We start from the raw sequence: 285,443 nt of genomic DNA, 5'->3' as shown, positions 1-285,443 counted from the left end.
CCTGGGGCCTTCTTTCTTATCTCTCTGTTTCTCCGCAGCAATCAAGGCCTCAATTCTGTCTTTCTAATCCACAGCTTAACTGGATTTTTCCTTCTGACCAAACTCACAGTGTTGTAAATTATCCTGCTGGGCTCTTTGCTCTTGATTTGCAACATAAAGCTGGCTAAAAGCCCCCAACAATAGCCATGCCACAGCCTCAACATTCAACTGCCTTGAAATTTCCTTTGCCAGATAAATCAGTCTATTGCCCTTAGTCTCAGTCTCAGGCAGTCTCTGGGCATGAGCAAAATGCAGACAAACTTTCTGCCAAGCCATAATACACATCACGGGGAGTCCAATAACCAATGCTGTCCTTCTTCCCAGCAGAAAACTCCCAAGCCTGGTCTTTATCATCAGGCTTTCTATCGGCCTTCTGGTCTCCTGAGCTCTGACCAGAATCTCCTCTACAGAGCAGCCTAAGCTGCTCCAGCTGTATGCATTCAGGCGACATGTCCAAACCTTTCCAAACTCTGCCCACAAGCCATTTCCAAAGCCTCTCAACATGGTCAGGTATAGTCACAGCAACTGACCCCAATCCTTGGTACCAAATTCTGTCTTAGTTACTTTTTACTTGAGACAAAATATCTGATGCCCAAAGTTGGGAAAGGAAAGGTTTATTTCTTACAGTGTTTGGAGGTTTCAGTCCATACTCAATTGGCTCCAAGGCAGGCTGGCATGGTTGGGCTGCAGTTCATAGCGGCTGCAAACAGCAAGCCAGAACCAGCAAGAGAGCAAGACATGCCTTCTTGCCATTACATTACATCCTGGCTCCACCCCTAGTTGGGGATAGCACTGACACCATCAATCTAAACTCTAGACGATGAACCAATCACAAATGCACAATGCAAACGCATGAGGCCTGGGGGCCACCTACATAAACCATGACACATGCTCAGCCTTGATAACTGCTTCAAAGAGAAAAATAAATCAGTGAATTGTGTGATGTTTTTCCTGTCTTGGGCTCCATAATCTATGAGTCTATTTTGTGGACCAATAGCCTGTTGACTTGAGTAATGTAACCTGTTATACTTTTGTGGGTGTGAATGTTCTCAGACAGAGTGCAGAGGAGTTAGAGGGGAACATAAAGGACCCCCACCCTCTGAAAGAAGTGGTTACCATGGAGATTGAGGGCACAGACTGTATCTTTCACGCTTCTGCCTGGGAGGCCCAGATGTTGGTGGGTCCATGTGACTGCAGCAACCTACACGTGCAGTTCTCAGACTCCATCTGGTGGCCTTCTGCAGAACCGGTCCTCTGTCTCTGTCCTCATGGGCCTCAGAATCTGTGCACTCCCTGAGCAGGCTGCTTTTCTTCGTTGTATCTTCCTCAGTGCTCTGGTGTTCTGTGATCCAGGAAGGATCTACTGGATCTCAAGGTCCTGGCCTTACCAGGGGTCAGCTGGACTCAACGTTTCCTTCATCATGAACTCCCCTTGTAAGGGACATTTTGTTGCTGTGACAGAAACTCAGCTCAAACAGGCTTACAAAAAGGGGGCCATCGACTCCGTAACAGAAGGTTCTAGACCCTGACCTGACTTCCGGCTGACAGGGTCCAGCACTCAAAGCTCTGTCTCTCACTTTTCCTCTCTGTTGGTTTTAGTCTCAGGCTGATGGCCACCAGCAGCGCCAGGCCTGTGTTGTACCAACTTGGCATCTTCAGTAGAACCCCACTTTTGGGTTATTTATTGCTACATTAAAGGGCCAGGGCTGTGGCTCAGTGGCAGAGTGCTGGCCTAGCACATGGGATACCCTGGGTTTAATCCCAGCACCCTTGTTTGCCGAGATGCTTAGGGTTCTCTTGCTCAGCCCAGGTGGAAACCACAAGTCAGGCAAAGCGCTCTAGCTTCGAGCACCGGTGGCCCCTCAGCTCCCAGCAGCACCTGCTCACCCGTATCAGCTGCTAGGGGATGAAATAATGGTGAGGATTCTTTCAGTAGTAACTGACAGACACTCAGCTCAAACCTGCTCAAGCACAGAAGGCAACACAGTGGTCCAAGAATCCAGGAAGTGCAAGGCACCCTCCATCCTTGGCTCTGATTCTTCCAGGTCCAGAGCTCTTTTTTTTCCCCTAATGAGTACAATGTTTTTCTCCACTTACGGGGACAGGAAGCAAAGAACAAACAGCTTGAGATTTACAAGTACATTTACTCGCAGTGTTCCTGCTTGGTGAGCCTGGAAGAAAGTTTCTTTTCCTGAGGCCCACAAACTTTCCTTTTCCCAGGATGCTGTCATGACTCACTTCTTCATGGTCAGTTTGTGGGGGTCAAAGAAATACAGAGCACTAGGTCCTTGGCTTATGAACGTTTGAGTTGGGGGTTTTCACAGGCATACTGCGTAAGGCTCATTCTATCAGCTTATGAACAAATCTGACTTATGAACAGTTCTCCTGGAACAGAGATTGTTCACAAACTAGGGATTCACGGTACTGTGACTGACCAGTTCTGAGGCAGTTGACCAGAGCCATATCCAGTTGGGGTGGGGAATGGCAAACATCCTAGAAGACTAGGCCATTGGACTTCCCGGAAGAATTTTAATCCCTGAGGGCAAAATTGACACTTTATGGACTTACGTGTTACATATAATTATCTGGTATGTTTTGCATTTTGTTATATAATCACAAACCTATCATACAATTAAAAGTCACACATTACGGGTCAGCTCAGTTTGTTGTTTCATAGGTTGTGTTTGATGTTATTGGTACCACTACAGCCAGAATTGAGGTGACTGTTCTAAATAGCTGTTGGCCCTGATAATCCATGTCTGGGATTAACTAAGGGCTAAATACTGTGGCACAGTGCCAAAGAACCAGAGCTTAGGCCAGATGAGCAACGACTTCTCATCTCCAACAAACTGAAGAGGTAAGATCTTCCAACACCCCAAACCCAGAAACCAGCTAAACCTGGAAGATCCTCAGAGAAGTAATCATCAACCAAGTGTCCTAAATACCACCAGTGAAGCAACCCACCATATGCACCTTACAAGCATCACCCCAGCCTCCAGCCCCAGGCCCCAGTAAATCTTTCTGTCTCCTGTTTTACACAGGCTGATGCTCCTTCAAATCAGTGGTTAGGATGTCAGTTTCCCCACCTCCCACACTCCTCTCCCAGCCACAACTGATAAAAGTATTTCCACTCTTTGCTCTCACTGAGAGCTGCTGCACCCTTATAGAGCTCTCGCATGCCCTCATTAAAGGCCTCTTCCTTCTTTATCTCATTCTTATCTCTTCTGTGCCCCTTTAAGTTGAGTGCCAAAAATAATCACACACCATGATTAACAGCACTAAAGCAGACACATACAAAAAATAGATGACCTTAAGCAAATTATGGAAGCATAGGAAAGAAGTGGAATCCATAAAGCAGATTCAAATAGATATCCAGGAGAATAAAAACTCGACTGGAAGTATTTAAAACAGATTGGGCCAATATGAGGACAGGATCTCAGCTATTGAAGACAGGGTTGTAGTTAACAACTAGGAAATAAACGATTTCTCAAAACCAGAAGGAACCATGAGAGACCAATCCAACCGCTGCTAGATGAGACAAAGAAGAATAATTTAGGATTATTTTGAGTCAATTAAATAGCAGGAGATACCACAAATGACATTAAAAACATGTTCACAGACTTTGTGATAGAAAACTTTCCTGGTAGAGAAAAAGAATTTGAGATACAAATAAGTGAGGCATATAGAACTCCGATTAGCAGTGATCAGAAAAATCTACACCCAGGCATATCATAGTCACGGCTCCAGAAATTCAACACAAGAATAGAATCTTGCAAGTTGTTTGGGAAAAGAAACAAATCACCTGTAAAGGAAAGCCCTTCAGAATCACAGTTGACTTCTCAGCACAAACCCTCAAGGAGAGCTTGGAGTGAAATACTCCAAGTTCTAAAGGAAAACAACTTTCAACCCAGATTTTTTCTTTCTTTTTTTTTTTTTTTAAATTTTATTTAAGGAGAAAAGAAAAAAAAAGCAGAGAAAGGGTACAAGTTATACAGATTTGCAGAAAAAAAATGAACAGTAGGAAATTACTAGTTAATGGATTACATATTGTCATCTTAGAAATAATTGTTCAAGTCACAAAATTAAAGCTTGTAAAGTGGACATTCCATCAATGATACTGCAAACAGTTCTGTTCAATGATCCAATAAAACTCTGTGATATCATATTCTATCTTATACACTTAAACATACATGCAGTTATATAATTTAGAGCACTTTCTTTTCCTCTCTTTTGTACAATGACTATTACACATTTTGGGTTTCATTGTTCTCACGGTTCTTATTACTTTTTTGGAAGAGAGTAAAACCAAATGTGACATAACAGAACAGAATCGGTCAAGTCAAAAGGGTGGACATAATAGATAATGTGAAAACATAATACAAGGTGATCAACAATGGTTACCATAATGCCTCCCGCTATCTCTAATAGAATTGCCTATACCATTAGTTATAATACAATTGAACAAAACAGTAAAGAACAAAACCGACAAAACCAAACCATTGGAGACATTGTAGGTCTTCAAAAGTAGATAAAAGTCAACGAGAATGGGCGTTATAATGAATCTCATTATCTTCACAGCTGATGCCTAAATTTTCGAACCTGATACTATCCAGCAAAACAGAATAGGGGAACATCAGTTAAAAACCAGATGGTGAGAGTAATACAGGGCTTTAAATCGAGGTAATGGAAAGTCAAAGTGCAACCCAGATTGATGTATCCCGCAAAACTGTCTTTCAAAATTGGTGGGGAAATAAAATACTTCCATGCCAAAGAACATCTGAGGAAATTTATAACCACCAAACCAGCACTCCAAAATCTTCTGATAGACATTCTGGAAAGAGATAATAAGGACCACAGCTCCATGAACCCCAACAGAGGGAACCCAAAAGAAAAATCAAACAATTAGAGGAAAGGAAAAAAAAGTGGGGGAGCCAACAAAAGGAAAATAACATGACAAGGAAAAGTCACTACATAGCAGGGTTTTTTGTACCAGGGATCGAACTCATGACCTCAAGCTTGCCAGGCAGGCGCTTGTGCCACTGAGCTAAATCCCCAGTTCCCTACATATCACTTTTAACCATCAATGTTAATGGTCTCAAAAGTAGGGTCAAAAAGCACATACTGGCAGAATAGATCAAGAAGTAAGATCCAACCATATGCTGTATAAAAGAAACCCATCTAACCCAAAGGAAACTCTTTAGAGTGAAAGTCAAAGGACGGAAAACAATATTCCATGCAGCAGGAATCCAGAAAAAAAAAATCAGGGGTAGCTATTCTATTTGCAGACAAAGTGAATTTCAAGCCAAGACTGATCAAGAGAGATAAAGAAGGTCACTTTATCCTCATAAAGAGAATGATTTAAGAGGAAGAAATGACAATCATAAAGATATGTGCAAAAATATCAGTATACCTGGCTATGTAAAACATTTACTAGTGGATATGAAAAATAAAACAAGCCCTAATAAAATTGTATTGGGAGACCTCAATACCCCACTCTCACAAAAAAGACAGATGAACTAGACAAAAAAGTAATAATGAAATATTAGAACTAAATCACACTTTTGAGCAAATGGACTTAGTAGATATCTATAGCGGGTTTAACCCACAACATCAGAGTACACATTCGACTTAGCTGCACACAGGACATTCTCTAAAATAGAGTATATACTGGCTCATGGAACATGATTCAGTAAATGTAAATGAATTGAAATTATCCCATGCACACTATCAGACCACAGTGCAATGAAGTTGGAAATCCATGTCAAAATAAACCACAAGAACTTCATCACACATGGACATTAAATAGCACCCTACTGACCAACCATGGGTCACAGATGAAATTAAAGAAGAAAATTAGACAGTTTTTAAAGCTGAATGATAATAAGAATACAACATACTTGAACTTGTGGGACACAGTGAAAGCAGTCTTAAGAGGGAAATTTATAGCAATAAATACCTATATCAGGAAAACAGAGCAAGCACATATAAACAACTTAATGTTGAACCTCAAACTTACAGAAGAAGAGCAGCCTAAAGCAAAATTTTGTACATGGTAGGAAATTATAAAGATCAGAGAAGAAATTAACATACTGGAGACTAAAAACAATAGAAAGAATCAATGAATTGAAGAGTTGGTTCTTTGAAAGGTTAAATAAAATTGACAAACTGCTAGCCAACCTTATCAAATAAAAGGAAAGAAAAGACTCAAATCTACACAATTAGGAATGAAAAGGGTGAAATCACAACAGACTCTGCAAAAATCCAGAAAATCATCTATGACTACTTTGAAAACTTGTATTCTAATAAGTTGGAAAATACAGAAGAAGTGGACATATTTCTATATACATACAAATTACCAAAGCTGAATTAGGAAGATATAAAAATTTTAAATAACACAATATCAACAAATGAAATAAAAAATGTAATTCAAAATCTATCAACAAAGAATAGCCCAGGGCCTGATGGATTCACTGCTGAATTCTATGAGAAATTTGGAAAAGATCTAACACCACTGCTTCTCAAACTCTTTAATGAGACTGACAGGGAAGCAATAATCCCAAATTCATTCCTGGAAGCAAGCAGTACTCTGATTTTAAAACCAGAGAAGGACCCAAATAAGAAAGAGAATTACAGGCCAATCTTCCTAATGAACACTGATACAAAAGCCTCAATAAGATACTGGCAAAAATTGATATATGTGCACCCATGTTTATATACCCAGATCTTGGAAACAACATAAATGCTCATTGGCTGAAGGATAGATTTTAAAAATGTATTTTATATAGTGGAGTACTCAATTTATATTCTTCATAGAATATAAATTGGACACTTTTGTAGATAAATGGATGTACCTTGAGAACATACTCATCAGTGAAATAAATAAGACACACATGTGTAAGCATTGTGTTGTTTCATTAGTGTGACAAGCTGAGAGAAAAAATACGTATATAAAAATAGTTAAGATAGTTATACTACTGATTTCTCTGAGTTTGCTGAAGAGAAAGATTTGTACTAGTATTGCTGCAGGGCATTGAATGAAGTCAGATGTCTTGGGGTCTGCGTGAATGATTTGGAGATGACAATGTACAATGTATGTACCGTTATTCCCGATTGATGTGCTTTTAAGTTGTATTGTAGTTTCTTCTTCTTCTTCTTCTTCTTCTTCTTCTCCTTTTCCTTCTCCTCCTTCTTTTCCTCTTTCTTCTTCTTTCTTTTTATGTTTGAATAAAATGGATCTTGAAAAATAAAGATCATGCCATCTATCGCTAGGATGGCAAAATCTGATGCAATGTATTTAGAATGTAGTGTTATGTAATGTATTTATATTCTAGGAAAAGGGACAGTTTCAGAAACCGTGTAGAACACAATAAAAAGGGTAGAAAGCAATGCTGAGAAAGTAGAGGGCAGAGCTGAAGCTAGGATGAACTTCCCACTTTGGAAGGTGGAAAAATAGAAATCTTCTGCTTTGTGAAGTGGTAGAAGGATGGATCGCTACACCAAAGACTCTCATTGTATTTGTAACAGATTTATACAAGAAATAAAACATACGTGCAAAAAACCTGATGACTATCACATGCTATTTTCAGAGTTCAGTGTCTTTTTGGAATGAGTTGGGGTACAAATTGATAGATTTTTTTCTTTTTGAGACAGCTTCTCACTATGCAGTTCAGGCTGTCCTTGAACTTGCTTTTTTTATTTAAAGAAAGAAAAAAACATAAAAAGGGTAGAAATAATTTCAAAAAAATAAACAGAAATCACTAGTTGATAATTACATATTGTCATCTTACAAATAGTTGTTCAAGTTTCAAAAGTGAAGCATACAAAGTGGACATTCAAACAGCGAGACTGCAAACAGCTCTGTTCAACTGTCCAACAAAAACTTAATAATATGGTTATCAATCCTATACACTTAAACATGCATGCAGTTATCTATTTTTTTATTTATGTTAAGATTAAACACGCTGAACAAAGACTAATAGTATTCTGGATTTCACATCATGACACTACGGGATCAGCACTGGGTACTGTAGTGTCTCTTCAAAGTAGCTGTTCATTTCATCATGTGTTATATGACCAATTCTCATAAACTTTTTATAAGTTCCATACATGCATCAGTCTCTACATGTATTTATATCCTTTTTATATTAGAGGGAGAAACAAAACAGATCAAGACAAAACAAAACATATTCCTATAAAAACATGAAACGTACAAGTCACATAAAACCACAGTACAAGGTGATCTACAGTGGTTGCTGTGTTGTCTCTTGTTATCTTCAATAGAACTGTCTATATCATCAGGCATAGTATAACTGAATATAGCAGTACATAACAAATTAATAAAAACAAAACATTGGAGACAGTGTAAAACTTCAAAAGCCGGTACTAATCAAACCAGAATGTGTATCCTAGTGAGTCTTGTCATCTTCAGTGTAGTTGTCTATACTCTCAGACTTGATACTATCAAGCATATCAGTTTTGAATAAAATCTGTCAATACCAAACAGCAATCTAACAAAAGATTTAACTAAGATCAGTCATGATAAAACAGTATAAGTTACACAGGGCTTCAGATTAAGTTAACAGGAAATTAAGGTTGATTAGCACACTATATCCTGCTATTTTTGGGATAGCTGTCTGTGCCCCCAAATCTAGTGCAAGTAAACAAACTGGAACAGAGTATAATCTGTCTAAACAGAGTGGTGTGAGTAATGTGGGTTTTAAATCCTGATACACAATATCCTCTGCCTTCTTTGTTTAGACTGTCCCTCCCCTTTCACGCTCACAGAGTGCACTGTGCATTTTGGGTCCCACCAACTCGCTCATTTTTTAGATTGGGGGGCAGGAACATGCTATTTACCAAAGTGGTTCTGAACCTTCTCACTCCTGGACTTGATCTCAAGTTGCCTATTAAAGCCTGTCTTTCCAACCTACCTGCAGGTGCTGGTCGACTTGCTCATTTCTGTTGTGTTCTTTTTCTGCCATTGGTTGTCTGCTTTTCTCCTTCATTCCACTTTCTGCCCCATTCATTGAGGCTTCTCTACCACTGTTCCTAAAATCCTGATGGTTTTTTTCTCTCTCTAGAATATCCTTTAGTATTCTCCGTAGGGTTGGATTGGTGGTCATGAATGCCTCCAGTTCCTCTTTGTCATGGAAGCATCTTGTTTCTCCATTAATTTTCAGAGACAGTGTTTCAGGGTACATCAATCTGGGCTGGAGGTTATTTTCTTTCAGGGCTTGGAATACTTTGCTCCAAACTCTTCTTGATTTGATGGTCTGTGTTGAGAAGTCTGCTGTGATTTTGATGGGTATTCCTTTATAGGTGATCTGTTTCTTCCTTCTGACAGCTTTTAATATTCTGTTCTTATATTGTATTTCTGGGATCTTGATTATTATATGTCTGGGTGTGTCTGTTTTGGTTGTAGGAGGCTGGACTTCTGTATGTCTCATATATCTGAATATCATTTCCTTTTCCTATGCTTGGGAAGTTTCCTTAATTATTTCTGTGAATAGCCTTTGTAGTTCCTTTGTTTATACCCCTGCTTCTTCATTCACATTCTTTTTTCTTAAGTTATAGATCCTCTTGTCATCTTCTAGCCTTTGTATTGTTACTTCCTGGTTCCTTGTTAGTTTTAAGAGGTCTTTCATGATTCCATATTGCAAACCTGTCTTCCAGTTTGGATAATCTCTCCTTAGTTTCTTTCAAGCAGTTTTGCCAGCTTTCAAAGGAGTTTTTAACTTCCTGGTATCTCTTTGAACCTGCTTCATGTATTCTAGGTTTTCTTTATATTCTTCATCAAATGTTTCTCTCCTTTTTTTGTGTTCCTCCATTCTTCCATCTGTGTCTTCCTGAGAGGTGCTTAGCATTTCTTTTATTAATCTACTTATATCTTGCTTTGCTTGATTAAATATTTCACTTTTGAGCTTGTCTATAAGGTCTGGAAGATATCTCTTTATGTCCACTGATGCCGTGTCTGATATTGCATGTTTGCTGCCCTCAGTCTCTTTTGTATTTACCTCTCCTGGATCAATGTTCTCGGGGCTGGGGGCTTTTTCTTGTTTTTTCTCTTGTCATGTTTTTGGTTTCTTCCATACAAGTGTTTACAGGAGGTCCCAGCCCCTTTCCTGGTTGGTTATGGTTCTTCTGAAGCATGATGGCCAGGGATTTCTGCCTTCTCCAGTTTGATGTTGGTCATTGAGGTGTAAACAGGGGTGGCATAAGCTGGCCTCTCCCCTCTAGGTCAGTCAACCTGTGGGGGCCTTCACTGCATTAGTGTGTGCCATGCCTATGGAATCGGTTTTGGATGACTTGTTGGGTCCTAGCCAGAGGCGAGACGCAGGCCAAGCAGATCCCACCCAATCTTGTCTGGGAAGGGAACAACTGACTGAAGTCACTGCCATTCCTTGTTCCTGCCCATCCTGTCCCATTCCAACATGTCATCCAGTTGGTCGCCCCTTTCCCGTGGGAGGGTCTTATTCCTAGCACTAACCACAGGTAACACAGGTCCCTTGTTGGTTCCGTTCTCCATTGGGCTCACTGACCTCTGACTTCAGTGTGACCGTGGTTCCAGCGAGTCCCAGGGGCGGGATTTTGGGTGGCTCAGTGAGTCACAGCTGCTTGAGTGTGGGCACTCTGGAGAGAGCACCATGGCCACTCTCCTAAGCTGCTCCAATGGTAGCTCTGGGACTGTATATCCGACCAGTTCTTTTCCCTTTAGTTTCTTCCTGGGTCAAGAAGATCCACCTCCCTCTGTCCTGACCTTCCTATGATGTTTTATTCTGGCATCTGAGTTGTCTGTCTCAGGGAGCCTCTGTATTCTGCTGCTTACCTACCCACCATCTTTAGCTCCTTCTTGAACTTACTTTGTAGCCTAGGCTGGCCTCACTGGACTGTTTGGGCCCCACCTGGTGACCCCCAAGTGGCCTAGAGCCACCTCCACTCTCCCTTGTGAGCCAGGAGCCAAAGTGCCCACAGCAATTGTCATTCCATGGGGAAACTTCCCTGCTCTGCTTGGAGACTGGTAGGGCCCCACCCAGCATCCCCCATCACCAGAGGGCCCAGAAGAAGGTCCCTCTGGGCCTATTTGGGCCCTGCCCAGCAACCCTGAGTGGCTGGGAGCCGCCTGGTAAGATCTGTCTAATGACCTTCACTCTACCCCGGAAACTCCATGCAGTAGGGAGAGTCTCAACCCAAGAAACAACTGAGAGCTTGCCTTCAGCTTCCCTAAGGGAATGTAGGAAAAGATCTCCAGCCCATCCCAAGCAAGACTAGGAGACATGGACATAGAAGGGACTGCAAGCCATACACCTGAAACTCCTGAAACGATAGCAACTGAAGTAAAGAAGCAACTCTGTGAAGCTATAAAAGAACTCAGATCAAATAATCTCCTAGGTAAAAGAAGAAATGATAAATGCAATGAAAGAAATGCTGAACGCATCTAAAGAAGACATAGTTAAAAAATTAGAGGAACAATGCAAAAAGATGGAAACCTTGAATGAACAGTGTAAGAAACAAACAGAATGCATGAAACAGATTCCAAGAGAGATTCAGGAAATCAAAAATTCCATTGAAAGTTGGCAAAACCACCTCAACGAAAGTGAAGATAGACTTTCAGACCTTGAAGACAAGATTCTCTCATAGGCTCGATAGCACAGAAGAAATGGACAGATTCCTAGAAACATATGAATTACCAAAGCTGGGTCATGAAGATGTTAAACTGTTGAATAACCCAATTTCAATTAATGAAATTGAAAATGTAATTAAAACCTTACCAACAAAGAAAAGCCCAGGTCCTGATGGATTTACTGAGGAATTCTATAAGAAATTCAAATGAGACTTAATGCCAACACTCCTCAAGCTCCTCAATGAAATTGAAAGGGAAGTAATTCTCCCTAACTCATTCCTGGAAGCAAATATTACTCTAATATCAAAATCAGAGAAGGACCCAACCAAAAAGGAGAATTACAGGCCAATTTCCCTAATGAACATTGATGCAAAAATTCTCAATAAAATACTGGCAAACGGAATGCAGCAAATCATCAAGAAGATTATACACCTCAACCAAGTGGGATTCATCCCAGGAATTCAGGGATGGCTCAGCATATGCAAATCAATAAATGTAATCTACCATGTCAATAGAGCCAAAAATAAGAATTGCATGATCATTTCTATAGATACAGAATCTTTTGATAAGGTCCAACACTCATTCATGGTAAGAACCCTACAGAAAATCAGAATAGATGGTCTTTATCTCAATATGATAAAAGCCATCTATGACAAACCAATAGCCAGCATCATATTAAACAGCCAAAAACTGAAAGCCTTTACTCTAAAATCAGGAACAAGACAAGGATGTCCATTATCACCACTCCTATTCAATGTAGTGCTGGAAATACTAGCCAGAGCAATTAGACAAGAGAGAGAAATAAAAGGATTAAGGATAGGAAAAGAAGTTAAATTATCATTATTTGCAGATGACATGATACTCTACATAGAAGACCCTCAAAATTCCATTGAAAGATTCCTAGGTATAATAAATAAATTCAGTAATGTGGCTGGATACAAAGTCAACACTCAAAAATCAATAGCATTCTTATACACAAACAACAAACTCACTGAGAGAGAGATAAGAGAAGCCACACCCTTCACAATAGCCTCCAAAAAGTGAAATACTTAGGAATCAGTCTAACAAAAGAAGTAAAAGATCTATCTAGGGAAAACTATGATACTTTGAAAAAAGAAATTGAAGACGTCCTCAAAAAATGGAAAGACATTCTTTGTTCATGGATGGGAAGAATAAGTATTGAGAAAATGGCCATTCTCCCAAAATTTTTATACAGATTTAATGCAATTTTAATCAAAATATCACTAGCATACTTCACAGATCTAGAGAAATCATTCCTAAAATTCATCTGGAACCAGAAAAGACCTAGAATAGCAAAGGCAGTTCTGAGCAACAAAGGCAAGACAGGAGGCATCACAATCCCTGACTTGAAGTTATACTACAAACCTACTGTCATAAAATCAATGTGGTACTGGAATAAACATAGACCTGAAGATCAATGAAATAGATTAGAAGATACAACTACAACAACAAACACACTCAGCCACTTATCTTTGATAAAGGAGCTAAACATGTTCACTGGAAGAAAGTCTCGTTAATAAGTGGTGCTGGAAAAACTGGCTCTTCATATGTCAAAAACTAACACTAAGCTCATGCCTATCACCATGCACTAAAGTAAAGTCAAAATGGATCAAAGATCTAAATATTAAAACAGAAACACTAAATACGCTGGAAGACCAAATAGGTAGAAATCTTGAAGGCATAGGGGTAGACAGAGAATTCATGAACAAAAATCAAACTGCATGGGAAATACTTCCTAGAATCAATAACTGGGATCTCATATTATAAAAAGGTTTCAAAAGAAATCTCCAACAGAGTAAAAAGGAAACCCATAAATTCTGAAAAAATCTTAGTCAAACTGCCCCTCAAAGGACTTCTGTTTAGAACTATAAAGAATTTAAAAAATCAGACCCTGAAATTCAAGGACCTGATCCAAAAATGGGCATCTGAGATGAATACACAGTTCTCAGATAAAGAAATACAAATGGCAAATAAATACATGAAAAAATGTTCTGCATCATTGGTCATTAGAGAAATGAAAATTAAAACCACACTGAGATTCCATCTCACTCCAGAAAGAATGGCCAGGAAACTACCAACAACAAATGCTGGAGAGGCTGTGGGGAAAAGGAACTCTCCTGCACTGTTGGTGGGAGTGTAGATTGGTGCAACCATTTGTGGAGGTCAGTCTGGAGATACCTCAAAAAGCTGGGATTGGAACCCCCATTTGACCCAGCTATTCCACTTCTGGGCATTTTCCCAGAAGAACTAAAAACATCCTACCACAGTGGTATACGTACACCCATGTTTATAGCAGCGCAATTTGTAATAGCCTGGTATTGGAAACAACCTAAATGCCCATCAATTGAGGAATTCATAAAAAACGTGTGGTACTTTTATACAATTAAGTATTACTCAGCTATAAAGAATGATCACACTGAGATATTTATAAATAAATGGACGCAACTTGAGACCCTACTCATAAGCGAAATAAATCAAACTCACATGTGTAAATACTGCATTGTCTTCCTAGTGTAAGAAATGGTAACAGTACATAAGATAAAAATGCTCAATAAATATGGGAGAGGGCAAGAATCTGCTCAAAGGGGGAAAAATAATATCTTAGAGAAAAGGAAGAAAAGAAAAAATATTTAAATTTGTATAAACACACTTAGGATAGCGATGACCATTGTGCTACAAATTCTATTAGTTCTTGGAACAAAACAGTTAGCATTCACAGGGTTGCAACAATTTTGCATGTTTGTGCCTGGTGATCTGAGGGACCCTTGAAGCTCATTATAAAAATAATAACCCTAGTTAGGTTCCTACCACCTTGCTTTGAAGGTCTATATGGTTGTTGTTTTGAGTTTTTTGCTATTGTTATTTATTTGTCTTTTTTGTTTCTTGTTTTTCTAATAATCCATTTTGTTTTGTTTTTGCCTCTAATGCAGAAAAGATAGGTATATATGTAGAGGCTTATACATGCCTAGAACTCCTCAACAAATTTATGAGAATCAATTATGTTATGCGTGATGAAATAAACAGCTACTTTGAAGAAAAAGAGACATTGCTGATTCCATATTGACATGCTGTGAAAACCAGTGATGCATTTATTCTTTGTCCAGAGTGATTTTAGTCTGTTCTGTATTGTTTAATTTCAACATACATGAAGGTGTGGACAGCTATTTTGAAGAGAACAAGAGACATCATGGCAGCCATTGTTGATTTCCCTATTGTCTGGTTTTGAAGGCCCGTAATGCCTTCATCACTCTGTTCTGATCAGTTTTGTACAAATTCATTGTGTGTGAAGATACAGACACTACCTAGAAGAAAACAAGAGACATTATGGTAGCCACGTGCGTCTCCTGTTGTCTTGCTTTGAAATCTGTGTCACTTGCAGTGTTTTCTTCTGAACTGCATTGTTCTGTTTTGTTTTATCATCTTTAAAATAAAACAGAAACAAAAGCAAAACCCAGGCTGGCCTCAAACTCCCACTGATCCTCCTGCTTCAGTCCCCTGAAAGCCAGGGATACAGCTGTGCGCCACCACGCCTGGCCAGAGGACGATTTTTATGCATCTGAAAAGTCATTATATTCTCCTTTCTGGCCCAGTGGAACTGCTCTTTTAGGAACATCACAAGATTCTCAGTATATCTCCAGGGATCTGCAGTTACCCCAAAATGTTCTCCTGCCCCTTGACCATGGGGAAAGTTTTCAAATCAACAGACAAGCAGCTGGAAAATCCCATGTGGGTCTGCCTGGGGATGAGGGGAAAAAAGAGAAACTCAGACTGGACAGGAGGCAGGTGAAGATCCAGAGGCTGTCTGGCCCCTCTGTGTGTCCTCCTCATCTTTGTCTGTTTGGAAGTTCCAGATTTATATGCTAAGCCGGTGTCGTACCACTGAATTACATCCAGCCCTAATGTTTTCATGACTGGCAAAACTGACAAAGGCACTCTTGTTTCTGTGGAAACAAGACAGAACAAAATTTGCTTGACTGTACACTTTCTTAACAGGGCCTCTGACGCCACTGGGCAGAAGATATTTTTCTCTGTGGTCACCCCAAAAAATCTAGAGACGAGTATTTTGATTTTATTTTATTTTGGTCTTTTTGAGACAGGGTCTTGCTATGCGGTTCAGGCTGGCCTTGGGCTCACTTTGTAGCTCAGGCTGGTCTCGAACTCACAGTGATCCTCCTGCCTCAGCCTCCCACGTGCTGGGATTACAGGCGTGAGCCACGGTGCCTGGCTGGGTATTTTGATATTGAGGTTGAATCTTTGGTCGTGGTGTGTGTGTGTGTGTGTGTGTGTGTGTGTGTGTGTGTGATGGGGAACGGATGGGCGCATCATAATTATAGAAATAATCTATAGGAGGGGAGATTAAAAGTGGCAGTTGGCTGTGGGAAGGATTCTTTTTGGCTCAGTTCATCCCATAGTAAGCGTCTTTTTGTCCCCTCCCCGACCACTCTCCCTCCCTTCCGTTTCTATCCGTTTCTTTTCCTCTCTCATCCTGCTGGGATTGACCCAAGACCCAGCTATGCAGACACACTCTCGTACTGAGCACCATCAGTTCCCACTGAGACCCACGATGTGCCTGACCCTGCGCCAGAACAGACGAGCACAGATAAAGTTACTTTGCTATTGTCTGTCTGTCATGAATGGTTTCCCCTCTGTGACACCCCTCTGCCCTGCCACCCTGCCTTAGGGCCAGCAAACTACATACTGAAACCTCCACAAACTGGGACCTAGAGAAAGCCTTTCTCCCTTAACTCTGGTATTTTATCTCAGCAATGAGAAAAGTAACTAAGCCAATGAGTCACTCTTAACATAAATATAGATGTTATAAGGTTTAATTCCTACAGAAAAAACAAAAAGGGAGGTTAAGTATGGGAAATGGGGTTGTTGATTGCAATTTTGAAGTGCTATGGATCAAACACATGGCTAGGCTGGTGCTCTACCACTGAGCTATATTCCCATGTATTTTCTTTCTCCTTCACTCTCTCTCTTATTGTTTTCTTTTAGCAACAGCACCTCCTTACATTGCCCAAGCAGGCCTTGAACTCCTCTGCTTCCGTGGTTCTCTTGACACAGACTGAGTATAGGCGCACACCACTGCCCAGCTATGGACTACAATTTTAGAGTGTCTCATTAGGAGAGTGAGTCCTTCACCCAGTCGAGGGGGGCGAGGGGCTCGTCTGTGAAGAACTTTGCAAGCAGAGGGTGGAGGAGTACAAAGGCCTTCAGGAAGAGTGTGGCCAGAAGGAAGAGCTGGAGAGGGGGGAGGGAGAGCTGGAGAGGGGGGAGGGAGAGCTGGAGAGGAGGGAGGGAGAGCTGGAGAGGGGGGAGGGAGAGCTGGAGAGGGGGGAGGGAGAGCTGGAGAGGGGGGAGGGAGAGCTGGAGAGGGAGGAGGGAGAGTCGGAGAGGGTGGAAGGAGAGCTGAGAGGGAGGGAGGGAGAGCTGGAGAGGGGGGAGGGAGAGTCGGAGAGGGAGGAGGGAGAGTCGGAGAGGGTGGAAGGAGAGCTGGAGAGGGGGGAGGGAGAGCTGGAGAGGGAGGAGGGAGAGCTGGAGAGGGGGGAGGGAGAGCTGGAGAGGGAGGAGGGAGAGCTGGAGAGGGAGGAGGGAGAGCTGGAGAGGGGGGAGGGAGAGCTGGAGAGGAGGGAGGGAGAGCTGGAGAGGGGGGAGGGAGAGCTGGAGAGGGGGGTGGGAGAGCTGGAGAGGGAGGAGGGAGAGTCGGAGAGGGTGGAAGGAGAGCTGAGAGGGAGGGAGGGAGAGCTGGAGAGGGGGGAGGGAGAGCTGGAGAGGGGGGAGGGAGAGTCGGAGAGGGAGGAGGGAGAGTCGGAGAGGGTGGAAGGAGAGCTGGAGAGGGGGGAGGGAGAGCTGGAGAGGGAGGAGGGAGAGCTGGAGAGGGAGGAGGGAGAGCTGGAGAGGGGGGAGGGAGAGCTGGAGAGGAGGGAGGGAGAGCTGGAGAGGGGGGAGGGAGAGCTGGAGAGGGGGAAGGGAGAGCTGGAGAGGGAGGAGGGAGAGCTGGAGAGGGGGAAGGGAGAGCTGGAGAGGGAGGAGGGAGAGCTAGAGAGGGGGGAGAGAGAGCTGGAGAGGGGGAGGGAGAGCTGAGAGAGAGGTAGATCGCATAGGCCCTTGGTGAGCAGCAGAAAGGCTTTATCCTTCTACTTTGAGAAAAACAGAGTTAAATTATTTTCATGTGAGCTTTCTGGATTTTCTTTCCAGTGTCTTGTTTTTGCTGAGTGAGTGAGAGACACAGAGACAGACAGAGACAGAGAGAGACAGAGAAGAGAGACAGAGGGCAGGTGCTGGGGTCTAGGTAAAAACATCAGGAAATCACCACCAGCATTTATTTCCTTTTTTTGGAGAGAGGGTCTTGCTGTGTAGTTTGAGCGGGCCTTGAACTCACTATGTAGACCAGGCTGGCCTCAAACCCGCAGTGACCCTCCTGCCTCGGCCTCCTGTGTGCTGGGCTCACCACTGGCGCCTGCATCTCTCCCCACCTCCTTGCTGTCCAGCCTGGGGTGTGGTTCAGCCCACCCTCTTGGTTGTTTCTGTGACACATTTCCATCCCAGGAAACCCACTTTTCCAACCACCAAACAAATCAAAGATGAGAGGGGCCCTGCTCCCCACCCCCCAGACACTGACTCCTGGAGAAGCAAGGACCAAAAAATGGTGAGCGGTTGGGGTCCCTGCGAATGTCGCACTCACTTGGAGACAGGTCTCAGCTGCCCCCCAACCTCCTGGGCCTTGCCCTCTCCTTACACCCATCAGCGTGCGCACACACGCGCGCACACACACACACACACACACACACACACACACACACGCCACATCCACTGACACAATGGCCGGGTGGGGCTGAGGAAAAGGCTTCCTCTGTGGAGATTGCAATCTGGCCTGGGTTCCCGCCCCAGGAACACAGGAACCATGTCGGAGACTGTGCTCTGCCTTTCTTGCTCCCAGGGGCAGGTACAACAGGCTGAAACCAGGCATCCAAAAAAGATAAGGTCAGTTCTTGGGGGGTCACTACAGAGAGAGGGAGGGGGGAGACTTCAGGGGTGACACCTTTGGGGTGACATGTGGGCTGGCTCCCACCCAGGAGACGGGTCGGAAGCCAGAGAGACAGGCAGTGGTGCAGACAGGGAGAGATGGCCGGGCAGGGCACAGGATGCAGGCACTGGCCATGGCTGTAGCCCTGCGCCATCACCTCCGTCCCACCCCCTGTGCCCCACCCCACCCCACCCCAGACGGCCATGGGCCGTGGACCCCCAGGGCCGAGATGCTGATGGGAGCTGGGCCCATTTGCCTCTGACACCCTGGGTATGGGTCCCTCTGGGCTCCCAGGTTCCCATGTGCGCATGTGGAGCGTGGTGTGGTTGGGGGGGGGGGTGTCCGGTTGGGAAGAGGATCCGATTCCTGTTTCCTGCCCCTACTCACTCAGCCCTGGGAGGTGACTGAGCGTGGAGGGCACCAAGGGTGAGTGCTCAGGGCCCCACTACCTGGGTCCTGCCAGCGGCCTGAGTGGGGGGCGGGGAAGGAAGTGAACACAGGTACCCCGAGGGAGGGGCGGGGGTGGGGGCACCCCACAGGGGTAGGGTCCCAGAAGGAGCTGGCCAGCTGCGGAGGCCACTGGGGGTCACCTCACTAAGTGGCTTCCTGCCAGAGCTGAGCGGTGACAGCTCCCCCCCATCCCACATCCCTTTTCAAGAACCGAATCTGGCTTCTGGAGGGCTGTGACTTTTGCTGGGGAGTTTGGGTTCCACCCCAGCTGTGACCCCAGTCTTATCCAGACGGCAGCCTCTTCCTCATGAGAGGGAGAGCCCAAGCCCCAGTCCTGATCCCCGGGGTGCTAGCCTGGGCCCTGGCCTCGGCCCCCTCCCTCACATCCGATGGGGCTCAGCCGTCTGGGGCCTCTCTCTGTCCAGACCTGGGCCCAGCGAAGCTGAAAGGGCGGGAGACAGAAGGCCTGTGCGGTGGCCCGCAGGGTCTGGGGTCAGAGGCTCCAGGAATCTCCACGGCAGGAAGAGGAGACTAAAAATAATCCGGAAAGGGAGAGTCCAGAGAGAGGAACTGGGAAATGGGGGGCGGGGGCTGGTGGGAGCCGGGAAAGAGTGATGCGTCCCTCACAGCCCATGTACACACGCGTGTGTACACAGCTCACACACCCCACCCAGATGGCACAGAGCACACCCCCGACGCCGCTGTCCCTGCACTCACACCACACACTCCTTTAGAGGCCAGCACACACTGTCCACCCACCATCAGTCAGCACACGGAGCGTACACACACCACACACCGTGCAATTCCTACGTGCACAGCGCTAGCTACAGCGCACACTTAGCCCACACCAAACCTCCACAACACTCAGGTCCATACTGGTGCCTGCACTAACAGGCACCAGTGGACTCTCTCTTCCCACGTTTTACTGATTCTCCGATGCCCCTGACCCCGGGTCTTGTCGCCGCTGGCTTGACTGTAGCATCAGAAGTCAAAAGGCAGAGTGAAGCTCGGTGTGGTGTCACATGCCACAATCCCAGCTACTCGGGTGGCTGAGGCAGGAGGATTTTGAGTCTGGACTCAACCTGGGCAATTGAGGAAAAATTTGTCTTACAATAAAAAAGACGGGTATGGCTTAATGGGAGAGCACCCCTGGGGTCCAGCACCCCTGGGTTCCACCACACACACACACACACACACACACACACACACACACACACACACATAGTGAAAGGGGGAGGGCCAAGAAGGTCCAGGGCAGAACGGAAGGAGACAGGAGAGCTAGGCAGGAGAGGGTAGCACCAGTGACACCAGCCTTCCCTCCTGATTCCGAAGTCATGGCTTCAGACGGCCTCGGGTCTACCCACTGAGGACACTGAGGGGCTCTCTTTCCCTTCACCCTGCTCAGGGGATGACTCCAGCAGAACGCCCCACCCCTTTGAAGAACTCAGAGGAAGATGTCAGCCCAGTCCCTGCCTGCAGCAACACCCCCTGCCCAGAAACCCTCTCGGATCGTCCGCCCCCGGCCGCCTTCCCGCCCACGGGCTCCCCACTCCCCAGGGCCTTCTCACAATGGCTCTTCTCCACAGGCACTTCCCCGAACCCCCAGTGATGCACTGGCTCCAGTGTGCACCCCCATTTTCTGGGAACCCCCAGCCACATCCCTGAAGCCCCCTGCCTTCCTGCCCCCATCAGCTTCTAGAACCAGCCTCGACTCCCAGCCTTCCCCAGACTCACACTCCAGCACCCCCAGTCCAGGGTCCAGGCGCTCTGGCTCCCCAGAACCTGCTGTCTGTTCTCCAGTCCCCCCACCCAAGCCTTCTGGGTCACCCTGTGCACCTCTGCCCCTGCTCCCCGAGGATGGGGGGCTGAAGCAAGATGCTCCTGCCTCGGCCCCTGGCACCGTGCGAAGACTGGCAGGCAGGTTTGAATGGGGGGCTGAAGACAGGGCCCAGGCTGCAGGCTCTCTGGAGCGGGGCCCCTCAGTGGGGGCAGACGTGAATGGAGAGAGGAAGGATGCTGCTGGCCACCCGCCCCAGGAGAATGGTGCTCTGGGTAAGTGCATGGTGGTGGCATGACCTCTGGCAGCTAACCCTTTTTCAGTGCGTGCAGACTGGGAACTCTCAGGACTAGTTTCTCAAACATACATTTTCCTGTTAGAAAACCCAACTTCTGTATTTCTGGAGGTTGGAAGACAGGCAGGGCAGAGGGGGTCTGTAGATGCCAGGAGGGCGCCCGTCAGGGTGAACCAGGCCAAGGCCTTTCTCCTTAGGGTGCCCTGTCTGCCACAGATGCTGTCCTGGCCTGCCCTCCTCGCTGCCCTTGTGTCTGCCACATTGGCCAGCCTGGCCTGGAGCTCCGATGGATGCCCGTGGGCAGCTCCGAGGATGGCCCCAGAGTGCCCTGCAGGGCCTCCCCGCTGCGCGCCTCCCGCTCCCGTCCTAACCCCCCCAGCGTCAGCCACCCCGCAGTCGTCCTCACTTCCTACCGCTCCACTGCTGAGCGCAAACCTCTGCCACCCCTCAAGCCCCCCAAGCCAACTAGGATCAGACAGGACGCCGCCGTCTCTGAGGACCCCCCACAGCCAGATCTCGATTTGCCTTCTGAAGATGGAATCCAGACAGGTGCCGGGCATGTGTGTGGGGTGGGGATCTGTGTTGGGGGACCTCTGGGCTTGGAAGGTTAGAGGTTGAGTGACCTAAAATCCAAAGAACTACAATCCCCATGGGCCCTGGGCTATTTATTTCTCTATCAGCTGCTGTGCTGGGGCTGATGGGAGTTGTAGTTTTTATATTACCAGTGGCTATTGAGGCTGGGGTAAAGAGTCTTGGGCCGATGGCCCTGGAGGGTTCTCTTCACTCTACATTCTCTCTCCAGGGGACAACCCTGATGGCGCTGCTCTGAATCAGAACCCTTTCCCTGCAGCCACGGAGGGAAGGTACTGGATACCCCACTCTCACTCCCCCATCCTCATCTCCCAATGTGCCCTGCGGAGGGAAGGCTGACCTTTGGGTCCAAGTAACTCCTCCCTCCACCGAGGTGGAGGAAGGAAAGACTGGGCTCCAGAGACCAGCAGCAGAGACCGCATCCTACCCCTGCCCATCATTAGTTATGTAATCCTCAGCCTTTCTGGGTCTCAGCATGCTCAGCAGGAAATGGGGGTAAATACACCAGCTGCTCCATGGGAGGTGATGCTGGGCTTATATCGAGTCTCCACTTCACTTCCTTGCCTGCCTTGAGCCTCTGTTGCAGTTACTGTCTGCAAATCCATTTAGTGACTGTAACCACCTTTTCTTTGTTATCTGGGCTTATTAATCATCTTAATTCACCGTCACCACTGGAGATAATCTGGTTCCATGCATTCACTCACAAACGTTTACTAGCATGGTCTTTATTTTTAATATTATTTTTTATGGTTCTGGGGACTGAACCTAGGGATTTATGTATGCTACGCAAATGTTCCACCACTGAGCTAAAGTCACCCGTCACTACTATGGTTGTTTGTTTGTCTTAGCTTGGATGTGTGGGAGTGCAGGTGACCAGAACAGGGGCCATGAGAGCCACAGGTGGTGGTAGGCAGGTCTAAGTGTTGGGTTTGACTGTGTGGAGTTACATGGAGGCGCACATGGGGCCTTTCAGATAAGGGTTGCTGTGTGAGAGGGCTGGAGGCAGAGATTTGGGGGTCTGTGCTCCACAGTAGCTGAGGTAATGGGAATCGACGGAGCCCAGTTAGCTCACCTCTAAGGGATACATAGGAAAGTCCAGACTCTGACCCGAGGAGACATCGGTGTCCCTGCCTATGATGGACACGTGGGTTGTACGTCTCTCTCACCATCCTGCAAACAGCAGCCATGGAGTGGGCGCCATCATGGACAGGACTGCGAATGCCCAGCTCTTTCTCTCTCCACAGGGATGAGGAGGGGGCTGAGGGGCTGAAGGAGCAGAACTGGGAGCTGCCCCTGCAGGACGGTGAGACTCTTTGGACCACGGCTGTGACCTTCAAGCCACGGGGAAGGGTTGGGGCTCTGGACTTCCCGATGTGCTTTGCCTTCTAGAACCTCTCTACCAGACCTACCGAGCAGCAGTGCTGTCAGAGGAGCTGTGGGGGGTTAGTGAGGACGGGGGTCCCTCTCCAGCAAATCCCGGGGAAGCTCCCGCCTTTACACGACCACCCGGGCCTCGAAACACCCTGTGGCAGGAGCTTCCAGCTGTGCGAGCCAGTGGCCTCCTGGAGACGCTCAGCCCCCAGGAGAGGCGCATGCAAGAGGTGGGCATCCTGGCCTGGGTCTGAGTGGGCCGCGTGGGGTGGCATACGACCCGGATCCTAGGCTGGCCGTGAGTGGGACCATGCCGACTGCCTTGGACTTTTTGCAGAGCCTGTTTGAGGTGGTGACCTCGGAGGCCTCCTACCTGCGCTCCCTGAGGCTGCTGACCGACACCTTCGTGCTGAGCCGGGCGCTCCGGGACACGCTCACCCCGAGGGATCACCACACGCTCTTCTCCAACGTGCAGCGTGTCCAGGGAGTCAGCGAGCGGTCAGTGGGGTCCCCCCCCAGGAATCCTGGCTTTGCGCTGCTCAGTACTCCCTTAGCTTTCTCCAGATTCTTCTTTTCACGAACTCTGTTAGTTCCCAGCTCTGTCCCTCTGTCCTCTCCTGGCCCTCTGTCCTCTCCACTGCGGCCTCCTCTCCTCCTTCAGGTTTCTAGGGACATTACTGTCCCGGGTGCGTTCTTCCCCCCACATCAGTGACCTGTGTGACGTGGTGCACACCCACGCGGTGGGGCCGTTCTCCGTGTACGTGGATTACGTCCGGAACCAGCAGTATCAGGAGGAGACCTACAGTCGCCTCATGTGAGTGTGTGTCCTCCCTTCCCGAGGGGCAGCCACGCAGAAGATGCCTGCAACTGGGGGTCTTATGGAGCCCTGTGTGCTGTGTTTTTCATATACTAAATATGGTACGGTTTATTTATAAGTGTGGCATAATAGATTTATTAATAATTAATTAATAATAATTAATAATTAAATTAATTAATAATAAAATAGAAAAATCGCTGTGATAAAATTGCCAGGATCACTATTCTTTCACTCTGGGCACTTACTAAGTAAAGTAAAGGCTGCCTGGACACAAGCACTGTGGGGCTGGTGGTCAGTCTGATAACCGGAGCAGTTTACAGGAGATGGGGGGTGGGGAGAGTACTGTACGAGCCTGGATGCCAGACAAAGAGGATCCGTATTTCATGCGGGACAGAGTGGAATGGTTTCAGAGTTCATCACCTGTTCAGAAAAGTGCAATCTAAAACTTGTAATTGTTTATGTCTGGCTTTTGCATTTGACATTTTTGGGCTAAGTTTGCATGGGTGAGGGCGGGGCTACTGTTTCTCAGAGGTGCGGGAAGAAAGGGGAGCAGGGTAGGGTACGAGGGGGAGCTGGCTGGAGAGCCAGGACCTCGCCCTGCGAAGCCACAGCTGCTGGGCCCATGCTCGGTGCTCCTGCAGGGACACGAACGTGCGCTTCTCCGCGGAGCTCCGGCGGCTGCAGAGCCTCCCCAAGTGCGAGCGGCTGCCGCTGCCCTCCTTCCTGCTGCTGCCCTTCCAGCGCATCACCCGGCTCCGCATGCTGCTGCAGGTACCGGCCGAGCTCAGGCCTCTGCGGCCCCGGCCAGAAGGGGTGCGGGGAGAGCGCCCCCCGCTGGAGGCGGACGGTCTAGACTCCCCTCTGCTCGCCCCTGACTGGTTCATATAACCTCAGAAGGGGAGGAGGGGAATGAATCCTTCAGGGAGTAAGAAACCTTAGCGATTCCTGTACTGTCAGTGGTCGTGGTACAAACACAGATTTACTGCTGGGCGTGGCTGCACACCCCTGTGATCCCAGCACTTGGGAGGCCGAGGCAGGAGGATCTCTATGAGGTTGAGGCCAGCCTGGGCTTTGTAGTGAACTCAAGACCAGCTTGAAATACGCAGAGACGAAAAAAATTTTTGTGTGTGTGTGGTGAGCAGAAGACTGAGGGAAATCATGTCTAAAAAGGATTTATTAGCAGGGGGATACTGTGGGGGAAAGGATTGAGAACTATTTTTCCACGGCAAAGTAGATACTCCCCCCCCACCCCCACCAGGTCATCAATGTGATTTCAACATGAGGAGGCCCCAGTTAGATGATCAGATTTTTTTTACTTCTTTTGGGGTTTTTTTGTGATCCTAGGGATCAAACCTGTCTCCAGCAAGCTGGGCAGGTGTTCAGTCACTGAGCTCCAACTCCAACCCAGCTTCTCTGTCTGGTCCGGCCTTGTCTTTTCCTAGTTGGACGACACAGTAACAGTTATTATCATGGCAATCGTAATAGCTCAGTGACCATGTTTGAAGCACAGATCTAAGCGCTAGGTGCCTGCCTAACCTCGCTAACCGTGTGAGGGCAGGAACTGTCACTCGCCCTACTTAGCAGAAGAGGAAATTGAGCTACAGATTAAACAGCGTCTAGGTCAGACAGAAATAACTGATGGAGACAAACCAAAATCTAGGCATTCTTAATTTCCTGACATATTGTTTATGCTAATATTTGTAGTTAATACTTATTAAACCCAGCAACCCAGTCTTCCAGTGTGCCAAGGACGATGCCAATCAATTTTATTATTCCCTCCTTGATCCTCAGTACCATGCTGATCACACTCCAGGCATCATCCTCATCTTATAAATGGGGAAACTGAGGCAGAGGGGGATGACATGACTTCCTCAGGGTTATGCAGCTAACAGGTGGAGAGGTCTCTTGGCCTCTTTCTTTCTCTTGATCCTTTTAACCATGGCAAAATGCACCTTTATTAAAGGCAGGAAAAATCCGAATGGTAAGGAAAAAACGGCTCTGCAGAGTGGGTTTGGGCTGAGTAAAAAGCCCAGGGGAAGGTAGAGGGGTCAGGTAGGGCAAGCGATGTGAGAAGGCACGAAAGCCTCTAGGCCCTGTGGAGGCTGCTGCAGCCCCGAGACCCTGAACGGAGCATCTCCCCCGGCCAGGCAGGATCCTCCGAGCCCTGGGCCTTTGAATCCCGAGGTCCCAGAGCCGGAATCTCGGGTCACGTTTCCTCCTGGTCCCCAGAATATCCTGCGCCAGACGGAGGAGGGATCCAGTCGCCAGGAAAACGCCCAGAAGGCCTTGGGTGCGGTCAGCAAGGTGCTTGGGAGGGACACTGAGGCTGGGGAGGCGGCGGGGGGGGGTGCAGGGAGCAGGGGGGTGACGCGCGCCCCCCACTCAGATCATCGAGCGCTGCAGCGCCGAGGTGGGGCGCATGAAGCAGACGGAGGAGCTGATCCGCCTCAGCCAGAGGCTGCGCTTCCACAAGGTCAAGGTTAGTCCCGCCCAGCGCCCTCCCCGGCCTCCCCTGCAGCTCGGGGAAGCCAGGACCCCCCCTTTTCTCCCAGGCGCTGCCGCTGGTCTCCTGGTCCCGGCGCCTGGAGTTGCAGGGGGAGCTGACGGAGTTAGGGTGCCGCCGTGGGGGCGTGCTCTTCACCTCCCGCCCCCGCTTCACTCCCCTCTGCCTGCTGCTCTTTAGTGACCTGCTGCTCATCACTCAGCCCAAGAGGTGGGTGCTGAGGATTTAGCCCCGGCTGGGTGGGGAGGAGGCACCCGGTGGGACCCCGCTCTCCTCTGATCGCCCTCTTCCTCGGGCAGTGGGCAGCGGCTGCAGGTTCTGGACTATGCCCATCGCTCCCTGGTGCAGGCCCAGCAGGTTCCAGACCCATCTGGACCTCCTACGTTCCGCCTTTCCCTTCTCAGCAACCACCAGGGGCGCCCCACCCACCGGCTACTCCAAGCTTCCTCCCTGTGAGTTGGTCTGGTCTCCCCCAAAACACCTTTGGGGGCTGGGGGTGTCAGTCAGTGGTGGAGCCTGGCATGGATGTGGGCCTGGGTTCATGGCCAGCACACACAGACAGACAGATACATACACACACACAGACACACACACACTCACACATTACCATTTGGCCTTGGGACCTTCCCCTCACCTCTCAGATGGCCAGGACCCCTGTCTCTCTCCTCATGGACCCTGCCTCCCCCAGGAGCATCTGCAGCTAACCTGAGCCTTCTCCCCTTCCCCACCAGGTCAGACATGCAGCGCTGGCTGGGAGCCTTCCCTACTCCCGGTCCCCTGCCCTGCTCCCCAGACACCATTTATGAGGACTGTGGTGAGTTTAACACTCAGGCCAGGAGGGAAGGAAACACGGTCTTAAGGGGGATATGGAGAAGAAGCCCTGAAGAATCTGGATTCCACTCTGATGTCCCCTGTCCACTGCCAGACTGTTCCCAGGAACTGTGTTCAGAGCCATCTCCGCCTGTCAAGACTGAGGGACCCGGTGTGGAGTCCAGAGCTCCTGCCAAGCATCTGCACAAGAGTCCCGAGGGTGAGAGACTCTTTCACGGGCTCACTCACTGATGCTTACTTAATCCATTGTGTCCCCACAGTGTTTATTAAACGCTATGAACCAAACACGCAAAGCTTGCTGTGCTGCTGAGCATGCACTTTGTTTTGCTGGTGATGCTGAGGCTGGAACCCAGGCCAGTGCTGCCTCCCCAGACCTGCAGCAGGCGTGCTAATAGAGAGCAAACAATAGAGTAAACAAGGTTTGTAGATAAATGAAGCACCATGGTGAGCACAACAGGAAAAGTAGATGCATACCAGGATAAGGCAGGTGGGAATTCTCAGGGTTAGGGAGTTACAGTGTCAAATTTGAGGCTGAGTGGAGGTCAGTTAAGTGGAGGTGAGCATTTGGGCACACAGTATGGGGGGGGGGGAGTGTCCCCACTGAAGGAACAAGCAGTGCAAAGCCCGTCCAGTGTGGGGTGTGCTGGAGGAAGTTAGGGAGGACAGGACGGCCACAGGGAGCCAGACAAGGGGAAAAGGGAGAAAATTAGGTCCAGAGGTAACGGCCTGAGATTCTGCAGGTCCCTGCAAGTCTTTATAAGAACGCCACCTCAGCCAGGACCGCAAACCCCTAAAACTGTGCCTCAGCCAGGCGCTTATAATTCCAACACTCTGGAAGGCTGAGACGGGAGGACTGCAAATTTGAGCCCAGCTTGGCCAATGTAGTGACTTAGTGTGAAAAAAGGGCTGGGATGTGGCTCAGTATGAAGGGTCAGGTTCAGTCTCCAGTTTGTCACAAACAAACAAACAAACTCTGTCTCTTACTTGAGTGAAATGAACAGCCACTGCTGGGCTCCACAGCAGTGACAGGACCCAGACCGTGTCCCTGTTGCTGTCACCAGCAGCAGTTGGAGTGTCTATCAACACCCCAAGCATCTTGAGTAATTATCGCACTCACAGTGACCCCCAAGGCTTGAGGTCCCTTTCCTCCTCGCCTGACCTTGTTCCTCACCCCGATGCCCTTCCCCACCCTGTCTCTCTCCCTAGGCTGGCTGAAGGGGCTTCCTGGGGCCTTTCCTGCGCAGCTGGTGTGTGAAGTCACAGGGGAACACGAACGGAGGAAGCACCTTCGTCGGCACCAGAGGCTTCTTGAGGCTATGGAGCCCTCTTCGGGCACCCCCCAGTGACCCTTCACCCTAATGCAGGCTGGGGAGGAGGCTGGCAGCGTGACACTGAAGGGGACAGAAACCATCCATCCATCCATTGGATTCTCTGTCAGTGGAAACACTACCTCTAGTGACAGCCAATCGGGACTGAGCTTCCAGATGGAGCAGCCAATGAAAAGGCCTCTGAGCTCACCGCAGTGAGGATGAGGATGGCTTCAGTGGTTGCCAGTGGAAACAGAGGCAAAGTAGAGAGCAGCTGATGGGCACGGAGCTGGCTGAGTCCCTGGCAAGTGGGTATCCTTGCTACGTTCATAGCCAAGGAAGACACCGATGGACCAATTCAGTTCAAACCAAAGCAAACCACTGATACAGAGATAAAGTCCTACAGCCAACAGAGATGATCGGAGACCTGTCCAGCCACAGAAGATCATGATCCGGGCCCAAGAGACCAGCGGTCACTCGGCTTGTTTCTACAACCGCCACCAGTTCTGCGCTGGAGTCTGAGAAGTGTTAGGTTTCATTCCTAGGATACCGCCTGTGCCCTCTCAAGTCATTTCCTCACTTCAGAAGAATCCCGCACCTGTGTCTCAAAGCCTCTGTGTCTGTGCACCTGTGAGGTATCAGGGAAGGCTGTTCTGCCGATCAGGGGATGTGTGGTGGGAAAGGCATTAGGTCTGAGTTCAGGAAGAGCATATTCTGGGTGTAGCTTGGCGAGGAGGCCAATCTGAGGGTGAAAGTCGTGGACTGGGTCTCTTGTGGCACAGGGTTCCATGACAGCTGGACGGTGATGCTGTGGAGTGGTCAAGCAACCTGGCAAAGGAGCTCAGGGGCAGAAAGTGGCCAGAAGCTGGGGCTCAGACCCTTAAACCTCCACACCATTCTCTGCCCCAAACCCTGGTCTCCACAGTCCCACTTTGCATGTCCCCCAACTTGGATTATTATCATTTAGCAACCTCAGTCTTGGGCCGAAGAACATTCTAGATCCCAGGTTGGGTTGAAGACCTGGAAGCTGTGAATCACAGGCTGGCTTCTTGCCTCTTCCCTGATCCTCCCACAGAATCAGGGGGCTGAACAGTGGAGAGCTGGAGGTGCTGCCCAGCCCAGAGCAGAGCATCTGCTCCCAGAGGAGGTGAAGGCTGGACACAGCTGAGCAGACAGGTGCTGGGAGGTGGGGAGCCACGCCTGGAACATGAGCTTCCCTATTGAGGGCCATCACCCCTTTCTTTCACCTCATGCTTGGTGACTCGCCCAGGACAGAAACTGCCACGCAGACCACAGGACGTACAAGCAATTTGGAGACTCAAAGGGAACAGGGTGCTGGCATTCGGCATGTCCACAACTTTGGAGATTCGCCTAGTGCAGTGTCTGACATGTGGAAACACTCAATAAACGCTGGTGGAGTTGTGTGAGGCTCTTTAGGACAGTGTGTGCTCCCTGGGGCAGTGGTCCACAAATCGGGCTTCATAAGGGGAGACGGGCTGGCCGGGAAGGTGTCAAGAGTGAGGATCAGTTTCCCTGGGAACTGGGATGGGGAGACCCCGTGTAAGTCCTGAATGTGCCAGCGCACAGCTCTTAAGATAATTGAGGTGGCTGTGGTTTTGTGGCCTCTGTGGCAGTGAGGGGTTCTTGCAGCCTGGAGAAGAAGGCAGGGCAGGGCTTTTGCAGGGACAGAAGTACAGTGAGAAGACAGTGGAGCAGCGAGTTAGCCACAGGACACCTTCTGACAGGGCAAACATCTCTATGCTTAATTTAATTCAATCTACACCTATTTGAGAACCTTTAGGCAGGCACTGTTAAAAGATCCAGGAATACAGACATGAAAACGACAAGGCTCTTGTGCCCCGGGAGCCAATATTGAGGGGAAGGGGACAATGATCTACTCAGCAAAGAAATAAGATAATATCAGGTAGCAGCGAGTGCTGTGAAGAAATACGAAGCCCAGTGTGGAAGTGCACGCCTATGATCGTGGTACTCTGGAGGCTGAGGCAGGAAGATTGCTAGTAAAATCCTAATGCAGAAGTTAAACAGATGAATTTGAAAAGGGGCCAGGGATGTGGCTTAGTGTGTCCAGTAGAAAAACACAGAGAACGTACAGCAAGGGCTGTGGCATAGAGCGCTGCGTGTGTGAGAGAGGGGGCATTAGGGGAGACTGGGGGAGACAGCTGAGACTCGGACTACAAGCAGGAAACAGCTGTGGGAAGAGGTGGGGAAAGTGATCACGAGGGGGTCGTGGGTCGAGCACAGGAGGCAGCGGGGTGAGCGTGAGCACACGCGCCTTGAGATTTCTTGGTGGGACGACTCCTTTTCCTAGCCCCGTTTGGCATTAAAACAGAGACAGACTGCGCTGCTCAGAGACAGACAGACGTCCAGGGGCGTGCACAAAGTTGCACAGGTGTCCCCATAGTGTCCCTCCTGGCCCTTACTCCCTTTTCCATTTCGGGGTGACCCGAGTGTTTGTGCAATCCTGGAGAAGTCTGGCTGAGGGCCACGGAGCACAGCTCTGTAAGAAAGGCACAGCTGTGGGGGACGGAGGCCCTGGAGTTAGGGTTAGAGAAATGGGGGAAACGAGGTGACCTGAGGAAGACAGGAGGGTCGGGATGAGTCACAGGTGGCTCGAGGTCAGCTGGCGCATCCTGGCGGAGCATCCACCCCAGCCAGAGCCCTTCAGCAGTCCGCTCCTCCCTCCTGCCCTGCAGGGATCGTCTGCCTCTTCAACGCCAGAGGTCAGTCGGTTCCGGGTGCCAGGACACCAGCCGGACACACCGTCCAGGAGCAGGGATACAGAAAAAGATGAGACTTCTGTGCCCAGGGAGCCAATACTGAGGGGAGGGGCAACGATCTACTCAGCACATTATCTGTGCGCATCAGATGGGAGTTTGGCATTTCCCCGTCCCTGCAGACACTGAGCCAGGCCTGCTGCCTGAGCTCCAGCTGCCCTGTACCCCACCCCTGACTTCTGCAGTTCAGTCTCACTCTGCCTTGATCCGGATTTTTGTTTTCTTCTTTGCAGTAGCTGGCTTCCGCCGCCCTCCCATCACCACTTCTGAAGCCTTATCTCAGTGGCATAAGTGCCTGCTTGGCAAGTGCGAGGTCGTGAGTTTGATCCCCGGTACCGATAAAAACGAAAAAGCCAAAAAAAAAAAAAAAAAAAAAAGAAACCCAGTACCAAAAATAAATAAATTTAAAAGAAGAAAAAGTCTATAAAAATTAGATACAAAAATATGATTTAGAACAGTAGAGGGAAAAAAAAAGCATTCACTTAAAAATTTAAGCCCAGAAATACAACATTAAAACCCAGGAGAAATGTATATATAGATGTACTTTTTTTCAAAAGACCAGGTCTCACTGTATAGCAGAGGCTCACCTCGAACTCACTTTGTAGCCCAGGCTAGCCTCGAGCTCCCAGAAGTCCTCCAGCTTCAGCCTCCCGAGAGTGCTGGGATCCGAGGTGTGTGCAACACACCCCGACACACTTGCTCTTTGGGCAGGTTTTTGCACTGGTGTGTTTCTTATGGTGATAGATTAAGAGTTTTGTCCCTAATGGGCAAGATATTTGAAGATTTTCTAATGACCTTGCTTAAGTAGTCCACTCTTTATTTCTTTGGTTATGAAATAACCAAAGTGTTATTGTTTTATGAAATAACCAAGAGTGTTATTTTTTAATTTTAATTTCTATTACCACATATTTGTAGTATATAACAATTACATTCATCCTGGGGTTGGTACATGTGTATATCTTAATTTTTTTTTTTTACGTTCTCCATTTCCTTTCTTAGGAATTTAATTCTTTTATTTTAAAGAGAATAAAACAAAACACAACACAACAATCCAAATCAGAGCAGAGCAATGCAAGCAACTCAGGACTTTAAAACAAGACAACAGGACATCAACAGTCGCTACCATAATGTCTCTTGTTTTGTTCAAAATAGTTGAGCGTATCTTCACACACAATAATATCAAACATAGCAAAATAGTATAAAACCATGCAAAAGAATGAAAGCATTACAGGACTTCAAAACCAGATAACAGGAAGTGAACAATGGCTACTATACTATCTCGTTTTCTTCAAAAAAGTTATCCATACTGTCACATATAATAAAATCAAATAAAACAACAGAATAGAACCAATCAAAACAGAAGAACAAAAGCATGTTAGGACTTCAAAGCAAGATGATAGTAAATCAGCAGGGTTATCATTATGTCTCGTTTTCTTCAAAATAGCTGTTCATACCATCACACATAATAAAATCAAACAAAACAAAGCAGAATAAAATCAAACAAAACAAAGCAGAATAAAATCAATTAAATAAATGAATGAAAGCATTATAAAACTTTAAAACAAGATAACAGGAAACCAATCATGATTATTATAATATATCCCATAGTATTCAAAATAGCTGCCCCTACCAAATCAGACAGAGTAAAATCTAACAAAACAAGACAGAATAAAGCCAAATCTAGCAAAATGTGAAAGCAATTACAAGAGTTCAAATCAAGACAATAAGGAATTAACAGCAGTGACCACCTTTCCCTCCAAGGGATTTATTAAGTATTTCTTCCCCATCACTTTTACAATAACTGTTCTGCTTTTTGGATCCCATTAACTCCTTCTGTTTCTTATGCTGGGGTTCACCTGTATGAGTTCAGACTGTTTTGCCCATGAACACGATCTCCAGTTGCATCCATTTACCTGCAAACGCCTTGAGATTAATTTGCTTGATAGCTGGGCAGCTTTCCATTGTGTGGCCATCTCTTTCTTAACATTCTGTGGTTGATGGGCAAGTTACCCTTGCTTTTTTTTTTTCTCTTCTCCTGCAGCATGGAACAATTGTTTTCTCTCCTTTGATTTTCAGTCTATGAATTTCATTTCCAGTTAAATGTTTTTCTTTCTTTTTTTTTTTTATCAGTACCAGGATCGAACTCATGACTGCCTGCTTGCAAGGCAGGTTCTTATGCTGCTGAGCTAAATCCCCAGCCCCTAAATGTTTTTCTTGTAAACAGTCTATCAGTGGATCTTGTTTCTTGATCCACTCTCCCTGTGTTTCTTTTTATTTCTAAATTGAGGCCATCTACATTAATGCTTTGTCTCTGCCCTGCTGTCCCCCTGTTGGCCCTCCACTTTCCCGTTCATTCAGTTGCCTGTCCTGCTTGGCGATCCTCCTCTGCGGCTGCTCCTTGGACCATGGTCATCTTCATCTCTCTGTATAATGTCCTTTAGCACTCTCTGTAGGGTTGGTTTGGCAGTCATGAATTCCTTCAGTTGTTCTTTATCATGGAAGTATCTTGCTTTTCCGTTGATTTTGAAAGATAGTTTTGCAGGGTAGATCAATCTGGGTTGGAAGTTGTTTTCTTTTAGGATTTGAAACACTTCACTCCAAACTCTTCTTGACTTGGTGGTTTGTGTTGAGAAGTCTGCTGTGATTCTGATTGGTTTTCCTTTATAGGTGATCTGTTTCTTTTCCCTAACAGCTTATAATATTCTGTTCTTGTGCTGAGTTTCTGGGATCTTGATTATTATATGTCTGGGTGTAGATTTACTTTGGTTATGGTTAGCTGGAGTTCAATATGCCTCACTTACCTAAAGGCCAGATCCATTTCCCATGTTTGGAAAGTTTTCTGCTATTACTTCTGTAAATAGCCCTTTAATTTCAGTTATGTTGACCCCTGCTTCTTCACTGATACCTATCACTCTTAAATTATGTTTCTTTGCATCATCTTGCAGCCGTGAGTTGTTATTTCCTGATTGTGTTATTTTTAAGAGCTCTTTCCTTTCACGATCACTAGCTGCAATCCTATCTTCAAGGTTTGAAAGTCTGTCTTCAGTCTCTTTCAAGTGGTTTTGCCAGCTTTTGATTGAATTTTTAATTTCCTGCATCTCTCTTTGAATCTGTTTCATGCATTGTAATTCCTTTCTCCAGTCATTCAAGGTTTCCATCATTTTCCTATGCTTCTGTTTATTGTCTCTGTCTTCTTTAGACCTGATGAACAATTCGTTTAGTATGTTTGTGATTTCTTCTTTTGCCTGAGACATCATTCCGATTTGACTGCTTTTACAACCTCATGGAGTCCTTTCCTTACGTCAGTTGCTAGCCTCTCAGAGATTTCAGGCGCGTGACTTCCGTTTCCTCCCATGACTGTGTCTCCTGGATTTGTTCTGTGTGGGATGGAGATCTGAGAGTGCCTTTTGCTCCTTCGTCTTGACATTCTTCTGAGTTCCTCCCAAAAAGCTTGTTGTGGGGTCCCCAGGGCTTCCCACATTGGCTGCCCCTCTGGGGGTGGGGTTCATGGCACCTGGCTGTATGCCCCCGCTCCTGCTGGCTGCTCGCAGGAAGCAGCCTTCTTGTAGCAGAAGCTGGCAGATGGAGGCAGGTCTGCTGGCTCTCTTTGCCCACCCAGGATGCCCACTGGAAGGAGCCTTCTGGTGGTAATGAGACACCAGAGGCAGATCTGTCTCCTTCCTCAGGAATTTAAAAATTATTCTCTATATCAGTTTGCTGACAAATGTGTATGAGGTGTTTTTTTTTTTTTTTTTTTTTTTGTCTCTTTGAGACAGGGTCTCACTATGCAGTTCAGGCTGACCTTGGGCTCACTTTGTAGCCCAGGCTGGTCTCGAACTTGCAAGGATCCACCTGCCTCAGGCCACCCAAGTGCTGGGATTACAGGAGTGTTCTACCACACCTGGCAGTATAAGAGTTTTTAAAAAATACATTGTGGCTTTTTTCAGACTTACTTACTGAATTGTAGCCCAATGCATGTCCATCTCTTTTGGAGTTGCTAGATTTTAGCAGGGAAAAATATACCAGATGTGTTCAAAAGCCATCCTTTTTTTGAGACAGGGTCTCACTAAGTAGTTCAGGCTGGTCTTGAACTCACTATGTAGCCCAGGCTGGCCTCCAACTGGTGGTGATTCTCATGCCTCAGCCTCCTGAGTGCTGGGATTACAGGCATGCCCCACCACACCCAGCCCTCAAAAGTCACTTTTTATGTGAGAATTTATAAAACTCTCAGCTTCCACACAGACATGCCATGTATAGTCCTGCTATAGATTTGTACCCCGCTAACATAGGAATTCTGATACTTGCTAATTAATATTATTACTATGAAAAAGAATCCATGTATAGTATATTATTAGTATAGATAATAAACTGTAGAGAATCCTGGGAGGAGAGAATATCAGTTTTGAAGTCAACCTGAGTCTCTGGTTCTGGTTTCCAGTGTCTCACATCCAAAGTTTCCTTGTCTCTGTATCTCTGTCTCTGTCTCTGTCTCTCTGTGCTGAGTATTGAACCCAGGACCTTTGCACTGACTTATATCCCAGTCCTTTTAAAATTTTTGTCTTGAGACAAATGTTGCTAAATTTCTAAGCTGCTCTTTCTAGGTTGAACTTGAGATTGTCCTACCTCAGCCTGCCTGAGTAACCAGTGCCACCCTGCCCGGCTCCCCATCCCACAATTGGGACACTTTCCACATGCTGGGCTCTGGCTCTGAATAGCTTAGTTCTGCTTCTTCTCTGCTACCTGTGCGCTTGGTCTGGGCACTGCAGGACTCATTGCAGTGTTACCTTTCATTCTACACTGTTCTTTGACAAGTGGGTGGTCAGCAGAACAGATGTTAGCTGTGTTCCTGTAAGCCCTTCCTACACTGCGACAGCTATTAATAATTGCATGTGGAAATCACTGAAAACACACACTGTTGTATTTTATTAATTACTATTGTTGGCTATCACATTTTCCTCAAATTTAGTAGCTTATACAAGGCCCTGTATTTAATCCTCAGCGAGGAAAAGAAAATTAGCAGTTTAAAAAACACATACATAGGGGCTGGGGATTTAGCTCAGCGGCATAAGCGCCTGCCTTGCAAGCAGGCAGTTGTGAGTTCGATCCCTGGTACCGATAAAAACGAAAAAGACAAAAAACAAAAAAAAAAAAAAAAAAAAAAACACATACATTTGCGATCTTATAGTTTCTGTGGGTCGGGGACTCAGGTATGGCTTGATTGGGTCCACCGCCCCATGGCCTTCGGTGTGGATACAATAAAGGTCCTGGCTGATGTTCTGGAGCAGCCCAAACCCAGTGAATAAAGACTGGCTCCAAGGTGCTGTGAGACCAAAGAGAGACAGGCAAATGGATCTAGGTTTGGGCAGAGTGAAATTTACAGGCGCATTCACTTTCAGAGGCACAGTCCTGATCCTAGGGGCAGCAAGACCAAGTGGATGCCTGCAATTTGGGTCAGAAGGAGGGGTGCATATTTTGGCTAGCATAAAAGTGACTTCATCCAAGATGGAATGTACCTGATTTATTTTAAGCTAACAGCAAAGAGTCAGGCACATTCCTGGTGCCAGGGTCCAGTTGTTTTAGCTATTTTTAGTTTGCTGGGAAACTATGCAGAAAAAAAACAACCTGGGGCCAGGTGTGATGGCATGTAATTCCAGTACTCAGGAGGCTGAGGAAGGAGGGTCATCTCGAGTTTGAGGCCAGCCTGGGGTACATAGTGAGACCCAGTCTCAAAAATAACAATAACCATAACAAAAATACCCAACCTGGTTTACTCTGAGGCCATCATGGTGGTCACAAGTTATGTTAGTTGGTTTTCCATGACTGTGGCAAAATGTGTGAGGAAATCAACTTATAAAGAAAGGTTTGTCTTGGTTCACAGTTTCACAGGGTTTAGTTTATGGTTATGGGCCAAGCACACTTCCTTCCCTCCCTTACGGGGGATGCTGGTGCCCCGGGCAGGTGAAGCACTCACACCGCCAATCCCCGTGCCGGACAACGAACCAATCACAGCCACTAGACTCAGCAGCATCCATGACAGCAGGAGGCTCTGGGGGAACACCCAGATACAAACCGTAACACTAGGGTGCATTTCTCAAAGGTTCTACCACCTCCAAACGGCCCGGAAGCCACGGCTTAAACACATGGGATTTGGAGGAAGTTTTAGGTCTGTCTTGGTTACTTTTCTCTCCTTGCTGAGACAAAATACCCAACACCCAAAATGAAAGAATGAAAGGTTTATTTAGTTTCCCACGAATGGATTCGCTTATGTAGCCCAGCCGTGCACTAATGGGGATACTCCTGCCTCAGCCTCTCAAGGGCTGGGATTTCGAGGATTGCCACCGCGTCTCTTGTCCTAAGCTTCCCTTATTGCTCTCCGTATTTTGATATGGGCACTTGGTAGAAGGTCAGTAAATCTTGGATTAATTGCCATGTTCCCTGCTTCCCTACTTTTTTCTCCCCTCTCTCTCATCTCTTTTCCTGAGTCTAATTTATTTCTTCTCACCCCAAGTATTAGTAGAAAAAAAAGTTCAGAAAGGAATCCAGTTCTACAAGCGATAATGCTTCTGAGCACCCTGGCCCAGGGTGTGGGGTGATTCTGTGGTCTGGACAGAGCACTGAAGAATGCAGACAGGCTGGCTTTAGGCAGGATAAATAATCATCTGTTATCCTCTCTTGGGACTGCGAACCTCGATGGTAGCACACGATGAGGAGTGTCCAGGATCGCTCATCTTAGTAACTGCATCCTGGCGGAACTCTGCCAGTCAGTGATCTCTGCCTCTGATTTCTTACCCTCACTGCTTCTCAGATTGTTTGGTCTCGGCAAAACACTTAGTGTGCGTGAGGCCAGGAATCTGGTCCCCTCTGCCCAAATCCTTTAGTTCTGTCTTCCAACCTGGTGCTAGGATTCTGTGACACTCCCTGTAGCTCCTGTACCCTTCTAATAAATTTTACCATGTGCCAGACTGGGTGTGGAGTGCATGCCTGTAATCCCAGCACTTGGGAAGCTGAAGCAGGAGGGTAGCCACGAGTTTGAATCCAACCTGGGCTCCATAGTGAGTTCAAGGCCAGCTTGAACTGAGTCCCTGTCTCAAAAAAGAAAAAATAAATAAATAAAGTAAAACAAAACAAGTTATCTTTGCTTCAGTGAGGAATACAAGGATATTCTGAGCAGTTTGGTGTGTATGAAACCCTCTGCAGGGTGGAGTTTTGCTCAGGAAACTCTGAACTACAGACAACATGATGTCAGCTATAGGATTTAGGATAGATATGGTAGAAGCCACTGAGACCATGTAACAGTCAGTAGCGAAGGTTGCATCTCGGCTCGGGAACCAGCCGGCCTGTTTTCAGGTACTGACCCTGAAGCTCAGCAGCCGTGTGGTCTTGGGCACAGTGCTGACCCTCTCAGGGCCTCTGCTTCCTCCCCACACAGTGAGAACAATTTACACCTGCCTCCTGGGACTGTGTGGGGGACTAAGTGAATTAACATGTCTGAAGTGCTCAGAACAACGCCACATGCAGCTGCCGCTCAGTAAGTAGCTAAAATCAGCTTAGGTTGCAATAAACAACATCAATGTTTTTGGCCAGCAGAGTGCCAATGAACCTTTAAACAAAGAATAAAAAGATAGAATAAAGAATAGAATGCAGCTGTGTTTGCACAGGGTAACCAGTTAGCTTCGTTTCCTTTCCCCTGGAGAGCTGGGATGAAACCCAGAGCCTGAGGCCTGGAGGCTGGGAGGGTGAATAGAGCCACAGACCGTGTGGAGCAGCTTCGTGGAGAAGACTTACGCTGCCTCCGTCAGCTCACTCTGAGAATGGGGTTTTTCCATACTGTGGGTCACCCTTAAACCTGAATGTCGGTTGGTCTTTCATATCCATGGGTTCTGTTAGCTATGGACTTTGCACGTGTGGGTTCAATCAACTGCAGGATGGAAATATTTGAAAACAACTTGCGTCTGTACTGAATATGCACAGACTTTCTTGTTACTGTTTCCTAAACAACACGAGTTAGCAACTGTTTATATAGCATTTACCTTACAGTCAATACTGTAAGTCATCTAGTGATGATGCACAGTATGTAAGAAAGCCCGGCGTAGGGCTGGGGATTTAGCTCAGCGGCATGAAGGCCTGCCTTGCAAGCAGGCAGTCATGAGTTCCATCCCTGGAACCGATAAAAAAAGGAAAAAGACAAAAAAAAAAAAAAAAAAAAAAGTAAGAAAGCCAGGCATGGTGGCACACACGTGTAATCCCAGCACCTGGGAGGCTGAGGCAGGAGGATTGCCATGAGTTTGCGGCCAGCCTGGGCTACATAGTAAGTTCAAGGTCAGGCTGAACAGCATAGCAAGACCCTGTCAAAAAAAAAAGAAAAGAAATTTAAAAAGGGAATGTATATAGATTATATGCAAATACTAGGAAATTTTATGTAAGAGACTTGAATATTTGGGGATTTTGGCAACTGAAGAGTTTGTTTACAAATCTCCTTAGGTACTAAGGAATAGCCGTACTAAAATCCATGGCTCCACTGGAGAAATCTGACGTGCTGGGGGCCTCTCCCAGACTGACAGGTCACATACGGGACATGCTGATGTAGGACGCTCCCAGGAAGGTCACTGTTTGGACCCTGACAGAGGTGAGCCCACAGCAGGTGGAATGGACAGACGGAAGGAAGCCATCTAATTGTCCCCCCTTGAGTTAAGGGTTGAGTCTGATGTGAAAATGACTGCTTTTTAATTTCTACAGACCACTGAATGCCTTCTGTTTATCAGTCAGTGTGAGTCACTTTCAAGCAGGCAGTCGTGAGTTCGATCCCCGGTACCGATAAAAAGGAAAAAGACAAAAATAATAATAATAATAACTCTCTCCTCACTTGCCTAGTCATGGGTTCTTTTGCCCAGTTTGGATAGAAGTTATGACAAGCCAAAGTGCAGCTCCCTTAGTGTGAGCCACGCTGAGCCGATGTGGTTCTTAGTGTTTAGGGTAGCAGCCCGCCTCACGGCTCTCCTGGCTACCAGGGCCAGCAGCGGGGGACAGGGCTCTGGAACCCTTCCAGCAGCAGCATTACCCAAATCCTGCCAGTGGCCACCCCACCCTTCTCAGGGCCACCCAAGGCCTGGCTGCTGGCTTTAACGGTACCCGCTTTTCGGGTATCTAGCACATCCTATTCTTCCTGAGACAGGAACCAGGTTTAGGCCAAATAAAACCGTTCAAAAGATGCTTCATCAGATCTTACACTGCAGCACAAGGGAAAGCAGTTCTCACCTGACAACAGAAGGCAGGCTCACACGGGCACAGGGTCCTGGGGGCCACTGCAGCCTTCCTGCTCAGTCACGGGAGGGCAGGAGCTCCCCGTGGACCAGAGCGAGGCTGTCAGTAGTGGCTGCAGAGGGTGCAGTCACCCAGAGAGGCTGCAGGGCACAGTCATCTGGGGTTCACTATGTGAGAGCAGGGTAGGCATCTATGTAAACACGGTCTGCAGGAAGAGTTTGGGGTGGCTGTGACTGTCCAAGGTGAACAAAGGAGGGCTCCGGGCCCTTCTCTCCTGCTGCAGTCACAGGGAGCTTACACTGTGTGTGGCAGAGGGCAGACCGGAACACAGGCCCTCTACAGGTGAGCAGACGGCTGAAACAGCCCCTCGAGACCGAAACGCAGCACAGTGTTTTGTTTAGCTCCGCTGTGTCAGCTTTGGGGTGGCTGAGTGAGCTGCTGCAGTGCCGCTCTGGGAGCCAGGTGCAGACTTGCAGCTTGCTGTGGTCACAGGTGATGAGAACGATGTTCTCCTTCTAGGTGAGAGCCGGAGCCAGTGCCTGGTCTGCCTGCCACACACTCTCTTGCCTGTTCTCTTGCTGTCCTGCATTCTGGAATGAGGACCGTGAGGAGAGGCAAAGACAGCCTGCTGTGGCAGTGCGTGCAAGTAGTCCCAGATACTTGGGCGGCAGAGGCCGGACTGCAAGTTTCAGGCCAGCCTGCACAATTTGGAGAGACCTATTGCAAAAAATTTTAAAGGTTGGGGACATATCTTATGGTATAATCCTTAGCGCTGGCTGGGTTCAATCCCTAGTACTAAAAAAATTAAAAATCTAGGCATGATTTTGGGAGGTTGAGACAGGAGGATCATAAGTTTGAGCTCAGCCTGCGCAATTTGTTAATTTCGTGAGACCCTGTCTCAAAATAAGAGCTGGGAGTGTAGCTCGGTGTGCAAGTCCTGGGTTCAGTCTCAGAAAAGAAAAAAGAAAAAAAGAAATCCGGACTGCTGCTTTCACTGGTCTTCTTCGTTTAGGGAGAGAGGTTGGGGTTTTCTTCCTTTGACATGTGAATCCCAAAGCACTACAGTGAGGAAGGGGAACCATTTTGCCCCAAAAGGACAGATCAGTGCTACAGGTTGGATCTTGGATGTCCCTCAAAAATTAACACGGTAGCTGGGCGTGGTGGTGCATGGCTGTAATTCCAGCACTTGGGAGGCTGAGTGGGAGGATCCCTGCAAGTTTGAGGCCACTTTGGGTTACAAATTGAGTTCCAGGCCAGCCTGAACTGCATGGTGAAATCCTGTCTCAAAATAAAAAACGAGGCGGGGCCTATTGGAAGATCTCTGGTTACTGAGGAGCCCCGTCCCAAGGGGCTGCAGGGCACCTGTCTCTCCCTTTCTTTTTCTCCTCCGGTCTGTGGGGTGAGCAGTTTCGTTCTGCCAGGAGCTCCCCACGTGATGGTCACCACAGCCCAAAGCAGCGGAGCCAGTGGTCCTATAACCTCTACAACTCTGAACCAAAAATAAAGCTTTGCTCTTCTGCACTGGTTATCTCAGGGACACGTTGGGGAACAGGAAGCTGATGAACACTCTCACTCAGGATTGTGGTTATAAGCAACAGAGTGTAGTTCTGGCGATGTAAGGGGAGTATTGCAATGGACGGACAACTGGTGGTCAGCGCGTGGCCCCCAGATGAACTGAATCAGCGTGGTGCTGGGTGTAGAGGGCCACCTGGAGACTGTTGCCAACAGCATAAGAGAGAGAACTGGCCAGAAGAATTTGGGTATTGGTTCTCCAGGTGCCGATGATCCTCCTGGAGGAGCTAGCTTGTCTTGAGCTTTTTTCTGATATGAGCTTGGCTTTCACATGTCAGAGGAGCTCGGGAGCTGAGAGTAGCTCCGGTTCACTTTGGGGGAGCTCTGGCCCTGACTTGGAGCATCGCTTCCTGGCTCCGGAGGGGAAGATGTGTGCTGTTCAATCTCCTGGGGAAGCTTCTCATGCTGGCTTCCTGGTATCAACTCGGCTGTTCTCACTGTTAGAGGAGCTTGGGACCTCGCTGTTGCTGAGGATGGCTCTGGTAATTTTCAGGGGAGCTCTGGTCCTCGCCTTGAGTGTCACTGCCAGGCTCCAGTGCAGATCCCTTAGCCTGCTGGCACAGATCCTTCATCCCATGGCCCAGGCTTCCCAGTGTCCACTGCTGACCTTTGGGCCTTCCCAGAACAGATCCATGGAACAGACTTGCATGAGTCATTGTCGTGGGTTCTAGGTCTTCAGCTGTACCCACATAGGACGTGGCCATGGGATCCAGGCCCTCAGTTGGAGTTTTTGGGGTCTTCAGCGTGTGGGCAGATTTCCTGTACTTTTTGTCTTTGACTCTTGGGGTGACCATTATAAAATAATTTTATAAATTATGTGTCCTGTATTAAATTGTTTCTCTTGCAAACCCTGACTAAAAGTATTTATGAGGAAGATACTGGGCAGCCACTGAACCACCCAGAAAATGCGAAATATAAAAATAGGCAGAGGTGAGCCACCCCCAAAACACCTGCACAACTGGGCTGGCAGGCACCATCCTGGAAGCCCAGCATGGAAGCCACAGTGGTGCCAAATCCGCACACTGCCAGCAAGCCTGGTACCGGTGACTTTGCCATTCCTGGCCCTGATGCTACTGCCACTATTTCTGCACTTTGGGTCAGCAGCCTCCAAGGTGAAATCCAGGTCCATTAATCCGTTTGTTTAATCCTGGGTCAGGGACTTGCTGTCTTTTGGAGGCTAGGAAAGCAGACATTTTTTTAATGCCTATAATTGGTCATCCCATGTGCTAGCTAGGACCTATAAAGTGAGACAGCTCCTCACAGCAGGGATTGCTCAGTACGAGAAGGAGCCAAACTGAAATCCAGGTGTTCATTACACAGAGCAGAGCTCGTCCCAAAAGGAGGAGGAAAGGCTGATCAAACAAAACATCTCAATGTCCATGGCACAGGGCACAGTGTGTGGGACAACCACGTGGGTTAATAGAGATCTGAATGTGCCTGGGAACTGCAGGGACCTGCGTAGGACTTGGTGGTCAATGGCGAGGATTAGGCAAGCCCTCGTCCAGAGAATGACACACAACCCAGCCGCCAAGAGCAGGGCCCTTTTACGGTGGCCTCGCTCTGTCCAAACATACAAGGTGATCTTCCTCCTGAGTACGTGTCTCTCGCTAAGGACAACTTTCCGGGAGCCATCCTGACCCCTGCCCGGTGATCCCGGAGTGTACAGCTGTTCCAGGCTGGGTCACCAGTGTCCTTCTTGGGGAATATGGGATTGGAACTAAGGCAGAGCTGCTGTAGCCCAGGCTCTTGCAGAAAACAATTGTGAAAATGTAGGCGTAGGGGAGAAGAATAAAATAGACACGGAACGGAGCCAGGTGTGTCAGCACACACCTGTAATTCCAGCATTCTGGAGGCTGAGTCAGGAGGATTGTAAATTGCCAGCCTGGGCAACTTAGTGACTTAGAACCTGTCAGAAAAATTTAAAATATATAGTTTAATTAAAAATTTTATTATAGGGCGGAGGATTTAGCTCAGTGGCATAGACACCTGCCTTGCAAGCAGGTGGTCATGAGTTTGATCCCCGGTACCGATAAAAAAAAATTTTATTATAACGTTCATAGTGTACAATGAATACATTCACTGTGGGGAGCTGGTACATATACATACAGCCTCTCAGTTCTTTTTTGTTTGTTTGTTTCTCTTTCCATTCTCTCCTTTCCCTCCATCCCTAGAACCTTTTCTCATTTGCAAAGGGTCCACCTCCCTGTTTCCTACTGTCAATCTTTTACCAAACTAAAAAAAAAATTTTTTTTTTAAAGAATTGGGATGTAACTTAACGTGAGCCAGGTGTGGTGGTGCACATCTGTAATCAGAGCACTCAGCAGGCTGAGGCAGGAAGACTGCCACGAGTTCAGGCCCAGTCTGAACCACACAGTGAGACCCTGTCTCAAATCAAAACGAAAACAAAAACAAAACTTTAATGTAAAGGCTCTGGGTTCAATCCCTAGTGCTAGGGGAAAAAATCAAAAGAAAAAAAGGAAAAGAAATCCAGCTACAGTGGTGAATGCCAATAGCCTCTGCACTTCAAGAGGCTGAGGCAGGAGGGTCCCAAGTTTGAGGCCAGTCTGGGCAGCTTAGAGAGACACTGTCTCAAAATTAAAAGCAAACAAAACAGGGCTGGGGGATGTAGCTCAGGACAGAGCACTTGCCAAACACACAGGAAGGCCTGAGTCCAGTGCTCAGAAGCTGTGATAGCAGGTGCCTGCAGTCCTAGACACTCAGGCATCTGGAGCAGGCGGATCACTTGAGCCCTGGAGCTGGGGGACAGCTTGGGGAACACAGGGAGCTAGTGGGGAGAGAGGGGGAAGTGGGGAGGGGAGGGGGGGACCCGGCAGAGGGAGAGAGGGAGGGATAGAGAGATTCTTTGATTAGGCGGGCTGTATCCCCGTCATGTCCTGTATAAGATTTGCCAAAGATTTCACCTCAAATCGCAGGTTTAGCTGGGCAGCACGATCCCCAGCCCTCATTTTGACTCACTTCCCTTCCACTTTGAATTTATACAGTTATAGTAGGAAACACGGCACAGCTTGCTCCTGGCTCCCAGTCCCCGGAATCTGGGCGTCCCCAGGCCGGCCGAGGTCAGCTCTCTTTCCGCATCAGATGAGCACGTCCCTGGCCTGTGGCCCTGAGTCCCTCTGGGTCTGTGGTCCTTGGCCGCCCCTTGTTACATCCAGGTTCTGAGGCTGCTCTGGGAAGCCGCCGGAGGTCCCTCTGCCTAGGGCCACCACTGCCATTCCCCCTGGGCGCCTCCTGCCTCGCGGGCTGTGCCATCGAGGCTGTCACCCTTTATCTCTCCTCTGCTCTGGGGAGTTCCTTCATTCCTGGGTGGGGCATCTCGCCCCTGAGCCCTGTCTCCCTGGTCTGTCTCCCTCTCCCCCCACCCCTTGCCCTGGCTCTGTCCTCTGCAGCCCCGAATCGCTGCCCTCTGGCATGTGCCACCCTGCCCTGGAGCCAGTCCCAGTAAACTGTGAGCTGAAGAAACCTTTCCTCCTTTAACTTTGGGGGTCAGATATTTTGTCCCAGCATTGAGACAAGTAACTAAGATAGCCAAGCTCAAAGCTGTCCCAAACTAGAAGCGGGAAGCTAGGGAATGTATCTGCCACCTCCCACCTGCCGTTAGTTGAGGGCTTCCACCCTTCCCCAGCAATCTCCTCCTCCTTCTACTTCCCAGTTTACCTCTTTCTAGAACTTTGTTTGGACCACGCCGAGGCTGCTGCGTTTACTTTTACAGCGAGGATCAAGGCTTCCGTGCTTTGTCCATCTGCTGCGGAGCTGAAATCCAGTAGGCGTTGTTTACCTTATATATTGTGACTGTATAAATGCTTTATACTGATGACTCGCAATCACTGAGATTACATTTCCTTTCCTGAATTATGTTAGATTGCATCTGGAAAAACAAGCCTTGAAGTATTGGGGGATTATATGACATCTATGTTACGTGTAAATGATTATAATATCCAAACTACACTGGACGATACTAGATATGATAATACATCTGATATTGGGGCTATTGTGATATTCACACCCAGGAATGAGACTGTAATCAGTGACATGCCTGCCCCTCTCCTTTGGCTCCTGGAGAAGTGGCCACCATGTGGTAGTCTGTGTTTATCACTTCATTGCTTTTTGTAAAGCATCACGCAATCATAAATGAATACGTGCTTCACCTTGTTTTTTTCTTTTCTTTACGAGCTCCATAAAAAGTGATATCATCTTCAGAGTATAATATTCTGGGAGTCACAGCCTCAGGAAATGTCGTATTTCCGGGATTCTTCCGCGTTGCCCCAAGAACTGCTTGCTATGATTAGAAACAGAAGCTCCAGGAAAGGCCAGGAAGGAAATGCAATCCTGGGGATCCTGGCTCTGTGTGAATGGTTTTGCTATGGGACCCGCACTCCCTCTTCTGAAACATCCCTTCACTGACACCGTCAGGGGTGGCCTCTTGGCCCGGAACCCTGACCATGGATGACCCAAGTGTCCAGGGTTAATACTTGTTTCTGGCAAGGCTAGAGAATATCTGTACCGAGAAACCTCCACCATGGCCATAGGTGTAAGATGTACAGCTCTGGTGTGAGGGCCGCGTGCCACCGTGTGCACAGGAGCGGGGAAGTGGGCTGCTCCTGTCAGAGGAGTCTTCCCACCCCTGACTCTCTGATTCCAAGAGTTCCTGAGGCCCAGCAGTGCTTGACCTGGCATGGGTGACTCTATTTTCTTATCACTTAAAGGGGAGATTAGGAGAATCATCTCAGCCTGTGTGACACTTCAACCTATGTGCTTCTGATGAAGAAGAAGAAGAAGAAGAAGAAGAAGAAGAAGAAGAAGAAGAAGAAGAAGAAAGGTGAAGAGAAGAGGAGGAAACTGGGCGTGGTGGTGCACTCCTGTAATCCTAGCTCTTGGAAAGCTGAGGCAAAAGGATCACTGTGAGTTCAAAGCCAGCCTGGACTCCATAGTGAGTTCAAGGCCAACCCGGACGACATAGCAAGATGCTGTCTCAAAAAATCAAGATGGTGAAGGAAGAGGGAATGAGCTGGTGACTGTTGACTAGAGGTCAGTAGAGATGACAGAGAGATGAGTTGAAGAAGGCAGTGGAAAGGTTGATGACATCTTTGGAAGACATGTCCAAAAGACAATGAGGAGGAGCATCTTGGGGACACACTTTCTCCCCCCTTTCCCGCTCCACCAGTGAGCATTTGGGACTGGGGGTTAGAGCAGGGGAAACAGGGAGAGAAAAAAGGATCCTCAGAGAGCATCGACTTAGGGAGGCAGAAGCCCGGGCACAGCGCTGGGCCCACAGTTCTGGGCTGGGGCCGGAGGAGTAAAGTTTGGAGGCATTGACCCCAAAGCCCCTCCTCCACCCGAGTCCCCCAGGAGCATTCCATGGCGGTTGGGCCCTGTCCTGCTGAATGGATCGGGGCCAGTTTTTGCTTAGCTCCAGAGCTCAGCAGCCTGCTAAGACACCCCGTTCTTTCCCAGACCTCAGGCCCATGATGGAAACTCCTCCATCTGACAAAAGTATTCAGAACAAGAATGACACGTGAGCTCTGCCAGGGAAGGAAGGAAAAAGCCTTTGCTGCTGAAGGCGGGTGGTACTGGGGATCAGGAGAAGGGGATCAACCCCTCGGGCCTGGGAAGGAAGGGAAGGGCTGGGAGGGAGGTGGGGTGGTGAGGCCGGGCCAGAAGGAGATGGGCAGCCCTCTGTCTCCTCTCCCCTCTCTTCTCCGCAGCCGCAGGCGCCCCGTGAATCTGCGCCGGAGTTCTGTGTTGCCCTTGCAGTGGAGACTCACACACAGCCCCCGCTGGACAAGGCAGATACTGGTCTCGGAGCTCAGCCTCGTGGCCTTCGTCCTGCTGCTGGTCATGGTCTTCTCTGAGAAATGGCTGCACGCCCCCGGGTGCCGTTTCCATCAGTACCACCCAGCGAATGTCAGCCACGGGATCCACACCTCTATCCACATCATGTCCTTGGGGCTCCTGCACATCTGCATATCTGAGAGCTGTACCGAGTCAGACTATGGGAAAGGTGAGCACTTCGCCAACCCTGGGCCTCCAGCCCACCTGGACCTCTGTGGCTGCCCCTGGTTAGTCTTGTCCCTACCTCTGGTCCTTGTTTGACCTGCAGAATGGCTCCCTTGGCACTGAGACCTCCAAGGATCATCGTCCTCCACTCTGGGCAAAATATCTTAAGGCTCTTAATAAAACTTTCCATATTGCTTGCAAAAACTATTATGGGGGCTGGGGATTTAGCTCAGCAGCTCAAGTGCTTGCCTGATAGACATGAGGTTGTGAGTTCAATCCCCAGTATCAAAACAAAAACAAAAACACCCTATTATAGGTTTTGTAGACTTTATTCAAAATGCTGACACCAAAAATGTTTCTGATTTTTGGAATTTTTTGGATTTTGGAATATTTGCATATACGTGCAGCACCAAGGCGAAACACCCAGAAAGGGCACCCAGGATTTGGAAGCAGATTTATTTACTCAACAGGCACTGATCAGCATCATTGCCAGAATATCACGCCCTGATCTCTGGTGCTCTAGGGCTGACATGGGAGGTACGGAGGCAGAACGCCTTGTTAATTGGGGATTGGCTCACACAGCATGCATCATCATGACAGCCGTTTCTAAGAGGCAAAAGCAACCAGAACTAGAACAGGAACCATTACCTGAGCAGCTAAGAATCTAAAGTATATTGGCTGAGGGTTGGGGCATTTTTTGTGTTTTCTTTTGTTGCTGAGACAATATAGCTGATGCCCAAAATGCAGGAAGGAAAGGTTTATTTAGCTTGTGATTTTTGGAGGTTTCAGTCCATACTCAGCTGGTTCCAAGGTAGCATGGTGTGCCTGAGGGGCAGCATGTGGCTGTGGCAGATACCAAAAGTGAGATGAGCTAAAAAGCAAAGGGCAAAGCGTACCTCCTTTCCTCCCCTATGTTGTGTGCTGGATACCGGCCCTGGGCAGAGGTGGCACTCACACCACCAACCCCAGCGCTAGAAAGCAAACCAATCACAAATGCTAGGCTCAGCTGCCTCCAGGACTGCATGAGGCTTTGGGGGGACACCCAGACACAAACCATGACATTCTGCTACATACATAATGGGGTAATTTGTGGTTGGGGCCCAAGTCTAAATGTAAAATCCATTTATATTTCATATACATTTGTATAATGTAGTCTGATGGTAATTTTATTTTATTTTTTTCTTAATGGTAATTTTATATAACATTTTGGTTACATTTTGACTGTGACCTGTCCCATGCAATCAAGACTCACAGTCTTGTGTTTGGTAGGCAGGTGCTTATTCTGCTGTGCTATATCCAGCTTATTGTTAACTTTTAATGAACATACAAAGACCCAGTGCATGGAAATGCTACAAATATCTTGTAAATCTATGTTCATTGGACATTTTAGTGTCTTGACAAAGAAGATCTCTTTACCTAGACTTTGGTACAAATTGCTGATTATTTCCTTAACATAAATTCCCAGAAGACACATGGATGGATCAAAGGGCCTTAATAGCTTAGGTTTTTGTGTTTGTTTTGTTTTGCTTTGCTTGAGATAGGGTCTTGCCATGTAGCTCAGGATGGCTTTGAGTTCTTGGTGTTTTTCCTGCCTCAGCCTCCCTAATGCTGGGATTATAAGCGTGCATAGGGTTTTTTTTTTTTTTTTTTTGATATTTTGTTCTGGATCACTCACCAGAAATGTTGCCCACCAGCAGTATATGAAAGTGCCTCTTTTCTCCAAATTATTTGGAGAAAATACTGTCACTTTTAGTTTGATTTTGATTTTCAACTAATTCAGTAGTTTTTAAATGTACCTGTTTAAAAAAGGGTAAAATGTATCTGCAATTTACAATCCTTTGTATTGAACTTCATATATTTATAGATTTTGGGGTGGGTATACTTGGGCCTCTCCACTGAGCTATAGCCCCAGCCCTTCTAAAGTTTTGGGATAGGGTATCACTAACTCACTATGTTGCTTAGGCTGGCACAAACCTGTGATCCTCCAGCCTCAGTTTCCCAGAGAATACCAACATGCAGAGGTCTCATTTTTTTGAGTCAGGATTTGTGTGTGTAGCTGGGCTGGGACTGGCCTCAACTTGTGAGTCATCTGCCTCAGCTTTCTGCCCCATCACGCCTGGTGAAAGTGATATCCAACTGTTTATCGATTATTTATTTATTCATTTATTTATTGGGTGGTACCAGGGATCCAACTCCAGGCCTTGCGCTTTGAGCATGCGAGGCAAGTGCTCTACCACTGAGCTACATATATCTCTAGCCCTAAATTTTAGGTTTAACTTTCAAACAAAGTCTTGAGTTACCATCCGAATGCCAGTTGCTTGTGTGGCTGCACAGAGTTGTGGTGCCAGAAAAGTCTATGTAAGCACATGTAAGCATTGGTCTGAGCCAAGATGTGCGTGTTTGTGGGTGTGATTTTGGTCAGTGCTTTATATAATTGTTGCTATCATTGCTATTAAAATGGCCCCCAAAAAAGCTAGAAAAAAAAACTAAGGAAGAAAAGTAAAGAAAACAATCGTAATAGAGCAGTGTTAAAGAAAAGACAGAAACAGACAACCTTAGACTGGTTTTTAGTTCTGAAAAAGTTGAGACCTAGTGACCGAGAAGCAGGTCCAAGTTACAGACTCTCCCAAGGAGGGAGAACACCAGAGAGCCAGATTCCTGATGTTCTTGTGGAAGGGGACTCTGCTTCCAGCAGCAGCCACCCTCCATCCCAAGCTGCCTTCCTGCAAGCCAAGGCCGTCAGCCTGAATGGTGATTGCAGAGTGAAAGTGTTGCTTCTGGTAAACTGGGCACATTTTAAAACTTTTGGTTTTACACTAGGAAAATTATTGGTGTTTCTGGTAAGTTATGCACATTTTACAATCCTATTTTTATTATAAAATGGTTAGGTAAGAGGTGCTTTGGGAGGTTTGGAATGCATTATGGGTTTTTTCATTATTTCTTATGGGGAAAATAGTCTTATTTACAACCAACTGGAGTTACAACCAGCCCTTGTAAACAAACTGAGTTCATAAGTCAAGGGTCCAGTGTTTGTATTTCTTCTTTTGATAACTGTAGTTCAAGACCTCTGTCCAGGTTTTCTGTTTTTGTTTTGCTTTTGAGGCAGGGTCTCACGATGTAGTTTAGGCTGCTCTTGAACTTGCTTCTGTAGCCGAGGCTCGCCTCAGACTTCTGAGTGCTGAGATTACAGGCATGCACCACCATGCCTGGCCGTCCTTTCTGCTGAGGCGTTCGTTTTAGTATTACTGAAATTATCAAGCAACGTGCGTATCATGATCTTGACCTACTTAGTAAATGAAAGCGTTGTTTTATGATCTCAAATGTGCATTTCTTTGCTTAAAAGTGAGCCTGGATGTTTTCTCACATTTGCTCATTCGATTACATCCGGCCCTTTGTGGGTCTTGAACTCATGCTGTCTTGTCATTCTCTCCAGATAGTTCTAAGATGTGGACAAATCAGCCCATGTTTCAGGTGGCCAAGGTTGGCTTTTGCCTGGTCCTGGAGCTGGGGCTCGTCCTCACCATTTGGTTGCACCTGTGTTATCTGCCCCGCCTGAAGAAACTGCGTTTGTATCGCTTGATTGGGGTCATCTTGAGCTGTGAAGGTACCCCCGCCCTGGCTCTGAAAAGTCCTTAGTTTTCTTATTCATGTGTTCCCCCTTTTCTCTAGGGGTGGGAGAAGGGTTTTGAGGTTTGAGGAGGAGAGAATGGAGAGTTGAATTGCATCATTTCCTGGCCCCTGGAGAGGCAGAGGTTGGGAGGCTGATTGCCATGGAACTCAGGGCCGTGTGCCGTCCTGGGTCGCAGGTCACGGTGCGGTTGGGGTTGGTGGTTTTAGCTAGGTCCCCTGCGGGATTCCTGGATGAGCAAAAGACTTCCCTACTTCCTTCCCCAGCCACTTTCATTTTCACTGCTCTCCTGTTGTTTGCTATTAACCTCTGGACCTTTGAGCTGAAGAAGAACATATCCGTTCCTATCGGCTGGAGCTATTTCATCGGTTGGCTGGTCTTTCTCCTGTATGTCACTTGCGGTGAGTAGCCCGGAGAGCCTGGGGGAAGGCGGGAACATCCTGCTTGTCGTGCTCCATCACGCTCTCCAGTCTTCCCCGTTATCTCTCCCAGGGGCCCTTTGCTACTCCAACTACGTGAGCCACCCACTGCCCAGGGGCTTTGGCAGTACGTCCAGGGCATCATCGCCAGCTCACTGAGAGAACCTCCGAGTCGCCTTCTACCTCAGGCCGTTATCCACCTGGACCTAAGCAGAAGGGTCTCTCCACCCAGCGCTGTCCATTCTTGTAGATCTCTCTCCTCATCCTCACCCACAACCTTTGAACAGGCTGCAGCTCACCAGTGAGAACCCAGAAAAGGAGGATTCGGGGCCGTCTTTGCCTGCCTCTTCCTTGTTTGTACCTTCACCTTGGGCAATGTGGAATAAACTGTCCATCTCTTCTTTGTCATTCTGGTAGTTGTTGGGCCACACTGGAGGAAGAGGGGGGCGGGAAACAAGTTTATTTCTAGCTAAGAACATTTTGGTACCCTTTGGTCCCTAAGCCTGCCCAGTTTTTACTAACTAACCACACACAGCCAAACACTTCTTGAGAGCTAAATTTCTACACTTGGTTACCTCTACCCCAACATTTTTTATATTGGTACCAGGGATCGAACTCAGGACTGCGTTCTTGCAAGGCAGGCACTTATGCTGCTGAGCTAAATACCCAGCCCCTATACCCCAACATTTTAGAGGGCAGGAGGAAGTATAGGAGAAAGATGTCACTTTGGAACTTGTTGGCTTTCACCATGCAGAAATCAAAAGCAAAATGGCCCTAGGTGAGAGGTAAGTTAAACAATGGTAACACAGTAGGAGGTACTTGGCTGTATTTCACAGGTATTCAGCCCAGGTATGCCCTTTGTGCCCAGCTCAGATGACTGAGAGCTCACAGAGCTCTGTGCCCTGGACACCCATGCCAGTACCACTGCCACCAACACCTACAGTCTGCTTCCCTGTGGCCACTGTAGTCCTCCACTCAAGGCTCCCACATTCGCCACCTTACAAGAGCAGGAACAAAACGTGACAAGAAAGAGCAGTGTCAGGGTAAAGTCTTACGACCCACAGACAGGCCGTGCATTTAGGTTATAAATGCACAGTTTCATTAAGGTACACAGTACCCAGTTTGGGCAGTGTAGTACCAATCAGGATTTGGACATTTTGCTGGGTGTGGTGGTGCACACCTAGAATCCCAGCACTCAGGAGGGTGAAGAAAGAGGATGGCTGTGAGTGTGACGCAACCTGGGCTGCAAAGTGAGTTCAAGGTCAGCCTGAACCCCATAGTGAAACCCTGTTTCAAAAAAAAAAAAAAAAAAAAAAGTAGAATGGATTTGGACATCTTGCCTAAAGAGGCTGGCATACCAGAAGGGCACTCATGATTGATATTTGTTATATATATTCCTCTAGATGGGGACACAGTATCAGCAAACTATGATTCAGTACAGACATATACCTTTCTTGTTGCTCCCTCTTCCCATATTCTTTGTTCCTTATATATGCAAGCGTATATAGAAGCCCCAGCTTCCTTTCCTGTCAGCCACAGTCTGATTGAATTGTGCCGGCTAGGTGTTCCCGCCCACCGCAGCACACCAGGAAGTTGCAGATCAGGCAGCCTATGTGGGGCCCGCCCCTCCAGGTCACCCTCAGGCTCTGGGATCTGGGTTGTGCTAGCCTACTGGGCCTCAGCCAGCAGCGTCATGTAGGCTAGGCACTTCTCACCAATCCTGCTTGAGAGGGGGATACGTGGCTGAAGTCGCCACAGCGCCCTGCTCCTGCAAGTCTGCCCGGTCCCAGAATGTCCTCTGTTGGAGTCTCCCAAACCGTGGGAAGAGTGTCCGTTTTTCTCACTCACCTCACCGCAAGTCAATGCACAGCTCCCCGCCCATCCCGCTCTCAACTCCATTCGCCGATTCCCGTTCTCAGAACTTCCGCGCGTCTCTCTCCCTGCCGAGCTGATGTAGACGCAGCTGCCACGCGGCAGGAAACCCAAATTGTGGCTTCCAATGCTGCGGCCTCCAGCTTCCACACTGAGGCTTTTCTGTTCCTGTTATAGCACCAGGATTGCACTCCAAGTTGGTTTCTCTCAGCCCAGTTCGTTCTTGGGTCAGCAGGGCATATCTCCACCTGCTCACGACTCCTTACTCCGCACCATTCCTGAATTCCAAGCTGGTTCTTTCAGAGAGCCTCCATAGCTGCTGCTATTTGTCCGCCATGTTCTCCCGGAAGTCCAAAAAAATATTTTTGCAAGATAGGATCTTGCTAAGGCCCCAGGTTTCCCAGGCTGCTCTAGAAATTGTGGGCTTTGTGTCTACCATGAAGTGAGCAGCTTTCTGGAGTTCTTTCCCCATTTCCTTTCTGGCTTGGAGCCATAAAACTATGAACTGAAGCCAACTATGGACTGAAGTCTTTATCTTGGAAAATCAAAATAAATTTTGCCTCCTTTAAATTGCAAGTGTTGGGTATAGCATCTCAGCAACAAGAAAGTAATAAGACAGATTTTGGTACCAAGTTATTTCCATGATGCTACCTGGCTGTGTGGTTCAGAAGCCTTTGGAACTGGTTCAAAGGAGGAGTTTGAAAAACTTTGGAGATGCTGGCTAGGGAAACTCTAGAATGCTGTAAGCTAAACTTTAGGGGAGATTCTGTTGGTGTTAGAAGATCAGAACGTTGGTAAGAAGGCCAAGAAAGGCCAGGCTCAGGAGGTTTCAGTTAGAAACAAGAAATCCACTGGAAGTTGGATTCCTTGTTCCAAGCCATGTGTCATATAGTCTGGCAGGAAATTTGTCTATATTTTGCTCATGTCCTAAGACTTTTGGGAGACTGAGGTTAAGGATGGGACACTAATTGGCAGAGAAAATTTCAAGGCAGTCCGATGTTCAGGCTGTGGCATGGGTACCACTTGCTGCTTTTAGCTAGAGAAACAGGAGTGAAAGCCCTTTTAAAAAGTTTTCAGTGTTACCAGAAGGAAAGTACCTGCAGAGATGGAGACAAAGAGAGCTTTGTTGCTGAAAAGCTTAGCATTTTGAAAAAGTAAGGGGCCTGGCACATAGGTCAATAGCACAAGTGCCTGCCTGGCAAGCACAAGGTCCTGAGTTCAATTCCTGATACCCCCCCCAAAAAAAGAAATAAAAATAAGTTAAGTACTTTGGATCAGGATAATAGGAAAAATGGCTTGAGGGCATTGTGGAATTTGAAAGACTCCACCCACCACAGGCTCAAGGGTGCAAAGTTTTAAAGCTTTCATTTGAGAAGAAAGCCTTGCGGTGCTATGCTCCAGAAGTGCTCCCTGGGATTCAATTCACAGTACTTATCCATCAAAGCACGCTAAGGCCTCTCCAGCCCTGGTGCAGAAAGACCTGGCTACTACAGAGCTGGTGGCAGACCTTGGCATCATCTATATTGTGCTAACTTGACGGGCATGCGGCATGCAAGAGCTGTGGCTTGACAGAGCCTGCCTGTTAGATTTCATAAGGCCTGGAAGGCCAAGCACTGTGTCCCCGAGAGGGCAGCGTGTGAAGCTAGGACTGCAGTGGAGACTGCAGGAAATTAGAGCTCATAGTGATCCTCTGCCTCAGCCTCTGGGGTCCTGGGATGACAGCTGTATCACCATGCCTGGCTTCCTCTTTCTTTTTAACCCCTGAGAGAGTTAGTTGAAGTCTGTATGATCTGGCTCTAGCAAAAATTAGCTCTCCAGTGCAGAGACAGAGAATACAAAGATGACTAAAAATCAAGTACCTAAAGGGAATAGGTAGACAATACTTGCAAAACATCCATGTGATAAACTGGGCATAGTGGCTCATGTCTGTAATCCCAGTGCTCAGGAAGCTGAGGCAGGATGATTGTTTGTGAGTTCGAGACCAGCCTGGACTACAAAGTGAGCTCAAGGCCAGCCAGAACTGCATAGTGAGACCCTGTCTCAAAAAAGACCAAAAAAATCCATCTGATAGAGGACTGCTATCCAAAATGCAAAAAACAAACAAACAACCCAAAATGAAAAAACACCTCTTAAAGCATAGCAATAATAAAATGAACAACCCCATTCTAAAATGCTCAGAGGTGAGTGAGCGATGTAACTCAGTGGTAGAATACTTGCCTAGTATATGTGAGGTCCTTGGTTTTATCCTCAGTACTAAGGAATAAACAAAAAACCTCAGAAGACCTGAGTCAATACCTCATCAAGGGTGGTATAGAGGTGGGAAATAGTCTTATGAAAAGATGTTCAAATGTCCTGAGAGAGGGGCTGGGGATTTAGCTCAGCGGCATAAGCACCTGCCTTGCAAGTAGGCAGTCGTGAGTTCGATCCCTGGTACCAATAAAAATGAAAAAGACAAAAAAAAAAAGTCCTGAGATAAATGCAAGTTAGAGCATTGAGATACCACTACACCTGTTAGAATAGTTAAAATCCAAAACACTGGTAACCCTGAAGGCCAGTAAGGACATGGAATAGCAGGAAGGGTCACTCACTGCTGGGGGCAATGCAAAATGGCCCCACCTCTGCAGAACAGAGTGCGACAAGCTCTTATAAAATTAAACACCCTCTTACCGCACGACTCAACTCCTGCTCTTAAAGACTTACCCAAATGAACTGAGTCATTTTGGATCTGTGACATGGATCGGACTTATTTACGCACGAGTCCTGTGCTTCCGCAGGCCAGAGAGCAGCCTGCAAGCTGCCGTGTGTCCCCATTGTGGGAGACAACTCCAGTGTCTCCCTTTGAATCCAAAACAGTTACTGTGACTTTGAGTATTTGGAGACTCATTTCCTTATACTGATATGTAAAAGGCTGGCTAGGGTATTTCCTTCTCTCTTCAATTGGCTATGAGCATTGCAAATAAGGCTAGCCGAGGTGCTAATGTGCAAAGTCTATAGCCATCAGACAGTCCTATTTCCTCGAATGGTGCTCTCCACAACAGGATTGAGCTGGTGAGATGTTAGAGCAAACAGCTCCAGGAATGTCAACTGGGGGTAGAGCCTCAAGATAAGAGGCTATGACTCCCCAGGGCACAAGAGTTTGCATATCACAGCCCCCCAAAATAATTCCACTGTTACCTTAATTGGGTCATGTAAATTGATTCTTCTGCATATCTTTGTCTCTGTAAATTACAGAGATGCCTTTCTTGCACCTGGCCAGCCAGCTCAAGTTACTCAACAATCCCCAACATCCTCACTATCACTCATCCCTGAGCGACCCCCCCCCCCCACACACACAAAATAAATGCTAGGAGAGGCCTAGAATCGGGCCTTTGTCCGCATGTCCTCACGGGAAATGGACTTAGGACCTCTTGACTGCCCTTAAGTTGGAATATGTCTTGGTGTCTACTCTCACCGTGGCTGCGTTGGTGGTGGTAGATTGGAATTGACCAGCTGCAATTCCAATAACGTCTGAATGAGATTACAAATATAACTTTTTGGATTGAGAGGAAAACTAGAAAGAGGATTACAATACTTGGATGACTGAACTCGATCTTTGGGTTTACAATACCCACGTTCAGAGACATCCTTTGGTGCTTGGCCAGATCCTACAGTTGGCCGTTTAACTTTATTCGGGACCTAATGTCACACTGACAGAACTATAAGCTGCATGGAGGATACAAGGCATTCCTGTGTGCTTTTCACCCAGATTCCTAAAAGGTAAACATTTCACTCTTCTTGTTTTATTTCTCTTTCTCCCTCTCTCTACACATAATCTTTGTTAGTACCATCTGAGAATAACTTTCAGGCACGACGCTCTTTTCTTCTAAAACATTTCAACATGTATTTCCTAAAAACATGACCTATAATTCCAGTAAAATTCTCAAGGTTGAAGGAAGTTTTCATAACGACACTTCTGACACTGACGTGGTGTTCGTTGTCTTTACTCACTGTAGTTCCATAATTGACCGGACTACCTCCCTTTGTGCTGCCAAAGGACAAGTGTTCATCTGTGGAGGCAATCTGCCCATACTTTCCTCCCAGCAAACTGGTCAGGAATATGTGTCACAGCTGTCTTGTTACCTGACATAGAAGTTATACCCGGGGACGAGCCAATCCCCATTCCTAGCCTGGATTACATTACAGGCCGTTCAAAGAGGGCAGTTCAATTTATCCTTTTACTAGTGGGTCTAGGAATATCAGGAGCCCTGGGAATGGGGGCAGCAGGGGTGGGGGTCTCTGCTCAACTTTCCAACCAGGTCGTCAAGGATGTGCCGGCATTATCCAGCACCGTTTAGGACATTCAAGATCAAATAGATTCGTTAGCTGAAGTGGTCCTTCAAAATAGAAGAGGGCTAGACCTCCTGGGGCAGAACAAGGAGGGATCCGTGTGGCCTTGCAAGAATGATGCTGTTTTTATGTAAACAAGTCCGGCATTGTTGGAGACAAAATCAGGAGATTGCACGAAGATCTGGTAAAGAGAAAAAGAAGCTATTTGAAAACCGCTTTTGGAGTGTCTGGAATGGAATTCTGCCTTATCTTCTGGCCTTGCTTGGACCATTGCTAGGGTTGCTAGTCTTGATTTCAACAGGTCCTTGTATAATCAATAGACTAACTGCATATATTAGACAACAAATGAAGAACATAAACTGATGATGATCCATCAGCAAGCCTATGAACTTATTCCCCAGGACCAGTAACATACTAGGCCAAAGGTTTGGTCTCAGCCACAACATCAGAGGGGAATGTTATGGCTTAAATTCTAACCAATGCACCTCCTCTTGTTCTGTATGCGCCGATAGGGTTAAGTTTCTAAACCTTGTAAAAACTTAAGTTTCAGCTTCTTGTAACTTTCTACTTCTTTTCACATGTTAGTGCTAACGAGTTGTCCCAAATAATTAACTGTCTACTTTCTTCTCCGAATGTTACTGCAGGTGTGCTATTCCCAGATAATGTTCATCTGCAGAATGGGAGTAACTTGAAAGGCACCAAAGACTCCAGTTATCAGAGGCTGATGTTATCAGAACTAAGTGGGCAGCTTTACAGTTTCCAGACTAAGACAACAGCTTAACAGCTCTGTGGTTCTCTCTCTCTCTCTCTCTCTCTCTCTCTCTTTGCTTTTAAAATCCCTTTCTGTAGTGTCTGCGGCACACAGGCTCTGGGTCGATCCTAAGGGGACTGTGTCACCAGGCTTCAAATAAAAGCCTTTGCTCAAAAAAAAAAAATTCTCAAGGTTGGGAAATTAATGTCAATACAAGACTGGAATCTTCGGTACAATACTGTAACCGTCAGACAATATCCAGTCCCAGTGATGCTCATTATATCAAAAGAAGATCTCTGATTATGTAGCCACATTTGCTGTGTTTCTTAATTCTGCGTTAGTTGGAACCGCTTCTCTCTCTCTCTCTTTTTTTTTTTTTTTAAAGTTTTTTTGAGACAGGGCCTTACTGTGTAGCCTGGGCTGGTCTTGAACTCATGGTAGTCCTCCTGCCTCAGCCCCCCTGAGTGCTGGAACTGCAGGCTACTCCACCTGTCTCAGCGTCTCCATCTCCGCCTTTCATAAACTGACTTTTCAAAAACTAGAGGCCACCTATTTTGGAGGGGCCCCTCCATCTCGATGTGCCTCTTGTTTGTTCATAATAAGATGCAGCAACACATGTTTGGCAGAAACACCACAGAAATGTTGCTGTGTTCTTCTCAAAACATCAGATCCTTTTTGGGGACTGATCAGGCCTCTAACCTCCTAAAATGAGCTACGGTGAAGGCTTAGATCAAAGAGACAATGTAATACGGTTTGGGGAGTCCAGGAAGGTCAGAATCTCTGGGAGCTAACACCCTGAGTTCTCCGGAGCATCCGTATTTATTGGGTTTCTAAGCAAAGGAAAGGCATGTTGAGGTGAGGTGGGAACCTGAGCAGGAGCCTGGGCCATTTAGATCAAAGACTTCTCTAAGCGGTAAATAGTGTCAGTTAAGAGCACTGTCTTGAGTTGGGGATGTAGCTCAGTGGTAGAGCACTTGCAGCATAAGGCCCTGGGCTTGATCCCCCAGCCAAACCCAGAAGCTGCTGCACAATGGTACAAGAAAGAGAGAGAGAGAGAGAGAGAGAGAGAGAGAGAGAGAGAGAGAGAGAGAGAGAGAGAGAGAGAGAAACTGTCTTATTTGTAGCTATGGGTACTCCTTGAGAGCTCTCAGTGAAATAAACTGGACTCTGGTGGAAATACCACATTGCTTCTGTGTTGTGAGAGACCAAAGTGTAAATAAGGACCAAAATGTATCACAGATGTTGTAAAATAGGAAGAAAATGTTCAAATGGGCGGGCAGAAGGGAGGAGGGAGGAGGAAAGGAAAGAAGAGAAAACTAAAAAAAAAGGAAACAAGACTTTGTAAATGAGGAGGGGAGGGGGGTGGAGGGAGTAGGGGGTGGGACGGAGTGAACACAGTTGTAACACGTACAGGTATAAATTCTCCGTGATCATTATGTAGATCTAAAATATACCAATAAAACCTCATTGGAGAAAAAAGGAAAACGGCCTTATTTCTAAGGCTGACATTTGCAGCAGGAGCCAGACTGATGCCCCTGAAGTCTCCTTATAAACTGGAGGGAGAGCAGGTGTCCTCCACCGTGGCTTTCCCAAGCTGCCACAGTGCACAGACCATCAAGCCCCTCACTGTGACTGCTGGGATGGGGAGCTGCACTTTCTGGACGCCGGTCACTGCTCTTTGAGCAAGCCTTGGCCTGGGACAGACTCCTAAGTGAATACAGAAACCCAACTGATTAATGTTTTTGATAACGGGAATCGAACTCAGGACCTTGTGCTTGCCAGGCAGGCACTGTGCTGCTGAGCTGTATTCCCGGGCCCAGTGGATTAATCTTAAATCCAGCTCACAGTCGTTCCGTAGTGGTCTCCATTGTACCATAGTAAGGGCATCCGTAGCCAGCCCTGGATGTGGGCCTTTAGCTGTGATTGCCGTCAGGCTTCTCCACTGGAGACCCTGTCCATGTCATCTTCCCTGCAAGAAGCCCAGTACTCTGAGACGGCAGAGAACAGAGTCCAGTACTCTGAGAAGAACATTCATCAGAGAACTGCAAAGCATCCTTCCAAACCCAGCTTCGGTGGCCTTTGTGGGGTCTCGGCGAGCACAGCTTCACAGATTTAGAGGTCTCAGTTTTGTGCCCACATTCTGCACTTAGCACCTCTTTTTTTGTTGGTGTCTGCAAAGATCAGACAAGCCTGGCACACCGTCCATCCTTATAAACGCTGCATGGATGAATTAAATTGGTAGGCAAGAGAAAGGAGCGGGTAAGGACGAGCAGGAAGAGGAAAAGTCCAGGTTGAAGATGGGTCTCAGGGGTTCCTTCTTCAAACAGACGGCACCTGCTTCTGGAAAGAGGGACAGGTAGCATCTTGCAGGCGTCTGGGTTGGTTCTCCCCCAGCCCCATACAGAGCAAAGAGATGGTGTCAGGACTGGGGGCACTTGTGTTATTATAAACGGCAAGATCCCAGTGGTCCCTGCATTTAAGGTGACCCTTTCCCAGAACCCCGGCCCCGGATGAGGAGAAAGAGAGATAGAGAGGTGACGGCCTTCAAGGGACAGCGCTGTCAGTGCTGGAGTGGACTGAGGAGGAGAGAGGCGAAAGTGGTCACTGGATGATTCACCGAAATTAGGAGGAATTCCTCGGCGCAAAGCCAGAGGGAAGGGCAGTGTGCTGAGTACTCACCTTGTGGGGCAGGGCGAGGTAAGAGCCGAAAGAAATCTCGGGTGTGGAGAAGCGGTTCTGAGAAAGGATCCGGTCTGCAGGTCAGCAGAGAGCGTGTAGCCATTCAAGTGAAAATAAGATTTTACAAAAGGAAGCAAAATAAAACAAAAAACAACAACAAAAGCAAATTTTAAATGGAAAAGGGAAGATCTAATTTGACCCAACCTCCTAACCATCATATAACAATCATAATTAAGAAAAGTAGGCATAAACTAGACTTCTAAAGGCAAAGCTTCTTACTAAAACAGAAAATGGTTTTCTCAGGAAGCTCACATTTCCTGTCCACTTTGTTTGCTGGGAAAACATAAGAGAGCCGACCATCTGGAGTAGTTAACTCCAGGGTAAAATATGTCAGAACCTAGCAAACCAAGGTTAGCATCTAGATAACAAAAATAGAACGGGACAAGGAACTAAAAGAGAAACTGAGTGAGATACACTCAACGGGAGAGAATTCTGAAGCAAATTCAGAAGGTTCACGGGAAAAATGCACTCTGCTGTCAGATAACTTTTTTTTTTTTTTTTTTTTTTTTTTGTCTTTTTGAGGCAAGATCTCACTTTGCAGTTCAGACTCTCCGTGTAGCTCAGGCTGGCCTTGAACTCACGTGATCCTCCTTTCTCGGCTTCCCAAACACTGGGATTACAGATGTGCACCACAGCCACACCTGGCAGATAACTTTTTGCATGAGAGTCCTGGGAGACCTCTTTCTTTTTTGTTGTTTTTGGTACCAAGGATTGAACTCATAACATTCCATATGCCAGACTCTTTCTTATTTGAAACTACCTAAGGTTTCAAATTGATTTTAGTAAAACTCTCATGAAACCAACAGAAAGACCTTCATAATCTTTTTTTTTTTTTTTTTTTTTTTGAGACAGTGTCTTGCTGGCCTTGAGCTCACTTTGTAGCACAGGCTGGTCTTGAAGTTGTAATGATCCTCCTGCCTCAGCCTCCCAATTGTTGGGATGATAAAAATATGTTTGTTGGTTTTTTTGGTAGAGGGGATTGAACTCACAAATAGACAGGGGCTTATGCTGCTGAGCTAAATCTCCGGCCCTGTATTTTTTTATAGCAAAATTTTTCATCTTTAAAATTTTACAAACTGCTGGGCAAGTTTGTACCTCAGGAACTCTAGAAACTCAGGCAGAGCACTATCAAGTTTGAGGCCAGCCAGCTAACCAACTCAGCAAGCAGGCAGTCGTGACTTCAATCCCTGGTACCGATAAAAAGGAAAAAGACAAAAAAAAAAAAAAGAAAGAAACCAGGCCTAGTGGCACGGGCTTATCATCCCAGGACTCTGGGAAGCTGAAGTGAAAGAACCACAAATTCAAACCCTATCTGAGTAATTTAGTGAGGCTCTGCCTCTAAGTAAACAGTAAAAAAAAACTGGGCATGGTGGTACACAGCTGTAACCCAGCACTGAGGAGGCTGAGGCAGGAGGATCATAGCAGGTCTGAGGCCAGCCTGAGCTACACAGTGAACTCAAAACCAACCTGGAATACACAGCAATAGCCTGTCTCAAAAAGATAAAATAAAATACAAAGGGCCAGGGGTATCTCTCAATGTGAAGGTCTTGGGTTCAATTCCCAGTGATGCAAGCAAAACAAACAAGAAATGGCAACAGAGGTCTCCAAGTCTTACACAGAAGACAGGAGTTGCTAGACCTGGACAAGTTACACGGTAGAACTTCGTGTTTATGGGGAAAACCCCCTCGTATGCATTGCATGTGCAACTCTCTTAGATTGTCCCCTTTGAAGAAACTGGCATTAGAGACAACCTAGAATGGTTTCTAGATGGTTTTGGAATATTCAGAAAGGAGGCCCGTGTGGAGAATAAAAGATAGTAGCCCTTTCTCTTTCCCTGTGAACACCTGTGGGGCTTGGCACCTCTTTTGGGGAACATAGAAAGCAAATTCCTGGCCTTTGTCTTCCCTTTGGCGGGTCAGTCATGCTTAGTCTGAGCTGTGACCCAGCCTGAACTCGCCCTGTTCCTCTCTGGCTGAAGCAGCCACTTCAGGCAAACTTGTGTTTTGCTCCCAGAGACCTTGGTAGTTTCCCATTGGTCACTTCCTGGAATACGCTGTCCCGCGCCAGGCCCAGCTTCAGACCCAAATCCCAGGCATGACTTATTCTGACCTACTTTTAAATATTTCAGGTGACAAACAGTTTCCCATGCACACGTTCTTGAGGGCAGGGATGGCACACATGGCTTCTCTTTCTTTTTGTTATTTTTTGAGACAGGGAATCACTATGTAGCTCAGGCTGGCCTTGAATCCATTGTGTATTCCAGGCTGGCCTCAAACTTGTGGGGTCCTCCTACCTTAGCTTCCTGAGTGCTGGGATTACAGGCGTGCACCACCACATCAGGCCTGTATGGCTTCACTGGAGGCACAGAATAGAGCCCAGCTGGGAAGGGGCGCTTCCTTTGACGGTTCCACCTTGTGGGGATATGTCTGAGGGGAGGGATTATGTTAAACACAGGGAGGGCAGTCCCACCAGCTCTCCCATGCCTAAGCTTCTATGTTTTCAGTCAAACATAACCTGCTAAAGATGATACAATTGTGTCTCCCAAAAAGATGTGCCTGGTCCCTGTGACTGTGACCTTACTTCAAGTCATCTGCAGATGTGGTTACAGAACTACGTCAGCTGAGGTCATCTTTGGTGGAGATGTCCAACGACATGAATTTGGTATCGAATGATGTTCTTAGAAGAGACAGGAGAGAAGGGCCACATGATGCCAGGGAGAAGGCCACGTGGAGACGGAGGCTGGATTTAGGCCGTTACAAGCCAAGAAACACTACAGGATGGCAAGCAGCCACCAGAGAAAAGAGGGAGAGAGTTCCTGTCGGCCCCCAGGAGGAACCAACCCTGCAGAGACTTTGTCTTCCATGCTTTCATAGAAAGCAGTGTGGCCAAGCCAGACCATGACCCATCCTGGACAGACCAACAGAGAAGACAAACAGACAGACAAACACAGAAGCTCTGGGCCTGGTTCCAAAAGCAATGCCTGAGGAGACTTAGCTGACTCTGGTAGACAGCAAGAGGTTAATTTTGATTAACACAGGTCTCACTTTACCTTGGCCTTAAATACCCAGCAGAGAAGTATAGCCAAAACATGTATGAAAACAATACCACAGTAATAAAAGCTAGATATAAAAAGGGGCGCCAATCACTGACCTCTTCTGGCAGTTTCCAGCTACACCAATAGCTGACCCATTGTGTATTCCAGGCTGGCCTCGAACTGTTATGGTTTATTAAGGCAGGAAATACTACAGTCTGATCTGTAAAAACCAACAGGAGTTGGCTAAAACTAGACAGACATGACAGAAGCATCAGGCTAGGGCTCTTCCACCAGGCCACCTGTGGCAGGTGACAGATAACATCCAGCAGTAGGGGTCTCAGAGCCAACTGGGCAAATTGCTGCTCCAGTCCCTTAAGAGCCACTTCTAAAGGTAGCTTTTCCCCAAACTCTCTTTCCATTCCTGGGCCCATGCTTTGATTATGCAAGCTTTGATTTCTTGGAAAATTTGTTTTCTTTCATGCTTTTTTTTCTTTTTTTTGAGACAATGTCTCACTATGTAGTTCAGACTTGTCTTGGGTTCACTTATGTAGCCCAGGTCTTAAAACTCACAGCAATCCTCCTGCCTCAGCTTTCTGTATGCTGGGATTATGGGCATGTGATATCATGCCTGGCTATAAAGCTTCCTTTGAGAAGTGGGCTTATAGGCAACCCTTGAGACCCCTCTTGTCTCTCAGGAGCTATTTCTATTCTCCACTTCTTTTCTCCAATAACTTTTCCTACTCTTACAAAAGAAAAAATTCATATTAAATTAACGTATTGATAAGACATAGCCATACCCAAAAATGTGAAAAATATGCATTTCAGAATTGAAGAAACTCATGGTGGCATGTCTATAATCCCAGCCCTTGGGAGGCTGAAGCTGGCCTGCTATGAGTTCAAGGTCAACTTGGGCTACACAGTGAGTTCAAGGTCAGTCTGAACTGCGTAATGAGCCCTGTCTCAAAAATACAGAACTGAAGAAACTAAACTCTTGCTAAATGTTCTTTATACTAAGTCTGGGTTCAAGATCTTCACTGCAAACTGATTTTTTTTTTTTTTTTTTTTTTTTTGACACAGGGCCTCCCACTGTAATTCAGGTTGGCCTTGAACTCGCTATGTAGCCCAGGCTGACCCTGAACTTGCAGCCTCAGCCTCCTGAATGCTGGGATTATTGGTGTTACCATGTCCTGATGTGTAAACTGACATTTTGGAGTCTGAGGTCTTGTAGTAAGAGAACCACTTTAAAGCTGGATATGGTCCTGTGTCCCTAAAAATCTAGCACTCAGGAGGCTGAGGCATAAAGATCACAAGTTTGGGGCTTGCCTGGGCTACATAGTGAATTTGAGGGCAACATGAACTATACAAGAAGATCCTGCCTCAGGACAAAACCCAGTGGTTTTAAATTTGTTTCTTCCCCAGTGCCATTTAATCCCTGACATGGGACTTTGTTTTCCAGGGAGTGTCCATTTACCATTCCACAGACACAGTCTCTGCTGGCTGACCTTGCACAGCTCCTGAAACTTCAGAGGGAGGACGGGAGGGTGAAGAAAGACAAGAGTTAAAATACAGAAGCTGACATCAGGTGGAGCCCACTCTCCTAGAGGAGAAAGGAACTGCCCGGCACCCACAGCACACAAGTTATACAACCGCATTAGTAAGTTCGTGGAGCGTTTTAAGGGGAGGGTAGCATGAAAATGTCATCTGTAGCCGCATGCCTTGGTGGCTTCACAGGGACAAGAAAGCTGTGTTATCTCCAGCAAAGTCCAGGTCACGATGTGCATCAGCTCCCTGCCAAACTCATGAGAAACAGTGGCCTTGTCCTAGATACCTGAGGGACAATTTCTGTGCTTAAAACTAGGCACGGTGAGGGGCTAGGGGATTTAGCTCAGCGGTGTAAGAGCCTGCCTTGAAAGCAGGCAGTCATGAGTTCAATCCCCGGTACCGATAAAAAGGAAAAAGATTTAAAAAAAAAAATAATAACAAAAAAAACCAACCAAACAAACAAAAAAACCTAGGCATGGTGCACCATGCCTGTAATTCCAGCTACTCGAGAGGCTGGAGCAGGAGGGTCTCCAGTTCAAGGTCAGTCCTAGCAACTTAGTAAAACTGAAAAAAGAAAGAACAAAAGAAAGGAAAAGAAAATAAAAAAATAGTGAAGATACTTAAAACTGTGCAGTATCCAATAGGCTCCAGGAAGGAGAGTCAGACTCCTCCCTGAAACAGGCACAGCCCACCACCTGCTAAATTAGACAGAAATAGGCAAAGACTGCAAGACACACCCAAGTTGTGGCTGGATCGAATGTGAAGGAAGCCGGGCCAAAAGACGGAGATTTGGAGGCCAGGCCTGCAAGCTTCCCTAGGGATTAACAGCAGCTTGGATTACACTGGTCAGTGCCCCTGGTCCACTGGACCCAACTAACGCATCAAATGCACGGTGAGTGACCGGGACACTGATCCACGTCCAGGAACGTTCTCTCTATATTAGAAGTTATGGGTAAGCTAAAGTTAAAAGGTACTAGCCATATACCCTTCTATGTTCCCACTTCTCGACTGGATCACTGCTAGCTACAGGACTATACTTACAACCCTATGGGTCCATTGCAGTTTGCCCTGTAGCTATCTAAGCTGTGATTTTGCTGTGTGAAATACCCTTCACATGAGAGAAAGATTTGTGCTGGATTGTTCGGACAATCGAATGCAGGGGTCATGTGCTCCAGGTAAATAATGATTTGGGGGTGACAATGTGCAGTTATTATGTACCCTTGCTGCCCTGATGAACATTTTAAATTTTTTGGCCTTAAAATAAAAGTGGATTTGGAAAAAAATAAAATACCCTTAACAAAAAACCCTTCCTGTCTCTCAGGAGCTTTGTTTCAATAACCCACTCTTAACCCTCAACTCCTTTTCCATGCCGGGAGACACAAACTTTGGCACCTCTGATATCCAGGCGTCATTTCCCTGTGGTAACGCCACAAGAGGGAAAGGTCTTACTTCTGTCCTATAGAGAATGAGAACCAGGTGTGACGGCATATGCTATTTAGCAGGCTGAGGCAGGAGGACTGAAGACTATGGGCAACCTGTCATGTTTTAAAATACTTTGAAAAAGAAGTTAAAGATATACCTTAGCACTCCTTGGGTACAATTCCTTGTTCAGCACAAGAACATCAGATAAGAAAAATAAAACAAGCAAACAAGAATGACGACAGGCTGGAAACAACTTATTCAAAAGGATCTAAAATCTTGTCTTCAACTGGTTGAGGGTCATCACTGATCTGAGACAAAAACTTTTTTGCCCACTTTTAAGGAGCAACACCTAACCCACGACCTTCTCAGGGTAAATACCAGAAAGCCCTCACTAACTCTACGACACGGCCAACAGGCCACAGTTGGCTTACACTTATTTTAATTGGTTCACTCTGATTTTCTCTTTTTCGTTGCATTTATAATTCACAGAGAAATTTCATAACAAAATCTGGATTGCTGGCTGGGCGTGGTGGCACACTCCTGTAATGCCTGCATCAGGAGGCTGAGGCAGGCAGATCGTTGCGAATTTGAGACCAGCCTGGGCTACAAAGTGCGCCCAAAGCCAGCCTGCATAGTGAGACGCTGTCTCAAAAACACACAAAAAAAACAACAAAACCTGGATTCTGGCTTTCTTGAAAAATGGTGTCCAGGGACACAGCTCAGCAGCACAGCACCTATCTAGCAAGAGCAAGGTCCGGAGTTTGATTCCTGATACCAAAAATGTCAACATTTAGTCACACAGAGGGTACTGCTGCCTGGGTAAGTCATGAACAAGGCTGGTTAGAGAAGTCTGTTCTGGGAGCCAGGTTTACTTCCTTCTTCACCCACCCATTTGCTTTGTTTTTTTCTGATTTGAAAAGTTCTTTCATCCATCATCCTAATCTTAGTTGGCTCCAATGGGCCTCCTTCCTTCCTGATGTATTCAAGCAACTCTGGCTAATTTTATCTCCCTCCTGCTTCTAAATATCCTGTACTGGAATGCTCTGATTCTTGCCATTTTTGTTTGGCTGTGTACTACCCAGAAGACAGGGGCTGAGACTTCTGTGTCCCCTTGAAACTGATAGAGCTGAGCTCACAAGGTGTTTGACACCTGTCAAACCCTCGGCTTACAGGTATGAGGTCACCACCGCCGTGGAGCGGCACAGCTGTCTACCACTCTGCGTGACTGATGCAGTCACAGGGGTCAGCACTGTCTGTAGAGGGCAAACACGAGTGTGCATTGCAATGGGTTGCTAGGATTCCACCCTACTGGAGGAACTGCCCCACACCTTCCACACATCGCAGAAACTCGCTTATTCTGGGGGCCCAGGTTCTAGCATCACCATGGCTAGGTGGCCCCCTAGCCAGTCTTCCAGTCATGGTTGCCACCTCCTGGCTCTGCATGCACCCCGCCGGCTCAGCACTCCATCAGCCAGGCAGCAGGTGCAGGGAAGGGCAGAGCACATGGACTCCGGGTGGCCTTGCAGGTCAGAGGTGAAGGGCAAGAGCCTGCAGTGTGTGGGAAGCCGTCTCCTCCTGCCCCACTCCCAATGTAGTTTGGACGGGAGCTCAGAAAACCGGAAACCCTGCACTCGGAGGATGAGGCAGTGGTCTAGACACGACTGGCAAGTCAGTTTGTTCAGGAGGGGTGGGGCGTACCAGGAATGGGTGGAAGACCTAGCACCCAGCAGGCAGCGCTGTGCCCCTGCACTCTAGCCCAGGCACCACTTTTAGGAGACAGGGTCTTCCACGTGGTTCAGCCTGGCCTTGAACTAACCAAGTCAGAAAGAACCCACGAACCCTAATTTCAGGAAATGGGTGGGGAAGATCCTCTCAGTTATGGGAGAACTGACCCGCAAATGTCAAAGATCCATTCCACTTAAACAGTATTTTCCCATAGTGGAATCCAGCCACAAGAATGGCCACCTCCACACAGCAAGAGCCACCCGAGTTTCCCCCCCAGACTCAGGATGAGACACAGGGGAGCGGCTGAGAAGGAGCAGTGTTCCAGAGCACAGCAAGACCAGGAGGCTTCCTGGGAGCAGGCTTTAATCAAGGTTACACAGACTTCACTCCTGCATCTTCTCAATGGTCTCCTCCTTGTATTTGCCCTTTTCCTTTCCTACTTGGCGAGACTTGGCTTTCCGTTCCAGGATCTTTTTGCGGTCTTTGTCCAGTTTTAGCCTGGTGATGACCACCTGCAGAGAAAATGGAAAAGAGCCCCCAGCTTAAATAACTGCTAACACAACGGGCCCAACGACCAGTCCCTCTCCCACACCAAGGGTAGTGGACACCTAAACAAGAAAGGAAACTGCAACTGAGCCCTTCAAGTCAAACCTGACTCCAAGCGCCCAGTAATGCTCTACCAACAACTGGGAAAGGCAAGGCCGTGCAATCTCTTCTGCGCTTTCCGTAAAATCCAGCCTCTTCCTTACTGTGAAATTTAACCACCCCGTATCTCATCACAATTTTACAAGCCAACCAAGACATATAAAGAACGTTTTTGTTCTCTGCAGTTTAGAATTCCGAAGCTGGGAATTACTCAACCCAACTATCTTTATTCTAGGAACCCTCCTGTTAAAGAACTGTTACAGTGACACCTGCACACTCCAGTTTATAGCAGCACAACTCCTAACTTAGGCTAAACCTTGGAAGCAGTCTGTACAGCCACCACAGACGGATGGATGAAGAAAACACAGTATTCACACACACTGGAGTTCCAGGCTAAATTTGAGCTACTTACAGGAAAATGGACACACCCTTATACACTGCATGGTTTTTCTGATGAGAAACCTGAGTTATAATCACTTAAAATGGGTCAGAGGCCACAGGACAATAGATGTTTTAAAAAAGAGAAGGGGACCAGGAGATGGAGAAACTGAGACGCATTATGCACCAGCTCCCCGTGATGACGTAATCACTGTATACTGCAAACATCTGGGAAAATTTTAAAATTAGTGGACGTCCAGATGCCTATATTCCCTACACTCAAGAAGCTGAGATGGACTCAAGGTTTGAGTCCAGCTTGGAATACAAAATGAGTTCAAGACTAGCCTGAACTGCAAAATGAAATCCTGTGATTGTGAAGCTCCTGCTTACTTCACTCCACTGAACACACAATCAAAAAGATTAAAATAAACAAACAAGCCAAACTGAAAGCCAAACCTTGGATCTAACCCTCAAGTACACAGTAGGGTGTCTTAGTCTTAGGAGGCAAAGTGAAGGGGAAAAAGCAGCCATGCTGACCAAAACACAGGACCACAAAGCTTCCATTCTGCTACAGTGAGACAGAAACCAAGTAATGGAACTTCACTTTGACATAGGAAATAAGCAAATTAAAGAAGGGTGAGGAACAGGGCATATTTTTTACAAAGCGATCAGGCAAAGCCTCACAGCTAAAGCTACAAGAACAGCAAGTTAAATGTCCAGAGACAGAACTTGGCAAAGCCCTTGCCTAGCATGCATAGCCTCTGGGTTTCATTCCTAGCATCATAAAACACAAAAAGCACAACAACATACTACCTAGGTCACAACCACCAATTCCACCCCAAAAGCTTGTGAACCCAGAGTTTTAACTCAGTCAAGTTATCAGATAACGCTGCCAACCAGCAGATACACTTGTAGCATGGTTTAGGAATTCCACGGAGGCCGCGGGAGCCGATTAACAGGTACAGGGGAAGGTCTAACAACTGACCCTGACAGTCACAAGCAGGTTTCTAGGTAACATGTGACAGTAATAAAGACTCTTGACTGATAAGCAGCATATAAATAAAAATGTTATTCTGGGCCGAGCAATGGAAGGACAGCCGTCCTACACGCAGAGGGAAGGTCTCAAAGGCAAAATGAGGAGTTTGAACCCATTCAGGTCTGAGGTATTGATCAGATATCCATTTTGAAATGCAGCAAAGTTAGAACTAAGTATTGAGTATAAAGCTGGGGGGGGGGGGGGGAGGGGGCCTAGGCTGGAACCCCTGGCCTCCAGGTGTCTGAATTTCTACGAGCCACTCAGAGATCAACTGCGTCACAGGCTGCACTTATGAAGTCCTACAAGACTAAGGACACTCACTGGACCAACAAACTTAACACATGCTGGGCTAGTGCCAAGAGGCAAAAGTGACTTCAGGCTGGCCTGGCAAAGTCCTTGCCCTTCAGAAATGCACATGTAAAGCATGGTGACACTTCACAGGGGTGTCAAGAAAAGAAAATGCACCAAAATTTCAAGAGAATTCTAGGTGAAAGCCACATCGGTACCCTACTGTTCTAACCTCTGACCTTTGGTAGGCTGAAGATGAGGCACAGCACCAACACCGAGCCAGTCCTCTCCCTCCCCTCTCCCGGTATCTTACACCAAACACAGAGTGTTAAACACTTGGAAGAAAGCAGCAGCATGGAAACAAAGGCCCTCACTTTGCAAACCGTCATTATAATCTTGGGGTAACTCACAAATGTGTGTGTGTGGGGGTCCTCACCAGAAATCGAACCCACAACATGTGTACCAGCATGTGTACTAGGCACAGGCAGGCACTGTGCCACTGAGCCATTTCCTCGTCCTGTCACATAAAATTCAAAGCAGATGTCTATGACGACCAGACCAGACTACCAGACTTTCTGGCTTAGACCTAAGTGCTACCCACCCAGGGGTGTTAACGCTTCACTTCAACTGTTTCCCCCGAAATGGCTTACAATCTACTTCCTAAGATTGTGAAGCTCCTGCTTACTTCACTCCACTGAACACACAGAAGTAAACAGGGCTGGAGCTCGAGTTCTTTCATTCTTTGGAGAGTCTGTGTGTAGTCTGGGCTGCCCTTGAATTCATGGGGATCCTCCTGTTTCTGCCTCCTGAGTGATGGTTACAGTTGTATACCACATCTGGCTATTTTATAATTACTCTATTTCCCAGATTTTTAAATCTGCCAGTGATCAGATTGTTAAGTCTACTGGCTCCAAATGTCAAAGACAATGATTACAATTTTCACCGGGTGTGGTGGCTCACGCCTGTAATCCCAACTCTCAGGAGGCTGAGGCATGAGGATCATCAAGTTTGAGACCATCCTGGAGCTACAAAGTGAGCTTAAGGCCTGCCCAAAACTGCATAGAGACCCTGTCTCAAAAAGACAAAAAACAAAACAAAACAAAACAAAAAAACCCCTACAATTTTCAATACAAGCATCATGTTGTTTTATGACACGATCCACAGCAAACCAAGCAGGGACTATTTCTCAGGGGGCAATCCCATCTGCCAAGAGTAACTGTCATGATTTCCTACTTTCGCAAACATTCTTCCTAACACCTACCTTGCTGGGGTGAATGCCCACATGGACAGTTGTGCCATTTGCCTTCTCCCGCTGCACCCGTTCGATGTAGATGACGTACTTCTTCCTGTAAACCTGGACCACTTTGCCAATCTGCTGACCTTTATAGTGTCCTCGCACAACCTAAACAGAAGTTCAAAAGTAACAGAAACATGTGGGTTAAAGAACAAGATTAACTTGTAAATCAGAAACTGTATTTACACACCATTCACCCTACAAGACACACAGGATCTTCCAATTTTAAGACTTAATTCTATCCTTGGCTTTCAAAAACTTTTAAATAATGCATGCTCCCATCAGCCTAAGTGATGGACAGGGCAACCCTACAACTGATGGTCACCAACAGTGACAGGCGTTGCAAAAGGTTAAATGGGAGCCAACTCTTGGGAGTCTGTACAAAGCTGACAAGGAACTTTCTGCAAGACAATAGGCCACAAGCCTTGAAACAGGGTCTCACTGCATAGTTCAGACTGGTCTTTTAACTCACAAGATCCTCCTGCCTCAGCCATGTGCCACCTTGTCTGGCTAGGCCACCGGTGTTTAATCCACAACTCACTTAAACTGTTCAGGTCAGTACCAGAGTGGGCAACAAGCAGTGAAATGAACCATCAGTTCTTTCTCACAGGGTTCCAGGCCAAGAGTTGTAGCGGTCCTCAGCCTGCCAGAAAAGCAACTCAGAGTGCTTCGGAACACACTGCATTTCAGTGGTTATCTTGAAAACAACAAGAAAAATGCTTCTAAGATCTACTGGCAGTTTTAACACTAGTACTTCAGGAAGTGGTAAGTGATGGCTGTTTAAACCCATACTGCCCTTTGAAGGGCTCGTTTTATCAGTACTGGGGATCGAACTCAGGACTGCTGCTTACAAGGCAGGCGCTTATGCTGCTGAGCTAAATCACCAGCCCCCATCATTTTACTTTCTTTAAATGGACAACAACCCTACGAAGTACCAGTGGTGATGCAGGTAACAGATGTTTTAGAAACTACCTGAATTAGTTAATCGCTAGGGCAGCATGGTCCTAAGCAGCATTCATAGAATTTTTGCTCATGTAGACTTGGCAAATTATTTACCAGTAAACCCAATCATATCACATTGTTCTTTTTGGGACCTCATGACTCTTCAATGACCAAACAGATTGACAAAATAACCCCAAGTGTTCTGGCTGCCTGTCTTGCTGTTCCATTTAATCATGGATACATGATTTAAGAAACTGACTTGTATGAAGTAAAAGAATTGCAAGGCAGCACACTTTGGTCTTTGAACCTTGCAAATCCCCTTCTAGACTAAGCCTGTGACATTTCATCAAGACAATCTGAACGAACAGGGATACACACCTGAACCTCATCATCCTTTCGGATGGGCATAGATCGAACATTGTATTTCTGTCTCAGCTCTTTGGAAAGAGGGGAGGACATAATCTTCCTGCGAATGTGCGACGGTGCATTGAAATGCCTTTTGCGGTTCTTGCTTCGGTCCGAAGTCACAAAAGGATTGAACTTCATTTTGGCTTAAAAGTAAACAAATAAATAAATTACTTAAACAACTCGAGCCGCATCTTGAAAGCTTAAAGTGCTCATAGAAAGCGTCATATTGAGTAACGGCATCAAATGTTAGGCTAAATGGTCTTACCAATTGAAGCTTAAAATCTAAAGACTTCATTAACACGTTTCAGTAGTAAAACTTTGTTTACACTCTCCAAACTCCTTAAATACCGTGCAAGGGAGCCAAAACCGGGTATATCATGGCCTCTGACAATTCAGTTTTTCAAACGTAACAACATCAAGTTTTACAAACGTCGACCGACGTTCACCTTCTACGGACTTTCAGCCTCTCCACAATTAGCCACACGACCATGTCACACTATGTTTTCCACTCTGAACCTGGAAATTTCTGCATAGATTTCGGGCCCTAAAGCCTTTCAATGGGCGAAAATGATCTAGAAACTCTGTAAAACTGTTAAAAACTAGTCGTTTGGAAAACATTCTTTAGTAAACCACACTTCTCAGTCTTCACTCCATCTCCACAGACTCTCTCTCCTTTTGGCCCTGTCTCCGAGACCCCATATCTGTTCCTTCTCCCCGCTCAGAGAGGCGGTCCCTGGAGCTGGAAAAACAGCGTGAAACCACTCCAGACCCCGCTCCCTGGCTGCTGCCCGGGCAGCTGGAGAATGTGGAGACCCCCTGGGTAGACAGCCACCGTGCTCAGGCACGGATGGCTGCGGATTACACGCGCCTCTACACCACCGAGTCCTCACCGGCTGCAACTCCAGCGATGGCCGCAAAAGGGAAAGGGCGACGCTTTGCTTCCGGTTCGGTAAGTTTCGACAAACCTCGCGAGACCGATGTCTTTTAGAAGAGCGGCACGGGATTTCAGCGAGGAGCGGAAACAGAAAGCAAGTGATGACTAGCGTCACCTGGTGACTCGGAGGAGAACTGCAGCATCCCTCCTGCAAGTAGGTAGGTATGGGCGCCCGGCTGAATCTTCTCGGAAGGGGCGTCCTCGGGAGAGTGGCTTGGCATCCTCAGGTTGCGACTACCTAGTGAGCGATGAAGGAAGCAGCCCCAGGGGTCCCCACCCCTTCTCTCTCCAGTGCCAGGCGGCCGGCGCCCTTTTAGCCAGGAAAGGACAGATCCTACTTTTTGCCTTTAGGTGGCGGCCGTCCCGGCCGGGGGTCACCGGGGTTACTTAGGGCCCCGCCCCCAGAAGTGGGCGTGGCCAGCGCGCGGGTCCTTAAAGAGCCCGGGCCGGCGCGCCCTGGGCGGGTGCGAGTGGCACCCTCCCCTCCCCCATCCCGCCCCAGATGTGGCTCCTGCGGGCCCAGTCCTCCGCTGGGCTGCGGCCGCCCATCTTCCCAACCCGCCGAAGCAGTTGAGAACCCGCATTTCTGACGAGCTGCCAGGCGACACCAAGGGCGCTGATTTACGTTTTGCAGTTTCTGTTTGCACACGTTGCAGTGTATAATGATTACATTCATCGTGCGGTGTTGGTGCGTAATACATTGATGGGTTCCGCTTCCGTGGGACTCTGCCAGGTTCTGCACGGCGCCACTCTCGCCTTCTGGTCCTAAAACAATACATTTTCTGTCTCCCCTGCACGCACGTGCCTTCCTTAGGTCCTCCAGTCCCCCTCCTGACTCCGTCCACCCTCTGCGCACCCAAATCCTCCAGTCTTCTCCCGGTATGATGACCTGCCACGCACGTGGTCTCTACCCCTCCTCCACAATCCCGTGAAAGCGACTCCCCAGCTGTGTCTCCTTGGAGGGAATCTTGCACTCTTCTGACACCCTCCGGTGCCCACAATAAGGCCTCTTTATCTCAACTGCGCCGAAAAACCTAAGAACATCCATTCATTTTTCATCCTCTTCCTCTCCCAGCGCCACACCCATCTCTTGGTCTCCTTCCCCTGTGCAAAAGGTCTATGTTTCACTGCTACCTATGATCTGTCTTTTATTTTGCTCTTTGAATTATTCGTGCTTTGAGTTTGTCATATCAAAGAAACCATGTAACGTTTAAACTGTGCCTCTGATGTGTTTCACTTCACACTGTTGTAGGTGCATCCATTTTTCTGCAATAACTCAAATTTACCCCTTGTGGAGGAGTAGTCATGTATTGTGTGTATAAACGCCACATTTTCTTTATAAGAGCACTAATACAGAACCCACTTCATTGCGAGCGATGTGCTACCTGCTTTCCAAAGTTTCTGCTGTTCTCCTGTCAGGATCTGGGGGAAGCAAGCTATGGGGATTCTGAGGCATCAGTTTCTGTGGGATGAGTAATGCAGGTATCATGACAGGTGACACATTTCGCAGTAGTACATAAGATGTAGGTACTTGCTGCGTGCTAGGAACACATCTACACTTCTGTGCCCTTTGCATTAATTTTTTTTTTTTTTTTAAACAGGGTCTCACTATGAAGTTCCAGCCAGCCTTGAGCTTTCTATGTAGCCCAGGCTGGCCTCAAACTCTCAGCAATCCTCTTGCCTCAGCTTCCTAAGTGCTGGAATTACAAGCATGTGTCACCACAGTCAGCTATATTATTGACTTCTTTAAGCCACAAAATAGTCCTGTTGGTGCTGGTGTTATTATTGTCCTTATTTTGCAGAAGAGAGAACTGATCCACAGAGAATTAGAAAAGTCCATAGTTTATAGCTGAACCCAGACAGGCAGGTTTCCCTAGCACGTCTGATAAAGCTGTCTGTGGCCCAAAATTTGTTGGAACCTGCAGGGTCAAATAAAAGACTGAGAAACTGTTTGTTTGAAGGTCCATAGTGGAGTCAATAAAGAACATGTGTTTTCAACCAACAGAGCGAGGAAAAAGCCTACGAATGGGAAAAAATTAGACAGGGGACTAATATCTTGAATATATAAGGAACTAAAAAAAAAATAGATTTCCCAAAATAAAGGAGCCAATCAAAAAATGGGGAACCGAAATGAATAAACACATCTCAGAAGAAATACAAGTGGCCAATAAAAACATGAAAAAAATGTTCAACATCTCCAGCCATTACAGAAACAAAAATTAAAACAATACAGAGATTCTATCTAATTGAAGAAAAATGGCCATCATCAAGAAATTAAATAATAATAAGTGCTGGCGAGGCTGCAGGGGAAAAGGTTCCCTTCCCCACTGTTAGTGAGAAGGGAAACTTAACTAGTACAGCCTGTATGGAAATCCGTAGGGAGATTCCTCAAAATAAAAAAAAAGCAGAAATAGAAAAAATTTTAATAGTTCAGAGACTTTATTAGCTATAATTACAGTGCTTGTCTAAATGAAAACTGAATCCTAGAGGATGCAGGAATAAAAAAAAATAAATGAAAACTGAAAACAGGTATACAAAATGGTCAAGTACTGATTGTGTTTGAAAGCAGTAAGAAGCCAGACATAGTGGTGCTCACCTGTAATCTTAGCACTCGGGAGGCTGAGGCAGGAGGATCCTTGCGAGTTCGAAACCAGCCTGGGCTACAAAGTGAGCTCAAGGCCAGCCTGAACTGCACAGCGAGACCCTGTCTCAAAAAAAACAAAACAAAACAAAACAAAACAAACAAACAAAAAAAAAACAAGTATCAACTCCCCATGAGGAATGTAATCATTATGCCAACATAGACTAACAAGAAATAAAAAATTTCAGAATGTGTTTTCATAGTTCAAAAATAGTTGTGTTGGCAAGAATGCAGTCACATACCCTTAGAGCATCCCACCTATTAGGAGGTTGAGGTAGGAGGATTATCAGTTCAAGGCCAGCCTGAGCAATTTAGTGAGATTTTAGCTCAAAATCAAAATCCAATAAATTGGGTGTGGTGGTGTAATCCCAGCACCTAGAGGGCTGAGGCAGGAGGATCTCTGTGATTTAATAGTGAGACCTTGTGTCAAAACCAACCGAATATATAAAAGGGCTGAGGTTGTAGCTCAGTGATAGAGCGCCGCTCAGAGTTCAGTCCCCAGTCCCACGCACACACGCGTGCATATACAAACAAGAAAAATTGTGTTCTTAACTGAGACCTCGGTGACCCCAAGACTAGTGAGCGGATGCATCTTTCACCGGCCAGGCCTGAACTAGACACGAGCCAGGCGCTGAGTCCTCGCGCGTGCGTGCTGGCAGGCAGCCTGGTCCAGAGGCAGGCAGCCCTCAGCACTAAGGCTGGCCCACAGGAAAAAGCTGCCTTTGATGCTCTGCTTTCTTCCGGGCAGAAGCAAGAGGAAATACTTCTGCAGTGAGGTCACCCTCGCTGGGGCCGGGGAAAAGCAATGCTGACAGCCAGTGAGAGAGCTCCTGGCATCAGCCTAATACTTTGGTTTTTGAGACAGGGTCTCCACTGTACAGTTCAAACTGACCTTGAACTCACAAGGTAATGCTGGGGGGCCTTCAGTTGGGGTTCTGGGGGGGTCTAGGCTGCACCTCTCAGGAGCTGGGATTGCAGGGTTTTGTAAGGCTCGGCCAAAATTGCAATCTTCCCACACCGGGAGTCGAACCCGGGCCGCCTGGGTGAAAACCAGGAATCCTAACCGCTAGACCATGTGGGAGGACTGTAGTAGGCTGCTTCCTTCCTTACACTTCTTTCATCAGCTGCCCCGCCCACAAGAGGCTCACGTTACTTCCTCAATTGCCGCCGTTCACTGACTTTTTCCTGCTCTTTCTGGGCGTCCTTTCCGGCTCCCCTCCCCACAGCTCTGAGTCGTCAAGATTAACCCTGCAGCTCACCGTGTGCACGGCGCAGCCACGTTGCACGGGAGCCCCCGGGAGCTGCAGACTATGCACAGAAGCGATCCCCAGCAGCCTACGTAGGTCCAGCCTACCGGGATCGTTTGGCATCGCGGCTCCACCCTGCTGATCAGCTGTACCCTGGTCTGCCTGCTTTCGCTGCCCCTTTCTCTAAGTACCTGTTTACCTGGCTTGAGAAAGGTCCCTTCAGCTGGCTCTTTAGGGTCTTCTTATGGAGCCCTTGGACACTCTAAAGCAGGGATTGTATCCAGATTTCACGCCTGAAGTGAACTAAACTTTTTTATAGACACCAAACTATTGTATTCATTCAGTCGTTCATAGATGCAGATATTCATTATATAAAATTTATCTTGCTGGGTGTGGCAGGACCATGCCTGTAATTCCAGCACTGAGGAGGCTGAGACAGAAGGATCTCTGCAAATGTAAGGCCAGTTTGGGCTACATAGTGAGTTCAAGGCCAGCCTGGGCTGCCCTATCTGTAAACAAAAACCAAAATACCAAAAATAGAAAAAAAAGAGTTTATCTTCTATCTAGCTTTTACTAGTCACTAAATTCTGTGTTAAGCTGAATTACCAAGATCTGTACGATCCAGCTTTCCCTGAAGGAACGCTGCCTGGAGGGACACAGTTACATCAACCAAGAAACTTAATAACCTGTCCCCAAGAGGATGGTGGTGCATTCTGTGTGTGTGTGTGTGTGTGTGTGTGTGTGTGTGTGCACAATGCCTGGTGCCTCTGGACAAAGGGAGAAAGAGAGCAACAGAGCTTAGCATTAGCCTCAAGGGTTCCTCTCTTTGTCTGTCTGTGCAGCCAGGATCTATCCGCCCAGCCAGCTGTCTGTCATCCTCTGCCTGATGTTATTGTCCGCAGTGCCCTAACCTAAGGTGTTGGCTTTAAGCCAAACAGTGTATTTAGGAAGAACAAACAGAGCTGGGAATATAGCTCAGCAGGCATAAGCCTGCCTGGCAAGTGCGAGGTCCAGAGTTCAACCCCATACCAAAAAGAAGCAGGAGGAGGAGGAAGAGGAGGAAGAGGAGGAGGAGGAGGAGGAGGAAGAGAAGGGGAGTCAAAAGAAACATAGGGATCAAAGAAATGCACAGGATCATCGAGATTAAACATTTTGCCTTCTTGGGTTCTTATTAAGCATAAGATGTCATACTTCTAACCAGATAAACCAGCCCAGAGCCAGTACCTGGACACTCCTGAAGCACAGGACCTGTGGTTTGGCAGTTCTCGAATGACCTTGGGGCGAGCTTCCTACCAGGCAACAGGTGTGAACACTGAAGACATCTTTAGCTTCTTACATTTCTGTTTGATTTGTCATGCACGTGTGTGTGTACACACACTGAGAACTGAACTCAAAGTCTTGTATATTAGGGATGTTCTATGTCACCCCTAGAATCCTTCCTTTTTCTTGTTTTGGGGACTGAACCCAGGGCCTTTGCACCGGCTTACATCCCCAGCCCTTTGTGTTAATTTTTAATTTTCAAGACAGAGTCTTGCTAATTTGAAAAGTTCCCCAGGCTGGGTTCAAACTTGTGATTTTCCTGCCTCAGCCGCTTGGAGTGCTGGGATTACAGTTATGCACCATCATGCCCAGCTACTAGTTGTCTGTTGATTAACCTTTAGGGTTTTCCCTACCCTTTGCTATAATAAACAATACTGAAATTATATAACATTGTACACGTCACTGCTAGATGTGCAAGTGTATGTAGAGGCTATATTTCTAGAATGGAACTTCCGGGTTAAAGTGGAACTTTGATAGGTAATGCCAATCTCCCTTGATAAAGGTTTTACCAGTATATATGCCCATCAACAATTACCATCAGCCTCAGCGGGTTTGACAAGCTAACCAGTAAAAATAGAATGCCAGCAGAAATTTTAATTTATATTTCTTTTATAAAGGTGGCTGGGATATAGATATAGCTCAGTGGCAGAGTTTGATTCTGAGTTTGATTCCCAGTCCCCAACCCCCAAAAAATAAAATAAAATAAAATGAACAAGGCTGGCTGGATCAATGTTTAAGGACCATTTACATTTCTGATTTTAAACTGTCTTTTTCATGCAACATGAATTAACCTACAAGTCCAAGCCCAGAGCTCCCCACATACATTACAAAGTCTCTGGAATCTTTGAGAAAATACATAGCTTTATTTAAAAAATAGCTTTGGACATTCTTTGAAAATACAAGAAGTGTCATCTAGAAGTCACAGGTAAAGGACATGAAAACACTGTGGGTCTTTTGACAGAAACTCTCAGCAAACACAACAGCAGATGAGAAGACTCAAATCAGCTCCCTAGAAATTTATGACATTGCTTAGAACAGCCTGGCTGAGGTGAAGACGGCTCAGGAGAGTCTTTGTGAAGTTAACATTATTTTTGTCCCTGTAATAAATATTGCCCCTGGATCCAGCAGCTCCCCCCCACCCCCCACCATGTGCTCTTCCCTGGTCTTGGAGTCCGGGCTAGAAGACAGTCCCCTCCGTGTGGTGAACATGCCCTGGGGTGCAGACCCCCTCCCTGATGACTCCCAAATGAATCAGCAACAGCCAGATAGCAAACCTTGACAAGGTGTGGTACAGACTGCTGGGGGGGGGGTTCAGCTGCTGTACCCCTGAGATGCTGACCCCCCCATTTATGAGGCTAGCTGGGGGGTCTAGTGTCATAAGGCCTTGATTGACTGTGGTCCTCAATTAAGAGCCGATAACTGTTCCCAAATACTTGTTCCTCAGGCAAGACCCAGCTCAGCCCAGCCCAAGGCTTTTCTGGGGTGTCTTAGCAAGGGGCCCCAGCACAGTCCAGCTGTGGTCCCCAGATAAACAGGCCCTAGTGGCGAGCGGCTGACAGCACCTGACTTCAGCATTTGTTGAGACGGCAGAGTCCCTGACAATCACAGCTGCTTCCCTCCCCACCCGTCCTCGCCCTGCTCAGCCTGGGAATCCACCCGGGGAACTGGCCCAGCTAGCGCGGCCTCTAATGAGTGGCTGGGTCATGAGGAGGAGGACTCGGGCAGGGAGGGAGAGGGGAGCCCCCAGGGGTTAATTTGCCCACATAATTCACAGATGACTCAGCTCTCACCTTGCCAAGCGTCCCCTCCACCCCCTGGTCTTCTGCTCCAGCCCGGCGAATCCCAGGACTCAACATCGGGTCCATGCCTTGGCCTGGAGGGTTCTGGAAAAGCGCTGGCCCTGTTAGTGGCCATTCTGCTGACCTGGGCCTCTTGGGACCAGCCCTGCTTCCTGATGTGCATTCTGCTCTCTGTTCTGTGTGGCTTCCTCCAGAAATCCTTGCCCCTGCCTCTGAGATCAGCTTCTCACTCAGGGAAGGCTTTGCAGACTAGTGGGTCGGAGGCAGAGAGGACTCGGGGGAGGGACACTCCGAGTGGGGCTACCATTCCAGGAAACCACGGTGTGACCTTCCGCACTGACCTCCTGCTTGTTCCAGAGGTCAAACAGCAGAATCCTAGGTGGGAATTCTGGCCTGTACCAGGTCTGCCATTGGGCCCCCAGCTAGCAGGACACGGGCCAGCAGAGCGTCCTTGTCCCCAAAGGGATTGCACTGGGCTTCAGCTAGGTCATCTGGCAGGTAAGGTGCCCATCAGAGGGTGGGGACCAGCCATCTTCCCGCCTGGAGAAGGGCTCTTTGCAGGGGTGTACATGGAAGCCACACCTAATCCAGCCTTAGGGATCTCCAGCCCCCAGCCTAACTGGCCAGCCTAAGCCCCTACTGGGTCCGGCTCTGTGTGTGTGTGTGTGTGTGTGTGTGTGTGTGTGTGTGTGTGTGTGTAAGGAGACAGCCAGCAGACTTCCAGCCCAGCCCCACCCCGTGCCCACACTGCCTCAGCCCCTCAGAGCTTTGGGGCACCCAGTCCGCTCCTGCCCAGGCCAGGCCTCCTCCCACCGTCTCGTCCAGTGCCACCACTCATGCCTGCTTCCTCACCAGCAGCACCCAGGGCAGGATGGCAGCCACCACGGCCACCACGGCGATGAGGGTGATGAGCAGGAGCGCCCGTGAGCGGCAGCAGAAGGAGCGGCGGGCGCTGGGGGCCGGGGACACCTCCGAGAGCTCTGCCAGGCTGCGCCGCGGCAGCACGCTGTCCTGCTCCCCCAGGGGCATCCCGTGGCGGCTGATGATGAAGATCTGTGACTCTCGGGGCAGGCTGGGCAGCAGGTCCAAGGGCAGCTGGGCCCCCTGGTTCGAGGATGACCTCCAGACCGGCTGGGAGATGGCCAGGGGGTTTGTGTGGCCCACACGATCCGGGGAGGGGACGGAGGGCAGGGGCACGGGCAGGCCCACGGGCACAGTCAGGGTCTGGGAGCTCTTGTCCAGCATGGAGGGCCAGCGGGAGCTCTTCTTGCTGAGGAAGGTGACATAGCGGCAGATGGGGCAGACGATGGTCCTCTGCACCTGCCCGTCCACCCGGGTGGACAGCAAGTACTTGACCAAGCAGTCATGGCAGAACACGTGGCCGCAGCTCAGCGTCCGGCTGGCGCCCTCCAGGTCCCGGAATTTCTCGTAGCACACTGGGCACTCGCTGCCCGAGCTGTCCTTGCTCTCCCCTTCAGACATGGCCCCTCAGACAAGGCAGGGCTCAGCTGGGGAGGGGCAGAGGGTTAGAGTTGTGAACACCAGTCGTCCTCTCTGTCCCCCTCCCTGTCCCCGCCCCCTGTCCAGCCGCCCTGGCCAGCTTATGCCTTCATGGCCGCTTCCCTTTCTCTGCACTCCTGGCGTCCTTCCCTGCCTCACGGGCCTACAGAACTAGAGCCTAACACTCTTGGGAGGAGGTGTGCAGGTGCTTCCTGGCAGGGGCACTGGGTGACAGATGAGAGGTCCTGGCACCTGGCCACTGGGAGGAAGTGTGCAGAGTTCCTGAAATACTTGACGTCTCACTCAGCGGTGACACGGCTCATGGTGAGGTCACCACCTCACCCCTCCGGGCCTGGGACTCAAGTGAAGGCCGGAAGACCCAGGACAGAGGGAGCTAAGATGCACAACCAGCCCCAGCCCAGTCTCTGCGCTGGGCTTGCACTCCGAGGGGCCATTTTTCAGCAAGTGTGTGCGGCTACCCGCAGCCTCCCTGCTCAGCCAGGGTGGGCTGAGTCACGGGTGTGCATTCCTCTGTGCTAAGTGTGGCTATAAAACAGTGACTGTCCCAGAAATAAAGCTCAGAATGTACACACGCAAATACCCGCCGGCCTTTTGCCCAGTCACACAACCACCGTGCCACGGTCATTCTCCAGATCCTTTTTATGGGGCTGCTGGGGACAGGAGCCTCTGATTAACCTCTGCCGAGGAAGAGCGTCAGATCCTTGGGGGAGCTGTCTGAGGTTTTGGAAATGGCCACGAAAGTCAGGGGGAGCTGAGGATGGTGAGATCTGGGGCATGTTCCTGTCTGACTGGAAGGTATCGAGTCCCTGTAACAGTGGGCTTTAACCTCTGTGTCACAGCAGAAGAGAGACCCTCAAGGGCGCTCTCAGCGGAAATCCAAGGACTTCGAAGGGGACACCTGCTCGGATGAGTGGCCAGGCCCCAGTGAGTCTTTACCTACAGAAGCCTCTGTGGAAGGAGCCATGGTCGCTTATTATTGATACGTTTATCATTGGTGACAAAGAAAGACCCCAAGACACACTGACAAAATAGAGCTGTGTGGCAGCCCCAGGGCTGACAGATGACGTGACAGGAACAAATTAGCTCCTGGGAAGGACAAGCTATCAGGATCACAAATTGTTTGGGACCTCTCCTCTCTTTCAGCTTGGTCCCAGGTCTGTTTTGTCAAGTTGAAAATGTCTTCTAACTAAGAGGGAAGACAGGTGGAGGTGGTGATGAGAATCTTGGGACGGTGAAGAAGCCCCAAGAGCTCTGTGGGTCTCCAGCTTTGATCTCTGACACGGTCAGGACACCCCATGTGTGCATGGGGTGGTTAAGAACTTGGATGTCGGGGCTGGGCATAAGCACCTGCCTTGCAAGCAGGCGGTTGTGAGTTCGATCCCCGGTACTGATAAAAATGAAAAAGACAAAAAAAAAAAAAAAAAAAAAGAACTTGGATGGCAGAAGTAGAATCAAATTCCCTTCCCTCTGTATAATGAGGTCAAGTTGTTTGACCCTGAACCTCAACTTCCCATCTGTAAAATGGGACCGAAAATAACAGCCCCATCTTCCTCCTGGACTCAGTGGAGATTTAAGTGAGTTCATGTGACTGAAGGCTGTGACACACAGCAAGTGGTCAGTAAGTGGGAGGTGTCACTGGTACAGCAGGCCAAGCCCTTGCTCCCTCTTCTCCCACCAGGGGATTTAGAGACCTCTGTCCTGTGTCTCGTCTAAAACGTGGGGTCCCCTTGATAGCAGCTTGTCTCAGAACAAGATGGCAATAGATTAGGTAAGCAGCGGATAATGGATAAAAATTAAGGTGATGATTCTGCGTTTCTCTGTTTTCATTTCATGACATGAACATAAACACCTGAACATGGATATTATCAGGGTGACCATGATTTTCCGTTTTTTTTTTTTTTTTTTACAGAAAACAGGCCAGATGGAGCCCTCTCACCTGATGGAGAGGAAGGAAGCAAGGAAGGATGGAAGAAAGAAAGGAAGGAAGGGACAGGAACAGAAGGAGGAAGACCATGACTTTCTTTTCTTTTTTTTTTTTTACTGGTACCGGGGTTTGAACTCACGACCGCCTGCTTGCAAGGCAGGTGCTTATGCCTCTGAGCTAAATCCCCAGCCCCGACCATGATTTTCTTGAGCCAATCACCTGCCAACATTCCCTTTATTTTATAATTCCCCACGAGTATATGGTAGCAATTCTAGCCATCCTTCTGTCTATCTGCTTTTCCAATTAGTCGACAGATTTTTTTTTTTGAGACAGAGTCTCCACGTGCTGTCCAGGCTGGTCTTGAACTCACTATGTAGCTCAGGCTGGCCTTGACTCACAGCGATCCTCCTGCCTCAGCCTCCTAAATACTGAGATTATTCAACAAATGTTTACTGAACACTGCTATTTACTAAGTACTGAGTTACAACACTGGCGATAAGCAGGGATAGAAAAGTCTTTCATGAAATTTTACAGCCTACAAGGCATTTATAAATTTTCTCGAAAAAGGTTTTTTTACAGGAAGATTGGCAATCAACAGCTCACATTGTTTGGGTAACTGAACAGTGAGGGTAAAGAGAATGGAAGCCAATAGGAAAATGTTGCCAGGGGAGCTTCTGTGATCATTAACTTGAATCTCTTATGTTTATTTTTTATTTTAAAGAGATTAAAAGAAAACGGTGCAAACAAAACAGAAACAATAGAGGACTTAAACTGATAGGAAGTTAACAATAGTTACTATATTATATACTGTTATCTTTTTTTTTTTTGTCTTTTTCATTTTTATTGGTACCAAGGATCGAACTCACGACCGCCTGCTTGCAAGGCAGGTGCTTATGCCGCTGAGCTAAATCCCCAGCCCCATATACTGTTATCTTTAACATAGTTGCTCAGACCCCTTAGTTTACAGAAGAGTAGATTTAGGTCTGGAGGGGGGAATGATTTACCCAGGGTCACCTGGGAAAGTGCTGGGCGGGAAGATGGGGGAGAGACAGGGAGGGAGACAGAGACAGAGACAGGAGATGGAGGGTGGGGATGCTGTGGCTGGTGAAGAGAACGTTACTAGGGTCAGTTTGCAGGGTGGGCGCCTAGTCGGGAACCGCTGCCCTTCGGATGGGCTGATGGGTGAGGGAAGACAGGAGAGGTTTGACCTTTTTTTTTGAGACAGGGTCTTGCTTTGTCGTTTAGGCTGCTTTGAGCTCACTGAGTAGCCTACGCTGCCTTTAAACTTGCTTCGATCCTCATGCTCAGAGAGGTTTGATTTTCCATTTGGGTTCTAGGAAAACACGGGTTCAAGGAATTCGGAGGCACCCAGCCCTGCACTGAGGGCCTCGTCTGCAACAAGCCTCTCACTGCTAGGTGCTTCAGGAGAGCCGTGCCGTGCCGTGCAGACCTGCGCTTGCTTCTCCTCCCTTTCTGTCTTCCCCTGACCCTTTTTTCTTTCCTTGCATCTTTCTCTTCCTCTTTTCTCAAGCACCTACTGTTTAAGTTGGGATACCAGGCATTATATGCTCAAGGCGTCCTCACTAGTACCTGGGGAAATTGGGGGAGAGGAGGAAGAGAAAGCCTCCCCGGGAAGGCAGGACCACTGGTGAGCTAATAATAAATAATTATAACAGCAAACATTTATTGAACACTAATTATGCGCTTGGCATTTTGCATGCCTTCCTCACTGAATCCTGACAACAGCTTTGGGAGGTAGGTATTATGTCCATTTTACAGACAGAGGAACTGAGGCTCAGGGCTGAAGTGACTTGTTCAGTCCACACTGCCTGCACAGGGCACACTTGGAATTTAAACCCAAGACAGTCTGACTACACGGCCCAGGCTACACACCACCACCTCTACTGGATGTTTAGAGGGTTTTCCTGATTCTGGTCAAAGAAGTAAACAAAGAAGCGTGGGTAAAAATGTGACTGCCCAACATCCCGCCCCAGAGTGGCTGAAACAGGCCTGGCCCTCTGGTCACTTCTAAGGCAGGGAGAAGATCGTGGCTAGCTCCAGGGAGGGGACCTTATGAAATTCCTGTGCCCAGCCATCTCGGAAACGGCCCATTTTCAGGATGGGAAAGGGGACAGAGTTGTCACCAGCCCAGGGAAACCATTCTTATTCAGAGATGGAGCCCTGACACAGCCCTGCAGTTTCAGCTGGGACTCCTTCCCCTCCCACAAACACCTCTCCTCCTGGCTTCCCTCCCTCCTGTCTGTCTGTCCGTCTCCCTCTTACACACGCACACCCAGCCCTCTACCTCATTCTAGCCTTTCCCCAGCACTGCCCCTCTCTGCCCCACCTCCAGCCAGGTCCCCACACTCACATCAGCTGGGACCCGCAGCAGGGGCATCCGTCTCTCTACCCGGGAGCCGCCCAGAGGTGCAGGCCGTGTCCTGCTGCTGCCGCTGTCACCGCGGGGAGGCCTTGCCTAATGACTGAGCAGGTCTGGAGGACAGCACCCGCCCGCCTGTCCCGTCGGGAAGTGAATGCTGCCCAACCCGTTTGAGGCCAGGAGGCTCTGGCGGCATTGCCCAGGGGCTGGGCAGTGCTAGCTAGCATCAGGTGACCGAGGAGGATGCTAGAGGTGAGCCCCGGCCTGAGTCAGAGGGTCTCTCAGTGGAACCAGGGACCCAGGTGCCTTGGACTGAGACTCCCAGGGTGCGGGAGTCCCTGCCAATGTCAGGAACGTCCTGTACACGTCTTTCCCACCCTCCGGGGCCCATTTCAGTGACCCCCCCCCACTCCCACTGCACGCACAAGGTCCCATGAAGGGGTGGACAGGTCAGCCTCAGGGAGGTGGGACACCCCAAGCCACGCACCGACATGTACGGTGTGTCCCCAAACACCCAGGGGGGTGCGGGGCGGAAGGTGACTTCCATGGCACAGTAGGACAGCCGTGGTTGACGACAGTTCATTGTACATTTAAAAATAACTGGTCGGGGCTGGGGATTTAGCTCAGTGGCATAAACGCCTGCCTTGTAAAGCAGGCAGTCGTGAGTTCGATCCCTGGTACCGATAAAAAGGAAAAAGACAAAAAAATAAGTAAGTAAATAGCTATTTTAATCATATAACAAAGCTATTGAAAAAAAAAAAAATAACTGGTCGATTTTTAAATGTTCCCAACGTGAGAGATTACACGTGTCTGAGGTATGAATATTCAAGTTACCATGATCTTATCATTATACATTGTATGCATGTATCGAGATGCCACACAAACACGTACCAGTTACTGTGTATTGGTTAAAAATTTCAAAACTATTAAAAATGAGACAGAGCAACAGGAGGGAGGAACATACACATAAAGAGTTCCTGATACCATGTGACACGGAGGCGGGTTTTAGAACAGCCTGTAAACACAGTGCTATTGCTTATGGAGGTGAGAGAGATATTAACCCATGGTGAAATTTGCAGAGAAAATCAGGAGGAAGACACGTCAAATTGGTTTTTTTGTTCATTTGTTTGTTTTTTGAGACAGCGTCTCGCCATGTAGTCCAGGCTGGCCTCAAACTCACAGCAATCCTCCTGCCTCAGCCAAACATGGGTGTGAGCCCCACAGCCCCCAAGACAATCCTTTCTCTCCCGTGGCTCTGGTTCTGGAGGTGCTTTGAACTCGGGGAGCGTAAACTGCTCAGGGCGAGTGCCCCAGGACCTCTCATCCAGGGACACAGATGAGGGCAGGTAGGAGGGAGCTCCAGGCAGCCTTATATTTAGCAAATAAAAATGCAGAACATCAGACAGACAGCGAATGCTTTCTTAGTAAGAGTGCATCCGTCTGGGACATACTTACATTAAGAAACTGTTTGCTCTATCTGCAACTGAAGTGTAATTGAGTGTTCTGTGTTTAAGTAGGCATCTTGGATCTCATAGGGATCCCCAAATATCTCTCCTTCCATCAGCACCTGCAGGGCCCATTGCAAAGTTCTCAGCTGCTCAGCAGTGTGGCACATGACTCAAGCTTAGGGCTTTCTGGGGGTTCCTGTAAAGAAGCCCCAAATATCTTAGTATCAACCCCACTGTATCCCCCAAGCAGGGGACTAAGCCAGGCCAGGCCAGCCTCAGACTAAGACTCATGTGATATGACTTGTGGAATGTGATAAAGTTCCTAAGTCTCCAGGGTATCATTTTACTGGCCCGTGAAGCTTGGCTTTGAAGATCGTTTCAAACATTTCAAATTTTTTGTCTTTTTGAGACAGGGATTCACTGCACAGTCCAGGCTGGCCTGGAACTCACTTTGCAGCCCAGGCTGGCCTGGAATTCACAGTGCTTTTCCTGCCTCAGCCTCCAGAGTGCTGGAATTACAGGCGTGCACCACCATGCCCGGTGAAGAGCACCTTTAATACATGGATATTTATTACACCCACATAGCTTGTCACTGTTTGCACTCTGAAATAAGAATTTTACTTTGAAAATTGCATAAATAAATACGCACACACAGACAACTTCCCTGGAGTGTATTTATCAGGTGGCTCTGGTCATTTATCCAGTTGCTGAGAGTGGGCTGGAGGCTGTTGGGTTTGGCAGGCGGCGGGAATCGGGTATCAGGAAGAGCACAGGTGTGTGAGCCGGGAGGATCTGTGCAGAAGGACTTGACAGCAGCAGAGAGCTCCAGGAAATTAAGAGCAGCGCGTAAGCATTCATGAGAGTCCTGTGTGCATTCATAGGCGGTGGCGACTAAAGAGAAAACACCACGTCCCTTTGGGTAAACTACTTAATCCCTCTGTGTCTCGATGGCTTCATCCGCAGGAACTGGGGTGACAGTACCAACTCTTTAGGGCTGTTGTGGCAATAAAATGGATACAAAACCACACGTCTGGAGTAACACTGGTGAACACCCCGCCCCTGATGGTGTTATCTGCTGTCCCTGTCCTCTCATCTTCTCACGATCGTGGCAAAAATCGGAGGGTAGAGGGTGAGAGGAGGTTGCCCGTACCCCCTAATCTGAGGTAGGCATCCTGGCCGATCTGGTCCTGGCAGAGTGAATTGAGTTACATTCCTGGCCCTGTGTTTTTTGAATAAATAATACATTCAGGTGACTTAAAAATGAGAAAGTGCAGGTGATCACCTTGCCCTGCCCCTTATGTACCCATCTCCTATGTGTCCTTTATTTATTGGTGGTGCTGGGGATCAAACTCTCAACCTGGCACCTACAGGGCAGACGCTTACGCCGCTGAGCACCAGGGCTGCCTCTTGGGGGTTAGGAATAGCTCAGAGCTAGCACAGGACTTAGCTGTGTAAAGTCCCAGATCCAATCCTCGGCACCAAGATGTTAAAAAGAAGGGGGAAAAAATAGCTATTCCTTTCATAACACTTGTTTTTAAAGAAAGAGCAAGTGTTGGTGTAGGATGTGGAGAAAATGGACCCCGTGTGTCCTGCTGGCGGGAACATGAAATGATAAGGTTTGAAGAACCACATCGGTTCACGCAATGGGCGTGGTGGCACATGCCTGTAATCCCAGCACTTGGAAGGCTGAGGCAGGAGGATCATCATGAGTTTGAGGCTGGCCTGGGCTATATAGTGAGCTCAAGTCCAACCTGGGCTATGGAGGGAGACCCTGTCTCAAACAAAACAAAACACAAAAACTAAACCAAGATGTAATACATGCATACAATGGAATATCATTCAACTTTAAAAAGAAAATTTAGAGGCTGAGGCAGGAGGAACACCGGGAGTTCAAGGCCAGCCTAGACTGTGTAGTGAGTTATCACATAGTGAGACCTTGTTTTAAAAAATAAATCAACCAACCAAAAAGCACACCCTCCAAAACAACCAGCCAAGTTCTGCACCACCTTCTTGTCCTGTGGGGAGAGGTGGGGCCATCAGGCAGGGGCAGCCCTGTTAGGACGGGGCCATTCATGCCATCTGGAATCCTATGCCAGGGCCGGTGGTCTCCTAAAAATGAAAGTGAGACCTTTCAGATACTGAAGGCAGAGGGAGATGGAGGTTGGGGGACAAACACTGGGCTGGAATTTGCAAACCCAGTTCAGAGCAGCAGACAGACAGCAAGTGGGAAAGCGGGTGGCGAGGGAGAGGGTGTGAGCTAGCCCACCTTTGCAGGGATACAGGTTGTCTTTTTCATTTGTTTTGTTCTGTTTTATGAGACAGGGTTTCTCTATGCAGTTCAGGCCGGCCTTGAACTCACTGTGGGGCCCAGGCTGGCCTAGAATTCGTAGAGATCCTCCTGCCTCAAACTCCCTAGTACTGGGATTACAAGCATGGCCACCATGCCTGGCAGGCTCTCTTTTATTTATTTATCTATTTTTTATCGGTACCAGGGATCGAACTCATGACTGCCTGCTTGCAGGGCAGGCGCTTATGCTGCTGAGCTAACTCCCCAGCCCGTAGGCTCTCTTTTAACTGCCATCCATGCCAAAACACCTGACCATGATCTTCATTAGCTAAACACACTCCCGTGGGCATGCCTAGATTGCTGACCAGGACCAGGGTATGTGAAGCCTGCTGTCCTGGATGCCTGGCCAGAGGATGCTGGCTCCAGCCCTGGCTCTGATGAGGACAGAGTGACCCCGGGAAGGGAGGGCCACGGGGAAGCTGGCCATCTGCAATAGAGCAATGCCCAAGAAGCAAGAGCTGGCAGAATGACTGCTTCGGTGGTCCCAACAGTGCCCTGCTCACTTCCCTGCTGACACCCAGCCCTGTACAGCAGCCAAGGCCTCCGGGGTGAGGCCACAGTCCCCACAGTGAGACCGGGGAGGAGCCTGCCGTGGGACACAGTCCTTACTGTCTCCCCACCCATGAGCAGGTGTTGGCCCTGGTCTGACTTGTTCTGGCCAGCTCAGGGGCCGTTTGGATTCTCAGTTCCGTCCCACCCCCATGAATTCCACAGGCCTGTCACCCCAAGATTGCCCGCACTGCTGAAATTTCCCTCCATACCCTTTCCTCTCTGTTCTGCCCTTGTGAGCAGCCCCCCTGTATTGTATAGCCCTGGGCGGCGCAGGAGACTCCTTGTGCTTTGACCAGAAAACAGAGAAGCCCTACCCTCCGGAAGAACAGTTGCAGGAAGGCACATGGCTTGGTAGGAGAGAAAGGGCAGGTTCATACCTGCAACTGCCCCTCTCTGGCCCCCGGGCCACCTTAGCCCGATTCCCTGTGCAGCAGCCACAGGTCTCACCCTTCCCGCCTCTCACTCGGAAGCCTCTGCAGCTGCCAACTGCCCACAGGACAAAGCCTGCACTAGGCACACACGAAACCCGTCCCTCCTGCCCGAGGAGAGCTCTGTGCCATGACGCAGAGCTGGCTTGAAGGTGTGCGGCTTTAGGACCTCTGTGATTTTTCTTTTCATGTTGCTGGTTCGTTTCCTAGCATTTCACCAGCTCCTCCCTGGCATCTCTTCTCCATGTTTTAAGACCTTGCGGGAGGGGATTTTACTCCTCACTGCAGACCCAGTGCAGGTGCACGAGATTATTGGGGCTCACGGAGGAAATGTGCGCACTGGACTCTCCAGCCCGGCTCGTGTGTGCTACACCAGACAGGTACAGGGGAGCCGGGCCAACACAACCATTCTGGGGGCCTTTGCAATCCACGCCAAAATTCCACCCTCGAGGTCACAAGGAGCTTCAGGCTGGCTGGAGACCGGACTGCAGCCCACAAAGGTCAGAGTCAGAACCAAGACGTTCATTGCAAGGCTGGCTCTGGGCACATGCTCCAGGACAGGAGCAGGGGCTTTGGAGGGAGAAAAGGCACCTGGGGAGGGGAGGACCCAGTCTAGCAGCGCTGGGGATCACATGTACAATGGTTCAACTCTTCACAAATTGTGCTGTATTTTGTTTTTAAACTTAAGCTCTACTGCAACCTCATCCTAAGCATCCATACTAAGCATCCATACTTAAAAATATCTCTACCCAGGGCTGGGGATTTAGCTCAGCGGCATAAGCGCCTGCCTTGCAAGCAGGCAGTCGTGAGTTCGATCCCTGGTACCGATAAAAATGAAAAAGACAAAAAAAAAAAAAAAAAAAAAACAAAACAAAAAAATATCTCTACCCTAAAAACACCTTGGATATAAGCCCGCGTGGGGGTGTATGCCTGTAACCTGAGCTACTTGGGTGGCTGAAGTGGGAAAAGCATTAGTTCAAAGTCATCCTACGCAGCCTGGCCTCAACAACCAAAAGAGGTAAGAGAGAGCAACAGAGAGAAATATCTTAAATATGCACCACATATAATATGCAAATATATAAATATGCAAATATAGACTCCCACTCATGGGCTCCAGGGATCCTCCTGCCTCAGCCTTCCCGGCGCTGGGACCATAGATGTGTGACACCATGTCCAGTCTCTAACTATATTTTTAATACACAGTAAAGCAAATACATACTTTTAAGTAAAAGCAGGTTCACCATGTGCCACCTAAAGCAGAGATGAGACAGACCTTGGCATACACAGCCTTGGATGTGTGTCTGAAGGCTGAGCTGGCTTGGGGTCCCAGAACCGAAAGATGCGACTTCAGGATTTATTCAAGACCCAGTGCACATGCTTGACCTAAGAGGCCCCCTCGGACTTGAAAGAGAAGAATCTCTGGGCCTCGGGCAGAAAGCAGCCAGGGGGGCAGCCTCAGGGCAGGGCCTGCAGGCAGGCAATCTGTCACCTTGGCTTCCCTCTGGCGGTCGTCAAATGCACGGATCTGTAGAGTGACAGCCTGCGGGGGCAGAGTGCGGGACCCGAGGAGCAGGCACGAGGCTGGGGCTCAGGAATGACCTGGTGCCCGCGGTCAGCTGGGTGCTTTGCGTGGGTTTAGCGGGCTCAGGCTTCGCCCTGGAGCTTGGATTCCCCTCCAGCAGCCCAGACGCTTTGATTCTAAAGACAGCTAAGGCAGGGTCTAGGACAGTGTTTAAACTGAAAAAAAGGTGTGTTTTTTTCCTAATAAGCTTGCACTGCTATTGAAAAGACTTGGAAAATTAACAGACGCACATGAAAAAATTAAAAGATAAGCACATGGATATTTTGGTGTTTATTTTTCAAGGATATATAACAGGTCATAACTACCTATAACGTATAGTTTGAAATAATTATATGTTATCCGTATAAGTACAATATATAATTACCTTTTAACACGAGTGGAAACACATTGTATACATTCTTCAAGGACCTGTTTTTTTTTTAGCTGTTATCTCGTGCTCCTGGTAAACATTCCTTCATGCCTCCGTTCCCATTTTTATTGTTTACTTATTTTTATGGTGATGCCATACCACGGAGCTATCCTCCAGCCCTCTCTTTGCTTCCCCTCATTTTTAAAGGATGTAGTAATTTACTTAACCAATCTCATAGTGATTAATAATTAGGTTGTTTCCAATTTTTCCCTGTCTTAAACCATTTCTGCAATAACATTTCTTTAAAATCTTGGTGTTATGTCTTTAAAATAAATGATTCGGGATGGAATCAGTAGGTCAAACGTTAATGCTTTTTTTGTTTTTTGAGACAAGGTCTCGTTGTGTAGTTCAGAGCGGCCATGAATGCACCATCTAGGCCAGGCCGGCCTCAAACTCATGAAGAGTTCCTCCTGCCTCAGCCTCCCGAGTGCTGGAATTACAGGTGTGCATCCCCATGCCCAACTGTTAATATTTTAATGACTTGCGGTAAATATTGTCAATTTTTCTTTCAGAAGGAACCAGTTTAAACTCCTTCCAGCACTTATTAAAGTTGACAGGCTGGGGATTTAACACAGTAGCATAAGGGCCAGCCTCACCAATGTGAGGTCAGGGGTTCAATCCTGGTATAAAAAAAAAAAAAATCTCCCATCATCTCCATCCGCACCCCTCCACCTTGTCTGGATATCACCCCAAGATTTCCTTTTCCAAAACACAAACAAACAAGAAATCCAAAATCTTTCAAAAATTCTCTTTGGCACCATGGTCACTGTCCTCTCTCAGGACACCATCAGCACCTTGTCCGGAATTCTGTGGCCGCAGCCCATTAAATCGGCTTCCTCCTGTACCCCCTTCCCCTCCCTTCCCCACGATGGGTTTCCCATGGAAGGGTCAGAACTGTCTTTTACAAATGTGCGCATGCCTGTCTAGAGGTGTTAGGAAACCGTTACCATTTGTAGGACTTCAGTAATCGGACCAAGAACACGCTTTGAAATGAGATGGACCAGCTTGATTTTAACACAGTTGCTGATTAGTTTGAGAGGCTTTGAAGCTGAGCAGAAAGTGGTGCCCCAAAGCCTTGGCCATATCACAGGACTCAAAAAGTAGAAACAAAGGCAAACAGACTTTAAAGAACCACGGTCCTGGGGAAGCCTAGATGGTGGCGCCCTCCTGTGATCCCAGCCCTTGGGAGGCAGAGGCAGGAGGGTTGCGGCCAGTTCAAGGCCAGCCTGCGCTACATACCGAGTTCAAGGCCAGGCTGAACTGCATAGGGAGACCCTGTCCTAAACAAAAAGCCAACAAAACAAAGATACAACAACAGCAAAAAAAGATCCTGAGGAAAGGAGGGGTGAGTCCCACATTGGCTGCGTGTTTTCTCTCCCAGAATTTGTCCAATCCTGTTCCCTGTGCGGAGGTTTGGGAGGAGGACAGGGCACACCCAGGACAGAAAGCTACTGCTGAGCATAGCTTTTGACCTTCCCCAGGAATTGGGGATCCAAAATTCCAAGTGTGTGTTCTGATGTAGTCTGGTAAACACTCTAGGATTTTGGTGAGACTTGGGAAGGTTAGGATCTAGAAATAAGGTAACTCCACAAATAGACTGGGCCACACAGAGCCTGCAGTCTCCGTTCCTGATTGGATTGAGTGATCCGAGCCTTCCGTGTTGGGGAAATAAAAAGAAATGCGAATATTTTCTGGAAAATAACATTACTTAGAGCTTCCATAATTTTTAATTCTATGCAGCATTTAGCATTTAACTAAAATGAGCAAATATGCCAGGAAACCTAAGAGAATAAAAATGACAGAAACAGAACCCAGCATGATGGCACACTGAAATCCTACCTACTTGGGTGGCTGAGGCAGGAGGGTTGCTGTGAGTTCAAGACCACACTGGGCTACATAGTCAGAATCTATTTTTAAAAAATTATAAATCTAGATAAGAAGATACTGATACTATCATACATGGACTTTTTTTGGTACCAGGAATTGAAATCAGGGCCTTGTGCTTGCCAGGCAGGTGCTATGCTTCTGAGCTATATCCCCGGCCCCCACATAGACTCTGAGCAAATTCAAGAAAATTGATGAAGAGCTAGAAACTTTTTTTTTTAATTTTATTTAAGGAGAAAAAAGAGAAAAAAACAGAAAAAGGCTACAAGTTATACAGAATTTCAGAAAAAATAAACAGTAGGAAATCACTAGTTAATTATATATTGTCATCTTGGAAATAGTTGTTGAAGTTACAAAATTAAAGCATATAGATGGGACTTTCAAACAGTGAGACTGCTAACAGTTTTGTTCAATGATCCAACAAAACTCAGTAATATGGTTATCTATCTTATACACTTAAATATACATGCAGTTATATCTTTTAGAGAACTTTCTTGTCCTTTCTTTTGTACAATGACAATTACACATTTTGGGTTTTATTGCTCCCACAGTTCTTATTACTTTTTTTTTTTTGAAGAAAGTAAAACCAAATGTGACATACCAGGACAGAGTCAGTCAAATCAAAAGGATGGACATAATATATAATGTGAAAACAAAATACAAGGTGATCAACAATGGTTACCATAATGCCTCTTGTTGAGCTAGAAACTTTTTAAAAAGAATTGAATGGAAGTTCTACAAATAAACAATTACTGAAACAAAAATACAAATTTAGCAGCAGATTTGATATAATACGACAAGATTAGTGAATTAGAAGACAGGTCAGTAGAAAACATTCGGTCTAAAGTATGAATTGGAGAAAAAGGATTAAAACCACAGAAATCAGCATAAGAGCAGAGGGACATGGTTTAAATGTCTTAATACATTCATCAGAGTCACTTGAGTAAAAGAACTTCATGTTGGCACTAATAGTTGAATAGTTTATGACCGAATTTTACAATGTTGATGAAAGGCATTAAACCATAAATTTAAGAAACTACACATCAAAAAAAAAAAAAAAAGCAAAGAAAGAAAATAAAAGGAACTCCACATTTCAAGCAAAATAAATACAAAAACTCATGGTGGTGAAACTTCTAAAACTGAAGATACAGTTATCTTTACAAGAGCCATAATGATGCTCGATAGCTCGCTTATGAGATACATGGCAGAAATTAGGAGACAAGGGACTTGTGGTATAATCTTTAAAGGGCTGAAGGAAATTCTGCCGGTCTAGAACTTTCTGCAGAGAATAATATTCTTCTGGAGTATTCTGGAATATTCTGGAATATTCTGGAATATCCTGGAATATTCTGGAATATCCTCTGGAATATTCTGGACTACAGTGTGCATTAGTCAGCCTTCTGCTACTGTAGCACATGCCTGAACCAAATGGGCAGGAAGGTTTATTTAGGCTCCCAGTTTGGGACGTGTCAGCCCATGACTATCCATATTGCTTTGGGCCTACGTTGGCGAGGACATGGCGGAGCAGAACTGTCCGCCTCACGGCTGGGAATGAGAGAGGAAGAAGGAGGGCAGGGTCTCACGTTCTCACTGTGTCCCCAGGAGCTCAGGCCGCCGCTGGGCTCCACCTGTTAGACTTTACCACCTCACAACAGCACCAAGCTTGGGGCCAATTCTTTCCCACATAAGCCTTAGGGGGACACTCGAGGTTTACAAATAAAACAATGCTGTTGGGATTCCCTTCTTTCTGCCCCAGTGGCAGCAGAGAGATGGAGGAATCACAGATGAAAAGGATGTGGGCGAAAATACCAGGAATTGACTGCACAGAATGAGATAAATGTCATTTCTAAGGTCAGCAAAAGAATGTATAATTCAGAAGCTTCTTACGCTCGGGGTGACTGATCTGGGGATGACCATGTCCAGTGGGTGTACCAGAGGGGTCCCCGATGGACGTGTTTTGCAATTTTATTGTAGTTTTTTTTCTTTTTATCCTTCAAATAAAATGGATTTGGGAGAAAGAAAGAAGCAGAGCTCAATGGGAGGCCGTCATTGTAAAAGCCTGATTATAAGAGAACGTAAGAAAGGTATAAAACAGGTAAATTTGTTAAAAATATCTCTGTTTGTGTTTCTTTTGTTGTGACCCATCTGTATCTTTTGTTCAGTTTGCTGCTGGACCTTGCTGATATTAGATGGGTCTAAACACAGGTCAGTGGGAATCTGCCTATGTGATGTAAATGCTTTTTGGTAGTGAACAGTTTTAAATCTTCACCCTTTTTAGGATTAGTGAAGTTTACTGATACATTTTAGGTATACGTGATGATCACATTCACCATAGGGAATTCGTACCTGTACATGATATAACTTGGTTTTCCCCCATTTCCTTACCTTCAATCTCTCTTCACCTGTGTATTTTATTTCCTTATTTATTTTTGTCTCATTGTGCAGGTCAGGTTGGCCTTGAGCTCACTTTGAAGCCCAGATTGATCTGGAACTCGCAAAGATCGTCCTGCCTCAGCCTCCTGAGTGCTGGGATTACAGGTGTGCACCACCACGCCTGGCTTCCCCTCCTTATTTACAAAAACCTTATTTCCATTTTTTCCATCTTTTCTTATTTTTTCTCTCCCTACCCTTTTCCCCTTCCCATTTGAACATTCTTTTCCTACTTCACAATATCTATACATTTCAGTCCTTATGTACATTTTCATTTTCTCATACAAGAGAAACAATGCGGTATTTATGTGTGTCTGATTTATTTTGCTTAAGATTATGGTCTCAAAGTGCATCTATTTAGCTAGAAATGGCTCACGCCGATCCTTCTTTATGCCTAAGTAATATTCTACTGTATAAAAAATGTCTTTTTCATCCATTCATCAGTTGATGGGCATTTGGACTGTTTATAAGATCTAACTGTTACAAACTGTCCTGCTATAAACATAAGAGTGCATAAACTGCTATAGTAGGATGGTTTTAATTCAGGCAGATACCAAGAATGGGAATAGGTGGGTCGAAAGGAACCTCTAGTCCTAGTTTTTTGAGGAATCTCCACACCGATTTCCACCTGGGTTGCACCAGTCTGCACTCCTGCCAAAAGTGGAGAAGGGTTCCTTTTCCCCACAGCCCGGTCTGCATTTGTTATTGGTTGATTTCTCTTCTTTCTTTCTTTCTTTCTTTTTTGGTCTTTTTCGTTTTTATCAGTACCAGGGATTGAACTCACGACTGTCTGCTTGCAAGGCAGGCGCTTATGCCGCTGAGCAAAAATCCCCAGCCCCATGGGTTGATTTCTTGATTGATGGCCATTCTTTCTGGAGTGAGATGGAATCTCAGCTTTGTTTTAATTTGCATTTCTCAAACGACCAGTGATATTGAACATTTTTTTCTATATTTATTTCGTGCTTTTACCCTTAATCCAGACACTAGGGGCCTGGGAGATCTCTTGCTTCGGCGCTAGTCTGAAGAATGTGGAGGATTTGGTGTTTGTACGGCAGGAACTCGACTCATGCCTGATGAGTTGAACTTAATTGAAGCCAGGGGCCTAAGCAAACACGGTTACGGTTACTTAGAGAGTAAGGAGGTATCTGTACCAGTGACAAGAAAAGCGAATGGTGAATGCCGAAGGGACGGAAATAAATCGTTTTAGAAAGAACCAAGAAATTTTCTTAGAGACGCCTAAAACTCAGGAGCCTTGCTTGGGGCCCAGAGGAGTGAGGAATATCTAACCATCTCCAGCAGGTGGCGCTCTAGACGTGCCATTGCTACCCAGGCGCTGGGCCCAAGCGTCTGCAGCGATACTTAGAAAGTGGAAATTGAGCAGGGAGCATGTGGAGGAACCTCTGAGCCCTAATTTTTGGCTCTGTGCGCTCTCTGGAGGTTCAGTCCTCCAGACCAAGAGGCCTGTGGAGTTGCAATCCTCCTGCCTCAGCCTCCTGGGTGCTGGGATCGTAGGTATGTGCCACCATGCCCCGCCTTACCTGGTTCTCTTATGAAAATGCAAATTCTGGTTCTGTAGGACTGGAGTGATGCCTGAGATTGATTGCATGTATAACAAACCCCTCTTATGGGGCTGGGGATTTAGCTCAGCGGCATCAGCGCCTGCCTTGCAAGCAGGCGGTCGTGAGTTCGATGCCCGGTACTGATTTAAAAAAAAAAAATCTCTTCTACACAAACTCTTCATACTCAAATGAGGCTCTAAAGTTGAAGACAGTGTTTGGCTTGTTAGTCTCTGCAACCAAGAAGTGAGAGAGACCCAAACCCAAGCTCCTCCCTGCACAATTTTCACAGAAATGTGCCATCACCAGTTAGGATGAGTCTACTTACTGTGTGACCCTGGGCTGTTGTGTGGCCTCCTCTGGGTCTTGGTTTCCTCATCTGTAGAATGGGAATGGTAACAGCCTCCACTTTACACAGATGCTTGTGGTGAAAGCAGTGCATTATAGGTAAAATAATTAGCAAAATGCTTAGCACATAGAGAACTTCCACAAAAAATCAAGCCAAAAACAAGACAGAATAAAATCAATCAAGATAGAATATGGAGTAAAGCAAAACAATTAATCAGAACAAAGCAGAAGAGAATATTGGACTTCCAAGACAAGACACAAGGAAAGCCCCCATATTTGCTATGTTGCATATGGTCATGCTCCCAAGAGCTGCTCAGACCGCTGCCCCCAGGCCTGCAAAATCCAGCAATACAAGCATTTAGTTGCTTTATGTGCCTTAGTTGCTATCAACTCAGCCCGTCCTCTGAATCACCCAGCTGCTTGCGGGATGGGCTGCAAGGAGGGGTGCACGGTACTGGAGGTGGAGGGGACACGCGGATGGTGTTGATTCTCAGCCCGCACTGGCAGGCTCGTGGGAGGCTCTATCTGACTTCTCTCACGCGGGAACCCATGCGGCTCGCGCGGCTTAGCAGAAGGGCTGGCTGGTTGATTTCTTGGTGGGTCCTTCCAGCCCCAGCATGGCTGATTCTCGGGAGGCACTGGCTTTTCCCCAATCCAGCACTTCAAGCTGAGCTATAGCCCCAGATTTTTTTTTTTTTATTTATTCAGAGACAGGGTCTTGCTAAATCACTAAGTTGCCTGAGCTGAGTTTGAACTTGTGATCCTCCCGCCTCAGCACCCCAGAATTGCTGTGATTACAAACCTCACCTATTGTGCCCAGCATTTCCCTGATTTAAAGCAGCCTCACAGGTCTGGGATGAGGAACCAACAGCAGTGGAGCTGAAGGACTGAAGGCTCCAGCAAAGCCTTGCTGGAGGACAGGACCACAGTAGCCTGGAGCACCTCATCCTCTTTTGCGTAATCCCCTGAAGCCTCGGAGGGTGTGAGAAGGCAGAGCCTGCTGCAGACTGAAGAGCCGCCTCAAAGTCCTCCAGCCCTCCTGCACCCATCTCCTGAAGGAAGAAGCCGCTTAGCCTGCAGCTCTGCCTATGTCCCATCAAAAGCAGCTCTCAGGCCTGCCTCCGGCTCTCTGGCGTCATCCCCGGCACACTTCTTCTCAGATAAAGAATGAACTGATAAGCCCAGGGTGCTGGTGCACACCTGTAATCCCCACACTGGGAGGCTGAGGCAGGAGGATTGCTGCAAGTTTGAGGCCAGCCTGGGCTGCAGAGGGAGGCCTTGAGCAAAGGAACTCTCAAGGAAGGGCTGCACTGATAGTTCCTCAATTGTTTTTAACTTTAGACAGGGCATTGCTTTTTAAACTTTGTTGTGTTTTGCTGCACCTGGCAGGTGGAAATTGAGGAGGATGTATTTTGTGGTCTTTGAGATTGAACTCAGAGACTGTTGAGCTACATCCCCAGCCCCTTTTCATTTATTTTTTTTTTTAATTATTATTATTTTTTTTTTTTGTCCTTTTCCTTTTTATCGGTACCAGGGATCGAACTCACGACTGCCTGCTTGCAAGGCAGGTGCTTATGCCACTGAGCTAAATCCCCAGCCCCTTATGATTTTTTTTTTTTAATTTTTTTTTTTTTTGTCTGTCCCTTTTCATTTTTGAGAAAGGGTCTTGTTAAGTTGCTTAGACTGGCCTTAAGCTTGGTGGTTTTCCTGTCTCAGTAGCTGGGATTCCAAGCTACCACGGTGCCTGGATATTTTATGGTTTCACCCACTATTCAATCACAAAGTAAACGTAGCCAATCACTTCTGCATTTGCTACCACTGGTTGTGCTTACCAACGGTTCCTCATCTGTTGGGTAAGATTAAATGACACAGGACAAGGGCAGCCACCACGGAGGCAAGCGGTCTCTCTGTTCCTTCCCTGTGGCGACAGAACCCACGAGAACCCTCCACGCTAGGCAAGTTCCCTACCACTGAGCAACACGCCCAGCCACAGTTTTGCTGTGCCAGGTTCTGTGTTGGGTCTCCCAGAGATAAAACCAACACTGACATCCGCTCACCACTACTCCTTAATCAGTGACAGCTCTTCCCCTCTGTGTCCTCAAAGAGGCAGCACAGTGGGGACAGAAAGAAACTTTGCTGAAGGCTTGTACACAAGCTGTGGCAGCTGGCCGACAGAGAGCCTCGGAGCTCCAGCTGGGAGCCTTCCCTTACCCAAGCACTGAGGTCTTGCCCAACCCCAGCAGAGCGTCCTGGCTGGCAAGGTTGCCTCATTTCGAGACAGCAGGACCCCGCCTTCCCGGCTCTAACCACTTCCTGTCCTGCATGTCTTGTGTCAGACAGTGATTCTCACGCTTCCTGTTGATTTCTGCTTTGTTCCAGCTAAAGTTTCAGCGTGGGCTGCTGTGCGGCTGCAGATCGGACCGGCAGAGGACGGCGACCAGGTGCCTTGGGATGGTGGAGAGTCAAGGGCAGGGGTGGAGGGCTCCCTGGAGAAGGGCTGGGCCAGAGGAAGGATGACCTGGGGACAGAAGAATAGGGGCTTTCTATCTGAGCAATCTCTCTGCCTGATGGTGGCAGACTGTCAGAGGCTGAGGTCACTGTGTGAAGCTGTGGTGGACCACACTAACCCAGAAATTCTGATCGCCTTGACTTGGTTTTGTGTTCCTTGGGCTGCTCAGATCCTGTCTCTCCAGAGGGAGGTTCTTGGATACAGGCAGGTTTTTCCGGACAAAGACTCGGTCCGTGTAATACAGTGAAGTCCTGCTGATCTGACTGTTGGCTTCTTGACTCAACTACTGAATTGCTGTGAGCCAGTTGCTTCCTTCAAGCTGTCTTCTTGTCCACAGATGGCGAGACATCTGTGTGTCATTAGATCTTTGTGATACTTAAGGAGGACACTAGTTGTGAGGGTGTTCTGTAAACCGCAGGAGCGCATCCTCAGGATTTGGGTTTACTTTTAGTTTCTAAATGGAGCTGGACATGGGATATGAACAAAAAGTATGGTGAGAGCTTAATTTTAGAAATCTAGTACAGTAAAAGACACCGCCATGAACCGCATCCCTGCCAGGACTCTGCGTCACGTCAAACACACTTACCCCATCACGCTTGCCGCCTTCTGAAGCAGTTCTAGAAGTGCTCTTTCGTGAGTGTCTTTTCTTGTGCTGCCTTGGCAGCCTTGTTGTGCTGAGTCAGTGCAAAGGCAAATACCTTTCGTGGTTGCTTTGATTTGGGGAAGAGCCAGCTCTGGTGACCAGCGTGGGTGAGGACTTGCTGGAATGCCTTTATGCACACCTTTTTGTTGGATGACGGCTGGCAGTAGCATTCGCAGTATTTTTAAATCACACCTTGTAAAGACATGAAAGAGGCCTTTTGGACTGCTTCAGAAAGGGGCAGAATGAGCCGGGTGTCATGGAGCATATCTGTAATCCCAACACTCAGGGACCCGAGGCAGACAGACAGATGGATGCCAGTTCTGGGTTAGTCTGTGCTACCTATAGGTTCAAAGGAAGCCTGAATTACATAGCAAGACCCTGTCTTGAAAAACAGGAGAGCAGTGGGCTGAGTACATTTTAATCCAGAGGGTTTAATGGTCATAGGTCTTTTATTGTAATCAATTTTATTTATTTATTGCGGGGGAGTCTTTTGAGGCAGGGTTTCACCATGTGGTTCAGTCTGGCCCAGAACTCACTTTGTAGGCCAGGTTGACCTCGAACTCTTAGTGAGCCTCCTGCCTCAGCCTCCTGAGTGCTGGGATTACAGGTGCCACCGTACTCGGTTCTTTAGGGGAAAGTTTTATTTATTTATTTATTTTACTTCCATCAATGAATAAACAGCAAGACAGTTTTTAAACATTTCTACTTTAACCAAAGAATGCAAACCCTTTGATGGCCGAGAGTACAGCTCAGTGGTAGGGGGCTCACCAGCCTGCAGAAGGGCTTGGATTGGCTTCTCCGGCACAGCAAACTGATGCTGATATAAACCCTGACTCTGGAGCCAGGATGATCCAGCCGTTCCCTCTTCTTCGATTTCTTCATATGCAAAATAAGGGATTCTGTAAAAATAAAAAGATCATTAACAAGCAAAGTCTTAGGTATAACCAGACCAGATGAAGGGCGCTGCATCCATTCATCGTGCTCTAGCAACCGTGTGGGGCTTGGGGTCACTATGCTACCTGAAGTGGCTCTGTTCAGCTAGAATGAACCGTTCGGCTCCGGAACCGGCTCACAGACCTGTAACACAACTTTACATTTAAACATTCACTGAATATTTTGATCACACTTTGTATTTTTTCCGGATAACTGGATAGTTAATAAAACTCGAACGATACAGAATAGAGAAACAAAGCCTTTCCACAACTCTACTCATGAAGATAAACATTTTTGGAATACAGACACCTAAACAAAGTTTTTAAAATGTCAGATTCTCCCTTTCCACTTAAAGTCTTCCGGTATCTTACCTTTGTTGTCTGTCTGTCTGTCTGTCTTAACTACCTTGTTCTTTTCTGCCCTCCAGTGCGGAGGATAGACCCCAGGGCTCTGCGCAGCCACATGGTGCTGTCCCACTGAGCTCCTAATGCTAATGCCCTGGTTCGGACTGGTGGGCTCCTTTCCAGGTCTTAGAATTTCCCTTTCCATTCTTGTGTGTAAATCCTCTCTTTTCTGGATCCCACTTTTTATTTTAAGTTTCTCTTTTTGCCTTTTCAGTTTTCACCGTGGTAAATATGTGTTCCATCCCAGCCCTTCCGTGCGCGCAGTGGAGTGGTGTCCCCGCATCCACCGCGCCGGGGGCTGTCACAGAGCATCTCCAGGACCCGGAGACCCTGACTCCCCACTCCCCCTCTTCCCAATCCCTAGACAACTTCTGTTTCCATTTCTGTGAATTTGACTATTTTTTTTTTTAAACAACAACTATTTATTTATTTATTTATTTTTTGTCTTTTTCCTTTTTATCGGTACCAGGAATCGAACTCACGACTGCCTGCTTCCAAGGCAGGCGCTTATGCCGCTGAGCTAAATCCCCAGCCCCCAGGAGACCCTTTCAATGTGGATGTTTATGTTATTCAATTCTGAGTATTTATTTAGCTGGTACTGAAAGCTGAACCTAGGGCCTTCTTGGCATGGAGATACGTACTCAGCCTCTTTGATGCTTTATTTCAAGACAGAGTCTTGCTAAGTCATGAGGTTGGCAGAGACGGACTTCAGCTTTTGATCCTCTTGCCTCAGCCTTCCGGAATGCTGGGACTCTAGGACTGTGTCACCTGGCACTGTGCCCAGTGGAAAATTTCTTGTTATTATCTTAAAAATAATTTCTTCCTCTGGATTTTTGTTTCTCTCTTTCTCTCTCTGGAATTCCTAGCATTTGGTGGTAGAATTTTGGGTTTATCTTCTCATAGTCTTATTTTTAATCTCCACTTAGGAGAGCTGGTGTTTGTCTTCCTTTTTGAGAGATTTTCTCAATTTTATGGTCATATCTTTCAAGTGAATATTTTTATTCCAACTAGAATTTTTAACAAGTGGTCTTGGTTGGGTGCGGTGGCACACATCTGTCATCCCAGCACTCTGGGGGCAGTGGAAGGGTGGTTGCTGTGAGTTTGAGGCCAGCTTGTGCAGTTGGTCAAAAGGTGGCATAAACATTTATGTCCTTGTAGATGTGCAGACTTATTATGCTTTCAATTTAGATGTTTCATCTTCCAAGCTAATCAGAATGTGACATCTGACGATTAGTTTACCAGTGTCCTATTCATGTTAAATTTGCCAACAGAGCACAAGTTGACTAGCCCAGGAACAAAACAGAAATTCCAACTGAAATGCTGCAATTTCAAAAAAGAGCATTGTATAGTACAGCTTTGGGGTTCCAGAAAGGTATAATAATAGCCTTAAACATAGCAAAGGAAAACGAACTGGTATTGCTGAGGTCAGCATTTAACCATGATGGGGAATATTGATAGGGAAACCTCAGCAAAGCAGAAGCCTGAGACTGAGGTTTTTCTATAACAAAATCAAAGGTGGAGTAAATGTGGCTGACTTATACAGCAACTCTGATGTCACCTGCAACACAAAGCATTGGCCAATGGTTGTGCTGCACTCAATTTTAAACATGAATAGCATAAATAGTTTTGATAGTTACAAAGAAAATAAGTACAAAATATCGCAGAGAAATTTTTTAGAGGATTGGGACTGGAGCTCATAAGAGATCGTTTACAGCGGAGGAAAAGCAAAATGTTTCTGCCCAGCGATCTACGCAAAAAGCAAAAAAATAAAAAATTGTGAGCAACTGGTGAGCTGACAGGTGAACAGGCAGAGGCAACATCACAAAGACAGACTGTGACAGCAGGCAAACAGAAAGGACAGGAAAGCAGAACACCTGTGCTATCAGTGTGGTTGGCCCTTGTGCGTGGAACGTACCGTTGTCCTCCTGGGTGACAGTTGAAGCAAGGCTTATTTCTGTGGTTGACCTTATTCACGTTTCCCTTACAGTTCACATAGATTTTTACTTTTTTTTTCTTAGTTGTTTTGAGACAAGGTCTTGCTGTGCAGCTCAGGCTGGCCATGAGCTCACTTTGTAGTCCAGGATGGTCTCGAACTCACAACGATCCTCTTGCCCCAGTCTCACGAGTGCTGGGATTACAGGAGTGTGTCACCCCAATGCCCAGCCATAGATTTTTACTTCTGATGGCATCGTTTAGGTTTTGTAAGCAAGTACATGGCTGATGTGAAAATGTCGAGGTCTATTTTAAGCACTCATTACAAGTTTGATGTTTTATTGCACTGATGGCTGATATCCCTGCTCATGACAAAGCAGGAAGAGAAGGGAGGTGACAAGCCTGCCATATAGGAAAGGAAAGCTAAGTGCACGTGCTGTCAAAGTGAGTGTGACATGTGCACGGGAGTTCAGTGTCTTATGTGAAGACCATCCTTGGTGGGATGGCTGAAGCAAAGTTTATTTCTGTTAGAGCTCTATTGGTGTTTTCATTGTAGTTCATGTAAGAATGTATTTGTGTTGATTTTTTTAGGCTTTGTACACTAAAAAACAGTCAATGTTGAAAATTTGGATTTTTTTATAAATCCTTAATAAATATTAAAAAATTAATTATTTTTGTGGCTTTTCTTAAGTACTCATTGTTTAATATAATAAAGCTCATAAAATTAAAATTAATAATCAATATAAATATTCTAGAGCATAAACATGAGTTTTTTTAAAATTTTATTTAAGGAGAAAAAAGAAAAAAAAACAGAAAAAGGGCACAAATTATACAGAATTTCAGAAAAAATAAACAGTAGGAAATCATTAGTTAATAGATTATATATTGTCATCCCAGAAATAGTTGTTTAAGTTACAAAATTAAAGCATATAAAGTGGACATTCAAACAGTGAGACTGCAAACAGTTGTATTCAATGATCCAATAAAACTCGGTAATATAGTTATCTATCTTATATACTTAAATATACATGCAGTTATGACCTTTAGAGCACTTTCTTTTCCTCTCTTTTGTACAGTGACAATTACACATTTTGGGTTTTATTACTCCCACTGTTCTTATTACTTTTTTTGAAGAGAGTAAAACCAAATGTGACATAATAGGACAGAGTCAGTCAAATCAAAAGGATGGACATAATACATAATGTAAAAACAAAATACAAGGTGATCAACAATGGTTACCATAATGTCTCTTGCTATCTTAAAAAGAATTGCCTATATCATCAGTTATAATAAAATTGAACAAAACAGTAAAGAACAAAACCAATAAAACCAAAACATTGGAGACATTAGAGGACTTCAAAAGAAGATAATAGTCAACCAGAATGGACGTCATAATGAATCTTATTGTCTGCACAGTTGTTGCCTATACTTTTGAACCTGGTACTATCAAGCAAAACAGAATAGAGGAAAATCAGTCAAAACAAGATGGTGAGAGCAATACAGGGCTTTAAATCAAGTTAATAGGAAATCAAAGTGGGTTACTATAATATATCCTGCTATTTTTATTTATTTTTCCCTTAATTAAAAGGATAAAAATGAAAAAGTAGATAATAAAAAGGAGATTGAGATAAAAGAGGGCATAACAACAAAACAGCGCAGGTCAAAACATAGCCATTTAAGCAAAATAGTTAAACATGAGTTTGACGGATCCATGTTTCTGTACTTTTTTTTTTAAACAATAATAGGTATCACAGTATATTTCATTATCTTCACAATAGTTGTTCTTTCAATCACATGTATCAAAATAAAATGAAATATAGAATATTATAGAACTTATGAAAACAGAATATTGAATAGAGCAGGACCATTAATCAGAATAAAGCAAAACAGTAATAAAAATATTTGCCTTCAAAGAGATGGTAGAAGGAAATCCCCCTTATTTGCTATGGTCAGCCTCCCAGGAGATGCTCAGATCTCTGGCTCCCATTTGCTAATGGGGGGACAGGGGAAGGGGGCAGGGGAAGTGGGATGTTTGACTCTAGGCCAGTAGGCTCACTATTGCTTAGCAGGGAGGCAGGCTGGCTGCTTGGTTTCCCAGCGTCCTAAGTGCCAACATGGTGCGGATCTCAGAAGACGCTGGTGGTGGTTCTCCCCCAGAAGGGCTGCAGTCTGCCACACCGCCGCCGCCGCTTACCAGGGAGGGGAGCTGCTTCCATGTTTTTGTACTTTTAGGATAAAATTAGTGTCATATGAGCCTCAGTGGCACACACCTATAATCCCAGCACTCGGGAGGCTGAGGCAGGAGGATTCTTGCAAGTTCAAGACCAGCCTGGGCTACAAAGTGAGCTCAAGGCCAGCCTGAACTGCACAGCAAGACTCTGTCTCAAAAAAGACAAAAGCAAAAAGTTAGTGCTCCGTGAGTTTTAAATAGTTCTCCTTTTGTGCTCTCTATGCGGTTTCAGGGGGGAGTGCAGCAACGTGTGCTTCCTCCATCGCCATAGCTGAGAGCCAGCTATGGAATATTCCATTCCTGCTGGAGTTTTAAGAAGAAATAGGCTTCTGGGCTGGGGATTTAGCTCAGCAGCATAAGGACCTGCCTTGCAAGCAGGTGGTCGTGAGTTCGATCCCTGGTACTGATAAAAAGCTAAAAAAAAAGAAGAAGAAATAGGCTTCTTTACACCCTGATTATTATTAGTTGTTTTAAACTTTGCTCATGGGACAGGCAAACAGAGATCTCTCACTATTATTTTAATTCACATTTTTATTTTTTATTTTTGTCTTTTTGAGACAGGGTCTCAGGCTATGCAGTTCAGGCTGGCCTTGAGCTCACTTTGTAGCCCAGGCTGGTCTCGAACTTGTAACGATCCTCCTGCCTCAGCCTTCAGCGTGCTGGGATTACAGGCATGAGCCACATGCCTGGCTCACATTTTTATTTTTAAAGTTAAAAAGAGTCTGCATATATTTTGGTGCTGAGGCTGGAACCCCAGGGCCTTATATATGCTAAGCATGTACCCTCCAACTGGGGCTGCAGCCTAGCCCCTGGCTCCTATTTTTGTAGTTTAAATTATAAGCATAATGATATAGATATCAATTATACTTTTTATTACATTTTTAAAGTTATTAATGACATGGTTGAGAACCTTATTAGGTGTTTATTGGATATTTGTATTTCTTCTGTGGTCACCTATTTCCTTCTATTGCTCATTTTTCTACTGGGGTAGGAGAATTATTAACTTATTCATGCACAGCCAGCTCTGTAAAGATTTTTTAATTAATTAATTTATGGATTGATGTATTTATTTTGATTTTTTGAGATAAGGTCTCACTATGTAGCCCAGGATGGCATCAAACTCAAGGTGTTCCTCCTGCCTCAGCTTCCTGAGTAAATGGATTGCAGCCATGGACACATGTCTGGCTTGCAAAGAGATTATGTTGATTCTTTATTTTCTTGTACATTTAGACTCAAACACAGGCATTAGAAAATAGCATTTCTGGGGCCAGGATTTAGCTCAGCGGCATAAGTGCCTGCGTGGCAAGCGTGAGGTTGTGAGTTCAATCCCTGGTACCACACACACACACACACACACACACACAAAATAGCATTTCTTAGTGGCTGTGTCTGAAGTTTTTGATGATTTTTATGTCTTGGATTATAAAAATAACATATTCATCCTAGAATTCACACTAGCTGTGTGACCTTGGACAAGTTGCTTAACCCTTCTGAGACAGTCTTTGTCACTTGTGGAGACACAAAGAGTTCCTTTTTATGAGTGTTTATAAAGCACTTATCACAGATCTGTCTGCTACTAAGTATCCAATAAATGACAGCTATTTTTATTGCATGCCAAGAATTATGTAAGAAGAGGGTAATTATGTCATCCCTTACTATGTATAGAAAGAACTCTGTCTTCTGAAAGTAGTTTCAAGTTCAGTCTGCAGCTGGGATGAATGCCAGGGGGCACAGTACACAGTGAGCACTCACTGCTGACCGCCCTTTCCAGCTTGGTCTTCCCAGGGCGTGGCTGCTGTCCAGATGTGGGCCAAGAAAGTAAGCTATGTACTGCGGAGCACACCTAAGTCAGATGCACAGCTGGTTACGGGGAAGCAATGGTTAAACCTCACTCTCCAAATGCAAAGGGAGACAGACTCTGGGTATCCTGAGTGCAGCAGGACCATAATATGCCATGAATCATCAGTGCAGGGGATGCTAATAAGAAGGGATGAGCTACTTGCAAGGTGTGGTTAATGAGCATGGAGGCAGGAAGCAGAAACTGTGTGTACAGCTGAAGGCTTACTGGTGTACTTTCTTGGATAAATTGCCCTTTTGTAAAATCAGGAGGCTGGATTCTATTTTTTGGCTCTCTCAGGTATAGTCTGTGGACTACTGGGACCTCGCAAAGTGATTTGGCTGGTACAGAGATGAACATTTGAAATCCTAATAGTTACATATTTATTTTAGGGAATTTCAGAGAAATACAACCAGCAGTCTATTCCGTGATTTAATAGATGTGATTGTTTAGGATGAGGAGAATCAGGGTTTAAGTCCATCTTCAGAAAGATGAGTCAATTCAAAACAATTTAGAGGTGATTTGCAGATGGCAAGAATGGTACAGGTGGTGGAGTCAGAATGTCAGAAATGAGAGGCAGAAGAGCTCCCCAAAGACATCTGCGCCCCAGCCTTCAGAATGTATGTCTTATTTTACAGGGATGAGCAGATTAAGTAAAGACCTTGTGATGAAATGATCAGTGGCGGTAACCCTATGGCACATGTGCCACAGCTGACTGTGTGTTATCATGGAAAGCCCTAGAAGGTTCGTCCTCGTGGCCTAGATTATTTGGGTGAGGCCCATGGGACTGGAAGTTTCCCACGGAAGCAAGGCAGGAGAGAGATCAGGGTCGGAGACAGCAGACCGGGCTGGGAGCAGCTATCGGATAGATACAGCCATGACCCGGGCCAGTGGCCTCTAAGCTGGGAAAGGCAAGAAATGGATTCTTCTAGAGCCTTCGGGAGGAGCCAACCCTGCCAACACCTTCACCTTAGCTCTGTAAGACTTGCTTTGGAATTTTTTTTTGGTCTTTAAAAAATTTTTTTTTTTTTTGCAGTTCAGGCCAGCCATGAGCTCACTTTGTAGCCCCGGTTGGCCTCAAACTTGCAACGATCCTCCTGCCTCAGCCTCCCGAGTGCTGGGATTGCAGGCATGCGCCACCACATCCGGCTTTCTTTGGATTTCTAATCTCCAGAATATTAAGAAAATAAATGCGTTGTTTCAAACCACTAAGTTTGTGGTAAGGTGTTAGGGCAGCCACAGGAAACGAATCCCCTGGACGTTAGGAGCGCTTGATGTAGTGCATTCTAACAAGCCCAGAACTTCCTCAGAGGAGAGCGAGGAACATTGGCACAAATACAGCTGTCCTTGGTCACTCAGCCTCACCCACCTAGGAGAAGCTAAACCTGTCGGCATGCTTGGCAGATTGGCCGGGAGAGGCAGGGCTGTCTGAACCAGCAGCATGGCTCCTGGCTGGCAGCCAGGACGGCTTCTGAGTCACGGACACTGTCAACAGTTCTCATCTGGTCCAACCTGCTGGTTTCATAGATGAAGAAACAGAAGCCCAGAGATTTGAGCAAAATGACCAGTGATGGATCCGATCTGACCAAGATGATGATCCGCTGAGTTCCTGAGCGGACGTAGGGAGTGGCCTCCTGCAAGAGTCCTGGCAGGCTTTTCACACTGGAGGTGGGTGCCCTGCAGGGGTGTTGCCGGCCCTTCCCCTGGAGGTGGAGGGTGGACCTGGCCACCCTTTGATCACCTTCTTAAGTGTCTGGGCCTCTGGCTCCCACACTGCGCCTTCTATCTTGTTATCAGGACTTTAATAACCACCCTGTTGACACATGATGTTTAGAGAATTGTGGAAATAGCACAAGGCTTGGAGAAAGTAGTTCCCTGCTCTCCCCTAAAACTGTACCCAGGGCTTAGCCAGGTCTTTCCTGTCCCTGGCCTGCTCTGCCCCAGAGGGACACATAACTTCTTTTTATGGAAGGGATGTTCTGCCGTGATCAGTATGAAACCTGGGATGTCTCACTTCTATAATTCAGCATTTATGAGTCGAAATTGGTCTCCATGGTTATGAACACTCCTGAACAAAGCCCAGCCTGCTAATATTGAGCAGGTAAAGACCTCCAGGCCTTCTTGTCATTTTCAGACTAGATATCAAGGCTCACATTTTATAACACAGAAATTGGCAAAAGCTAGTGTGCGCTTCCTTCTAGGATCTCACAGACTGTTATTCTGTCTTACTAACTATATCATAAACAGTCAGGGAATTGATCCCCTTGTGTTTCCACGATGGGTCAGACAAGTGACCCAAAGAGAAATAATCCTTATACTCTGGATTAGTTATAGTTGACATTCCAGATCATTCTACCGTTAAATGCCCCTAATATCATTATGTTACCAGTTAAAAATCTGAAGTGGGAAAGATTGTAAGGTAGAAATTTTACATCCACAAATACCACCAGGTTGAGCTATTAGGATGTCATCACAAAAGGAATGGGTTCCTATGACCCAAGTCACAAAATCAGAAAGCTTTCCATTAAAGTTTCACTGACACAAAAATCCAGGCTCTACTGGAGCCTCTTGATGCAAAGGCTGGCTTTTTATTTTTATATTTATTTATTTTGTACCGGAAATTGAACTCAGGACTTATGGTTGCCAGCAGGCACTTGTGCTGCTGAGCTGTATCCCCAGCCCTATTTATTTATGTTTTGAAATTAGGCCTCACTATGTATTCAGACTGACCTTGAACCTGAATTCACTATCACATGATTCTACCTTATCCATACTTTAGCCTGGGTGGTTTCTGTTTGCTAAAAATGCTTTGATGGACATCCCATTAGGTAAATATTTGTACATATCTCTTATACTTTTCTTTAGTTTCTATCAGTGGAGTGCTGAATCAGAAGGATGACAATTTTAAAGTTTTTAATACTTGGTTAGTCAACTTTCTGTTACTATAACAAATAACCTGAGAAAAGCAACTCATGAAGAGAAAAGTTTATTTCAGCTCATACTTTGGAGGGTTCAGTCCATGGTAGGCAAGATCCATTATTGTTAGGCATCTTGCTGCAGGCAAGAGCTCATAGCATGGCAAACTGCTCACCTCACAGTTGGGACCAAGAGGAAAAAAAGGAGACAAGCCCAGAGACCAGGGTCCAGTAGTGACCTTCCAGTGCATCCCTCAGTGACCCTAGACATCCAACAAGGCTTTGAAATTTAAAGTTTCTACCACCTCTAAACAGCACCAATTTCAAGCCTTCACACATGAGCCTTTGGGAGGGATTCTACATCCAAACTGGAGCACGTTGCTAAGCTGCCTGCCAGGGACACTGCCTCTCTGCACTTTACACGGTTGGGGACAGATGCTCTTGGCTGTGTCTTGAAGTTGCACGTTTTAAAATCTCATGGGTTGTATGAGCAATAGACTCACTTCTTTCCTCTTCTACTTTGAATATGTTTGATGAGCATCAGGGTGGAATGGGTTTGATAGTCATCTACATTTTTTGTCAATTACTTCTTGTAGATTTTTAAATGAGAGATTATTAGAATTCTAAATTATAGAAGTTATTTGCTGAATGGATGAAAAAGAGGCAGAAAGTAGCAGGGGAGGACAGTGAAAATGATTCGTAACTTAAAAGCATCCATTGAAATTTTTTTATTCATTCAACAAATGTTAAGTACCTATTACATGCCATCGTTGGGGCTAGAGATATATAAGTCATGACTGCTAACACCTTCCGTGTAAATAGTAAAGACTTTTTTCTCCTTAGTATTTATTACTGCCTAACATATTCAAGTTTCTGTGTCTATTGTGTATCTTTTTTTTTTCCTTCCTTTGTCAGAAGACCTCCAGGAAGAGCTGGGTGTGAGGGTACCCAGTCATCTCAGCATGTGGGAGGTTGAGGCAGAAAAATCACTGCTAGTTCAAGACCAGCCTGAACAATAACAAGACTTTGTTAAAAAAAAAAAGAAGAAGAAGAAGAAAAGAAAGAAAGAAACAGAAGGGGCTGAGGATTTAGCTCAGTGGCATAAGCACCTGCCTTCAAAGCAGGCAGTCATGAGTTCGATTTCGATTCCCGGTACTGATAAAAAAAAATGTCTAGAAAGAGAGGGATGTGCCTTTTTTTGTTAACTGCTTTATCCCTGGCGCTAACAACAGGGCTAGGTCCTCATTAATATTTGTTGAGTGGTTTAATACACCATCTTTTGGTCTCAGTAACTTTGATTCCTTGGCTTTCCCCTAATTGGAATTAAGCTGAAATTGCCTGGTACTATCTGCTCAGGCTGGTGAGAAGCACTGTATTCCTTTGCAGGCTTTCTTGGTGTGGTTTGGGAGCAGGTACGCCCAGGCCCAGAGCCGCCTTGTCTGTGTAAAGGAATGTGAGCAGATACCATTTTCCCCAGGGACAGTCACATTGTTTATGGAGGTGTGATGTCAACAATGCTGGGGTTGCCAGGTGTTCACCAAATTAGCCTCTTCTCCCAGGGGAGGCAGTTCTGGGGTGTGGGAAGTGACTGTCAGGGGCTGGGTGGGAGCCAGAGCTGATGGTGGAGATGGAGACTGGGGAGAACCGAGGCTCTGAAGCCAGGAAGAGCACCAGGTTCCAGGGCTGGAGGAGGTCTGCGGCTCAGGTAGGCTGCTGGGAGAGAAATCAGGACAAGCTCCAGGGCATCTGTGCTGCCACACGCGTGGCAGAAAAACAGGTTCCGTCATAGAGGGTGAAGGCTGGACACTAGAGGCCTCGGTTTACCCCTGGTTAAGGGCAAGAGCTCTTTCCTTCCTGGTACTACCCATCAGGGCTCTCCCGGCAAGGGGCCCATGGGGGGCAGCAGGTGGTACTCACAGACAGACAGTGAGAAGGGCGGGGAGGGGGCTGGGGGTCCTGGAACCTAAAACACCACACGCCTGTCCTTTTGGTGGACTGTAGCCTGCTGGAATTATTTTTGTGGGTAGAGTGTACCAGCAATCGAACCCACTACCTCGTGACTGACACAGCGGCTGAGCTGTGTCCCTGGCTTTAGCCTACTGGCGTTGGGAACAAGGGACAATTCTGATCGAGGCTCTGGGGTTTTGGAGCCTGAGCTATTTGGGGTAGTTGGTAAATGCCATTTATTTGGAAAGTTATTAAGAACGTAACAAAGGTGAGAGGTGTAACTTCCTTTCCCTGTGGGGTGTTATAGAAATACTCTGGTTAGCTGCCAGCGGTGACTGCTGAGTGCTTTAGGGTTCAGTTGTTCATGACGAGTGAGATTAAATCGGGTGTGCGTACTGCTAACTAGATCTTGAAAAAGAAAAGAAAAAAAAAAAGAAAAAAAAGATTCTAGGCTGGGATGCTTAGGCTGCCTGAGCAAAGGGCCAGGGGTCAATTAGAAGAGCATTTCTGAATCAAATATGAACTGGACACTCTTCAAACTGGAAGGGTGGGGGTGCGTGCCTGTAATCCCAGTACTCTGGGAGGCTGAGGCAGTGTGTTGGAGATGAATTGGCTGTGTGGTGTTTTAGGTTCCAAGACCCCCAGCCCCCTCCCAGCCTTCTCACTGTCTGTGAGTACCACCTGCTGCCACCCATGAGTCCCTTGCCAGGAGAGCCCTGATGGCTGGTACCAGGAAGGAAAGAGCTCTTGCCCTTAACCAGGGGTAAACCGAGGCCACTAGGGTCTGAGCCCAGCCTGGGCAATTTAGTCACCTAATGGAACCCTGCCTCAAATAAATGATAAAAAAGCATCTGGGCATGTAGCTCAGTTCAATCTTTGATACTGGAGACAAACAAAAACCCCACAAACATTTAGAAGGGAGAATTTATGGTTTAGCTGAGGACTTTTGTATTGTGTGCACCATCCATCCATCCAGTCAATCAGTCAACATTTTCTGAGCGCCTGCTCTGTGCCAGCACTGTGATGGAATGGTAAAATATATTTCTCCCTTTAAGGTGTCTGCTCCTCTCTTTTTCTTCTTTTCTGTTTTTTGAGACAGAGTCTTACTATGTAGTTCAGACTGGCCTTACTGTGTAGCCCAAGTTGGCCTCAAACTTGCAGTGACGCCAGTCCTGAAGGAACAAGAAAGGAGGATTGCAAGTTCAACTCCTTCCAAGACAATTTACAGAGAACTTACTTTAAAAAAAGGAAAAGGAAGCTGGGGGTGTAGTTCAGTGGTAAGTGACACTGGGTTGGATCCCCTGTACTGAAACAAACAAACAAAACTTCTCAAGCTGGAGCTGAAGCTTGGTGGCAGGGTGCTTGCTTAGCATGCGCTGTTAGCAGTGTTTAGTTACAAAAGATGATCTGGGCATGGTGGCACTGGTCAGTCATCCCTGTAACCTGGAAGACTGAGGCAGGGGGATCGCACGTTGGAGTCCAGCCTTGGCAATCTAGCAGCTTTACAAGATCCTGTCTCAAAAAATAAAAAAGGGCTGGGAATGTAGCTCAGAGTGAAGACCCTGGGTTCCACCCCTAGTACTAAAAAAACAGAGGAGAGACAGGAAAGGGAGACGAAGAGGGAGAGGACAAAGGAGGGGGAGAAGGGGAGGAGGAGCGGGGAGGGGAGAGAGAGAGAGAGAGAGAGAGAGAGAGAGAGAGAGAAAGAGAGAGAGAGAGAGAGAGAGAAAGAAAGAGAGAGAGAGAGAGAGAGAGAGAGAGAGAGAGAGAGAGAGAGAGAATGCTGTACTGGGGAACACAGATACCATCAATTGAGTTTAAGATCTGAGCTAGAGAAAAGGTGTAATTGTCTATAACATGAATCATAATTCCTTTGTAAGCTGGCATCATCTACATTAAGTGTTCTTACCAGTGAAAAACCTCTTTTTTCTTTCAGTGTTTGAGACATTTTCCAGAAAGGTCCATCGTATTGTATTTGAAATTCTAGCCACCAAGCCATCAGTTCACCCTTTCACTTTCATTGAAGCACATTCAATGAGTGTTTGCTAAATGCTGCTGCCAGGGAGATGCTACGACAATGTGTACCGGAACTGAATTTTGGTTTCTTGGGAGAGACTGGAAACTCCAGGGGCCACAAGACTGCATTCAGTAATGTCTTGTGAGCTCTGATGGCTCCCCTGCGGCTCGCTTTGGGGCTCTGGGTGTGAGAGAAGGCTTCCTGGAGGAGGCAACCCATGAAGGAGACTTCAAAAGGCAGGGGGCAGAGAGGACAGTCAGGTTTGCAGAGCAGCTTGGTGCACAGAGCACTAGGAATAATGAAGATAGGTCTAGGGAGGAACGGTGGGTCATCTGGGGGACGCAGGGCAGTGTGCTTAGACCCCACCAGATGACCTGTAGGACGCGGGCTGCAGAAGTGGTCTGGGAACACGGAGGTTGCTTTGGGAGCCTTGAATGCATAGTTTATACTTTATCACAAACGTAATGAGATTTCCAGCGAAATTTGGAGTCATGGGTGCTATGTACACATTGGGATTTTAGATTGTGCCAGTGGTTCTGTGTGGCTAGAACAGGATATTGGAAACACAGAAGTTTGTGGAGGGAAGAACAGACAGCGGACTTTGGGGAGGGAGGAAAAAGAATTGTGAAATGAGTGAATTTGTGAAGGCCAGCGTCACTGAGGCGTGGTGAGTTCATGAGGATGCAGGAGGGGTAATTAAGGGCGGATGACGCGGACTTTATTTCTTAGGGAGCAGGACAGTGACAGCAGCATTGGCGGAAACATGGAGATTGTTCTGGAAATGTCAGCTAGGCAGAAAGAGGGTTTCTGTGAAGTTTAGCCAAATAGGGCTGGAGGTGGTGAAGGGACACTAGGTGGACGTGTCCAGCAGAACACAGCCAGTGTTTGGGTGTCCTTGGCTCAGCTTCCCTTATGCTCTTAGTGCTCAGCAAAATAACAACGATATTGGGCAAAGGCATAGAGACTGGGCTGTATCAAGCCTTTTATTTTTGAGGCATCTCACCAACCTAATTCAGTACAGAGTTAAATAAGCACTGTCTCAGAATCTCATAGCAGGCCTGGAGGCCGACTTTTGTGCATGTGTGAGGAAGCTAAAGTCCACTAGCTAGAGTGTGGGCTTGTACCCAGACTTGCTGTCTGGCAACTGATCAACCTTTACCCCTTCCAGGTGTGGAATCTGTCAGCAGGGAAGCTCTTGGGATGTTCGTGTATGTTTTCAGGGACTGTGACATGGAGCCCTTTGGCTCAGTCCACCAAACACCTTGTACTGCATCCAAGGCCTCAGCAAGCTTCTTTCCAGTGGTTTATAAAGGCAGAAAGAGGGGCAGCCTTTACTTACCTTTTCCACTGCCACAGAACTGATTTTGTAACTACTTTTTTTTTTTGTCTTTTTGAGACAGGGTCTCGCTCTGCAGTCCAGGCTGGCCTTGAGCTCACTTTCTAGCCCAGGCTGGTCTCGAACTCGAAACGATCCTCCTGCCTCAGCCTCCCAAGTGCTGGGATTACAGGCATGAGCCACCATGCTCGGCTATAACTTCTTTTTGAGGCTGTCTCCTATCTTCCTTTAAACTGTTTTCCCTGGATTTATCATTTTGGAGCAGGGGATGGGACAAAAGTTGTTTACTCTTGCACTGTTCAGTCCCAGGGGCCATCTCTAAGGGACAAAGCTCAAGCCACTAGGAAAGGGGAGACCAGCCTTTGACATCTCAAGAGCTCTGCCAACTGAAGCCTATTGATTAAGATGAGACCAACACATTTTTCCTTATGAATACCAGTCCCAGCTGTGTGGGAGGGACAGTGGCCTGGAAGATGACAGTAACATTTTCTGAAGGGCAAGGTCTGCCATTAGGTCACTCAGTGAGTATCCCAGCACTTCATCCAGGGGGCAGGACGAGAGCTGCAGTCCCTATCCTCTTGGAGTCCGATTATTTTGCCTTGGCACCAGGCCTACATGAAAGCCTTCAGGAATCATCTCCCTGCCTATGATCTCACCAGCCAGAGCACAGCTTCAGCCTGGGAAGCAGAGCCTCAGCACTTGAATTTCTAAAATGTCGCAGGCCACTGTTTTTGGAGTAAGACCTGCTTGGTTTAAAATTCTAGCTCTTTTTAGTCTGAGGCGATTCCGGCTTCTCAGGCTTGTGTGAGGTAATGTATGGAAAGGCTTAGCACAAAAGAAAACAAATGAATTTAGCAGTGTTCTAACCCAGTAAACACAACCAATGGTGTTATCAGTACTATACTCCTGTGTTTGAGTGTCAGTAGTGGATAACTGAGTGGTTTCTGGAGTTAGACAATTTAGACTGTGACCAGCACTACAAAATGTAATTCTAAAAGTGAGGTTTTTTTTTTTTAAAGAGATAAGCAACTTTCCTAACTGTCCTCCTGCTGCACACACAATCAATACATTCTCTTTTCTTGAAGTGACAAAACATGCAGGCCCCTCTTTTCCTTTTTACCAAAGTACATGGCCTCTTTTGATTTGGTCAGTGGTGAGCAGATGGACCAAGGCTATAACCCTAAGGGGCCGATAGACTGAGTGTGCATCTGGAATCCTCCTCTCAGATGAGTGACCTTGAGCAACTTCATTTTGCTGAGTCTGTTTCCCCATTTATAAAATGTGAGTAACAGAACGTATCTCATGGGGTCACTGCGAGGCTGCAATCATGCAGACTAAGTGTTCAGCACAATGGCACCAGAATTGCTAGTACCACCTTTTCCCCCAACCCTATATCCTCAAGGTGGTCTTTTCTACAATCCTTTTTCTGATCCTCATTGATTTGGGTCCCTCTAACATTTCATTTTACATTGTTCCTGTCTCCCTAAAAAGCCTGAGTAGGCATCCAAGGCTCACCCTGATCTCACCTTGAGACATGTCTTCCACATTGTTATTGTGTCCCCAAACATGACAAAATCAATCCTATGAGCAATGAAATTAGAATTGTATTGTGCACGAGACAGCAAAAGTTCCTAAAATTTTTTGAAACGGTTTTCTTTCCTTAAGTTTTCACTCCCTATGCAACTGTTCATTCTCCCACGTCTCCTCTCTGAGCGCCTGCTTCCCTCTCTCTCCAAGTTCCTGGGATGCTAAAGGCGCAGAGGTTCCGAAACCTGCATAGACCCGGAACCCACCCCTACAGGGTATCGCAGGCGCTTGCGCAAAAGGTCGCCGCGGCCTGACGTCAGCGCGCCGCGCTCTGGCCGGCCTCCTGTGACGTCAGCCTTCCCACAGCCCCACCCCGCACGCCCGCGCGCTCCTGCGCATGCTCTGACATCCGCCCTCGTGCGTCACAGAATGGCCACGGACACCCGGGCAGCTCCTGACGTGTCGGGGAGGAGCCTGGCGCGGAGGTCCGTGGAGTGGAGCTTGGGGCTGCAGAGGGAAGCGTCGCTGATCGGCTGGGCGGGCCTGGCCAGGCCGGCAGCACAGAGACGTGGGTCGAGCGGTGGCGAACATGAGCTTTTGACACATTAGAGGTGAGCCTGCGGCGCGGGGCCGCTGCCCAAGGCCCGAGCCGGGCGGCGGCGCTAAGGCCTGCCCCGGGGGGAGCCTGCCCGGCCTGGACGCGGAGTGTGAGGCCCCTCCAGCCGGCCCGGGGCTGGGCTCTGGAGCGTCCAGTCCGCAGGCAGCTGTTCCAACCGCTCTAACCGCCCCCTTCTCCGGCTGGTCCAAGGTGTGGTTCACCGCGGGTGCCTGCGAGACAGCTAGCGCCGCGGCTCCAGATGCGCTTCTGTCCTGGGGTGGGGACGGAGGCCGGGACGTGGTACCGTGAGCCAGGGCGCAGGTGGCGCAAGGAGTGGCTCAGGCGGAGGTGTAGCGCGCACCCGGCCCACCTCCTTCAGCCTCTGCAGAATCCCTTCAGCTGGGAGTGTTTACAGCCATTTGGATTTTGATCTCCCAGCGCCCCTTTGCGTGGGGAGCGAGAGCGGGCGCAGCCCACGCTGGGCTCTGATTGGTATCCCCGTGACTCCTGCCCTGGAACTGCTGATCACTCCGGTGGAGTTCAGGGAAGTGTCACCAAAGGGTTCGGGTTGCTTGTGCTCCCCCCCCTCTCCCCCGCCAAGTGATGAGGTAACCCCTGAAGTTTTTCTAAGAAAGTGAAGGTTCTTTCACTAATGATGATTCCATTCCATTCCTGTAGCACCTTTGCATATTTCTGTCTCTTGAACCTCGTCACGCTAAAGTTGTGACAGGTAACCGTATTGCCATTTGCTGGAAATTGAGCCTTGCTAGGTGGGGTGTGGGAGGGGCGGTGAAGTGATTTATAGTTGGGTTCAAGTTGGTGAGAAGCTTAGTTTGGATCAGAATTTGCATTTCTAGTCTCGGAGTTCTAGCTTTTTTTTTTTTGGCGAGATTTTTATTTCCTTATCAGCTAGAAAGCAAAGCAAAAATTTGGCTTGTCAAATTCTGCTACTTCTAGAAACTAGTAGCGGATTTATCCAATTGTTTTTTGAGTAAACTCGCCTAGAAAATAACTATTTAGTAAAGAGAAAAATTTAAGGTTGTTCGTGGGTGGCTGGTTATTTTGTCCGATAACTTGTATTGCTTTTTGTGTAGTGGCTTTGCTAGATGAAATTAATGGAACAAAATGCACTGTTAAGGGTGAGGAGAAGCCATGGGTCATTGTGGGATTTGTCTTCTGAATTCTTGAAAAAGTTATTGTTATTTACAATCGGAGTGCTTAAGGAACAAATAAAACTTTTAGCTGTTCATTTTTGGAGCTGGGCATGGTGGTGCATACTTGTAATCTCCGCATTTGGAAAGGCTGAGACAGGAGGATTACTGCAAGTTCCAGACCAGCCTGGGTAGTGAGTTCAAGGCTGGCCTTAACTGCATAGAGCCTTGTCTCAAAAAATAAAACAAAACCAAAACAAAAATGAAATTGAAGTTGGATAAGGAGCATTTGAAATGATTGACATACGGCTATTTTAATTAAAACTTAGATTTGCAAAAAAAAAAAAACTTAGATTTGCTTTCATGATATTTATAAAACTTTTTATTCAATTAAAACCCTACTGATGGGGCTGGGGCTCAGTGGCTTAAGCACCTGCCTGGCAAGCTTGAGCTTGTGAGTTTGATCCCTGGTACCAAAAAAACCCCAAAACAAACAAACAACCCCCCCAAACCCCTACAGAGATAATTTTGATTACTAAAGTTTAAAATTATTTATTCCTGGCAGAAGTTTCTGAGCAGTCTATAAAGGTGGAAAAATAAGTTTGATAGGCCTAGAAAGTTTATTTATGATTGGCTTTGAAAAGTTTAAAATTCTGTAGATGTTTCTTTGGGAGAAGTGAAAGACTTTCAGTAGAAAGGCCTGTATTGTATACAGGGGGTCCCAGAAGAATTCTTTAACCTCAGTAGTCCACCTATACATTTATTAACAAGAAGACAGTGTAAAATAGAGTTTACCATTGTGCGAGAAATAGTTTCCTTGTAAATAGGGCGTTCTTGAAGGACTTTTCAACCTGAGTTGTCAATTGTTAAATATCCAAAGATCATGTAGCCTATGATGATAGCCAATGTAAAAGTTACAATTTGAAGACTTACTCCATCTATATGAGACATGGCATGAGGGAAGACTGGGGGAGAATACTTGATTATCTGCCTTCATTAAAACTTCAGAAAATTATACATGTACCATTCAAACACATATTTATATTTATTTAGCTTTTGGTCTCCATGTATCTTTTTTTCCTATTTTTAGCTTTATATCTTTTGATACTGGCTAATTTCTCGAAGCCTTAGTATCTAGTTACATAGTTTCAGATGGCAGTGACTACATCCTCCCAGGATAATTTGAGTCAAACTGAATATTCTTTTTAGACCTTAAAGCACTCTTATTGTATGTGCAGTGGTAGCACATTTTTGTTATTTGTAAAAAATCAGAGTTTTGAAAAGGGTAAGTCTGATAAAATTAGAGGGACAGCTGGATAATTTAGGAAACAAGTATGTGTGAACAGAGTAAGAACTTCTTGCTTAGTTCTTAATCTTGCTTGCAAAAGCAGTTCCAGAAGAGAAGTTTTGGGAATGCTTTCAATAGTAGTGCTGTCACTGAGATACGAATAACTCCCTGAAATGATTAATGTTAAGGAGTCATCTGTACGTTTTCGATTCTGAAGCCTGTTTATTTTGTGGTCAAACTTCAAAGATCCAGTACTGAACTACCAACCCGTAATAGTTTAATGAACACTTAGGATGTGTTTACCATGTGTCAGGATCTGTTAAAAGTGCTTTACAAATATAAAGTCACTACTTATAACAGTCTCATGTTAGTGATTATCTCCATTTTACAGGTGAGGAAGTGGGTGCTGAGTAGTTGGACAGCTTGCCCACAGTCCCCAGCTAGTGAGCAAAGGAGCCTGAGGTCACATCCAGGCAGTGGGAGTTCAGGGCCTGAGGTCTTGTCAGAATGCTGTGCTATTCCTATGACTGATTCTTGGTTACATTTTTATATTCAGTTTATTCTGGAAAAGATGATAGGCATTTTAGTAAAATATTCTGACATAGATTGTAATACTGTTTGAAGGGCCAACAAGCAAGCAATACTATGTGAAAGGAGCTTTTTGATTTGAAAAACTGTCAACATTTAGTTCACATAAGATTCAGTTAGAAAATTAAGAATGTGTGTGGAAAGCCAGGTGAGGTAGCGCCTTTCGTCCTAGCATGGGAGAGCCTGAGGCAGGAGGATTGCTTTGTTCAAGGCTAATCTGGATTATATAGTGGATTCGAGGCCAGTCTGAACTGCATAGCAAGATTTTGTCTCAAAAACCAGAAAGCAAGACAAAACAAAAGCATATGTGTCTGTCTTACAGCCGGAGAACAAGTGGATTCTTCATAGCACACTCAGAGGTGTAAACAACGTTGTTCCCCAGAGATCAGTATTTAGTCAAGTGTCCTTCAAAGCAGTAACCGCCTTGAGGTTGTGATCCGGGTATGCAGGTAGCAAAGAGCAAAAAACACCGCTACCAGGAAAGTTTCAAACTGGCTGCGTGAGTCACATTTATAGATGAAAACAGTCCTGATCCTATTTGGATTCACATTTAAATACCGTAGAGTAAATAATTCAAATGAATGTCAGATGCTGAGGAGGGCGTCTGATAGTCATCAGGGACTTCCATGGGGACCCTAGCCCATGGACCACACACTGTTGTAAGGTGCTGCATGGTAACAGAAAGAGCCGGTGAGTAGAGTGAGGCTGAGTAGTTATTCAGCCTCACAAAGCTTATTTACGATCTCTTGTGTGTGTGTGTGGTATTGGGGATCAAACGCATGACCTCACGCTTGCCTGGCAGGCGCTTATGCCACTGAGCTAAATCCCCAGCCCAGAAAGCTTACTTGTAATCTAAGAGTGACCAATATTTATGAACCTGAGATGAGTGTTAAATGATCCTAGGCTAAACAGACAAGAAATACTAACTTTAGGAGCTCCAAAACTGAGAGGTATTATCACAACAAATCATAAAAAAGAGCACAAACTTGTTTAATAAATTCTAGGACCTTACAATAGAGCAAAATATGAAACGGCAAATGTACATTCAAAAATGGGAAGTTCATTGATGGCTCTGAAATTAAGCAATTTATTTCAGTTGCCTAAAGTAGTATAAAAATCAGTCAATTTAAAATTTTAAATTTGAAATCATTCTTTGAAATGTTTTATATAAGGATCAGAACTTTCTTAAATTGCTTTTTATTCCCTGAGGTTTTCATTTGCCCTTTTCCTGATTGGCAGACGAGTATTTTAGCCTTAGCATACACTCAGGGTTATGCAGCTTTCTTACTCAGCTGTTGATGGGCTTCCCCTGCTTGTGGAGCCGCCCCTCGGTTTGAGCTGCACTGTGGGCCTGTTAGGCTGTCCCGGATCCTCGGAGTTCTTTCCATTGCGGTTTTGGGTTGGAGTCCCTGTGGGCTGCATCCTGCGCACTCAGGTGTGGCTTTTCTCCCTTCTGTTGTAACTCTCAGGGAAGTGTAAGAAGGTAACCCTTAGTTTTTGTAGGAGAAAAATTTTCTCTCATTTCCTGAATTATGTTTCCTCTCAGTTCAGTAGGTCCAAGGGTTTTTTCCTTTGTGCTGCTTGTCTGGTGGTTCTTGGTTGCCGTGGAGCCTGGTGGCTACGTGGTGGAAGCCCCTGGTGTTCAGTAGTTTCTCCAGGGTGCTCACTGCAGGTCCCATCAGCTCTGTTCTTTGTAGTGCCTGCACAGCTGACCGTGGATGTGCTTGCCGTGCATCAAACTATATTCTGTACCACCGGAAATAATAGATTTTATAATCTTGGTTTTAATACATGGTGGTAAATTGTGAAGTAGAAATAAACTAACCATAGGTCTTTTTGCTTATTTCTTCCTTAAGGCAGGGATTCAGATGTTCAAGGAAAAAGAGAGTAGTGAAGGAAAGATTATAAGTCAATTCAAGTGATTTTTATTGAACTTTTACATTGTGCATTTCTGGCGATGTGTAAATTATGGGAGGCTTTATGAATAAGGCACAGAACCTGCCCGCAAAGAGCCAGCTAGGGAGCCCACACCTTTCTTCTGAAGCTGGTGTTGTTGAAAGCAGAGTTAGTAGCAGTTGTGTTACCTCTGGTTCTTATAACGTTCCGCAGAAACCAGAATCCATTGGGTTGAGTGTCAGGACCGATGTTTGGGCTGCAGGGGTAGCTGCCAGTGTTGAAATGGCAGCATATCCAGGTTAGGGAGCCGTGCCCCTGACCTCGGGATGGCCTTCTGTAGAGCTGGGTTTACAGATTTAAAGGTAATCACAGTTGTAGGGCGTTTTGAGAGAAGGACCTCTGTAGCACATTCAGAGGGCACAGGGATTATTGCCTCATCTCTTGAGGCAGCCTCATGTGTCTTGTAATTCTGTCCTTACCTGGCTTGTTAAAATGTGTCCTTTACCTCAAGGAGACTTAGGCTATAACTCTGAGGAGTCATTGATACCACATGATGATGACTTTAAGCTTGTACTTTGGAATAGGAATACCTTTTTGTGCTACATAAGCCTTGTCCTCATACAAACCTTACTACAAAATAATCTAGTTATAGATAAGATTCTGTCTGTCTGAGAAAGTGAAGTGGAATTTGGGAGCTGTGATGAAGGGACAGAATTATAAAATTAAATCAGTGTACATACTTGAAGAAACATTGTAAGTTATTTAATATAGTCCAAATCCATTTAAGATGAAAAAAAGGCTCTACGAGTTTAAGCTGTTTGCTTAAGTAATTTAGCGACAGAATTGGAACCCTATAGGCCAGCCTCAACAAGACTTCCAGCCTGTAGGATTAACATTGCTATAAAGGTATCCACAGGAACAGACTAATACAGACAGATATGTGTGTGTGTGTGTGTGTGTGTGTGTGTGTGTGTGTGTAGGGGTAATCAGATTAGAGGGGAGTGTATTTGGTTAATAAATATTTATCCAGTACGGAACAATATTTGACACATGGTAAGTGTTGGGTAAATGTTTGCAAGCACTAGGTGCTTTTTCTCTGAGCAAGGTTTTATGGTGAAGGAATATAAGATGTGTCAGGGATCCATCTCAAACAACTTTCAGGCTGATTAGTAATTTAAGATAATTGGAAGGTCGACTAAGAGATGTCAAAGTAATACTTGATTAGGCCTCAAAGGAATTAAACCTAATGTATAAAGTTACATTTTTGTTTTCTTACATTAAAACCTTTGCGCATACCTCTTTGGTATACTCACCTAGAAATTGGGGTTCTATATTTGTTCTTACCTGTGATGGTTCTTGCTAAGTCTTTATGAGTGAACTATGTTAGATGAATTCTCAAGTTCTGTACAACTCCAGGGTTTCATTAATTTAAAGTCTTGTTCTTGCTGTCCACTGTGGATTATGTTGAATCAATTATGATTTAATTCAGCACATATCTCCTTTTGTGCAGGCATTGTGGTGGAATAGAAATAAATACACTAATGCTGCACAGCCTAACAGCGGACACAAAGGGGTAAGGTGATGCACTGCTGTGTGGCGGAGATGCTATTGTAGGGACAGCCTCACTCACAGCTGAGAGTACAGGTGCTTTAATGCTGTCTAAGGATGAGAAGGGCTTTCTGGAAAAAGTGACAGTTGAGTTTTAAAGAAAAAATGAGAGCTTCCCGAATGTTCGGAATGGAAAACCGTTTCAGGTAGAGAAAGCATCCGGATCTGAAACAGCGTGGGGTACTGACCATTTGAGCAGCAGCGCTGGCATGTGAAGCGGGATGCTTAGCCAGGGGCCGCAGGAACTGTAGACACAAAGGTAGGGCGGGTTGGATGGTTTGGTGTGCCGTGACCTGACAGGCAGGTGGGAGTTTTAGTTAGTCCAAATGCAAGGTTAATTAAATAGGTTTTTCCTCTCCCTCTCTGAATGCAAAAAATTGAAAACAAAAGATCTTTGAGTGGTGACGTATGCTTGAAATTTCAGCTACTCAGGAGTTGAGCAAGTTTATGGCCAGTCTTCAGTTGGGAAAAGTTTTGGACTTACAAGGTACAAGGTAGTTAATGAACGGACTTTTAGAAATGTGATGGCAGTAAGTTACTGGGCACATCTGACCTGGCAGCATCACCTGGAGTGGATGCGCAAGCAGGGGCTTGCCCGGCAGCACCGCTGACAGGGTGCTTGCTTCGGTCACTGATTTCCAGACCAGCAGTTCGGAGCTTGGTGCTGGATGGTCCTGTGGGGCCTTGTCACCCAAACCCAGGGCAACAACCTTAGTGGCTTTGTTCCGAAGGACTGTGTTGTTTCATCTCCCGTCATGATCTCACTTCAGTGACGGGGAAGTGCCACGTGTGCCTGAGTTAGCTGCTCCTGGGATCTTTCCTGTTTAACTCCCTCCAGAATGTGGCAGTTTTCATGCTGTCTCAGATTTTAAACTTATTTAGATTTCTGTGTTCTCTATTTAATTTATAATAGTTTGTCTTTAATATTTTATAGGCTTTCTTGATCATGGATGGTGAAGATATACCAAATTTTTCAAGTTTAAAGGAAGAAAATGCTTATTGGAAGGAACTTTCCTTGAAGTATAAGCAAAGGTAATGTGGAACAGTGTGTTAAAAGTAGGGAAAGGCATTTGGAGTACACCGTCTGGTTTGTGCTCCCCCACCCCAGAGGGGGGCTGAACCCAGGGCCTTTGCTCAAAGTTACATCTTCAGCCCTTTTGCACTATTTTTATTTTGAGACAGAACATCACTAAATTGCTAAGTTACCCATGCTGGGATGGAATTTGTGATCCTCTTGCTTCAGCCTCCCAGAGTATTACAGGCATGCCCGGTTTGTGATTTTTTTTTTAAAGACAAAGCCAAATTTAGAGTTTCAGACTTCAAATTGTGATTTTTAGAAATAATTATAACATTGCTTGTATTTAAGTAGCATAAACATACCATAAATTTTTATTGTTCAAAAGTAATAGGAAAATTCTGGGCATGGTGAGACACACCTATAATCCCAGCATGTGGGAGGCTGAGGCAGGAGGATCACCACAGGTTTGACACCATCTGGGCTGCATAGTGACTTCAAGGCCAGCGTGGATGACATAGTGAGATGCTGTCTTAAAAACAATGTAATGGGAAAACTTAGTTCCTGTGTGAGTTCTTTCGATAGCCGGCCCCTTTGCATATTTATTACTGGATTGGACCATCTTTGGTCTGCTGTGTATGTTCTCTTTCTGCCTCATTTGCCCATTTGGAGAATGCTATACTGGACTTTAATTTTCTTTGGGTAAGCATTATTAATATCTAGAGCTGGCCAGGCTTTGATGGAGGAGGATGTGTGCAAGGGCTGTGGAACATTTTATAAAAATTTCAGGGAGACTGAGAGAACATGGCGGACAGACAACAGCAACTACTGAACGCTCTCTAAAGACTCGGCTCAGAGGCCAGGAATGATGCGGACTAAGGAGATACGAACCAGTAGAGATATGCTCTGCTGACTCAGGAACGAACTGGGCTGAGAGAATCCAACTTGGAATACAGTCCTGGCGCTAAAATAGGAACAGAAAAATCTCGGTGTGGAGGCTCGACTCCGCGCCATCGGAAACCGCGGTCTGGATTTCCCGCCGCCCGGCGGCCGGCGCCTCCACAGCGGCTCGGCAAGGAGAGACGCGACTGCCGAGCTCTGGGAAGGGGAGTCTCCGAACGGAGTCGGAAACGCGACGGACAGGGAGGAAGGCTGACTGGTGGCGAGGTGAGCGAGGAACTAACTCCCTACCGCAGTTTGACTCCAGCGGAGGATTTTCTGGGCGCGGGCAGTCCTGTAAGAGCAGGGCGCGGTGGCAACTGCAGCCGCACACTTCCCTCTCGGATGGGACTGGTGAAAAGTGCCTGGCCGGAGGGACGCTGCTGGCGGACTCCCGAGGCTGGCCTAACCCAGATCCCAGGGCCTGAGGGTGGCCTGGAGGAGCGACCGACTCCCGCGTAGGCTGCCTCCTCCGCAACTCCCTGGGGCGCAGCGGTGGGCGGGAACAACTAGCCAGCGCAATTTGATCAGGCTGTGGCTGACAGGCAGGGAAGCCGGGCCTCCTGTGTAAGATTACATTTTATAAGGAACAGAAAATATGGGGAAGGGAAGCAACAAAAAAGGCTCCTCGACCCCCAATCCTGAGAATCAGGCAATTGTGGACACTGAACCAATATACATTAAGCGCCATTTAGAGAGCCTCATAGACCAATTCAGGAATGAAGTTATCAATGACCTGAAGCTAGAAGTATGCAGAATAGTTAGAGAAATGCTAAGTACCACCCAGGAAAAAGCAGATGGTGGAATGGAAGAACAGAAAAAGAGGGGAGAATTGCTTGATGGAGAAAACAGAGAAAGCATTGAGTATGTGAAGCAGGTGCAAAGGGACTATCAAGAAATCAAGAAGTCTACCCAAGACTGGCATAACAGCTTGAAAGAAACTAAGGACAGACTATCTGAATTGGAGGGCAGACTTGAAACATGGGAGAATGAAATGAAAAACTTCTTAAAAATAACAAAGAAACACACAGCAATAATACAAAGACAAGAAGATGATAAGAGGAGCCATAACTTAAGGATTAAGAACATAAAAGAAGAAGTAGGGACACAAACAAGTGAACTACAAAAGCTACTCACAGAAATAATCCAGGAGAATTTTCCTAATTTAGCAAAAGGTAAAGATACTCAAATGTATGAGGCATACAGGACCCCAGCTACCTACAACCCTAACAGAGAAACACCCAGGCATATAATAATAAAAATTCCAGAAATTCAATACAAGAACAGAATATTAAAAGCTGTAAGAGACAAGAAACAGATCACTTACAAGGGAAGACCCATCAGAATTACAGCAGATTTCTCTTCACAAACCATCAAATCACGAAGAGCATGGGGAGAAATAATTCAAGCTTTGAAAGATAATAATCTACAGCCAAGATTGAGATATCCTGCACAACTGTCCCTGGAAATTGATGGAAAAACGAGGTGCTTCCAAGATAAAGAGGAACTGGGGGAATTTGCAACCACCAATTCAACCCTACAGAAAGTATTGCAGGATATTCTAAAAAAAGAAAAATACAAAGAACCCAGAAATAGGGGCGGGGAGGCCACAACGAATGGAGCAGAGAACAAAATGAAGAAGACAAACTGACAGCTACTGACAGAAAAAGAGCTCAACAGAAATGAGACAGAGAAGATTGGATGATAGGAACAGCTTTTTTTGGAGAAAATGACATCTTAATAGGTAATGCTGATTTAGTACCATCTTGTATTGAAGTCTCATCTAGCTTTTGTTCTTCTGTCTCCAATGGTCTAAACAGGTTGTATCTTATTGGATTTTGCTATGTACGATAGTATAAGAAAAAACCTTTTAAAGGCAAGGAGATTATACAGAGACCATTGTTCATTTTCTGTTAGTCGATTCTAAATACTCTATAATGCTGTCATTCTCTTAAATGGATTTACATTGTTTTGATATACTTAATGCTACAGTATATGAAGTTGTACTCAAGGACTTCAGGGAGGGAGTCAATATGGTAACTATTTTTGGGTCAGGATTAGCTGGTGGTGAAACACTATTCTGCTTAAATGGTTATGTTTTGATCTGCCCTGTTTCGCTGTTATGCCCTCTTTTTTCTCAATCTCCACTCCATTATTTACTTTTTTATTTTTATCCATTTAATTAAAGGGAAAAATATAGCAGGATATAATATAGTAACCCACTTTGACTTTCTATTATCTCGATTTGAAGCCCTGTATTACTCTCACCATCTTGTTTTTGACTGAGGTTCCTATATTCTGTTTTGCTGGATAGTATCAGGTTCGAAAGTTTAGGCATCAGCTGAGAAGATAATGAGATTCATTATAACGCCCATTCTCGTTGACTTTTATCTACTTTTGAATACCTACAATATCTCCAATGTTTTGGTTTTGTCGGTTTTATTCTTTACGGTTTTGTTCAATTGTATTACAACTAATGATATAGGCAATTCTATTAGAAATAGTGGGAGGCATTATGGTAACCATTGTTGATCACCTTGTATTATGTTTTTATATTATCTATTATGTCCACCCTTTTGACTTGACCGATTCTGTTCTGTTATGTCACATTTGGTTTTACTCTCTTCCAAAAAAAGCAACAAGAACCGTGGGAGCAATGAAACCCAAAATGTGTAATAGTCACTGTACAAAAGAGAGGAAAAGAAAGTGCTCTAAACTATATAACTGCATGTATATTTAAATGTATAAGATAGAAAATGATAGCTGTTTGCAGTATCATTGTTGGAATGTCCACTCTACAAGCTTTAATTTTGTGACTTAAACAATTATTTCTAAGATGGCAATATGTAATCCATTAACTAGTGATTTCCTACTGCGCATTTTTTTATTCTGTAAATCTGTATAACTTGTACCCCTTCACTGTTTTTTTTTTCTTTCTTTTCTTTTCTCCTTAAATAAAAAAAAAAAAAAAATTCAGGTATTTTCCTTAGCTAGGAGACATAGGTATAATTTTTCAGTACCAAACTTGTCTTAAATTTGTTTTTTAGGAATGGGATACTTTAAAAAAAAAATGGAATTCTTTTTTTCTAAAATACTTACACATTTTTCTGCTTTGGTTAACAGAATTAACTGAGCCTTAGCAAACCTTATTGATCTGTCATCGTTACCACTGAAGCCAGTTACTTTGTTGTGCAGATATATCTAGATGACACGTATTTATGGCAGGGATGTTTTTTGTGTCCCAGATGCCTTTATGTGGTATGTGAACCTAAGGACCCTCCTCTAAGTGTTCATGAATATGTAAGACTAAGTACAGAGATTACAGCGGAAGCTGATTGTTTGAAAACAGTTTATCTAACTAGTAAGCTAATTTGTGGTGTAGTGATAATGTGTCAGAGCATAACTAACAAAAAGTCTAGGGGAGTGTGTAATAATTTTGAATTAGTGGTGAGAATAAGTGATAGAGATCTACAAAACCTTCGTTGTGATCTACAGAATCACAGTATCTGTGACTTGTGGAAATAAAGATGCATTTTTCCTTCTGCCTTTAAGTTCTGTGGAGGAAGAAGCGAACGGTCTTGAATCATGTAGACTTTCATAACTATCACTGATTTGTGAATTTTTTGGGGGGCTTATGGCTCATTTTCATTGAACCCTAAATAGAGTAAAAAGTGCAAAACTCTTTATTGTTTCGCGTATTTTATGGAAGCATTAGTTTTCAGACACAAATTATTAAATCGATATATAATTACCCTCAAGATGATCTTGTGGTTCCTACTACTACTCATCTGTCCCACTTCGTTTCTGATTAGCTTCCAGGAAGCTCGGGATGAGCTGGTTGAATTCCAGGAAGGAAGCAGAGAATTAGAAGCAGAGTTGGAGGCGCAGTTAGAACAGGCAGAGCAAAGAAACAGAGACCTACAAGCCGATAACCAAAGACTGAAATACGAAGTGGAAGCATTAAAGGTAATTGTAGCTGGAGCCCTGTGTCTGCTCTGCTGGGTGGTACTACGATGAGAAATCACACTTTCGGCATGGGGTATAAACACAGCAAGCAACAAAAAGTATGTTAAAAAGCTTAAAGAGACTTTGAGTAAAATGTTGTCTTTCACTGAGCCCAGGGAAAGGTGGTTCAGAGTGCAGGGCTTCACGATGGACTCTTTGACTGTCAGTTGTCTAGCCGTACTATCCCTGGGCGTCTTCTGTCTTAGTTTTTGGAATTTCCCTTTTCGAGACATGGTCTCCTTCCATAGTGCAGCCTGGTGTAGAACTCAGCATGTGGCCCAGGCTGGCCTCCGCCTCACAGTGATCCTTTTGCCTCCGCCTCCCGTGTGCAGCGATTATAGGTATGTGCTAGTGTGCCTGGCCGTTCTTGTAATTTTTCAAAGCTACCTGATGACTTTTTGGTAGGTTGTTTGCCTCACTGTGTAGTACTTTAAAATTGTATTTATATGAAATGTGCATTTATTTTGTTGTTCATAGCCTCTTCATTTTTGGAGTTTATTTTCAGAAATGAAAGGATTAAACCCTGTCTGCTCCTCACCACTCTGTTTAGCCTGCATGGCAAGGTCTCTGTTAGGGAGTGGGTGGGCTTGGGAAGGATGGGGAGGCCAGGCAGGGGTAGGGGATTGGAACTCTGAGCTGCAGAGTTTGTGTCTGTGTTTGTCATGGGTTGCATTTAGCTTGAGAACCCAGAGGTTTATCGTATTTGAAGATTTTGAGGCAAAGGTTTTCTTTTCTGTCTCTGTCTTTGTCTGTCGCTCGCTCTCGTGTGTGTGTGTGTGTGTGTGGGGGGGGTGTTTGGTTGGTTCTGGGGATTGGACCCCGGGCCTCTATACTAAGTTACAGCCTGACCCTATTTATTTATTTAATATGAATGTATGGATTGCATTCCTTGTGGGGGTCGGTACATGTACATACCACAACATAGTTTAGTGCTTTTCTCTTCCGTTTACCCCCTTTCCCTCTTCATCCCTAGTTCCCTTCTCCATTTGCAGAGAATGTTTGTATTTCATATTATCTTTCATTTTACTCTTTAAATATTTATACTTTGGGTTTCTCATAAAAAATAAACCACGCAATATTTATGCTGTGTGTCTGATTTATTTCACAGGGTCTCACATCCATTTTCCTACATTTCCTACACCATCCTTCTTTATGGCTTAGTAGTACTCCACTGTGAATATACACACATTTCCTTTATCCATTCACCTGTTGCTGGGCAGATAGGCTGTTTCCAAGAGTTAGCTGTTAGGAGTTGTGCTGCTATAGCATGGACTGTATATATCACTGTAGTATAACTTTGTTGGGAACATACCTAGGAGGGGACCAGCTATTATTTTTTGAGAAGGTCTTGGTGGGCTGCTCATTGGCGCAGGCTGGGCCTAAATTATTATCTTCTTACCTCTGGCTTCCAGAGTGTGTGAATTAAAGGATTATTCCACTGTGTCTGGCAGGGTGTCGTTATTTTACTTATTTATTTTTAGAGAGATTATTATAAGAATTATTTGTGAGGGGAAAACTGTTGACTAAATTTTATGTGATTAATATCCTGAGAATACATATGTTATTGAGGTCTTTTAAAATCTTGTAAAAAGGAGTGAGATACCATCCACTCAGATTATGAGTGAATCCGTTGAGTTTTTTTCCGTAAAGCTGTGTTAATGACACATCCTTTCTTCTCTGTGCCTTCAGGAGAAACTAGAACATCAGTATGCACAGAGCTACAAGCAGGTTTCTGTATTAGAAGACGATTTAAGTCAGACTAGGGCCATTAAGGAGCAGCTGCATAAGTACGTGAGAGAGCTGGAGCAGGCCAACGATGACCTGGAGCGAGCCAAACGGTAGGTGATGTGCATCCGCGGGGAGGCTGCAGCTGGCCGTCTGTCCGTCCGTCCGTCCGCCCGCCCGTCCGCGGGGAGGCTGCAGCTGGCCCGCTGTGCGTAGACTCTGTAGCGCTAGGGTCAGTCTCTCCTCTAGAGTTCGGCCCCAGAACGTTTTCTTTTGGTGTTTCCTGTCTCTTGTTACTCATTGGGTTGAAGGGACCAGAAATCCTTATCTTCCCTCAAATTCTTCTCTGAGCTTTGCTTTTCTTTCTTTGGTGCCTGGGATTAAACTCACGCCCTGGCGTTTTCCAAGTAGGCGCTTAGCCTCTGAGCTAAGCCCCTGCCCTCTCACTTTCCTTGCTTTCTTTGGTGACCCTTCTGGTTGAGTGTAAACAAGCCTCCCGCCCGCTGTGTCTTCTGTGGCCTCGGCACTCCCTCGCCCTGCCCGCAGGCCTTTTGCCCTGATCCTGTCCGCCATTCCTTTTCCTTCCGTTTCAATATCGCCCAGTGAACTTGTCCTACGCATCGCGTTTATTACAGCTTTCCTGCACAACCTATAGTGACTTGCTATAACTACTGCCAAGTTTTTATGCCTCTGCAATTAGTTGTCTCTTAACTATTTAAAGTCTAATTCCTGTTACCTTGTAAGGATTGTAATAATTGCCTGGTATTTCTTAATCATTATCAAGTGACTGTTGAGCTTGACACCTTGCAGGGGCTGAGCTAACAAGTCACTGCCCCAGGAGCTGACAGAGGAGCACATGCACAAAGACAAAGGCGATAGTAAAAAGGAGGTTTAGGGGCTGGGGATTTAGCTCAGCGGCATAAGCACCTGCCTTGCAAGCAGGCGGTCGTGAGTTCGATCCCTGGTACCGGGAAAAAACAAAAAGGAAAAATAAAAGACAAAAAGGAGGTTTAGGTTGCTCCAGTGCTTGGGGGAAAGAGCAGCCAGAGCAGCTTCAGGAGCCGGGAGCCCTTGTGAGTGCGAAGTTAGAAGGCAGCTGACTGGGTGACGGGCCAGGTGCGAGGGCAGAGGCAGAGGGTGGCTGTGGCATTGACGGAATTCACGTTGGCTCCCCTAGAGACAGTGCAGCTGAGTGCCACGTGGCTGTGGAACGTCTGGGGCTGCTTAGGCATCACCGGGTATGCTGGGTTGGAGAGTGACTCTTCAGCCACTGGGGCGTCTTTGGACATCTTCACGTGAAGAGTAGCACGAGAAGATAATCCCGAGGGGTTGGAGACGGGGAGGAGCCTTGAAGGTCGCTAAGGGAGCAGTCCAGCCTGATGGCTGAGGAATTAAGGCAGGAGCTTGGCGAAGGCTGGGTCCCAAGAGGATATGGATTTGAGAGACAGTTTGGCAGTTGCAAGGAACTGATAAAATTTGAGATGACATTGAGTTCCATCCCGAGGTTAGGAAATTTTATTTCTGCTGGAGATTGCACAGAGTGGGAGGGCTTGGAGTACACTAGTGCGTGTTAATATTTGTTAAATGGGGTGAAGTCATTCCCTCTGAACTGGGCCAGGATGGCCCGGGTCAGGGGTGGCATTTAGATAAACTGTGAAGCTATTTTATTTGCACATTTTATTTATTTAATTCATGGGTTCCTTTTTAGAGCAACAATAGTATCCCTGGAAGACTTTGAACAAAGGCTAAATCAGGCCATTGAACGAAATGCGTTTTTAGAAAGTGAACTTGATGAAAAGGAGTCTTTGTTGGTTTCTGTACAGAGGTTAAAGGATGAAGCACGAGGTAAGTAACTTGGAGCATGTTTACCTGTCACCATGCTGTCTCCAGCGGAGAGCTCAGGGCCCAGCCTCCTCCCTCCTTGCCTGCCAGCCTGCGCTCTCTCTCCCCCACGCCCACCTCTCTCGCTTATTTTCTTGGGTACTGGAGATTGAGCCCAGGGCGTTGTAAACGCTAGGCAAGTTCTCTACTACTAAAGACCTCCCCAGCCCTTTGTGAAAATTTTTATTCTAAGTCAGAGTCTTCTTAACTTGCCCTGGCTGCTATGAGCTTGGACTCCTGCCTCGGCCTTCCAAGCAGCTGGGATTACAGATGTGCACCACCCCATCCTGCCATAGCCCTTGCTTTCTTTTAAACTACAGTGTATGTAATTTTGAAGTTTTGTTAACTTATTTATACCTATAGAACCAAATGCTAAGAAGTATTATAGCCGTTTTACTTTATTGTACTTCATGTTTAGTTTTTGAGATAGGCTGGTCCTGGGCTCACTGTGTAGCGCAGGCCTGGACCTTATGGCAGTCCTCCTGCCTCAGCCTCCCAAGTCCTGAGATTGCCATCATGTCTGGCATAACTATTTTATAGATGAGAAAACATGGCAGAAAGAATTTGAGTTTTGTGCAAGGTAGCATAGGTCATCAGCTGTGAGTCGAGCCCTGGTCTGTTTTTGAAAGGTTTAACCACCCTCTGCACAAATGTACTGTCTGATTTGTTTGGGATTTTCTCTTAACTGCTTTCACTGAATAGTTTTATAGATGTGTAGATATTGTTACGTACATATCATACATATAGCTAATACCTAAAAACATTGTTCCCTCTCTTTTCCCCTTATGTGTAGTAGAATCCAGAATATCATAAAGAATAAAATAAAAATCACTGCTGATCGTTTTTCTGGAGAGAATCGATTAGTGGTATTTCTTTCCAGTCTTTCTTATGACTGTATGTAGCCAGGTCTATATTTTTTCCTATATGTAATTCCTGTCCCTGTTTATTATGGGGAAATACAGTCCATAAGATAAATCTTTTAAAACAGATTTTAAAAAAAATGTCGTGGACTATTCTACTGTGTAGTTATGTTCTGTGTCATGAGTGCACTGTTGGTGGCTAGCTTTGCTGTGAGTAGTGTTTGCCAGGTGTGGTGCCACCCACATAATGCCAGTGCCCAGGACGCTGAGGCAGACGGATTGCCGTGAGTTTGACGTTAGCCTGGACTATATAGTGTCTCAAAACAAACCAACCAAAAAACACCCAAAACACAGAAACCCCCCAAAAGAAATAACAGTGTTTTGATTATTTGAGTATTTGATCTTTTTGTGGCACCGGGGATTGAACTCGGAGCTCTGTGTGTGCTAGGCAGGCAGTTTTCCAGTGGCTGTATCCCCGGCCTTACTTGAGCATTTTAAATGGTTTTCTTAGAAGAGATTCATAGGAGTGACAAGAGAAACAAAATGCTTTTATTGTCATCGTATAAAAGGCTCACTTTTTACACAGTTGGCGCCCTTCTGTTACCTCTGGCATGAGGCAGCGGGGTTAGTGGTTTCACACTTTTCCCTGTCAGTGTTGTCAGTTTTAAATACTTTACAACACATTTGGAAGTTGAAAATTGCTATCATTGGTTTTTAATCTGTAGTTAATTGAATTTAATTAAAACTTCAGTTTTAGTCTGTAGTTCTTCAGTTACAACTCATGAAGTTTTTTTTCCAGTGTTTTTTGTGTGTGTGTGTGTGCGCCGAGGATTGAACCCACAACCTCACGTTTGCCACGCAGGCACTTACGCCATTTTTCAGTGGTTTTTTTCATGCCTTTTTCCCTCCTTTTTCTCCTACGGGGTGATACATTTATCTAAAGAGCTGCTGGTTATTTATATAATATATACAGTGTTAACTTTGCATCTTATTTATTTATAATTGTGATAAAAATTACATTTACCTTCCCAACCATTTTAAAGGCCCAGTTTAGTAGTGCTGATCACACTGCTGGGTGGCGCGTCTCTGGAACCTTTTGTCTTACAACCCCGAAGCCATGTGAGCCGTGAGGCAGCAGCTCTTGCTTGTCGCTCCTCCCAGTCCCGGAAACCAGTCTTGCTTTCCACAGTCTGCGGGTTTGACTGTTTCAGACCCTCACACAGGTGGGGTCGCAGCAGTGTAATCCTGGTGTGGCTGGCTGTGTCACTCAGGCTCACCCTGGGCTGCTGTGCGGCAGGATGTGCTTTTGGAGGACGAGTGATCTGTGGATGCACCCATTTTGTTTCCCTGTTCATTGGTGTGTTTTAGGTATATACAATGATAACACTGATCCTGGGGATTTGTACTCACACAGTGATGTGTCTTACTTTTTCTTTTTCCCCATTCTCCTCCCCTCCCTTCGGCCCCTCTTCTCTTTATTTACAAAGGCTTTGCTTCCATTTTTTCTCTTGCTCTCTTTTTTATTGTTCCTTCCTTTCTCCCCTCACCTTGTTCTCATTTTTAAATTCATCCATGGATGGATATGTGGCTTGCCTGTATCTCTTGGTTGTTACAAGTAACGTTGCTATGAGCATAGTTGTACAAATATCTCTGTGGCCCTGTTTTGAGTCCTTTGGGATCCCAGAAGTGGGGTAGTTTCACGTCCTTTCTCAATATAAACAATGTTCTATAGGTCAGTTATACAACTGAAAAAGAAAACCTAAATTTTAGATTAAAAATCCAGTGTTTGAGAGAGGAAAAAAAAAAAGCCCCTCCAATTGGTTTTTGTTTTTTTTTGAGACAAGGTCTTACTATGTAGCTCAGGAATTGTTAACACTTAAACTCATTGTGTAGCCCAGGCTGGCCTCAAACTGATGGTGATCTTCCTGACTCAGCTTCCTGAGTGGCTGGATTACAAGTGTGTGCCATCGCGTCCGGCTACTGTTTTGAATATTTTCCTGAAACAATTTTTCATAGTGAGAATTTAAAAATTTAACTAATTAAAATTATTATTATTATTATTATTTCTCTTTTTATCCGTACCGGGGATCTAACTCATGACCGCCTGCTTGCAAGGCAGGTGCTTATGCCGCTGAGCTAAATACCCAGCCGCAGCTAATTAAAATTATAATAATATATTTCATTGATCTTGCAGTAATTCTGCAGTTACAACATTTCAGAATGAAAGCAAATGAATTGACAAAGAATATTTTGTTTTTGTATCAGAGTCACTGATCTCTTAGATTTGCCCTATTTTTGCGTTTGGAATAGGAACTGTCCTCAGGTTATAGCATTTTAAAATCGTAATAGATTATTTAGGGTTGTCATTTTTATTACCTTTGAAATTAAAGACACGAACTAGGAAGTTCGTTTCTGAGGATTATTACTGTCTCTGTAACGTTGCGGATGTGACTTGCGTGGTGCATCTGCTTCCTCCAGTTGAGTACTCCGCTCTGTGTGCCACATTTGCAGATCTAAGGCAAGAACTAGCGGTTCGGGAAAGACAACAGGAAGTGACCCGCAAGTCGGCTCCCAGCTCCCCGACCCTGGACTGTGAGAAGATGGACTCTGCTGTCCAGGCCTCGCTCTCCTTGCCGGCTACTCCTGTTGGCAAAGGAACGGAAAACAGTTTTCCTTCTCCAAAAGGTTTGTCACGGGTTGTTGGTGAAGGAGGAGCTCTTAAGACTTGAACGGTGGCTGGGAGTTTAAACCTTGGTTTATTGCTGTGTGAAGCAGGAGGAGGGACTGTTTCTAGGCCACTTAGCAGGAACAAGGTGAGGGCTGCCTTTAAGGTAAGATCACCTCGGTACATGGTTTTCGAAAGTTAAAGGCTTTTCCGTGTGCATGATAGTTAACGTTATAAGGACTTACAAATAAGTAAGTCTGATGCTGGCCAAAAAGGGGGGAGTGGAGAGGAAAGGAAAAAACAGAATTGAGATGTGCTACGTACACGTATCAGTTCTCCACAATGAATGCAACCATTGTATACCACAAATAGTGTACTAATAAAAATTTTAAGAAAAACATCACTACCGTCAAAAAGAGTTAAAAGGTTTTTAAGGAAAATTTATTTTTTTTGTTACAGAAGTAATACATGTTCATGCAGTTTGTGTTTTGTTTTTTGGCGTTGGGGATTCAACCCAGGGCCTTGGGTATGCTGAGCACATGCTCAACCACTGAGCTATATACCCAGCCCCATGTAGAAAAATAGGTAAGAATTCTGAACAAACAAAGGGAGAAAATAAATAAAAGCCGCCTGTAATCTTCATTATTAAAGACAGCTGTCCTTAAGATTTTGAGGTCTGTTTCTGCTGTGTGTGCTTGAGTTTAGTTTATGTATACCTCTGTGTCACACACAGGTTTTGGGATCATGTTTAAAATTTGTTTTTTGCTTTGACCACTTCCTATATCATAGGAAACTAGAGGGCTTTGCACACAAATGTAGAGAGAATAATCTTCGTGTGCCAGTCAGGGGCAACCCTGCCTGGTTCAGATAGATACTCATATTCTGGTACACGCGTCAGGAGCTGCGTCTTCAGAGGTGACTTTGGAGATAATTGATGATTGGCCCATTAGAGATTCCTTTTGCAGTCCGTTGTGTTTTACATAGTCCAGATAAGGAGAAAAACTATGTAGCAGCCACGAGGTAAAGCCTCAGGCGCTTTCCCAAAGCTCTTTGCATCTTTTTTTTTTTTTTTTTTTTTTGCAGCTTGCAGATTATATCTCAGTTACCCCGTTCCCTGAAGCTTTTTTTTTTTTTTAATCCCAAACTGAAGCTGTCTGTCCGCCTGTCCAGTTTCACATACAGGATTTATCTTTCCAAGGGATACAAGGTTTGCTGTCTGTGCATTTGGCGCAGTAAGCTCTCTGTGGTGCTCAGTGCAGTAGCCACTAGCCTTGTGTGCCTCTAAGTTAAATTAATACAAACTTAAACAGATATTACTCTGGTTTTACTCTGTGAGTAAGAATAATCAAGAAAAGTTCAATAGACTAATACTTAGCCAGGTATTAAACCATATACCTAATAATCCCACGAGCCTGAGGGCTGAGGCAGGAGGGGTATAAACTGAGGCCAGCCTGGAAAACTAGTGAAACCTCTGTCTCAGAATAGAAACCGGCTAGTGATGTCACTCCTGGGTGAAAGGGCTGTGGGTTCAATCCTAAGTGTTGTCGGCGTGGGGCAGGGGGCTAGCAAGGGTGTCACTCTTTGAAATCCCAGTCATACTGATATGTTTTAATATGCCACTGTTCATGTATTGAAACCTTAGATGGTACCCATTAACATGTACAGTTTTGTTTTTGTTCTGAGTACATTTAAAAACATGAGAAAAGTGGCACGCTTCTGGGGGAACAGACTCTGTTCAGCTTATAATTATGGTGTCATGTCACATGAGGTCTGCATGTTGGAAGTTTAGTGGTGTTAGGACAATTGGATCCATTAGGAGGAAGAAAGTTTAGGTCATACCCGGTAACTTAGGCAACTGTAAATTACAGGTCCAGTAAGTTATGTAAACTTTTGGGGTGGTGTTGTTCTGGGAGTCAAACTAGGGCCCCGTATATGCTAGGGAAGTGCTCTACTACTGAGCCATCCCCAACTCACTGTTAGAAATCTAAATATAAAAGTGTGGAAAAATACTAGGAGAAACTATTGGGAACATTTTTACAGTAGTAAAATGGGGAAGCCAAATGTTCCTCCAAATATATAACATACATATGGCATATATCAGAGAGAGTGTGAGTATCCATAATCTGTTCTTGCAGATTGGTCAGGAGAACTAAGTACAGAAAGGTGCAAAGAATGAACGTGATTCCCAGAAGAGGCGCTTCAGCCTCCGTATTGTGGGGTACAAATTAAGACAACATGGCTGTGAGATTGCCAAGCAAACAAAAAGCCGGTGCCTGATGTTAGCACAGACATACTGTGCAGATTGCTGACACTGGCACAACCTTTTTGGGGAGCGTTTTGCCATTGTGTATTAGGATGGAAGAAAATGGGCATGCTTCTGACCTAGCAGTTCATTTTTAGAAATCTCTTCTCTAGAAATACTTGACATACGTACATAGAAATGTTTAATAATAAGTGTCCTTGTAGCATTATTAGTGATAATGAAAAGTTTGGTAGTTTAAATTATCTGTCAACTGAAAATTGGTTAACCCCCCGTTTCTAACGGTTTCTCTGTTCTGTGTTTGTGTATAGTCTGAAAGCTTTGTGACATCAAGAGTAACACTGACTGTAAAGGGTCCTGTCGGCGTCTTCACTCTCCTTTTCTTTTTCTCTAGCTATACCAAATGGTTTTGGAACCAGTCCACTGACTCCATCAGCTAGGATCTCAGCACTAAACATTGTGGGGGATCTCTTACGGAAAGTGGGGGTAAGCATTCCATTGTTACCTCTAGGCGTTTTCCCCGGCAGGGTAGTATTAAATTGTGTTTAATTTGAAGGGAGGGAAGAGAAAATGGTACCTTCCTGTAGTAAAATCTGTAATGCATGAGAAGCAGAAGCGTCTGGTGACTAGCAGAGACTCGTCCAGGCGACGCCTCCAGGGCAGGGCCGTGGGCCCGAGCTCTCGGCTGCGCTCGGGCCTTTCCGTCTCCCTGTGCTGTGTCTGCAGCCCTGTGCGCACAGCCTGTCTGAAGGCCTCCCTGGGACGCGCTCTGACCGTGCTTTTGCCCTGGCTTTATCTGTGCTGTGGCCTTGTCTTCTGTTCTGTGGGATGTTAACCCTTGGCTTGCGGCCTTGCTCAGTGCTCCACTCTGCTTCAGTTTTAGTGTTCTCGGGTCCCCTCTCCTTGCATTACAGGCCACTTTGGTTCCTGCATGAATGTTCCTGGAGGAGAGTGTGGTCTTCCTGTGTTGCTCATGTGCTAACGTGTCCTTTTGCCTACGTCTGCCAGGGTACTTGAGACTGCTGGCACTTACTGCCACACTTGACTGTTTAGTTTTTATTCTGTTTAATACCTATTTCTTGGTCTTTCATCAGCTTCTCTTGCTTTCCCCTCCTTCCTGTTGCTCCATGAATCCGTGGATCTCTTACGGGTACGCTGCTGACTTCATGGTCTTTTGGTCCTAGAGGACGCTTGCAGTCTGAAGCGGCCAGACAGTTGGGTTACTCTACCCAGTTACAGGACCATGTAGACTTAGGCCATTCCTGCATAGGGAGCAGTTTGGCATTAGCTCTTTCCCGCTTCCCTCATTTGGCTTTCCTTTTCCTTTTCAGGGGTCAGCTTGTAGCTTCCCGCCGTGCACTACACCATCACTCACTTGTGTGGTTTTTGTTTTCTGAGATCGGGTTTAGGCTAACGTTGAACTCACTGATAGCCCAGGGTGGCCTCAGCCTTCGGAGTGCTGGGATACGGCATATGAGCCGTTCCCCTACCTCCATCACTTCTGTGTGACACACTTTGTAAAGCAGTGTGGAAGCTGCATTGTACTGTGTTCATGAAGGAAAAACTGGAAAGCCATGACACAAAGCCTTAACACTGTCTTTTCTGGCTCATGAAGTGGATTATTTTCTCTGTATCAGGTTTGCTCTTAAATCCTCATTTTGCAGTTACTAGGAATAGTATTGTGCATAAATTACTATGCAGCACTAAAATAATCTTTCTTCACTCCCAAGATAACCACTTTAAAAAAAACCCCAACCCCTATTTATTATAAGATAAACCCTATGGTGTTTATCTCTATAATTTACAGTAATATGCTTATTTTTCTTTATTTAATCAACTTTAAGCAACAAAACAAAACAAAAAGACAAAATTTTACTGAGTTCCAATTTTAAGTTTTTATTTTTTGTTGGTTGTTTTTAAAATTTTAAAGTAACTTTTTTTTGTTATTGTTCGTTGGTGCTGGGAATTGAAACCAGGACCTCACTCACACATGTTAAGCGTACACTTTACCGCGGGATGGTGCCCCCAGCCTGAGTCAGTGTTGTGTTCTTAAGCTCCTGTTGTGACCTTGCTAAGCCAAGCCGTCCTCCGCACCCCTGCTTGCTTCCTTTCCCGCTGCTGCCCTGCTTTCCTTGAGTTCTGTGGGTGTGGGTTTCCACTGGCGGGCTCTGTAAATGTTGGAAAATTGGTCATACTGCCTTTGTGCTGCGGTGCCCACGTGTGTCATGTACTGGGGAGCCAGGGCAGGAGCTAGGCTGGTTTTCTGTTCTTTTTGAACCCTGACTCAGACTTGTGTGCTGCTCAACCTTGTGCTTGCCAGGCAGGAACCATGCCACTGAGCTGTATCCCTGGCCCATGGAGCTAGGCTGTTAGTATTTGTGCCATTCAACAAATCTCCTCAGCATTTTGCTTTTAATTGTCATTTACTCAAAATGATACCATTTGTAACTGTAACCCTGTTTGTTTCTTCTGACATTCTAAATTCCCTTTCCTCTTTCGGTAGAAGCGCACACTCGTTGTGAGGCCTCCTCTCTTCCAGCTAGCTTCGCCTTATGCTCTCTGAAATCTCCTGCTGGGTTTCTAGGGCCACGGCAGCACGGTCAGCCCTGAACTGCTCACACTCTGTGATTATGTTCCTGTTCCTTGGCTCATGTTATTTTTTGTTTGTTCTGATTCAGTATTATAATTTATTAGAAGCAGAGATAAAAATTTGATTTGTAGCCCTCACATGGTTCACGGTTCAGCAAAGTCTGTCTTTAAGAGATCACCAGAACTTCTTATGTTGTTATCCATCAACCCCTACATATTTTCATGCGTATTTCACAGCTCTGTATACAACGCTGCTCACTGACTTGAGCTGGAATCTCTCTTCCCTACTCATAGAAAACCAAAGCCTCTGATTTAAACTTACTTGAATTCTTCTCTCCCCGTTATTTCCTTCCTGTTGTCTCTGTGGCCATTGTTTCTTTTGTTTCGGTGGTAGAAGTGTCAGATTCCTGCCCGTGGCTAATTTGGCTCTTCTGTGCTTTGGATCCAGTCCTTCCCATTGTCTCACCTTCATTTCTCTCTGTTAATACACAGTATTTACCACCCGAACACTGGGTACCCAGTGTGTAGTGTTGTGTGTTACCATTACCTCCCTTTCCCTGTGATCAAACCCTGCATCCTGCATGCTAAGCATGTGCTTTGACATTGAGCCATACTTCTAACCCTTGCATAATTTTTGAATCTTAAAAAGCAAACATGGAAGCAGCTGTTGTTTCCTGTCATGCTGTGTCTCTTCCTAGCCATACCCTTCTCCCTCCCCTCCACAGCTAAGTTTTTTGAAAATGTATCTGCACTACTGTTAGCATCCATTAAACCTGCACACCGTGATCTCCAGGCTGTCAAATCCAGTGTGTGTGGTTCTGATTTTATTAGAGGCATGCAGCACATCAACACTGACCTCCCCCTCTCCCCCAAAACGCCCTTTGTCCTGTGCTTCCTTGGTGCTGTTCTATGGCTGCTCCCACCCGTCCCCCTTCTTTCTAGTGGTGCTGTTGAGTCTTTATCTGCCCACCTTTTCAATGTTGGCTTTGCTGAAGGTTCTGTGTAACTTTCTGATCTTATTCAGCCAGGTTTCATCTTATTCTGGGTTTGGATAGCTTCCACATCTTAATCTGAAGACCTCCTTTTGTCTTGAAAGTATCAAGGGCTTGTATTAAATGTTTCACTGGTATCTTAAACATAACTTGTGCCTGGTGTATGTTAGATGCTCAGTGATATTTAAATGACTGGACAGGTATCTGCCTGCATGTAGGGAATTAATGGCTCTCACTGGCTACTGTGGATGTGTATACGTGCAGGTCACCAACGTCCACCCAGCGTATCCCACAAATTCATTACCTTTCTTCCTTCTTTCCATCGTTATTTTATTTTATTTTATGTATGTATGTATTTATTCTGTGGGTTTTTTTTTGAAACAGGATCTTGCTATGCCATTCGGTCTGGCTTTCAGCTCACTTTGTAGCCCAGACTGGTCTTGAACTCACAATGATCCTCCTGCCTCACTGTCCTGAGTGTTGGGATTATAGGCGTGGGCCACCACACCCAGCTTCTGCCATTATTTTATTAGTTTATTGTAAGGAAGAGGAAGCAAAGTAGGCAATAGCAGTCTTTTTTGTTGTTGTTGTTTTTTTGCATATCTTACTGAAATAGCGACATTGGAATATCAAATGGATTCATATAACGAAGTGTATGTTATCTGTGGATTATCTGCATTTCTCCTCCTTGGGTAACAAGAAAGGACTGTGGTTTTGCTGTTTGCTTTTTAATTTTGCTATAGATTATTCCTTTTTTGGGAGTGTTGATGGGAATGGGAAGTTGGCGATAGCTGCATGTGTGGAAATAGTAGAGACACTCCTGTTCCCTCCACGTTACCTGGTGACAGAGCTCGGCCCTTGCCAGGTGATGTGACAGGTGTACAGACCTGGAGTTAGAGGCAGATGTTAACAGGCCAACCAGTGTCAGCTGCAGCTGAATTTTCAATTACAGACAGGGCTTCAGTTAAACATTTTACAGTGCACTTTCACAATGCAATAACTTTCATTTCATGGGAGGTGGTGTGAGTTCTTGCACCCATGCTGGGGCAGTGGAAAAAACTAGAATGAAGAACCTGATAGAAGAATTGGATGTATTAAATACATTCTCAGATGTTTTAAAGCTTGCTACTATCACAAACATACGCGTACCTACCCCAGTCACAGCACCAACCAACCAGTAATACTGAGAGAAATAATAACTTACTCTTCAGAAAAGCAGTCAGCACAAACACTCACTTTTTCTATTGGAAAGTTATTTTGGGTGCGTGCCTGTAATCCCAGCATTCAGGAGGCTGGGGCAGAGGGTCGCTTTGGGTTCCAGGCCAGCCTGAGGTACAGTGTTGGTTTGGGTCCTCTAGAACTGCATAGTGAAGCCCTGTCTCAAAAAGACACACACACACACACACACACACACACACACACACACACACACACACACACAGAGACAGAAGAAAGTTGACATTATTTTGATTATGATTTAACTAACCACCATTATCAACTGGGAGAGTAAGTGTTGGGACTTGAAATAGAAATGTTTTGAAATGCAAATTTTTCTGTGCAGCTACTGTTTTGACAACCTTATCATTCCTTTTCCCTGTTTTTAGGCTTTAGAATCCAAGTTAGCAGCTTGCAGGAATTTTGCAAAGGACCAGGCAGCACGGAAGTCGTATATTTCAGGGAATGTTAACTGTGGAGTGATGAATAGCAATGGCACCAAGTTCTCTCGATCAGGGCACACATCTTTCTTCGACAAAGGGTAAGTCCTGGACCTTTTAAGTGATCAGTTTTGGAGCAGTAATGTTTCAGATTATTAACTTAAGATAATTTCAGTTTGATAAACCTACCTGAAGCCTGTTCTCATTCAGATCTTGGGGGACAGAAGTCTGTTGTTGTCTTTTGATCCCCATGGAGTCTGTTTCCCCAGGAACCTTTGTTCTGGGAGCTGACTCTCACAAGGCAGCAGCGCAGCGCTGGGCTCAGGAGGTTCTCGCTTGGTAAACCTGCTTAGCAAGTCTTTTCAGGGTAGAAGACAACACTGTAATTATATGTAGACTCTGTAGCAAACCTTTTATCTGAAGATTTTAGAAATCTACAAAGCCCTGAGTATTTAGACACCCTCAGTTTTTTCTGCTGCTCTCGATAATTATGACGTGTTACAGCAGACCAGATCTGATACACAATCCACCCTTGAAAATCCACCCTTGAAAATGGTTGTATTGTTCATCCTCACTGGCGTGTTCTGGTTCATGCCTGTTACTTAAAAGAATTCCACCCTGAAGTGTACACATTTCATTAAGGACAGTCTATAAAAATACATGGTAGAATACCAGCACGTGAAGCAGCTGTCTTCTAATTGTGGGGGTTCTCCAGGCCGCTAAGTCTGAAGTTAGTTCCCTTGGGTTCGGGCGTTGCAGGCAGGCTTAGGGCGCGTTCTGTTTCTGTACTGTTGGCTTGTTTCAGCAGCACGTACAATAGAATTGTTCCTGTGCTGGGTGGGACATGGCGTGGATAGATGGTTCTGGGTTAGAGCAGCCCTCTCCTCCAGATGATACGGGGAAAGCTGAGGGGACGTCTTCAAGATACTGGAAACAGAGTCTTGCAATGTGTAATTAATTCCCTTCAATAGAGTAGTCACTTGGTGGACCTCAGGTGCCTTATGATGTGAGAACAGGCATGGGCCAGAACTGAGTGGCTGGACAGGTACCTTTGTGTGTTTTGTACCTGGGGCTTCAGGATATACACAAAGGGGGGATACACTCTTTCCTGGCTGCCGCTCCTGCCTTTGACTCACAGAGTCAGGGCAGCAGTTGCTCAGACAGACATGAGCTCGGTCTTGGGGAGCTGTGAAAATTCAGTGCAAGGCGAAAACAGGAGTGGCCTTGGGCTTTCTGCCTGGGTCCCTGCCCGTGAGGAACAGCCTAGAAACAGTGTAGGCCTTGTTTCCCGAACTCAACCTAGAAGCTCAGTTCCTGAGTGAATCAGTTTCCGATAGTACTTGGTTTTTGCCCAACATTTTATGAGTTTTATTTTGTACTGTGGGCATAAGGGAATATGCTTTTGCGGGCTGGCCCTTGTTTAAATATTAACTTATTTGACAAGTGGATTGTGTATGTCCACTGCAATATGAGTCTACTATTGCTCGAGCAATCTTTGTCCGGTCACTGTAGTCCTCAGGCTGGCTTTGGGCCTTGTCTGCTGCTTCGCTCGGCTCTGGGCTGTTTGGCTTTTCATCTCTCACTTTCTTCTGTCCTGTGCAGTAGATAAAAACCAACATGGTGTGTACCAGGTGCGACAGTAAACAGGGAAAGCGTGACTCCCAGGACCACCATTAAATCTGGCAGGCTGCAAAAAAGAGACCAGTCCTAGTTGGGCCTGATGGTGCACACCTGTAATCCCAGTACTTAGGAAGATGAGGCAGGAGGATCGCCACAAGTTCAAGAATGGGCTGGGTTACATAGCTCAAGCTGATCCTGAACTTTACAGTGAGACCCTGTCAAAAAAGAGAAAGACCCAGTGTGTAAAGGAGTGAAGAAGTGTGGTTTGCCGTTGCAGCCTGTGGAGACTCTGCCCGGCTTCCCAGCCCTTGGCTCAGTACCTGCCTCCTGTGCCCTCTTGGAGTCTGCAAGGTAGCCTGTGCCTGTGACTGAGAAGGGATTTATTCGTGGGTTCGTGTGCTCTCCCAGCCTTCAGATGTAGTGAAGCTTTGCCACACGGAGCCAGACCTAAGTGGGCAGACAGGTTGCTTTACGGAATTCAGAAGTGTTTTGTAAATTGTTTCGCTGAGGCTTCTTGGAATTGTTTTTTGATCTAGCCTGGAGTGGCGCTGCTGCGTGCCTGCTGGTCCTGCTCCCTCCCGCCCTGTGGGTGCGGTGAGCGCCTGGGTTTGCTCTAAGCTGTGTGTTGTTTGCTCCTTAGCCTCAGTTTCTCCTGTTTTACTTGCCCTGTTTGCAAGCCAGTCTGATTCTTTCAGGTGAGGATAGGTGGGCATGGACTAATTTTAGGACATGATATGAGAATAGTATTTGTATTACTATCTAATCTTCTTTCTTTTTTTTATTAGGCAAGAAAAAGTCATATTTCCCACGTTGTTCATGGGTAAACTGAATTTGTTTGCTGTGTTCTCTTTCTCTTTCTTAATCATGGTGTGTGGTGGGAAAAACATTAACAAACTGGTTTACTAACTGCATGGGGCTGACTCGGCTTTAACAACTTTCAGCCCATGGGTGAACCTTGATCGTGTGCTTTTACTGGTTTAGCAGTGCAGAACCAAAACACTTCTGTGGCTGTGTGCGGTGGTCTGTGCCTGCAGTCCTAGCTTCTGGGATGGCTGAGGTGAGAGGTTCACTTGAGCCTAGTCGTTGGAGGTCAGCATAGGCAACATGCTGAGAACCCATCTCAACGAAACAGACATCAGTGCAGGAATCGTGGGCAGCTGTGACAGCACGCCGGCCGGGTGGCGTCGCCGGTGTGGGGCGGGACATTGTTGTGATGTCAGAGTCGGTGGGGGGGCTGTGTGTGGTCTGTCTGTCTGCGGGGGTGGAACCCCTCTGTCCTGCAGCAGGTTTCTCGGACAGGGCCCCTTTGCCTCTTCCCAGAGTGAAATCGGAGGGTACGGAAGGGCTGCCTTAGGGTCACCGCCCTGCCGTGCACAGCTGGGCCGAGCACTGAGCTGGCTGAAGCTGCTGAGTGGCTTTCTGACCCTGACAAAGGAGACGGGACTCCAGAGTGTTCGCTGCTGCTCCGGATGAGCTCTGTACACCTTCTCAGGTGTAACAGGCTTCTTCCTTCCCGTCTTTATCTCTGCCGTGTTAGATTCACTGTCCTTTCCTGACTGGTTTTTAAACGTACAGTGGCTCTTTTCCCCGTCTTCATGCTTGTGTTGCCACTTTACAAGCGAACTGTAGCACCTTCTCCTAGCTGGATTCCTGTCCATCAATTTTAACTAGACTTTTAAGTAAAATCATGAATTGTACAGGTCTAGAAATTTTCCCATCGTTGAGTCCCAGGTGTGTCTCTCCATCCTTCCCTGTTAACACCCTGCATTCAGTCCTGTGGTCCATGAAGACATTTCTCAGCAGCTCTTGCACTGATTTTGGTACATATGGAGGTGTTTCTTCTCTTGGGAACCTTTCTTCATTGCACAAGTGTGCGGTTAATTTAAGGGGCCTCACCAGCAGAAAATGCTGGAGCCATCTGCCCCTCGCTGTGGTTTTAACTTCCTGCATCCACAAAGAGAAACCAATTACCTAGTTTCAGTTCTCCCCTTTTATTCTGGGTTGTTTTTCCCATTAGAGCTGATGTGCGCTGGGAGCATCACAGTGCTTATTTGCTGAGGGCTCCTGTGACCAGAGGAGTCTAGAAAGGGTCAGTGCACTAGGCCTCTGGAGGCAGGTCCCCGACTGCCCCATTGACAGCTCACAAGGTGGGAGTTACTGTGGGCTCCTTAGCTGGGTGGCAGTGGGATGGACCTGATATTTCTTAGCCCATCTCTGGGAAGCACTGGCACCCACCCTAAACCCTCATTCGGAGCCACCCTGCTGGTGGCTGCCTTTGCACGCTCTGGTGGACCAGGTGCCAGAATCTCCTCGGCAACCCAGGGAGTCCTGCTCTCCCTGGGGCTAAGGGGCACTGCAGTACAGCTTCTCCTAATGGCGCGCTCTGCGAGGCTGGGAAACAGAGGTTCGCGTGCTAGAAGCTGAGGCCCGCTGAGATTCCTGAAGAAGCAGGTACTGGGGACTCTGGGACTAGCCAGACAAATGACATGTGGGGCTTATCAGGTGAGCACCACAGTGGCACACAGGGTGTGGCCTTCAGCCAGGAAGAGGCACAGGCATGTGGCCTTGGAGAGTGGGGAGGGGTGATTTAAAGTGTTCACATGACCTCTCTCAGCCTCCGGAGGAAGACTCCAGGCTGTCCCGCACGGAAGTAGGACAGTGCACGGCAGGGACAGAGTACGTTTGTCAGGGCTTTGCGCTTGCTCTGTGTGTGTGTGGCTTGGTTTCAGATTCTGAATACGGTGTGTGTATTAAGACGTGCACTCAGCTGCTTCCGGACAGCCAGGGGTTTGCTGTGAAGTCTGCATGCCTGTTTCTCTCGCCTTCTCAGCCTTTGGCACTGTAGTCGGTGCAGAGATGTTGGCTCACTCTTGTTTTTGAAGAGAACCTCACCATGAATCTGTATGGTCAGCTCCCGGCCCCTGTGCAGGCTGGGGCATGTGGGTAGTATGGTGCAGGGTGGTTCTTTGTGGTTGGCTGTCTTCTTCCAAGAGGCTGCTAGGCCAAATTCTCCTAGGAAGTTTTTCAGAACAGAGAGGCTGCCGTGGCCCAGGGAGGTTCCAGGCCCCTCCTTCCTCCTCTGCTTGTGCTGCTGCTGCTTCCTGAGGCTGCGCTGCCACCGGGGTGCGGGGTGTGGTGCGGGTGTGGGAGCGGGGCTGGGCGCTCCCCGATGCACTCTAGTGCTGGTGCTTGTGCAGGGCTGGGCTGCCTGCGTGTTACCTTGCTGTCTACTGTTAGTCTGGTGTTGCTTGCTAAACAGTTTGTAACCAGTTATTTTTCTCCCCCTTCTTAAGATATTTCTGTACATTGTAAGAGATCTGGAAATATTAAAGTAGTAGAAAATGAACCTAGAGGGAAGAAAAGCAACTACTGGTAAATTTTCCTTTGGACAGCACTTGCTATACCGATGTATGTGTACGCATTGTGTATATATAGGACTCACACATTTTGTATTCATATGTGTGTGCATGTCTCTAAAACCCTCACATTCTAGATTTGGCTACACTGTAAAATCTATACAAGGGGCTCCAGCATAGAATCTAGTATATACTATTTACTTTCTCCTTTTTTTACATCATAGAACATATGAAGTTTGGTAGCTGCTGCTTTTTCTAGTTAGCATTAACTACATTTTGAATATTTACCCCATACTATTAAAAACTGTGTGGGATATATTTTTAATAGTTAGATAATACCATATTCACCTGGTTCTTGCCTCTATAGGAAAAAAAAAAAAAATCAGGACCTCAGTGGTGAGTGTGACGTAGTTGCCAGGAAAGGGCACATGGTCTTGGCACTGAAGGACCGTGAAGTCTTCACCCCTTCCACAGCGGGCGCTGTCTGGGCAGCCTTTACCCTTGGGCGGGAAGGGCGCTGCAGAAGGCAGATGGGTTTTCATTGTGTGTAGAGGTTTAAATGATAATCCCCTTCTCTCCCCTTCTCTGCTCTGGTCCTCCCTACAGGGCAGTAAATGGCTTCGACCCTGCTCCTCCTCCTCCTAGTCTGGGCTCGTCGCGGCCGTCTTCAGCACCGGGTATGCTGCCTCTCAGTGTGTGAGTGCGGCCTCCAGGTGGAGGATCCTGCCCTCCTCCAGCAGCCCAGGACACCCGCCTCGCCCTTCGGTGCCTGGGCCAGCCCCGTGCCCCCTTCCTGCCTCCCACGGCTGGCAGTGGGCGAGCTGCATGCAGTGGCGGCTGCTGGGCCCCGCCCAGCCCCAGGACTCTGCGCCATCTCAATACTGGCTATTTTCTTTTCCTGCCGTAGTGCCGTTGGTTTCACATGATTGCACTTTTGTGGGTCACAAGGTGATACATACGTGTGTGACTTGGTCACTGGATGCAGAAGTACCCATTCATCACACCTGCCTCGTAGCCCACTCTGCTGTGCCGATAGGACTTAGTTGTGTTTAGGACACTGCAGATCTCTAGACGTTCTCCCCCAATCAGGTTAACGTGTGCCCTCCTCCTGCGCGCCCATCTGAGCATCTCCAGTGCTGATAATCATGTGTCCCCGCTCCACCCGTACAGCCTGGGCCTGCTTCAGGCAGAGGCAGAATGGCGCTGAGTTAAGGACGCGCGTCAGCACCTCCCGACCCAGCAGCCGGCACCAGTCCGCCGTTGCCTCCCGCGGCCACGGGCCGCTGTCTGAGCCACGGGGCAGGAGCCTCCGGCCCGGCACCCCAAGGCTGAGCCTTTGCGTGGCCGCCTCTCCCACGCGCCTCAGACTCCGGGAGGGGGTGGCAGCCTCCTCCCCAGCTGTCTGGTCCTTCAGCTGAGTGACAGTTTCAGACTTTGTTTTCATGTCTGAGGGGCCACCCCGTTTCATAGGGAAGGACTGAGTGGCCTAATTCAGGGGCCGGCTGACCGGAAGTGGCTGTCCTGTGCACCCTTTGATTACTCTCATGCTGCACTTACTGTTTCCGTTGTTTTATTGTACATAGGTTTGTAAACATTACCGCCTGAGGTATCTGTATATAACTTGGGCATTTAGCTTTATTTATTCCAAACTCATACGGCATGTTACTGACTTACGATGGTGTCCTACTCCGGGCAGTTGTAGAGGATCATCATGTGGTTAAAAAATAATTCCCTCCCTCCCCTAAATCTTTTAATGTGGAAACAATAAATTTCACAGAAAAAAAGGATTGAATTGCTTTATTGGGGTTCCTGGCACCCCGTGAGAGAGGCTGCGCGTACGGAGCTGGCTTCCAGAGTGTCTTCTGCTTTACCAGGCAATGTGCAGAGGACAGCAGCTGCGGGAGGGACAAGGAAGACTGCGGGGCCTCCGAGAACGTCTTCCTCGTTGAGCGGGCTTGTTCTGGCCAACTCCTGGGGCTGGTGTTCAGGCCTGCGTGACTTTCAGGGGCAGCCTGAGCGCGGCCCCGGCTCCACGTGAAGATTGGGTTACGGACCAGGACTCGAGGAGGGAGCGCGGCAGGCGTGGAGTGGCTCGGGTGGCTTTGCAGGCTGAGCCTCCAGCTGTACTCCACGCAGCACTGCGACCAGTGCTGTAGTTGCGGGATTAGAGGGCACCGGGCCTGGGCTTCTCGTGTCTGCACAGGTGGGTGTTAGCAAATGAGAAAAAGTGCCAGACGTTCAAGAGCAAGACACAAGGAAACCCCAGGAAACGTCAGCTCGGAGTCTGTGGCTGCGTGAGAGCCTGTGAGCATGCTTGCTTACAGCAGCATAAACACATCGCATACGGAAGTGGCTGGACAACACTCGGGTACGTTTTCGAACACTTCTGTCTGGTACGATATGGGCAGGACTGCTACCCCGTTCCTGGAGGTTTTGCCCTAAGCAGCCTCCCTGAGGCACTGCCGTGGTATGTGCTGTGCCGAGCCACACTGGTAGCGATGGAGGAGAAGTCTTCAGGCTCTTACCGTGCGCAGCAGCTCCCAGCTCTTGCCCAGCTGTCACTGAAGAACTGGCTTAGAGGTTCAGCACCAGCAGACGCTTTTGGTCATGCAGGAACCCCACAGAGAAAGCATCCGCAGCAGAGCTCCTCTCCTAAGGCAGAGGCGAGGCGAGGCTGGAGCTGGAGCGCCGGGGCCCTTGCTGTGGCTCCCCAGGGACTCCCCAGCTCCTTTGCAGCTGCCTGCCCTGGGGTCGTCTCACTCACACTGTCCTTTCCATGGCTGCTCGGTAAGTGGGTGGCTGGGAGAGGGACCCTGGCCTAGGGGCCCGTGTGTCAGTCCTAGCCTGTCATCACTGCCGTGGATCCCGGAGAGCAGCCGTCCTGACCCCTTGTCTGGAGGAGGCTGGCGCTTGGCTCTGTCCCTTCATGGCTGTGGAAGCCTGTGGCGTAACCTGCGGAGACTGCGTGGTGTCCTAGGCCTTGCCTTCAGCTTTCTCCTGGTCAGAGGCCTGTTCGGTACTTGTCGGCCTTTAGCATTTGCCACCTCGAGTGAGCCTTACTGCTTACTGTGCCTCGAGAGCTGGAAGTTGCTCTGGAGTTGGGTGCCTGGTAGGTGCCTGCTGCCTGGTTGGCACTGAGACGGGGTGGGGGGGGGATGAGCCCTACCTGGCCGGACCCATGCGGTGATCTTCCCTCTGTAGGTGCCAGTCCTCCCGACGGCAAGGCCTGGGCTCTTACCTCCAGACATTTTCATTTCACACCAGTCTCATCCCTTGTCCCCAAATGTCTTCCTAGATGAAGAGCAGGAGCCAGTGTCCACTGTTTTTTAGCCCAGAAAGGCTGGAAGCCACACCCAGCGTGCCAGCTGGCAGCAGCCTTGGCTGGGCCTTGTGCTGCAGTGACAGGCGTGTAGAGAGGTGCGGAGTAGGGGTCTGAGCCCAGCTGGCTGCTGCAGAGGGGCCGGGCGCGCGTGGTCAGTCACAGCTGAGCTCACACAGCTGGCTCAGCAAAGCCAGGGCCGGCAATGGGCCCAGTGTCCTTCCAAACCGGAGGTGACACTGCCACACTCCTAGTCTGTGGGTCTCTCAGCAGATGGGTGGATTATGAGTGGCGGAAACGCCGAGCTGTGGGGCTGGCCTCTCTTCATCTGGCTCCCGACCGGTCGTGTCCACTCTTAGCTCACAAGCTGCCCTGAGGTAAGGTCAGCACCGCCTGAGAGCTGGGGTCAGACCCAGCACTGGGGAAGCCTGGCGGGTGAGACCCACAGTGCAGCCACAGCTTGAGGGAGCACAGTTGGCGAACTCGCGACCCCCACCACGGAGGGCAGCCAGTAGGGCCACGCAGCCAGCTGGCCTCACTGCTGGCCTGGAAGCCGCTGAGTCAGCCCTTTCACATTCCAGCCTTGGCTGTGTGCGTGGCTTTTTCTGTTTTCCCCCAAAGGTTAAAACAAATCTAAAACACACGCTCAGCCTTTCATGTAAGTAAGGTATGTTATTTACTTCTTCCCTAAAAAGGGGTACGGGGAGAAGAGAGGTTGCCTTTGTAAATAATTTTCCTGTGACTTCAGGCATCTTATCTGAAAAGTGGCCCTGTGACTATTAAAAATAAAATGCAGGGGAATATAGTGGCTCATTAAATTTTAATACTTGCATAATGCTATTAAGAACAAATAAAATAAATTTCAGTAGCCCTGGCTGATGCCAGGGAAAGGTCAGGACGACCTGGCAGGGCGGAGGACCACAGGCTCAGGCGTACACAGCCACACCACACCGGGCTGGAAATGTCCAGTGGAGAGAGGACAAACACCGGAACAGTCTTTAAAAAATCAGCAAAGAAAGAGAAAGGAGGCAGATGACTGTTTGTAGTTGCCCAAATTAATTTTTAGAAATTGGCTGAAGTAACACATTTTCCTTCATCATCAAGTCAGCCTGAAACTCAGGCTGAGAAGTTCCAAGATCTCTGAGCGGCACCCCAGGCAGTGCGCTTTGCCCCACCCAGGGACCAGCTCAGTTACTCCTGGGGGTGCTTCAGTGGGATCCCCAGGTTTCCTCAGCCCCAGCCTCGGGAGCAGAGAGCTGTTTCCTGGGACCTCAGGTACAGCAGTTAGAGGGCACTCTTCATTTTGTGACCCCTTAGGAGAAATGAGCCCGTTAGAAGTGTAAAAGCACTTTAGGTCTTTAACATTTACTGAAAGAGCGTTTACTTCTTTAGACAGATTTCCGCCCTTTCACACTGAATTCATGGACAAAAAGAGCAAGCGAGGGGCTCCTGAAACTGCACATTTAGACCTGCTGCTCGTCTTTCTTTTGGGTGGTACCAGGGATCAAACTCACAAACTCACGCGTGCCCGGCAGGCGCTTGTGCCGCTGAGCTAAATGCCCAGCCTTGAGGCTGATGCTTTGAAACCACCGTATGACCCATCGTGTGCCTGTCTGCCTTTTCCTGAACACTGCTGTCGTCTGTGCCAGGTTAGCTGTTGGTGTCACTGTGGCATTCCTGACAAGCATTTCTGCTGTTGGTGAGACTTTTCCTAAGCTGTTGCCCCCTACTCTACAAGTTCTGATGCTGCGCTCGATTAACTTTACCAGGAGGGAGGCAGTGACAGCTGCCTTTCAGCTGCCACCCATTGGAGGGCTGTACCCCATTACAGTCGGTGCGTTTGCTTTGGAGAGGCAGTGTCTTGCTTAGATGTCGCAGAGTTGGGGTCTGACTGTGTCATGTGACATCCTACCTAAGGCTTCGTCACATCCAGTAGGGCCCGTTGTCAGGCTACTTAAAAAATAAAACCGCATTGCTGTGACCAATCAGATGTGAATTTCTGGTCCCAGGAACAGCTGAAGGACACGTTCCGGTTTTTTTGCCTATATTACTGGTTATAATCTATATTGTTTCTGACACAGGCATCAGTGATGGCTCCTTTCGATTGTTTTTGTGTTAAGATTTCAGACAAGGAGACATTTCACATGATGTGCTGGGTTCTCAAAAGACAGAAAAAAAAAAAAAAAAAAAGACAAGGGGCTGGGGGTTTAGCTCAGCGGCATAAGTGCCTGCCTTGTAAGCAGGCAGTCATGAGTTCAATCCCTGGTACCGATAAAAATGAAAAAGACCAAAAAAAAAAAAAAAAAAAAAAAAGACAGGCGGCCACAGAAGGAATGGACTGCAAGGCCTGGTCTTCATGGCTGGCATAGGACAGCATTTTGTAAACATTCAAGGCTTGGGAAGGCTCAGTGTGTGTTGTCCCAGAAAGCTGGAGGAGGAAGATGAGTTCCACTGTGTCCCTTCCAGTGACAAGGCAGCTTGTGAACAGTCCGCCTGCCTCTGGGTCTCAGCCACTCGGGTAAGAGGAGCCATCACCTCCCTTTCCGGAGTCCAGCCCGTCCTCTTTGGACAGGCCAAAGTAGGGCAGAAGGGATGGTTTGCACAGCTCTTTTCTAGTTGTGACAAGGACACACCTGTCCCCTGCAACCCTAGCTTCAAGGAGCAGAGATGAGGGTTAGGGTCAGCTGCACCTAGAGCCACAGGGTGGGCTGGCCAGCAGAGCACCTTGGCTTTATGGCCTCAGTGGGCTCTAGAGGCTTTCAAATGCCACAAGTTTGGAAGTGGACCCTTAGGCCAGTGGGCTAGAAAGGTGGTTATAGCCCCATCAAAGCAGTTGTTAAAAAAGCTCTTGGACTGTATTTTTGAAAACGGTGCCTGGGGTAGCAAAGGCAGAAGCAGGGAGCTCACAGAGTGGCCGAGGTAAACCCCGGCCCTTCACCTCCAGACCCTGTCTGCTGCAGATCTCTTCCTTGAGCTAGAAATGCCCCCGGGGGTTTTATAAACGACCTTTCCTAAGGCTTAGCTGGGGGTTTATTCAGTGAAGAAAGGTTGTTTCACGTTACTTTTCGGGTACTGGATGTGGGTAGCAGTGGAGTCAGCCAGCAGCCTTCGGGCTGGGGCTCTAGCTCAGTGACACAGGCGCCTGCCTGGCAGGCCTGAGGTGGCGAGTTCAGTTCCCAGCACCACAAACAACAGACAAACCAGCCCTCAGTCCGTGAACTGCTGGATGCTGGATTCGGGGGTGAGAAACTTCAGGACTTCAGCTCACCTTCCTGCTATGGCTGTGACACCGAAAAGAACGCCTGTCCACGCCTCATGTCCTTGCTGCTGCCGCTGCCCAGCAGTGTCTGGACCTAGCCTACGCATGTTGTGGAGCGAGCACTCGTGACCGCAGCCCTCCTGGTTTCTTGCACCCCAGCTGGCCTGCAGTAGCAAAGCTGGCCTTGGGGACCACTGACCCCTCCCGCAGTGTTTTCAGCTCGCATCCCGTCTGAAAATGTAGGCCACAGCTTCTCGGGCCTCTTGTGCTCACTGACTGGTGACCGGAGCCTCCTGAACGGCTCCCTCGGCATGTGGGCCTCCGGCACTACCCGCCGTAGGTGCCCTTTCCCTCCCTGAGCATCCACGCGCTAAGAAGCCACGGGTGGGAAGGCTGGGCCACAGGCTGCCTGGAGGTCAGTCTGCTGTGTGACGGGCCTGTGGAGCTGACCCCCTCCAGCCAGAATCGGAACAGAAGCTGAGAAAACAAAGCCATGTGCACAGGGTTATTCTTGTTTATTGAGGTCTGTTTATTCTCAACGGGTGCTTTTCCTCCAAGTAAACAGAGCAGGCGTAAATATCTATAATGAATAAATTTATTGTCTTACAAAAATCATTGTCTAGAAATATGGGAATACAAGAAAAGATATTTGCAGTCAGGTGTCTGGTGGTCAACAGCCAGTACAATTCATACAGGGAGAAATCGGAGATTCCCAACCCACGTGACAAATTGTTCCTAACAGATGTTAAAGCTTTTAACCCAAAAGGTTTGTGTTTTCAAGCACATTGCAGAGGATCAGGGATTTGTCATTAACACTGATTTGTTGTCACTGAATGTTTGTAATACCACTTTGACTAGAGAGGTACATGATATGAAGCAGAGTCAAAACTTAATACATTAAATTGTTATAGAGGCAAATGATATATTTAACATTGTCTTAGTACTGTAGTGTCTAAGGCACTTTCTGTAATGTCAGTTTGCTCAACTACCAACCAAAAACAGAGTGCTAGAGTGTTCACTGTAACACTGTCCAAAGGGGAGGGGAAAGGAAATGAAACGGGGGTTCACACCCACTGGCATGGCAACATTCAGGCGATGGCATCTGTTCTCAAGGTCCTCTAGACCTCGCTGACAAACTTAGAACAAGCCTTGGACACAAAACCAACGTTCCCATTTTGGGCTCAAAGCAGTGGCTGAATTTGCACGGTCAGTACGAGGGCCTGGCAGGCGAGGAAGGGCCTTCTGCTAGCTCCTGTGGGGCCGTGGCTGCTTGCTCCCGGAGAGAAGGGCACTGGCCGAACCAGACACTTGAGGAGACCACGCGGAAGTCACTGTGATGGCTGCCACCTGTGCCCCAGCCGCATCACGGCCACCACCCTCTGTGTGCACAGACCAGCCCTGGCCAGGACGGTTCACAGGAGTAGATGCGGGGATACCACCAACTCGAGGGGCGGAGCCCCCCGGGAGACAGGCATCGTGACCCTCACTGGACGCGTGCCCCCCAGTCCGCCACCCCCACCCCAGTCTCCCAGAGTCCCTTTCACAGTTTGCTCGCTGAAACAGTGATCATTATTGAAGGGCAGGACGCAACAGGTGCAGTCAGGGTCCACAATGTTCTAAGAGACGGTGCGGCCCGGGGGTCGAGGCCACAGGAACACACTAAGTTACCTGTCTGTACGACAGAGCATGCAGAGCGACTGAGCGACGGCCACGGGCTGCCCCACGGCCCAGACTGGCAGCGGAGGGCCTGGAGCTTCTGTCTTAGAAAGGGTTCTCCTCTTACACGTGTTATAAAATGGTCTCCGGATGGATATATGGAAATAGATGCGACGATGGGACAATCTGTTTAATACATCTTGTGTATGTATATATATAAAAGGGGCAATTGTACCTAGTGAAGCAGGATGCAGTCTGCGTGGCTGAGAGCCTGAAGACACAGTCGATCTTTCCAGAAGGGATCCTGTACTTGCCGATTGATCCTGAATCGGTAGGAGGCACCAGGCGGGCTGGCGCTGGCGGAGTTCCCGTGTGAGCCCTGACTGCTGCCTCGGCTCCGGGACTATTCGGACTGGGGCGGCTGTGTCTCGTTGACGTCGCTCGTCTTACTTTCGGTGTCATCGTCTGAGAGCTCCAGGGAAGCCCCCTCGATGTGCAGCTGGCGCCGACCAGACCGGCTCGAAGAAAAGCTGATGGGGCCGCCCCGCCTGGGGAGCAGAGCAGAGGGTGAGAAGGGGCTGGGGCTGTGCAGTCAGCTTACCCCCAGCGACACAGTGTGACACAGGCTGGCCGTCCCGGCCTGCGCGGGCAGCAGTGACTGTGCGTCTCTGCAGCACCCAGGACCATCCCGCCCCAGAGGCGGGCGTGGGGTTGGCCTGCCTCGACTTAACCCGTCTGTGACAGAAACGTGGAGACCGGCAGAGAGCCGGACCTAGGCAAAGCTCTGCCTGCCCCCGTCCTCTTTCTAGAGTGGGCCAGAAGCACGGCTGTTACCTAGGCTTCGTAGGCCACATATGGCCTCGGTCACAGACTTTGCTGTTGTGCTTTTTAAAAGGCCCTTTGGAAATGTGGAAGCTGGCTTGGGTATGGTGGGCCTGCCTGTGGGCCCAGCACCTGGGAGTCCGAGGCCAGCCTGGGCTGCACAGTGAGCCGAATGCCAGCCTGAACTATAAAAGCAAATCAAGCCAAGCCGAGCCAGAATGCCCCTGCTAGCCAGCTGCCTGAGTGAAGCGGGCTCAGACTGTGTGCCCCTGGCCACCATGCCTCCCTGGGGCAGGGACCTGCTCCGTGCTTCCACACTGTGCCCTCGCTGGTGGAACAGAGCAGCAGCTGCTGAATGGGCCTGGGACCTCGTCACACGACGACGGATGGACACTAGACCCCGAGTGTCCTTGCCTGGTTCTCCAGCCATGCGTGTTGTACTGGTCTGCTCCGCCGTGAGAGGCCAGAGCATGCGAGTGGCCTGTCCCCCTCTCTGCTCCCTACACACACCTGTCGGGGTCAGCAGTCTGCAGCCTGACCCCAGTGGCCATCTGCGCGAGCTGCTGCAGGCCAGCCTGCCCGAGCCTGCCGAGCCGCCTGCCTCCAGCCAGTGTGGCAGGGCCCGCCGGGCTCACCTCAGCCGGCTCTTCAGCGTGCTGACCTCGCGGCTCAGGCCCTCGTTGGCCTCCGTGGCGTCATCCAGCTCTCGCTGCAGCTTTCGCCGAGATGCATTTGCACGCGTGGCTTCCTCTTCAGCCTCCTCCAGCTGGCGTTTCAGCTGCTTCATCCTGGCATTGGCCTTCTCCATCTTGGGGGTCACAAGCAGCAAGAGAACATAACAGTGGGTCCAGTACCAGCCTCTGCACTGAGGTGTCTGCACAGTCTGCTGGTGGGCATGCGGGTACACGCTATGGGCGCTTTGGTGTTTGGGGCTGCTCTGTGGGGTTTAATTTGTCTGCCAGTCTCGGCAAAGCCAGTATCTGCACAAGAAGGTAGGCTCACGAAACCTAAACCCAAACTGTTTGTTCCTGAGTTTTCTTGCTATGAGAATCATTTGCATTGTCAGAGAATCTGGACTCCTGCAAATGTACCAGCATCAGCAGTGAGCCCTCACTAACTGCAGGCTGTGTTCACCGCATCATACCTGGATTCAAGGACAGGCCCACTGCGGAGCCATGAGCTCCCATCAGACCCTTCACCTTGAACGTACAGGTGTGGGTCCCGTTCACCCCGCTCCAGGACTGCCTTGGTCCTGCTAGGCCCTGCGGGTGGACGTGGGGAGAGAAGCCCAGGACTGGAGTAGGAGACCCCAACCACAGGCCGCGAGTCCTCAGCTCTGTCCGCTTTCCTGCCCAGTGTGTGCAGCAGAGACTCAGCAGAGCAGAGCGAGCTGGAGGCAGAGCACAGCCCCAGGCCGCGGGGCTCAAACCTGTCCTGCAGCCCAGGCGTCTGCTGCAGGTGCGCCAGGTGTGCTCGTCACTGTCTACTCTGTGTCTCCTGCACCTGTCCCCATCCAGCCAGTGTTTCACGACTGCTTACGGCCAGCACCTGTCTGGGCCCCAGGGAGGTAACCAGACTGGGAGGAAGACGGTAGCTTTCAACTTCAGTCTGGGCCACGTACGTCCGGGCCTCCCGCTCGCCTCCCTTTGCCATGTGTCATGAGCTAAGTGCTCCACTCTGTACCCTCGATCCCTGGCACCCACAGATGCCCGCTGGGGCTGTGAGAACACCAGAGTCAGGAGTTACGACCCTTTCTTAGCTCTGCCAGTTTGCACAGCCTTTGGCCAGCCTCGGGCTAACGTGCTCCAGGACAGGCGACACCAAGCCCCACTCACCTGCTCTTTGTACTGATCCGCGTGCCGCCGCTCATCCTCCACCTGCATGAAGATTTCCTTCAGCTTCTTTTCAGTGCGACGGACCAGTTTGTTGGCAGCTGCTCGTTCCCTGCGAAGACAGTGACAGTAGGTTTTGAAATTCGTGAAATTATATTTTGAATGGGAAAAGATCTTTGATGTCCTTTTTCTTTGAAAGAAGACACATTAGAGCATCTTCCTGGACAACTATGATGGCCCTGAAGTTTCTTCTTTAGGTCAGAGCAGGAATTACTTTTAATGATTTCTCAATGCTGACAAGTGTGTTACTCCTGCTATTAAAGGAATTACACACTTTAAATGTTATACATAAAACACGTATCAGTTATATCACACCCAGACTTTAGACCAAAAACCAGAGGTGGGCATGGTGGCAGATGCCTGCAATACTGGCACTCGAGAGGCTGAGGCAGGAGGATCACTGTGTGTTTGAGGCCAGCTTGAACTGCACAGCAAGACCTTATCTCAAGAAAAAGACAAAACCTTTGGTGGGTCAGTCTGATCACCAGGCTTCTAACCTGGAGGACGCACAAAACAGCCACTTTATTAAGTGATGATTTCAATTAGCCCACATATACTTACTGGTTAGAATCAAAACAAACACACCTGGGGCTATACCGATAAAAAGGAAAAAGACAAAAAACAAAAAAACCCCAAAACACACACACCCACCCACCCTGTTTGGACTTGGTCCCAGGTGGAGAAGAGGCGACTTACTTGTGGACTCCTGGGCAACACAAACGCTCTTTAGACACTATGCCAGAATATACACAGTGGGCAAGGTGAGGGGCCAGCCATGCTAATTACAGCTAAAAGCAAAACCGAGTTGTTTCATTTCCGTCCACAAGAGGGCGGTGGGCAGCACCGGTGACACCTGCTGCGCTCTGAGCAAGGCCCCCCGGGGTGAACTGAAGCTGTTCAGCTCTGGCTGGGAGCTCGGGCCCTGCACGCGCCTGCTGAAGCCGCGCCCTGCAGTCCCTCTCCACTCCCACCGCGAGTTTCACAGCAATCGGAGACCGCTCAGGAGCCCTTCCCGGAGGGGAAGGAAAGCTTTGGCTTTTGTCACATTCCATTTCTTCTCTGCCAGCACACTGCTGGTCTCGCAGGATGCTGTCTACCTGGGAACCGACTCTGGGCTGGGCTGTAACTCAGGGCACCCAGGAAATCACGGGCCCTCGGCTGAACTCAGGAGGCGCTTACAGCCCCTCGTGGAGTCCGCCTGTCCTTCCAGCCTGAGCACTGCGGCACATCTGTCCCACAGCGCCTGCTGTGGTCCTGGGAGCGCCCTGCGGGCCGGGGGCAGCCTCGGGTGCCGACCGGCCCAGAGGCCAGTGCAGAGTGTGCAGTGCACAGCATACAGGGCAGTAGCCACACCGCGTCTTGGTTGACAGGAGAGTCTCTTACTTGGCCTCTTGCTCCAGCTGCTCCTCCAGCTGCCCGATCTTGGCTTCCAGGGCTGAGATGGTGGCCTTGAACTTGGACTTGACGGCCCCTTCCAGCTCCTGTAGCTTGGCTTTCAGCTCCTTGTTCTGCCTCTCCAGTTGCTGACGTGCGTTGTCGCTCTTCTGGGCGGCGCTGCGCTCTGCTGCCAGCTCTGTGTTTAGTGTGTCCACCTGCAAGAGCAGAGCTGGGTTGGTTACGTGTGCAGAGAGGGAGCCGCGCTCCCCAGGGGTGGGCTGCGCTGGCCACCTGCATCGTGGTCTTTCGGAAGCGGTCATTGAGCAGCTCCATGTTGCTCTGCTCTTCTTCCAGCTCCTCCTCCAGCTGTGCGATCCGGGCCTCCAGCCGCCGCTTCTCATCCAGCAGTGCGGACCTGGCCAGGGCGAGGGGGCAGTGACAGCACACACTGAGAACCTCAGGAGCGCTCATCGCCACACTGCCACAGGGACCTGGGCGCTCCTTCCCGCGCACCCAGCCCCAGTCCACTGCCAGCCCCGTCTGTCTCTCCGGCTCAGGCTGTCACCTCTGGCCTGGCCTGCCGTGGCAGCCTTGCGTCACCTGCTTGCTGCCGCCTCTGCGTCTGTGCATCTGTCCACAGATCACAGGGGCGGCCGACTTTAAATTCAAGTAAGATCCTTTTGGAAAAGCCTTGCTCAGCTCTGTAAATAAACTGCCAGGCCCTTGTCATGGCGTGGCAAGAAAGTACAGGACGAGCCCCCGGTACGCAATTAAATGGCGGTATCACGACCTCGCGCTTGCCAGGCAGGTGCTTGTGCTGCTGAGCTAAATCCCCAGCCCAAGTTAATGATTTTTAATAAAAAAGGAATCCAAAGAAAGATCTAAGAAACCTAATGTCAGGTCAGCACGGTCTGCAGACACACATTACGATGTATGCAGGCCGTTGGCACCCGTGCCGGGATTATCAGGAGTGTCAGGTCAGCACCTCACGTTCTTTCCAGTCCCCGAGCGGCTGGGCAGGCCCACTCCTGATTGCCAGGCGGCAGGTGGCCGCTCAGCCAGAGCCCAGCCTCTGGACAGCGTGGCCTGAGGGCAGGGAGCTATGGGCCATGAACAGCTGGGCTTGGTGCCACTGCTTTCCCGACGTGCCCCCCCTCCCTTCTGCCAGGACACTCACTTGCCCGACGCGCTGTTGGCGATCTCGTCTGCCAACTCATCTCTCTCCTGCTCGGCGTGTCGGCGAGCGCGCTCGGATGAGGCCAGTTCCTGGGGGTTGAGACTGCGTTAGGTTTGGGCCGTTACTGTGACTGTGCCTGGCTTTGTGGGGGCTTTGCTCCAGCTGCTTTTGTGTGTACCCCAACCTGCAGTTTAGGTGTGAGGAATGAAACTGGCAGCCGTGCTGAGGAAGGTGCCAAGGCCAGCCAGGGGATGTGTGGTGTCAACACCCCAAACAAGAACCCTGTGAGAACCTGGTCTGCCTGAGGGCTGTGCTGTTCCTTCCCACAGAAGAGGTAGCTACCCTGGCAGGATGAACTGAACAGACTTTATCCTGAACCTAAAGGAACACGAGCCACTCCAAACTGTGGTCTTGAAACATTTTTCCATAAGGTTCAGAGATCAGAAGCATAAAAAGATCAGTGAGTGTCAGGGCAGTGGGGCAGCAAGGGCCACAGCTCCCGAGGGAGGGGGTGTGGCGCGTGGCCTGGGGCTCAGTGTGTGCAGAGCTGGGCCTCAGTGGGCTGGGCACCCTCAGAAAGATGGCTTGCCGCCAAGGAATCTGGTATGTTTCTGCTCCAGTGGGGGAAAGACCCCTGGAATTTTTATGGATGAAGCAACCAGCTCCAAGTCCCACGGCTGGTCAGCGGCAGAAGCCAGGGCTCCTTCTACCAGATGCCCCCCTGAGAGCTATGCACATCCTGGCAGTGTCTGAGGGGCAGGGCTTCCCAGGAGCCACCAGCATGCACTGGCATGTGCACCCAGGGCCCACGTTCTAGCCCATGGAGTGCTGGGCATAGGCAGGCGGGTCAGGCGGGGGGAGCAGCAGTGCACGATGTGATGGCAGCTTGTGGAATGTTCTGGGCCTAAACTGAGGGCTGCAGATCGCAGCTCTGCCCTCTGGTCTCTGGTATTTAGTTCCCTTGAGCCCTGGACACACTCTGAGCTCCTGTCCACTGGCCTGAGCCTGCTTTAGGAAGGTTGAGTGACCCCTGGAGAACGGAAAGGACCCAGGGGGCCATAAACCAGATGGACAGAGGTGTCTGAGCGAAGGAAAAGCATCAGAACTGCGAGCTGGCTTGACAGCTCAGTGTCTTCTCCCTGCCTGGATATACGGGGTAAACATGCTGCTTTTCAGAGTAACCGAGCCCTGGGCACAGGGAGTGCCACCTGGGCACTCAGGTCACGGCCCAAAGCTGGCTGGGAGGAGCTCGACGGGCCCCACACCTTGGGGATCGAGCATTGGGGATCTCACCTGACTCATTTCCCTATTGCATATTCTCCTCAAGTACACAGGAGGTGCTTAGGAAAACCAGCAGTGTTCTAGGCCTAGAGCTACACTCAGCATGCTCCACCATGCCAGGATAAAACGAGAAGCCGGCTTTTAAAAATGTATACATTTGGAAATTAAAATCACACTTTTAAATTATTCATGGGATGAAGTATAAGTCATACTAGAAATTAGAAAAATATAAAATTAAATGACAATGAGTCACTTTGTATCCAGACTTGTGGGATGAAGGGAAAGCTCGTTCCAGGGGGAAATGAAGAGTATTTGATACATATTCAAGTAGAGAAGGGCTTGGAAATTGACGAGCTCAGTGCCCGAGAAGCCAAGAAAATGAGGGGCTACGGGCGGCTCAGTGGCAGTGGGTATACGGAGCGTGTGCAAGGTTTCACTCCTAGTGCACACACACACACACACACACACACACACACACACACACGCGCGCGCACACACACATGCACGTGATCAGAAAACAAACCTGACAGAAACGGAGACAGAAAACACTGAAGGCTCAGTGTTCACGGATCTGGTGTTCAGTTCACCTTTCATTTCTAATTCCTAGAAAGTTCTTTTTCTTTCTTGACAGCTCAGGTTTTGCCTTTGGTATTATTTAAAATTTTTATATTAACTGATTTTAATATTTCAATTTCTCTTTCCAATTTCTGAATAGATCTGAATCATCCTTCATCTATACAGAAATATCTGTATTAAGCGTCGTACACAAATAGTCCACACCGCACACCACGTTTCACCAGTCCTGCTCCGGAAGGACTGATGAAAATGAGTGCGAGTAGCTCTGATTACACGATTGTTTACCCAAGGGATTCAGCGAAGCACACTTGTTTAAAGTCACACGAACAGTGCTTCCGAATAAAGCAGGATCCTACTGTACACCGCTGTTAGGTACCTGGTCCCAACTCGGCTCACCAACATGAACCGAGTAAAGCCCGCTCCCTTCTCAGAGCAGCGAGGCCTCGAGGCGGCTGCAGGGTCGGCTTTTTTGCCTTTAGTCAAGTAGAGGAATATATATGAGTAACCATTTTCTGCTTGCCAGACGAAGTCATGAGAGTCATTAAAAACGGACAATGAAATTAGCCTACAGAGATACTAAATATACATCCCATAGACATGATGGGGGATCTTAGGGAAATGTCAGGGCTAAAGAGACGGATGAATAATAAACAAACCTCCTGCAACTGGAGGATCTCAGCTTCCAGGCTTTTCAATTTCTTTTCACTCTCTTTGGATTGAGCAAAAATCTCATCTCGGGACGCACGCGCCTCTTCTAATTCACGCTGGTAATCCTTCATTTGAGCCTAAGATTAAATCAGAAGGTTTGGGGATAGTTTTCATTCTTAGTTTTTTGATATTTATTTTTCCAGATTGTAAAATTAATACATATTAAGTGTAAATACACAAACAAGAAATGATAAGATATCACAACAGAGAATATGGACTAACACCCCATCTTCAAGAAAAAGGGTCACACGCCGCATCTGACAGCACCTCAAAAGGAATATGAACTATGCTCAGGAAGGATTTACCTGACGATTACCCGGGAATAACCAAAAACATGCGGTCATCTCGATAAACGCAGAAGAAGCATCTGACAAAATTTAACACTTCTTCCTCTAAAGACAAAGAGCTAAGAAGAAAACCTGCTCAGTTCCTATAAAGGGCACCAGTGGAAAATTAATATATTTATGGATCTAAGACTGAATGTTTTCCCCTTAAAAGATGAGCAGCAAGCCAAAGGCACATGATCTGGCCACTTCTGCTTACTACTGTAACAGAGATAAGAGCGAGGATCATCAGGCAAGATAAACGAAGCATGCAGATCACACAGGAAGAAGTAACGTGTTTAGTTTGCTGGTCTTGCATATGGAAAAATCTTACAGCATCTACTAAAAAAAGCTGCAAGCCTCAAGTCAATATACAAAAAGCAATTATATTCCTATATACTAAGAACGTGCAAAATAACCTTTCATAATGGCATCAACCCTTAAAGTCCAGAAGGAGCTGTCTTTGTTGTTTTTGTTCTTTTGGTAGAAATTTGACAAGCTCTCTTAAAATACACTGTGTAGTGAATTTCAAGAACACCATCAGAATAGCCAAAACAATCTTGAGAAAGAACAAAAGAGAAAGAATAGAATTGGATAAATCATATTTTGCAATTTCAGAACTTGCCACCAAGTTAATCAGAGCTGTGGGCTAATGCACAGCATAAACACATACTAATGGAGCAGAACTGAGTCCAGAACTAAAAACATTAAGTCTGCAAGGATGTCAAAACGATTCAGCAGGAGATGAACACTCTTCGGTGGTGGTAGGCACTGGATATTCGTATGGAAAAAAACGAAGCTAGAAGATGAAGTTAAAAGAAGTGGTATCTGTACCTCAAGCCGCACAGCACAAGTGAGCTTGAAATGGGTCAAAAACCGCAGAGGCGCCGAGGACAGAGCTCAGGGGCAGTGTCTGCCCGGCGAGCTCCAGGTTCTGAGGTCAATTCCTGGTACCAAAACCAAAAGCAAATGCACCTCCGAGAAAGCACAGAAGTCTTCTCAGTCTTGAATTAGCCAGTCTTAGACACCACAACAACCAAAGGGAATTAACAACTTCTGTGCTACAACCAATCACTGCCTTCAGGGGACAAAGAACTCCTGGGGGCAAGAAGTATTTGGGGATCACTTATCTGATAAAGAACTTATGTCCACGGTGCACACAGGACCGCTTCAAATGGAAATTTAAGCAAGACAACTTAATTGAAAAGATGGAAAGATGTTTTTCCCCTCAAAGTTAGTGGCTGACAAACATAAAAAGACTCAGTGTGTTACTCCCCGGGGAAATGCCCCATCAAAACCCAACGGGTCCCATTTCACACTCACTGAACGGCCTTCATCAGCAGGTGGACACAAGTGTGACAAGAGCACAGACGCCCGGAACCCTCACACACAGCTGGCGGGCGGGTAAAGCGGCAGTCACGGGGGGACGCTTTGGCCATTTCTCGAAGTTAAATAATTCTCACATAACCTAGTCCTCGTAGGTATGCGTTACAGCAAACCAAAAGCACCATATCCACACAAATATGCAGGACTGTTCCTATCAGCAGTATGATGATAGTCAAAAAAAGTAGAAATAATTCAGATGTCCACTGCTTAATGGACACATGTGTGTGTACACTATGTATATAGCCATACGACAGAAAATATGTGTGTACATAATATAGCCATTCAACAGAAAATTACTCAGTAATAAAGTGACAAAATATTTGTGCTAAACATAACCCAGGAAAGCATGACACCGACCGAGTAACAGAGGAAGTCGGGAAAGGCCCTGTGTTGTGTAAATGGTCCCGTTATGTGGAACAGCCAAGACAGGTGACTCTCTGGAGGCGGAAAGGGTGACCGGACGTGGTGACAGTGGCCAGTGGGAGTGACGGCTGATGAATACCGGGCTTCACCTGATGACCACAACTACATGTGTGTGTGTCGGGGACCCTTTTTCATAACCCGAAATACGCAAAACAAAACTGAAAAGACACTTTGGATGGGTCAATTGTACGGTCAGTGAATTCTGTCACAGTAAGTACCTATTAAGTAATGTACACAATGTATATTCTAAGTAAGCAGCTGAGTATTTCACATGTCCGCCCATACAGAGAACTATGTAGAGATCCTCTTTGGTCTTTGTGTCAGTGACACTGCTGTGTCCTCGTGGTAGCAAAAGTGGTGACAACAGACTGAAAAGATCATTGATGCTCATGGCATGAGAAGCCGAGCCACACCACCCTCCCTCAGGGTGACTCAGCTGGGCACTGCTCCGTGAGCCGTCACAGAGCCATCTGGAGGCACAGGAGTCCCATCCCGCAGTGATACGCTGCCCGGTGACTGTGCACTCAGCTGTGTCTAAGAGGCATTCCTGCAGACACAGCAGATCTGCCTGTGCTGTCTTTGTGGCCTGCTGCCCCAGGGGACAGCTACACTGTGCCCTGCAGAGTGGCAGGAGCTGGGCACCAAACTCCACCATACAAGGACAGGCTGGGTGTGGCAGCGTCTCTCTCCCCGGCTGGCCAGCTCTGCCCCAGCAGATCTCAGCAGGGCCACCTGACCCCGTGCGGAGACCGCCGCTCACTGTGCGCACCTGAAGTTTGCGAAGCTGCTTGATCACTTCGTCCCGAGCTTTATTCGCAGCCTCTATCTGCGCCTCCAGGTCCTTCAGGTCTATCTCCATCTTCTTCTTGGCAGCCACGGCAAGGGCGCGCTGCTTCCGCTCATCCTCCAGCTCCGCCTCGAGCTCTCGTACCTGCGGCAGCACCAGCACCGGGTCAGAGCGCGTTACAGCCTGTTGTCACATAAGGCTCCGGCTCTGTGGGGAAGCGGAGCCTGCCGTTGCTCTAAAGTAGGGGTCTCCTGCTGTTACGCAGCAGACTGTGCTAACACAGCCTCCGCAGTTCGGGCCTGTCCAAAGGACTCTAAACCATACCCGGTGCCACTGTTCCCACACCTGCTGACTGCTGCGAGGGGGCAGCAGGAGGCAGAAGTCTGACCTCCAGGTCATAGTCCGGGTGTCACAAAGGCTGAAGACAACACAGAGGCCAAGAGTAGCTGGCCCAAGCCCCAGGGAGACAGGTGGGTGCAAACCCTTCCTGCGCTGCGGGACTGGACCTGCCTTGTGCTCAGCATTTGCTGCAGTGCTGGTCACCAGGTCTGTGAAGGTGGGCACCGCCTGATTACAGGGGCTTCAGACTCAGGCAGAAACTACGTCAGGAAGGAAGGAAGCAGTAAAAGTGGACTCGTGGAGGAGACAGAGAGTGAACACTGGCTTAGAGTATCCTTGGGGGCTGCAGGTGGAAACACGAGGCAGGGTGAGCGGGAGACGATGCAGGCAGGACTCCGGGCCCAGGGACACACCCTACGGGCATTCACTCAGGCCTCCCTTTCTGCACGCTTCTAGCTGCACCATGGGGACGGCACTGTGTGAGAGAGGCTGGGAAAAAGTGCTCTTTTTAAACCAGAATCCTGATACCTAAATCACCAGTGACAAACCAGAAATGAGGGCCATGCGTGAAACTGTAGGGCTGCGTGCTCCGTCACCTCGTGAGCTCACCGGGGCCGTCACCTAGGCTTCCCAGCCTCCCTGGCTCACATCTGTCCAGGAAGTGCCAGTGCAGGCTGCTGGGTGCCAGGTGTCCCCAACTGCAGTGAAGGGGTCTGGCAGGTGCTCCCCAGTGGCAAAAAGCCGCTGGCTCGGGGTAGCTGTGGAACCTATGCCTTCCTGGGAGGAGGGGCTCTGGGCGATGCTGAGGCTGGGGTGAGGACCTGGCTCCCCTGGTCCTCTCCAAGGCAAGGGCAAGGCCTCTTTTGCTCCTCCCCTGGCAGGGGACGGGAAGGAGAAGCAGGGCAGAAGGATTTCCCTTCCCCAGCTCTGCGCCGCAGAGACCTGGCCTGCACCTGCAGGCAGGTAACAGAGCGTCCTGAATTCCTGGTGCTCTCCTTTTAAGAATTAGAGCCTGATGTTCTCTTGCATGGAGCTAGACTTGGTGATCTGGCCCCACGTGCGAACAGGATGAAATCAAAGAAACGGAGTGTGCTGGGAGACGAGGGTGTAAGAGGCAGGGTAGTGGGCCTCTTGGACCCTGAGGGTTCCCTCGGGGGCCCGGCGATTGCAGAGGCCCCTGCACCTGGGTCTGGAGCCTGTTTGGGCCGCAGCCATCTACTGAGCTGCTCTGAATTCCTGACTCACAGAAACTGGGACACGGACAGTATTTTAATTCACTAAGTTTGGGGTAACTTGTTACCCAGTGTTAAGTACTTAATAGTTAACCTCAGCAGAATGAAAACAGCAAAATACAATTAAACATGTCCCGAATCTAAGACCTGTTACCATAAACTCCGAGGAACTGTCACAGTATCTAGCTTTAAAAGAGTTTTTAAACTAGCAGTCTCATCCAAGGCAGCAGTTCTCCAGCTCCTGTGCACTAGAATATTCTGCACAGCTTGCTGACACACAGGTTGCTGCTGCTCAGGAGGTTTGGGGTAAAAATTAAGATTTCTAAAAATAAATATTTAAGTTTAACATGCATTCCGAAGTATACACATCATAAATGCTTAGCAACTTTGTAAAAGAAGTAATTGACATTTTGCTTCCGTCTCTCCTGAAGGGTGATCTGAGAGGCCCCGTGATGTGGACCGCAGAGCTGCGGGCACGCCGTCGCAGGGCGCAGTGCTCTGTAAGGCCCGCCTGTCACACCCCCTGGCCTGCTGTGGACCTTCTTAGGCTTGCACTGCAGGCCTGGCAGCTGCTGAAGGGGCTGGGCTTATGTGGGCTGCAGCAGCACCATGTGGGAAATGGGGAATCCACACCTCTTACCCGCTACACTAACTACCCCAGCTGATGTGTCTGCCTGCAGGCCGGGGCTGAGGGGGCGCTCGGAGCGCAGCACAGCCTCCCGCAGAGGCCGCCTGCCTTCACCCACCTGTTTGATCAGCAGCCGCTTCTTCTCTTCATTCTGTTCATCGCGGGTCTGCAAGTCCCGCTCGAACTGGGCCTTCATGGCCTGCATGTTCACCTCCAGGCGGAGCTTGGCGTCCTCGGTAGCCTGCAGCTCGTCCTCGAGCTCCTCCAGCTGCGTCCTCATTTCCTCCACCTGCTGCTCCAGCGCCCGCTTGGACTTCTCCAGTTCATGGACCTGAACCAGAAAGAGGCACCAAGGAAGCCGTGACCCTCGGCCGAGGTGGCAGCTAAGGACAGTGGGCGTCCCACTTAAGACCACAGTGTGGCGTGCCTTGGGCTGCTCCTTAGCTGGCCTGCAACCCCGTGCACGCCTGCCCTTCCCTCCAGGGCTGCTCTTTTCATTTCGGAGACAACTGAAACTCCAATATGGGCTTCTTTATTCACGCACGTTCTGTAACCAGCCTCCTCTGACGACCGCGAGGCAAGAGCTTTGCCAAGCCAGAGGACCACTGTCCAATGAAAACACCGCAGTGACAGAGGACACTGTATGCTGGCTGGCCACCTGCCTGCGGTGTCACGGGCACAACTCACTGGCTGCAGAAGAGATCGCTGGGCATGGAGCGCTCCACATACAGACTCGTGCATCTCTAGGTGGGTCGGGCCCAGGAAGCAGGCTCTGTGGTGAGGAGGCCGGAGTTGTAAAGAGCCTCGCCCCACACAGTCAGACCTCACAGCGTGCGCAGAGGTAGCCTGAGGACGGTGGGTCCGTGTTCTAAGCAGTCAGCAGGCACCAAAGGCGTTTGTGGAATTAGATGTGCATGTTGGAACATTCACTATGTTCCGGGGTCATTTCTACTCTGGAGAGCCTCTCCCTGTCTATGGGCTGGTCCCCTGGGTGCTAGGATACAGGACGCCTGGCAGGAAGGTCTTCCTGTGCTTACCACGTGGCTCATGAGAATGAGTCCTAACCTTTAGAGAGTTTCATGTCTTTCGAAGTGGCTGAAATGGGGCAGGTGTACCATCTGTGTGACAGATGAAGACACGGAAGCCTAGAAAGTTTAAGAGGCTTCCGGCAGCCACAGTGGAATCTGGGGGCAGGGCTAGGTTGGACTCTCGCTGTTGAATGCCAGGTGGAAGTTTGTTCAGCGGTGCACTCAACATGTACTGAGGGAGGATGGAGGGCTCAGTAAGAAGCATCAAGGCTCTTATAGAAGGTGTGCACAGAGGAAAGAGGGTCAGTGTCACAGAAATTTCTAAGATCTAGGCCTGGCGTGGTGGCACACTCCTGTAATCCACACACTTGGAAGGCTGAGGCAGGAGGATCGCCAGGAGTTCAAGGCCAGCCTGGGCTACACAGTGAGACTCTATCTCAAACAGGTCCCCTTCCAGGGTGGAGAATCAGCTGTGGCAGACTGCAGCCCACCTGCCTGCTGACCCCGAGGACACCAGTGCCCCGTTTACGCAGGCCAAGGTGCACCGGTGCGCTCCGCTGTGGGCCTGCTCCCGGGGGCCCACAGGCGACTTACGTTCTTGCCCACGTCATCTTTGGAGCTCATCAGGTCCTCCATGTCTGCCCGGAGCTGCTTGTTCTGCCTCTCAAACTCCTCCTTGGCCTCCAGGGCTTCCTCGAGTGCGCGGGACAGGGACAGGGCTTTAGTTTCCTTCTCCCTGGCCTCCGCTTCCGCCCGGTCCCGCTCCTCCGCATAGCGCGCAGAGATGTTCTTCTCTTCTGCTAGCAGCTACAAAGTCAAGACAAAGAAACAGCATTTGCTGAGTCCGGCTTACTTCTAAGGCCTGTCCAGAGGTCAGCTGGGCAGCCTGATCTGAACGTCCTTGGTGCCGCACTAGGAGGGTTCCACTCCTGCTGGCCAGGGGACAGCCAGGACGCAGGTACCGCGAAACACGTTAGAGAAAACTGCGTTCATGAGAATCTGTGTGTGTAAAACATCTCACGCTTACACAGGGCCCATCTCTCTAAGACGTCTAATTATCTAGATGCAAATATTCCAAAATCTGAAAAAAGCTCTTAAGTCTGAAAAACTTCTGGTCCTCAACATTTGGGACGGGGCATACGCAGGGCTCTGCCCGATGGCAGCATGGGCAGCGGGACCATGTGAGGGACGCCGGACCCGCAGCCCACCTGGTCGAACTTCTTCTGCTTCTTCTCCAAGTTAGAGACGATCTGGCGCTGGTGGTCCAGGTCCACCGTCAGGTCGTCCAGCTCCTGCTGCAGGCGGTTCTTGGTCTTTTCTAGCTTATCATAGGCGAGTGCCTTCTCTTCCAGGCGCTGGCTCAGAGCCTCCACATCTTTGAGAAGCTTCTTTTTGGCTTCTTCCAGACTCTCGATGGTTCCTAAATCATCATCTACTTTCTTCTTGGTATCGGCCAACTGGGGGAGGGGCAGGAGAAACAGAAATGCCAACATGAAGGGTTCCACTGGTTTTGGTGTTTAAGGATTTTAAAACGTAAGCTACTTAAAATTTTGTGCTGTGTTTCTAATGCTGTAAATCAACACTATGACTTTAAAACAAAGGAGTCTTCAACCGAAACTGAATTTCTTAGCTAATAACCTACAGTGATGGCTGGATCACAGCCTTACACACCTGCACGGCCCTGTCTATTTTAAAGGCCGCCATCACTATGAGCATTCCAGGAAATCAGCATTTGGCTGGGTCAGAGGAAAGACTTCTAACAGGCTTAATTTGGTACAACCTAATTAAATGCCCCAGTGGAGTCCGAAAGCGTCCTGTTCATCAGGGACGTCAGGTGCCGACACACATCTAGGGCACCCCAGCTCTCTCCCTAACGGGGACACTCACCTGGGCCTGCAGGGCCAGCACCTGCTTCTCCAGGTTCTTCCTGGCCTCCTCCTCCTCCTCCTGCTGCTCCTGGAGACTGTTCCTCTCCTCTTCCAGCTGCCGGATGCGGCTGCTCAGGTTCAGTTTCTGGCGTGTTTCCTCCTGAAGGAGCTCCTGTTGGTTTAAGAAGTCAGGACTTAAGTTACACTCAGGAGTGGGGGAGGAGGGAGATGGGAGGCGAGGTACAATGAACGGAGTTGTGTACGTGGACCAGCTCCTCACAAGGACAGCATCATCATGTACTGTGACTCTGTACTGTATAAAAACTAGAGAACAATTGAGTCACATGAACCACCAGACATCTGAGCCTGACCCCCCGCACGGGTGGGGGGAGCGCAGCACCGAAATACAAAATCTCCATGAAAAATTCCATGTTTAAAAAACAAAAAGCAACCAACCCAAGACAAAACGCGCTCTAAGTGGATGAGCAATAACCCGTGGCATGAACACCCATGCACCAGGGAAGCCGCAGAGCACGCGCTCGCTCTGTCAAAGTGCTTAGCCAGGAGCTGCTTCCGGCTCTGGAGGACGCGGTCCCCCTGGCCCTCGTCTGGGGGGCCCTGGCCTTCTGCTCCTGCCTCCTCCTAGCCGCACGCCAGGCCGCGGGCAGTGCCCGGCAGGGTTCTGGGGATTTCCCCAGTTAGCTGCCCTTTCTGTGTTCTGCCAGTTAATTTCTCTACAGTGTAACTGCAAACATGTCTGTCTTGCTACTTTCATACTTGAAAAATGTCAAGGGCTAAATGTGGAGGCTTCTGTGATCTCTCTGGGTATACCGGCTGGGACGCGTCTTGTTACTGCATGTGAACCTAGTTATGGTGAACTAGTCCTGAGTGGCCTAACTACCCCATCTGCTGTTTGTCTGAGATTTGTGCCTCTATATCCAACATCTAGCTCGGGACTCAGCAAATAAACACTTATAAACTCTTGAAAATTTAATAAAAATAAGATGTAAAACTCCAAGAAAAGTGCTAATTATCTTTAACTTTCCAAAACACAAGATTTACTGTATCTGTATGATACACACAAGCATCAATTTACCCTTTAACAAAATGGGTTTATAACTGTTTAGGTTGGCAAAGTTGGGCTGGGGATTTAGCTCAGCAGCATAAGTGCCTGCCTTGCAAGCACGTGGTTGTGAGTTCAATCCCTGGTACCGGTTTAAAAAAAAAACAAAAAAAACCCCTCAACCTAGGTTGGCAAAGTGAAACTTCAACCCTAAAAAACCACCTTATTATAAGACAGTGCAACAGGACCACCTCTGGGGTAAGCCACAGTCTGTGTGGCACCATGTCAGCTCAAGTCATGTCCTGGGTTCCTGCAGGACACAGGAGCACAGGTTCTGTGTCACAGCACTGGGCCTCGGTGACTTCCTGAGACAGCGAGGCCAGGCAGAGGACAAGAGGCTCAGTGTAAGCTTAACATGGGTCAGTGGGAGGTGATATTGGAGGAGGCAATTCTAAACCTAGGAGGTTTCAGCGCTCATGCACTGTGACATGTTCGCCCACACCAGACTACCCACACACCTGTGTGTCCTGCAGCTGAGACTCCAGGCTAGCTGCATCCTTAGCAAACTTAATACCTTTCTTCTCTGCTTCCTCCAGCAGCGTTGAGACATTATCCAGCTCGTTCTGTAAAAGATCAAGTTTGATCCAATAGTAAGGAGATAAAAAGGGTTTGGAATCACAGCCTTTAAACAGACATAAATGGAGCAGTGTTTGGCGTATGTGTAAACTGAAATTGCCAAGTCAATCTAGGCACATCTCCACTGAAATACAGAGCACAGTGACCACGGGAAGGCACGCTGCTCAGAATGCCCTCAGATACTCTCCCTCGCCGAAAGCCTGCTTATCCCACTGTTCCTGCCATTTTCTGAAGCTGGTCTGTAAGTCTTCTTTCATGGGCGGCCAGACCCACCCAACAGAAACGCAGGCTTGGAAAGACGCCACAGTGTTCTCCTCCGCCCTGTTCCTGGATTGGCTCTACGGGCTGTGGGGTCTCCCAGTGATCAGGAAGAGCAGTGAACGTTTTAAAGATTCAGGAACTGACCCAGCCACCACTGTGCAGACACGAGGGGACCCCAGGACTGCAGCAGAGTGACAGAACACTGCGCAGGCGTGAGAAGGCGAGGGGGCGCATGGGGAGGGGTTAGCGGGTTAATGGCATGGTGCCCTCCACTGTGACAAAGTCTGAAAAAACTGAAGACACTGCTCAAGTGAGCAGCTGGGCTCCAGGTCACCCAGTGCAGTGTCTCCCTGAGAGAGGCGGGGTGGGTGGCCGTGACGGGCGTCCTCCGGGGAGTGGGCCACCTGGCCCTGCTTTTGCTACGAAGGGACATAAATGCCAGCCAGCCCCTTGGGAAGGTGGCAGCGTCCTGTCTGAATCAGAGTCTGGGACGCTGGCAGACATCTCGATTCTTCCCACACCAAGACGCATCAAGTGTATGCTTCGGGTTAAACGTAATCCATGTAATTCCATGGGACTGGAAAACTTTTTAGGGACTCAAAGAAATTTTAATTCCAGTATTCAGTTAGAAGGAATTTGGCTTTGAGTGTTTACCGTGAATACTTACTTACTTCTGAGGCCCAGATTCCAGCACTATGTAGTAGTTTTTTTCTTTTCATCCTGTTAAGGACAGCTCTAAAATAACTGTCCCAAAAGTTCCCTGTGGTATGTTTTATAATTTTTTTGCGAGGAAAGTGGGTACGGGAAGAAGCGGGAGGACTCTGAAGGGGCAGGAGGGTGCCCTCTGTGCTCCTTCTGGCCGTGTCAGCAAAGGTGTGGAGGGCTCCCGAGAGCCCACAGCAGAGCCTTGGAAACCACGTGGTGGGAAAGGGGTCTGCAGCCGGGTGAGACCCTCCTGCCTTGGGCCCTTCTCTGCCGCTTACGTAGGGAGGACCCACGGCACAGGCCCCTGCCATTCGCCTGGGCGACTCAGGCTGCTGAGGGTCACTCGCTCGGCTTTCATGCTGTGCAGAGCTGCTAGCTCGCTAAGGCTGTCCATCTAAGGGAGCCCCTTCCAGATGTGGACAGTACACACGCACAGGTACGCGTGCTCACCCCCCTGCAGCCTGGAGGCTTCTCCTCAGTCCTGCTTGTGCCGCTGCCCACACTAGGTGTCCGGGAACTGGACTTTCGAGAGCCCGCCTCATTCCGAGGGCAGCGTGGCTCACGGTACCCAACTGTGCCCGCCAGGCTTCTGCATACCGCCTTCCTCCTGGGAGGCGGATCTGTGATGTGCAGGCAGAGCGCGCCCACGGCAGCTCCCACGGCAGCCTAGGCGTGGGTCCTGGTGAGGTCCTGGACACCGATGGGTGTCACGGGTGCTGCACACAGGCTGCTGCAGGAACTCCCTGCTGCCCGGGAGAGCGCCCCAGCAGCGTGCACAGGGCTCACCCAGGACGCTGCACCGGCACCCAGGCGCCCCAGCTTACCTGCAGCTTATTAGCTTTCTCGGCCAGCTCCACCCTGAGCCTGTCTCCCTCGGAGACCTTGGCGTGCAGCTCCTGGACCTGGGCGTCGAGCTTCTTCCTCTTGTGTTCAGACTCAGCCTTGACCTGCTGCAGCACCTTCACCTCGCAGGCCAGCTCCTTGTTGTCTGTCTCCAGGCCCTGCTTGTTCTTCTCTAGATTCGCTTTGAACTAGGAGAGGGTTGGGAAGAACAATGTATGAGTTATTTTTAAAAGCTCAGTACAAAGCACAGCTTGTGTATCTGCAGAAATGTACCCGATACATAGTGAGTCTGTAGACAATGTTTGCTGAATGAATGAGCGAGTGAACAAAAACCTCTGTTGCTGCTTGAGTGGCAAACCTTTTGTATGAGGAATGCCCTACCACTGGAGCTCGTGGCACTGTGCAATGTTCACGGTCCACACAAGGAGGGGGAACTGTGCACATTATGTAACAGCTACCATGTCTTGTTAGTTTAACATGTGTAAGCCAGGTGTGGCGTACAAACTGTAATCCCACTGCTCAGGAGGCTGAGGCTGGCGGATGACAAAGTCAAGGCAGCCTTGTCTCAAAACAAGATAAAAATGACTCTGTGTGTGTGTGTGTGTGTGTGTGTGTGTGTGTGTGTCCCCGAGTGGTAGTTTACTGGTGTGCATGTATGCCTGTCTGTCTGAGTGGTAGAGTACTTGATTGGCAACAGAAAAAGGTCCTGGATTCAATCCTAGCACCAGTGAAAATAACCCCTGGCTAACGTGGGGCTCCCAGCATGCAGGCTCTCTGGGGGTGCCGCAGGGGGAGCTGGGGCTCCCGGAGACTCTGGGCCAGGTAGCCTGGCTTCAGCCTGCCTTCCTGCTTAGCAGTGACGCGGCCCTGGCGTGGCCCCCTTACCCTGCTGGGCCTCTTTCCTCACCCTTTAAATGCAGACGGTGAGGGGGGCTGTGAAGAAGCCCAAGGAAGCGGGGCACACAGAACTGGGCGCAGGGACTGAGCCCACTCGTGTGGAAGTTTAGTACACTGTAACACGGTCGGCGCCCTCGTTAGAGGCAGGTGGCCAGGCAGAGAAGCAGACACAGGGAAAGGCTCCTGGGAGTGAGGAGGAAGCCGCTGCACAGGAGGCGGGAGCTGGAGGCTGATGTCCTGGGAGACACAGCACGAGGACATCCCAGAGGGAACGTGGACCGTGACTTCCTGGCATCGGTGAGGGAGAAGGACTGGGAAGCCACTCAGGGCTGTGAGCCACGGCTCCCTGTCAGCCTAGCGCAGGGCTGAGCGGGGTCCCCCGTGCCCGCCGAGGGCACCTGTCTGACGGGCACACGGCCGGGCCCCTTACCCTCTTGGCCTGCTCCAGCTGCTCAGAGAGCTCCTCCAGGGCCGTCGCGTGTCGCTGCCTCATGTCCTGGATCTGAGCCTCGTGGTTTTTAGTTTCCTCCTCGAGAGCCTTCTTCAGCTCTGCCACCTCCTGTTCCCGTTTGGTGCTGAAGAAACATTTTTATACAACAAAGATCAGAATTAGTCACCCACACTTTGTTTAAGTGCTATTTTTGCTTTAACCCTTGCAGCCGATCTCTTGATGATGAAGACCAGACACGGTTCGCCAGGAAGCTGGCGTCCACTGGACACTGGCCAGCTTCCCTTCCTCATCTGTCCCTGACACCTCTGAGCATCTCCCAACTGTTCTGGGTGGTCTGGGCTCATGTGGGATGGGAGCTGGTTGACACAAGATGCCAGACTGCGGGCCAGTGTGGCCGACTCAAGAGGCTCAGGAGAAAGGTGAGCCAGGGGCTATGGCTGGGCTCGGGGAGAGGGGACGGCAGGCTTCAAGGCCACATTCCGGAGCCAGAAAGGCGCTCTGGGTTTGACGAGACAGAGCAGGCAGTGGGACCAGAGATGTGAATGTTTTGAGCAAAACAGGTTCTTTCTACCTAACCTGCATGTAAAGTACAAAATCTATCAGTGTCACGTGCCTCTGCATTGTAAATATTACCGTATGCATTGGGTACCCTGAACAACCAAGTTGTGTTACTAACAGAATTAGTAACACTAGTACCAACCAATCACAAGTCATTCCTCAGGGCCGCTGGTCAAGCACAAAGTCTGAGGGACTGAAACCCAGAGCTGGGGTGTGGCACAGCACTTGCCTGGTGAGCTTCAGGCCGTGGCTCCATCCTGAGCACCACAGCAGGAAAGACACCCCAGGACAGGGAGGGCTCACACCAGCAGTGCCAGCTAAGACCTGTGTTACCGCTGGCTCACCAGCTCCCAACAATCCCGAGGCACACTGCTGGCAAAGCTGCTCTCAGTTTCCGTTGCTGACCGTGCACAGACACATTTTCTCCCCTTGCAAGCAGCCTGCGAGATCCTGAGGGCTGAGATCATCGCTAAGTGAAAAGCCTGCCGTGGCTGCTGGCTCTGTGGTCGCACACTGCCCAGATGCAAGGAATCACTGAAGAGCCTTTGTGGCTCAGCCTGGCTCGGCCACACGGCTCCCTGCTCGGCTGGTCGTCAGACACCGTCAGGCCTGGCGTCCATCAAGATGACCCCCGATGTTTTCATTCACCGGGCTTCCACAGTGTTCCGCCTACTGGGTCTTTCTTGGGGTGAGCAGTTTGGCTCCTGACCTCTACTTGAACGCAAGAGTCCAAGGGAGCCTGGGCCTTTGTCTCCCCCTGGCTGACCAGTTCCTTTCACTCTCGCCCTCACCCTATGGAGCCTTAAACTGCAGGAGGGAACCCACCTTGCTGAGGTCCCCCTCTTGCGGTCCCGGGGACTGAACCCAGGGCCTGCACCCTGAGCAGCACCCCCACTCCGCCCTACTTTTAATTTTGAGGTGAGGGCTCAGTAGGTGACTGGCCGCCCAGGTTGGGCTGATCTCCTGCCTCGGGCTCCCAGAGCGCTGGCATTTCAGGCACGGGCCACCACTCCTGGTTAGGAGCGTTACTTTTATGCTAGTCATGTGACGGACAACACAGTGAAGACCGATGAAGGCAGGGCCTCAGCAGGGTGGCACACACTGAGCTACAAGCGACCAAATTCTCCACGGAACGGAATCAATGAGTGTGAGCTCAGCACATGCTCCTGTCGTTTGTCTTCTTCCCGGGGCACTTGGGACCAAACCCAGGGCTCCGGAGGTGACAGGCAAGCACTCCCGCTGAGTGTTTTTAAAACAAGAGTTGAATGGGAAAAATGATCAGAACCTTTTTCTACTTCATCAAAACCCCTCCAAGTTTAGTTCAGTGGTTTCCAGTTTAACGCAGCAGACCTTTTGACAGGAAGATGGGTACTCAGAACCCTAAAACTCCTGGCAGGAGAGTGCACTCCTGTCTTGTTCAGGTGAGCTCTAGCCATGTGTCTGGGAAACGCGGCTGGGAACAGCATGCACGAGCCTCTGCACTGCTGCTGTGGGGGCCGCAACCACGGTCCAAACCCTGGACACCCATCATCGGTCGGTCTCCCCACACTCCACCCCGGAGCTCTGGGTACTCGCATCATTGGTCGGTCTCCCCACACTCCACCCCGGAGCTCTGGGAATGCGCATCATCCGTCGGTCTCCCCACACTCTACCCGGGAGCTCCGGGAACGCGCATCATCCGTCGGTCTCCCCACACTCCACCCGGGAGCTCCGGGAACGCGCATCATCGGTCGGTCTCCCCACACTCCACCCGGGAGCTCTGGGAACGCACATCATCGGTCGGTCTCCCCACACTCCACCCGGGAGCTCTGGGAACGCATCTGTTCCCGGTCTCACTGGTCATTCTGTCCACATCTAGGTTTCCGGCTGCTGACCACGCCCTGGCTGTCCAGGGAAGAGCCTGCCTGTCACCACACAACTTGTCCTCCCAGTTGCCCGGAGTTGTTTCTCCGCCTTTTCCCCCACAACTTTCTCTGTCCTTGCTTTTACTCCAGCCCTTGGCACTTCCTCACATGATGGCTACTCTTCTCTTACAAGTGGCCAGCAGGGCTGCTGCTGGCGGGACTCCGGAGCTCTGCCAAGCTGAGTATGCAGCAGGGAGCAGATGCTCTCGAGCCCAAGCAGCAAGCCGGACCCCCTCCCCTCCCCTTTCTGTGGCTCTGGCATGGTGCAGGAATGCAATGCCATCCGCTGGCCGGATCTACGCAGCGTCACTTTCTGAGAACCTGACTGCAGCCCTGCGCGCCGCACTCACCTTTCTCCCTGTCCCAGTGCCTGCTCACCTCCCTGCTCAGGTCCCCACGCCCCCACCGACCACTGCCGGCCATGCCCCAGGGCCCGTGCGGCTGCTCCGGGCTCATTGCACCCTCCTCTCTGCGAGCTGCCTCGCGGCCCTCTCTGTCCCTCTGTCCTTCCCTGACACCCTCCACTGGCCAGGACTTTCTGGCCACATCTCTTTCCGCTGGACCAGGTCAGGTGCTTCTGTCCCCTGGCTGGCCTGTGTCTGACCTCTGCCAGCTCACGAGTATCCATCTGCCTCCCCCAGTGACACCTTAAGCAACCCCACCCCGTCCCGTGGTGGCCCCTTCTCACTCACCGTAGTTCCTGCTGGGCCGCCGTAGTGTCCAGCGTGTCCTCCAGCTCTGTCTTCAGAGCTTCCAGTTCCTCACTCAGGTCCCTTTTCTGCTTTTCAGCCTTGTTCCGTGACGCCTTCTCGGACTCAAAGTCCTCCTGGAGTTCGGCAATTTGGGCCTGCAGCTCGCGCACGACTTTCAGTGCGTTGTTCTTGTGCAGCGTCTCATCGTCGCCTCTGTTGAGAAGGCAGAGCCAGGGGGCACTCAGGACAGTGTCTCGAGGGGCCGTGTGCCCAGCCTCTCCAACGGGGGTGCAGTCACCCCGCCCTCCGCAGGCCCGGGCTGTTGGGCTGTGCACGGGCCCTCCGGCAGGCAGCGGGAAGCCCTAGAGTTAGCAGCGGAGCCAGTTAGAGTCCCTGGCCGTCGGATGTAACTCTCCATTTCCAGGTGGGACAGCCTCGCTTGAATGGTCGGAGTATCAGAACACTGCTGGCCAGAGGCAGCAGGCCAGCCGACCAGCCTGGGTGAACCCAGATTCAAGGACGCTCGTGGGGTACAGCGGAGAGGCCAGCTACCCTCCCCGGCCCCGACATTTCCCTCTTACGCCTCTTCCAACTCACAGGCACGGCGTAAATGTAGGCAGGAATAGGGGACAGTGCCATTGGAGGGTTTGAAGTGAGGAAGGGGAGCGCTGGCAGTGGCTGGTGGGAAACTTAGTTCATGGCTATAAATAAAGAGAGCTCGTCTCTAGGCAGAGAGCAGCTGACCTGGTGGGGTACCAGTGATAAGGGCCACAGAAAACTTAATTAGACCTTCTTGATTACAACATATATAAATTAAATTTCAAGTTCTATGATCACGCAGCCAGTTATTCTTTATAAAGAAATGAAGAATCAGAAATATGCTGACTACGTATGGTTTATATTCTTTTTTTTTTTTTGTCTTTTTTATCAGTACCAGGGATCGAACTCACAACTGCCTGCTTGCAAGGCAGGCGCTTATGCCGCTGAGCTAAATCCCCAGCCCCTTATGATTTATATTCTAAAACCAAGTGATTTACAACTGTCAGATGTGCTACTGGTGAAAAAGTTTTCTTATAAGTTCCAGACATACTGAAAATCTGTAACGTAGAGAAAACAATTGACATGGCTAAAATTTGTTCTGGTGTGAATTTCCCAGAATTCTACGACATGACGAATCATTTTTATGTATAAATATGGAGAACGGTTTGTTTATGAGATCTTTTTGCTGCCTTGACACAAAATTACATGCTTCTGGCTTTTTTATGAACTTAGGTCACATCCATAGCAAGTAAACCACATCTCACTCCCCGGGCCTTTCCTGCGCTCCCGGACATGACCCATGCAGCCGACCCCTGGCCGCAGCAGCCCACTCCACCGGAGACACAGACCTGGCCAGGGCGCCCTGCAGCTCCTCCTCCTTCTTCGCCAACTGGATCTTGAGCTCGTCGACCTGTGCTTGGAGCTCGGCGATCTGATCCTGCAGGTCGGTTGTCTCACCGTCCAGTTTCCTCTTGGCCTTTTCTAGCTCCTGACGAGTCTTCTCTTCCTTCTTCAAACGTTCTTTAGGGCAAGAGGAAAGAAGCTCTTCAGCACACTGAACGACTGACCACTGCACGCACATGTCCCGAGTGCTGTGTTACAGCCATGCACCGACTTCCCTGATGGAGAAGCCCATGCTGTAAGAGCCAAAGTGACCTAGAGCCCTCCTGTGTCAGACTCGTCACTGCGCCCAGAGCTGGGAAGCGGCCCAGCAAGTACCACCTCTCTGGTGGGAATCCCTCCTGTGAACCGCCTGGGCCAGGGCGGAGGACAGAAGAGCAGGAAGGGAGGGCTTCCTCCCCCTCTCCAGGCCTACGCTGACCCCTTCAGCAAGCCAATGAGCTGTTCCGTTCCCCGGCTTCCTCACCAAGTGACCAGAGGCCGTGTGCTCCGGCAGGAGCCCAGCGCTAAGAGGACGAGACAAGGCTGATCAGACAGCAGGAGAAAAGCAGACGCGTCTGCTCTGGCCCTCCCTTAGCAGAGGGATCGTCTCTGCGTAAAGACGTTTACGAAACAATTCCATACTGACATTCTATCTTTTGTTGATACTAAACAAAACAGCCAAAACTATCGACTCTCTCAGCTGTCTTTCAAAACCTCCAAGCTCATTTTCTCCCACCATAAAAGCGCACTTGGAAAGAGGTGGGTGCGGCCCTGCGGGTGCCCGAGCAGAGCTGAGCCTGCGCCCCACGTCTGTGCGGATGACACACACCCCAGCTGCCAGTCCAGGGGAAAGTCTTGCACGTTCTCTGCTGCTTCCAGCCTAGGGATTTCTTTTGCTGCAGTCTAGTCCTACCCCTACTCTGCCGTCTGAGACCCCTGGCAGTCCCCCTCTGTCCTGTCAGTCTCCCTGTTACGGGCTGTTCCTTTTAGAAGTGACACTGAGATGCCTCGATTCGGTTTTTAAGATTTGAGACCCAGAACAGCTGATGTTCTGTAGGTCTCAACTAAATCCACCAAACGCAGGATCTTCTACTATGATACCAAAATGTAAACAGTAAAACTATTTTGCTGCCATCCCATCATGAACACAAAGTGACGAGGCAGCTGGAATCTGCTGTAGCTCAGCATTCTCACGGCCACTTGCGAAGCCCCTCGCCCCCAGCACTGACCTTCCAGGTCTGAGATCATCACTTCTTGCTTATTCCTGATTTTAGCCAGGTTTTTGGCCTTCTCTTCCTCTTCAGCCAGCTGAGAGGAGCACTCAGCAATGCGATCTTCCATGAGCTTCTTTTCCTGAATTGAGAAAATTGGCTGTTTTGGAAAAGGCACTCAAAATGACGGCTTGGGTTTGGTATTACTCAGGAAAATCAGCTTTTTTGGTGACGAGCAAAGCAAGTCACACTGCTCCTTTCTCCCCCAGCGGCTGCGTCCTCTGAGGAGCTGCCCCGGCCCGTGAGCCACCCTGGGGCCAGGCCCCCGCCAGGGCTGGCCAGGACGGGAACCGCCATCAGCCACGGGCAGCATGTACAAGACGCACAAGAGAAAAGTCGAGAATTAAAAAGGTAGCTGGTGGGCTTAAAAGCTAAACAGGGCCTTGTGTCTTTAGAAACGCAGAGCGGTAGCCCCCTAAGAGCAAACTAAATGGACCTAACGTCTTCTGGACAAGTTTTTGTTGGAGACCACATTTGGGGTGTTCTGACACAGGTATCTCTGGAATCCTAAAATCAGCTTTTTATGAAACAATCCCTTACTTTGACAAACTTGGAGTTTTGGTCCTCAAGAAGGAGAATCTCCTCTTCCATCTTCTTGATTTTCGCCTCTGCTGTCACCTTCTCCAGCTGCAGCTTCTGCCGGGCCCCTTCCTCCTCGTCCAGCTGCTCCTCCAGGTCCTGGTGAGAAGACGCCACAGTCAGTGCCCCACTTCTCCCGAGAGCCCACGGCTGGGTGCGCAGGGAGGCTGCCCGGGGGACGCTCCCCTCTGACCTCCAGGCAGCATTGTAACACCGGGGTGAAGCACGGATCCTGTGCGCACGCTAAGGCACACAGGGGCCTGGTCTCCCTGAAAGCCACCATGGCGCAGTGCGGCTAGCTTTGAAACTGGCATCTCTTAACCAAACGGCAGTGTCACAAAAGTGCCAGATGTGATTTGATAAAAATTTATTGTGAAGTGTCATGTGTAAGAATTAAAAACTATGCACGTTACAAGAAGGGTCTTGGTAACTAACTGTTGGCATGTTTATAAAACGGAGTGACATTCGTATTTTGCAAAGAGTGGCACAGGGAGTATGAGCACCACATCAAGTGCTTAATTTAGTTGAATTCAACCGTACATGTTCAGCCAAGAAGGGGACCCGAAACGGCGGAGCAGCAGCGAGAGGCAGCGGGCTCGGTGCCAGGGCACTTTCCCAAGACAAGCACCTCACCACACTCAGCGCAAGTCTAGCATTTACTTTATTTTTTACTGTAAAATGTTCACCTTTATTTCACACTGTATTGTTGATCAATACATGGTAGTGAACAGAATATACATACAAATCAATGTATGGCCAATTTATCAAATTTTCAAGAGTAATTTTCACTGAATAATTTACTCATGATTAATTTGATACTGAAACTCTCACAAAATTTGAATTTTGTATTTTGGGAAAAATGTAAACAAATATCTAGGCACACAGAGTTGTGTGGTGGGCCCCACACGTGCACCACGCCAGCCTGAACAAGCAACCTGTGTGCAGTGTGTTCATCCATCCCGCTCTCGACCCGACTTACAGGGAAGCAAACCACGCATTTCATCTGAACAATCCTCAGGGTGTATGTCAAAGAAATAAAGACCTTAACACACATACATGCCTGTTGAATCAAATTCCAAGTAAAATCTACAAGGTTCGAGTGGCCAACGCGTCCTGTGAGCCTCTTCTACCTCCGGGTTGCCCTGGCTCCTCCTCTCCCTCTGGCCCACCTCATCTGGCCTCCCACCTCCCAAGACTTGGCTTTTCTAACTGCATTCTTGTCCTGTACACTCACAGGATGACAAACTAAGACAACCTAACAGTACGTACAACTGCAACGAATCAAAGAATCCAGGTATATTTGTTTAGGAACAATGTGACTAAAATAGAGGGGATGGGATGACAGGCGGGAAACTTAAGAATACTGAAATCAAGAAATTAACCCTGAAGGGGCTGGGGATTTAGCTCAGTGATGTAAGCACCTGCCTTGGAAACACGTGGTCATGAGTTCGATCCCTGGTACCGTTAAAAAAAAAGAAATTAACCTTGAAAACCAAACAAATGCAAATCAGTTCTAGTAGCTGTGGTTGGAAAGCTGCGGGCTAGAAAGTCCTAGGCTCATGGATAGGTGGGTGTGGGGAGGCCAGGGGCCCTTAAGGTAGGGTGCTCCCAGGGTCACCTAGTTAATGCAGAACCTCTGACACTCCCCAAGAGAAAAAGAACCTAGTACTCAAACATCTTTTCAGTTTAAAAAAATTTTTTTGGTCTTCTTAAGGAAGGTTTCACTATGCAATTCAGGCTGGTCTTGAATCCATTTAGTAGCCCGTGTTGGCTTCAAACTTGTAGCGATCCTGCCTCAGCCTCTTGAGTGTGGGAATTACAGGTGTGCACCACCATGCCTAGCCATCTTTGTAAAAGATGTATTACTAAGGTCTAATACTCCCATTTTTGAACAGTGGATTCTCTTTTGGATAAAGTCCTAGAATTAGAACTGCTGGATTGCAGAGTGCGTGCTTTTTATAGCTTCTATGGTATTCTTTCCGCTGACCTACTGTGGAGTATGCCAACGCTGTTTGTGTTGAAGAATGAAAGAAAAATGTTTGCTGATTTATTGTATAGAGGATCTGCTAAGGAAGTAATGTGACAGTGATGGTGGCTTTAACAAATGTCCGAACAGTCTGTCTTTTTGCAGACATAAACTCGGGGTGAGAAAATATTAAGGGAGAAATATTCCTGGAGGAAATTGTGGTCCTGGCCCGTGAACCAGGGGCGGCAGATGCTGACCCCACATAGTACATTAGGAGAAAGGGGGGAAGAAAAGGAGGTGGGGGAGTCCTGGGGTGTGGGCAGGATCGGTCATCTGTGTGGGTGTCCAACCAGTTGTGCTTTGCGTGACTATACCTTTTATTAAAAAAAGAAAGTTCCCGGAAGGGCGCATTTGCACGACACTGGTGCTGAGGATTTCTCATGAACCGAGGCACTGAGCAGATGGACGTCCAATAAATGGTGAGAGCAACAGAATTACTAATGGCAACATAAAGACCCAGTCGGGTCCTCTGCAGAACACAACAGAGCCTGGGGGTTTCTGTCTGTATTCTATACATAAAGCATATTCCTATGCAAAACAACAAATCTATGTTCAAAAACATCTATTAGGGTTGCATTTCAAATGAAGGGTAGGTGTTCATAGCCCAGAATCCAGTGCTTCTCCACAGCCCAGAGAATCTAAACACGGCTTCCACTTACTCAACAGGTTCACTTGAAAACAGAAAACATAATCCGAGTGAGAGCTACTGTGAGTACCTGGATATGCGCTTGCATTTTTTTCTTTTCATTCTGAAGGATTTGGTTTCTCTCCTCCTCTTCTTCCACCCTGGACTCCAGGTCATGGAGAATCTCCTCTAATTCCTGCTTTTTGGCAGCAAGCCTTGCTCTCATCTCCTCTGCCTCAGCAAAAAGCTCGGTTTCCGCTTGTAGCTGTTCTGCAAGGATATTCTTCTCCTCCAGGAGCTGCAATTGTAACACAGAGGCCAGCACTGGGACCCCACGCTCCCCAATGGCAGTGGTCAGCGCCCATCCCCAGAGACGCTGGAGCTAAGAACGTGCCACACCCCCGGCACACTTTCAAGTACGCTTCTGGCTACATCCAGTGAGCTAGGTGGAAGGATTTTTGGTTGGTTTTGTTGCCTCAAGTTATCCTGGATAACACGTATTAAATTCATGGCACTTTGAGAATTACAGTTCTTTCTATTACAGTTACAAAGGGACAGATTCATAGGAGAGGGACAGATTTAAACCTTATAAATGACTTCTAAAGCCTATATAATATCAAGTGATTCTCTCAGCCTCAATCATTGACGCTGCCACTCACTGACACTGGCTGAGCCTCTGTGCTGTCCATGAAGTGTAACACCCACGGGGACCCAGGACTCCCCACCGGGGAAGAGGCCAGCGAGGGCCTGGCACCCCGTCATCTCACCCCTCTACAATTTGTCATTTCCGCGCATTTGCTGACAAGGAAAGGCAACTAGAAGCCCAGAGCGTGTCCAAACAGTGTGCAAAGGCGGCTGTAAGGAAAGCAGCCGTGTGTGCACTCAGAGGCGAGGACGCGGAGGTGAGCTGGGGTTACTCATGCGAATGTAACATACAAAGCACAGTGTGTCTGGGAGGTCTGTTCTGAAGGTGAACGGCTTTGGCAGTGAGTGAAAGTGCCTCCCGTGGAACAAGGCGCCGTGGCAGGGCAGCGCCTATTCAGGCTGTGGCCGCACGCACAGCGTGGCGCCCGCGTGGCGCTCTGGGCTCACGCACCTGCTGGTGCTTCCGCTCCATCTCCTCCAGCTCCCCTTCCACCTTGGTCTGCTTCTCCTTCACCTTCAGCAGCTCTTCATCTTTGGCCTGCAGCTCTTCCTCCTGGCGAGTCACTTGGAGGAGAGGCTTCACCTGTAACCAAAGCGCACAGTGTCCCGCCACACCCCGCAGGGCCCCTTCGGCCAGAACCCTGCTGTGTGGGCAGCCCCGGGAGGAGGCCAGCGCCGCCCACCTTGGTGAAGACCCGCCACCACTGCCAGTGCCGCAGCTTCAGGTAGGCGGCGCAGTTCCGCTGCAGGACCTTCAGCGCGCTGAGCTGCTGCTGCTTCTTGGCGAAAGCCCTGAAGAACAGAAGGACGTCAGGAAAAACGCCCCGATAGCTGTTGTCACGGGGCTTCCTAAAGGCAACCTTTCCTACGTGGCTAATGGAGGTGGCCTTCAATGAAATGTTGGGCGGTTCATAGGGAAGTGGGCTTTCCACTTGACCCCGTCCAGCGCACTGGCTCTCCTGGCCACCTCCAGCATGCGGCTACCCATGCACCTTCTTCCCAGATGCCCCCCAGGCTTCCCTCCCGCCATTCACCTGTAGACGCACACGTGACTGTGCTGCTGGCCCTGTTCTCCTGAGGCGGTAGACTGTGGCCCTTAGTGTCCCTTCGCTGGTGCGCCCTACCCCCTCTCCCTCCTCCTTCACTAGCCAGACTTCTCCCCTTGAGTTCTGGCCCTGCGCATCTCCAAGGCCCTGGCTGGGGCTGACCCCAGTCCCTGCGCTCTACATCTTGCCCCTGTGGGTGTCCCTCAGGCGCCATGTGGTTCTTCCACAGGTCGGCCTGATGCCTTGGCTCTGTCTCCCACGGGAAAGCAACTCCCACAGGACAGGAGCTTTCTGTCTCACGCAGTCTCCTCCCTGGCGGTGCTGACTTCCCCGTTACCCACTTACTTTCTGGCAAGGTAACCCCTGCAGACTGCCTGGAAGAAGATGATTATATCGGTGATCTTCAAATCTCTCTCCTCTTCTAAGTGTGCTAAAACTCCGGCTCTGAAAAATATTTTGCTCTGTCCAATTCTGTACAAGTTGGGGTCCAACTCTAAAGCTCGGATCTAAGAGAGAAAGAGTTCATTTATGTTTGCTATAGGAACGATTACATTGATAGTCAACACACAGAAAATGAAAACAGGCTTACCATCCGTTCGCAAGCCTGTTTGCCATCCATGAAACCTTTAGGGATAGCGTTGGGAGTTAGGATCTCATATCTGTAAGACAAGAGTCCGAAAAGACCCCATGAAATCTGTGGACACACAGAGTTCAATCAAATGGTGGGCGGTATGCAAATAATAGCAAGCGAGGTGACAGTCTAAGGGTTTTGAGGATCTAATTTCTGTTTCTTACATAATAGAACGAGAGTCACTCTTCAGACCAAAGCCCAGCCTAAGAGGGCGACACAGGGAAGTACGGTATTTAAAAACTTCTTTTTCTTCCTTTCCCACAAAAAGTTCAAAGTTTATGATGCAGAGAAACTCTCTGAGCTTTAAGTTACAGCTGACTTGTAGCCACTTAGAGAATGCACAGAGTGCAGGAACATGAGATAGCAACGTTCACGTGCTTCTGTTCAGAGAACCAGGAGACACCAGGTGACGCTGACCGTGGCGCTCGTGTGCGTGCCCCTCACTGTACACAGCTATATCTCACCGGGAAAGTGGTGTGACATGAAGACAGTGGCCACACTAAGGGAAGAATCTTGTCTATTAACTTAGCGTCTCAGGTGTCAATCATTAACCACTTCCTTCTGTCAGTTAAATGGGAAAGCTCACCAGCGTTTGCCACGCAGGGACCACTGGATGGACAGGGACCATCCTCGGATACACAAGACTGGTCGTTTCTCAGGACGGTGTGGACCCTGCTCTGACCTGGCCGTCCCTACTTATCCCACATCTGACGCTGGGTTTACAGAAGACAAAAAGCAACTAAAAATTACTAAGGAAAATTATTGAATAAAATTGTAAACAGTGATCTCCTGTGTTTGTGTCAATTTCCACTAGATGCTGATCAGTCTTCCTTTTTTCTCTCCATAATCCTTTCTAATCTATCTTACTGCCTTTTTTATTCTAGTTAAAGGACTATAATTGTGTATGTACACACACACGTTGGAAAAAAAATACAGGAAATACACACTTGTGAAAAAATATTTTAGGAATCATTCCTGGATGATTTTTCTTTACTTTTAATTTCTGCTGTATTTTCAAATTTTCTTAAAAGGAACATACATTATTCATCTATTTTAAACATCTTTTAAAAAGTAAGTTTTAGGCAGAGCTGTCTGGATGAGGAGTTGTGTGTTTCTCGCCTCCGCGCGATCGCACAGCTAACTCCGTGCAGTCTGAAGCTGAGAGGCCTTTGCAGACGCACGGTAGTGCCCTGTCCACTGCCTTGCTGTAAAATCTGCCCTTGTTTTCCTAGTAACAAGGGCTGTCCCTCTGCTGCATCAGAACGTGTGTCAAGGGAGTAAGGAAAGGTGTCCTTATTACCCCACAATTTTCCTTCTATGGAGGGGGATGGTACCCAGGACCTGAACTCAGGACCCTTCACTTGCCAGACAGGCACTTGTGCCACTGAGCTACATCCCCAATCCTACACCACAGTTTTCATTCACATTAAGAGAAGCTTTGATAAACATAGGAAAAAGATAAAAGCAATACCTTTGTCTGAATTCCTGGAAAACTATCCGATTGGGAAACCCCTGGCGACAGATCCTGATCCCTTCCAGGACACCGTTACAGCGAAGCTGATCTAGCACTAGGTGAGGATCCAGTTTTCCAGCCTAATCAAACAAGCAATAGTTTTCTAGTTTAATCCTTGTAACCCAACCTCGGTCCACTGCAAATGCCAACCTTTGTCTGGGCTCTCACGTACCCGCTTCTCATGATTTGGAATGATGCAGCGCACGAAATTCGGGTTTGTGTTCCGGAGAGTCGCCATCAGCTTGGTGAGGGACTCTTTGTAGAGCTGCCCCACCGTGCGGAACATGCCCTTCTTGGTCTTATATGCGGAGCCAAAAGCTGTCTCGGTCATACCAGTGACTTGGTCCAGCCCCACGATACGGTCCACTGGGGAGAAGGAAGGAGAAGGGGAAAGTGAGTCACACCCAACTCCTCAGAAGGGGAGAAAGACAGTGAAGGTGCAGCCGCACAAGCTTGTGAACAGATGGGAAGAGGTGCCATAGAGGTCGGGCATCAGCATACTCAGACACTGCACAAGCCGTGAATCAACAGCCACACATAGATGGCGGGAGACCGCAGTGCTTCACAATCCCAGCCACCACAAACCCGCAGGTGCCTGCTACCACGCTAGGCTCAGGGCTTCACAGGCTTGGTCACATTCTCCCTGCTCAGCTGCAGATATGTGGTCAACAGAAGATTGCCAACAGGCATTATTGATACACAAACTGATACTATAAAAATGTCTCGGAGCGGGAAGTGGCTTGGACACTATATATAAAACTGTGTCACTGTATAAATCTACTTAATGAAGATGCTCAGGGATTAGGGACCAGAGTTGGCTCTTACTAGTCATTAGCTTTTCAAGAAGAAAAGTCATCTGAGTTAGGAACAAATGCAGGAGATTGAATTACATCTGTTCAGATTCTGAGTAATGTATCACCCAGCTGTTGCCTCAAAGCATGAATAAAGCCCATTAGCGGGCAAAAGCACACAAGGGGAAAAGCTCTTTGGAGAAGCCCGGCGTCCGGCTTCCTATGTGGGCGCGGGTTCAGCTTGCCCCCAGACACTCCCCTGTCATGAAAGCAGGTGCAGTGCTCACAGCATCGCACAGACCTAAGCCTCCTAATGACAAGATGATACAGCCCGTAACTGCGGCCAGCCAGCCTCCAATGCATACTCTTACTGAAAAGATGGAGCACTGAAAAATTTGCAAAACAATCAGAGTATTTATGCGTCAGCCTGTTCTTATTGAGGCCCTCCTCAATCCCAACAGCCAGTTATCTCTTCTGCTTCTTGTGAGAGAAAAAGCAGAAACCTGACCCTGGGTGAAGGGCTGCAAGTACGTCGTCTCAGCTGAATCTTTAGTGTACAGCAGAGGAGCCCTGAGCCTGGGCGGGGAGGAACCCGCACAGCTTTGCTGAGACACCTGCTGGAGAAGCGTGGAAGGAGCTGTATCACCCCCACCCCCCCACCCCCCCACCCCCCCACCCCGGCCCAGGGAGGGCAGCTCTGCTCCAGCTGCTCCCAGGAAAGCCGCCGGCCGGCTGGACTCCGGCAGAGGCCAGAGCTCCTGGTGCCGTGCACTCGCTCTTTCCGGCCCTCAACCTTCCCTCTTCACTAGTCCACTTGCCGAATCCTGCCCCACCCCCAGTGGCCCATAACCAGCGACCTGCATCGAACACTTATCTTTCTGCCTTGCCTAAGCTCAGCTCCTGTCTACAGTAACTCACACGCCTGCCTGTGTCTCCCTGCAAACCTCTCAGTGTGCAGCCAGCCGGCCTCCAGTCCAGCCTCCCCCTGTCCTTCCCAGAACCACCCTGCAAACCAGGCCGGCTACTCAGCCCATGGGCTCCACCATGCTGCTCAGCTGTCCACCTGTGAACCATGGCAGCAGGGTGGTCCAAGTCTCCGTGGCCCTGAGATTTTACTGATTCCTGGTTCTCCTGGAGCTCATCTACTCTGAGGACTTCTCTTCCACTTTCCCTGTGAATCGCGGCACTTTCTCGGGAACCTAACGGGGCTCAATGAAATCCTTCTAGGATACAGACAATGCTTTCTCATGCCATAGCCTCATCTGGGGTGATTTTAGTTATGACGCTAACTAGATAAATCTGACGCCCCAGCGCCAGATCCCAGCCTTCTTCTCTCACCAGATGCTGCTATCTTTGCAAAGGTAGCTCTGCCCGGTGAAATCTGAGCACGTCTCAGCAGTCCTCCCTGTCCCCAGCATGACCCCTGGCGCTAACCCTTTATTCACAGTGAGGGAACTGAGTGGCCACAGATCTCTCGGGGGGAAATGTCACTGTGGAGCCAAAGACGAAGAATGTGCCAATGGGAAAACCCTTCCAGTTGGAAGAAATAGCCAGAGACAACCCAGGGCAGGAATAAGGCGGAGAGGCGGTGCTGTGGACTGAGTACTGGCCAGATCATCATGGTGCTCCTCTGGCTGCTACAGATGGGGCGGCCCGGGAGGGGGCCGGGGAAAGAGGTGAGGGTCAGGCTCCCAGGAGACGATGACAGCTCCAACAGGCCAGGCGGGATCACAAAGAGGGAAGCTGGGAGGATCCACTCGCTTTTAGGGTTAAGTTGTTATGGAAAGTAAGCAGACCTTGTAAGTGCTCTGAGGACAGGACCTAAACTCCCGAGATGTCAGAGTGGGGGTGAAATGTCATGGAAACAAGCTGAATGCCCAGGCCGCTGGTAAGAAGAAAGGTCTGGACAACAATGTCCAGCTGGGAGCTGTCATGTTTAAAGTCACAGCACTGAATGGATGGCCAGACCAGAAATGAGGGCCTGGGAGCAGCCCCAGGGCAGGCTGGGCGATGGAGGAGGGACAGACACAGTAAACCTGAGCCACCTTCTGCCCATCCCCAAACACGACCACTGGTCACCAGCTGGAAACCAGGAATCGCCTCGATTCCCTCTGCGCCCAGCTGCTCACCCCAATCTCCAAACGACTTCCCTCCATCCTGGGTCCTGCCTGCCCTAGCCTGGCACCTCCCTGTGACCGAGGTCCTGCCGTTCTCCCGCCTGGCCTCCTGCTCTGGCCTCGCACCTCCGTTTCCTCCTCAGCCCTTGCTGCCACAGTTTTTCCACTCTGCCTTTTGTCCCAGTACTGTGATTAACAGTCATTTCTACAAGGAAAAACAAAAGGAAGCATTAAACTCCTGGAGTTTTCCCACGTCTGTCAGATTCAGTCAGAATAACTGAGCCCAGGATACAGCAGTGATGAACTGCAGCCAGAGACAGAAACGCCTCCGCCCCCGAGCTGCGTAATGAGGGGTGCCCCCCCCCACCGAACCCGGGCCAAGGAGGCCAGGGTTACAGATGCGGTGGTATCTGGAAGATGGTCGAGTGCTCCCTGCCGGGCCTCTCCTGCCATTTCCCCTCACAAGCCCCAGACTTCAACCAGACAACCTGGCTGTCTTTCCCCAAAGACAGACAACTTCATCCTCCGCCCTCTTCTGTTCCCACCCCTCTGGTCATCTGGCCATCTCCCCAACTCTTGTCCATCTCCACTCTGTAACTACTTCAGACAACTCTCAGACTCTGGTTCCCACCTGCCTGCCGGGCTGAGCAGCTACCTCCCGCCTGGTGGCTCGGATCCCCAGTGACTCCCCAGTGACTCGGCTCAACTCAGCCCGGGGCGGGGAGAAGATGCGTCCTGCACTCTCGGGTGTGGGAGCTGCTCCCGTGGACTGTCAGCTCACACAGCACCAACTGCCTTGCCTACCATGTGGCGCTGGCCAGGGCAGTGCCCCGCACCCAGGAGCTGGTTAACACAGCCAAAAGAGCGAATGACTGCACCATGAAGGAGCAAGTGACCGCACCTACTTGGCAGGGATGGAGCCTGCAGCACAGCCTGATTTAAACAGCATGTGGCAGTGTTAGCACCGCAGCTGCAGGAACCAGAAACTAGTCATAAGCGAGTGTGACTTCCAATTCTAACAGTGGTGATCTGAAACTAAACACTCAGATTTTGAAAACATTCATGCTCTAAATTTTTACTTTATTTCTTCAGGTCAAAATTCTTGAACTCAAGGTTAAATTCCACCAAAGCATAAAACTATTTTGTGGCTAACAGAGAAGCACTTTAGGAAATTCACTAAAAGATGTGGGCCACACAAGTCATTAGGATTTCACTCAAAAATCAAGACTCAGAAAAACTTCTATTTTAAGAGTATTTTCTTGTGGAAAAAGCTATAGCAGGAAACAGAGAAAGGCAGAATAGAGACAAGGCCCAGCAGCCATTCTCTGTGCAGCCTGGGGTGCAGCGGGGCCCTGGGCAGGTGGGACAGCTCTGTCCTCTCCAGGGGCCAGCACAGCCTGGGCAGAGCAAAACCTGGCTCTCCAGAAGCCTGCAAATTAGATGCATTTTGCACTAGCAATATATTACTCAGAAATTAGATGGGGTCCACGTAGGCAAGAGAGAGAAAAGACTTTCTCATGTATCTCAAAACTGCCAGCAACAGTTTTAAGGGAGGATATGGTCTAGGGCCAGAATTATTTTTAGAGAAAAATCTTCAGTTATTTGTGGATTATACAAAAAGCATTTTTGTGAGGTTCTTCTTTCCTAAACATTTTAACTATTTTTAATTGGTACACATTTGCAGTTCACGATGATTACCTTCCTCCTGGGAGCCGACACAGAACACCCTGAGTTCCTTCTGTATCCCTCCCCTCCCCCTTCTTCTGCCATCCTTCCCGTGTTAACTGGTCCTGCCCACTGGGGACGATCTCCAGAAGCTCACTCTAGTTGACAAAGGTTGGAGCCCAAAGGGGAAGGAACCTAGTAACTGCTAACAGCACCCAGCCATGAAGAGTAAGATCTGTACCACACCCTCCTCCTTGGGAGAAGGGCCTCTGGGGGAGCGCCCTGCCAGGCTGGTTGCAGGTTCTTCCAACTCACTGCAGTGGGACGAGACAATTCTACTCCCATGGTGATGAAAAGATTAGGGGTAAAAACAGAATCGGAAACAAATACTTAAAACTGTCATGAATTCCTGATACAAACAGTACATTTCCATAATACCTATAGAAGCATGATACACCCTTGTACAACTAGTTGCTAGAACCAGTCTATTAGGGTTATTTCTTTAGAGTATTTGGAAATTTTCAGAAGTGCGACGTCCAGAGGTTGGGAGGAAGCATGTGACTCAGGGAGAAGGCAATCTTCCTCTCCCAAGCGCTACTAGCAAGGTGGATGTGAATCCCCCCCCACACACACACACTTCTGCTTTCTGAAGCTCAAGGTGTCTGGGCCAACAGGAAGCGCCCCGCATGGCCCCTGCTACCGCCCTGCTGCCCCGGGTCTCCCCATCCGGCCCAAGTCTTCAACTTATGTCGATCCCGGCAGCACAGTATGGATGAAACTGACTTGAGTTAAACAAAAAACGAGGAAATGAGTGTTTACTGCGCGTTTCTGCTTTTCTCGACAACAGCAGCCACCAGGCTGTAACAGCAGCTGCGGCAGCTGCAGGCACAGCCTTGGCAAATGCAGCTCTCGACTTCACGTACCGGGCACTTCCCACGTGCCAGCTGCAGCTCACGGTCATCCCCAGGGCCAAGTGTCACTGTCCCCACCTGCCTCAGAACCTCCAACTAGAGTACCCAAACGCTACCTCTCCTTGAGGCCACAACTACAAGAAAGACTGAAATGATATATGTGTCACTGCCATTACCAAAAAAACCCCCAAAACAGTCCACTGAAAGTAACAGTGATTCAGCTGAGCCTATAAACTGTGGCAGACCCAAAGCACATACTGTAAAACAGCAGTTACGGGACAGACTGTGACTGATGGCCACAGCCTGTAGATTCCACGCTTTCAACGTTTTCCTGGACAGGAAAGAGCCAGCTGGTGCAGCGTTCCTCGGGTCAGAACGTCTTCACTGCTCTGTTTAAGCACAGCTAAGGGAAGAATTTCCCTTAAATTATGGCAAGAAGGTAGATAAGAATCCAGAAGAGATCACAGGACAAAGGGCCCTGGAAGTGCTGGTGACACATGAGCCAGCCTTCCTGTGACGGGAACACTGGTCCCTTTGGTGACACAGCTCCTTCAGCGACTCTCAGTCTTGAGCCAACTGCTGCACCCCATTTCAAGGGCTGCTTTTATGGAAGCGGAGAAGAATAGGGGAACTGTCGCCAACAGTTACGTGGTACTTCACAGTGCCGCCCAGATTTTCTCTCGTTTCCTCTACGGTACTTTCTAGATGTGCCAGCTGCAATGTGGACGTGTGGGGTGCATGGAGGTGACACGACGCTGCTCCGGGAAGGACATTACAACGTGGTGTAAACCAGCATCGAGCCCTGTTATACGCCACTGACCCTACAGTTGGTCCGGGTCACATCTAAGGCCACTGACAGCTCACTTCTGTCCCAGAGCCTTGACTGTAACTTTAAGGTTACAACCTCTCTTTGCTGGTTCATTCACTTTTCAGTCTCTACTACTAGGTTATCTCAGAAGTCCAGACTTCCAATATAGAAGAAAATTGTCTTAGAAACTCTAAGAAACCCCTCTGTATCTCAGTCTCTCATTGCTTATCCTCAAAGTCTGCATCCACAGACTTTGTATCCACAGCATTATAGACGCACAGGGCCTGTATTAGCTTTGTGTGTTCTCCTCTAGAGATGCTAACTGCACAGGACAGTGTGTGTCATGGTTTAACGTCAGTGGCCCTCAAGCCTCATGCAATTATGGATTTGACCAAATCTAGTGTCTGTGATTGGTTCGTTGTCTAGTGCTCAGATTGGTGTGAGTGCTACACCTGTCCGGGGTGGGGCCAGCATATGGTGTAACGGCGGGAAGAAGATGTGTTTTGCACTTCAGCAGCCATTCATAAACCGTGGTCCACCATGCCACTTGGAGCCGGCTGCGTATAGACTGAAACTTCCAACCTGTAAGAAGCAAACCTTTCCTTCCCTAACTTTGGCATCAGGTATTTTGTCTCAACAATGAGTAAAAAGTAACTAAGACACCAATATTCCCCATTTTCACTTTCAAGTTCCTTACCCTTTCTTGAGTTGTCTTAAAATCACAAACATATGGTCCAAAGGGAAAGAATTTGCTATAGAACACATACAACTTTAAAGACCATAATTAGCCATGGTAGATGATGGGCCTCCAAGGGGAAGCCGAAACTGAGACCTCCATAGCTGGAGGCTTCATACAAGTAACTCAACCAAAGGCCATTTCACAGAGACTGAACCAAGGACATGTTCAGTGCCAAGGTGAGAATGTGGTGGGGTGAACGAGTAAATGCAAAGCCATATCTACTCGTTAAAATAAATCCACCTGACAGTGGCTCTGTGCTGGCTCTGGCCTGATCTGTACACCCTGCAGATCCTGGTCCCCAGGAAAGAGCATCCAGACCTTAAGGGAAGGCGAGTCCACGGTGGAGAGTTAGGTGACGCTGCTCTGTGGGACTGCCACCCTCCCACTCTGCCCGCAACTTCTCACTCAGTGTCTTATCCACGGCATCTGCTCTGTGCTGGGTGCCGGGGAAACGACAGGAGTAACACAGGCCCTGCTCCTCTCTCAGTGACCTTTCTGCCTGGGATTCTCTTAACAGGTCAGGAATCCAAAGAGGGCAGTGAACTCTGGGAAAACTGCTAAGAAATCAGGTTTGAACCTTTTGCCAGAGCACAAGTCTCAGCAGACCATCAGCCGCTCCCCCCCGTAGCTAATCTGCCCTTAACTCTTTTCCCTCTACGCACCACCGTTACTGCCCGCAGGCCAAAGATGACCCAGTTTGCAGGTTTGTTCCTTTCAGTTCTGTGGAATTTTCATCACGCTCCTGCTTTCCTACGCGTAATCTATCTGTCCTCCCACCCCAAGCTTTCTGCCATAGACAGGAACTGAAACTGATGGCAGGACTCCTAAATCAGGTTAAAACAGGCATCGTCCTCTACCATTTTCAAAATAACTTTTGAGATGAATTTAGATCTTAGCATTATCAGGTTCCAAAACTCATAAAGGAAATTTTCTAAGACAAATTTGACTTTTTCTTTGAATTCTGTTACTTGCCAATTTCACTAAACCATTGGAAGGCTGGGTGATTTTCATTTTCTTTTTTTTTTTTTTTTTTTTTTGTCTTTTTCCTTTTTATCGGTACCGGGGATCAAACTCACGACTGCCTGCTTGCAAGGCAGGTGCTTATGCCGCTGAGCTAAACCCCCAGCCTCGATTTTCATTTTCATATTGAGCTTTTTGGGGGGCCCTCTAGCATTGGGTAGGATGTATTCAGGGCTAAGGATTTAGACTGCAAAGCCAAAACATTTGGTGCACAATTTCAAGTTCAAATTATAAGTTCTAGCAACACTGCATTCTGTTTTGGTCTTAAACTGCACATATTAATGAGCCTCTAGACAGGTTTGATACTCTCAGTTCCAAACAGAAGGCCAACAGCTACTTAGGCGTACTAATTACAAACCAAAGGCGTAACAAGAAGACCAGTACACCTGAGTTAAGTATGCAGTTATCTGTTCACAAAATATTAGCGAGTTAAAAAGAAAAACTCCCTGAACTTAAGAGCTGAAAATTTAAAGTGACTCAAAGACGAAGGAGATGGCACTTTGCAGATCGGTTTCTAGCAGTTCCCTTGGAAGACTGTGTATCAAAACGGCACTATAGGAAAAGGTAGCGACGTACCTTTTAATATGCAATGCTCTAAGTGCTATGCATAAAATAAGCGATGTGTATGCAGTAGCAATTGAATCGTTTATGCACTCAAACAGTTGCCTTGAGGTTTAAAGAAAAGAAAACGGAGCATGAAATGAGAAGTTCATGCAGGCCTATGAGCAAACAAAAGCAGAAACCCATAAACCAGCCCCACCGCCCCGTACCCTCCCTCCCCAGCCACCCGGCCAGCCCCCCAACTTTTCCTGTGGGCTTAAAGCCCTTCTGTTGTGGAGAACCTACAGGCTGTATACATTCACCTGGTGGCTCATGAAGACCAGAAACACTGTCATAGAAAGAAGCTCTCTGAATATTCTGAATCTCTAAAGCAGAGAAACAGTAAAAACAGGAGGACAGAAGAGCAAATACACAAACACTTCAGTTAGTGTGAATGACATTCAACATCACAAGCAAACTTTGGAACTGGCAATAAAGGCAGCCAGTCCAGGGCAGATCCCATGCAAACATTACTGTTCAGAGAATTTGCACATTCGAACAAAGTTCTTTATAAAATAAAGCTAAACTGAATCAAAACAGCCCGCTTCCGACCCCGTATGTGAGCATCACCATATCACACCGATGTTAAATGATTACTCCAAGGACGTGCAGGATGGTATCTGAGCGTAATCAGGTGCTGTCTAGCACAAAAACACTTCGCAGTTAGTAAACAGGACAAGACTGTAGTTAAACCACAGCACTGTGGTAAAGGTAAGTATCAGTGTCTTTTACTGTCAAAAATTCATATGACGGTGAGATTTTACTTCTAATACAGATTTTGGAAACAAAAGTTACTTTCAAATGCAAATTACTGAAAGACTGGTAACTGTCATTAAGGAAACCAAAGTTCAAGTTCTGTTGTAGCAAAATAATCAAATCCTACGAAATTGATTATACCATTATTCACAAGAATACTCTAGGAGTATTTACCAGAAAATGCAACCCCTAGTTTTTTGTTTTCTTTTTCTTTAAATAAACTTTAAGAACTGGCAAGAAATCCTATTAAGCTGGCAGAGATCCCAATTCAATATCTTTTTACTAAAAACTAGGGCACTATGAATCTCTAGGGCAGGGCTGCCACTGATACATCTTATTCTTCCCAGTTTGGCCTTGAGAAAATTCTGTAAATCCCTAAATGGATTTTAACATAAAATATCTTATATTCAAGGCACTGAACCCTCAGAGGCAAGACATATGCCTACATCATTTGTGTATCTATTCATGGTCCACTTGTCATTTTCTACTTCTGAGTTTCAGCAGATATTAAAGGGTGAAAACAACCATGTGCTCTTCTAGGGCCATTTGCTCTTCTTAAAAGCTGCCCTCATCCCAGGAGACCCATATTTCACGTGTGAGCAGCGCTGATGCCCCCCCCCCCCCACCTTCGAGCCCTTTCCCATCTTCTGTGCCCACTGCCTTGTACACAAAACACAATCTCCAAACCCGGACAAACCTGGTGCTGCCCTCGCCTGCCTCTGCCCCTGAATGAGAGCGTTCCTCGAGTGAGTGACCCCGCGGCCCTGTCACTCCGACTCAATCGGCTGTCCACTGAGCTGACAGGAGACAGACTCCCTGCTGACAGTGGCGTGAACAGGAGAGCAAGCACGCGGGACTGTTACGGAGCAGAAGCAGACAGCCAGATCAGAACCCGGGGCAGACAGGGCTTCTCCTAGTCTACTGTGACCGTGGCCAAGCGCACTCTCATCACACCGTGTGTGTGGAGCAGGCGGGGGACACAAGCAGAGCCATGCAAGTAGCGTAGCCAGTGAGACCAGAGCTACAGACCGAGTACAGATGAACAGAGATGGTGCCGGGGTTCTAGGGGCTCAGCGAGGCTATGGGGGCTTCCTCTCTGCTCTTCTGCAATCAGATTACTAGCTTTCCTCTGCGCAGTAAATGGAAATCACAAGAGTGCTGGTAAGGACACGGTCCTTCCGTAAGACCTGTCGCACGTGACCTGTAACGTGTACTCAGCGCCCCAGCCTCGCTCACAGCCGCCACGACCTGGCCAGTCTCACAGTCCTGAAACTTGCCGCACTGACAAAGCCCTCGCCAGCGAGGCCCAGAAATCGGGAGCCGGGGCAGCGGGGGTGGCACGTGTTTCATGGCTTCCACATCTGTCTCGCAGCTACGCGAAGGGAAGCACCGAATTAGACACACAGCATTACAGAAATGGGTCAAGACACAGTGTCTGGTTGAAGAAGATAAAAATAGGAATCAAAGGGGGCTCGAATGTCAGAACGTGTACATAAACCCAGCCTGACTCTTGATTAAACTGTCAGCGCTCTCCATACACCCACTCCTCTTTAAAAGAGCGAAAAGCAGGCCTGAGGCTTCTCCTCGGCATTCCGCCCAGGTCAGGGTCACCTTTAGTCCCCTCCCGCTGCCCCTCTGCCGTCAGGGTCTCTTACCCCAGTCTAGCTAACAAGTTGTCCTTTTTGCTTCCTGCAGCTGAAACTGAACAACCCTGATGACAGTCTTTACCCGAACTCCCCTTGACCTGGCCATCGGGGAGCTCGCAGGTACGGGCCTGGCCCTGGCCATCATGCCATTCCCTGCTCACTTGCCCTTCCTGTCCCATCCCTACTCCAAAGCCAACAATGGACACTACCGAGAGCCCCTCCCCCTTCTACGCTGTGGCTGCCTGTGCTCCCCGCAACCTGACTTCTCCAAAGGCCTCACGAGGAAGGACTCAGACCCTGCTGAGGGCCTCGTAATTCCATGCATCTCCGTCCCTGAAAATGCTGGAGGTGTAACTGAGACACACGCGCTCACACATCAGGGCTGACAACACCGTGTGGCACTCAGCAATCCACGTTAGCGCTCGTGGCTTGATCAGTAGCACTGTCCTGCAGGGCCCAGAAACCGCACCCTCCTCCATGACATTTACTTCAGCACCCCAGGGAAAGGCAGTTGCCTCTCTTGTTGCTCATTTTTAAAAACCTGCTCTGTATTACTCAAAGGGCTCTGATCACAGTCCTATCTATCCCACTCACTGGCTCTCAGCAGCTGTCCTTTACGGCTCCTTACAGTCCTAAGGTTTGGAAACCAGTGCACCAGTCACAGCTGAACCAACCCCTAAGGGAATACCAGTTACTTATTATTAGTCACTATTTACGATGGGTGGCATGGCACCTCTCTCTCCTCAGCGATTCCCCATCTGCACCGACACCTCACCAGAGCCGGTGTTTCTAGCTCCGGGGACCTGTGACAACCTGAGCTCAGTCTTCTTTCTCACTCTAGTTCTGATTTCTCAGATCCCACACCGACATGATCTGGCAGGGCGGCTCAGAGCAGATCCACCCTAAGGCCCTGGGCCCTCTTCTCTGTCCTCAGAAAGCATGGCTCAGCTGACTGGGCCACTGCAGGTGACAGTGGGCACTCAGTAACCTGCCAAAGGCTTCTGTTTGAAGCTTCTCTTTTGCTTATGAGAAAGCTGACTTTTCCTCACTCCCCCATTTGGCCTAGTCTCGTGCACAGCCTCTTCCCAGGACACACGCGTGCAAGTCCCCCAAACGCTTCTCACTTGTACTGGGCCTGACGCACAGGTCAGTCTGGAATGGCCAGCTCTCCCCTGCTCACTCTGTGTTCACGCCTCTCTAATCTTCCCTTCGCTCCAGTCACCCTAACCCCTTTCTTTTCTGCTTTTTGTGGTTTTTTTCCTGTATCTCTGAGAAGACATCCAGACCCTTAGATCTTGGGGTGCTACAGAAAGAGGTGAACCAGCTGCTGGTTACACCCAGCTTCAAGGTCAAGACCTATCTGTTACTCCAAGGCTAAAGCCCTACAGGGCCTGGGGCTGAGCAAGCGATGAGACAGAACCATGATGGAGTTAAATGTCAGGAGCCCAAGGGCAGGACATGATGTGTCCCTATTACGTGTAAAACACAAGTACTAAGTAGAATCTAGTCTATGATAAACCTTTTTCTGAGCTCGCATACCCCAAAGAAGTATAAGGACTAAGGGAAACAGAAGCAACTGATCTGCGCCAGGTATCAGAGTTCATTCACCAGCCACTCTGTGCGTGCGTGTGCGTGCAGTACGCGTGTGGGAGGGGGCAGCCTGGTGGAGGACACAGCTTGGCAGACCTGTACACAACACCAGGTAAGAGGCACGTGCAGGGCGAGGGGGTATTCCATGTCTACATCCTTAGGTCCCAACGACAAAAACAGCACTGGGAGCTGAGGCACCATGCAGTTCTCTGTGGCTCTGATCTCAGAATGTTTCCACACTCCCCACAGCATCTGACCAAGAGGGCAGATGTTTTTATTCATTTCTTAACCCAAGCATTCTCAAAGTGGGTAACTTCCAATATTACGGCAGCCCTGCTCTAGGGAAAGATCTTAAAGTTTAACATATATTATATATACACACCAATCACACACACACACACACACACACACACACACACACACACACACGCAAAGAACCATAAGTAAACCTTAACTACAGCAGATCCGCCAGGCTTAGGTACAAACACAAGCACGTTCTTACCGTCTTTCCAGAGCTCAGCCACGAATCTGTCTGACGACTGGTGCAGGAGGGTGGCCACGTTGTCATTGAGAGGGTCCATGTTCTTCATCAGCCACTCGTCTGCTTTATAGTCCACCTGCCCCACACCAGAACCACATGTGGTGAAATGGAAACACAAAGCCAAATGCAGGAACAACAGACATTTTAAACTCAGCCAAAAACTTCTACGGAGCAATCCAAAACCTGGACCATCCAAAATGCTGAGTGTTTATAACACACGGTTAAGTGTTTATGAGCACCTTTGTTACACCTTTGTACAGCATGCCAAAGTTACCAGCACAGGGATTTTAATGGGGCTATTCAGTGTAAGGGCTCTTACCTTCCCTGCATAATGTATGATGCAAAAGTCAGCTTTGTCTTTCAGTTGCCGAGGTTTCTGAAACTTGGAGTGAGAGCCTTGCTCTTGAACCAGTTTTTCAACGAAAGTCTTATCTGTGGCTTTAGGGAACCAGCACTCCTCATCCAGAAGGGCCAGGACACCAGGAGGGTTAGCCTGATCAGGAGAGGCAGGAAGAATTGCCAGTCACTGTTGCACTGGGCTTAACAGACGAACTTCCAAAACAGTTAGCGTTTAATAAAGACTTGTGAAAAATACCAGGGCAAAAAGCAACGTCCAAGACAGCAAGTTTCAAGTACTGGGATCTCAAACTTCTAAGAATAGGCCAGAAAACCGATGAGTAACTTCTCTAATTCCACTTCTAAATATGTAAATTGTAAGTAACCTAATTTCAAGTAAATAGGCCCCAAAACTACAAATAAAAGAAGTCAGAAAGGAACTGGTGGGGTGTGGGTGGACAGATGAAACTGAGTGTTAATAACTGGTGGGTAAATTATCATAAAACCTGAACTAATTCATTGCTTTAAGATATTTTACACGCTATGTGACTTACATGCTAACTACATAGATTGTGCCCTTGGTATTTAAATAGCTATTAAGCGTCAGGAAAGTGAAGAAATAATTCATCAGCTGCTCTGTAAGTTTACTTTAACAAATGTTTTGAGGGCCTACTTTATGTCACTCAATTATAAGTCCACTGAGTTAACGGTCTTGATAAATTCACAGGGACAGGTTTTACAGCCAGGTTGCGGGGAGGGACACGCAGAGTGGCTGCTGGGGGGTACGAAGGTTTTTCGGGGGGTGGCAGGGTGACAAAACTCTCCTAGAAACAGAGTGCTGATGGGTGTGCGACTGTGAATATACTAAACCACTTCATTGCAACCTTAAAAGGATGACTGTTACGTGAATTTGTCTTGGTTAAAAAAATAAAAAAGGCCTGAGCTCGCCATTCTTTGGAATAACTTCTTTTGGGAGATAAATAACATGAAAAATAAATGAAATATTTATCTAGAGATGGTCTACTTTCATAATGTTTTTGGGTCACCACTAATTGCCATACCGAAAATGTAAGTGTGCGCCACAGGACTGAAATGGTACCAATTTTTAGACACGTCTGTAAAAAATCAATTCTTTTACATTTTTAAAAATTTATTTATTTTTGGAACTGGGAATTGAAGTCACAACCTAGAGCTTGCTTGGCAGGCACTATGCCACTGAGTTGTATCTGCAACCCTCTTTTTTGGGAGAGACTGGAGATCGAACTCACAACCTCCACTTGCCAGGCTGGTGCTTGTGCCACTGAGCTAGATCCCCAGCCCTTTTTATTAAAAAATTTAGGTGGAGATTGATTCCGCAGAGTGCTGAGCTGGACCCTCAGCTTTTCAATTTTTAAAAAAATTTATAGACAGAACTAAGTTGCCCAGGCCTGCCTTGAGTTTGGGATCCTCCTACCTCAGTCTCCTGAGTAGCTGGGCTTACAGGTGTATGCTATGCAGCGGTACCTGGCCAAAATCAGTATTTTTCAATTCAACCGGCAGACTTTTAGTGGTGAAAAATCAGACAGATAGCTGGATAGCTGGATAGCTAGCTGGATAGATAAGACAGATAAAAATGGTAACCAATGTCAGACATGTGGCCAGAAAGGGCGCCACTGCAGCAGGCAGAAGCTAAGAGAACCTTGTACCATGGCTCCTTCACCTGAAAGGACTCTTGGACTTCAAAGCAAGTGAAAGAAGACACTGATCAGAGGCAACCAGACGTAAGCAACCCTGGAGGAGCCAGGGCAAGGCGGCTGCTAACTCAACCTCCCAGGGCCCTGACAGTTTGGAGCAGTGAAGCTCCATATCAAGGTACAGTAACCAAATCACCTACCTTTTGTTACTGCCATGTTCACAGTTTAACCCATTTTAATGAAAACAGTCCCAAGTTCCACAGAGTCCCAAATGCGATTTATTTTTCCCTACACAACTCAGTGGCCACATGAGAATGAATATTTCTCACTGAGCCTCATTTCTACTTTTCTGCTTGGGCCTTGCGTGCCAAGATTTCTCTCCCAGCACTTCTGCTCGCTGAGTATTTCTAAAGCACCAGAAGTCAGGAGCTGTGTTTCTGCACACTGACCAGCGGCTGCCAGCCTCGCCTGCACACCTCACTCCAGGGAAGGCCTGGGCTTGTTTTTTGAGGGCTGAGAGGACACTGGCACGGGCACCAAACTTTACTCTCCATTTGGAAAGGAACACCTGTTGGAACCATGAACTGATACTGATCCACCTAATTACCAATAAGTTCTTTTATATGGTTTATCCTTTTCCTAAGTTAGAACTCATCTTTTCATGAATAAATGAAATACTCCTAAATCTGAGGAAAGCAGTGAATCAGCATTAAACCTAGAATTTATTCTCTTCCCGTTCCGAGCTGTCTCTCTGTTAAGTGAGGGCAGCAGGGGCAAGAGCTTTAGGAAAAGCCCAGAATGCCAATAGGAAGGAGAATCAAAGGGGAAGGGAAAGAACAGAGGGAGAGGGAGGAAGAAGGGCTTAATTAACTAATGAAGCTCACCGCCATCCCGTCTAGGTGCGCTCCGTGCGCACGAATGTCGTGTCCTCCCCACTTGTACTTTCTGAGGACTAGAGCCAAGTGACAGACACCACTTTGGACGTGTTGTTCACCTGCTGATTTCTGTCCCTAACATTCGGCCCCCAAGCCATTTCTTATTTCATAATATCCACATCCACATCGGTGACACTTTCTATGCCATGCTCAGCGTGTGGCTTCTCTGGATTCAAAGCGTCACTCCCACAATGAGCCACCACTGTGGTTTCGGTTCCCTGGCTTTAAATAAGACTGAGGACCAGGGTGACACTATCTAGGCTTCCACAGGGGCCTGGTTCCCCCACCTGCATTCTCAGAACACCATCAGGGAGCTGATAAATTCTTGCAAGTTCTCAAGATTATCCTAATCCAACAACATCCACCTGTAAAGCAACTGCAAACATGAACATCAAAACCTTTTTGACTTTCCTATTATACTACGACTCAGTCATGAACACTGAAATTACTTTCTCCATCATTGACTTCGAGTAAAATTACTTATGTAAAAATTGGAAAATAAGAAAAACAGTATAAAAAGGATTTTGTCTTCGAATATAAGAGTAATGCAACTGAGAAATGTTAAGAACACTGTACATTTGTAGAACTCATGCAAGAGTCACAAAATCATTAGGTTTGGAAAATCTCTAAGATTATTTTTAAAAAATTGAAATTCATTTGAATTCTGAATTCATTTGGCAGAATGACCTAGCAAACTTAAGTGTTCTCTTCCATCCCATAGTACAAATGCAGGTACACGGTTCCTTGTCTGAAAAAGCAGGACCTCCCATGCCAGGAAGACACGTGTAAGGAGTACCCCAAAGTTACAGATCGCATGATCAGCAGAGTAACAATGGGGAACGCTCCTTTCCTTTATATTGTTTGTTCACAGAGCAGCCAGGAAAGGTACTCACATACCTGTGTGTACACAAGCTGACTGGACGTTACTAGCAGTCCGCAGGGAATGCTATTCTGAAGCGTGCTGTGACACACAGAAGCACACCACAGGCACGCTCCCCACAACCACAGGCAATCTGAACTCTACTGTAAGTGCAGCTACAGCACCCTGACAGCTCCTGGGTGGTTAGCCCTGACTGTTGACTTGACGGGCTTGAGATGCCCAGGGGATAGTAAAGCATGCTTCTGGGCGTGACTGGGTGGTTCATGACCTTGGTGGTTGTATCTGCTCCCTGGCCCTTTTTCTAGGGCTCTTCTCCGTGTCCTACATCCTGGTGGCCATTAAGGTGAGCAGTTTTCCTCTCCTATGCTCTTCTGCTATGATGCTTCTGCCTTGGAGGGAGCTGACCGTGGACTAAAACTTCTGAAATCACACCACAATAAACTCTTCCTCCTAAGTAAGTATGCCAGGTATTTTGTCACAGCAAGGAAAGCTGACCAATACAGGTATGGTGCTTTGTCTTTCATATGATTCAAAAGAGAATTACCTGATCTGTTCTTGAGACACACGTTTCTAACGTAGTGGAACTACTTATTAAATGAAAGAAACTGAAGGGAAGTCCTCTTCACTGTCTGCCAGCTTTCTGCTCGCTGTAGGTACCATGCCGTCCAAGATCTCTACATACCGGACCTCCGCCACCTTCAAATGCCTAGAACTCTGACAGCAGCCAGAGACTGAACAGCAACAAAACGAACTGCTTCACCGCTGCTGACCCCTGGAAAGACCTCAGAGGTACGCCGCAGCACGCCTACTTAACCAGCACCAGAGACTTACGTAGATTATGAAGAGCAATGTGTGAGGTCCTAGGTTTAATTCCGGTACCACACATGCATGCACACATAAACACACACACCCATGTCCAAGATCACAAGTTTCAAAAGCAAATGAATTATGCATACTTCTGTGTTTTTACATGTAACTAAATCAACAAGAAATGGTTTCTGATGCTTTCTAAAATTGGCAATAAAATGTATCTGCCTAGGCACACCCATTTCCTCTCCCCACCAAAAAAACCCAGACTGCAAATTTAAAAATCTGCCAAAATAAAAACATCTTTGCACTCACAAGGGCAAGTTTTAGTTATGCAAAAAATGCATCTACATGACATGTCTTGTCTCTAGCTAAATAAGTGTCCCTCTATTGCTTAGGTCAGTGGTAATGGAGATGGACAGTGGAGGTGTCAGCCGATGCTCAAACACCCTGGGCCGGGTATATGCCTAGGCCACCACCACAGCAGTGCCCAGAGTCTTCGAGGACCGCAGCACATCATCAAACATGGGTGGACATCAAGGATAGGAACAAGGCTGCAAGAAAGGAGAGCTCAAGAAATGCTTTACTAGATGATCTCTTTTCTTTTTTGAGATACAGCTGAACAGTTAAGGTTACAAACTCACCTGAACACCGCTGAGGCTGACAGCATATTTTTGGAGTATGCTGAGAACAAAGCCTAAGGCCCTGCTGGGATGGCAGCAGAGAGTGGCACTGGGGCACCCCAGCCCATATGCTGCAGTCTGTCAGCTGCCCAGGTAACAGTTCCTGTTCTGGTTCCTCGTATTTCTCAGAAACGGGCAGTCACCGTGATGCACAGCTGTCACCATGGTGCACACTGTATAAACAATCCCCAACTGACAAGCCACTCTACCTCTGTACTTCCGGCCTGCTGACCCCACGTAAGCCCTAGAGCGCCAGAGCTCAGGGTCTGATATTCTGGGAATCATCTGATCAGTGCCCGTCGATGTAGATAAATCTGCCCCCCATCCTGGGCGTGGCTGCGGTGAGTCAGCGCACAGACACTCACGGGCCTCTCGATGAGGTCGATGCAGGGCTGCAGGTCCAGGCCGAAGTCGATGAAGTTCCACTCGATGCCCTCGCGCTGGTACTCCTCCTGCTCCAGCACGAACATGGTGTGGTTGAAGAGCTGCTGCAGCTTCTCGTTGGTGTAGTTGATGCACAGCTGCTCGAAGGAGTTGAGCTGCAGGGGTGAAGGAGTCACTGTCCACACGTGGGCAGAGCAGGGAGGACGGGAAGAGCTGACCAGCTAGCTATCTGGAGAGCTCAGGGACAATCATTCATTACCATCACCATTACTGGGTCTACCTAATGACAGTGACTAACCACACCAAGGAAAGGGTCCCCAATCTGTCACTCGCACCCCACACAGCCCTTTCTGAAAAGGTAAAAAGAGAACAGATGAAACAAGATGCTCAACACGTAACTGAGCTGTGAAAATGAGACGCTACACTTAGAGATGCATGCTAGCGCAGGGACTCACAAAGAAAACTATTTGGTTTCTTCTAGTGGATGGGGAAGAATAGAATTGAAGGAATAAATGAGTGAGAAAGCGGAGGAGGGGAGAAAAAGACCTGGGGAGGCCCGAGGGGCAGGAAGGTGGGCACGCGTGTGAGCGTGCAGCTGGTTCCGCCCCGTTCTCCTCACGCTGAGGATGCGCTCCCGAGTGAGAGCAGGAAAAATCAACTAAAAAGTCATCGTAAAGTAAATCCCCAGGGCGTAGTGGTGCTCGCTAGGCATGAGGCGCTCAGCTGCTTTTCTATCCGGTTTGTCCTCACCAAACGTTTGACCCTGGCCAGTGCCGAAGGTGAAACCGCACTGCTCGCGTTAGAAGCGCGGGAGCCTCTTCTCCCCGGCCACTTCTTCCCGCGTGACCTGCGTCCCACTTTCTACTGTGTTACTGAACGGAAGAACCGACGGATGGATGGAGGAATAGGTAGGATTTTCTTAAAGCAATCATCCTATATACAAGTGCACTCCTGGTTCACATGGATAGGACCCATAAATAACCTTGTTTCATTATAAAAAGCAATTTTCAATTAGAGAGGACTCAATCAATCTCCAAGGAATAGATTTATGGCCTGGAAAAGCCACTCTGATCTTCTGCACCCGATGGAGCTCATGCACTGTTTTAGAAGGAGGTCACACAGGAGGGCAGGGCCGGCGATTGCCCTGCTCAACTGTGTTTCCCAGCTGGCACCTAAGAGCAGCCCCTGAATACTCAGAGACCGCCCCACTGGGCTTAGTCATGTTTAGAGAAATGGATTTAGCTCTCTTTAGGACTATAACATTTCACTACTTATTTAGTTTGGACTAAAGTATTTTTTTAAATGAATTTCTACTTTTCTTCCATATTTAGGTCACAAACTCCAACTGTGTTTTAAAACAACTGATTACCTTTTTTGTGTTGCTGGGGCTCAAACCTTAGACATGCCAAGCACACACTCTCCCCTGGGGCTACTGCCCCATCTCAAAAGACTTTACAGTAGATCATGGTATAAAATTTAAAATGTATGAACAGCTGCACTGAAGTCAGGCTCAGTTCAGTTCCCTACCTGATCTTCCCATGTGAGGCATGTTACCTATTTCTTGGATCTGTCTGGAGATACTGACCTACGCATTCTCAAATGTGTGTACTAACATAGGAAGACTCCGAGGTACATGAAGTTTTTAAAATTCTGCACACATTTGAGAATGCGTAGGTCAGTATCTCCAGACAGATGCAAGAAATAGGTAATCTTTTGGGACGGGGCAGTAGCTCTATATGGATGTGTAGTATTCACTATAAACACCTGTGAGCCAAGTGAGCCAGCCCGAGTGGTGAACATTAATCAAGGATTTCCTTCCTCATGGTAAACACGTTTCTTTATTTACAATCATCTTTTGATCTGTATATTTCTATTAAGCTGTATTTCTTTTAATGTTTGGTTCTTAAATACTCTTTCTGTATTTTATTGTTGATTTCTTATTTTTATTATTTTTCAAACTAAATTTAAAACAAGGTTGCTTAGTCCCTTCTACTGCTTAAAATTCCTGTTAGAAAGTTTTAAACAACTACACGCAATTTTGAAGGTTTATGCCTTCAGGTAGCTATTTTGACGGTTTATGCCTTTATGATGCCTTTTGCATCCAGAGCAGGGCTCACCTCTTCCTCCTTCTTTGCAGTAGCACTGTACATCGCCTTCATCTAGACGGCCCATTTCTTCTCTTTTTGTGGTACTGGGGACTGAACCCGGGGCCTTCACAACGCACCACTTCCCCAGTCTTTTTAAATCTGTAGACAGGGCCTTGTTAAACCACTAAGTTGCCCAGGCTGGGCTCCAGCTTGTGATCCTGCTTAAATATATTTGCCCATGCCTTCTTTAATTTTTTTTTTTTTTTTTTTTTTGAGATAGGGTCTAACTAAGTAGTTCAGGCTTGAATTCACCATGTAGCCCGGACTGACCTTGAACTCACAAGAATTCTCCTGCTTTAGCTTCACACCTGGCTTAAAATTTATTTTTTGATATTCTAAGAGTTTTTGTTGCAGTTGGAAAGGGGGTCTTTTTTTTTTTCAATGCATCTTTGACTACACCCAGGCACCTTTCAAGATTTCTCAAATTAGTTACAAAGCAGTAAACACTAAAACAGTTTCTTGGAGCAGGAATGGCAGATCAGCAGATGAAACTGCATATCCCAGTATCAGATCAGTTTTTTACCCTAAACCCTTGTGTATTAAAGGTTTTACTTTAAAAAAAGGCAACTTCACACTCAAGTGGCCACATATTTGATACTTAGCCTAATACACATAACTTCTATCTCAATCTGTACTTATATTTTTAGGAGATCAAAATTTTATCAGTCTCTCTGCAAACCCACTGCAGCTGTGCTGACCTCTGCCTCCAGTAGGTATCTGGACAGATCTTGTCAGACCAGTGACGCAGTCTACCCTCAAAATTCTTTCTCATCCCTCGAGATTGGCCTTCTCTAGACAGCTGTGGCCTTCCTAGCTTATCCGATCGCGGCATCCTTCCTGGCATTATCCACAGATTCATGAACCTGGGTTTTGCCACCCACCGTACCAGAATGGCAGGGGCCACACCTGCTCACCTGTCATGATAACCGGCTGGTACACGGTGAACCTTAATGTTTAAAGAAAGAAGAGCAGAAGGAAGGAGAGAAGTGGGAATACCTCAAAAATCTCGAATCCAGCAATATCCAGGATCCCAATGAAAGATGCTCCCTGACGTTTGGTCCTGTCCAGAGCCTTGTTGATGCGGTGAACAAGCCAGCGAAAGAGCCGCTCGTAGGTAGCTTTTGCCAATGCTTCTACTGCAAAATCCGCCTGTATTTAGATAGCAGTCACCTTTTAGCCCAGAAACAATCTCAGCAAAGCATGAATAGCTGTTACATAGCGGTTTGACGTTACACAACATTCAAAAAACCTGAAGTGGCATTTCCTGCTTAGACAGGTCTTGGTTTACCGTATACGTCCACAGATGGCACTATTAGCCCAATTAAATAAAAACTGGGCATGATCACTGTAGAGGCTGGGTAAACCCAGGAAGGAAGAACAAACCCCCCACCACACGGGGTTGATAGGGTTCTGAGTGGCACAGTCCTGTCAGCTGGCTCAGCCACCCTTTGCCACCAAGGGAGCTCTCCCAACACGCCTGGCCAAAGCCATGAACGGCTCTCTTAAACCAGCCCACAGCTAACTGGTCAGGTTCCTTCGTTCGTTCTTTCTTTTTCTTTATCTTCTTGAGAGACAATTACACTCTGCAGGTCAGATAAGCCTTAAGGTACTTTGTAGCCCAGGCTGGCCTCGAACTCAGCTTCTACCTGCCTCAGCCTCCGGGGAGCTGGGATTAGAGGCATTCACCACCACGCCCAGTGACCCTGTTTCTAATGCTACACTAGGCGGAAGAGAGGACAGGTGGCCACCCTTCTGTTTGTCCAGCCAAGCAGAAACGTTTCAAAATTTACTCAAAAAAACTACTTTTTAAAATTCTTGGGGAAGAAAAAGTAAATATACTTCAAAAACGGCTCATTTGGTAACAGGAAACATTCATGCAATAGGATTTTCCAAGACTTAGTTTGCTACATATTAATCAGAGGATCAAAAGGCCCTGGCTAGGTCAAACGAGCCCGTAGTAACAATCAGCGCTGAACTTACTTGTTCTTTGGTCTGGGCTTTCTGCACATAGTCCCGCCCAACCTTGATCCGGGGAGTGAGGATGGCCCGCGTGAACTCCATCACATTCATCCCAAGCAGGTGACACAGCTTCTGGGCAACTGAAACGGGAAACCCGCGAGGTACTCCACTGCTGCTCGGGATCTCATCACAACATTCAACCGACACTTGCAAAGCCCTAGCAATCTGCACGGTGTACTAAGAAGTAATTAAATAAAAGCCTTGAAGTTAGACAAACTACCCTCTACACTTCCAGATTAGTAAATGCCCATTTTAGGCTGTGAAAGATGGCGAGGCAGTGTCTGACCTCCATGATCTCTAGCAGAGCGACCTGGTCCTCTTCTGCCTAGGGGTTGTTTTGAGATTTAAGAACCAAACAGTAATGCATTTCTTATCTAAATCTTAATGAATTCCATGCCAGTCTGATTTAATCGTAAAAGCCACATGGGGGAGGCAGGCCCATGTGCCAATCTAGCACTTTGACTCAGTGACAGATACTACATTTGTCAGAAAGTGAAGGCCGACACAGGAGAGGGGCAGGTACCATGGATAAGTCATACAGTCTAAATTTAAATATTTTTTCAACATTCAAAACCACAAGATTTCATATTAAAATCTAGATTTCCGTCTCTCTGAAAAATCCAGCTTATGATGGGGTTATGTCCCAATAAACTGATTGTAAACTGAAAAATATCCTAAATCAAAACACATTTAGTACTAACACACTAAACCTGACAGCTTCGCCTAGGCTGCCTTTGACATGCTTCAAATACCTACATTAGCCTACAGCTGGGCAAAGGTGTCTAACACAAAGATCATCTTACGATCAAGCACACAGGAACTCATGTAGTCCACTGAACATTACACTGAAGGAAACACTCCAATGGCCTGGGCTTTCACCCCATCACAAAGCCCACAGGTTTTTAACTCAAACCTCCCTAAATTGGGGACCAGCTGTGAATTAGGCAACACCGAGTCTGTTTCGACAGCTCCCTTCCAGGTGACCTGTGTGAGGCTCCCTGCCCTCCATTCCCAAGGCCTCCTCCATGCAAAGCAGAGCACCCCGCAGCCCTGCCTCCCCTCCCCTTTCCTTTCCTGAGGAATCGGGTGGACCCTCACACCGGCATGGGGGTTTGTCATGCTGGGCGAGTCCCTGGGGAAACACCTGTACAGCCACATGATCTTGGAGAGAAGCCACCAAAACAGAAATGAAAATCAGTATTTATCGGTTTACCTGTATTTTCCGGCATGGAAGCTTGATCAGTATTTCTCTCTTTTTTAAAAGAAATGTTTCCAAACTGCAGCACTGAAGATACCACTTTAAGCATGGCTTCATATTGACAAAACAAAAAAACAAAATGAATAAAATATTTAATCAAAAGGCAGTAGAGACATAATCTAACTTATTTTGTGATAAAACTTGGCTACCTACAACTTTTTGATAAGATATGTCATCTTCAGTATTTCACAAAAGCGAAGACAGTTCTAATTAGCTCCCCAATCATGTTCTAGTTTGGATTATTTACCCCAAAGGTACAAACGTTATCAGAGTGAGGCTGGGAATCGTGGGGAAATCACACATACACAGAATCTCTTCGTGAGAGAAGCCCATTATGTGCATTGCTTCCATGGTCTCCTGAAAGTTATCTTTGTCTTGCTGGCCAGGAATAGGAATATAGCCATTGGAGAGAAATCTGTAGTTATTAAATCCTTCGAGAAGTAAATCGGCTGAAAGGAAACACAATGTGGTAAGATTCAGTCAATATTCATAACCACAGTGAAGTACCCACTAACATCTCATAGAACACCAGGTGCTCGCCCGTCAGCCACAGCCATCCCTCCTTTGTATATATTTGTGCAAACACACAATCATGCACAACTCCCCATGAAGAACTAAGTGAAAAGTGTAAAAACCTTCAGAGAATTCTCGGGGCAGTCGTTTGTACATTACATTTCAAATTCAACAGGAAGAAAGTGATGGGAACTTTCCAGATAACTTGTTTTCAGATGTTTCAGGGGTCTTTTGAAGAAACTCTTTTGAGACTCCTAGTCTGTATTCCTATCAAGTGGCTTACATCACACGTGAGGATATGGGCCAAACACGTCTCTAACCGTTGATTTAAATCATGATTGTGTGTGTATGCTAGGGGTGCTTTCTGATTCTGAGCCACACCCCGCCCTCCAAGCCAGCTGGCTGGGTGGTGATCTGTTCTTTAGTGATGAGGAAAGAGAGACTTTATAGTGGATACCACCAGCCACCACTGGCTGAAGAGGCCATCAAGTAAGAATGTCCTCTTTCGACAAGTGTCCTAAATGATGCACAAGGATGCAGGGCTACTTTTCCCTAATAGACATGCAAATGTGCTCCCCGCTTCCCCTGTAGCGGCTTAGGTTCTCCTGCACAGTATTTTTGCAAATTGTACTTATCTTGTTTTTTTAAAGGTGAACTGGAGATTGAACTCAGCAGTTTTGCACTGAACTACATCCCCAGCCCTTTTTAAAATGCTGAAATAGGATCTTAGCTGCTAGGCTGTCCAGGGTATGCTTGAATTTGAAATCTTTTTGCTTCAGCCTCTCAGAGTGCTAGGGTTACAGGCACGCACTTTCATGCCTGACTCTGTCTCCTAATTTTTAACTATGTCGCATTTAACATCTTTTAAGTATGGTGTGATTTTAGTTAACTGACCCTTTTTTGATTCACGCCTATGCAGAGTTCTGGCCTGTCTGAAAGCCTGAGGATTTCATTCCTTTGACACTGGGATGATCTTCTTCAAAATAACTGCGTCTCTGCCCCTTGAAAGGCCTGTCTCTAATTAACCTCAGGGTTTGATGTTTTCAGATGCCTGTAGTTAGCCGAAGACTAGACTTCACAGCACAGAAGCTTTACTGTAGGTGCATTTACTGTAATACCTAGGTGGCCCACGTAAGAACCACACAGCAACAACATTGACTCTGAAACTCAGAAGAGACTGCAAAGTTGTGTACCTTCTCTTCTATTTCTGACTCAGCAAAATCCTCACCCTCACAAGCCTACCCAAGCTAAGCTCCCAGTCTTTGTGATTCATGACAGACAGACAGACAGACAGACAGACATCTACCGCTGGCTTTCTAGCACTAGTGGAAGCATAATATATACTTAGTTGGAAATCTAGGCATAAAAATACTTATTATTCTACTGTACAATTTATTTTTCTTTTCTATATCTAACAGTTGAAGCACGTTCATACAAAAATACATCATTTGTCTTCTACTTCAAAGTGTTTTAAAGAAAGAAAAGTACAAAAGATATATAACAACTTGTCACTTACGACAAGGTACTTACAACATGGCAAGGAAATTCAATTTTGTTTTCATTTTCATGATTTAAACAGCTAGCGATCTGGGGAATATGTGTAAAGATTTTCAATACTAACCACGAAATTCAAACGAACCTGAACCGAATGCCCTGCACTTACACTTCAGGTGCTCTCCTGCACCAGACAGCAACTGGTAAAAGATGTGAAAAGTGCGTTCGTCTTTTGCCTGACGGACAGCACGAGATTTCTCCAGAAGGTCTGAGCATATGGTTAAGGATTAAGGTGTTATAAAAAGATCCCTTTTCAGTGTCTACACAAATTTAATTTGCAAAAATGTTTTTCTCTAACACTTACCATATATAAAAGTTTTTTCTTAAAGACTCTTTATAACATTCTTAGTGTTTTTATTTTTTGAGAGAAGGGTTTCACTATGCAGTTCAGGCTGGCCTTGAACTTTGAGCAATCCTCCTGCCTCAGCCTCCCTAATGCTGAGGTTACAGGCGTGCACTACCATGCCTGGATTTTTTAAAGCTTTTTTGAAACAGGGTCTTGCTGTAAGGATCAGGCTGGCTTTGCACCCATGGCAATCCTCCTACCTCAGGCTCCTGACTGACAAGATTACAGCTATATGCCACCATGCCAGGCTATCAATTATGTTATAATGAGCCATTCTATAGACTTGTCCTTTTATGTGAAAAATAAAATATATAGGATTTATGTTTCTCACTAATCTACAACCACTGGCTGGGAGGGACCACCCCTTTCAACCAGATTTGGGTGCCATTTGAAGAACACAGTACTGTGCAAGGAACTGTAAAATGTTATTAAAGAAATACACTTGCTTAACACAAGGGAAGCCTTACAATGCCCAGATCAACACAGTTTTATAAAGAAAACCAAAACACAAAGAAATAAAGCAACATAACACAGCTACTGACTGGGAGAGCAAGGGCTGAGCACCGTGCTGACTCCGGACGCGTGGGCCCGACTGCTCTGCCCTGCAGCCCTTACTGAAAGCCCTGTGCTCGCACCTGCACACCGGCACCTCAGAGTCCTCCCTGAGCGCTGGCCTCCTGCACAGTGTGAAGAATCACTGGGGTCAGCGCCTACCGCCTGCTGCCACACCCCTGCCTGGACTTCCTCGGGGACAGAGCCCAGTGCAGGCAGCAGCTACAGTCCAGACTCGTGTGCATTTCGGGCCACTGTGAGATGCTCTGGAAGCCCTCGGAGGGTCCGTGGGCTGACGGGCACACTGGCCTTTCCCATATCTCTTTCACTGCTTTGCAAGACAACTGTAGGCTTGGAGGCAAGCCTTCCCTGGGCCTCCAAAGGGATGGATTCTGTTTGTGCCGCACAGCCTGAATTTTAAGTCAGATGATCCCAAGCACATCCTCCACACACAGTGAGAGATACATTCACAAGGATGATGCTTTAACTCGCTTCTATGAAGAAAGTTAAAACCGTAGCTTCACTCCCCTGTGATTTTCAAGTGTTTCTGTCCCCATCCTTCTGCTTTCGAAGTATTTACAGACACAACGTACTACCACAGATTTAAAACTTCAAAATAACCCTCACCCAAGTGATTCAAATGTATTTCTATCGCTGGAGACTATTTGTCAGAGAACTATCTCCCATGTGCTTTTTTTTTTTTCCCCTGGTACCAGGGATCAAACTCATGACCTCACACTTGCAAGGCAGGCACTTATGCCACTGAGCTAAATCCCCAGCTCTCCCCATGTGCTTTCTCACTGAGACACTATCATGCAGAAGCTTGCTGTTTTATGGTATGTCTAGTCCAATCTGTTTTATAGGTACCTGCTGTTTCTTAGGGCCAGTCTATGCCTGTGACATTTCCTAGGAGTTTTCTAGAGATCTGGCATTTTATTTCTTCCTCTAATTTATTCTACTACGCACTATCTGAAATTATTTTAACAGTAATTTTTTAGACTTGTTTTACTGAGTACATGTTTAACCTACTAACATCAGAAGCAGATGGCAAAACATGGGTGAACACAATGGTGGCTGTTTTAGTTTATGTCTAGATGGCTCCCCAAAGCCTCATTGCTCACAGGCGTGACACTGGCGGGTGAGGCCTGGATCACTGGGACAGTGGTCTACAGGGTCCGTCTCCGTCCTTCTTCCTGTGATTACTCTGCCATCAGCTGTTTCTGCTCTGCTACGTGGCCCTGGCTCGGAGCAGCTGAGTGTGGACTAAAAGCGCCACACACTGTGAGCCAAAGCAGATCGCTCTTCCTGACTTGTGGCTGTTGGCTCTTGTGTCCCAGCAACCACGACTGAAGAACAGTTGCAGGTAACGTTCATCTAAATGTCCTGTACCACACAGACACTGTGCAACGCCCTATCTCCCCAGGCATATATGTTATGGCCTAGTTTTAAAACAGCACTGGAAATATCCACACCACATCGGAGTTAATATTCAGTAGCTGAAGGCACCTGCACAAGCAGCGATGCCTGTGGTGACAACATGGGTGACAGGAGTGACATCACCAAGGCTGCTATAAGCTGCAAGACTTAACTGACCCATCGGCTTGGAGCACATGACTATGAAAAAGGATACATGTTTCAATGTTGGCCCCAACAATATAGCCAGTTACATCAAAGTTGATCCGAATAAACTTGCCCTGAAAAGAAAAAGAACAAAGTTAATAAGGACATAGAAGATCTGAACACTACAATAAAATACTAACACAAGTACACCACTGGCTATCTATGAATTGCTACAGAAATGGATCTCATATACTGCCTCCAATATAAAGAAAGAACAAAAGAGAACAACCCAGCAACAGAATAGACCATCTTCCCAAGTATCACACAATAAAACTAGATGCTGTCTACTAAAGCAAAGTACTGAGCACTAGTCATTTAGAACCTTTAAAAAGCTTTTCTAAATAATCTGAGATAGGAGACAGTGTAACAGCTTTAAAGAAACACTATATCTAGTCTTCTGATAGATTTTGAAAATGTGAATAGGACAGAGTCCTAGGAAAATAGAAATCCATGCAAGGAAAAAAAAGAGAGAAAAGATAAAAAGATCATAATTGTATCACATAACAAGGTTAGCAGTGAGACCAGGGCTGGAAAACTTCTACTATGTGATTTCAAAAAGCTATAAACTCCTTAGGACAGTGTGCTATCAGTATATGCACTGAGACACAGACCCATGGAACAGAACAGATTCCAGAAATAGACCACACAGGTAAGGCTAGTTCATTTTCAACAAAGGTGCCGAGATAATTTACGGTTTTTTAAAAAATAGGCAAAACAAAACAAAATGGATCTAGGTCCTTGCACAATATACAAACATTAACTTGAAACAGACCACAGACTAAAACCATAAGCTTCTTGGGAGGCACAGGGAAGGGGATCACCGCAGGTTCGAGCCAGCCTGAACTGCACAGTGAGACCCTGTCTCCAAAACAAAATGAAACCACAAACAACAAGAAACTGTACACTTTTCAAGCAAAACAGAAAGAAATCTCTACAATCATAAGTTAAAGATTTCTTAGCATTCAAAAGGAATAGACCGTAAAATTAAAAATTGACAAGCTGTATTCATCAAAATTTAAAACTTCTACATCTCTGTGTCAAAGACATTGTAAAGAGGGCCAGGGATTTAGCTCAGTGGTATAAGCATCTGCCTGGCAAGTGCAAGGTTGTGTTTGATCCCGGTATAAAAAAAAAAGGCATTATAAAGAAAATGCAAAGCCACAGAGTAGGAGAGAATATACGCAAAACACATATAAGATAACCCAATTAGAAACTGGTCACATACCTCATCAAAACAGATAAACAAATGGTCAAAAGTATACGGAAAATGCTCAAGGCAGCCTGAGCAAATCAGTGAGATCACGTCTCAAAAAGTAAAAAGGACAAAGAACGCAGGTCACTGTAAAAGCTCCAGGTTCAATTCCCAAAGAGGAAAAAAAAAAGCTTAGTATCATGAGATATTAAAGAAATCAAAATTAAAACAGGCACAAACATAGCCATAGAATGGCTACAATTTTCAAGAAAGACCAGCAAGGATACAGAAGAACCAGAATTCTCCTACAATCTGAGGAGAATGCAAGACGGCACATCCACTATGGAAAACAGCTTGCTAGTTTCTTAAAAGCTAAACAGTGAGCACATGATCCAGAAATGCCACTTCTAGTTAGTTATCTAAGAGAAATGAAAGCCCATGTCCACAGAATTGCTTAAATATCTCATGGCCACTTGAACAGCCCAAACAGGAAACAAATTTTATCAGTTGGCGAATGAACACAGAAACTCTAGTATTTTCATACAACGGGACACTGTGGACACAGAGGAACTAACTCAGCAGTGTGGATCGAGCCACCAAGTAAGTAACACGCTGCGGGAAGAGGCTGGATGTAAAGCATGAACAGAGGATGACTATTTCCTCCAGACTCTAAAGACAATACGATTAGAGGGGCAGAGGACAGATCAGTGATTTCAGGGCTGGGGAGGAGGAGGGAATGGACTATACACATTTATCTGCACTCTCTGAACTGTGAAGGATGAAATTTAACCCCCAATGAACAGTCAGGGAGCATCTCAGGGCTCCCTAGGTAGATCCAAAGTTTCAAACACACGTCCACCTCTACTCCCTTCATTTACTACAACATACTAAACACACTCCTTTGGGATCAAAGTAAAACCGTTAGGTTCACCGGCTTCTTATATTCTTGTATCCTGTCCGCGCTTTTACCCGTCGTGTTAGACCCCTTCTCACGCTTTCAAGTATGTTTGTTTTCCGGCGCGTAAGAGTGGCCAGTTTGGGGAAGCTACCACTGAAGTTTCTAAACTATAATCTTTATTATTTTTAATGCAATACAAGTAGAAGTTAATAAAGAAAATAGTAAAAATGCTGTTATTTCTAAAAAATATCATACGGAAATAATCAGAGAACAGTGACAGTGACCACGCCTTGTGACTGGTGCTCTGGGAAACGCTCCCGGGCCATTCTCTGAAGATCAAGGCACACAGCGTCACCACACTTTAGCCCTTTTGGCCCCTTTTCCTTTCCCTCCTTTCATTCCTTGATCTCTTTATTTTTTTGCGGGAGGGGTGTGTGTGTGTGTGTGTGTGTCTACAGTACATGTTTACGTTCTGTTCTGTGTGGAGCTGCTACCCGCTGCTACCCACAGAAGCGGCACTGTTTCTCTTATATGAGAAACTCAGTAAAAATAAAGAGCAAAACAAAAGATGGAGAATAGCAGGAGACGGTCTCGGGGGGAACTGGGATCAAGAGATTGAGAAGAGGGGGAAGAACGGGGAAGAATAATGGATTCTTAAGCTCCCTGGTGCTCCTTCGCCTTGTCTAAGTGCCCCTCAGACTGTCCCCACCAAAAAATACAGACACTCTCCGTCCTGGTGTCCAAAAGCTTTACTCTGCAGAGACACACAGGGGAGCCTGACATACGCAGGCTCGTGCCACCGTCCTAACGGGTGTGCCTTCCACTAAAGCTCCGCTCCTGGTGCCACTACACCACGGGGGTTAAACCACAATTCCTGAGAGAAGAAAGAAGGCATTTGTGCCAGACTATGATCATGTGACATCAAAATATATGGCAAATCTGAAGACACTGTGACTAGGGTCTAACACACATGACCGAGTGTGTGACCACGCTGGACTCCCTGAGAGGAAGCAGGGTGTGCGTTACTAACACCCACAATGTTCCTTAACCTGGAGAAAACTGATCTCACGACACCAAAGTCAGTGAGGAACTGATACACACTCCAGGGGCAGCTGTCCTGCGAGCCGCCATCAGGAGGTCATCAGAACCAAGCTTTCAGCACTTCCTTCTAGAGAACCTATCAGTTAGGAGCCACATAAAACAATGTGCTGCCCTGGATAGTTTCACATTGGGGGCGTTCTAAGTTTTACTTGGATTTTTGTCTTTGGGTGTTATTTTGTGGTACTGGAGATGGAGTCCAGGGTCCTGCACATGCTAGGTAAGCAATCGATCACTGAGCTACAACTGTAGCCCTTGAACTTATTTTTATAATGGGAGGGCATGTTTCCCCCTTTTGCAATAGGCTCTTGTGACATCATACAAATATTACTTTTGAACAAATAACACCCTTACAAAGATAATGCAGTAATACCACTGAGAGATGCTGCCCTGCTGCCCCCCAGCTCAAGCTGAGCTCTCTCACACCTGAAGAACACTACACCCAGCGCGGTGAGGGGGTGGCGTGGAGGGCACTATATGAACACACAGGAGTGAAAGCTCCACAGGGACAGTGCCACCCGGGGGCAGCAGTCTGACTTTATTACACGCCTTACTTGTTTGAAGCTAAATCATAATTGAAAAGGAATGTCTGTGTCTTATCTATTTTTAGGTTTGTTTATAACTAAACCACTCTAAAGAGCAGTGATTCTTGATACACTGAAATCTGAGTTCAACTTCTAAGTTACAGGGAAATCGACAGTCACTATTGTTAGGAGACCCAGTCCTGGGAGCGCAGGTTAGCTGGTTAGCAGCTCAGGATCTGCACTGCCTCCACCGATGGGTCCTCTCTTGTCACAGTGCTCCCTTCCTTTGTCGGAACGCAACTTCTGCATGCTCAGAACGTTGGGAAGAGGAAAAGTCTTTATTGTTCTGAAACTGTAAAACACTGCCATTTTCAGATTGACAAACACCAACCAGAATGGTCAATCCAACCAATTTTTTCATTCCCACATCATCATTTCCTTCTAACTTTCATGTATCGCCTGCTCTCAGGGTTCGTCTGCATCTGAGCTGTAAGACACACGCTCTGACGCACAAACATCGCTCGAGATGGAGATAGCGTCAGGTGTCCTTCTAGCAAAACAAACGGTCTAGGTTCTTGTTGCAAATTACTAAATAAAGCAGCCCTGCTACTGATTGACTAACAGGATGTTAATGCCATGTTTCTTTCTGTCCTCATAAATATATATTACTCTGGAGTTTGACAAAATTGTAGGCTATCATCTGAAAAATCAATCCCACACTTTGCTAATGGACTCAATTTCCCCATTATGAGAGCGCACAGTATTATCTGCCCCTGTGCATTAACCTTCCGGTTTGCCTAATGCCGTACCTGTGAAGTGTTTTCCTCTGCCAATTTTCTTCTTACTATTACAGGGAGAAAATGGAAATTTCTCATTCATCAGAGAACCACTGAAAGCTAAAAGTAGACTTCACAAATGTGTCATTATTCTTCTCGATGGTTTAGGCACGACAACAAGCAAGCTACAGGCTGATGCAATAGTCACCATACATCCTCCAGACAATTCTTTTATTTTTATTGTTTTAATCTTTCCTTTAGCATAGTTGACAATTAGTGACAAAAATGATGAACCAGTTTCTTTGATGATGAAAAAACAAAATGTTTCAAGATACAGGAAATAAAGTAGATCACTAATACTAATACTTTCTATAGTATCTAAGACTTATAAAATGGGCCAGTGGCTTCATATGGTAATTACAAGAGAATAAATTTATTCTATTTTAAAAATAAGCACACTTTGTCTTTGTTCTTGGGAAGACCCCTAAAAATAAAGTTAAACTATTAAACCACAAGAACAGTTAAAGCTGCTCAAAAAGAAACTCAAAAGCTAAAATTAAGTCCTGATGTTTAAGTGAGGTTTAAAATTCTTTATAAATTTTAAACAGCTGTATCGTCTATACAATACTTCGCTGAGTTAATTAAGAACTGCTATTTTAAGAGACAGTAGTCAAGAAGCAATATTATTATTTCAAAGCTATAAAAGATACACTACTAAAAGAACTTCCCAAGCAAATTCCTTCTCAAGCCTCTCATTTTAACACCGCAGCAAGGCTGATCAAAATCATACGGGATCACCTAAATCTTACTTAAGACAATATTTCACTTGCAAAATTTGTTACATCCAGTAACAGGAACTCCTAGCTTTCACCCACCTGCACTTAGTGCTTTTTCTTTACCACCTCGGATAATCTGGAAGGTCAAAATGCGCCAAGCAAAATAAATTCCTTATTCGGGCAATAAGATAATATTATTACACTGATACCTTTGAACTTAAGAATTGTTCCTTTTCTATTTAGTAATTTTATTTTTTTCTTTATTTCAGGAGAGATTATAAAATAGAAAAGAATGTTACAGTCAAAAAGAAGCAGGACATTAAGGTTTTAGCCTTCTGAATAGGTAACCTATGAAGACATGGCCCAAAGTAATTTAGACATACAATCACTTATCTGGATAAATAAGCAAAGTGTCCAGAGTGTAGTGTGGTCCTCTGACTTCCCCAGCCAAAATGTCCTTCTTCAGAACTGGGTGCAGAGCCCCTACAGTGCTCTAGCCACTGTAGCAAAGCTCAAGGAACATCACGGGTTCAAGAGCAGGCACAGGGACATGAAAGAGGGGCACAGTGGGGAAGGGCTGGGGACGCGGGAGCTGCAGTGGAGGAGGAGGGCAGCGGTGCGGGCCCCTTCCATTTCTTCTCTAACCTCTGGAAACAGCACACACAGTAACTAAGACATCTTCATAGTAAGCCAAAGCCCTACAATTCAGTCTATTTTAATAGAGTTAACAAAATGAACACTCTGAAAATTATTAGCTCTCTAAGCTAAAGGGTGTTCCTGTTGAGATATTGTATTTTCCAAGCTGGAGTCAGTTTGAGAATAAAATAAAATGAAATCTCAGGATCAAAAAGCAACGTTTCATTGAATACCACCAAATACTCTAGGATTTAAATCGTCCTTTTAATGTTTAACACCAGGGCAAACTGGGTAAGAAGCAGGTCACAGGACATGACAGGACGTCAGTGTGAGATGGCCAGGAATCTGTATAGTTAAAAAAAGTGACTTTTCATTCTTCAGGAGCGGGGCAGGGGCAGGGAATAAAATGTGTAAGCTAAAAAACTTCTCACATATAGAATAAATATTCTTTTAGAACTAGCGTTTTTTAAGAGAATACAAATATAGACTAAACTGAAAAGCAAATAGAAAGCTTTGGTTTTAAGTGGCCCCTTATCTTTTCAACATTATGTGAAAATACTTGGGCTGAAAATGGCGCTCCACATCTGATTTCCACGAAGGTCAAATTAAGGTACTTGGCGCACTCAACTGGAGTTCCACCAATGAACACAAGGGAAAAACCAAAACTATGATAAATACATTACATATTAATTAGGGATACACATCTTGATTGTACCAATCAAGAAATGAATTACTCTAAGTGTTCTGAACAGCAAGAACACTAAAAATCCCCTCTCTGTGTAAAACAAAAATTTAAAAATTATTTACTTTTCTAGTACTAGTGATTGAACTCAGAGGCTCATGCTAGGCAAGTGCCCTACCACTGAGCTACAGCGCCAGGCCCAAAACATAAACTGCTAGCAATTGCATTTAAAATGTGCAAAAGGATATATTTGATATTTTGATATCACAAAGGAATAAAATTATCTAAGTTTCAGAAATTTTATTTGTTCCAAATTGGTATCAGTTTTCTGGAACAGTTAAAGTATATTTGTAGTAATTAACCTTGGTTAATTCTTAGCAACTTAAATACAGGAACAATGCAGCTTTATTTCATATGCTGAAAATATTTTTCCTTTTCCGCTCGTGCTATCTACAGCGGTTCCACGAGCTGTAACTGACTTCTGAAACACCTTGGCATAGCTAGGCGGTCACGTGTGTTCCGTGTAGTTTTCATCATCATCATCCGAGGCAGCGCTCGTGTAAACCCACGCCAGGAGTCATTAGGCTGCATTTAATCCAAAGGCCAGATGGCTCCCTTAAATGCTTCGGTTCTCTTAATCTCCAAACCACACCAGAAGCTTTGCTATTAGTAAGTGACTAATTCGCATGAACTAAATGGCCTTGTTACTTAGCGTAATGGATATTAGAAATTACCAGGGTAACTTGAGTGGTGTTAAGAGACAGAGGCTGGTTACACACACACAGACGGCCCTCCTGAGGCCCCCGCTCCCACAAGCCAGGGGACGGAGCTGCGGGACCACTCCTGCAGGTCTCGCTCTCAAACAGCTGCGCAGCCGCTGGCTTGGAGGATGCTACTCATGTGACTCAGGCTGAATTCTGCGGTTGTTTGTTGCCTCACTCAGGGCCAGCTTTGGACAGAGTAGTTGAGTTGGGCTGTGTTGCACTTAGTGGCTGCCTGCTAATCACCAGGTGAGGGAACAGAATTGTGACTTGCTTTCATTGTAATTTGGGAGTCAAATTAGAGGGAGGATACCTACAACCTTCACCTAGGTCTAACTGGAGGGGGCTAATTATCCACCGAAGGCCTGTAATACTTGGAAACTATCAAGTCAAGTCGGCATAAGTCGGTCTGGGAAAAGCTTGTTGTGCGGAGAGGATTTGTGCAAATGGAGAAAGTGATTCTTGCTAAAACTTTCTTAGGGGAGATGTATCTGCCGATCCAAACAATCACTTTGAAATTGAAGTCCCTGTTTTTAAAGTTTCATTATGAGAGATTCATTCTGACATAAATCCACTCCATCTGGAACACATTTTACTTCTCATAAACAGAACGGGACTAACTGTGAATGATTATTTTCATACGGATAATGCTTTCCTAAAGAATCCCCTGTAACACAAACCATATGCTGGCATCTTTGGAAGAAATGATATTCTTCAGGAAATTAGTCATCTATATCAGATCAAAGAAGCAGAACCAAATGGCTTCTAAAGCTTATGGAGTTTATAGTTTCAAATATTTTCGCTGCAAGCACATGGCTTATAAACGACGACTACATGGATGTCACCGTACGCGCCGGCCATTGTTTAAACACTCCGTTATTCCTTCTAGGGTGACGACACCAGTCCCAACCAAGGCCCCCTCTGCGGAAAGCCACTGCCTCGTACGACCTCTACTGCGCTCTCAAAACTGGGCCCGCACAGTCTGAGGCCCTAGCAGAGGGTGAGTGCGACCGTGCCTCAAGGTGTGTGCTCAGAAACACTGCAAGAGTTAAATCCCTAATGCAGGTTGAGTTCTGTGGAGCTGCTGGCTTTTGTTCTGCCCACGGATACACTCTCTAGGACTAGAAGAATGTCTAACACACAGCAGGCTACCATATTCTAACTAAATGGATCCGGTAACACGCCTACTATGCATGTCAGTGCCCTAAGACCTGAGAAAATGGGAGGAAGGTTCCTCCTGTAGGAGATCAAGATACATAAGCAAGGTGATTAGCTACTGACTGTGGTGGTATATGCGGGAAATATACGTGACCCTGCAAGAGGGAGACACAGGAAACCACGCAGATAGGGTTTTGGATTTAACTAGGTAGCTAGGAGAGAGAAACAAGGAGAAACGTGGATGGATTCGAAACATAATTCTAACTCACGGATTCGCTGTTAACCTTGACACAGGCCATGGAAAAAAGGCCACATCAAGAATGACTCCAAGGTATTTTGCCTTCACAGGTTTTTACCTCTGTTTTCATTTTGTTTTAAGCTCAAGCAACTCAGTAATTTGATAGCATCATTTATTGGTGCATCACATAAAGGAATAAATTTTGAAAGAAGAAAAATTTCCATTTAGGATATATTAAATTTGAGAAAGCTACTATGTATCTAAGTGGAGATGCTAATTAAGCACCACTGCTGCCTAGCAAAGAATAGATGTTTAATAATTAATTGAACTGAGCAAACAAAAAAATCAAAATTACTCACAATGTAATTGAGAAAAATGAGTCAATATTCATTATTTTCAAGCCCATGAAGGACCAAAGTATTAGCAATACCCACAGAGAAATACCTAAGGGATACTTTAACCGAACAGTATTCAATCGGTAGAATTAATAATTTTTATGAAACTATTAAAATCGGGGCTGGGGACTTAGCTCAGCGGCATAAGCGCCTGCCTTGCATGCAGGCAGTCACGAGTTTCGATCCCTGGTACCGATAAAAACGAAAAAGACAAAAAAAAAAAAAAAAAAAGAAACTATTAAAATCAATTACTTGTTTTAGTACTGTGCAGTTAATGCCTTTAGCTATTTTTTTCTAAAAAATACTATCTATATCAATAAGCATTGATCTTTTAAGATTAAAAAACCACAAGTCAACAAATTGAAGATACCTTTGCTTCTTGGTTGAATGAATAGTTGTCTTTTATCTTAACTATTTCTTTTATATACATATATATGTTTTTTCTTTCAGCTTCTCCCACGTGTTTACATGTGTCTTATTTATTTCACCAATGAGTATATTCCCAAGTTGCATTCACTTACCTCTGAAAGTCCCCAGTTTATCCTTCTTTATGGCTGAGTAGTACACTATTGTATAAAAATACCACATCTTTATCTATTCTTCAGTCAATGAGCATTTAGTTGTTTCCAAGATCTGGCTATTACAAACTGTGCTGCTATAAACATAGGTGCACATGTATCACTGTGGTATGATGTTTTCAGTTCTTTTGGGAAGATACCCAGAAGGGCAACAAATAGGTTGAATGGGACCTCAAGCCCTAGTTTTCTGAGGAATCTCCACACCGATTTCCTGGTGCAGCAGTTGCACCAGTCTACACTTTCACCAACAGTGGAGAAGGGTTCCTTTCCCCCACAGCCTCTCCAGCATTTGTAATTGTTTGATTTCTTCATGATAGCCAATGAATATTATTATGTCTAAGAATACTAGCAATCAAAATTTTCTTCCTATGAAAATGAAGATCAGTCTTTGTGTGTCTTTTACATACAGCTTTCTATAAATACCACCTTTAGAGGTTTTAATTTTTTTTTTTTTATTTTGGGGGTACTGGAATCAAACTCAGGACCTTGTGTTTGCCAAGCAGGCACTGTGCCACTGAGCTGTGTTCCTGGCCCACAGGCTTTTAAAATAATGTGAACACTTTGGAAGGCAGTACCTCAGCTGAAACAGGGCTTGGTAAGAATTTAGAACAGAGGACTGCTTAACTCCTCCCCTTGTGCTGCTTTAGACTGCCTAAAAAATAATCTCTGAAATTTTTCCAGCAGAATGTGAGGCAGGGTCCTACCAAAATCACTTACATCAACAACTGGAAGAGAATGCACAAAAGGCATTAAGGAAACTTGTTGATTACTTTGCAGCTAAATTACAGAATGTGAGCATCTTAGCTTGGGCTATAATTTGAAGGAATGCTCTAGAGCAGAGCGTTGCTACTTCAGCATAACTGACATTTGGGGCCGAAAGATTCTCTGTCCTATGCACTGTGGACTGTTTAGCAGCATCCCTGGCCTCTCCTGGCCAGAGGCAGTCTCAGGCCACTGCCTTTCCCCACAGCTGAACATACAAAATGTCTCCAGACTCCGCCAGCTTCCCTGCGAACCTGTATTTAAGACCCGTCAAGAGGAATGCCAATTAGGTGACAATGATGATCTCTCTAAGGACGGGTAGTACTACTAGTCTAAAATGGGGTCCATCACCTCCATCTTTGGCACTCACCCCTTTGCAAGGTCCTCTCATACATACTGTCAGGCTGGGCTGGTGTAACGAGGGAACACGAGAGAGGAACATTAGGTGGCTTTCTCTTGCATCGCCTGCTCTGAGAAGTCCGTGGCCATATCCTGCGGATTCTCAAGCAGCTTGTGGAGATGTCAGTGCCTTGAGGAACCACAGCCTCCGGCCAGCAGCTATGAAGAACTGGGGCCCCTGAGCAAGCTCGGGAAAAGAACTTCTGGCCTCAGTCGCTTCCGTAACCACCACTCTAACCAACCATGTCATGATTACGAGAGCCTGAATTAGCACCTAAGATGCTGCTCAATTTCTGACATCCAGAAACTGTGAGATGAATATTTTAAGTCACTAGGTTTGAGGGTCATTTATTACATAGCAATAGATAGTTAATACAGAACAGCATCTGTCCCAAACGCAAAAATAATGAGTGAAAACACATCCGGCAGCTATAGAAACTTACCATTTAGTGAAGAAGCACTGCACTTTTAGCAAAGAATACAAATGATAGTTTAATAGCAATTTATCTCTTCCAGGCAAAAATGACACAACTAGGCACAAGATGAAATGTTTCCCCTGAAGCTTGAGTGTGGTTGTGGGGGAGGTCAGAGTAGATGGGTAACTCGATTTATGTGGTAAAATAAAGGATTTTCCATGAAGAAGTCCTTGCAAATCTTTGTGGAGAATCACATACCAAAGTGGGGAGCTCATGCTTCTCCTGGCCCGGGACACAGCCGCTAAACACAGGGCTTTGCAGTGGGAAGGGCTCCAGATTTCACTGTGCCTCAGACTCAACAGCGATGATCCTAGCACAGGAGAAGCTGGGTTTCCCTGGACCTTCCGTAAATGCAAAGCCACAGATGTGCCTCCTCCTGATACAGACATATCCTCACCTCACTTCTGCACGCAGGAGACTAAAGTAATCACTAACCGAACCCGGGCGAAGTACATCTTCGCACATTATCTTACTAAGAACCAAGACTATTCCAAGCCAACAGATCTCCCCTTCTCACAGAACTGGGAAACCTCTTGTGCTTCTGCTTCTGCTGCCTCTGAGTGGGAGGTGGGCTGAATGATGCCCCACCAGGGTCACAGACTGAAGTCCCAATTCCCAATGCCTCAGGATGCAGCCGTATTTGGGAAGGGTCTTTAAAGAAGGAGCTGCTAAACTGAGGTCATGAGGAGGGGCACTAATTAAGAGACCGGCGTCCCTTTAAATTGGAGACGGAGGGAAGATCACGGCAAGACACAGCGAGAACATGACCAGCTACAAGCCAAGGAGACAGACTGCAGCAGAAGACACGTGCGCTGACACACAGATTCCAGGTTCCTCCCTCCGGAACTGTGGAGAGACAGATCTCACTGTCCAACCCACCCAGTCGGTGGCTTCTTGTTATAGGTAGAAACTGATACAGAAGGTTTTCTACTTACCTTGTGCATAGTGGGTAAAATGTGACAACTGAACCTGGTCCTGCCACTAACTCCTGAAATCATCTGACCACAAATTTAACATGTGCACCATGACTATTATTAGCTTGGTTCTAAAAGGTATAGCGCATGATACTAGATTCCTCAAAATTTCCAAAGAATTGTTAAAATCAAGTCTCTTCTATCCTGGCTTCCTTGATTTTTATTAACATTTTAGAGGATGGGAAAAAAATAGAATCAAACTGAATAACCTAATAAAGTAATTGAACACTAATAAGATCAATGGAACTCAGATCAATGGAAGAGCTAGTCGGGCAGAGAGGGACAGAAAAGCTTTCAAGGAGTTAAAATAGCTAAGAAAAAAACGGAAGGAGAAGTACTCTGAAGTGCACACCCCACAGACGTGGACGGCTTACCTTACCTAACGCCAGCGCTGTTCACTGAGCATTTACTAAGCCTGTTGCAACGCTGTAGGTTCAGCACGCCTGTGATTTCACCGCCACGCCAAACCCATAATATCAGACACCAAGAAGCCAGAGCACAGAGGCTGTGTAGTTACATGTCCATCTAAGTATATAGAATCACGTATCTCTATGTAATAAATACAATTGAAACTACTTTCAGACTGCTTTTTTCTTTTTAGAATGTGGCTGCTAGAAACTTTTACAGTATTTAATAATCTCTTCCTAAAAATCTAAGAAAATAAATTCATTTGCTTAAGCATAGGAGACATTTAGTTAGAAATCGGACAAAAGCTTCCGTGCTTTTAAACTTACAAAACGAGATGAGTTATCGTTTTTCACAGTCTTCGCATTTCCAAACGATTCCAGAATTGGATTTGCTTGCAAAAGCTGCCGTTCAAGTTCCCCCTAAAAGACATCACACACACACACACACACGTACACATACACATAAATAAAAACAGGTGTGTCAGTCTAGTGATTTTATTCCAGTCCTCAGGAAAGAAAAAGGAAAACCCCACACACTTTCCCTCCTCTTCAGTGCCTCAATGCTGTTTGCCAGGAAGCAGCTGTTCTAGGTTCTCGATCCTGATTAGGATACAGCTCTGCTAAAGGAAAACTTTGGTGTCCAGAAAGTAATCGCACGAAGAAAATGTCACAAATGGTCCATTTAAACACACTCACATAAATTAGGCAGAGAATTTTAAAAGTAAAACAAAATCAACTGGGTTCCACAAAATTAAATTTAGCATGACTTCAATTAAGAGTATATTAATCCTTAACATTTCTATGTACTTTTACTCTGCCTTGTTTGAAAGATTAACGTGGCTGATTTAATAACTGCCACTGTGCTGGCTGGTGCAGGATTTTGTTTTTCCAGAGGCTTTCACACCATATCTCAATAGCACAGACAGAACAACGGCCCCACCTCCACCTGCAGAGCCAGGCAGAGACAGCGAGGTCCTCACCTGATCAGCTGGACAAGGCTAAGCACAATGCGGTTGGTACAAAGTATCCTGTAGCACTTCACTTACATGCAAATCAGGCCAAGCATTTTACTAATAAAGGATGGGAGTATATTACCAAATGTTTCACTAGAAAACACAATAGGAAACTGTAAGAAAGCAGGGTTTCATTTCCGTCTGAGAAAAGTACTAGGATGTGATGCTGTATTTCTGCAATGTAGTATTAGAACTATCTTTATGACTTAAATAAATCTGCTTTTTCTAAACACAAACCTTATTCCTGTGTTTGAAAATACCCACAGTAGTCTACACCTAAAGAAACAGAGGTACCACTAGCAAATGTAATTCTCAGAGCACAAGAGACCCTCACGTAAGATTCTCTAGTTAGCGGTCACTTGTCTTGAGATGTATTCACGGTATTCCCATCAATTCCAAAAGTGGGACAAATACACGTTACAATGTGACCGCCCTCCTAACGGACAGTGAACCCGAGAGACCAAGCGAAGATCTTGGCTCAGGATCCCGCTGGAAAGGTAGGGCCGTGTCCCCCAAGATCCTTACACTGCAAGGGGACACGCTCTTGTCACCTTCATGTGGACTGCACCACTGCCACGGGTCTCAACTGCAGTCTGGAACTAGTTAGGATCCAGCTGAAACCAGCTTGGGCCCCGTGAACTCACTACACACGAACACTTCACTTTCAGGAAATTAGATAATTTCCTCCCTGAAGAGTGAATCTCGCAGTTTATTGACTTACAGACACTTACAAGACTACTGATATAAATCTCTCTGAAGCTTTACACGCTGCCCAACCTGCTTAGATGTGGTGTCCTGACCCAGTTTTAATGGCTCAGTGTAATCATTAAGACCGTGTGCTGTGAGTTGTTCTGTGACAGAACACACTGTCTCTCCAAGGTCACATCCATCAGCACGCCCAAGGCTAACATTTTACAAAGCCCACGGTGTTGCAAAACCCTCTTCTTCTCTTTTTACAACCTAACTCAATTTGTGGGATCAGAATGTAAGATGGCAGAAAGACACTGATGTTCCGATAAGTGTGAATGTCTAAACATATTAAATCAAGGGTCGCAAAACACGAGCCTCTTAACAACTACATGCTATCCCGCCACATCATAAACAGAAGAGTTTCCTAATCTCGCTGTAAGACGTTTTTCTGCCAGGTGTGGTGGTGCACACCTGTAATACCAGCAGGGGGGGCTGAGGCAGGAAGTCACAAATTTGAGCACAGCCTGGGCAAAAACGGGGAGATGCCGGGGATGCAGCTCAATGCAGAGGTCCTGTGTTCAATCCCCAGTATGGCAAGTGAGGCGGAGGGGAGGAACCTTCGCCATCAATGACATATGAACAACAACAAAACCCCCAGGTATTCATTTCCTGCAAGTAAAGTGTCTCATTTTCATGTTCCCTAGACAGTGACTACAAGGATTCTTTTAGTTCACCTTCTTACTCTGTTGTTCTCCTCCCCACAGCGTGTGTATGTGTGTGTGTGTGTGTGTGTGTGTGTGTGTGTGTGTGTGTGTGTTCTGCTGATTCGGTCCCTTCTTTATATGTCCTATAGCTAGCTCAGTCACTACTAGGGAAAGTGATGCCCTGCAAATGTTTGCATGAGCGACGGAGAGCGCCCGTGACGTTCTAGCTGAGCCGGGAGGACGAGCTGGTGAGGGCAGCAGCAGGCCGGGCGAGGGGTCTTCACCGTCACCATCTCAGCTGTGGCCCCAGCACTTCCGGCCCTGCTGCGTATCTCCTGCGCTAATGGGGTCACGTTACTACTTTCCTCCTAATGGATCGGGACATTTATGAGATCAAATAAAGATCTCAAAAACTGACACATCCTGAAAAGCTTGACATAAAGTCAATACTATAAAACACACAACAATGATCTACAATGAAGAAATTAGCAAGAAATGGGATCATTTCTGTGTTGAGTAATTCCATAATTAGACAAAATTGTGCTAACATCTCCTAACCAAAATATAAAGATGTTTATAAACCATCTGAGAAGAGTGAATCAAGTTACCTTTCTATGAGAACTGGAAGGGCAAGGGCCCTAGTTTCTTTTTTATTTTCCTTCCATACTGGAAATATGAACCCACTGTGCATTCAAGGCAAGCACTCCACCACCAAGCTGTACCCTTGACCCTCCTTGGGACAGGGTCTCACTAAATTATTCACTCTGGCCTGAACTCCTGACCCTCCTGCCTCAGCTTCTCAAGGAGCTGGAATTACAGGGGCCTGCCACCAGCCTGGCCCTGGTTTGTACTTATGAGACACGTTCTTTTTGAGAACAGAGGAGAGAAAAGTAGCAATGACTACTGAGTTTTTTTAAAAACTAATTATTCTGAATTTTATAATGCTTTCAAGAGTTACTGATCATGGCGAAAACTATATCCTTTGTGTTTACTGGATAGTGTACACTGTATTCTTGCAGACTGATATGTAAGGTGAGTCTGAAATGGTTAAGAAATACATCCCTCTTGCAAAACTCCAGGTCAGCCTGCAAAGGGCCAGGGTCAGGGACCATGCTGTACCCTGCAGGCCTGGCAAGGTAAAGTGCAGGCGGTACTGACCACCAGAGGAGAATCAAAAGCAGGAGGCCACGGCCAAACACGTGCTGGAACCACTTTGTTCTCATGTGGCAGGCTCTGATTTCTGCATCTGTCACTTGCTGGCTAGTCTTGGTTCAAGGCACGGCACAAAGGCCAGGGAAAGGGACAAAGCCATCCGCAAGGGAATCCGGAAGGCTCGGAGGCAGGTGGCCTGGCTTGAAGGGATCATTCTCAGGGAAGGGTCAAGTTTCAGAAACGAACCACTTTCAGATCTACTCCAACGCTGCACTGCACGGAGGCTTTGTGACCCACTCTCAGGGCAAACCGTGAGGACGGAGCAAGGACGCCATGGCTGCAGGTGGCTGGCAAGCACTCAGGCCACGAAGTCAAACAACTTTGGTTCAAAAACTCACCAACGACTCACAGGCGAATGTTTGTTTAAAGCTTACTTATTTAAGTGTTGTGACGTTCATGACTGATCATTCTTAAAATGGGGTAAGCAAGCCATGGACAGGGGGTTCAGGCAGAGAGAAGTAATCTCTGGACAGGACACCCCAGGATGTGACTATCCCAACCACGTGGCCAAGTATTCCTATGTGAGTTAGAGATGAAAAAGTGAGAGCCAGTGTTCTTCTGACACTTGTAAAAGCATCAAGTGACCATTTGAATGGTACTAAAATACACTTGGGGAAGGCAGGAGGGGAACTCTGCGCACAGCAAACACATGCAGAAGACATGCAAGCCAGCACGACAGCCAAGCGCGGCCAAGGCAGCGGCCGCCTTCTCCAGTGAAACTTGCTCTTGGGGGACTGACTGCACCCACAGTAAAATCTACAGACTGGCACACTACACACAGCAACAGGGGTGGACTCGTGTTTAAAATGACATCGAAACGAGGCGTTAGCAATAATGGCTCCTGCGCTTCCCAGAGGATTTGGAAATCCTAAATCTGTACATCACTTATTTAACACTGTTTTCCCAGTGCTGTAAAAGCTTGTTTCTGGTCCTTATCATCCTTCTTTAACTGGCAAAGAAGCCTTTAAAAAGCCCACAGGAGAATGATTATCTCATTAACCCTTTCCACTTTCATCCTTGGCCTGGATTGCACTAACGGAACAAAAGACCATCCCAGGCCTTCCTATGGCATGGCTTTGGTGTCTGATGATGCCTTTAAGAATTTTAAATAAGAGATCTGGGGATTTCGTTATCTGTGACAATTCCTGGAGGTACGTATCATCGTTTCCTTATATTCACTGGTCATCTCCAGAATTCCACATTATTGTTTCTCATTTTACGATGGCTTCATATCATCATGCTTGTATAAAACAGACAAACCAAAGTTGTCCCAGTGCAAGGAAAAGGATTCTGTCCCAGGCCAGGGACCAACTCTACGCAAGGACTCTGGGTTTGCTCCTGCCCTCCTTCTCCCTGGAAGCAGGAGATGGGGTGTCTGCTCTGGTTTGTGGTTTGTTCACTGTTAGGCTCTGTAGAGCTAAATGACAGGTATCTGGTAAGTAGGAATACATTCTAGGAGAATTTTAACTTATTTTATATATTAAATATATGAGGCCTTTAGATTAAATAATGTAGGGGCATAAACTATACAATGCCATGTTAGGTTTTCATGTGTTTCAGAAGTACTAGGATGATTCTGTCTGGTATTTGAAAGATGAAACCATAAATTGATAGGCTTCGTAAACATGCAGTTCAATGTCATGATAAAAGGGAAAAATAAATTTACGATTTATTCAGAAAATAAATGTAAAGCAAAATAGCATGCTACATCTTATGAAAGAAAGAGGCTTTAAGCAATGAATTTTCAAAATTAAATATTTTTGAAAAAAGAATAGATTCCACTCAGAAATAAGGTATTTGTTTTGAGCAGAGACTCAATCTAAAGACAGAAATCAGGGCAAACACTCAAGACCAAGAAGCATAAAGAAAAGCACTTGCCTGGTGTTTCACGGGTTTAGGTGAGTCCTGCTGTTTGTTACAAACAGATAAGCAAAGGTTAGCAAGTGTGGGTCTTTCCCGAGCAGTAGCCAAACCCAAGCACCAAGCCAGAGTGCAGCTTAGCATCGGGGCTGCTGGTGCAGCTGGCATTTTTGCAGGCTGTATCAACTACCACCTCTGCAGCTCTAAAAGTTAAAGATAACTGACACTGAGACTCTGTATTTCTGTCTTTTCTATCACTGATTCTTCCCACGTCTCCCCTCCCCTCAAGCAGCAGAAGCAGAGCACTCTGCAAGTTGAGAAAGAAGTATTAAAACTATCTGAGCAGTTTTTAAGGTAGAAAATTGGAAATCAACATAAGCATTGCTCATCAGGTACTAACCATTCTCCCCAAATCTTTCTAAGAAGTTAGGCTGCCAGCTATAACCTTAATTCCCGTTTACACTGTAAGAAAATCTATGGCAATTTCTGTAAACCCTTCTCTTGAGTAAAACAAAACAAAAGGGTGACTAGGTAGGGGGACACAGGAGCTGTCACTCCGAGCTCTGTATAATGTACAAGTGTTTCCTTGGTTTTACACCTGAAATTATAAAAGAATAAAACTAAGCAATGAAAAGCAACAGCAGAGCAAGAACTTACAGGAATATTGTGGTCTTTCCTTCCTTTATGTGAAGAAGCGACGTGGGCAAGGTACTGAATGACTTTCTTAGTATTCTCCGTCTTCCCGGCACCCGATTCGCCCCTAAAAGAGGTATTAACATCAGGCACTTTAAAGAAAGTTCAGTGCATTTCATTCAAAACTTATGATTGATACAATTAAACTGAAACAGAACAAGAAATACCGAGTAATAAGAACAGTAGTGGTTAAAAAACAAAACAAATCCTATTAACGGAAGTCACACTGTTTTTCAAGTATTACATTTGTGTAATAATTCTTGGTAGGGGTGAATGAGATGGAAAATGCCCCCCAGGCACTTTTTTTGTGTGTGTGCTCATCAAAAAGGGAACTTGATGACAGTGTCCATCAGAAAACTCATCTGCAGCACAAACACCCAGCACCAAGCAGAGAAATCCTGAAACAATCGCCAGGAGCCCACAGAGCTCCCTCTGGGAGGCAAAGCGGTCATGGGCCTCGGGGGTCACTGACGTCATCTTGAAAGCTGTCGTCACTGCTCAGAACTGGGCTCAGGATGGTGTGCTGCCCTCGGCACCGATGTGGCACCTGGCCCGCAGCTCATTACAACTTCTTCCAGACTGCTGGCTGGAACACCAGCTCCCTGACCCCCATGACATGGGTTTACTTGTGTGTCTTTATTTATTTATTTTTTTTTGTCTTTTTCGTTTTTTTTTTATCGGTACCAGGGATTGAACTCACGACTGCCTGCTTGCAAGGCAGGCGCTTATGCCGCTGAACTAAATCCCCAGCCCCGTGTGTCTTTATTTTTAATCCCTTAGTTTTAACCTCACTTGGTGCTGACACTCAGGCAGTGGGTAATTTGCTGTCAAAGTGAAAAAAGCTGTATGAATTTTATTGTGAACAGGGACAAATACCGTCGCTTCATAGGATTCATATTTACAGGTGGAGCTGGCACATTTCAGAATTGCCTGTATTTCTACTGAGGACTAAACCTGAAATTCAGATGAGCTGCTGGGTTCCCAGGGACACCAGAATGATGCCATGTGCTTAAATGGTTAAGGTTTCCCAAGACAGGGTCACAGCAAACCTACCTTAACAATTAAGAATGTCAATTTGAATTATAATATAAAAGCGGTTGAATGAATGAATGAACAAAGGTCCCACACATTTCCTCTTAAGTTTATGCCTCGGGACTTTTAAAGTACTTTTTTTGCTCCCATTCCTAACGTCCTTTCATCGCCATTACATTTACCACCTGACTAGCAATGATGTACAGGAAGTGGTGGTTTTTCTCTCACTCATTCAACAAACATTCATTTGGCCACTCAACAAACACCTCTTAATCCACTTATGCCTCTCGGGCATTCTCCTCAGCGCTCAGTGATGGAGCAGTGAGTCCACGCCTTTGCTCAAGTTTAGGAGCAGCGACAGGAAATAATTAACAAAAGCAACTAAGATGGCCTCAGTCGTGAAGAACACTGGGAAGGAAATAAGGAAGATGCTGAGCGGAGAGCTGAGAAGGGAAACCTCCTTAGATGTGATGGTCACGGAGAAGCCGCCTGCAGGGCAAGCAGGGCTGCCCAGTGAGAGTCAGACAGCAGCCGGGCAGGAGGAAGAAGGGCTGCACGGTCCCACCACAAAAGGGCCGCTCGGGGGCTCCAGCAATTTCCAGCCACTTACTAGGACTTCATATCAGTAATAACCCGCCGGGGAGGGCAGGAGACCCACTAGTGAAGTAATCCCCGGCAGTCACAGGAGAGCATACGCATTTTATTCAAGTATAACTTCTTAATAGCATAAGAACAATTCTCCCTGCCTGTTAACTTTATTGATGATACTTAGTGCTTCGGTGCTAGTTACATTGGTTGATGGTTTCAAACACATCGCTTTTTGCTATGCTAGAGAAATAAGCTTGTCATTTAGCCTGACGATGACTTGTCTCAAAAACAGTTAGGAAACAGTTAGGACGGCTGCACTTCCCCGAGGCGCTCCTCTGTGGCCCCCCGCACACCTGCTCTCTGGGCTCGTGGCACTGGGCTCTGCACAACACTCTTCCCCTGCCTGTGCACGTCTCCAGCTTTAACATCTGCTTATGAATGCTGCTAAAGTTAAATAGTTCAGATCTACAGTAACTGTATTATAGAAAATATTGCTTCAAAATAGATGTATTTTAACTTTGAATGTTGAATTCTCACGAGGGGAGACAATGACTCTTGAAGTTCTCTACCATAAAATCAGAACAATAATTCCTAACACAAGAGGTTTGCTGATGAGAAAACACAATCCAATTAAAGCCAGTGATGTTCAAAAAACATTATTCATTTACTACATAAAGCTCATCTATCGTACACAAGGTAGTCTGAATGACTACCCTTGAAGTTACTTTGAAATGAATCTACGTGTCCTTACCGTGGTTAAGAATGCTGGCTACGGAGTAAAAGCATCCTGCCTCCACCCAAAGCCTTCCACAGTCCCTCCGTCAAGGTTCCATCTCGAGTGCCTTCCCCCAGAAGAGCCCATTCAGGCTTCATCCCCAGCCCTCGCCAGTACTGAGGCAGGGGCGCCTGGCAGGTGGAAGGCGGTCGTTTGAGGTGGCCGTTTGAGGCATACTCTAGGAGACACTGGGACTCTGCCTCCGTCTTGTCTTTAACGTGCCACTAAGACGTGAGGAGTTTCCCACTGTCATCAGGTTACTGCCTCACCACATGCCCAAAAGCAAAGGAGTCAATCGACCATGCACTGAATTTTCAGAAACCAAGAGCCAAAATTAACTTTTCCTAAACAGAGAGCTGATTAATGCATGCTAACTACAATATGTGGCGTTGGGGATGTTCTCTAAGATAGTTTGTAAATTAAAGTAAAATCAAGTCACTTATTAATGCTGACATAATACATGCCAAGAGCCTGGCATTGTGCCTAGCAAAGGCTCTCATGAAATGGCAGGTTTCGGTAGCTACGGTGATGATCAATTATGATAACTGGAAACAACCCGACTTTCATTGGGAGGTAGCAGAAATACGTGATTTCTGGAAATGGAGAACGGAACACAACACAACACTAGGCAGACGGCACATCTCACCCAAGGGGAGCAGAGGAAATAAAAGTAGCCTCAACAAAAGTAAAGGAAGAAAGGCCAAAAAGAAAGCTTGGCAGAATTCTGAAGAAAGCAGAACCAGGATCTCAACTAGTGAGGAGGGGAAAGGGAACGGAGCTCCTTCTACCAACAAACCAGCTGGCTTCACTGCTGACCTGCGGGGCCGCGGTCAGGGGAAGGGCTGCGGCCCTGGCTTCTGGGAAAGTAACCCGTCAAGTGGGAAGGTACCCCGAAACTGAAGCAGAGCCCTGTCCCTGCTGAAGCACACTGGGTTTAAAGGACCCGGAGTTGTTGTTTTGTTTTGTTGCAAAAGTTAGCAGCAGGAAGTGTACCCGGGGCTTTTCCTCTCACCTACAACAGCAGCTCTTCTTATGTTGTATTTTGAGACAGATTCTCACTAAATTACTAAAATGTCCAGGCTGGGCTTCAACTTGTGATCCTCCTGCCTCGGCCTCCCACAGTGCTGGGATTACAGCCATTTATCATCATGGCCCAGGCCTTTTTAGCCTCAAGACAGACCTAGAGCTCTTTTCTCAAAAGGGTGTGCAATCCAAAATGAAAACACACAGAACAGCATAAAAAGTGGAAGAGATCATTTCTACATGACAATCTGGGCTCTTCCTCTGAATTCCTTCTGCCCCTGATTTCCCCCGTGAGAAACCCCTCTCCTTGTTTTCACTCACTCTGACATATGTGACGTTAAATTCAGTCTAGCTTCAAAAACATCCTTTGCCTTGCATTCCTGCTTTACATGAAAGGCACTATGTATTAGCCCCCTCTATATATTACACACACACACACACACACACACACACACACACACACTCTCCATATGCACACCAGAAGGTGGTTTTCTATGGTTTCAAAACCTTTTCCTTTAGAAAGCAGCTTATTAGGAAGCGTTGGGCTCAAATCTCCCTCGGTCACACTAATACCAATTCCTATGAGGTCTAAAGTGGCAGTGATATATAAATGGAGATGACAGGGACACAGTAAAGATTAACAGAGGTAACATTTGCAAAGATGTCAGCTCCCTTGTACATTTGCCTGAACATTTTTTTCCTATGTTAAAAAAACTTTAACTGATGCAAAATTTGGCCTAGAATTTTTAAAACTTTTTATCTGTCTAATTCTATTACACAGTTATAATCTGAAGTGAGCACTGCCAGAGCAATATAATAACCTCCAAGGTTTTATGACTTAAGGATGTGTGCAACAAACTTATTAGAAAAACAAGCTGGGGTCTAGGTTCAAGGCTCTAGGGTCACTTGGCATAGCTGGGACAAAAAAAAAAATAAAATAAAATAAAAGAGGATCAACTTTTATCTGACCATCAGATGATGTTTCAGCTATACTGCACTGCTGCCTTAGTTATTTAATAACCAATCTATTCATACTTTAAAACTTTTATAACATACTCTCAACTAAGATCGCTCTGAGAGGCATGGTGGTGCGCGCCTGTAATCCCAGGACTCAGGAGGCTGAGGCAGGAGGAGTACTGGGAGCTTGAGGCTAGCCTGGGCTACAAAGTGAGTTCAAGGCCAGCCTGAACTGCACAGTGAAAACCTTTCTCAAGAAAACAAAAACCAACAAAGTCGCTCTGCCATCATCACTTAATATACTATCTGTATATGATAAAATGCCTTTACCAAAAAAAAAAAAAATATATATATATATATATATATATATATATAATTATGTGTTGATAGAAGTCTACTGGAAAGCAAGCACTGTTTTAAAATTGGTATGCTGTATTAAAATGCACTTAAAAGGAGAAACACTTGGATTAACCAGTTTACCTAACAGGAATCAGAGTGATTAAATGTACCTAGACTATTATCTAAAAGGGGAGCTTAATGATTAGGAAGACAGTAAATTCCTCACCAAGGCTGACTCTGTTTTGTCAGTTTTAATTCTAATACAATGGGAAGTCAACACTCTTAACAGGGTTTCATCCATTTCATTCAGACCGAGTGGGGTGTGAAAGAACACTAGGGTGCTGGCCCAACAATGGCCAAGCGGGGGCTGCAATGCAGGCCTGAGACTGCCAAACAAAGGCTCCGGGAGCGGGAGCGGGGCAGGGAGGCCAGGGTGGGAATTAGGAGTTGATCCCTTGGAGGGAAGGAAGTCAGAGAGCCAGGGTCTAGGAAGGTAAAGCTTCCGGTGAGGTATCAGACTGCTTACACACTTATTGAACAAGTAACATGCTGCTTCTAATTGTATTTTCACTTCCGGATAGTGTGTACACAAGTACCAATAAAGATGATTAATACTTAATATAAAATAAGTACCTTATCGTCGACTGGTCTCTTGAAGAAAATGTAATGGACTGGGCTGTGAACTAAATTTAAGAAGACAGCATTTACATGCTCTTAGAGAACCTCGTTTTTTGAGCCAAGGTCTTTTATATGGTTTGGACTGGCCTTGAACTCAATATGCAGCCCAGGTTGACCGTGAATTTGCAAGGATTCTCCTGCCTCAGCCTCCTGAGTGCTGGGATTACTCACTGTGCCTTTGAGCCTGGATCTTTATTTGGATTTTGAGATCCTACCACAGGGATGGTGGCCCTTTCAGGGCTTCCCATGGTACAAACAGCCAGCTGCTGCACAGGGGCCGAGCGCTCCCACTGCGGCCCAGGACAGCACACTTCCAAAGCCCAGCATCTGTAATTTCACATTGTCTTAAGTTTCGGGTCACAAGGTAACTTTCTAGTGATATGAGCAGGAAAATCTATTATTAAATTCCACAACTTGGTATCTACAAGGAAAAAAAAACTAGTGGAGCTGAAGAGGCCTGAAGTAGTGCCTGAAGAGGCAGGACATCTGTCCTGACAGGGGTTTGGGCTACAAAAACACTCTGCAAAGTGTGCTTCAGATGTGTGCTTCCCTTACAAGTAGATTTTTGCTTCAAAAGATGAAAATACTCATCCTAAATGCAATCTACATATGCTGAATTTAACTTGAAAACAAAGGGGTGAATAGCTGGCTAAAATGGTATGACAATCAAACTGAAAACATCTCAACCATCAGCACCCACAGAAGCTATCTCACTTAAGCGGAGTGCGGGGTGGGGAAGGCGCCTGCCTGCCTGCAGACACAGGAGCCAGTCCTGGGTGACCCGGCTGGGCCTGGCCCAGACCTCCAGGGAGCCCAGTCCACCTGCGGGAGCCACACTGTTTGAAACCACTGAGTTTCAGGGTGGTGTGCTGTGCAGGGAAAGTTTTGTCTGTGTAACTCCTTAAGTCACACAATGCTAGAAGAAAATTCACACACAAAGCAGGACGCTTCCCTGTCCTCAAGCCTGTCCTCTCTCTCCTCCCCCTCGTACCAGCTTCCTACACACCTGCTACTCCACAGACGCGACAAATCCTGAGGTATGAGTGGTCTCCAGCCCAGCGCCTCCCCTCACTTACCTGGATGGTCGCAGCCTGGTGGCTGGTGGCTGTACAAGGCCACAGCTCCCCCACCGCTCTTGTCTCTGTCCACCCCGTCTCCTTCCGTCCTGCCCCTACCCTGCCACTCTCGCCCACACCTCACTTGGACTTCATTAAAAATGCCCCCAGTAATAACACTGTACGAGTGTCCTGCTGGTCTCTCACCTCTACTCCGAGGTTCTCCAGCTGTACAAATAGGTCTGCGTGTGGTTTTGAATTTCTTTCCTTAGCGTTTCCCTCCCTGCATTCCTCACCTGACATCCGGCAGCACTGGCAGCCTGTGCCCACTCCCTCGGGCCACCCCACCACCCTCCACGGCACAAGTTTCCACGCAGCACAGGCGACCTCGAGGTGACCACTCCCCGGCTGTGCAGGCTCTTGCTCTGCCTCGCTGGTTTCCTCTAATCCCGCTCTGCCCTTTCTCTTCAGACCCTTCTGAGCCACTCACGTTCACCAGCCTGGCTTCTATCACCACCCCTGCTGCCCAGACCTCAGCTCCGCACTGCCAGCAGGGACCCCTCTCCCCAGCTCTACACCCACAGCCCTCGGGGCCACGGAGAGGAGCCACAAGCGCTTGGGACACAGTGTGTGCAAACCGAGCTCATCATCTTCCGCTCCAGGCTGTTCTTCTTCCGCGCCATGGCAGGACACAGCACCAAGGTGAAATGCCAGGTCCTCTTAACCCGAACAGCGCTGACAGTCCACCACCTACCTGCAGCACTTGCTTAGATGACCAACGGCCTCACTGGTCTCCCCAGACTTCAGCTACTCCCCCAGCCCACTCTCCATCCGCAGCCCACATGGTCTCTGCAATGTGTAAATCTAAACACGGCCTGGCAAGCAAGTCTAAGCAAATCTCTAGCAGTGAGCACACACTGTATGAGACACGAGGTGGTTAATGTATGTTTATTGAGTAAAAAGCGTACACTACTGACATGTTCAATAGGTCTACACTTAAGATAAAAACTAAAGAGAAAATGTGAGAAAACCCCTTGACAGCCGAACAGCAAATTTAAGCTTCAATTTATATAATCTTAGTCTTAAAATAACTGCAAGACTTACATCAAACTCCTGCTCCACTTTTCCACCCCATACAAGAAAGTCATTTTCATTTTCTGCTTTCCGAAAGACTGAAAACAAATGGGGACAGTCAGCGTTTACTTACGTGCAGAGAATTGACTGGTCCTCACGATCTACAAAACAGAACAGAACAGAAAAGAGAAGGTGACCATTTGCTTGGTGTAGGAATGTGGATATAACAAAGTCACAGTAACAGCCTGTCAGTATTAGCGACTCCCCTCAAACCCCGTTAGATCCTCTCCAGCCCTCTTTCTAGCCCTCAGTCTAACCCCACTCCCTCATCTTCTATGATGCCGGCTTTTCTGGGGTGACCAGCAGTGGCCCAGGCTGAGTTCACTCGCTCTGACCTAAAGGACATCTTAGCCTGATAAGCCTTGACCCTTGAACCCTACTGCATATCAAAATCAACTGGGAAGTCACTCAGCTGCTAAGGACCCTCCAGGAGCTCCGGGCAAAGTCATCCTCAGGGAAGCAGGGACCGAAAAATCTCTATATAAACACTCAGTGATTGTGACTGGAGCCAGGTCTGGAAAACACTGCCGCTCAGAACGGCTTCAGCAACACCCACAGCCACAGAACAGTCATTAATTTGATGTTAAGGAGGAAAACAAAGTACCAAGCACTGCACAGAGGGGGGTCAGGGAGGATGAACAATTCAGGCTAAATCTCTGTCTCGAGTCGGAATGTGCTACACACCAAGTGGAGAAAGGAATCCCTGCCCATAAAATCTAAGGTGGTTACAACTGTTTGCATTTGCAAATACAGACTCAGTGGCTGAAAGATTCAGGCTTTTCTAACAGACAGGTGAAATTCAAACCCACACCTAGCCTAGGTCGAAATTACCAGTTAGGCTCTATGATTTCTCATCACTTCCAAGCACTCTTACCCCTATTTGGAAGAGGAGAAAGTGTTCCTCGAGAGGCTGGGTAAGCCCACTGAGCCACGTGGTGGCTACAGGGCAAAGGCCTGGCTGCCTCTGGTGCCTGGCTGCCCCTCACCGCGAGCTTGCTGATGGATGCCATCGGTTGCCCAGTAAAGATCTCACAGCAGCTCTGCACAAATGACTCTCGTGAAAGAGAAGCAGCCCTCACGCCATGCCACGCTCTTGTTACATATTGTGAGCAAAATAAATCTATTCATGCTGTCTCTGAGTTGTGCAAAGAGCCTGTCACTGTCCCGCTCCTCAAACCTAATCTCATAAATCTTAAAAATATGTGTCTTTTAAAAGTTTTCCTTGGCATGTAATTGTACATATGAATGGGGCACAACATGACCTGTTGGTACATGTACATAATGTGTGATGACCACATCAGCATCACTGGCATAACCATCACTCAGACAACACTTACCACTTCTGTGGCTAGGAAAACTCAAAACATCATCTACTGGGTATTCTTAAATACTACAGTGTTCCTCCTGTCCGCCTGTCCTCCCCTGCCCCTTAACCACCCTTCCTCCAGTCTTGCTCTGCCTGGTTTAATTCCTAATGGCTCGTGACCACTGTGACACTCTCAGTAAAGGCCCAGTGTCGCCTTATCTGTTCATTCATTCAGCCATGGTCACGTAATAACCGTTTCCCCTGCTTTCTCCAGCTAGATCCACACGTGCTGCAGGTCCCTACGCACACCTTCCAGGTTTCTCCCTTCTGGGAAACCTTCCTCGACACGGTCCTTCCGTGTTTCCTTCTTTTAAGCATATTCTGGAATTACACAACACTGCAATTAACTTCCCCTAGGATGCACTGCTTGAGCCCTAAGACCATCTTATAGCTTCTTCAGTCCCAGCAGCCTCGCCATCACCAGCTTTGGTGGTGTCTGCTGGGAGAAACCCAGGCTGGGTACCACGCTGGGCAACAGCCAGTCGTGAGCACAGCAACCTTCCCTTCTAATTCTGGCTTTGCCACAAACTTCATGTGCCTAAAATGAGTATTCTTTACTGGCACTGCAACTGACAAAACCATAATTTTTACCAAAATGTTTTCACTGTTCATATGTAAATTTTCAGAGCCCTAAACCTTCCTGGTCTGAGTCTATGGCTTCTCTGACCTGGTTTGTACAGTACAGAAATCAAAACACTGGGCTGGGGGTAAAGCTCAGGGGTGGAATCCCTGGTACCATCCCATCCCCAGCACAGCCAAAAAAAGAAATCAATACACACAAAGTAATCCAAATTAAACAGCCTCAAAACTCACCAGAACTGCCTTCTCCTGCACCTACACATGACATTACATTGTCAGAAACCTGAGGCCTACACAGAAATCTGCCTTCACCCTGCTCCACATATTTCCCCCACGCCGCTGCTCACCCCAGCCCGGCTGCCTCCAACAACAGAAAACCAACTTCCTTCCCTCCAGACCCATCCATTCCCACTGTCCATGGACCGTGTGGACCTCAGCCTCTTCAACAGCACAAACAAAGGCAAACCTCCTGACAACCTCCAAGACTCTCTTGGACCCTAAAAATACCCCTGCCCCTCCTCCTATTTCAACCCTTCAAAGACAAACGGAACCACTACAGCAGTTTACAGTGATCTTTAAACTCTAAAAACCTACGAAAGTAACCAGACACAACCTTACAGTGTTATTTAAGGGGAAACTTTTTTACTTTAAAAAATGCAACTAGTGGGCCAGGGATTTAGCTCAGTGGCGTAAGTGCCTCCCTGGCAAACACAAAGTCATCAGTTTGATCCTCGGTATAAAAAAAAGAAGCAACTAGCTTTATAAAGGGTAGAAACACTTGATAGTTCGGATTTTCCAAAGTGCCTTTCAAAGGAGGTATCCAATAAGTCCATGTTGAGCAGAGCACACCTGTAATCCTAGCACTCAGGAGGCTGAGGCAGGAGGATCACATTGAGATCAAGGTCCACGTGGGCTACATAAGTGAGCTAAAGGCCAGCCTAAACTTCCCAGTGAGACCCTGCCTCAAAATAAAAACAAACAAATGAACAAACACAAATGTACACACATAAATCCAGGCTGAATTAAATCTTCAACAGTGAGGTTTTCCAATCAGTTATCTGGGCTCCTATCTTAAAGAGACTAGGAAGGAACAAATTAGACCCAAAGAAAAGAAATGACAAGGAATAGAAATCAATGGGGGAAAAAAAAATCAGTGATATCAAATGCTGCTTTTTTGAGGTTTTCTGATAAACTCTAGCCAAATGAGCCAGGAAAAGAGAAAACACACAAATAACCAACAGCTACAACAGGAAAGGGACTATCATGGCAGAGCCCACAGGTATTAAAAGAAAAATAATATTAGGAACATTTTATGCCAAAATATTTGACAACTAAGATGAAAGGAATGATTTCTTTAAAAGCTACCCTAGTAAAGCTCACTTGAACAGAAACAGTAACCTGAATAGCCTTCATCTATCAAACTGAATCAAAACCCTCCCACAAAGAAAACAGCTTTACTGGTGAATTCTACAAAACACTTAACGAAGAATGGATTCCCTGCAAGCTCTTCAGGAAATGGAAAAAACAGAAACATTTTCTAATCCTTTCCAAGAGGTTAACCTTGTCCTGACACTAAAACGGGAAAAAAGGTATTAGAAGAAACAGCACATAAATATTCTTCATAAACAAAGGGACACAGATTCTTACCAAAATGTTAAAAAATTAAATTCAGTGATGATTTCAAAAAATGATGCATACCGTGAGCAAGCAGAGTTTACCAGGGAATATGAAGCTAGTGTAATATCCAAAAAGAAAAAAATCTAATTTAACATATCCACAGCCTAAGGAAGAAAAGCCATATCATCACTAAGCAGACATAGGAAAGGAAGCTGACAAAACTCAGCACCTGGGGCTGGGGATTTAGCTCAGCGGCATAAGCTCCTGCCTTGCAAGCAGGCAGTTGTGAGGTCGATTCCCGGTACCGATAAAAAGGAAAAAGACAAAAAAACAAAACAAAACAAAAAGAACTCAACACCTGTTCATAAGAAAAGAAATAGATCTCACAAACTGGGAATGCAATAAAACTTCAACCTGGTGAAGAGCACCTGCACAAAACCCCTCCACAATCAACACTGTCTACAACAGTGAAAACCTGAATGTTGTATCTCCAAGACCAGGAACAAGGCAAAGGGGTCTGTTCCCATACTTCTATGTAACACTGCAAAGCAGGTGGGGGAAAAGGCACAGATTGGGAGGTGAAAATAACCGTTCCTATTAGAGCAGGAATAATTGTCTTGACTGAAAATCTGAAAGAATTTACCAAGAAAAAAAAATCCCCCAGAATAATTCGTGTAACACAGACATTAAAAAGTTAATGAGTTACACTGAATAGTTCCATGAAAGAATGTAATTTGTCGTAATCCATTAATAAATTTATGCATTTTTCCTTTTGTTTTAGTTGATTTTATTGCTGTTTATTAAGAAGTGACACATAGAAAGGCTTATAAGACAGTATACCGCTCAGTAAATTATTGTAAGTTGTCTTTTACCTATCTTGCTAAGAGGTCTAACTGCTCTACAATTAAAGACATTATAAGTATGAACTGCTTCTTAACATGACTTGCCATAATTCACTTTTTATATCTGATATCTGTTATGGTTAATTTCTTTTGTTGTTGTGATTGATTTCTGAAGAATATATTACGTATGTTTTTACTTTCTCTTTCATCAAAAAATCCATACAACTTAATGACTAGTAGCAAAAACAGAAAGTACTCAACACACCTCCACAAGAGCTAACCCAGTTGAAAATTTTTTTATTGTTAATATTTTGTCTTACTGCATTATGGCTGGAGAATGTAGCCTGTGGTTTCTTCTTGTAGAAACTGAGATGTTTCACTGGTCTACTACAGAATTTATGCCATCTTTGCAACTGTGTTCTCGTGATGGGCAGTAGTACTATACACACACCTTTCAATTAAAACTTCCTAAATCATACTTTATATGATTAATAAGACAATTAACCTAACTTTCATAAGATAGTTTCTCAGAAAAGCAGGTTAAGTTTCCATCTATAATCTTTTTTCTCCTCCTACTAGCATGGCTCACATTCTCCTTGTGCTTCCAATACCTACTGATGGAGACATTTGGTGCCGTGACAGTGGTACATACCATGTATCACTGTCTCTGCTAGATGACCCTGTTACACTATTTCTGCCTCTAATCTCACTCTCAGAGAAAACCCTACTCTTAGTTGCCTGAGAAAAAGACAGCACTTTCTTTTCTTTTTTTTTAAAGACAGCATCTCGCTATGTAATTCAGGCTGCCTTCACTTACTATGTAGCCCAGGCTAGGCCTCAAACCTCCGGCCATTCTCCTGCCTCAGCCTTCCCAGTGCTGGGACAGGCATGAGCCACCACACTCTTGTCGGGGAGAGCACTTTCTTTCACAAAGTCTTAACACCAACTACATCCACCTACATATCTGTAGACCCTGTTTAAAAAATCCGAATGTGAAAGGAAGCTGTGCTTTCTCTTTTGAGGCAATGGGAAAGACTAGTAAACGTAATGCTAATTTTGGAAGCCCATAAATAAAAAGGTAGGTAGTTATATCTTGGAAAAATCAACACTGAGAACCCTGAAAGACTGAAAAGAGACATGATCAGCGTTGGCAGCCAAGTCTGGCCTTGGACAGGAGTGGACACAAGAGTCATGCTCTATAAATCTGGCTCAGAAAGCTGGGGAAGTTCCCCGCTGATGCTTCTGATTTCTTTGTGGAATGGGAAAATACCAGTGGGGAGCTGAGAGCCCTACAGGAGCCCAGAGAGCTGAAGTGGAACGATCCCCCCACCAAAGAAACGAGGCAGGACTGGCCAGGTGTGGCAAGAGCAGTGTCGGGGCTCACGGCCATGAAGTCACAGCAGCATCAACTGGTGCAGCTTGTGAACCAACTCCAGATCACCAGCAACCAAACAAAGGCATTAAGAGAGACCAACATCTGGATGCACCCAGCATGAACATTCTGCCGAAGATTGTGAGTATTAACTACATGCAAAGCCAACGGCAGGGCCACTGCTAATAAACATAAGGAAAATAAAACACGCGAGGCCGTGCAGCCACGTGGAGGCACAGAACACTGTCCAAGAGACTTCTGGGCCGCACCACAAACATGGAAGGACACACGGCACAGAATTTTTGAAGTAGCACTTGAAAAATGAGGTAATTTCAAAAGATGGCAAAATTTATGGCATTACCATAGAAACTGGTGGCCCAAGTAACATCAAGACACTGAATTGTTGATGAAAAACTGACACGACACAGGGTTACAGCAAGTCTTGAGGCTCAGAGAAGAGGGTGCATCAGCGGCCGGATGTGAAAGGCGTCAGGAGAGGAACCAGAAAGAAGGGAGCTGATGAGGGCAGACAAAGGGGACACCACGTCTGCATGGGACCACAGAAGTGGAGGGTCAGCACATGCAGGGCAAGGAAGGACTCCCGGCACTCCCAGGGCACGGGACTGGGAGTGACTCAGGCTTCACTGATCGGGCTCCAAGCCCATCCGGGGGAAAGGCAAGTTTCAGTGAAGGCCTGGAGAAGAAGATGTCATCCAAGGAGAACACTGAACAATCAGGCCATTTGCACGTCGAAGAATAGGAGTCACAGCCGGGTGTGGTGGCTCACGCCTGTAATCCCAGCACTCGGGAGGCTGAGGTGGGAGGATCCTTGCGAGTTCGAGACCAGCCCGGGCTACAAAGTGAGCTCAAGGCCAGCCTGAACTGCATAGTGAGACTCTGTCTCAAAAAGACAAAAAAAAAAAGAATGGGAGTCACGGTCAGGAAGACTGAAAGAGCGCATGATGGACCTACAAAAGACCAGGGAAAGAGAGAGGAGGTGACCCTAAGACTTCAGGAGGGAGGAAGCATCTTAGGTCTTAGATGTTTGAGGCAGCTCCCAAAGGCGGCCCTTGGAGTTACTGCTCTGTGTGTAGGTTGCCAGCTCCCAAAAAAGGGAGGTGGCTGGGCTGGAGGTGGTGGAGAGGCATCAAGAGAAAGGAAGACAAGGAAGCCAGCAGGTGTCGGCCCTGGACTGCGGGGTCCAGGCGGCCTCAGGCAGTTACAGCGGGTTTACGGTTGCTGCATTCGGTTTCTGAACACAGCACGGCAATGAGCAGTCGGCGATTCCCTGTCCACGGAGAGCGTGCAATTGTGACTCCTCTGCCAAGCTGTAGGGGCCAGGTGTGAGTCTCTTCCGCTCAGCCGTCCTGTGCACACCTTCCAATGTCAAGACCCCAGGCTTTCTGTAGCGGGAGCGAGCTTTTCAAACTGTCGTTGCTTTGATTGAAAGGAGCCTATCCACTGCATTCCCACGCACTCTCGCTCAAGTTCCATCAGTTTCCGGTTGTCATTCCGCGCTCTAGCCTTCTGATGCACTGCGTTCGTTTCCAGTTGTGTCAATTCTGTCCCCGTGTGCTCTCACTGAGTGTGCGGTTCTCGTGATCAACTTTGTCAAGAGCTCTGCTCCTACCCATTCATTCCACAAATCCCCCCTGAGCAACCACCGTGCCGCGTGCACCTCTGTATTTTACTGGCATGGCATCCCTTATAACTCAAACTGAAGAAAAATTAAGAGCTCTTCTGGTTGCTTTTTTAATTAACAGGGCTAATTTTATTTATTTTATAGTTGTCAGAATGCATTAAATATTATAAATAAATACATATAGTATACATTTCTATGCCTGGCTCACAGAAATTTTCAATGCTAACATTATAAAATTTTCAATTCTAACATTAATAATGATGATATTACTACTAATAATATGCTTGAGGCCATATCTTCCTCCTGTCTTCTTTACCCTCTATTCACACAGCTTATTTGGTAACCTGGTAATGGGAATCATGTCTATCCCTGTTAACTATTATGTTAGATTCAAGTACCCATTCATCCTGTCTGAAGATTTTAAATTCTAGTTTCTTTTCATCCAAGGTTTCCTGCCACCCAGCCTTCACCGTAGGCACCCCATTCTTCAAGTACAATTATGCTGAGAAAAATGTAGAGCAGCACACTTGCCCTCTAGCATACATCCTGGCCAAACCTCAGCCACCTCAGTCACCCATCGGCACCCACCTCCCGCGCCACTCCCCGGGCCCCCAGCCTGTGTTGGAGGGCAGGTGCTCTGGCAGCAGGTCCCGACAGCCTGCTAACCCTCTGCGGGGCCTCCTTTTCCTAGGAAGCCTGCGCTCACGTGGTGGGTACATTCACGTCCAAGTAACTTTTTTTCTTAACAGATTCTAGGCTCACTCCTGCACATGCATTGAGCTCAGAGGTCTGGGGTACTGTCCCGTTTAACAATTAAAAAGATGCAGGAAAGCCTGTTCTTAGCCTCTGAGGGCGCCCCTTCTCTATCCTACTTCAAGGGACTGAGGGTCACTAATCTTGAATGCTTGAATATATTTCTTTAAACAGACTGCGGCTTCAGTAAGTGAGGGATGGCACCTTTCCAGTTTTTTCTCCCATGCAGGGCATTCTGCTACATGCTAGCTTACAAAAACATCCCTCCAACCCACCTGCCTGCCAAGTGCAGGGTCCTGAGTTCGATTCCTCGTACCAAAAAAACACATCTCTCCATGAACCTCTGTGTGTAAAGTAATGGTTCAAGTAAAGGACTCTTCAAAATTTATTTCACTCCGATAGAAAACGAAGGAATCAAAATCAACCAACCTGATGATCTGTAACTCGCTGTGTTGTTGTTTCCCTGTTTATGCACATTTACATCACAAATCACACTAACTTTTCTTTGCCCAGTGAAGTATCCCTGTTATTCTCCTGCTGCTTTTGCTTTGTGCAGCTCTAAGGATGGAACCAGGCCTTCGCCTACGCTAGGCAAATGCTCTACCACCCAGCTCCATTCCCTAGTCCTTTTCTGCTGGTTTTAACCCCTAATCTTTGGGCCAGGGACTTGGCTTAGTGGCACAGTGTTGCCTGGCAAGCGTCAGCTCCTGAGTTTGACTCCTGGTACCTCCCCTCAAAAGCCCTGAGGTAACAGTGGCAGCTACACTGGCTTGTGGTGGGAATGGAATGTATATATAAAAGTTAGATTTTTTTTTAATATGTAAATTTACATGAAGTATAGATACGAAAAATAAACATACTTTCCAGCTTCTTACAGAATATGGCCACACTGTCTACCCTAATCTAAAGGATTCATAATTTTTCTACAATAATAAAAATAAAATTTTTAGAAAGGGAATTAAAATCTTTTGTAGACTACATGGAACATTTAAAAACATTAAATAAAATCTAAGAAATTCTGAGTATTTCTCACTCTACCATTCCCAATTACCTTGAAGCATGCATCTATAGGCGGATTCCGATATAGCATAGATGTGTGGCGGCATCTCATGACGTTTCTTCCCTCTGTACATTTCGATGATATTCTCAGAGTAAATTGGAAGGTTCTTATAAGGATTTATGACTACACAGAAGAGTCCAGAATAGGTCTAGAATAAAACATAAAATACAACGTTAAAAAGCAAAACAAAACCCATGCACTTACCAGTCAGGGTGCATACAGGATACAGCTACACCACAGCGACTTCCTTAGCCTTTGGGTAGCAATTCCTTAGCCTTTGGGTAGTAATAGCCCCCAAATTGCATTCAGCCCATCAAGCCAACTTCTGACTATGAACCACAAATAGTTCTCCCACATCTTGTTTTGGGGCAGTTTTCTGAACCTAATTTTCTCACCTTTAAAATAGAAATAACATGAGCATCATGACTTCAGCAGACTACTAAGGTTAGACTCCTGCATTGTCTGCCTTTTCAGACTCATTTTCTAATGAGCACAGGAGTCACAGAAAGCTCATTAATGGAGTATCCGATCCCACATTGCAGCTCATCTTTAAGAAAACCCCACTTGTCAAGTCTGGGTACAGTACGAAAGGATAGTCCAAAAGACTGAAAAAGATATTAAAATACTCCTCTCTTTTTCAAACAATTACCTGTGTAAGACAGAGGTTTTTTTCAAATAATTCAGCCAAAATAGCTTTTTACAACAAATTAAATGCAGAGGAAGAGATAAGGATCTAGCTACATTTTAAAATATTAAAGAGATTTTAAAAATGTTAAGTGTTAGTTCTGATGTTATAAAAAACATGTTTAAATAAATAGAAATACAATTACTTTGGCTAATTTGTTACAATTTGCTATTATTTTAAAATAAGATAACAAATATTTAAAACTTTGTTTTAATTTCTAATAGGATAAATATTGATAAACACAAAGTACATAAACTAAGGGTCTTTGGGGTCCTTGGCAATTTTTCAGAGCAGCTAGAAAACACAAACCTTTCCTTACAAGTACTGTACTATATAATTGATACTATGAACATTTATGACTTTTAGGTTTTTAAAAGCTTTATAGACTAGACCTGGGGTACAGCTCAGTGGCAAAGCACCCCTAGCATGTGCAAGACCCTAGGTTCAATCCCCAGCACTGCTAAAAAGAAATAAAAAATAAATTTTAGCTGGGCATGGTGGCACAAGTATATAATCTCAGTTACTTGGGAGTCTGAGATAGTATCAGAAATTCGAGGCAAGTCTAAAAACTTAGTGAGATACTGCCTCAAAATATAAAAAAGGTCAGGATGAAGCTCGGAGGTAGGATGCTTGCTTAGCATGCATGAGGTCCTGGATTCAACCTCTAGCACTGCAAATAATAATAAGAATAATAATAATTTTTAAAATCACTGACTGATTTTTGAGGCTATTATTCAAAACTGACTGCAAATTACGGAAAAACAGAGCAGTGAGGACTGCTGCCAGATGCCTCTGCCCTCTGTAGGACTGAGGCATTTGGAAAGGCCTGGGCTGTACATGAAACAGACCTTTTATTGAAGATGATTTCGCTGGACCAAATTCTATCAGTGAGACAGCGTGGAAGGCAGGGGGATCGGGAGTGTCAGGCTCCCTGGGGAACACCAGGGGGATTCTAACAAACAGCTGTGTTCATAAGGGCAGAAACCTTTGGCAACTGCCACCAGAAAGCCCTCTGGAGACCACTTTATTTTGAATACTGCAGTTACTAATGCTAAAACAAGAAAGGAGAGCCTGCCAAAAACCTCAAGTGACCAGAACCAACTCTTGGGCTGCTCGCTCTCACTGAAACCGCCACAGGCTTGGAGGTCCAATGCACTCCCGTGCTAGGTTACGGGTCCAGCAGGGAACAAAAAGCAAAGGGTGTCTGCCCTGAGGCCACCAAATTGGGCTGCAGGTTCATGCCTCACATCTGAGCGGACCAGATGGGACTATGGGCCTGTTTGCCTGAGGTCCCCTCCCTTGTTGATCAAGTCTTCGGAGCCTTGGCTTCTCCTTGGCACGCATACTCTGCGCTACTCCTTGGCCTCCTGGGCTTCTCTTCCTTTCTCTCAATCAAGCCTCAGTCTCCCTCTGCTGCCCATCTGACAAACACAACCAGAGACAACAACAGACTCTAGGTCTATTGCATACTGCATACTGTATATCCCAAAAGGCTAAAAGACCCTCTCTCCTTTCTTTCTCTTTCTTTCTTTCTTTCTTTTTCTTTCTTTCTTTCTTTCTTTCTTTCTTTCTTTCTTTCTTTCTCTTTTAAACAGCGTCTTGCTACATAGTTCAGGACGGCCTTAAACTCACTGTGCATCTCAAGCTGGCTTCAAACATGCGATGATTCTCCTGCCTCAGTCTCCCTGCTAGTATCACTGGCATACACTACCACGCTGGGCTTCAACGTTTTACCCACGAAGAAGTGGTAACATTTAAGGAGATAGATAGGTTTAACCTGGTTACACAAAGTAAATGCATATGAAAATATTACACGGTATCCTGATTAGTAAGTACAATGTTTGTGCGTAGCTCATTGTGAAGTCCTAGTATCACAAATAAATACAAAGATATATCCATATACAGACACAGATATTATATATATGAGGAAAGCAGGAAAGGCAACTAAATATTTTCTTCAGAGTTTAATTTACGTATAGTGAAGTTAGTAAGTCATAATCATACAGCAACCAATTTTCATGAATATATACAATCTCACACCTACATAAAATTAATCATAGTTTGTCATAAAGCTACAGATTCTGAACTTCACTTTCATGAGAAAAAATAACTATAGATTAAAAAAACAAAATCAAAAGCTCCAATAAAGCAAAACTGCAAAAATTCAGCTAAACATCCTGTATCATGAATGGCACAGGTGCAGACTGTAACAATGTTATTTTTAATTAGAAATAATTCTAACATGTATGTCTACTGTGGTAGGCACTTTTCTGAGGACCAGAATTACAAAGATGAGTAGGTTTCACAAATATGAATAAGTCATCAAAAAAGGAAAGGTTAAATAATCATTGTTTCTCCCTGTTTGCCAAAGAGGAGCAGTAACAAATGTTTAAATACTTAAAGAGCTAACTTTCAAATACCTGGAAAATTAGCTCAAACACTGAGTCCTTGCATGAATTGATCACTGAATTAATACTGCACTCCTGTCTTGCCCCGGGGACATGGCAGGAGCACAAAAGGCTACTAAAATAATTTTTCTAGAGATCTTGTAGGTAATTACAACTTCCTTCGTCCATAATCCCAGCACCCTGGGGAGGCTAAGGAAGGACGAGGGAAAGCCCAAACCCAGCCCCGAAAACTGAATGACAGCTTGTGGCAAAATAAAACAATTTTTTAAAAAGTGCTGGTGATCTAATTCGAGAGTGCCCTGAGTTTAATCCCCAGTACTGCAAGACAAGCAAAAAACCCCGAAGACTTCATTAAACATTTGAATATGCATGTAAGATATTAAGTATCTTGGAGAAACACACCCTGTTGGTAAGAAGACCATCAGTACACACTGAATAAACCAGTCACAATGTAACCTAGCAAAAGGAAAAACGAGAGGAGCTTTTAATCAACAGTGGAGAAAACTGCAACAGAACACAGAACACACAGCCTGGACACTGCAAGTTATGACCATCCTGCCAGAAACTATAAAAAGAAAAAAGTTACAAAACTTAGGCCTCTATGGTCTTTGATGTTCTTCTAAAAGGTTGTTAGGTCCCAAGGAGGGATGAGAATTCCTAAGAAAACAGTAGAACAGACTGTCACAGGGGCAGCGTACATCAAAGGCAGTGCAAGAAGGCCCCGCCCAGCTCAAGATGCCTGCACTGTGGGACGCCAGGGAAAAGCCCGGAAGGCTCGCAGATAAGCAGACTCCTCCTCTACAGAGGATGAGGTGTCACAGACTCAGGGGACAGGAGCACTTTAGATAAACTGCAGGTCGGCCAGGGGCAGGAGGCGAGCAGACAGATAGCACAGCGAGGCTCCGAAGTCCTGGAGCCCGGCACTGGGTGAGGGCATGAGTCACCCAGGAGCTGTGTGCACACTCACCCTGGTGTTCTCAGGAAGCCTCAGACACAAAAACCATTCAGGGGCCAAGTCAGGGAGGAATGCGAGGTTTCCGGCTTGAGAGAATGGAAAAGTTACCGAGGGAGAGGAAGGCAATTTGCTTTGTGGGAACAGGTGAGCTAGGCAGGTGCCTGGGGAGCAGGTGGCAACACTGCACCGGCTGGGCGTGGGAAATCCCGAAAGGCTGCGGGATAAATTGGTACAGTAACGCGGCCACATTGTACCTAAGAGAGAGAGGACTAAACCCAGCGCCTCACACGAGCCGGCCGTGAGGATCCTACCAGAGCTGCACCCAGATCTAAGGACATCCTTCTTACAGAAAAAGAACAAAAGCAAAATAGCAAAATAAAAAGAAGTTACCGCTGTAAAATCAATAAAAATGTAACAATGCATAGAGCTCAGCAAAAGAATAACAAATATCATCATTGGTCCTGTAAGGGAGGAGGTCAACACTTTGCTTAAAACAAGAAAATAGCAACAAGTGAACTTGAAGAAAACTCCGTTTGGGGCGGCAGGGGGGGAGATATTCATATTAAATGAAACAGAACTTACCAAGCTAATAAATGCACAAGGTGTGACATACGATCTTCTCCCTTTGCAGCCCCAAAGAAAATCCTGAATCTGGGCAGTGCTGATCACGGGCTACTCAGGTTCATCGGTAACCACCAGAACTAGTGCATAACCAGGCTGACACAACCTTCACCAGCTCGCTGCAGACTCAGCAGTCAACCCTGGCATCATAAAGTAGGAGACGACTTGGCTCTAGGCGTCTCCTGAATCTGAATCTGCTAAAGTCTCTGGATCCAATACCAGTTCACAGGAAGTGTCAGTCACAAGAACAACCAACAAAACGCAGACTATGGGGAATTCTGTAACACAACTGTTCTCATTTCTTCGGATGAAGAGGGAAGAAAAGCACACAGATTAAAGATGTAACCAGTTATATAGAATACAACAACCCTTCTTCCGACCCTGAAGGGAACCGGCTACTTACGAAGTATTTATGCATGAAACATAAGGGGTATCTGAATATTTGATGATATGGAGTTACTGTCATTTCTTTTAGAAGCAAAAGCCAAACAGTGCTGTTCACAGAGATAAGTGTTAGAAAACCAAAATTAAAGAGGCACGGCCCATCAGGACAGGAGAAGACTGCAGCTGGTAAACACACCGAGCTCTGGGACCTGAGAGCTACACCCTAAGGATGAGACTGCTCCTGCAGTGGAACCGTGCTCACAGCCAGGCCCCGTTGGGAAGGACATCCCCTGACTAAGCCACACAGCCCAGCTCCCCTCAGTCCACCTGCCCACCCAAAGTGAAACCAGAATAAGCTTCGAATCACCCGCACAATTTCTTGTACACAATACCCAGACTTAAATGCAACAAGTAGTGACCACAATCTAAATTAACATCTGACTCCCTGTTGAGTCTGTTTTTATTAACTCCTGTTGTTATCTTGGGCATTAATATGTTCAATTTGATAAAGGCAGGATAGAGAATCCTGACAAGACAATTAGAAACCATAAAAAGAAAACCCAATGAAAATTCTAACACTGGTGGAGTGGGGGCAGACATAAAGCAAAGAACTCAATGGATGTAGAGGCAAAATGAGACACACAGTAGCTGAGACAGAACCAGGTACCTGACATTTGAATCAGAAGCAAATGGCCACACTGAGGCATGGGATGAGGCCCTGGGATAAAATGTGCAAACACAGGAGCACCAGCTCCACGCGGATGTGATGCAAAGGTCTTCACACAGGAGGATCTGGGTCCAAGAAGGTGGAAAGAAGGGTGAGCAGAAGTCTGACAGCACAGACAGTGGCTAAGACTGTTCCTAAACAAGATGGACACACTGGGACACACCTGTAATCCCAGCACTCCGGAGGCTGAGACAGGAGGGTCTCAAACTGGAGGCCAGGGTGGGTGACTGAGAAAAACCAGTCTAACTTTGGAAAGAAAGAAAGGAAAGAAAGGAAGGAAGGAAGAAAGAAAGAAAGAAAGAAAGAAAGAAAGAAAGAAAGAAACCAATCTGGCAAAAGACATCAAGCCACCAAGTCAAAAACACTACAGATTCTAAGCTGCATATACATGTATTTTAGCTAAGCGTATCACAGCAAAACCTGGAAACCAAAGACGATGTTTACTAACAGCTAGCTCAACTGGGGCAGAGGTTGTCCAGATTTAAAGCACTGCTTCAAAGAAGCAAAAGCAAAACAAGAAGCCAAATTCTCAACAGAAAACAGAAGGCAGGACAGGCCATGGGGTCTGCACAGTGCCAGCGGCTCTGAATCTCAAACCCGGCCAAAAAGAAAGGAAACTTCAAAAATCAAGGATGAACAGATATTTTCAGACAAGTATGGTATTTTTTAAAAGAGAAAACCTAAGAGACATAAACAAAATGAAAAATGATATAAAAATAAAGGGATAGAACTAAATGAAGACCGACTATTACGAAGTAGTATCAAGTGCATTTTCAAATACAGAGAAGTAAAATAAACAGCAGCAGATAAACTGAGAGAGATCAGTGATGAGAACTCCAGAGTTCTCAAGTCTCTTCCTTATCCATGACTGGTAAGAATTCTACTTTATATCAGTCATTAATAGGCCACGTATGCAAGTTAGAATGGGTGACCACTGCAAGCAGGAGCAAAGCAAAAATATATAACTAAATGGGGGGTAGAGTAAAAATTAATTAAAAGTTATAAATAAAAAATACAGAACACAAGTAGGGCTAATAGAAAACAATGAATCAGCCGCTAAATTTAGATTGAAATAGAGGTCATTACTTTTAGATAAACTAAATATTCTAGCTTAAAAATATTGCCCGGGACTGGGCCTGTAGCTGAGAGCAAACACCTGCCTCATATGTAGAAGCCCCTGGGTTCCATCCTCAACATTACAAAAGAAGAGAAAGAGCAGGAGAGAAAAAGACAAAAATGGTCAGATTTGGGGCAAAGATAACAACTATTAGCAGTTGATATGAAATTTGCCTTTAATGTAAAGATACAAAAAAGCCAAAAAGTTTTGAAAACAGTGAACCACACAGTAATCTAAAAAGAAAAAAGCAAATATTAATATATCAAAGTCAACTTTGAGGGAAATATTAATAAAATTGAAGACCATTTCATAATGAGTCATCAGAAAGATACAAAATTTCTACATTTTTTTTTTTTAAATCGGTACCGGGGATCGAACTCACGACTGCCTGCTTGCAAGGCAGGCGCTAATGCTGCTGAGCTAAATCCCCAGCCCCAAAATTTCTACATTTGTATACACGCGATCCTATAGCTTTTGGCATGAACTAAAAGGAGGTATTTTCATGGCAACTGACAGAAGAAGTAAATAAAAATTTTAAAAAACACATAAGGGCATGCAAAATTGAACAACACTGCAAACAAGCAATATTGTGTTCAATAACCAGATGACACAGGTTTATCCAGGGATGATCTTCTACCCAAACTGATCCTGTGACAGGCCACAGAGTAACTCTAATGGAAATCAAAGGCCTGGGATAATTCCAGAGTGTATTCTCTAACCAACGGTAGATTAAATTAAGAAATAAAACAACCTGAAAACCCCCCTAATGTTTGGACATTAAGCAGTTCACTTCTAAATAATGCAGTCAAAACAAAAAAACCCACAAAACACTCTCATTATTTTAAGCTAGATAATAAAAAAAATGCAACACAATAAAACTTACAGAATGCAGCACATTCTTAGAATAAAATTTATAGCTTTTAAAAGCACATATTAGAAAAGAAATGAAAAAATCAATAATCTAAGTATATTATCCTAAGAGTTTACAGAATGAGCAACAAATTGAATCTATAAAAATAAAAAGGTGAAAGTATAATAGTAGGTTCATTCGTAGGCAGGAAGAAGGACCAGACAGGCCTGGCAAGTCTGAAGTCTGTTATGTGGAAAGAACACAGCTGACATAAAGCCGAGGGCGGTGGCGCACTCCTACAATCCCTGTACTTGAGAGGCTGAAGCAGGAGAATCCTTTGCAAGCTTCATACCAGCCTGAGCCATAAAGTGAGCCCAAGGCCAGCCTGAACTGCATAGTGAGACTTTGTCCCAAAAGACATAAATAAAGCTGACAAACCGCTACTAAGACTCATTTTCAAAACTGATCAGAACCAATGATCTGTACGAAGAATACAAAGAAAAAAAAAAGAACATCATTAGAAATTCTACACAAGGTAGAGTGTGTGACCCAGGTGTGGTGATGCGTGCCTATGATCCCAGCACTATGGGAGGCTGAGGCAGGATGATTGCAAGTTTCGCCCGGCCTGAGCAGCTTAGTGAGACCTACTTTGCTTCCAAAAAAAAGGAGAGTGCCGAGGTTTAGCTCAACGGCAAAAGCGCCTGCACTGCAAGCACACGGTCGTGGGTTCAATCCCCAGTACAAAAAAAAAAAAAGGGGGACTGTAGCTTATTACAAAAGCCCTGATATATTTTTAAAAGAGGGTATTATTAACAAATTATGTCAGTAAATTGGGACATTTAGATACAGATAGATGTAAAAATCCTAAACAAATACGTAGGACTGGGGGCACAGGCCGGTGGTAGAGCATTTGCCTAACACACCTAAGACCCTAGTTCACTCCCAGCACCAAAACAACAATATAGATCCTCATTATAGCAAGCAACCAGAAAAGCCACTATCATTTCATTCAATAATGGAAACATATGAATGAGAAAATAAGAAAAATATTCGATAAATCAACAATACCGAAAATACACGATTCTTCCTGTTATCATCGTCACTCAAAACCACTATACTAAAGTTCTAGACAGTGCAATAAATAGAAAGAATGTGTTAGGAATTAGGAAGGAAAAACTAACCGTTATTTGCAGATAACACAAATGTGTTCACAGAAAACCCAAAGGAATCTTCAGCAACAATAGTATAATAACTCATAAACTCAGATACACAGGTCATTGAATATAAACATAATATACAAAAATTGTGAAAACACAGCATTTCTACAAATTGTAACAATTATGTGCATACGTACAATCATATGCATCACAAGGGTAAGATTTTAAACCCAACTTCAATAGCAGTTTTTAGAAAATCAATACTGGCAGAGCATGGTGGCACACACCTATAGCCCTAGCCCTGGAAAGCTGGGGCAGTTCGAGGCCAGCCTAGATTACAGTGTGACTCCATCTCTAAAATAAAAGCACAGCAAACAAAAAATCAAATACCTAAAAATAAATTAACAAAGGTGTACAAAGCCTCTACAAAGAAAACTATAGAATTAAATAAATAGTATGCCCAGGAATTAAAGATGAAACAGTATAAAGATCTAATTTCTCTCCCTAGGTGGGAGAAAAAATAATCCCAGCACTTGTAAGGCTGAGGCAGGAGGATCACCATGAAGTTGACAATCAGAGTTCTATAGAGAGTTCAAGGCCAGCCTGCGCTACACAGCAAGACCCTGTCTCTAAAACACCAAAATAAATAAACTAATAGACAAGGGGTGGGATGTAGCTCAGCGCAAACCAAGGACCTGGATTCAGTGCTCAATACCAGAAAAGAGGACAGGAAGGACGGAGGGGACGGAAGAGGAGATTTCTCTCCCACATTGACCACTGAGTCAGTAAAGTCGTAACCAAAATTCCAACAGGGTCCTGTACGTATAGAAACGCGAGGGGCGGCCACTACAACTCTATTGAAATGCAAAGAACCTTCCAGGCAAAACGGGCTTTCAAAACAAAAATGAGAGAACACACTACACTGGAGACCAAGACAAAGGGCGAAGTTCTAGCAAGACAAGGAGATACTAACCCGAACGCAGGCATCCGGACCATGAAACGACAGGGAACCAAGAGTGGACTTCTGAACACCTGGTTTAGGACAAAGATGGCACTTTCACAAGAGTGGCCAAAGGACGATGTTTCTGTAAATGACACTGGCCCACCTAGAGAGCCACTGGGAGCAGGGGCAGCCTTGGGTCTGGTCACTGCCTTCCGCCACACACGAAACTCAATTCCTATGAAATGTATCACCACACCGCCTCCTCTCTGGCTTCAAGCTGAGTTTGACCAACAGAGGACACTGGCAGGAGACTGAAGGTGCCGGAGGTGAGGTCGTATATTCCCTAGGCTCTGGGCCCACCAGTTCCCATGAGGCACCTGCATCCCCCGCTCCTGAAGGAAGAGCACAGTCCCTGCTAGGTAGCCCTAATCACACATATCTGTCAGAGTTAGGAGCGCTTTCCTGACAGTCCTGTACAGGTCAGAATGTGTCAGTGTGGCGGGGGAAGAGCTCCCAGGGAGAGTGCTTGTCTAAAAGGCACAAGGCTCTCGGTTCAAAACTCAGTCCTGCAGACCATCTACCTTAACACTAGAATACTGCACCGTTCCTCATTTGCTTTTGAAGTTATACCTACCTAATTTTAAATCTCCTGTTTATTGAACTTGTGAAATAACTTCTATTTTCTGCTGGGACTCTGACTAAATCTGACATTACGTTGAAGAGGGAAGGACATTACTTACAGATCTCCACATCCTATCATCCAGGAATTCTCCTAGAAACACAGCAGACCCACCAATGCACACTTATGTGTGCCAGGTACACACACCAGGCAATTTATTGAAACAAATAGAACCAAGCTGAGGGAAAAACATACACAGACAGACAGACAGACAGACACACACACACACACACACACACACACACACACACACGCGCGCATGCGCGCATGCATGCTTGTTTCAAAAACAGTTGAGTGGGTAAACAACATTGGGTCAAAAACCTTACAATGAAATACACTCCGCAAAAAACAAACTACTCAAACTTTCCACAGCTTTTTTTCCATTTTTAATGATTAAAGATCCCAAAGACCTTTCATTTTATATGGATTGCATAAAATACTGTTTTTAAAATGTATATTAATTCATTTAAAAACTACAAACACATTACATGTAAACAGAAATAACAGTCCTTATAAAAGGCAACTTTTGCTTTTGCTTTCCAAAATAGAAAGTGAGAGGGGGGGCACCTTTTATATATTTTTGTAAAATTTACACTGTCTGGCCTACTAGGTACAGCTCAACTTTCCTATCTGTTTCTGCATTTAATCTATTGTGATGTTTTTTCATTGAATTACACAAAGAAAATCAGACTTGTACAGTAATTCCACAGTCTTTTCAGGTTTCTGAAGCTATTTCTCTCTGAAGCTACCAAAACTGCGCAAGTAACGATTAAGCCTCAGCTGCAGCGCAGCATGTGCGGCCGGCCAGTCAGTCCGCGAATTTCTACTCTCCTTGCAGCAAGCCCGCTGGCCTGCACACTGAATTAATCTTTTACCCCTGCATGATTTTGCAACACGTGTACCTCATCTGGAAACACTGCCGACCGAATTCCGCAAGTCTTCCAAATGATGTCATTTCACTACATGCTGGCAACAAAACCACCAAGAAAATCACCTTCACATCACCACGTCTATGGATCGGAAGGGTCTGCAAGTATTGACAGGCTGAGTTCCTGGTGGCAGATACCAGGTTCTCACAATTCTAATTTTCAAGTGAAAACTGAAATTTTATCACTGGCAACAAATACAGTCAGCTGTTTTCTTGGAAGTGACAAGCTCACTTTGTTTATTTTCAAGACAATGCCTGCCAAATACCTCTGTGTGGGTAACCACTGCTCAGCCCTTGGTCCTTCTGTCAAATAAGAAGGGTGTTCTATGAAAAAGCAAGGCCGGCCCGCAGCTCCAACAACCAGACAGCCACTCCTCACCGCAGCCATCAGTCCGCCCATGTGCAAACCGACCGTGCAGGCCTCTCCTCTTCATCACACAGGGTGGCAGAAGGCCCCTTCTCGCTCTCCCGCCAGCACTGCCAACGCTTATTCCCAGCAGGTATTGGATAATGAAAAACGCAGACACCAAAGGCTACAGACTATGAGATCCACTTACACAAAAACTGAAAATCAGGCAAAACTAAATTATATTGCTTAAAGGGTGTGCAGCTAATTAATGAAGCACACTGGAAGATTGGTAACATGTTTCTCCCAGTAACAGATAGATCCAGCAGACAAAAATCAGTAAGGCTACAGAAGATATAAGCAATACAATCAAAATGCTTAATCTAATGGCCAAATATGGAATCCTACACCCAACAGTAACAGAATACACATTCTTTGCAAACATATAGAACATTAACTAAAAGTGACAATATGTTACACAAAGCAAATCTCCACAAAAACAAAGGCCAGTATATGGACAGTATTCTTTAACTGTGATATAGTTACATTTAAAATCAACGGCAAGAAGATAACTTTAAAAACCAAAGCTGGGAAATGTTAAAAAGTTTGGAAGGTCTAGAGGCTGAAGAAGAAATTATAATAAAAATTATAAAATATTTAAAACTAATAAAAATGCTACATATTAAAACTCCTGAGGTGAGCTGAAACAGTGTTAGAGCAGACATTCACGGTTTTAAATAGCTTTATTAGGAAGAAAGATGAAAATTACTGACCTGAGAAGTCAGAGGTCAGGGAGTGTAAATCCAAAGAAAATATAAGAAAACATCACTGCATCCACTAGCAACTTAACTTATTTGAATTAAAATTAAGGTACAACACAATTTATCTATAGAAATATTCCCCAAGGATCCTATATAAATTAGAGCTGTGTATCTATCATAGAACCTCAACCAATCACTTTCAACTGACTGATGGATCTCACCTGACCTGTGAACTCCAACCCCAAAACAAATGCATCCCCGTGTAGCAATGGTGGCTGCACCCAGCTTCACCCTTCCCGGTCTTCCCCAGAGGCCCATGCTCTGTGAGATCCTGGATGAGACCCTTGCTGCACCTGCCTGAGGGAGCCATGATCTGCCCAAACCTCTACCTCTACCTTGACATTAATACTTTGAGAAGGATTCCCATTCTCCTGCACATACCGCAGAGGCCACGCTTTGAAAAGAAACTCACAAACTCAACTCAGGTTGTCCAAGTTAAGCTGGAAAGGGCGGGGGGGGCTCAATAATAGCTGCGAAATCTCAGAATTATCATGGGAAACCGTTACAAATAAAACACACTTGTCTTAACTTTGATGACTTCCCTTTCACAGCCACAATCTCCTTCCACGCCGCAGGCTTCTGCCGCTTCTTGGTGAGGCCACCACCTTCCTAAACCTGCGTGTGTCAGTGCACCTGGTTTAATTCAAAACAGACCCACTTCTCAAAATTCATGGGTGACAGTACCAACCGACCAGTCTCTGCACTTTTCAGCCCTTGATGGATGATGCATGAACACTGCCCTTGATTTCCTGGTCAGCTCCTCCCACCAAGGCTCCCACTGCCACCTGGACCGACTCCAAAGACCACCAGCAAGTTACCGTCCATCTGCGCGGCAGCGCACGCCCAGGCTCCCCTGCCCTCGGGCCTGGAGCACATTCACACGGCCAGGCCCAGAGCCAGACAGCAAGGTTCCCCACGCTGCTCTCCAGGGTTTCTGTCTTCGGCTTCTCCCCTTTTCCAAGATGGTGCCACTCTCCTCAGACTGCTTTCCCAGCCTTGCTGCCTGTTCCCCTGTCACTCTGTCCTACTCCAGAGGAACAGCGTAAGGCAGACCATCTCCTTACAGACCACGGCAGCAACGCCAGCAGCTCACAAGCAAACCACTAATTTCTCAGCTCTTCCCCGGGCTGCCTCCTCCTTCCGTCGGGCAGACTCTAAGCCTGAACGCAGCCTTATCCAAGACCCTCCCTGACCTCTGTGGGAAGCCGTCCTCCTCCTCTCCCATCTCATCTCCTCATGAGCCACATCAGGACGCTAGGGCACCCAGGCTAGCTAGGGCCCCGGCCCACTTTGTTCCCACACTATCCCCGCACCTAGAACACAGCACGTGTTAGGCAAGTGTTCCTTAAATACACTGATTCCTACAGGATTATTAGTTTTGGTCGACATGTTGAATTATTCATGGACCTCAGTGACACAGTCCATGCACAAAATTCAAGTATCTTTTTCCAATTTTGACCACTCCTCTGGTCAACTTTTCTCCCTAGCCCTCTTTATCCTGTTTAAAGCCAATCCATGCCACCTTCTTCAGATCACTGCCACTTCCCTACCTTAGCCCTTATCCCTTATCTCAGTAACTTCTATCCGATCAAGGACTTGGTCAGTGACTACAGCTGCTGACCACAGGACAACCACAGATTCACTCTCACCCTGAACTATTTCCTCTTAGAAACCTCTCTTCTATTTTCCTGTCTACATACAGATATCCTTGCTCTTACTGCAAGCCCTCAGCCTGCATGCAGCCGCCCCACTTAGCGGTCCTGGACAGGCACTTGAGTTTCTGCCATGTTGTCGTTCCGGATCCTCCTCCCACCGTGAAGCTTGCCACTGTATACATCCCTGGTCTCTCTGCCAATGCTCTCACCTTACTGTGCTCCAGAGCACCACGACAAAAGTATTCAGATACCATTTTACCATGCACAATTGTAGACTGGATTATTCACACCGACCATGTTCAGATTTAAAAGGAAAATAAAATTTATGAAAGCAAGAGACAACCTATCAGAAATAGTGTTGAAGAGATTGGGGGGCATCCCACATTCTCACTTGATTATGCCAAGACACACAATTTAGATTAATTGGCCATCACTCATGTCTACGAGTTATCTGGTAAAATACTTACGTAGATGAGTCCTGAATAGTAGCGGTCCTTCAGGTTATGTAAGACAGAGGCTTCATTCAAGCACGTCAATTCCGCCATGTCCTCCACCTTGGAAAACTTAGGGGGGTTCATCTTCTGAATGTCATCTTTGTTGACCATTGCCTTCTTGCCATTCTCCGCCAGCTCCACCACCACTTCATCCCCTCGCTCTTCTTTGATACTCGCGGCCTCGAAACCATGGCGCTCCGATGGAATCCACACTAGCTTTTTGGCTGTCCAATCAGCTTGAGTGGCAGGGTTGTAGATGACAGCCCTGTCCACAAAGAGATACCTCTCCGGATCCTCCAGTCCAGTTCTCTGGGCCATTGTAAACAGAAGGATCCAAGAGCAACTGCCTCTAAGGGAAAAGAAGAATAAAGTCAGATGTTTGCCAAACATCAAATAATGAACAAGTTTTACTTTTCTAAGGAACAAAACAAAATGCTTAGTAAATATGAGGAGTAAACTCGGAGTGAAGGAGTTGGGGTAATCCTGGTCATGGCCATACTACAACATTTCCAAGGTAAATTTCAGGGGTGACCACTAATTATGACTCTGGTTGTCGGACGACCACTCAGGACTTGCCCTTGGCTACTGAATGCTGAGAAGCAGACAGAGGCAAAAAGCAAAGTTCCAGGATGACCTTATTTTCTCCCCATTTCCCCTTTCACCTTCACCGCAAATTAAACAGAGAATTAAGAAGAGAAGGAAGTAAAAGAAAACAAAGACCTTTAATAAAATGTCCATGGAACTAGTATGACCACAAGGATACAGCTACAAGAACACAGGATGACTGCCAGAGAGTAAAGAATCAGGTGAACAAGTGTCTCTTCCTTACAGAGACCCCAGATCAGACCCCCACGGCTTCTCTATGGCCATAGAGGACAAAGTTAACTTGGGGTCACACGACAGCCTTACTGGCTACATGGAGCTGGGTACCCAGGTCTCTGCTCCTAGTCCTGTTTCCGAGTCGGCATTCCATCCTTCCTCAAGAGTCCTTCCGTTAAGTGCCTGCCTTGTAAGCAGGCAGTCGTGAGTTCGATCCCCGGTACCGATAAAAAGGAAAAAGACAAAAAAAAAAAAAAGAAAAAAAAGAGTCCTTCTGCCACTCTGATCTCTCAGACTCCAGGGTGTCTGTACCTTCCACTGCTAGGATGTGGCCTGAAACTAATAATCCACACATGGTCTGATCAATATAGAAGCAACTTCAGCCACACTGAGAAAAGACAGATTCTGTGACCTGTAGCTGGAGACCTGTTTGGTTTGCTTAGCCCTCACTGACTTTTGGCACCTAGGGACCTACCGATGAAAGCACCTAAGTTACCTCTCCTTTATTAATGTGACTGGCCTTCTGGATCAGAGGAAAGGAGTGTACATGTTCATTCGCCTTGCCGATGTGATTTATTATTCCCATCTGGATAGTGCCTTTCTAGAATACACTACTATCCCAAACCCTTTTTTGCTGTTACTCCAAATTCCAAGTTACTACAAATGCCACACACAGTTTCCATGATTTTATCCAAATCAACACAAGAAGCTAACTGACTACTCCATTCTTACAGTCTTGTGTCAGATCCTCTCAACTTCTCCCCCAGCTCCCACTCAACTGCCAAGAATGTTGGGGATTCTTTGCAGGCAAGAGGATCAATACCAGACATCCCTTGTAAGCTGCAAGGGACACAGTAAGTGATCCAAACTTACTTTGGGTTTGAACCTTCAGTCCATAGATGAACTTCAAGCTCCATGAAACGGGATAAACATGTTGAACTCTAATATGTGCAAATGTGTTCTACCTTAGGAGAACATTGATAACTTTCTTTAGATTCAAGGGACTGTCCCACAAGACTAATCACTGATAGTGGATGAAGATGCTCATTAAGTAGATTCAAATCCCTGTGATTCTTTAGAAATCATTTGTTACAATGTAATACATTCCTAGAGTATCTGGTCTCAAATTCTGGCACACATGAGAAGCACCAGAAAAGCACAGTAACACACAGAATGCTGGCCACAGACAGGCCAAGCGGGTCTGATTCATTAGGTAAAGCCCAAGAATCTCCAAGCCTAGCAAGTACCCAGACGGTGCTCCTGCTGTCATCCATGGGCCACAGTGGACAAGCACCGCCCCACGGGTCTCTAGCTGCCATGGCCTGCCACCATTACTACCAGCTTGGAGGGGGCAGCTAAAGACTGAAGGGTAATCTTCTAGAATAACTCACTACATGATTCATAGAATGTGCTCATGTTTTAAAGATTAATTTGGATTTAAAAAAAAAAAATCAAAAAACAAACCAAATCTCCCCCCAAATCACAAAGTTGTAATTCATATTAGACTTCTACAAGTAAAACTGCTAAGACATTTTAGAGCTACACTAAAAAATAAATAAATAATTTAAAATAAGCAAATTTACATTTCCTTCTTAGGCATCTGTATGTGAGAAAAATACAGAAAATATCTGTGGGCCTGGGTTTGCTCATAAGTTTCAAAAGCATACCACCTCTAAAGCCAAGGCTTTTAAGACTAATCACAAAGGTGGGAGTTATAATGCAGGCCTCTAATCCCAGCACTCCAGAGGCAGAGGCAAGAGGATTTCAGGGAGTTCGAGGCTGGCCTAAACTACAAAGAGATCTTGCCTCAAAAAACTAAAACATTCTAGAGACTAACAACCAATCTTTCCAACTTAAAAACACTGCATACTAGAAAAATGGGGATCTTGGAATCGGTGTAGGTGAATTTGAGGACAAATTTTAGGATACATATAGCACCTTTTAGAAGGACAAAATCTACTAAAGGAAAGTATCCTACTATTATAGTAATAAAATATAAACTATATATTCTATGTTGCTGCGGGTAGGTATATACAAATTTATTTAACTTAAGTATGCAATTACATTCTTAAATTTAGTAGGTGGCTAAAGTTAAAACAATAGGTCCTTTCTAGACTGAGTCTTGAAAACAAACAATATAAAAATTATTTTTAAAAATCTGAATATTTGAAATTGAGCAGTACATTTCCTAGATGCAAAAATGCTTGTAAGAAAAAAAACCTAAAAAGATTATAAAAATATGACTGTAACATGCTCTTGATTTTGTGCAAGAAAGTTATATACACAAGTTGGGTTTTTTAAATGAGTAACTATTCATTGGGTCTCTGCTGGGTAGCAGGATCACAAATTACTCTGTTTCAGGTTTTTCTACAAGGAAACACTGTACAGATGGTCACCTGTCCTTTACTGCATCCTGAGCACTTAGCAGAGTCTCTGCACAAACAGTGGATCCATGCCTACTGATCAACCTCACATAAATGGTCCCTCCACTTATAGTGGGCTTCAACTTCTTCACAGCCAAAAACCTACCATTCCTTCCACTCCTGACCCAAATGTCACCCTTTCTGAAGTTCTTTTCAGGTCACTCTGGCAATTTAATCCTCTCTTTCTCCTCACATTCTGTCCTGTTCTTTGGGCGGCCTTCTTGCCTTCCCCTGCACTGCACCAGAGCGCTCACTTAGAAGGTAGTAGGCGCTCACAGTGTGGGAGAGTTCAGGAAGCCAGTGAAGATGTTTTTGTTCAGTTTAACTCCTCACTTGTGACTGCCAAATACGTTGTTTTTCCACTCCATTGTACATTTGGTATCTGATCTGGGGAATCCTGGTATTTAGTGTACCACTCCCAAATGTTTTGTGTTGCTAAAAGGACAGAACTAGAATTTTTAAAATACCAAATATCATGGTTATATACCTATAATCACATCCAGGCACTAGGTAGTTTACACAATAACCATCCTCACAATAGCACAAGGTGGGTACAATTAATATCCTCATTTTATAGATGAACAACCTGGAGTGCAGAGAAAGCCAAAAACCTATCCAAAGTCACACAGCCAGCAAGTAGCAGAGCTGGACTGCACCAGAGGGCAGGTCCAGAGGGCAGGCTACAAGGAAGGCAGGCAGGAGAGAAGAAATTTTGATGGACATGTAGTGTACTATACACTGCCTCTCTAGAAATAAAAACCCTATCAATTATGGTTTAAGCTTACCTTATGATTACCTTAGCACAATCTGGCAAAGCCTCTGTATTTTAAAGAAAAAAAATGCTTGCACTTAGGGAGAAAAGAAATAAACAGAAACCCTTTTGTAAAAGGTATGAAGATAATCTGCAGATTTGTCTTGGTGTCCTTCAAAATAGTTGTCTTAATTATAATTAAAGCATTTACCTGTGAATGCATGAGCCCTCTACTAAGCAAAGTTCCCACCATCATGACTAGTGTTAGACACCTATGTGTGGGGCTCTATTATCTTATCCCCAGGTCATTTTACACTCCCAATTAAGTACCACCCTGAAACCTCAACTGCCTCCTAGCACCCACTAGCACCCAGCACTGGACAGGGGGAAAAAAGGCAATTTTATGAATAGCTTACATAGAAAACAGTAAAGAAATGATCTAGGATAGCACATTCTAAAACAGATGAACAAAAACTGAATTGTTCCAATTTATTTAATGATAGCTACAGTTGAGGTCACCTACATTACAGGGCTGTCAGTTATTTTATCAAAACTCTGCTGAAACAAATGATCACAAAACAAATGCAAAAGATGCTATTTATGACCTGCACCATCTCCCAATTCGTATTTTTACACTGTGCTAAGTATTTCTAAAACTTGGACCCAAACCCCAGGAATTTTAATTCTTCACGTTTTAACACAGTGTATGTGCACCACAGAAGCATACAGCTTTCCACCCTACAATTTGCCCTTCAAATTTTCCTCCATCTCACCTCCCGTCCAGTCCCTTCATTGTAATGCTTTCCCTAAGGAGCCCAAATCAACAGCGGAGCTCTCACAGGTCACATCCCTTTGCTGCAAAAGCTTGTGCTATATCGCACAATGACACCATATGCTTGTTCCAGATAAGGAGAGGAAGAACTTAATTTAAGATGCAGAAGTGGGGAGATGCATAAAATGGCCACTTTTCCAGAACCCGAGACAGACAGGGCATATTTAAACACCAAAAGCATGGGGCTACAAGAATAATTAATAGAGGCAGCCTGATCAAGGGATACAACAGTGAATAGATTATAAAGTTTTCCAGAGTGAGATACCATCAAGAATAATTAAACCAGACTCAAAGAATCTTCAGTTTTGATGTTAAAAAAAACCCAAAACCAAAAAACACAAATACACACAACGAAATCTCAGCATAGCCAAAGTATTACATTTATTATTACATTATTCGCGAAAACAGCAGCCTTTGTTCAATCTTCAGTCTGGATCTACCCCGCCTGCCTTCCCCTACCCCACCCTACCCCACCCCACCCCCTTCCATCCACCGCAGTGATCTTGAAGGGAGCTGCAGAGGCCCTAAGAGACAGAGATAACGGTTGTAGAGAGAGGCCACGTTACCCAAACCTCCCCAGACCAGGTCAGCCCCGCCGAATGGCCAGTCTCCTTCCTAAGGCTCCAGTCCCAGGCAGGCCTGGCTGCCTCCCGGGTCCCTGGGCCGCAGCCGCCCACCACAGGCCCACAAAGCCCCGGCCAATGCCAGGACTCCGCAGCTTCAACTTCTCTCCGACCCAATTCCAGTTCCATTTTACGGGATCTGGGTGTGACTCCCACAGCACTAGGCAAGGAAGAGTCTGCAGCGAGCCATGCCCCGATCACTTACACAATAAAGAGATCCCGACGCGAGGGCTGACCCTCCCCCCGGCCGCCCGGCTGCAGCGCGCCCCCGCCACATTTCCCGCCTCGCCCCCCCAAACCGCCCAGGCCTTGCCGGGCGTCCACCCCCGGCCCGGGCGGTTCACCGGGCGCGCGGCATGCCGCCCCTCCCGCGCTCCTCGCCGGCGCCGGCAGTGCGACCCTCCCCGCGGCCGGCTCCGGAGCCACTCGCCCGCCGCGCGCTCCCCGGGCCGCGCCGAGCCTCTCCGCCCTGCAGTCCCTCCACCCCATAGGTCCGCCGCCCGCTTTCCGAGCCCTCGGCGGAGCCCTCTGCCGTGCCTGGGGAGGCCGGCCCAGCCTAACTCACCCAGGGGCCCTTCCTGTCCAGCGCCCCCCGCCACCAGCATCACGCCCCAGCACCTCGTCCTCTCCTGGAGGTAGACACAGACTCGAGGGGAACTCCGAGGCCCCACCAGGGCACTAGCCCCCCAGCTCCACGCTGCCAGGGATCCCACACCCCAAAACCTGGTCCCCAGGACCGCACCCCCAGATCTCCATCCTCACTCCCCAGGGCTCGCCCTCCCGCACAGCCCGGCCCTGATCCCCGGCAGGGGTCTCACTCTCCCGGTTCTCATTCCTTGGCCCTTCCAGGGGTCTCTCTTTCCCCACCCTCCGGGTGCCGCTGTCTCTTCTCCGCCCCTCCCAGGTCCCAGCCTGCACGAGCCGAGGGTCCCCGCAGCACACGAATCCTCCCGCCAGGAGCCCCCTCGCCCTTCCCCAGCTCCTGGTTCGGTTCTGTTCCTGCGTGCCACAGCTGCCGGGTCCCCAAGCCCGGGATCCGTCCCCTCCCCCCTTAAGAACTGTCCCCGCGCCCCAGGCAGCCGCACTCGAACCCAGCAGCCGCACCTCTCACTCACCTTCAGCCGAAGATGGTGGCGCCCGCGCACGTCCCCGACTGCGACCACGGATCCGCCGCCTCAGTCCCAAACCCACCGCTGCCTCCGCCGGGCTGCTTTAGCACTGCTGGTCGCGGCGGCCCCACCCACTCCCACCCTCATTGGGCCAGCTCTACGCCCATCACCGCCGCCCCCAGACCCACTGGTCCGTTTGCGCGCCCATCTCAAAGGGAAGACGTTAGCAACCCGACCAAGCTACCTTCCCGAGTCCGGGTCCCTCCACCCACCTGGAATGTTGCTCATTGGCTCCCGCGCCCGGCCCAGTCCCCCAGGATCCCAATCTCATAGGCTAGCTTTCACGCCCATCAGAGATTCCGGGAGGTGTGGCCGGGATAGAGGCAGACGATTGGCTAGCTCAGGTGGCGATGGACAGCTGAGGCAAGCTGGGCGCCCCGCGATCCCGCGAGGCAACGGACCCTGCAGCGGCCGGTGTACTCCGCTGGTCAGGGTTGTACGCGCCGAAGGGCAGGTATTGCGCGACAGAATGCCCCAGTTCTGATTAGAAGCGTTTCGACCTAGCGTCGGGCGGCGGCTGCAGCTTATTCAAACGCCTGGCCGCCGCCTCGGATTGCCGCAGCCCCTTCGCGCTGCAGCGGGACGGGCTTCCAGTGCGAAGACGCGGGCCCTGGGAGCTGCCTGCAGGGGCGGGGCTGGAACGCGGTCCAGAGGCCTGACGTCACCCCAGGGCTGGGGGGGGCTGGCTCTGCGGCTCACCTGCAGTGGGGGAGGGGCGGTGCAGCCCCGCCCCTGCGCCAGGGTCCGGCCGGGGTCCGGCCGCAGTGGCTTCTGCCAGCACTGGCGGCGGGATCCCTCCAAATGATGCTACCTAAGTGGCCGAGCGCCGGACGCCGGACACCTTCCTTCGCTGCGGCAGTTTTGGTGTTAGCTAGAGGAGGGGCCTCTCGGCCCAGCCTCCGGCATGGCTGAGATTCCAGAAGAATGAGAAGCTGGCTAGCTTTGGAGAGGACCCTTGAGAAAAACACTTCATTCACCTCGTTCGTTCATTCATGGAGGAGAGCTTCCTGTGTAAGAGGGGCCGCACAGGGCTTTCTCCGGGTTCCTGCGGGGCTCTCGTATTCCCAGGGCTCTTAGCTGTTCTCCACAGGCCTCAGAAAACAGAATCTGAGACCTGGAATAAAAAAAAAATTAAGTTCTAAAATAGGGGCACGAAACCGAAAAATCAAAATCAATAAATAATGAAATATTTACAGCGTCTAATCAACTACATTCTTAATTATATGTGTATAATAATCACAAGAACAAAATAAATTGTCCTTTCAAAAACTAAGTGTTAATGTTTTCCAAAAACACTTGTAACAAGATGTAGTTGTTTAATATTGGATATGTGTGCAATTTGTATGATGTAAGTGCCCACGAAGCTTCTAGTCTGTTGTAAGTAAAGCCAAAAAGCAAAGCAAGACAGGAAGTGATAAGGCTTTGCTGGCATGCTGAGAATACTCCAAGAAGCTGAGTGCAGAGTCCTTCCTGGGAACGTCTGAATCAAGACCTGTATTGGCCTTTGTCCTGGTCCAGCCAGTCCCCACCTCCACTTGCCCCTGGGTAAGTCCCCTTACTCAGGTGTCTTGTGACTTGGCCCCAAGAAAAATTCTGTCCTTCTTACAGTTAACTATACATGTTAGCTGTGCAAAAGATGTGCATGTAGTCCTTTTCAAAATCTTTAAATGTATTTAGAGAAAACCTAAAAGCAACCCTGAGGCCTGAGTTAATTGTCAGTGAAGCTATTTCTGAATGCAATATTCCATTCTAACAGCGTACACACACACACACACACACACACTCCATAAGCGGTCAGGTCTGTGGTTTGCCATTATTTAAAACTTCCTCGTAATTTTAAAACAAACTCAGTAGACCATCAGAAGAGGAGGACAGAAAGTTCCCCAGAATTAAATCTCAGGAAGACATTAGTCTCGATGAAAAATCTAGTTAACCAAGAGAGTGTCCCCAAGTGTATCTCTAGCTCTGGCCTCTCTCCAGCACTTTGACTCCACATGTTCTACAGCCCGCTAGATGCTTCAACCGAGATGAGAGGGGAAATGCCAAGTGCAAAACCAGAGCTCCCAAGCTAGTCTCAATTCTGTTTTCATTCCATCTACCACATTCTGTCCTCCATAGTTCCCTTGATCTGCTCAGGAAACCAGTCTTGAAACCCGTCTTCGCTCCCTTCCGCTCCCTGAAAGGTCTCCCAACCAACCCCCTAATCTCCATCACCCAACCCTCCCTTGTAGCTGCATCCCAGACTCATGATTTAGAACTGATTTATGGGGGCGAGGGATTTAGCTCAGTGGTGTAAGTGCCTGCTTGGCATGCAGAGTCATGAGTTCGATTACTGGTACCAAAAAAAAAAACCCCGAATCTGACATATGTGGCACTGAATCCATCTCTGCCTCTTCCTAGGTGTTCAACAATGACAAATCCTTAACCTCACTCTAAAATGAAGCTACAGTAAGGCATAGCCTGGCCAACCTAGTCACTTAGGGAAACCCTACCCTGAAATAAAACAATTAGAAAAGAGCTGGGGATCAAGCACAGTATAAGGCCCTCGGTTTAATCCCCAGTACCACAAACAAGACAGCAAAACAAAACCAAGTGAACTCATTCAATGAATATGTAACATGATTTAGTAAAAAACCATTGTCTTAGTAAATAAATTGAAAATGTTCTTTCTCTAGTGTACAAGCTTATTACAAAAATGTGAAAACTTCTTTCTCTTTAGTCATTTTTACTGACAGTCTAGACTGTTTTGACCCACAAAAGCAAAAGTTCACAGACTATTGTTTTTCGGGGTCTAGATTAGAAGTCCAAATTTGTACCCTCAGGGCAGGTCCAGCCTGTGGACTTGCTTTGTTCCAGCTGTACCGAACTGATATGCAGCATTTTTTATTGATCAATTCCCAACGTTTAAAAATTAACAAACAGCTCTCCAACGTTATTAGCCATTATGAAAATGCAAATCAGAACCACAACAAGATAACCACTCGGTACCCTCAAGAATGTCTGTAAGCAGAAGGGAAACAATTGCAAATGATAGTGAGGAACTAGAAAAACAGGAATCCTCAGTTATTAACTTCGAGGAATATAAAGTGTGCAGCCACTTTGGAAAATAGTTTCTTTAAAAGTTAATTATTACTTGCTTTTGATTATGGTAAAAAAAAAAAAAGTCAAATATAAATTTACCATATGA

General features: G+C 46.9%; 6 protein-coding genes and 1 non-coding gene across 23 annotated transcripts; 3 read left to right on the top strand and 4 right to left on the bottom strand.

Annotated features, from left to right (window-relative positions):
• Positions 1–18,513: 18,513 nt before the first annotated feature.
• Arhgef15 (Rho guanine nucleotide exchange factor 15) lies at positions 18,514–30,088 on the top strand. 4 transcript variants are annotated; one of them, XM_003466163.5, is made up of 17 exons: positions 18,966–18,980; positions 19,102–19,136; positions 20,566–21,212; positions 21,449–21,781; positions 22,035–22,095; positions 23,068–23,126; positions 23,213–23,424; positions 23,532–23,692; positions 23,856–24,008; positions 24,653–24,782; positions 26,241–26,315; positions 26,398–26,490; positions 26,564–26,724; positions 26,814–26,966; positions 27,246–27,328; positions 27,440–27,544; positions 28,552–30,088. In XM_003466163.5, exons 3-17 carry the CDS (start codon positions 20,615–20,617, stop codon positions 28,689–28,691), a joined length of 2,517 nt encoding a protein of 838 aa, XP_003466211.1. In that variant the 5' UTR covers positions 18,966–18,980; positions 19,102–19,136; positions 20,566–20,614; the 3' UTR covers positions 28,692–30,088. The 4 variants fall into 4 exon arrangements, with proteins under 4 accessions (XP_063098674.1, XP_013004175.1, XP_003466211.1 ...); XM_013148721.3 differs by lacking the exons at positions 18,966–18,980; positions 19,102–19,136 and adding an exon at positions 18,515–18,667; XM_063242603.1 differs by lacking the exon at positions 18,966–18,980 and having other exon boundaries at positions 19,083–19,136.
• A 17,504-nt stretch (positions 30,089–47,592) lies between these two features.
• On the top strand, positions 47,593–52,750 carry Odf4 (outer dense fiber of sperm tails 4). The gene is made up of 5 exons (XM_063241820.1): positions 47,593–47,813; positions 48,004–48,299; positions 51,729–51,899; positions 52,190–52,324; positions 52,416–52,750. Exons 1-5 carry the CDS (start codon positions 47,683–47,685, stop codon positions 52,499–52,501), a joined length of 819 nt encoding a protein of 272 aa, XP_063097890.1. The 5' UTR covers positions 47,593–47,682; the 3' UTR covers positions 52,502–52,750.
• Positions 52,751–70,099: 17,349 nt separating this feature from the next.
• Positions 70,100–75,842, bottom strand: Rpl26 (ribosomal protein L26). Its single transcript, XM_003466224.5, has 4 exons — positions 75,635–75,842; positions 74,715–74,887; positions 73,362–73,502; positions 70,100–70,265 (listed from the first exon to the last, which is right to left on the bottom strand). Exons 2-4 carry the CDS (start codon positions 74,880–74,882, stop codon positions 70,137–70,139), a joined length of 438 nt encoding a protein of 145 aa, XP_003466272.1. The 5' UTR covers positions 74,883–74,887; positions 75,635–75,842; the 3' UTR covers positions 70,100–70,136.
• A 3,486-nt stretch (positions 75,843–79,328) lies between these two features.
• On the bottom strand, positions 79,329–79,400 carry Trnae-uuc (transfer RNA glutamic acid (anticodon UUC)). The gene has a single exon. It is a non-coding gene; the product is annotated as a tRNA-Glu (tRNA).
• Positions 79,401–83,175: 3,775 nt separating this feature from the next.
• On the bottom strand, positions 83,176–84,319 carry Rnf222 (ring finger protein 222). Its single transcript, XM_023563541.2, has one exon. The coding sequence runs from the start codon at positions 84,165–84,167 to the stop codon at positions 83,520–83,522; it is 648 nt and encodes a 215-aa protein (XP_023419309.1). The 5' UTR covers positions 84,168–84,319; the 3' UTR covers positions 83,176–83,519.
• A 19,504-nt stretch (positions 84,320–103,823) lies between these two features.
• On the top strand, positions 103,824–156,202 carry Ndel1 (nudE neurodevelopment protein 1 like 1). Of its 5 annotated transcripts, none has more exons than XM_013148723.3 (11): positions 103,824–103,935; positions 129,788–129,885; positions 134,620–134,773; positions 136,502–136,650; positions 138,246–138,382; positions 141,790–141,963; positions 144,598–144,689; positions 149,389–149,540; positions 151,845–151,879; positions 154,353–154,431; positions 155,022–156,202. In XM_013148723.3, exons 2-11 carry the CDS (start codon positions 129,800–129,802, stop codon positions 155,113–155,115), a joined length of 1,152 nt encoding a protein of 383 aa, XP_013004177.1. In that variant the 5' UTR covers positions 103,824–103,935; positions 129,788–129,799; the 3' UTR covers positions 155,116–156,202. The 5 variants fall into 5 exon arrangements, 4 of the variants coding, with proteins under 4 accessions (XP_013004177.1, XP_013004176.1, XP_013004180.1 ...); XM_013148722.3 differs by lacking the exon at positions 103,824–103,935 and adding an exon at positions 122,128–122,335; XR_010045119.1 differs by lacking the exons at positions 103,824–103,935; positions 151,845–151,879 and adding an exon at positions 122,128–122,335.
• A 5,287-nt stretch (positions 156,203–161,489) lies between these two features.
• Myh10 (myosin heavy chain 10) lies at positions 161,490–282,485 on the bottom strand. 10 transcript variants are annotated; one of them, XM_063241903.1, is made up of 43 exons: positions 282,469–282,485; positions 275,613–275,988; positions 260,861–261,017; positions 251,712–251,739; positions 244,022–244,124; positions 243,383–243,412; positions 238,213–238,305; positions 225,166–225,229; positions 222,723–222,845; positions 220,876–221,019; positions 220,526–220,621; positions 219,274–219,392; positions 218,290–218,442; positions 215,128–215,301; positions 209,768–209,941; positions 209,410–209,524; positions 205,179–205,241; positions 196,437–196,630; positions 196,223–196,344; positions 194,710–194,779; positions 194,466–194,626; positions 193,758–193,866; positions 193,526–193,657; positions 192,521–192,727; positions 189,740–189,877; positions 189,158–189,281; positions 187,895–188,066; positions 186,507–186,719; positions 183,332–183,476; positions 181,986–182,192; positions 180,078–180,182; positions 178,516–178,668; positions 177,837–178,085; positions 177,223–177,435; positions 175,719–175,931; positions 173,384–173,545; positions 170,431–170,559; positions 167,918–168,006; positions 167,032–167,155; positions 166,747–166,955; positions 165,307–165,415; positions 164,107–164,279; positions 161,490–163,197 (listed from the first exon to the last, which is right to left on the bottom strand). In XM_063241903.1, exons 2-43 carry the CDS (start codon positions 275,955–275,957, stop codon positions 163,053–163,055), a joined length of 6,048 nt encoding a protein of 2,015 aa, XP_063097973.1. In that variant the 5' UTR covers positions 275,958–275,988; positions 282,469–282,485; the 3' UTR covers positions 161,490–163,052. The 10 variants fall into 10 exon arrangements, with proteins under 10 accessions (XP_063097973.1, XP_063097975.1, XP_063097974.1 ...); XM_063241905.1 differs by having other exon boundaries at positions 222,747–222,845; XM_063241904.1 differs by having other exon boundaries at positions 243,383–243,409.
• Positions 282,486–285,443: the final 2,958 nt, after the last annotated feature.

This window comes from Cavia porcellus, unplaced genomic scaffold, assembly GCF_034190915.1.
Source record: "Cavia porcellus strain 051 isolate PalLab524CR breed Dunkin Hartley unplaced genomic scaffold, mCavPor4.1 scaffold_32, whole genome shotgun sequence".
NCBI lineage: Eukaryota > Metazoa > Chordata > Mammalia > Rodentia > Caviidae > Cavia > Cavia porcellus.
The sequence above is the reverse complement of the archived record's forward strand: the minus strand, read 5'-3'. Positions and strand labels throughout refer to the sequence as shown.

What these genes read in the sequence shown, in the direction of transcription:
- Arhgef15 (XM_013148721.3), top strand. Translation starts at nt 20,615, where the DNA reads ATGTCAGCCCAGTCCCTGCCTGCAGCAACACCCCCTGCCCAGAAACCC. An exon ending in AGGAGAGGCGCATGCAAGAG is followed by an intron (nt 23,425 to 23,531) that starts GTGGGCATCCTG and finishes GACTTTTTGCAG; the next exon opens with AGCCTGTTTGAGGTGGTGAC. An exon ending in TGCGCTTCCACAAGGTCAAG is followed by an intron (nt 26,491 to 26,563) that starts GTTAGTCCCGCC and finishes CTTTTCTCCCAG; the next exon opens with GCGCTGCCGCTGGTCTCCTG.
- Odf4 (XM_063241820.1), top strand. Translation starts at nt 47,683, where the DNA reads ATGGATCGGGGCCAGTTTTTGCTTAGCTCCAGAGCTCAGCAGCCTGCT. An exon ending in ATTCAGAACAAGAATGACAC is followed by an intron (nt 47,814 to 48,003) that starts GTGAGCTCTGCC and finishes TCTTCTCCGCAG; the next exon opens with CCGCAGGCGCCCCGTGAATC. An exon ending in GGTCATCTTGAGCTGTGAAG is followed by an intron (nt 51,900 to 52,189) that starts GTACCCCCGCCC and finishes TTCCTTCCCCAG; the next exon opens with CCACTTTCATTTTCACTGCT.
- Rpl26 (XM_003466224.5), bottom strand. Translation starts at nt 74,882, where the DNA reads ATGAAGTTCAATCCTTTTGTGACTTCGGACCGAAGCAAGAACCGCAAA. An exon ending in GAAAGGATGATGAGGTTCAG is followed by an intron (nt 73,503 to 74,714) that starts GTGTGTATCCCT and finishes ACTTCTGTTTAG; the next exon opens with GTTGTGCGAGGACACTATAA. An exon ending in TGGGCATTCACCCCAGCAAG is followed by an intron (nt 70,266 to 73,361) that starts GTAGGTGTTAGG and finishes TTTTCTCTGCAG; the next exon opens with GTGGTCATCACCAGGCTAAA.
- Rnf222 (XM_023563541.2), bottom strand. Translation starts at nt 84,167, where the DNA reads ATGTCTGAAGGGGAGAGCAAGGACAGCTCGGGCAGCGAGTGCCCAGTG.
- Ndel1 (XM_013148723.3), top strand. Translation starts at nt 129,800, where the DNA reads ATGGATGGTGAAGATATACCAAATTTTTCAAGTTTAAAGGAAGAAAAT. An exon ending in TCCTTGAAGTATAAGCAAAG is followed by an intron (nt 129,886 to 134,619) that starts GTAATGTGGAAC and finishes GTTTCTGATTAG; the next exon opens with CTTCCAGGAAGCTCGGGATG. An exon ending in ACGAAGTGGAAGCATTAAAG is followed by an intron (nt 134,774 to 136,501) that starts GTAATTGTAGCT and finishes CTGTGCCTTCAG; the next exon opens with GAGAAACTAGAACATCAGTA.
- Myh10 (XM_063241903.1), bottom strand. Translation starts at nt 275,957, where the DNA reads ATGGCCCAGAGAACTGGACTGGAGGATCCGGAGAGGTATCTCTTTGTG. An exon ending in GTGCAGGGCATTCGGTTCAG is followed by an intron (nt 221,020 to 222,722) that starts GTTCGTTTGAAT and finishes GTTTCCTTTCAG; the next exon opens with CCGATTTACTTCTCGAAGGA. An exon ending in AGGGGTTACCTTGCCAGAAA is followed by an intron (nt 193,867 to 194,465) that starts GTAAGTGGGTAA and finishes TCTGTTCTTCAG; the next exon opens with GGCTTTCGCCAAGAAGCAGC.